The 288,358-nt window shown below is 33.0% G+C and overlaps 1 protein-coding gene and 1 long non-coding RNA gene across 2 annotated transcripts in view; both read right to left on the bottom strand.

Annotated features, from left to right (window-relative positions):
- The window catches only part of LOC114337083 (uncharacterized), a 1,719-nt gene extending 1,509 nt beyond the window's left edge, over positions 1 to 210 (bottom strand). The window contains exon 1 of the long non-coding RNA XR_007698790.1: positions 1 to 210. This exon is cut by the window's left edge and continues 171 nt beyond it. This is a non-coding gene — a long non-coding RNA (uncharacterized LOC114337083).
- Positions 211 to 112,174: 111,964 nt separating this feature from the next.
- Positions 112,175 to 285,712, bottom strand: LOC114337084 (homeobox protein Nkx-2.1). Its single transcript, XM_050652684.1, has 7 exons — positions 285,349 to 285,712; positions 262,322 to 262,568; positions 256,650 to 256,849; positions 219,591 to 219,751; positions 211,803 to 211,898; positions 160,086 to 160,172; positions 112,175 to 112,955 (listed from the first exon to the last, which is right to left on the bottom strand). Exons 1-7 carry the CDS (start codon positions 285,710 to 285,712, stop codon positions 112,689 to 112,691), a joined length of 1,422 nt encoding a protein of 473 aa, XP_050508641.1. The 3' UTR covers positions 112,175 to 112,688.
- Positions 285,713 to 288,358: the final 2,646 nt, after the last annotated feature.

The following is a 288,358-nucleotide window of genomic DNA, read 5'->3' as shown; positions in this document are numbered from 1 at the left end:
TTATCACGATTACTTTGCATTTCACACTTCAAAACACAACACCAATGAGGCATATTATCTTTCTAAATTAATACTTCCAGAGAAAATGTTAAATTAATCTTTGTACAACAACTAAAATGATCTAAAACCATAAGAACCTGATAGAATAATATTCAATGTTTGCCTTCCAGTAGCCATATTGATTTAATTTTGACAGCATCTTGGAACGGCCTATGAGCCCACTTACACTTAGGGCCAGTTGTTCGAACACTAATCAAAAATGATCATTTTCAAATATTTAATTACTGTCACCAACTGTCAATGTCAACTTTGTTTGGGTTGCTGAAAACATAATTATGGATTACAATTATGAAATTAGTTAATCAATTATGTTAATTGATTAACTAATCTCATAATTATAATCAATTATGTTTTCAGCAACCCAGTCAAAGTTGACATTGACAGTTGGTGACAGTAATTAAATATTTGATAGTGATCATTGTTGATTAGCGTTCGAACAACCGGCCCTTAATCTACTATTCCATAATTAGGCACCAACGACTGTCCATATTTGGATTTGTACATTAGTTCAAACTAGTTCCAACATTTTTTTCAAGTCGTAATGTTTTAATTACAGAAGGTCATAAAATATCAAAATAAAGGTACTATTGATAATTCATAGGCGTAACCAGGGGGGTTTTGGGGGTTATAACCCCCCCATTGGGATGTACTTTGAGCTCTATACGCTAAACACCATAGCCCTCAGAGACCTTCCAGTAGTTGTAACCCCCCTTTCAGGTAGTTGTAAGCCCCCCTTAGGATAATCCTGGTTACGACTATGATTGATATACGCAATAGCATAACAAGTCTGTATTCATGCGTAATAACCAATAATACTCGTTGAATATATTTATTTACTTTTGAAATTTTCTGCGAGACGATAAAAAAACGCGCTTGTCAGACACGTATCGTTCGCGCATCTGACACCGAGGTGTGAATACGATAATAAAGAGAGCGACTGAAATAGAGGATGGTCTGGTAGTGCGCTTCCAACTTATATTTTCGGAGAAATCAAGGAATTCCATATTAGGGCACTATTCCATATTTGGTTATTTTAATAAAAGATAATTATTAAATTGAAGTAATGAGTGTATAACGGTAGCACGTTATAATGTTTTAGGGCTCTATGTAGGTGACCAAAAAGGTATTTTGTAACGGTTGACCGTATCACGATCGCCTCCGAAAGGATATTCCCATCCCCAAACTCGAGTGGCTATTGTGCTATAGTAGAAACTCCGGCTCAGCACACTATTGTCCTTGCACGAAAAAAGAACGCACTTATCACGATAAAAAGCCCTAATGCACTATTTATGCGCGTATTGTTCGAAAATCGAGACTGCTCGGCTGTCACCTGATGAGAACCGAATCGGAAGTGCATTTCATGTAACTCTCTCTCTCCTCTCCTTAAAGGAATTTAGGGATTTGCTTTTGTTTCTTATTTATCGTTCTATGGAAACTGATTTTAAAAAACCGTTTGAATTGAAAAGTCCACACAACAAAACAAAAATTAACTTATGTTTAATTTTTGTTTTATTTATCTAATAATTTTCCGATGAGAAAGAGATCACACGTCAGTGTTCGTTTCGTACAAAAAAGGCAATAAGAAAAAAAGGTGCTAAGGGAGCGTTCAAGTATTACGTAACGCAATTTTCGAAGATTTTTGACCCCCCTCCCCCCATGTAACGCACCGTAACGTTTTTATGTACCCCCCTCCCCCTTCCTAAACGTTACGTAACACCCAAGTGACCATTTGAACCTAAATGGAAAACTAGGTTGCGAAAAGTACCGGACGCCCGGTAAAAGAACTTTGTTATTATTTTAATCGCATTTGAGGTAATAATAAAAACTTACAATCATCATCCAACCTCAAAAGTCCACTGCTGAACATAGGCCTCCTCCCCTCGTTTCCAACCACGTCTATCCTGCGCCGCGCGCCGCTCTCATCCAGTTTTTATTTAGCTTTCTTACGTCGTCTGTCCATCTTGTACGCGGTCAACCGACGCTTCTCTTATCTTCTCTTGGCCTTCATTCCAATAACCTTTTTGTCCATCGCCCATCTGTCATTATGGCTATGTGTCCTGCTCATCTCCACTTCAACCTGGCTATCCTTTTGATGACGTCAGTCACCTTTGTTCTTCTCCTGATTTCTTCGTTTTTGATTTTGTCTCGCAGAGTTATTCCTAACATTGACCGCTCCATTCTTCTCTGCGTTACTTTTAGTTTGGTAGCCGAGGCTTTAGGTAAGGTAAGTGTTTCTGATCCGTACGTCAAGACTGGGAGGACGCACTGATCAAATACCTTTCTCTTTAGGCATGTGGTCAACTCACTTTTAAAAGTTTCAATCAGTTTTCCAAATGCTACCCACCTAAGAACGATTCTTCTTTTTAGTTCATGTGTCTGGTTATCCCTGCCAATCATAATTTCATGTCCCATGACCTGAAATATGTCCAAAACTTAGAATAATAATCTTTTATTACTAATTTTACATTTACCTACATTTACATTTTCCCTTCTTGGCCCCATCCTTACATACATTTTTGGCTTCATCCTTTATTGTTCTTCTCATGCATTCTTCTATTTTATCTTTTTTAATAAAAACTTAAAATAAAATAACATATTTATTATTTCAATATTTTATTTTGCTTAGTAAAAATTTTTGTATAACAAATGAAGCGTATAAAACCAAAACCAGACATTTGACTTTTTTTAAAAAAATCAGTATTATGGATTCCTTATGTAAACATTGATATAAATCCGATTTTCTGACTTTTATATTCATAAACACACATTTGAATGGCATTATTCGTAGTTTAAATTTAGCTTTAGATGCAAAAGCAGACATTTTTGTACACTTTTTACGTGCAAAAGCAGACATTTGCCTTCAAACCAATCCGGATGCGACTTCTTAGTCACGTGCAGTTATGTTTAACATGCCGTAGATATTAACTTGATAATTTAGTTTTTGTATTAATTTTGTACAATTCTTTTTTAAATTCATTGAAAGCATTCTTTTTTAAATCTAGTTTTATTTTATTACGACCCTTTTTTGTTAGTATCAAACACGAAGCTATCAATATAAGAAATAATACAAAATCAGTTGAGGTTCATTTAGATGCATAAGCAGACATGTGCAACTCTTAGGTGCAAAACAAGACATGTCTAACTTTTAAAGCAAAATATCTTTTTACAAGCAAGTCTAATTTATGTTTTGTTTAGTAGTAACTATCTCTATCAAAGATAGAAAATTTTGGTTCAAACGCGATGTTCATTGGTGTCAAATTACGATTTTGGCAGGTTTTTTGCGTTTTACTCAAAACAACTTACATGTCAAATGTCTGGTTTTGCATTTATACGCTTCAAATAAGATACGATGTTGCCAGTAGTTTCGGAAAAATAGTGAAAAAAATGTGTAAAACTTTTTGTTCTTCAACGCCCTGTATCGTGAAAACGCATGCCGTTACCAAAATTTTATACTAAGCAAACCCCAATCATTTTTCAGTTTTTCACCTATCTTAGAGATCGTGTTACCCTTTTCTGAAACACCCTGTATATATAAGAAGGCACTTACGGAATAAAATTATTTCTGTCCTTGTTTTAATCAATTTTAAAAAACGCTGAGACCCGTAGATTTTCATATATAAAAATGTGTGCTTTTTTAAACATAAATTTAAATGTACAGGGTGATTCATGCAAGCCTACCGTAGTCCATAAGCTTTATTTTTAACACCCTGTATATTTTTGTATTTTTAAAAGCTGCTTAACAATCTGATTTCATGGTCTTTATGAATAATACAGGGTGATCATTTAAAATTATACTGTATGGAAACCACTTATGGAATTAAATTGTTGCCATGTGTCATTATTTTAGAAAATTATAAAAACGCTAGGATGCGTCAACTTTTAAATTCAACTATGGACTATTTAAACATAAATTTGAATATACAGGGTGATTCACTCAAGTCTAGCATAGTCCATTATCTTTATTTTTACTTAAACACCCTGTATATTTTTGTTTTTAGAAGCTGCTTAATAACCTCATCTCAAACATGTGTATTATGTAGGGTCTATTTATTATGAATAATGCAAGGTGAATTTTTGAAATTATGTATAATTTTCGTCAAGATATTAATCACATAAAACTTTGAAATTAATAATTCAGGAATCACACTTTAAATAAGGGTATTATTATTTTTTAAATATCTATCAATTTTCTAAACTTAGTATCAATATAGTCGGTTTTTTATTTAATGCTTTTTATTTAAAGACATTTTTAAATAATTTGAAAATTTGCGTATTTAAAACATTAATGAATACCTACTGCAGAAAACGATTTCAGAAAACATACATGATTTATGAACATGTAGTTCCCTTTGCAACCTTTTAAATAAACCAAGGCGGGGCATTCACGATCCGATTTTTTTGTATCTTTTAATCTTTTGTTGTGGAGAGAGGTCCATCTAATTATTGGAAACAGATGTTACTGTGCTTCATCTGTGTAAATACAAATTTTAAGATTTTTTCACTTGAATAGGTACTATTAATTGTCCTGTTGTCGGAACATGAGCGGAGCGTGAGGGTGCAACATAATACAATTCAGGGGTCTATGTAAAACATAAAAGAAATTCCGTAGTTTTTTTTCATTTAAGTTAAAAAAGAATGTTACGTAACGAGCTGTTCGAACCCCCCTCCCCCCATGTAACGCGCCGTAACGTTTTACAAGACCCCCTCCCCCCAAACTGCGTTACGTAATACTTGAACGCTCCCTAAATACAGTTGAGCCCAGGAATCTTTACCCGTGCGTCATCATTTAAAGCATACGAAAAAGTCGATGATAAGTCGGAAATTGAAATTTACTAAACGCAACAGCAAGTGACAGGAGTGACAGTAACAGTAAGTAACTACTGCTCCTATCACAGGTTGAAATTTGTAGGTATCAAATATGTGTTTTATCTCGCCAGGTATTAATGACGCACTGGTAAAGATTCCTGGACTCAACTGTACAATAGTATGCGGTCTACTCCGAGCAAGCGGCCTACCTGTGCATATAGCTCTGTTATAGTGTGCGGTGTGCCGAATAAAACTCTTGTAGAAAAAAATATTTATTCACAAGTAATAAACAGGGCCCCCGTAAGAGGTACCGGCGCCTGTGTGCAAAAAAGGATTTTGGCGCCCCTTAAGGCATTTTGGATCATGTTTTTTTATTTATTTTTTGAAGTTAGGTAGATGCTTGAAATAAACCAGAAAACTGAACTTTAGAATGTGAGTTTCACCCCTTCTCGGGGGTGAAAAAACATACGTTCAAAAAATACTTTTCAAAACTCTGTCAATACTTTTCAATAGTTATTTGCGAGTAAATTTATGTTCATTTTTCAACAAAAAAAAAACAAGTTTTTAGACGGATTTTCGCAAATAACTCCAAAAGTAAGTATTATATTATCAAAAAAATATAGCTTATAAAAAAGTGAAAAAAAAATGGTGTAAGTACCGATGTATGCAGTCTGCAGACCCAGTAGAAGCAAAGTTGTAGCTGATGAAAAGTAGGTTCTTATTCGTCAAATTACAAATCAAATATTTCAACGTAAAATAACCAAAAAATCAAGCACTTATCAGGGAAAACTCATTACAACTTTTTAAAATTTTTAAAAGAAGCTATATTTTTTTAACTTCAAAAGTAAGTTAAAAATAATGTTGGTCCCTTTTTTTGGTAAAAAAATCATGAAAACCACCGCCTAATTAGCATCTCAAATGAAATTAATCGTTACCGCTTCACCACAAGTTTCATCGGTTCAAAGTGCTTATTTTTGAAAAGGCTGTAGATAAAAGGCCGAAAGGGTTGAACGAGTCACTAATCATGAGTGTATGCAAAATTTAAACATCCATGTCTTCCAATTTTTGTCTTACAGGAAAACAAAACATCCAAAATATCCAGAAAAACAAAATCTACATTTTTTTACTGCTTGAGATTTTTGATATCACTAATTAATTTTAAAGTTATTTGGAAAAAAAAAATTTTTCAAGATTGAAAAAAATTATCTTAAAACCAAATTTTTTCAAAAATGAGTACTTTAAACCGATGAAACTTACAGATCATATAAATAAAGCTTTTCTTAAACATTTTAAAGAAGTTGTAATGAGTTTTCCCCGAAAAGTGCTTAATTTTTTGGTTATTTCACGTCGAAATATTCGATTTGGAATTTGAAGAATAAGAACCTACTTTTCATTAGCTACAACTCTGTTTTCTACTGGGTTTTGCAAACTTCATATTATTATATACTTAAATTATTTTTTTCATTTTCTTGTAAGCTATATTTTTGCTAAGAGTATTTTTCGATAAAATAATTAGTTTTTAATTGCGAAAAACCGTCTAAAAACGGGGTTATTTTGTTGAAAAATGAAAATACTCACTCGCAAATAACTCGAAAAGAATTGCTTAGTGAAAATCTCTATACAACAAAAGTTGCTTAGAATTAGTCAGTTTATCCAATTCCGGACTTATTTTAAACGAATATTTTCTCACCCCCGAGAATACCCCCAGGGATTCTCGGGCGTATTCCCCTGGGAATACCTCTTTTACTCCCAGAGTAAAAGCACACATCGGTACAGTAGGTATCACTTCTTGTCTTGTTAGCTATGTGTATGACAAGTTTTATGTCAATATAAGCGGTTCTTTAAAATTTACAACAAAAACCGTGAGTAAATGGACTATTATTAGTAGGCTAAAATATCAACATGAAACAAACAGAATAAAAGCATAACAAAATAAATTAAAATGCATGACTACCTGAATATACTAATAAAATTTCGTGTGTGTTTAAACTGAATCCTATTTAATTTCTCAACTTTTATTTTAAAATTAATTTTTGTTTTTTTGTTTCTTTGCTTTTTTGCAATTTTTGATCCCGGGTTTTGGCGCCCCTAAAGGATGGCGCTCGTGTACATTGCACATTTTGCACATATGGTAGCGGGGGCCCTGGTAATAAACATTTATTTGGAGGAAAATAAATGTAAAAGAAAGGGGACTAATAATTTACAAAAAAATGCACTCCAACTATTTACAAACAAATTTATATGTAACCTAATTAGTTCCAAAACGATAGAGTCTAATTATTAGATATTAACGAAACAATTCATGCAACTTAATTTAAGAGATAAAGGCAGAAGACAGTCAATGATTCTAGCTTAAAAAAGTTATGCAGGCATCCTAACCAAGAAGATTATGGTTTTATGTATATATCTACCTAATAGTAAAGCAATAAGTTTATTGTATATTCTTGAAAATGTTTATTACTACTTAGCAATAAACGTCTTGCCTACAAAAGCTTTGCTGCCTTTCATTGTTGTGTGCAAACCCTTCTGAGAAAATATTATGGTGTTGCTCAGCAGCACATGCAGACCGCAAGCTAAAGCCGACACGCGACGGTAGACCGCATACTATATATCGGTTTTTAAGCATTTTTTTTATAATAAATCTTAATGAAAGCAGAATATGAAATGAAATTTTAGACAAATCTTACATTAATTCACGGTACGCTGACAAAGTTATAAGTCTAAGTCCTTTAAAAAGTAGCAAACCTCATTTTAATTAAAAATTTCACTGCATAAAACCAATTATTGTAAAAAGAACTCAGTCAAAAATTTTAATTTTCTTCTAATAAAATCTTTAAAATTTACAGAGGTGTGGTTTTATAGGATGATACACAGTGCCGGATTAAGAATCCTGAGGCCCCTAGGCAACCCAAGCTATGAGGCTCCTTAAGAAATCTAGGTTTCTCCGTTTTTAATAATTTTTATTTTTGAAAATGTTCGTTCGTCCGTTGCGAAATAACCCAAAATGACTGTGAAGCAGGAATACATTGTTTTACCACCTACCTCTATCGAAAGTATACTTTTCCTGATTGTAGGGAGCAAATTTACTCCCTAGGGAGGGAAAGTACTTTTAATCCCTAGGGAGAAAAGTAAAAGTGACGTCATGCTATGTCATTGATGAAATAACTTATTGACGCCCTATACAATAATCTATTATGTATTACCTAAGTATCTATACCACAAACCATACATACTCATAGACGTTTCACGTAAATTGTCAAGGTCAAGACCACAAACCATACATACTTATAGACGTTTCACGACCATGTTAATCTTTCGGATCGAATTAACGCCATCTCTTGATTGGAATGGGAACTAAATTGACAAATTTTTGTTATGTAGGAATTTCAAATTATAAATTTTGCGGGATTTTTGATGAAATTTCGCAGGAAATTAAAACAACAGAAAGACAATTCAATGTTTTATTCAATGTTTTACTGAAAACTTCAAATTTTCCAATTTGTTTTTAAAATGCTATAAACACTACTGCCATGTGTCACGTGAAAGCACTGATGTGTAATATTGAGTTAAATGAAAATTTTTGAAAGAATTTTGTAGGATGATTGTTTAGATAAATACCTTATAATCTTTTACAAACTTCCAAAAATATATAGGCCCGAAATGTTGATGACACACTTGTCTATTGGAATAAACTGTTTCAGGATCGATTATATTGTTTTTTTAAATATGGAGAAACACAACACGGGTTGATCAATGTAAACTAAAAATTCTACTCACAAAAACGGAGAGGAGGTTAATACAATTGATTAAAATTGTGATTAAATCTAATTAAAAACGTAACACCATTATAATAAAATATTTAAGCCACAAACTGTAAAATAAAAACTAAATAACAAATTAATTTAATTGTCAACTGTCAGTTATTAAATATGACAAGAGAATTGACTGACAGCGACATCTCTGGATTGGAATGGTAACTAATTTGCTGTCTTGACCTTGACAATTTACGTGAAACGTCTATGAGTATGTATGGTTTGTGGATTGGAATGGTAACTAATTTGCTGTCTTGACCTTGACAATTTACGTGAAACGTCTATGAGTATGTATGGTTTGTGGTCAAGACAGCAAATTAGTTACCATTCCAATCCAGAGATGTCGCTGTCAGTCAATTTTCTTGTCATATTTAACAACTGACAGTTGACAATTAAATTCATTTGTTATTTACTTTTTATTTTACATGTTTGTGGTTTAATTATTTTATTATAGTGGTGTTACGTTTTTAATTAGATTTAATCACAATATTAATCAATTGTGTTAACCATCTGTTTTTATGAGTAGAATTTTTAGTTTACATTGATCATCCCGTGTTGTGTTTCTCCACATTTAAAAAAACAATATAATAGATCCTGAAAAAGTTTATTCCAATAGACAAGTGTGTCATCAACATTTCTGGCCTATATATTTTTGGAAGTTTGTAAAAGATTATAAGGTAATATTTATCTAAACAATCATCCTACAAGATTTTTTCAAAAATTTTCATTTAACTCAATATTACACATCAGTGCTTTCACATGACACATGGCAGTAGTGTTTAGCATTTTGAAAACAAATTGGAATATTTGAAGTTTTCAGTAAAATATTGAATAAAACATTGAATTGTCTTTCTGTTGTTTTAATTTCCTGCGAAATGTCATCAAAAATCCCGCAAAATTTATAAGTTGAAATTCCCACGTAACTAAAATTTGTCAATTTAGTTCCCATTCCAATCAAGAGATGGCGTTAATTCGATCCGAAAGATTAACATGGTCGTGAAACGTCTATAAGTATATATGGTCTGTGATCTATACATTTTAACGTTTATTTATAGAGCACCCTGTATTTTGCAGAATGCTAAAAACAGTAAATTGTTATTTTGATTTAACAATGTTTACATTAATAATTTGACTTATATTTGACAGTTGACAGTTATACTATACCTACTTGTTAGTTTTAGCGCTCTAATAAATTTTGTCAGTTAGTTACATAAATAAATTATTTAAAAATGAAAAAATTACTTGATATTTGAGGGAGGAGGAAAAATCATATGTATAACATGGGAGTAAAGTGCCTTTTCCTCCCTTGTTATACAAATAGCTATTCCCTGCAAGTTTGAGGCTGGGCTATAAAATATTTGAACTGTTCCAGTTCATTTTCATGTTCAGATTCAATATCATCAGGATAGTTTTCATGTAGTTTTGAAGCACACTCCTTTATTTGACTATCACTCAATTTTGGAAAAACACAAAAGACCAAATACTGAGTTCATTGACCCGTACACTGTCAACCGACGACTCAGCTCAGTAATTAGAGTATAGTAGAGAATATTCAGAGTTTTGTGTAGGTCGCAGGCCCTCTGCTCGTAATAAGCAAATTTATCTTTTTGGAATTTTAAGAACTTTAAAAGTGAATTTAGAATCTGAACTGCAGTTTAAAGTTCAATCACTTCTCTCTGCAATGATTTACTGACAGCTTTGATGCGTTCTAAAATTGTTACCCAAAACTCATTCATTATGAATGTTTCTTTTCTTGAAATTTCTTTCAACAAATACTTTAGCCTCATGAACTGTTTCAGTTTGCTGATTAGTGTCTTCAGCAAGAGTATGAAGAGCAGATTTGAAAGCGTTTTAACCATTAGACAAAGGTCTTATGACATGTGCTGCTTGTTCTTATAAGGACTAGATCGTGGCGAATGTAGCGGAGTTTCATTTAAGCATTTGATCATAACTTCCCAACGGTGGGTAGAGGATGAAAAAAAGTTGTACACAGACTGAACAAGCCAAAAATACGATATTCCATTTGAGGGAAAATACGTTAGCCAATCTCTTTAAATTTTTGTTCCACTGATTTGTTTTCGAAAAACCATAGATTGTATAAAAATCTTGTTATGTCTTCAAAATTTCTTTTTGACGCTGAAACACTTCCATCAATGTTTTTACATTCTGAAGATCTTTCCCAATCCAAAATGTCCTTACTTCTTTAGTTACTGTATTCCGTAATCCTATGCCTTTTTCCGAATTTAGGACCCAATTTATCTTTAACTTCAATTTTTAACTTAGTTTTGGTTTCTGGTTCTTTAACTTCTTGAACTGGAATAGAACTGTCGTTACATGTTTTTTCATCTTCTTCAGTTAGGGAAGCTATGCTTCCCTCAGTTATTTCTATTCCATCACGTGCATTTTCATTGGCTGTAGCTTCACTAGATATGGATTTCCGTGTGAAACTGAGTTTAAATAAGTTTTGCTTCGTTTTGGATTTTGATGAAGGATCTTTTCTTTCTCCTGATTTTTCATGTGTTTTTTTGCTCACTTTCGAATCTTGTTTTCTTGTTTCCATTTGTAGTACTGGTTCTTCTACCAAAGGGCATTCATTAGCGATGTATTCCCACAGCATATACTTTCTATGTGAACAAAAGTATGCATTTTAATGTAGCTTTATACGTCCTCCATAACTTTTATGGTATTCTGCGATATTTGAATCTTTCAACATTTTTTTGTTTTGGCCCCGCGAGGCCTCCTTTGGGGCCGAGGCCCCTAGGCAACTGCCTACTTTGCCTAATGGTTAATCCGGCACTGAGGATACAGGAACGTAATAGTTTTCGGGTAAAATGAAAACACAAGTTTGTGGTTAAAGGTTAATAACTATATATTCATCTTTATATATATTCTTCTTTCTGTACTTCATAGTACTTTAATTTTAATATATCCACTTTTTTTACCTATTTTGTAAGTAGGTATCTATCTCATGTCCGGACAGTTTTTAATGGCTCAACAGGTTTCCATGTTTAGGTAGTACTGTAAGGTCTGACCTGCAAGCCAATGTAAGTATTTTTGCCAGTATCTCACCAATGGAAGCCACGTACTTTATATGGGATACCTACATATCTACTAGCGTTAAATAATAAGCAATCAGGGGTGGTCAAACTGTGGCTCGCGAGCCACATGTGGCTCTTTAAAGGATAATTTGTGGCTCTCAATAAATGTACCTGAATTACTTTTAATTTTTGTGTTTCAAAATGTCTTAAATTACTGAAAACAAATATAAAAGACATTTTAACATCAGGACTTTGAAAAGCTATTCAATTTGGCCTTAGAAGGTGTTTAGAATATGTAATAAGTAAAATATCATTTAAGCTGACAGGGGATTTGCGAATCGAGGATCAAAACTGTTGTTTTCCTTTGCTGATGATCTAAGTGAAGTCGCTCATTCTACAAGAGACGTGTGAGAGTAGTGATGAGCGAGACTGATCTTGGTCTTGCGGTCTTGGCCTTGGTCTTGCAGCAAGACCAAGACCAAGACCGCCTTTTGGTTGCAAGACCAAAACCAAGACCAAGCTTGCAAGAACAAGACCAAGACCAAGACCGAACCTTGTAAGACCACGCAAGAACAAGACCAACCTGCAAGACTCTTGCACTTTTTTGAGAAAAATTGGTTTTTATTATTTAACTTTATTTTTTTAGTTCAACAATATATAGGTAATTGTAAGAAACCTTAAACAATATCGAATTTTTAAAATACATAATATTTTGGTTATATTTTTAAGTCGTTTTGATTAAGTCAAACGGTTTGCATTTTCTCAACCTTCAAAGTGTCCAGAAGGCAAGTTTTCAAACGGCGACAGTTCAAGGACAATTGAAATTACTTGTAAGACAAAAAAATGTAATTATAGATAGGGTAATCCTTTTAAAAAAATGCAATTAAAAACGGTTTTTATGTACCAGTAGTTTTCGCTTTTTTGTCTAATAAAAATACTGACACTTATTTCCATTCTTTTCGCATAATCGAGGAAAAATGTAGGTCGTTAAATTTAAAATGAATACAAAAAATATCATAATAGATTTTGAAAAGGGATTCGGGATTCACGATGCTGTAAAAGCATTGTGGCCTGAATAAAAAATAACTGGTTGTCGATTGTAATGTGTCAAGCTTGGTATCGCAAAATCCAAAGCTTAGGTTCAGTTTCTGAATATAATGACAAAAATTCCGATACTGGGAAATTTTTAAAATTATTTTTTGGATTAATTTTTTACAATCAACGAAAGTTGGAAGTTGAATTATTTGTGAAAATCCCGGATGACAAACGCGTAAAGAATTTTACTGATTTCATAGTTGAAAACTATTTGGAAGAATCTAGGTTTTCCCCAGAAAGGGCCAGTAGTACAAATAGTATATGCCGCACTTGAAATGCATGCGCATCATTTCAGTGTGTTTTAAATTCTAGTTTTTACTACCCACATCCGAATATTTTCAACTTTTTAAATGTCATAATGGGTATTCAATCCAAAAATATGTGAAAATAAAAAGTGCGAATAACTCGTGTTACGAGAGCAATGTAGTTTAAATAAAATTAAAGAACTGCAAGATAACAAATTACAGAATTAAGCGTTTAAAACTCCCCATTAGGTTTAGTTATTATGTTATAGTATTAGGTCTATAAATAGGTATGGTAAATATGTACGTATTTACTAAAAAGTATGTTTTAGTTAGTTTATAAAAAAAGTTAATTATATTAAATAATGATTAAATAAAGTAAAAAATATTTGATTTTTGTGTTCTCTTAAAAAAATTTAATTTATATTCTTAAATTTGACCCTCGTAGGATAAATACTACAGTGTTCGAGTGAAAGGAGCAGATCATTATCTGTTAACAACTATAAACCGTTTATCCCTTTTCGTAAAATCCGTGAATTGATGGTCCCCGACCATTTGTGGCACCTTTAAGAAGCTCTTTTTCTTTAACATTTTATTAAAATACAGGGGCAATAAACAATAATCCAGACTCAAGACGTGGTCTGAAGGCAGGCGGCAGGTATCGACAGCATGCAAAACACAACATGACACAACCGAAGGACGGCAATTGCAACAAGGGTTGTAAATGCAGGTTTTTCCTACTGATAAACATTACCATTATAAAAATATACTCTAATCTCTTTATATAGAGGGAAATAATTAGGTCATTAGGTGAATGTATAATGTTAAAATTGGTATCCGTTTGAAACTACATTCTACATTCTGTTAAAATTTTAAAGCAAAAAATATAGTTTCATTCTTCACATCTTTATTTATTTCAATGTACATTTTATTCGAAATTGTTTGGTTCAAATTATTACTACCAAAAAAGCAAGACCAGAAAGACCAAGACCAAGAACAAGACCGGCTAGTGCAAGACCAAGACCAAGACCAAGACTGCCTTTTAGCTGCAAGACCAAGACCAAGACCAAGCTTGCAAGAACAAGACCAAGACCAAGACTAGCCTGGTCTTGGTCTTGTTCTTGTTTTGCTCATCACTATGTGAGAGGTGCTTTCACAACTCGAGGAAAAAAACTGGTAGTCTGGCCTCCGAATAAATGAAGAGAAGACAAAATACATGCTAGTAACCAAAAATTCAAGACCAAGAGTTAGGCAGAACATAAATATTAATGATCACAACTTCGAAGTAATAACAGAGTTTAAATATCTAGGAGCGGTAATCACAGATGACAACCAGACAACCACATATAAAAAGAGGTACCAGCAAGGATAGCTACGTAGAATAGAGCATTATAGTCCTTATCATCACTATTAAGATTTAAGCCTCTAAAAAGACAATCTAAATAAATAAACTCTAACATCAGCGGGAAATAAATATGCTACTGGTTTTTGAAAGGAAAGTTCTCAAAATGATATTTGGCCCTCAAAGAGATGAATTGATAGGTTATTGGAGAAGGCGCCCCAAAACTGAATTGGTGACTGTGTATGGTATTTACTGACAAATGACAAAACATCGTCAGACATATAAAACATAACATAAGATGGCAGGTCATGTAGCCAGATCAGAGAAAAACAGAGTGTTAAAGACTGTGTTTTTTGAGAGACGGTATTAGCACCGGCGCCCATATAAGAATTTTCAGGGAGGGGACAGACGTGAAAATGTTGCGCATTATATTGTATACTTTGGATAACCATATACCATATAAGTATAGTTTAAATCACCCGAAAAGCTATAGGGGGCACGCCCCCCCTGCCCATGGGTATTAGATCAGTGGGCCGTCCCAGAAAAAGATGGAAGGATGATGAAATAATATGTAGTAAAGGCTGCTTGTAGAATTATTTGCATATTTGAAACAACGATGTAAACCATTTTATTTTACTTTAAAATTCGTGAAATCCAAACACCGAGAGAAAAATTGAATACCTTTTTTTACAGTTTTTAAGTAGGTAATTGTGTAATTGCGGCTCGCGAAAAATTTCTAATTTTGAAAATGGCTCCGACTATCAACGCCGTTGGCCACCCCTATACTAATTTATGGTGGAGGAGCAGTGCAAACACCAAAATTAAAAATATTGTTCTGAAGCTATTTCCTTGTGGCATTTTTACAATCAACTATTTTCAATGGGAAATAAGCCACAATTTTACCAAAAAAAATGATTTTATTAACGTTTCGAAGCCCAAATCGGGTTTCTTTGTCAACCATTAGTATTTTGTATTTTGACAACGAAACCCGATTTGGGCTTCGAAACGTTAATAAAATCATTTTTTTGGTAAAATTGTGGCTTATTTCCCATTGAAAATAGTTGATCACCAAAAATAAATGTTTTTATTAAAAAAAATTATCGTTTAAATTAAAACGATAAAATCCATTCGTTTCTAAACAAATTATTTTCTTTCTTATACGTAAACAAAAAGTGGACTACTTATTTTTGTTGTAACTTTTTGTACTTTATCCATTAGGTAGGTATCTACTTTTTAAAATACAGATTAGTTCTGTAAAAAATTAAATAAAACTTGTTTACTTTTTCATGTGTAATCGAAATCTGTAATAAAAATGGAGTTTTCCATTTAGGTAAGATTTAAAAGTGGGGTTGGGGATTCGTATTTGATGCCAATCAAGGTTTTTGAAAAATAATAAACACTTGTTTTTTTGGTTTTTGATTTAGAACTGCATTTCTACAGATATTAGAGCACTTCCATAATTTTTGTAGGGCAGTAATCTTATCACGATAAATTGTTTTTTTTTCGATTAGGGGCCGTTCAAGTATGACGTAACGCAAGTTGGGTGAAGGAGGGTCAAAAATCTTCAAAAATTGCATTACGTTATACTTGAACGCCTCAATACAGTGCGTTACATAGGGGGGGGGGTTGAGTCAAAAATCTTCATAAATCGCGTTACGTAATACTTGAACGTCCCCTTAAAGCGACATCTATCAACAATTTTAAAAAGGGTAGGTATTGAAAATGATATTTATTTTTTCATGAGGAATGCCAATCTGTAATAAAAAATGGGGGTTCCCATTTGAGATTTTAAAGTTGTTCCCCGCCTCACCCAGAGGGTGGAGGTGGAGGTGGAGGGTCGTGTTTGGTGTCAATCAAGATTGATTCCTGTTTTTAAATATATTTTGAAAAACAGTTTTTAACGTGTTACGTTGTTTTTAAAATTTTCAATTTTTCAAAATTAATGAAAAAATCTGTTATATCCAAATAACCCTAATGTGTATTTAACCCCCCACCTACGTCTCTGATTGTTAAACAACAGTTCAGCTTCAGCACCTCTGACGCGACGTTTGCAAATTTTAGCGATAATATAATATTCATAGGAGGACGCGAAAGGAGTTGTCTTCGGTGACGTGCTGAATTTGAATGCACCCTTTTCGTTGTTTTGGCAGAAGTTAACTTCTGCCGACTTGGCAGAAGAAGATAGCACGTGTCTAACCCTAAATCCTTAAGACATTTCTATAATCTAAAATAATTCCCATTGGATTTATTTTTTTAAGGTCATAAGTCGAAATAATTTGTAGATAGTTGAGTCCAAAAATTAAAAAAGTTCTAATTGTTTTCTAAAATACTGACATAAAGCGAAAGAATACTACTATTCATTTTAAACATAACTTAGGTAAACTTTTTTACAAGACTAACACAACTCAAAATAATGCCTTATTCTTCACAGAAAGTATTGTAATATCTTATTGTGTTTTTCAGATGTGACAATATTGTGCAAAGTGTAGACCAACTTTTCGAATATCAATAACGACACTTCTCCCACTTGAGGGCCATATGCATAATCCAACTTTATGACGGTATCACAAAAAAATATAGAATATTTGAAACATGTTTAATAACATAGTCATTTTTTTTGTTTTGAGATATGACGGTCTTATTCTAAGGTAGAGCGATATATTATTCGAATGGTATTGATTCCTTCTTTATATTTTATTTAAGACAAGGAAATTTTTAACGTATTTTGTATATCTACATTTGTTTTTGTTTAATAATTTTTCAGAACTAATGGAAAAATAACCCTAATGTGTATTTAACCCCCTCCTACGTTTCTCATTGTTAAACAACAGTTCAACACCTCTGACCCGACGTTTGCAAATTTTATCGATAATATAATATTCATAGGTTCCGGCGAAGGCCTTAAATTTTTTGAGTTGTGCCGTTCTTTAAAAAAATGTGTTCTAGGATTTATAATCCATAAAGTCTACCCATAAATCGAGATATTTTTGTAGTCTGAAATAACTCCAACGGGATTTATTTTTTAAGAACGTCATAAGTCGAAATAATTTGTAGATAATTGTGTTCAAATATTCAAACAGTTCGTATATTTTTCTAAACTATTGACAATTCAAAATAATACTACAACTCGTTTTCAACATAACCCAAACTTCTTTACAAGACTGACACAACTCAAAATAATGCATTATTCTTCACAGAAAGTTTTGTATTATCTTATTGTGTTTTTTAATAATGTCTACCAACTTTTTGAATAACAACAACGACACTTCTCCCACCTGGCGGCCATAGGTATAAACTAACTTATCACACAACAGAATAAAGAATATTTGTCTGTTCACTAACATAGTCCCCTTTTTACCTTTTTTGAGATATGACGGTTTTCTTCTAAGGTACTGATATACCTATCACTTGAATAATATTGATTCGTTCTTTATATTTTTTTATTTTAGCGTAACCTTTTAACGTATTTTTCAAATATTGTTTTTTTAAAGCTAACTTTTTCAAAATTAATGAAACATTGGCATATCAAAATAACCCTAACGTGTGTTTAACCCCCCACCTACGTCTCTGATTGTTAAACAACAGTTCAGCACCTCTGACGCGACGTTTGCAAATTTTAGCGATAATATAATATTCATAGGTTCCGGCGGAGGCGTCTTATAACAAAGGGTCCCGCGTCCCGGGGAGCGACCGGGACGCGAAAGGGGTTGTCTCCGGTGACGTGCTGAATTTGAATGCACCCTCACACGCCTCGCTTTGCATTCCTCTTTCTACTTCCCTATTCTATTCTTCCTGTTCCCGTACGATAAAACGGGACGTGTCGATATGCTGGCGATCGTCTATTGTTACCGGAAGCTACTCCACAAGATTGTCACATGAGAAGAATTCACCTGAATATTTTTTATTTGATCAATATTATAATACATTCTTTGATTTGTTGACAAATAATTTTTTTAGGTAGTTTTGTGACAAATGTACCTACTATTAGTTCTAAAGTCTGTTTGCAACTGGCAAGAGCCATTTACTAATTTTTAAGCGAAAGAAAACAAGGAAACATTACTGAACCAAAAAGACAAGAGGGAAAACAACCAATGAAAATTGATGAAAGCGAGGAAGACGAAAAGACTCAGATACAAAGAATAAAACAATTATTAAAAATAATTGAAATAAAATAATATGTAAACAATATTTTAAATCTAAGACTTTTCGTTAAAAGAGAAGACGTTTTTCGTCTTCCTCGTTTTTACGAAAGATGTCACTGTTTTGCTGTCTCACAAATGGAAAGATTTGCACTGTCTCAAAGATGGAATTATTGCATCGCGGTAATTTCCCTTAAAAGGCAGGCTTGTTGATGTTTGATTCAGAGTTGTGACTAGTGTTGCCCAAAATCGGTCTTGGTCTTGCAGTCTTGGTCTTGTTCTTGCGTTTTCGCAAGACCAAGACCAAGACCAAGACCGCCTAATTTTAGCAAGACCAAGACCAAGACTTACCGTGCAAGACTTAAGCAAGAACAAGACTAAGCCTGCGAGACTCTTGCGTCTTGCGGTTAGAACTGAAGGTCGTTTTAGGGAGTATATAGGAGAATAAAATATTTTGCACATTCTTTAACAGCAGACGATTTCTTTGCTCTGAACTTAATGGTCCAGGTTGTTGGTACGAGTGTACCAATCAAACTGTGTTTTTAAATACATATTTTCTTAACATTCTGTTTTTTAATTTATTCATCCTGCATCAATGCAGGATGTTTTAAATAAGTATGGTAATCTTACAGGGTAATTCAGCACAAAAAATAATGACAGGTTGATTTATAAACATAGGTATGTCCTATTAGAGGTAAAATTCAATAGCTACACTTTGTACTTGATGAGTTTTTCCATGAACACAATTATTGGATATTGAGAAGTTAATGAATTTATCTCCATAAAGTATTATGACGTTGGGATTCAAAATGAAATAGGTAATGAATACAATGTTAATAAATAATTATTGAGTAAATAAGTTTATACAAAACAGTTGCCTCTATAGAAAATCACATGTGATAGAAACAGAAGTAATGTTATTGTTAATATCAACATCCATTTTATATATACAAAGGTACCTATACAAAATTTTGCTGACTTACAACTACTAACGATCAAAAATAACAGTCTATTCTTTAAAAAATGAACAATAAGTTTCGTTGTTTGAAAATAAATGCCGTTATTTTCGGCGACAGCCACAAAAGTCGCCTGCTTAACTGCAAAATAAATAATGTTACCCATTATGTAAGCGTTGGCTATCTGTTACAAAGAAATGTAAACCCATATTTTTTTAATAAATCGCCGAACAGATAATGCACACGAATAATATACAGTTTCAACAATACAATATAACACACAAGTCGCCTGCTGAATCGCAAAATAGATTATGTAAGATATTTGCTACAAAGAAATAATTTAAGCTCATTTCTTTAATCAATCGCCGAATAGATAATGAACACAAAAATAATAAACAGTTATGTTTATTAATGTATTGTTTGAAAAATCACTAAATAATATTATGTATTACCGATTCGGCACTCCAGATTGTAAGGAAAATTCACTAAGGGCAATAATAAGTTTTAATGAGTTTTACCTTGAAACCGAAATTCACAATCATTCACTTAGTGAAGTATACCATAAATTATCTCAGCAATTAGAATAGAGCCGCAGGTGATTTCTTCAGGGCTGGAAAGTACCGTATTGAGTTCAAATTGATGAAAATGTCAAAATCTCAAAATAGTGCACTTTGTGAGTTTTACCTCTAATAGGAGGGTATGTCCGCAAATGCTTCGTTTCCCAAATAGGGTTATTAAAATTTTTCTTACAAACTGAGGATTTATTTCTTGCTCTAAAACCGGTTGAGATATGCAAATGAAATTTGGTGAGTTTTATGAGGTAGTTATTGTGCATTTTTGACATACAATTAAGAATTTAATATTCACCATTGGCATGCATACGTAACATGACTCGTTTGTTTAGAATTACCCCTTAAAATATGCCATACTTATTTAAAAACACCCTGTATTAATGAAAAACATGGCTAGTTGATAAAATACCTAACTATTTTGTTATGCAACATAAGCGAATGAATCAAAAACAAAATGTTAAGAAAACGTTAGACTATAGTTTGGTTTTAATTTCAGTATTTTATATGCTAGAATATTCCACAAAATGATGCGAACTTTGAGAAAAAAACACAGTTTGATTGGTATACCCGATATCCGGTATACAATGACACTTCACCTGTCTAGCAACAATATTTTTCCAGCGATATTGTTAAAGAATACGGCCTATAGCCTTATATATAAGGCTAACAAGTGAGATATTGAAGAGTAAGTTTCACTCTGCTTATGAAGCAGCTGACGTGCCATCAAATCTGAAACCCATACTGGTCTGTCCAACCCAACGTAGTGGATAAAAATTAGAACTGGCATTAACATATTGTGCAGATCTGTCACAGAATTGAATGCTTTTCAAATCACAGATAGTGAATAGCAAATACACTAAAAAATGCATGTTTCTAATAAACTTAAGTTAGTTAGAATATGGGCACGGATCACTTACACCGAGAGTTCGAACCCCACCCGGTGTCAGATATTTATTAATTTGGTTGGTTTTTCCTATGGCTATGATATTCAATATTAAAATGTACCTACTCTGTTACGTTGTTCTAAGATATGCAATATTCTAATGGGCAACTGCGAGACTTGCAAGACTCTTGCTGCAAGACCAAAGACCAAGACCGGGAGCGCAATACCAAGACCAAGACCAAGACCAGGTGTACTGGCGCAAGACCAAGACCAAGACTATCTAAGTCTCGTCTTGGTCTTGCATTTGGGCAACACTAGTTGTGACTGTATAGCTTCACCGATGACGCATGAGATGCAGAAATAGCTATGTGGCGATGGTGGTCCAACTCTGAATCAAATAAAAACAAAAAATGCCGTTCCCCCTTGTTCTTCTTTACTCAGATTTTTGAGTACTCGAAACTGTCTTTCGGCTCTTTTCCTAGACGAAAAGAGAGTAGATACGTGACCGTGATCCTTTCTGCTTTCTTCTATATTCGTCGTATCCGTGCTTATAAATTTTTAAAGCCGGAGATTTAGGATGTAACCAGAAAGCAGTTTCTTTTGACGAAAAGTCTTAGATTTAAAATATCTATTGTTTATTATCTATCTATTGTATTTCAATTATTTTTAATTGTTTTATTACAGTAAACTTTGTATCTGAGTCTTTTAGTCTCAAAGGTGGAACTATTGCATCGCGTTAATTTCCCTTAACCTTCGGATGACCAAGGGGGTAAATTTTGACCCCAATGTATGTTTTTATTTAACAAATTCAGAAATATTTTCAATTTTAAACTCATAATTTTTTTATTTGACTTTAATATCATTCTGGATACTCTCATATTTTGTATTAAAAAAATTCCCTATATTTTACGGAAAAAAAAATATTTTCTGAATTTGCGGTTAAAGACGAACTCCCTTGGCCTTCCATGTTCCAATTTTATATTAAGTAAAGCACCGTCTATTAGGTGGAATTGTATGTAAGAAACATTCTAATATATAAAAAAATTGTTTGTTAAACCTATAGCGGCGTAAATTAGTGTACCTATATTTTAAAATTTCTTTAGTTCTAAGTTCAGAATGATGATTCCTGTTTTTGTTCAGTTGTAATTAATATTATGTATAATGTTTATTTATCATTTATTGATACAATAATAACATTTAAATTACGAATACATTATTTTATCTCTTAAAATATCTTAATTTTTTTGTCAATTGCCATTTTTGACTGGGGGTCATTTTTGACCCCCTTTGGTCATCCGTGTAACAAAAAAAGGTTGGTCATCGGAAGGTTAAAAGGCAGGCTTGTTGATGTTTGATTCAGAGTTGTTGAGTTGTGACTGCATAGCTCCACTGAGGACGCATAAGATGCAGAAATAGCTATCTGGAGATGGTGGTCCAACTCTGAATCAAATAAAAACAAAAACTGCCGTTCCCCCTTGATGACTTTCATAGAAACGTCCTTTGGAGAAAAATTAATTCGTTTTATTTAAACAAGGATATTCCTACATTGGATATACAGAGAGAGTCTGTAAAGTGGAATAAATTCAATATCTCAAATACTAATTGTTTTTTTGGAAAATGCTCAGACCCGTCGATTAGTATTTCAAATTGTCCTTTTTGACATTCAATAAAAATGTATACAGGGTGTCCCAATTTAGAGATATGACGTCATCGTCGATTTTCTTAAATGGCAACACTAATTTTGATAGCTAATTTGATAGGGTTTGTAAAGTTATACATAATTGCAAAATATCAAATTTTTATTCTCTACCATTTACAAGATAATAGAAAATAACAAAGTTATATCTGTAATTTGGAATATATTCAATAATTAAAATACTAACTGTTTTTTTGAAAAATGCTCAGACCCGTCGATTAGTATATCAAATTGTCATTTTTGACATATAATAATAATGTATACAGGGTGTCCCAATTTAGAGATATGACGTCATCGTTGATTTTCTTAAATGGCAACACTATCATTTTGATAGCTATTTTGATAGCGTGTGTAAAGTTATACACATCTGAAAAATTTCAAAATTTTATTCCCTACCATTTACAAGATAATAAAAAATAACAAAGTTATGAAGAACAAGAAGTAATCAAATAATAATTGAATTTATTTATTTCAATTAAGCAAATGCTCATAACGTTGCCCATTGACAATTTGACAATAATTGAGGGCAACATTATGAGTTTTTGCTTAATTTATTGAAATAATTAAATTCAATTATTAGTTGATTACTTCTTTTTCATAACTTTGTTATTTTTTATTATCATCTAAATGGTAGAGAATACAAATTTGAAATTTTGCAGTTGTGTATAACTTTACACACCCTATCAAAATAGCTATCAAAATGACAGTGTTGCCATTTAAGAAAATCAACGATGACGTCATATCTCTAAATTGGGACGCTCTGTATACATTATTATTATATGTCAAAAAGGACAATTTGATATACTAATCGACGGGTCTGAGCATTTTTCAAAAAAACAGTTAGTATTTTAATTATTGAATATATTCCAAATTACAGATATAACTTTGTTATTTTCTATTATCTTGTAAATGGTAGAGAATAAAAATTTGATATTTTGCAGTTATGTATAACTTTACAAACCCTATCAAATTAGCTATCAAAATGACAGTGTTGCCATTTAAGAAAATCGACGATGACGTCATATCTCTAAATTGGGACACCCTGTATACATTATTATTGAATGTCAAAAAGGACAATTTGAAATACTAATCGACGGGTCTGAGCATTTTCCAAAAAAACAATTAGTATTTGAGATATTGAATTTATTCCACTTTACAGACTCTCTCTGTATAAAATATTAAAAGCAATAAGGGATACTAATGTTCTTCACTTTGGCCGGGATAAGTTATGGTAACTACGGTTTTTGCTATGAAAAAAAAAAGAAAAAGACCTATAGGTATTGTACGATACAGAAGAGATTGTTTGTTGGCGAAGGCAATATTTGAGAACGATAAAAAGATTTAGATTAAAAGGAGGATGTATTTTTCTATTTAGATGAAATATGGCTAAATAAAAATCATACCGTTTCAAAAGTATGGGTAGATAAACACATGACAAGTTCTCGACAAGCCTTTCTAGAAGCATTTCTACTCGTTTAACCCGGGAGTAGTCGCGCTCACTTCTGTAACTAGAATAGTCGTGTATTAGATTCTATCTCAAAATACGAATTTACAACAAATTTTTATTTTATAGTATTTTTATTTACTTGTTATGTTAGAAATATTATTTCTAACAATTATTAGAGCTAATTGGCTCTCCCCAAAGCCATAAATTCCACAAAAAGAAGAAGAAGAAGAAGAAAAAATTCCTACGCATTACTACACCCTTCCTCGAGGCACTTACGAACTTTTTTCAAAATTGCAAAATTGTTCATCAAGTTATAGCGAAAAAGGATCAAATGTGAGATTCTATCTAACGGCGCGACTACTCGCGGGTTAAATGCTTTCGCAGGAAAGAGCAAAGGGGCGAATGATAGCATCAATTTTCTACTTTCATTTGGCATACACAGAATTGGCCTATCTTCATTATTTTCTGTCTTATGTTATTGCAAAATAAAGGTCTCTGGGATAAACAAATAGAATAACTCTTAAACTAATTAATGGATCGGTCTCAAATTTTAAAGTTTTGTTAAGTACCCCAATACCCAACTTTGGGTAAAACACTAAAGTTCTAAGGTAGTTTTAGTAAAAGTTATTAACAAATAACAATTTTCACTTATTTTGCAATTTGCGTAGCAACAAATTAACTTTCTAACTTTCAAAAATCAGCATTTGGAAGGTTTTTCAATGTTCTAAAAAATTAAATTTTGTAATTTTATGTCAACTATTTAGCTTTTGAATGGGGTGCAAAAAATTGAAAAAATCGCGATTTTTGCACTAAATTGTTAATAAAAGTTAATAAAGTAGTCAGCTACCTGGATCTTTAAGTGTCCCGAACATGGTCTATTTCTAGCTATTTCCCTTGAGTAACATAGTACTGGTAGTACCTTGGATTCCCTTCTAAAAGCGGCTCTAACTTGCTCAATTCTGGATTTAATTTCACATTGACTCTGCGTTACAATTTAACTGATCCAAGGTAAACAATTTGATTAACTTTCTTTAGTCTGGTACTTTTCGCCCGTCTATCAAGTCCACTTGGCATATAAATAGTTTTCTTGGTTATCAACTTTTTAGTCATTTTAACGAAACGGTTTAATAATTTTAAAAATAATTTCGATCAATCTATAAATTAGTAATATTTCATAAACATCCACAATATCCACATAGAATCGTTAAACTGCTGTCATTTTAACAAAGAACATATTCCTCGTCAACAAAAGATGATTATCTTTGAAAAATTAACCCTTAAATACTATAGCACCTTCATTGATGGCCAAAAGCCAACATCAATGACTGCATGTCAAAATAAAGAAAACTTTAGGAAGACAGCCAGTCATCGCCTCAGTGGGTGGGCATCTTGGAAGAAAACATTCGAAAGAAACAGAGTTGGCTCTTAAATATATTGAAGCATTTAAATTTTAAATATTAGATATAGGTATGGTTTGTTCAACAGTAAATGGTTTGAATTCAATTAGTGCGGTCGTAAATATTATTAAATTTATCTGACCTGGCCCATTGTTAAGACCCACCCGGAGCGATAAGCCACCGAGGTAGACAGAGTTGGTCTTTTGCAATTAACACTGACTAGACGGTACTCCCATAATAAAGCCTAAAATAAATTTTACCTGAAACCGGGCCTTTTATCCCCGGGTTAATCCGGGCTGTTTATAGTGGTAACTAATTGAACTTAACCATTTACTGTTTAACATACCATATATACCTAGTATAGTCTAGGTGAATAATTTAGTTTTACAATTTTAAATAATAATCAGTCAGAATCAGGTTATTTTCAGAAAGAAAAAATAAGTAAAATATTATTGAGATCTATAAAAATAACAATGCACAATATCATCATCATCATCTTGGTACTACAGCCCTTAGAGGGCCTCGATCTGCTCAAGCTTTCTATGCCATTCTGTTCTGTCCCTTGCTTGCATTTTCCAGTTGCTGACAACTCCAATCTTCTCGGCATCTTGTGTTATCCCGTCCATCCACCTCAAGTTTGGTCTACCCCGTCTTCTCATTTCCACGGGTTGAGCTGTTAGAATCTTTTATCATGTTCGATTCAGGGGCCCGGGCTACATGTCCTGCCCACTGCTGGCGGTTTCTCTTAATTACAGTGATAATATCTTTTCCACCAAACATAAAATATGCTTGTAGGTATGCTGCAGTTCAAAGTTATATCTAAGCCGCCTCCATATTCCGTTCTCACAGACTGCTCCGAATATCTTGCTTAAGCACTTTTCTTTCAAAAATCGATAGAGCGGATTCATCTGTTTTATAGCGTCCATGCCTCTGATCCATATGTGAGAACGGGGACTATCAATGTTCTATACAGCCTTATAGAGTTTTTTGAGACAGACGTGTGTTATATAAGTACTTCGATAGACCATGATAACACCTGTTTGCAATTATTATTCGCCTTATTATTTCCTCAGATGTGTTATTATTGGGGTTAACCGATGTCCCTAGATATATGAACTCTTTGACCGCTTCGAAGTTTTGGTCATTGATGATTAGATCTGCGTCAACATTTCCAGCTCTTGTGTTTGTGTTAGTCGCCATGAATTTGGTTTTATTTTGATTTATATGTAACCCCATTGTTCTGCTGCTGCTACTAGATCGGTTAGGATTTCTGCACAATGCACAATAAGGAATAGTAAAACTATTAAGTACATCAAACAAAACTAATCAGACGAAAAATAATGAGTAATAGCGAAAGTTATTTGTTTAAATTGATTGTTAACTTCTTGTTAAGGACGTGTCACGTCAATATACGTTTTAGAGTAACTTCCGTGACCCGCAACTAGCCTGATAGCATCAATAAGCTTTCTGCAAATTTACTTGTTTTTCTATAGTTTTTTGCTTGTGGCATTATGTATTTTTAGGGGAATGTAAGGAATAAGCCACAAAATATTTATTCATATGTTTAATTTACGGACGTTTCGATCTCTATATCTAGAGACCGTTTTCAAATATACCTACAACTTATAGTTAACTATATATAGTTTTCTGTAACTTTTGGCTTATGGTATTCTGCATTTTTATGGAGACTGACGTTTCAATCTCTACTCCAGAGACTGCTTCAAAGTTAGAAAAAAAAATAGAAAATAAATAATATCTATAAGATTATATAAATATATCATGTATATAATGAAATTAGTCTATCCACCATTACAGAAAAAAACCTAGTACATCCTGCTCTATCACATATACAGGCAAGATATCAACAAAAATAGCCAGATACATAAAGAAGAAAAGAATAGCACCAGCTTTTAGAACTAACAACAACTTAGGCAAATACATTAAGAACAATAAGAGCAGAAAGAGAAAGCAATTACAGAGTGGTGTTTACAAACTGGCATGTGGTGACTGTCCAAAAACTTACATCGGTCAAACTGGCAGAACCCTTGACAAACAAATAGTAGAACACAAAAGGCCTTTCAACAATAGAAAAACAGACACTTCTACATACGCACTTCACCTTCTAGATCTTAATCATTCTTTTAATGAACAGTTTCAAATTCTTCATATTCAAAATAAAGGCCTTAAGCTATCTATATTAGAATCTATGGAAATTAATAAAATGAAAAATACAGATATAATTCTGAAAGACCAACTTGATAAAAATAGCTCCCCATACTCAACCTATTCAGTAAGGGACTTTAAAATGCAAACACATCGTAAACTAAATCACTTGAGAAAGGCACTCTGCCGAAACAGCTGTAGATAGTCACATAGTTTAAAAATAAAATTTGTGGAAGTAACGAAAACAATAGTTTTTAGTGTTTTATTGTTAGATATTATTTATATCTTTGAAAACGGTCTTTGGATATAGAGATCGAAACGCCAGTAAAAACCGGTAAATAAAAATACATTGCGACCAATTTCTAACAAATAATATTTAAAAAATATAATATAATTAACGTTACCTAAAATAAAAGTGAGTGTACGCCACTGGATCTTCATGCGTCTTTCCGCGCTTCCCCACCTTTTAACGATGATATCACTCTCCCAATATACGTAACAATAAGCATAACTACTTGTATTTCTTGCCTTCGTAGACTATGAAAAGGCATTTGTGAGTATCGAGATATGAGCCATGGAACAATCTCTTAACAACTATAAAATGGATTCGAGATATGGAGATATAGGCAAATAATATAATTATAATACATGAAAACACAACTGTGATAGTACAATTAGACAAAAATGCAAATCCCGTCTCCATTAAGAGAGGAGTTCGACAAGGCGACGTAATATCGCCAAAACTGCTTAATCTAGCTCTAGAAGATGTCTACAAAACTACAAATTGGTCAACATAATATGGCATCAATGATAATGGCAATAAGTTACACCACTTCAGATTCGCTGACTACATTGTGTTAATAACGAGCACCTTCAAGGAACTACAAACTATGGTGGAGGAACTCGCAGACAGGTCCCAATACGTCCGCCTAAAAATGAACATAACGAAAACAAAAACGATGACAAACACAGAACAAGTCCAAGAATATATCTACCGAGGTTGTTAGATGTAGAGGACATTAAAAAAATAGCCTTATCTGTTGTCTTCTTTTTCCATTTCAGCTAGGGAGATGGGGTTATTTTTCTGGTATTGTTTTGGTCTAGTAAATCTCTCTTTGTATCTGTAGGTACGTCATTGTTGTTGGTTTAAGATCATTTCCACTTTTGTTAAGGATTTGATACCATTTTCTGGGGTCTGCGGGCTTATTTACTCCTACTATCTCTCTGAGTTCTGCGGTCAGGGGCGTAACAGAGGCCCCCGCAGCGTGAAGCTTGCGGGGGGGGCCCAATCGCTTAGGGGCCCCATCTGGTTATCTGATATTATGTAAAAATCTGTCATTGTTATATTATTTTACGTTGTGTGTTTAAAATTAAAAACGTAAAATTTCTAAATAGACGTATTTGCAAGTTGAAATCATCTCATAATATCTAGAAACTTAATCCCTTCCGGCCTACCGAAATTTTATGGTAACGACAATAAAAACTATAATGCTTTGTACATGACTATTGAAAGATTTGAGAATTGCAATTTGCCGAAATGGGTTTTCTCTTAATCTTTACCTACGTTTAGTATTTAGATACAATTATTCAGAGGCGTAACAGTTGCCCCCGCAGCATGAAGCCCCAATATGTCAAGGGCCCCATCTTGTTGTCTAATATATGTAAAAATGTGTTTCTATATTATTTGCATACATACGTTTTTTAAGCAGTGCAGTATTGAAAATAAAGTTGTCCATCCGAATTAATAAAATTGTAGATATATTTGCTGATAGTAGATAGTGCAAGAAGAAAGTTGTTCATCTCATAGAATAATACTAATGTAATCATGTAGTAATTTTTGTTCTATTTTATTCTATACCAATTAAGATGAAAAATGTAAGTCGTCATAAACAATTCATGAATACACCAATAGCTCAGTAAATGACAGTTTTGGAGTGAAATTATCAGCGTCACGATGGACGTATTTGCTTGACAATTTGGATTTAGGTTCTAGTTACACTCCACTTCAAAGTTGGATTTATGCCGTTGGTTGCTTTTACTTTGGGGGGTGACACCCCTCCTTGGGGTGGAAAACATACGTTTAAAATAAGTCCGGAAATGTATAAATTGACTAATTATAAGCAACTTTTGTTCTTCTATAGAGTTTATCTTTATCTATGCTAATACTTTTCAAGTCATTTGCGAGTAAAAATGTTTATTTTTCAAAAAAACCACGTTTTCAGACGGGTTTTTCGCAAATAACTCAAAAATAAGTATTTATCGAATTAAATATTAGATATCGAAAAAATATTTGTAGCAAAATGTAGCTTATAAGATTCAGAAACTGGTGTACTTATTCATGAAGTCTATCGACACAATAAAAGCACAGTTGAAGCTCATGAAAAATTATTCTTATTTGTCCAATTCTAAATCGAATATTTCAACCTGAAATAACCAAAAAATGAAGCAATTTTCGGGAAAAACTCTTAAAACTTTTTTAAATGTTTCAAAAAAAGCTTTATTTTTATTTTCTATAAAAGTTTCTAGCACCAAAACTATACGAGTTACGCTCAAAATAAAGATTTCCCCTTTTTTGGTAAAAAAAATCGTGAAAATCTGCTCCTATCTCGCACCCCAAATAAAATTTATCATTAGCGCTTTACCATTTCGGTACTTTAAATATTTATTGCTATATGATCTGTAAGTTTGACCGGTTCGAAATTCTTATTTTTGAAAAAAAAATTTAAAAAGTTTTTTATTTTGGAAAAATGCCTTTTTTTCAAAATAAAAAGTATTATAGTGATACGAAAAATCTCAAAGAGTAAATAAATGTAGGTAGGTGCTTTTATAAATATTTTGGCTTTATTTTGTTTTTCTGTAAGACAAAAATTGGTTAAGACATGGCTGTTTAAAATTTGCATATACTCGTGATTAGTGACTCGTTCAAGCCCTTCAACTAGAACCCATTTAAAAATAAGCACTTTGAACCGGTGAAACTTACAGGTCGTATAAAAAGGTTAGGTAATTTGTAAAGCGATAATGATTAGTTTCATTTGGGCGCTAAATAGGGGGAGATTTTCACAATTTTTTACCAAAAAATGGGATTAACTGTATTTTGAGCGTAACTGGCTTAGTTTTGATGCTAGAAACTTTTGTAAAAAATAAAGCTTATTTTAAACTCTTTAAAAAAGTTCTAATGAGTTTCCCCGAACAGTATTTCATTTTTTGGTTATTTCACGTTGAAATATTCGATTTGGAATTTGACGAATAAGAAAATCTTTTCATGAGCTACAAGTTTTCTTTATTGAGTCGATAGACTTCTTTTTTGTTTCACTTTTTTTATAAGCTAAATACATTTTTGCTAACAATATTCTTTTCGATCGAATACTTACTCTTTGAACTATTTGCGAAAAATCGCTTAAAAAGGTGTTTTTCTTTATCAATGAACATTTTTACTCATAAATAACTCGAAAAGTCTTGAGTTGACCTCTTCGGTGGTGACACTGAAAATTACACGGTACCGCCATATTTTACGTTGATTTACTGGGCTGTAACACATATAGGTATTTGTTACACATGTTGCATTGGGTAATTTTTTAAAGGGGGCCCCATTTCCAATTCTGCGGGGGGGCCCCGACGGAGTTTGTTACGCCACTGTCTGCGGTATTCAGTAAAAATGCCAATATCGTCAGCAGACTGAACAATTTTAGAGGAAAGATTAAGCATTTTTAGGTCGAGAAAATCCTTACCATTATCCTCAAATTTTAGGGACTAAGTTCAAAATAGACTGAATAGAGAAATTTTTTTTTTAAATCATTCAAATGTTTTTATTGCAAACCTATATACCACCTAAATGATGACAAATTTTGTTTTGTTGTTTACAATGTTTCCTGAAACTAGTCCTGTATCGAACGTGTGGTAGGTAGGCAGGTATAATGAGTTTTGAGGAATGAAGACATCCTCTTGAAAGAGGATGGTGGCGCTTTATTAGGTGTCATCATTAGAAAAAATGTGTGCGCGTCTGGCAGCAAAATTTCGGCTCCACTCCAGCTCAATTTGTTGGAAGATATTAACGCACCAATACATTTTCCAATTGCACGTAAAGCATTGGCGGCACCGCTAGGATCGATAACTATTTACAATGTTAATAAAAATATAATTATTTCATAAATATTAATGATGTGATATGTCCACATCATATTAGAAGAAGCTCAGTAAGAAACTTTTTGTATCACGAATCTATTCATGAAGAAACTGTCAATTAAATGTGTTAGTGTTATACCTATAGGATTTCAAAATCAGTAATAAAAAGCATAAAAAATACTTTAATGTGTCTCCGACTTTCCATTCCGCTAATGTTGGTATATTCTTGTTGATCACTTCTTCTTTTATTATTGACAACCAGAAGCCCTGTGAAGTTAGCACCTCTAAATACGATTTTTTCAAAAATTTTTGTTTTTTTTTAATTGTCCATCAAATGTCCACTCTTGTCCAGTAAAAATTTTTTTTTGTCCACCTTTATAATAAATAAGGCCTAACACCCCGAAGTCAAAAAAACGTCGTAAAAACTAATACGTTTGATTGTCCAACTGTTGTCCACACTTGTCCAGGCATTTTTTTTTAATTGTCCACCTTTTATTTATTTAAATTAGCAATAATTATCGTTTGTTCATGTCCTCCCGTCAAAATAACTGTCAAAGTCGTGTTCGTTTTTTGGAGTTCGTCCCAAAGAATTATTAATTTTGGCAGTTTTTTGGTACATTCCGGCCTTGTTTCCACGTGCAGAGTTTTATCAATAGTTTCTGTTTTGTGGTACTTTGCGGAAAACTAGAGTTTTGAAGACAGATTTGCTGTACAGAAAATGTCAGGTAACGGGGGCGGTCCTGGTCCGCCCTCGGTTAATTTAAATACTAATATTCAAATAATTAATAATGATAATAAAATTAATGTTTCTTCAATGGATACAGTATCCTCAGGTTTCGAAAAATATGACTTTGATAATAAATATCAACCAACGGATGCAGGTCCGTATCAGGTATTTTTGGAACATACCGATAAGAATCTTGGTCGTCTTTTTCCTATCAGAATTGGCTTTTATTTACAACAAGTAATTGAATTTAGAAATGATGTTATTGATATTCATTCTGTAGGTTTAAAACGTGTTAAGGTAATTTTTAGAACATACAAAATCGCTAATTTATTAATTAATCACGAAATACTAACAAAAAATAAGTTGATTGCTTATATTCCAAAATTTTTCACGCATAAACGAGGCATAATACGTGGCGTTGATACCTTTTTTACTGAAGAATACTTGAAAAAAGCAATTAATTCTATAGTTCCAGTGGCGGAAGTGCGAAGAATGAAACGAAAAATTATAAACCCTGAAACCAAACAAGAAGAATTTGTCAATAGACAATTGGTAGTAATAAATTTTAAAGGTAATAAAATTCCGTCCTTTATTAATATAAATATGGTTAATTTCCCTGTAGAACCATACATCCATCCAGTTGTCCAATGTGGAAAATGTTTACGTTACGGACACAATATCGTTCAATGTAAAGGCAAATCTCGTTGTTCTCGATGTGCAAATGAGCATTCTTCCGCTGAATGTAATTCCGAGTTGCAAATGTGCGTTCACTGTAAATCTTCTGATCATCCTTCAATTTCAAGAGATTGCCCAATGTACAAAAAACAACACGACATAAAAAAAGTAATGGCTTTCGAAAATAAAAGTTTTAAGGATGCCGAATTATCGATTAACAATCCAGCTTATGCCAAAATTAATACCAACAATAGGTTTGATATATTAAATAATCTTGAAAATTTTCCCGATTTAGCACCAGCAAACAAAACAATTTATTATGCTCCTTTAAATAAACCAAAATCAAATTCAACCGCATTAGAATCAAAAACAATTAAAAGGCGAAGAACTGACACTTCTTCTCAGATTCCAAGCACTAGTAATTCAGATTTAGAAAATTCCCATCAAAAAAGACAAATTTCTCTTCCTCCATATACACCCGCTCCACAACAGAATAATTTCATGTTTTGTCGAGATAAACTTATCTCACAGATATATTCATTAATTACAAATATAATTAATAATCAAGGAAAATTTGAATTAAATAAAATCAGGGACAATATCATTACAATATTCGATAATAATGAAGATAATTTAGAATCCATTCTCACAGATAGTGAAAATGGCTACTAAAAATATTACAGAAAAACTAACTATATTACAATGGAATTGTAGATCCATTTATAGTAACAAAGGCAGTCTTATGCATCATATTAACAACTACGATACAGATATAATAGTTCTATCAGAAATATGGCTCACATCCGGTCATCATTTTAGACTTAACGGATATAACTTTATCAATAAATGTCGTGAAGATGGTTACGGTGGCGTAGGTATTTTCATCAGACAGGGAATAGATTACCAAGAATCCGAAATTAATAATAATTTCGATGACAGTATAGAAGCATGCGCAGTTTTTTTGAACAAAATTAATCTCTCATTAGTATCAATCTATAGATCATCAGATGTTAGAATAGAAATAAATGACTGGATCAACCTATTCCTTCAGTTTAATATTGCAAAAACTATTTTTCTGGGAGATTTTAATGCTCACCACGGTATGTGGGGGCCAATTGCAGACGACAGAAATGGTAGAATATTAGTGGAGGCCATGGATTATTGTGAAATAATTACATTAAATGACGGAACACCAACAAGAATATCCCCAACTAGTAATCATTCAGCCGTTGACTTAACTCTAACATCTCCCCTTTTAGCCGACCGTATAGCTTGGTCAGTAGATTCAGATTCATTAGGTTCAGATCACTACCCAATCAATATAGAAATTCAAATCAATCCCTCCTCCTTTGTCATCAACCCATCAACAAAATGGAATGACTCTCGTGCTGACTGGTCTGTTTTTGGAAATATTTTTGAATTAGAAATTAGTAAGCTCAATAATTTAGATAGGAATTCAACTTCGGTAGACAAAATCGAATTTTTCCTCAATGCAATCACGGTCGCAGCATCGAAATCTATGCCTATTAAGAAATCTTTCACACCTTCTGTACCAAGACCTTATTGGTGGGATGAGGAATGTTCTGCGATTGTTAAAAAACGAAAAGAAGCTCTCAGCGAGTTTAAAAAACAAGGTAATTTTATCAATTATCTACAATATCAAGACATTTCTGCTAATGTCAAACGTACGTTCAAACTTAAACAAAAAAACAGTTGGAAAATGTTTTTGAATAAATTAAATAAAAACACTCCTCTGACTGAGATATGGAACACTGTAAGATCTATTTGCAATAAACACCATCAAAAAAGAAAACCACAATTAGACGAAAGCCTTATTCAAAAAGTTCTTGATACATTGGCTCCTTCATCTGCTGCAGGTCCAATTTTTAACGACAACATTAATCAATTTCACTTCCATCAAGACTCAGACACCTTCTCAAAAAATTTTAGCTTTTCGGAATTAGAATTAGCCTTAAAAAAATCAAAAAATACTGCACCTGGACTTGACGGGTTTACTTATACGATAATAAATAAATTGCCTGAAAGTGGTAAACTTCTTCTCTTAGAAATTTTTAATGATTGGTGGTTGAAACAAAAGTATTCAGATAGTCTTAAAAATATAATTGTGTGTCTTCTAGCGAAACCTAAGAAACCACCTGACTTACCTTCGTCCTACCGACCTATTTCATTGTTATCGTGTATTACAAAAACTTTCGAAAGGCTTATAAAATTTAGACTCGAACATTTTGTCGAAAACAGATCAATTTTACCAAAAAATCAGTATGGATTTCGTAGAGGTATAGGCACAATTGATGCAATCTCCCATTTAGTTACAGATGCTCAATTGTGTCTATCAAAAAATAATTACATGTTGTGTCTTTTTGTGGACCTTAAAGGGGCTTATGATGTGGTAGATTTGGAAATATTATATTCAAAAATGGTAACGTTTGGCATCAATAAAAGAGTCTCTATAAATATTTTAAATTTGTTTGCTAATAGAAAAGTATTTTTGCGAGATAGTCATAACGTTTTACATGGTCCAAGAGTACTTTACAACGGGCTTCCGCAAGGCTCTATTTTAAGTCCCCTTTTGTTTAACTTATACACTGCAGACTTGCATGATTTGATGAGCGATGGCATACAAATTATTCAATACGCGGACGATTTATGCATTTATGTCACCCATAATACCTACGATCGCTGCATGATAGACTTAAGACGTACTTTTGACAGGTTACAAAACTGGTTCGACGATATGGGTTTTAGTGTTTCACCAGAAAAGACAGCTGTGATGTGTTTCACAAGGCACAGATATCAGTTAGTCGATAATTTCTCTATAGGTAAATACACTATTCCTATCGTAAAAGAATATAAATATTTAGGTATAATTATAGATAGTAAACTTCTATGGACCAGTCACATTAAGTATGTCAAACAAAGATGTGAAAAGGGAATTAATCTTCTGCGCTTCCCCTCCAAACAGAGCTGGGGCGCGGATCAACAAATTTCCTTAATGTTCTACAAGTCTTATATTCGCTCGATTTTGGATTATGGGTGTACTCTCTATGGTTCTACCTCCAATACGAACCAACTTACCCTTGATCGAATACAATATAGAGCTCTGAAAATATGTTTGGGAGCAATGGCATCTTCACCAAATCATGCCATTCTGGCAGAGTCTCAAGAACTTCCTCTTAGTTTTCGAAGACAGTTTTTAGCAAATAAAAGTCTATTAAAATATAGATGTTACAACAGTGATTTGATCGCAAAAATTAACTTTCTTGTAATTGAGAATTTGACAAATCATTATTGGAAAAAGAAAAACTCTCCTCCTTTGTCAGATGCATTTATTGATACAAACTTATTTCAAAATGATATTGTTAAACTTAATAAAATACCATTGTATGCACACAGTTTCGATTCTATAATTGACAAACCTATCACCATATTCCCTCGGTATTCAGATTGTAATATCTTAAACCAAGCCATGATAAAATCCATTGTAAATGGTCTCGGGTCGAACTTAACTAAAATATATACAGATGGGTCAAAAACGGAGCTAAACACAGGTTCGGCATTTTTTGTTTCAAACATAAATCATATTGAAAAGTACAGAATCTCAAATTATTGTTCCATTTTTACCGCCGAGTCCTTTGCTATTGAAAAGGCACTAAAATGGTGTGCAACTCAAACATGCACGAATGTGGCAATAATTTCAGAGTCAAAATCAGCATTACAAGCTATTAGCGGTCACCCAATAAACCAATTCCGAAATGCCTTAATTTTGAACATTAAAAAATTAATTATGGATCTTAAACAAAATAATGTAACTGTTTCGTTTATTTGGACGAAAGGACATTGCGGAGTCGAAGGTAATGAAATTGCGGATATAGCCGCAAAAAGTAGTCACAGTTGCCACCATATGGACAAAGTATTTAATTTAAAAGATTTGAATAATGCTCTCCAACCTAATATCAGAAGGAAATGGGAAACTGATTACAAAAGAATTGCAAATAAATCTACAAACCCTTATTTCAAAATTCACCCTACACTTCCAAAAGACATTCCTCATTTCACCTTTAATTATAATAGAGCACAAATGTCAGTATTGACTCGTTTAAAATTGAATCATGCTCGCTTTCCATCTCACTTATATAAAATTGGAATACTTAACTCTCCTGTCTGTAGTTGTGACAATGTATCCATTGGTGATCTAAATCATATATTTCTAGAATGTTCTCTGAACTCTCAATCTTCTTCAATTCTGTATCAAGAACTAATTCATCACGAGTGTCCATTGCCACTAAATATTACAGCTCTCCTTTCTTCCCCAGATAAAGCGGTACTAGATTCCATCATTAATTTTATCAGAAATTCAAAAATAGCGGTATAGTTTAGAAATAGACAATATGAAATCATTTAATGTAATTAAGAATTTACATGTTTTGTGGCAAATAGATTTTGTCTGATGCCAGGATCTCTCACACACACACACACACAATTATCGTTTGTTAGTAAAAATGCCAAAAAATGAGAATTTTTGGAAATTTTTTTCACGTTTGATTGTCCATCGAATGTCCACCCTTGTCCAGCAAAAATTTTTTTTGTCCACCTTTTGTTTACGAGACACTAAAAAAACGTGAAATAAAGCCCAACACCCCGAAGTCAAACAAACGTCGTAAAAACTGATACGTTTGATTGTCCAACTGTTGTCCACACTTGTCCAGGAATTTGTTTTAATTGTCTACCTTTTATTTATTTAAATTAGCAATAATTATCGTTTGTTAAGTAGTAAAAATGCCAAAAAATGAGAATTTTTGGAAATTTTTTTTCACGTTTGATTGTCCATCTAATGTCCACCCTTGTCCAGCAAAAATTTTTTTTTGTCCACCTTTTGTTTACGAGATACTAAAAAAACGTGAAATAAGGCCCAACACCCCGAAGTCAAAAAAACGTGTCCACCCTTGTCCAACAAAAAGTCTTTTTTGTCCACCTTTTTTGAAAAAAATAGTTGAAACAAATTTTTTGGACAGGGAAGGAGTACAAGTTTCCGAATTCGAGAAAAAGTTGTCAGGACTAACAGCTTTGGATCATGAATGCGAATTCCAAAAAATGATATTTTTATTCAACGCCGTGTAGGAAAGGTTACTTTTCCACACGCTCGAGCGATGCAATATTCGCATTTTCACACATTGTTGAATAAAATATCGTTTTTAACTAGTGTGGAACAGTTTTTTTAACTCATCTGATTACAATGCTCGCCTTCGGCTCGCATTGCAACCCTCAGATTCGTTTAAAAAAACTTTTCCACACTAGTGAAGAAATATATTATTGTTTGTTTGATGTTTTTAACTTTTACTATTGCTTAGCAAGAAAATTTTCGTTGTCCATTTTTAGCCTAAGAGATAATTAGAAAATGATACATAATATATTTTACCCATAATAAGGCCAAGCACCTGGAGTTTGAAAAAAGGTCATAAAAACTAATAGATTTTACTGTCCAACTGATGTTTAGACATATTTTGGCATTTTTTTTATTTGTACACTTTCTATTTTTCTTTTTTTTTTTGTTGATTGCAATTATTTATAATTTCATAATAACCTATTAGAAAATTCCTCGGAAGTATGATTCATTTGATGCGTTAAATGCTGACAATTTTCTGTAAATTTTAAGGCGAGGATGAAAAATTTCTTGATGATCAACATTTTTGAGAATAGTATGTCATCTGTAACTTTTCACATGGGTTACTTACTATTTAAAAAGATAACTCATTTTAATATTCAGTAGGTACTTGTCATATATTTTAATAGTTGATTGTGAATGAAAAGTAAGGCACAAGTTAAATTGTAAAATTCGAAGAAACTATGCTCAAGTTATGTTGATTGGATAACCGAAAAATAATATATGTTTACATTTTTGAAAAAAAAAAATGCATGATAGGTTTGAGAATCACGAAGAAATAGACAATTAGACGACTAACAATTAATAAGTGAGTTTATTGATATACTTCTGTAGGATTTTTGTAAACATTCAACATTTCATTTTTCTATAAGTTTATAGAAAATAGTAAAAGTGTCGGTGATAAATGTTTTAATAAACGAAAAATGTAAACTGCAAGTTTTAATCAAATTCCTGGTGCAAGCAATATTTCCTATCTTAAGGGGACACAGAGGCTGCTGCAGTGCGAGTGAGACGCATAGAACAGAAAGCGAATGAGTGGAAGGAGGAAACGGAGAAAACGGTCTCTGTCCCGCTTTAACTAATGACGAAATAATTTTTTCCCGATCGATATTCTTTGACGCGGCATCTACCAATCACAGAAGACGAAATGAGAAATTCTCGTTTTTTGGCATTTTTACTAACAAACAATAATTATTGCTAATTTAAATAAATAAAAGGTGGACAATTAAAAAAAATGCCTGGACAAGTGTGGACAACAGTTGGACAATCAAACGTGTCAGTTTTTACGACGTTTTTTTTTACTACGGGGTGTTGGGCCTTATTTCACGTTTTTTTAGTATCTCGTAAACAAAAGGTGGACAAAAAAAATTTTTTGCTGGACAAGGGTGGACATTCGATGGACAATCAAACGTGAAAAAAAATTTCCAAAAATTCTCATTTTTTGGCATTTTTACTACTTAACAAACGATGATTATTGCTAATTTAAATAAATAAAAGGTGGACAATTAAAAAAATTGCCTGGACAAGTGTGGACAACAGTTGGACAATCAAACGTATCAGTTTTTACGACGTTTTTTTGACTTCGGGGTGTTGGGCCTTATTTCACGTTTTTTTAGTATCTCGTAAACAAAAGGTGGACAAAAAAAAATTTTTGCTGGACAAGGGTGTACATAAGATGGACAATCAAACGTGAAAAAAAATTTCCAAAAATTCTCATTTTTTGGCATTTTTACTACTTAAAAAACGATAATTCTTGCTAATTTAAATAAATAAAAGGTGGAAAATTAAAAAAAATGCCTGGACAAGTGTGGACAACAGTTGGACAATGAAACGTATCAGTTTTGACGACGTTTTTTTGACTTCGGGGTGTTGGGCCTTATTTCACGTTTTTTTAGTATCTCGTAAACAAAAGGTGGACAAAAAAAAGTTTTTGCTGGACAAGGGTGGACATTCGATGGACAATCAAACGTGAAAAAAAATTTCCAAAAATTCTCATTTTTTGGCATTTTTACTACTTAACAAACGATGATTATTGCTAATTTAAATAAATAAAAGGTGGACAATAAAAAAAAATGCCTGGACAAGTGTGGACAACAGTTGGACAATCAAACGTATCAGTTTTTACGACGATTTTTTGACTTCGGGGTGTTGGGCCTTATTTCACGTTTTTTTAGTATCTCGTAAACAAAAGGTGAACAAAAAAAATTTTTTACTGGACAAGAGTGGACATTTGATGGACAATTAAAAAAAACAAAAATTTTTGAAAAAATCGTATTCACAGGGCTACAACCAGAGCCTGCTAAATTCTGCTCATAGTCTAGTCGCAACATGGGGGGTCCCGTGAACACTTTTAGTTCGCCGCGATTTGATGGTGGTATTATAGGTTTTCTGGGTCGCTGAATCCAATGCAAGTGGTCTGGAAGCCCAAATGTGGTGCGTTTAATTGTTATTAACAAATTATGGTAAAATTAGGTGTCTTTCAGGAATTATTAGAAGCCCCGTAAATAAATTGATAGTGTTAAGGTCTTCTCTGGTGTATTTTTAGTCGCTGATTCGAATGCGACTAGTCGCGATTACTCAAAATATGTTCTTATTTTGTTAATAACAAAATAATAGTTTATTCGCCGAAAAGCTCGAAATGCGCTATCTGTCTACAGCAAGTTTATAGTCTTTTTCATACTATTTTTATACGCTAAATCGATTGCCGTTAGTCGGGATAGCTTAAACCACGTTCCGACTTTGTTATTATTAAATTATTGCAAAAATAACGGTCTATAGTACGTTCACTCACGGTTTTTGCTCTAAATTTTAAAAAACCACTTGGATTGACATGAAATTTGGCATACACGTAGCCAACATGTCAAACAAAACAAGTGATATTGTGCCGATGTCTGCTTTTACCCTGGGGGTGAGTTTCACCTTTTACCCCTTTTCGGGGGTGAAAAAAGAATCCTTTAAAATAAGTCCGAAAGTGGATAAACTGTTTAATTCTAAGCACCTTTTGTTCTATACAGATTTTTTCACTAAGTCAATACTTTTCGAGTTATTTGGTTGTTTTTTGGTGATAAATGAACATATTCACTCACAAATAACTCAAATAGTATTGACTTAGTGAAAAAACTGTATAGAACAAACGTTGCTTAGAATTAATCAGTTTTTCCAATTCCGGACTTATTTTAAAGGTTTCTTCTTTAATCCCCGAAACGGGGTGAAACTCACCCCCAGGGTAAAATCACACATCGGCACAATATCACTTGTTTTGTTTGACATGTTAACTACGTACATGCCAAATTTCATGTCATTCCAAGTGGTTTTTTAAATTAAGAGCAAAAACAGTCTGTAAACCGTTATTTTTGCAATAATGTATTAATAAACAAAGTCGGAACGTGGTTTAAGCTATCACGACTAGTGACAATTGAATCACGACTAGTGACAATAAATAATAATAATTTGATGAAATATTCTCTTTATTGTTTTCTGTTCTTGACAATTTGTGTTGCTTCTTGCTAAGTTTTGCTCTTATTTTGTAATGTATCTGCTATGTCGCTCTCTTAATCTTTTACTTAAATGTCACTGTCCATTCGTGTTATATAACAGAACCATGCTAAGTAAAATGGTTTAACTTTATTTAAGTCTGTTTCTTATTTCTTCATTTTCAATCTGCCTGTACTTCTTGCCCCTAACGTTTTTCTGATGTAAGTAATTCATCTCTGCTACTTGTATTCTACCCTGGCGTTTTATTTTTAAAATCCAGTTTTTTCTTAGTACCTATCCGATCATCTTCGTTTTCATTGATATTTCTTTGCTTCCAGGATTCCTAACAACAGATTAGACATGGTCCTCGATGCATCCTATGCTACTTATTACTGTACTGTTTTCATGTATTTACAGGGTGTTTCATTAAAAATTGTCCATATAGTAACTGGAGAAATCATAGCAAACAATAATACGAAGATTTAACCTAAAACACTTAAATAAAATATTCCTCCTTACCTAGATATAGTGATGAGCAAAACAAGAACAAGACCAAGACCAGGCTAGTCTTGGTCTTGGTCTTGTTTTTGCAAGCTTGGTCTTGGTCTTGGTCTTGCACTAGCCGGTCTTGTTCTTGGTCTTGGTCTTGCTTCAAGAGTCTTGCTGGTCTTGCTTTTTTGGTAGTAATAATTTGAACCAAACAATTTCGAATAAAATGTACATTGAAATAAATAAAGATGTGAAGAATGAAACTATATTTTTTGCTTTAAAATTTTAACAGAATGTAGAATGTAGTTTCAAACGGATACCAAATTTAACATTATACATTCAGCTAATGACCTAATTATTTCCTTCTATATAAAGAGATTAGAGTACATTTTTATAATGGTAATGTTTATCAGTAGGAAAAAACCTGCATTTACAACCCTTGTTGCAATTGCCGGCCTTCGGTTGTGTCACGTTGTGTTTTGCATGCTGTCAATACCTGCCGCCTGCCTTCAGACCACGTCTTGAGTCTGGATTATTGTTTATTGCCCCTGTATTGTAATAAAATATATTTAATCATTATTTAATATAATTAACTTTTTTTTATAAACTAACTAAAACATACTTTTTAGTAAATACGTACATATTTACCATACCTATTTATAGACCTAATACTATCCGCTGTGAGCTCGTACGTAGAGGGGATATTTACAAATTCGCGAACGCCAGTAGTGACAAGTTTGTAAACGTTTACCGGAAATTTGACATAAATGTCAAAGTGATTAATTTAAAATTAAAATTAAAAACATTAATTATAAACAATATTAGTTGGTCAAAGCTGTGGTATATATTTTTACCTTAAATATACTTACGTTTTAAATACTGAATTTAAGTTTTTTTAATGTTCCGTAATATCTAATTATAAATAATCTATTATAATCTTAGCGCCATCTACACGATTATTGTCAAAGTATCCGAAGTAAGAAATTGATATTTTATCAATAGAACATCAAAATGATTAGAAAAATCTTTAAAAAATCGATTACAATTTAATTACTTTTTTGCGTTGTAAATATTAAGCGATAACAATTAAATAATAAATTTAAAAATTACCAGTAAAAGTTGAATTAGTAACCGCTAGGAGCGACACCAGCGAAGCTCATAGCGTATAACATAATAACTAAACCTAATGGGGAGTTATAAACGCTTAATTCTGTAATTTGTTATCTTACAGTTCTTTAATTTTATTTAAACTACATTGCTCTCGTAACACGAGTTATTCTCACTTTTTATATAACTTTTTCATAACAACTTTTATAGAAGCTAGTTTTCAAAAGAAACAAAAGACAGCAACAGTATTTATAGATCTAACAGCAGCATATGATACTGTTTGGAGACAGGGATTAATATATAAACTGGCCCGCATTATCCCCTGCAGAAAGATAATTAACCTCATTGACAACATGCTGACCAACAGAGCCTTCCAGGTTATAATGGGAAAGGAGACGAGTAGACAGATAAAACTTAACAATGGTCTTCCACAGGGTTCTGTCCTTGCCCCTTTACTTTTCAGCCTCTATATTGCTGACATGCCTGAAACCGAATCTCGGAAGTTTGGATATGCTGACGACTGGACCCATGCAACAAGCCACCAATCTTTAGAAACTACAGAAATCACTCTCACGAATGACTTATCCATCCTCAGCGAATACCTTAAGAAATGGAGACTACAGCCAAGTACTACAAAAACTGAAGTATCAGCTTTTCATCTAAACAATAAGTTGGCAAACAGAGAATTGCGAGTGTATTTTAATAACAAGCTGTTAAAACACAATAAATACCCGAAATACCTTGGGGTTACTCTAGACAGAACGCTCACATTCAGAGAACACCTGACGAAAACAGCAGCAAATTTGAAAACACGCAACAATATAATACAGAAACTCTGCGGCACTACATGGGGGTCCACAGCATCAACATTAAGATCCTCTGCTCTTGGCCTGATATATCCGGTGGCAGAATACTGTGCTCCAGTGTGGCTAAATAGCAGGCATACCCACCTGGTCGACACCCAACTAAACCGTACTATGCGTATGATAACAGGCACAATTAAGCCCACCCCCACAATGTGGCTACCTACCCTTAGTAATATAGCACCACCCAACCTACGCCGCGAACATGCATTGGTTAAAGAATATAACAAAATAATGGGCAGTCGCCAGCTTCTAGTCCACAACGATATCCCCGATATTCTTGGAAACCGTCTCCGATCCAGGTTACCCCCTCTACAATCTGCTCAAGCGCTGCAGCAATCCAACTTTGACTTAAATACCCGATGGAGAGAAGATTGGGAAAGTAGGACAGATCCGCATTACCATAGTCTACCGGACATCATAGGGAAACCTGGCGAATTTGAACGTCCCCGTAAGATTTGGGCAGCCCTTAATCGAATTCGAACAAACTGTGGAAGATGCGCCGACTCCCTCCACAGATGGGGTAAACTCCCCTCGCCTTCTTGTGACTGCGGCGCTGCAAGACAGACGATCAGTCACATTGTTCAGGACTGCCCACGCAGAGCATACACAGGCGACCCTATAGACTTTGTAATGGCAACCGAAGGGTCAATCGAATATATAAAAAAATTGGACATCTGTTTGTGATGCATTGTATAATGCATAAATCTAAATATATTCTGTGATATACTTAAGCCATACGCTAAATAAAAATAAATCTCACTTTTTATTTTCACATATTTTTGGATTGAATACCCATTATGACATTTAAAAAGTTGAAAATATTTGGATGTGGGTAGTAAAAACTAGAATTTAAAACACACTGAAAAGATGCGCATGCATTTCAAGTGCGGCACATACTATTTGTACTACTGGCCCTTCCTGGGAAAAACCTAGATTCTTTCAAATAGTTTTCAACTATGAAATCAGTCAAATTCTTTACGCGTTTGTCATCCGGGATTTTCACAAATAATTCAACTTCCAACTTTCGTTGATTGCAAAAAATTAATCCAAAAAATAATTTTAAAAATTTCCCAGTATCGGAATTTTTGTCATTATATTCAGAAACTGAACCTAAGCTTTGGATTTTGCGATACCAAGCTTGACACATTACAATCGACAACCAGATATTTTTTATTCAGGCCACAATGCTTTCACAGCATTGTGAATCCCTTTTCAAAATCTATTATGATATTTTTTGTATTCATTTTAAATTTAACGACCTACATTTTTCCTCGATTATGCGAAAAGAATTGAAATAAGTGTCAGTATTTTTATTAGACAAAAAAGCGAAAACTACTGGTACATGAAAACCGTTTTTAATTGCATTTTTTTTAAATGGATTACCCTATCTATAATTACATTTTTTTGTCTTACAAGTAATTTCAATTGTCCTTGAACTGTCGCCGTTTGAAAACTGGCCTTCTGGACACTTTGAAGGTTGAGAAAATGCAAACCGTTTGACTTAATCAAAACGACTTAAAAATATATAACCAAAATATTATGTATTTTAAAAATTCGATATTGTTTAAGGTTTCTTACCATGTCAGTATATATTATTGAACTAAAAAAATAAAGTTAAATAATAAAAACCAATTTTTCCCAAAAAAGTGCAAGAGTCTTGCAGGTTGGTCTTGGTCTTGCGTGGTATTGCAAGGTTCGGTCTTGGTCTTGGTCTTGTTCTTGCAAGCTTGGTCTTGGTCTTGGTCTTGCAACCAAAAGGCGGTCTTGGTCTTGGTCTTGGTCTTGGTCTTGCTGCAAGACCAAGACCAAGACCAGTCTCGCTCATCACTACCTAGATACAGGGTGTTTTATTTCAAATATTCTAAAATGATTTTAGCCCATTGCTTTAACAACTTTCAATATTTTTTGTTCAAACTTGACAAACAGTTTACACATGTTAAGATACTTTAACTAGTGTCTAAAGATAGTTTTCTGCTGTTACTATAATAGGCGTGCTGTAGAGGTATATACTTCATTTTTTCCCGATTTTCCTCCTCACAATCTACGACATTGTCGTAATAATCATTTCAGCATGTTTTTTTATTCTTTGTTACTTTTCACGTAAATATCATCCGTTGTCTCAATGTTCCACAAATTATTGTGGAACAGTTTAAAAATTTGGAACGTCAGATTACGAAAACGTCCCATGTATTTTGTCGGACAGAACATCCAATTTATTTGTTATCCTTTCATTAAACTCTCATGCAAAAATCAGACTGCTATTACTAACCAACATGATTCCTATCATTTGACATGTTCTTCGTGTTCCACTCATTAAAAATGCCCAGTTGGTGATAAACATCAATCTGATTTTTGCATGAGAGTTTAATGAAATGGTAACAAATCAATTGGAAGCTCTGTCCGATAAAATACATGGAACGTTTTCGTAGTCTGACGTTCCAAATTTTTAACCTGTTCCACAATTAAAACTTCCCCTGTTCCAGTGTTCTCATACATCAAAGTTTGTCCGACTAGACACCGTTAAGCTATTAACAAATTTTCAGCTTGCTATTAATCAACTTTTTTTTTTGGTACGCGGGATCCAGGTCTATGTACGAAAAATGCTATTAATAGTATTATTAAATTGTCTTGATAACTAAAAAGCTGCCGATATAATGTTTTTATAGTAAATCTAAACAAAACAAAAAGTGACCGATCGAGCATAGACCCCATTGTCCCCCTCAATGGGCGTCCTTGTCAGGTTTCAGACATTGCTGTCAATTGTTCTTTTGATTATTGACATAGAGGAATTCAGGGAACGATGAGAAAGCAGTTTTTGCCGATTGTAGTGGTGTTATGAATTTGATTTGACGTTATTTAACGTTTTGTGTTATAAGGAACAATCCTACTTGTCACTCAAGTGAAGCAATTAATTGTCGTTATGTAAATAAGAGTGTGGAATGGGAATGATTAGAGTTTATTCATTCCCTGGATTTCTATTTTCACTCGGGCAAAAAAAATACCTATTGAAAGAAGATGATTTAATACACAATGATATGTATTTGAAAGAGGTTCACTTTCTCACAATCTCTTGGTTTGTTATAAGTATTATTATCACTAATAAGATTATTTCAAATTAGTATTAAAAAAAACACTCAACGCTTTATTACGAGTTTTTTTAAACACTTATTCGGTATTTAATATCACTGAGATCTGCTTATGACTGACTAATTATCAGATCTTGTTCCTCTTAAACTAAAGGAAGTTTACACATTTTATTCTGGATTTTATTCTTTACTCTGCCTTTACTACCATTTTACCAATCTAATTTAAAGGTTTTGTTCTTTTTAGTTTTCTTTTTACATACACAGCGAGTCTGTTACAGTTCAAGCCGTTTTGCGTTCCCGCCTGTGATTTCTGTCAATCCAGTCGTTTTGACTAATTCCCTCGCTTCCATTGCTTCTTAGACCTCAAAATTTTAAGTCCTCTTTAGCCGTTACCGTTTTTTCCTTTCAACGGGAGTCCACTGCCACACTCTTTTCGGTCAGTTACTCTCTTCCATTCTCTAAAGCTAAAGGAGTCCATAACACATAAGCTGCTTCCCATTTATTGTATCGAGAATGTTCCCTTCCACTTATGCATCTTCTATCTTATCTCATCATTTCTTATGTGTTACTGCCTACTGCTTGGAGATTCCACAGACTCTTCTCCAGTAATCCATCTCCAATTTTGCTCTTTGTCTGTTATTTAGTATCCAGACTTTAGGTCCATATATAGATACACTTTCTATTAGAGCCTTATAAATCAGAAGGTTACTGTCTTTAGTTTAACTATATCCTTCATATTATTCCTATCATTCCTATTATTCTTTTACCTTACCTTGAGCTCTTTTATTAATATCGTTTACATCACTGATTCCTGTAGTAGAGAATGTGACACCTAGATATTTAAAAATTTCACAATTTTTAACCACTTCATTCTCAAGTCCGAGTTCTTTTTCAGGATCACCGATCTCCATATGCTCTGTTTTACTTAGATTAATTTCTAGGCCATATTCAGCCAACTGTTCTTATACATTGCCGCATTATATAGGAGGCGTGGTCCGGACAGTTGCTATGATAATCTGATCAGCAGCAAGAATATATTATAATAGTATCGTGTCTCCTATGGTATTCCGATCCCGCCGCATTTTCTTTTCTAGTCTGTTAAGGCTTCATTCATGTATACTAAGGGTGGTGAAAAATCTAATGCTTGCAACTATAGACCTATTGCCTTACTACCGGTACTCTTCAAAATTATTGAGAGATTGAGAGACTCATAAAAACCCGACTTATGTCCTTTCGTATTGATGACAACATCTTATCCCAAAATCAGTTCGGCTTTTTAACTAATTAATGTAGGTACCACTGATGCCATGTTTTCTGTGCTTCATGAGGTTTACCAAGCACTAAACAATAATCTTTATACTGCCACTGTTTTCTGTGACTACGCCAAAGCTTTTGATTGTGTAAATCACGACATTTTGATTAAAAAACTAAATTTCTATGGGATTCGAGGTATTTCTTTGAATTGGTTCCAATCTTACTTGAATAGGAAACAACTAGTTAGAGCAAATGATACTGACTCTAGTCTCAAAAACATTGTATGTGGAGTACCACAAGGTTCAGTATTGGATCCTCTACTGTTTCTTATCTTTATAAATGACATTACTAATTTAAAAATCGATGGGAAAATTTTTCTTTTTGCTGATGATACCTGTATCACTTGAAGCAACTCAACTATTGCGTCTTTTCATGCAACTATAACTTCTGATTTGCTTACGATAAAAACCTGGTCTGACTCTAATTTACTCTCTTTTAACGTGGATAAGACAGTAGCATTATCCTCTACAAGTGCTCTTCAACCCCTGCTTGTTAATAACAGCCAAATCTCTACCGTTGATTCTGTAAAATTTCTTGGTATTTTTTTAGACAGCAACCTCAAATGGTCCCTTCATATCGATTTGTTAAGTAAGAAACTCGCATCAGCCTGCTATGCTATAAGATCTGTTTCGAAAGAACTCAATTTAGCATCTTCTAAACTAACATATTTTTCCTTGTTCGAGTCTCATCTTCGATGTGGTCTTCCTTTTTGGGGTTCTAGTACAGCTGCCCAATTAGATGTTATTTTTAAATTACAAAAAAGAGCAATAAGGTATCTGTTTGGCCTCAGAAGAACAAAACATTGCAGATATTACTTCAAAGATGGCGGAATTTTAACCCTTCCATCTTTATATATTTTAGAAACTGTTTGCTTAATTCGTAAACACATGCATGTCTTTCCAGCAAGGCCTCATCATGACTACTCTACCAGAAATTCAACTTTTGATGTCTATTTACCGATCCCGTCCTCTCTCTGAGTTAGTAAAGAAATCTATATTATATTCCGCAAAAAAACTATACAACCATCTCCCTTTACAACACAACTCAAATCTGCAACATCTTTCCCCAAGTTCCGTAAAATGACAAAAGCTCATCTATCTAAAAGACCATATTATTCAGTAGAAGAGTTTCTTAATGACTAACTAAGAAATTACAGTAATGTACAAGTAACCAAACTTATCTATATTTGGGTGTCACATGCAGCAGCAAACTTATTAGTTCCTATGTCTGTATTTTACTTTGTTGTATGTTCACTTTGCAATTTCTATTAATTTTTGCAATATATCGGTTTTGTTTTTTTGAAGATATTCTTCTTTAGCCGCGATTCGATTGAGGGTAAAATTATTGTACATAAATCTGCGCGCCTGCGCACACAGACAGTATGTAGTTCCTTGCTAATCTTTCAAGATAGGTGTTTATGTATCTGTATCCGTGCAAATAAGTCATTAAAAGAATATATTAGTGTTTTTAGTAAATGTATTATTTATTATAATTCTTGTGTTTTTGGATTTGTGTTTCTCTGTAGTAAAATAATAAAATATTTACACTATTTGTCGCCGTGTTGTGTAATTATATCCGAAACTTACATGTCAATTAGAAGGACCTCGCTGGTGTAGTTGCTAGGGCGTTAGCTCCGAGACTGGAATGACGCGGGTTCGAATCCTGGGCGATTCATATATTTTTTTTATTTTTGGTTGTTTTAATAAAAATTTTTTGAAAGTGGTAGATAAGAAAGTTAGTTTAATTTTTAAATAAAATACAAATAACCTGTTAAGTATAAATATTTACTTCGTTGAAATTACCTATATAATAGAAGAATATCTTCTCACGTGCGTACAAAGAACACACACATTCTTTTTTTTCTATACTTTATTAACTTGTATTTTTTTTATATTGACGATTTATCAAATTTAATTTCAAAAAATTGTATTCCAATAATATTCCAAATGAAGAAGACATTCTTGCTTCTTGCTTGCATATTTAATGGAAAATCTAAAACCTATAGCCCTCCAACCACTGGGGCAGTGAATCAATGTTAAGTCCACAATTAACATTAAAGTCCTCGGATTAAATTAGATACTAAATAAATATTACTATTTATTTAATACTTAAAATATTACTATTATTTTTATTAATTAAGATAAAAAAGAACATATTTTATTCTCGTTTCTTTCATCCATACAGATGAAAATTACTTAAACCCCTTTTAGTCCTGTCGCCAGGGGGGGTACAACGGCCTCGTTAATTCAGATGGACTTACCCAAGTTTTTTTTATGTATTTTGACCCGTAGAACACGAATTTTTTGGGTAACAGTTGATCCGGATGTCGATAAGATTGTTATAGACCAAGAACTTGAGGAATCAAATAACAGCGATTTTTGGCAAAACAAAACAATATTTTGTATTTTTTGGGTCATTTTAAGCAAAAAATATTTCTACAAGTTTTTTAGTAGGATGCACAGTTTTCGAGATAAACGCGGTTGAACTTTCAAAAAATCGAAAAACTGCAATTTTTAAACCCGAATAACTTTTGATTAAAAAATAAAATAGCAATTCTGCTTAGCGCCTTTGAAAGTTCAAGTCAAATTATGTCGGTTTTGATTATTTGCATTGCTAAAAATTTATTGTGTTATTGTTAAACAAAGCTACAAACAACTAGTGCGTGAGTGATGTTTCTATGATTTCTCATTTAAAATCGAACGAGTAGGTAGAATAGGTACTAGTGCAATCAAGTCTATTTCTACGTTACATGCGTTAAAACGCATGTAAAAGCACGGGAAACCCTACGTGTTTATAGCTTTGTTAAACAATAAAAAAACAAATTTTTACCAATGCAAATAATCAAAACCGATATAATTTGACTTAAACTTTCAAATGCGGTAAGCAGACTTGCTATTTTATTTTTTAATCAAAAGTTATTCGGGTTCAAAAATTGCAATTTTTCGATTTTTTTAAAGTTCAACCGCGTTTATCTCAAAAACTGTGCATCCTACGAAAAAACTTGTAGAAATATTTTTTACTTAAAATGGCCCAAAAAATACAAAATATTGTTTTGTTTTGCCAAAAATCGCTGTTATTTGATTCCTCAAGTTCTTGGTCTATAACAATCTTATCGACATCCGGATCAACTGTTACCCAAAAAATTCGTGTTCTACGGGTCAAAATACATAAAAAAAACTTGAGTAAGTCCATCTGAATTAACGAGGCCGTTGTACCCCCCCTGGCGACAGGACTATTTTTTCATAAGTAATTGTAATATCCTTCAAATATGATTATTTCTATAACATGCTTTAGAATCGGTTTTTCAGTTAGATTGGCTTGGCATGCTTAAACCCGCCAAATAATTTCGTTCATCGTTATGCGCAATACCTCCCATATTTTCACACACCGCATTATTTCCGAGTCAACTAAAAATAAAGGAAAAAAAACCTCTCAAACGCGTAAAGTCCATCACTAACAAGCAAAATTTCTTCCAGTGAGCAATCAGCTATCAGCGCCCCTTCTGATCACCCGCCGATCGAAGGATCTGGATGATCAGGGACAAAGAAAGGTGAACGCGACGCACTGGGTGGACCATGGGACTCCTGGAGCGAAGTTGCACTGTGGTCCGCGCTCCCACACGAAGCATTCAACTGAGAATTCTCATTCCGATACAGAACCCCATGCTCGTAGCAACGGAATGAAAATGTAATGTGATTGATGCAAATCTAGCTATGTGAAAGAATTTATTCTATTGTCAATGATATAATCAAAGGAAGAATATCATTTAGATTTGACCCAACTTTCACTCATATTTTTCGTTTTTCTTTATTAAAATTTTAAGGTCAATATAATTTAAATTATAATAAGATTACATAGCTTAAAAAATATTGGTGAAACTTAAAAAAATGCATCTAACGTTGATAATAAAATTGTTAATGATGTAAGATATAGGTATATTAAATAAATACATAAAAAAATAATAATAAATAAAAAAAATCACTAAGAGGTTCTAAATCTCCGAGAGGATGCATCGGATTTAGTTCCTACCTTAGTGAAAAAAAAAATTAGCATAGTTGTATTTATTAACATAGTAAGTAGACATTGTTATTTGTAAGCTTTATTTTTTATTATTCTTTATTTTTAAGTGTATACTGGACAATTTTGTACTTATGAACGAATAATAATTTTATATGTAATTACGTGGCTAAAGGTTCTAAACCAAGGCCAAAATCAAAACAAAAAAAAAATAAATACATAAATAATATACCAGAGAAACACTCTAGTTACAGTGACTTTCTACGGAAAAAATCACAACTGTGAGTATTAGGTACACATTCATCATAACAAGTACGTTTTGTTCTTGTGAAAATAGTATCGTCTCCAAATAATTTATACCAAGATATGAAAAATATACATAAAAATGGATGAAGATTCTGTTGAACTTAATTATTCTAATAATAATCAACTAAGTTCATATTACGATGCTGTAGCCTCATTTAAATACCCAACAAAAAACCAAGCCGTTGTTCTATCTGCTCTAAATGGAGTCAAAATACACGAATATATTATTGCAATAGGAAATCTAGTACAACCCAAAAATGTATTATTTGCATCCCGCATCTCTAACAACAAAATTTGTATCTATCTTGCAAATACTAAAGTCGTCAATACATTGCTAAAATCACACACATCGTTATCCATTAACAATATACCGTAGTCGAAATAAGACGTTTAATTAATCCTGCCACAAGACTGATCATTTCGAATTTTCTCCCACTATATCAAATTCAATACTAGAAGATGAGTTGAAAAAATTGGAGCTTCATGCAGTATCTCAAATAACGTTTCTGCAAGTCTGCACGTATTCACTTATTCTGGTAGATGATTTCGATCGTTTTAATTATTCCGAGAGAAACAAAAAAGTATATCTACGAAATAAATTATTTTTCAAACTCTTTCAAACTAGTTTGACAAACAGTTTGAATTTTCAAACCTGTACGATTGACCAGTTTGAATTGACTTGAATTATTTGTTAGAGGGATTGACTTGAGTTTGACTTGAAATTAAGTCAAACTCAAGTCAAGTTCAAACATTCAAGTCAAACTTGTGCAACTCTAGTTGTGGACGCGGAAGGGAACGGGGACGAGGTCAAATTTGCAAAAAAGCCTAAAAGAAAGATCGGAAAAGTATTACCGTAGAAGATTCTGACACCGAAGAAAGTGATCTTTCCAATATTGAAGAGGATACAGATTCCGACCTAAGTTCACAGGGTTCAATTCCTGATAACGACGAAGCCATGTGCATCTTTTGCGAGGAGTCTTATTCAAGTAATTGCAGAGGAGAGACTTGGATACAGTGTCAGAGCTGTCTTTTGTGGGCACACAATGAATGTGCCGGTAAAGAAACTGAACATTATATCTGCGATTTCTGCCGATAGATTTTTGTATTCCTTTAATATGGCCCCCTGGGGGGCCATATTAGAGTGACGTTTTTGTTTTTCACAGTATCCTAGATACTGATAAGAACATTTTTTTTTATGTTAGATCTTGATTTTTTTATTTTTTTTTAATAATACTGTATTAGTATTAAACTAATATTTATGTGGACGAAAATTAAAATTTAAAAATGTTTATTGTTTATAATCTCTAGTCGAAAAACAAATTAGGGGGCCGTATTCCCACCTTCTCCTCTAATTTATATCTAATATTTTGTTATGTTGTGATTTTTTTATTTTAATAATTATACAAATCAACAAATCTAGAAAAATATTACCCCCTTATTTTTATTGATAACAATTAATCAATTTTATTGAGCAGTCGTTCCTAATGCCTTTATAATCGACTCATGTCCATTTCTAATGCACACAACCCAGCAGCAGGAGCAGGATATATGTATGTCAGCAGAAAGCAAGCACAGATACACAGTGTCGCCGTGTATGTGGCTATAATTTCTCCATAGGGTCGCGCCGTAAACGACCAAAAGGGCCGCAGGGCTGCCAAAAGGGCCGTCGGTTAAGGCAAAGCAAAAGTATCAAAGAGCTGTTAGCGACAGTGTGTCGGATGTGTGTATTGATTGCTCCATAAAATGCTGACGGCGTTGGCCAATGCTGTTCATGACGTTACAGATTTATCACTCTTTATATGACACACAGTGGCAAAACCGGCCAACGCCCACAAAAACTTAACGCGAATGATGGTGTGTAGTGGACGGAACTGGACTAGAGATGTATTTTGGGAAAACCTGACATATAGATATTCAGAGTTAAAAAGACGTGTTAAGAATACGTTTTATAAGACGCATTTATTTTTAAAACTTATAACTGTATAATATAAACATTTTTGTATTATCTATGTAGTTTATGAAAAAATATATCTAAGAATTGGAAAAATAAAATAAAAATTATAAAAAAGTAAAAACTCTAGATCTAGATCAGGGGTTCTCAATCTGTGGTACATGTACCGCTGGTGGTACATTTCATTAGGTGCGGTGGTACACAAAACGCGAAACCACAGCCAAAATCCAGCATATTTGTAGTTAATTAAATTACCTACCTCCATAGATACTTCAGTTAGGTGGTACCAAAAATAATTATAAGCATTTTGGTGGTACATGGCTCAAAAACATTGAAAACCACTAATATAGATCATACCTAATTATAAAAGTTTTATAGAGGTACCCAGTGCCGGCGATAACGGGCCTGCAAGGGATGCATTGCAGGCTGGAGCCCTTGCTTTGGGGGCGCCAAAATGAGCTTTTCCCTGTTGTCAAAAATACTAAAATAAAGAAATTAATTTTTTAAATGTGATTTAAATTTCTTATAATACTAAGCTGTCTGTTATTTTTGCATATCATCATCATCAGTAGCTCGATAACATTTTTTGGGTCCTGGCTTGTTCTAGGATTTTCCGCCATTCTGTTCTGTTCCTTGCTTTGTTCTTCCAGTGGGTAATCTCATTTTTGCATATTACACACGTAAATATACAAAAAATATACAACCATATAATTCCTACCATGTAATAAGTATAATTTATCGGTCAAAGCACAGCCGTCAAAGATATTATATCGACGGTTAAACTGCAAAACCTCGCAAGTCAGTTTTATGTAACTTTAGGGGAGAGACGAAAAACATTTTGGCTTCTTTATGTAAGATTCAATTTATTCGTTTTGTGTGTAGGGTTCTTTTTTGGTAACGATTCCATTACCATTAAGTTAAACTCAGTAATATTGATTTTTTTTTGTCAAAGAGAGACTTACGAGGTTTTGTTACTTAAAATCATAAATTATCATTAAACTTACGAGGTTTTGTCTCATAAAAATGCAACTTACGAGGTTTTGTAACTTAAAATCTTACTTATGAGGTTTTTGTAGACGTCGCTAGTAGCATTAAATTTAAATATTGACTTACAAGCTTTCGTAGTTTAAAAGAGCCCATCGTAATGATGGCCTTCTGCTTCTGGACGAAGATGCTGGACCTAGCAATAAGGGGAATTGTTAAGGTTTGAAATCGCATCAGAAGATAAGACTCTTAAATAACACCTATATCCACAGCATCTTCCTGAGCAATATACCTTAGTAGCACTAGTAAAAAATCAATTAATAACATGTGGTGAGGACATAATTAAACAAATAATGAATCAAGTTCAAAGTGCAAATTATTACTCTGTCTGTCATATTTGACAAAACGACCGACGTATCCCACGTGGAACAGCTTTCTCTAAATTTGAGATACATGCACAATAACAACATTAGGAAATTGGGAAAGCAGTATTAAACTTGGTGAAAGAACTGCACTTGGATCCGAAGAAATGTGTAGGAATCGGTACTATGGCAGGAATGGTGAATTTTAAGGCACTTCTCAAACACGGTAAAAGTGTGTGAAAAGTGCCTTAATACTCACCATTGTAACCCTAATTTTTAAAAATTACCCTATCTCCGGTACCTTTCCCCAAAAAAAGTTCATGGCCCCTCTCGAAAATCGGTCCTGGATCCGCCCTTGTCCAGTTATTCATTCTTGTATTTTCTTCATCAACTTGCTTAGTGTTTACAGTTTACACTATTCTTAGTTATTTTGAAAACATTAAAGTTCTTTAGTTTACGGGTATTTTTAAGTAATATATTATTAGTTTAGTGGTATAAGTTACAAGTTCTTTAGTTTACGCGTATTTTTATTTAAGTATTACATTAGTTTAGTTATATAAGTTGACAAGATAAGAAATGAGTCCCAGTAAACGTCCTAGGCCAAGGAAAAGGAGAGGAATTGCATTACAGTAAGTATTTATTATTTATATACGAGTATTTACAACCGTTTTTAAAAGCTTTTATTTAACTTGACTTATACAGTGCGGTGGAATAAGTGTTACCTGTCAAGTAAATAATGTAAGTGAATAAGCTGTCATATTAAAAAAATTAAATACCTAACACGCGAAGAAAATACTTTTAAATTAAAACTCACCGATAATTATTTTTTTCTTCAAACGTCAAATAATGATGACATTACTTATCTAACTTGATCCTGTCAAAGTTTGATGTCTCCGCCGGCAGCAGTTTTTTTCCCATTTCTTTAGGCGGAGGGAAAAATGTTGTCATGGCAACAATATGAAACATGTCACAAAGCAACAATACAAATGTCATTAACAACAATTAAACATCATTTTTATTTATAGTAATATTAAAAGTACAATTAGTTAATGAGGCATTTTCAAAATTGAAACCGTGCAAAAATGTTCCCGACTCTTGATACGCATTGGTAATTGTTGATGATACTGATGGTTGAGCACAACTTTCAGCAATCATTCCCGATGTTGGCGAATCATGAGGGTTTATCCCACCGACGACTTAATTATTTTAATTTCTAACATCTAGACGACTTTGATAGTTGTCACAGTTAATTTCGAGTAAAAATAGCGTATGAATTGTACTATTTATGGTTGAAAATTGCTACGTTTGAAGAAAAAATAGTATACTTTATTCGGCAAAGAAGCGACTTTTCTTGACTTGCCCTTTCTTGACTTGCCCGCGTAATATCGGGCGCGTCAAGAAAAGTCATGCTTCTCCGCCTCATAAAGTAATATACTATTATCAAGTTCAAGGACAGCTAGCAATAGCTCAGAAAAAATATTGCTACTTTATTGTTTGGACATCTATGGGTTTCATTGTTGATAAGGTACATATTTATATTAGTTTATAAACGTATTAGAAACTTTTTTTTATATCAGAATTTTTAAAATATTCAAACAATATTTTTATGATTACTATTTTATTTATGTATCATTATTTATCGTATACTTAATACTGATACCTGCATATACTAGACTACACAAACTAATTTAAATATTTTCTAATTATTGTCCTTTTCATGATCATTTTTCAGTGCGTAACAAATGATAGGAAAAAGGGTAAGTCCGTGATAATACACATTTATTCTAACATGACATTTTAGTTAAATCTGACAGTTGTCACATTTTATTTTCAATTTGGAATAACAACAAATCAAATGTGTTTCTTGCATTTTTAAAATGGTATTTTCTTTGATTTGTATAGTCTTATAAATTATACAGATTATATTTGTAATATTATTATCTAATTAATAAAAAAATATTTTTTTATTATGGCGCCATCTATCGACAACTAGAATAACTAGAATAAATGTTATAAAAATGTCACCGATGAAATGTAATCACCGACGTGCCTTTTTTTCTGTCACATACAATTTAATGCGTTAGAAAGAAATCGAAAAACTGTGACGCACTGAAAGATGATCATGAGAAATACGTTAACATATAAAAGCCGAGCCGGAATTTTGGAAGCAAATATTGCCAAAATTGAAAAATTTTTATATTGAAAATATGGTGCCACATATTTTAAGTAGTTAAATAACAAAAGTATTTTCAGATTACTTTCTTCTAATAAAATACAAAACAGAGTGTTTTAAAATAAGACAGAAAATTCTACTACTATCCACGATTTGTGTTTTATTTATCAATTGGATACTTTTCTTATGTAAGTGCAACCTATAAATATATTAAAATAATGTATACATATTCCATTCAAAAGACTTTTTCCTCACCCGTTGTCCTAGGTGAGCGACGGAAAACGACGCGACGCGATGCAATGCGTTGCGATACGATGCGACCAGTAATTCACGCGACCTGCGGCTTATGTAGCGTCGCATCGCGTCGCTTTCCGTCGCTCAACCTAGGACAAACGTGACGATGTCAATTCATTCCTATTCTTAAATATGGGGAAGTATACGGCAGTGTTACTAGAAAATTCATATTTTAAACACTTATATTATATTTAGAGCGAAATAAATTTCGAGTTTCATCATTTTTTATATTCGAAATTAAGAAAAATAATCCACGTTGGTTTAAAGAGTATTGTGGCTTATTACCAAGCACTTTCGATTATATTATTGTTCAACTGTCAATAAGTAATTTTCAAAAACCAATTTCTATTGAGGAGAGGCTTTTACTGACTTTAAGGTATGTTAATGAGAAAATACTGGTACTATATAGTTACTATTAGTTTTTATTTATTTAATAAACTATTGCATAGCATAATTTTAATTGACAAAAGTAATGGGGTGTCACACTGCGTCGCGCGTCGTGTCACGTCGCGAGCAAAACAAGTTCGCACTTCGTCGCGTCTTGTCGTAGACTGATTAATCCGAAAACGTAGGCCACACACAAATACAACCATTACTTGATATTTTCGCGTCGCGTCGTGTCGCGTTGTCGCGTTTGTCGTTCACCTAGGACAACGGGTCACAGTGCGTCGCGTCGCCTCGAAATACTTGCCAGATAAATACATTTAATATTATGATGGTTTGACAGGTACCAATTTTTTAAAGATAAATAAAAATATTTTTTGTTTAATTTTTACTAGGCTAATATCAGTTTTCTCTAACAAATAAATAACTTCTTGAGATCATTTTCAAGCTATAACTGCGAAATTGGTTATTTGTTTGTGACAACCAATTGTCATTTTTTTTATAATAATATTTTTATGTTATTTTAAATTTATCATAAATAATCACCATGATGTTTTTTGCAGTAACGTTTCACACATTTTTATTCAATACTATATTTAGCTAAGATATTATAAATTAAAAATTTGATAATTCTTTTTAAAACATTATCTACAATAATCAATCTAAAAAGATATTCCCGACAAAACTAATTTGAATGGAGGATAATGCATTTTGTTGTCATTAAACTACTTGTCCGCCGGCGCCACTGAGTAAAGATCGAATTGTAGATCGCACTCCCTACTTCAAATCAATTTCAAGTAGGGAGTCACGTGGGTCTGACGTAAGCAGTGTAGAAAAGTAAGTGACCCTCCCATTTCAAATCGCATTGTGCCTCAACTGATAAAACAGCCTTAAAAATTATCAGCAATCTGTACTGGAATCAAACATCATCTATCCGAATAGAGGCAGGAGAATCCGACGATATCAAAATCAAACTTGGGTCCGTCAGGGATGTATACTATCACCACTGCTGTTTAACATCTACTCTGAGCAAATCTTTCAAGAGGCAGTGGATGATATTGAAGCCGGAATTAGAATTAACGGAGAATGTATCAATAACATAAGATACGCAGACGACACGGTGGTATTCGCTGACAGTTCTGAAGCCCTCCAGGAGTTAATGAACAGAATCACAGAAATCAGTCAGAGATACAGACTTTCACTAAACACTAAGAAAACAAAATGTATGATTATCTCTAAGAACAAACAGCAATTTGGACGAATCAGTGTGAACGGTCAACAAATAGAAAGAGTAAAAACATACACCTACCTTGGTACGAACGTCAATGAAAATTGGGACCATTCCATAGAAATTAAATGTAGGATAGAGAAAGCCAGATCTGCATTTCAAAAAATGGCTAAGCTATTCAAATATCATGATTTATCAATACCCATAAAAGTCAGGTTACTACGCTGTTATATCTTTCCTATACTGTTGTACGGAGTTGAGTTATGGACCATCACAGCCGCCACCTTCAAGAAAATTGAGGCTTTTGAAATGTGGCTTAATCGTCGAATCCTGAAGGTATCTTATACCGACCACGTTATTAATCAGGGTCTTGCTTAGAATGCAAAAAGAAAAAGAGCTGTTAACCACAATAAAAGCAGCTAAAATCGAATATCTTGGTCACATCATGAGAAACAGCGAAAGATATGGACTGCTACAACTAATCTTACAAGGAAAATTGGAAGGAAAAGGAGGACCAGGAAGGCGAAGAACTTCCTGGCTGAAGAATCTACGTACGTGGTTCAAACACAACAACCACAAATCTTTTTAGAGCAGCAGTGTGCAAAGTACAGATTGCCATGATGGTCGCCAACATCTGAAACGGATAGGCACTACAAGAAGATGAATGACATAATCCATCTGAGAGTGATGGCGTAATAGATGCTTTTTTTAGATGAGAATAGGAGTCATAATATGATTCCTATTCTCATATTATTGTGACAGCTCATTTGAAAGGCTATTCAATTCTCTATTCGGTAATATAAACATTAACATATATATTTATACAGGGTCTCCAATTTTTTTTAATTAATCTAATTGACACAAAAAGAAGAATATAAGAAGTAGAAACATTGCTTTTCGCTTAAATTAAATGTTCAAATTGCCAAGAGGAAGGTGGGTGGCAGCTTGACCATTGAATTTAAGCAAAAATCAATATTTATTTGTAAAATAAGCATTTTTCTTTTTCGAACAGCAATAAAATGTATTTTGAATTAAATAAATTACACACATTCTTCTTTTTGTGTCAATTAGTTTAATTTAAAAAATTGTACACTCTGTATAACTAATGATATTATTGTTTATATTACTGAATAGATAATTAAATAATCTTTCAAATGAGCTAGCACACGACTCCTATTCTTGTTTAAAAAAAATATCGATTACGTCATCACGTCCAAATGGATCATGTCACTTGTATGATTGTATAACTATTTGAAAAAAAAATCATAATTTAAAACTAAAAATCGACCTGTTCCGGGATTTATCTTCAAAATCGCTCATTAACGAAAAAATTCATTTATTGGTTTTTACACACTGTATGGCAAAACAAAATTACGTATAATATTATTTTAGTGTGAAATATCTTGATAGTGGTCATATTTTATCTGCGACAGTTTTAAACCACATTGTGTATCCGTTTTTTTTTGTGTATTCACGTGATGATGTGTAGTTTTTAAAGAAATGTCCACAAAAATGACGCCCGTTTTATTTTTAAGTGGTTTGATATCATTAGTTTTTGTGCATAGTGAAGTGATAAAGCCTCCATTCAAAAATTACACCATTATAGATTATACTTTGTATTCGATTCCTGTTTGGTATTTATGTAACGAAGACAAATCTTGTATCAATCAAAACGTTCTAGAAACTAAGAAATACCTGGATTGTTTCAACGGCAATACCAACCACCCAGTGTGTCCCTGCATGAAAGCGTATGTAATTTCTCCTAAAGGTATGAATACCCATATACCTGTCATAAACAAACAAGTAGCTTTCGTGCAAATAGAGCATCAATCGAAAATACGTTTGCAGAGTGGAACAGTTTGTGATTATTCTAAAGGAACATGCCCAGACCCAAGAATTGATAGTTCCGTTGGTGTTTGCTGGGAAAATAAGACGGTACCTGAAATAAAGAGCTATACGGTAGAGGAATATACCATACATCAGGGGCGGCCCGTCGGGGTAGGCAAGGTAGGCGCCGCCTACCCTCTTCAAATGTAGTACAATAATATAAATTATTAATATAAATTACTTATTTCAAAATTGTAATTTATAAATTTTGACACAATATCTACAATAAAATAGCAAAAATTATCCAAATTATTTTTAAAAATATCCAAAAAATTTTCTCCATAGTTATAATTATTGTACGCTCATTGTAGTATCAGTAGTACTGTATAAGATTCTATATTCTTCCTTGGTCAGGCACTTGAAAACGTAGCCTGAAATAGAAGGACGCCAACACCGAATTGACGTGCGATCTCTCTCTGTTTACGCGAGCAGCCCTGCTGCAGGTCTGCTGGTAGCGACCGTGTTCTACGATTTTGAAAGGGGCGGATAGTAGTGATGTTGAAAAAGTATCTATAAGTTACAAAGGTACTCGTTACTTACGAATACCGAAAGTAACGATTACTATACAGAGAGGCAAATCGTTACTCTGATTACTTCGTACCAATCGTATCAGAGCGAGTAACGACTATTGTATCTATTTTGATTACTTTGATTACTTCGTACCAATCGTATCAGAGCGAGTAACGACTATTGTATCTACTTGATTATTCTGATTACTTCGTACCAATCGTATCAGAGCGAGTAACGACTACTGTATCTACAACCAGTACACTTGATTACTTTCTACCAATCGTATCCCAGCGAGTAACGGACGGGACCGGTATTTTACGAGTGTTATCGAATATCGTTATCGGTATGAAGCGTTTTAAGGGTATGTGGGCGAGGAGAAGATAGAAGATGAAACAGAGGGAGGTATAATGGTATACGTAAAATATATAATGTATGTCATTAACAAAGATCGAATGCGAGAACCCTATATCTTTATCTAGATCTACGCTATTGGCCGATGTAGATTAGATAGTAGATAATTCACAAATTCGCAGAATGAAAATAAAAATAAATGCTACCTACTGAGAAATACGATTCTCGATATGATTACCGGTACTCAAATACAAAAGTAACAAAACTAATCATAGTAATCAAAGTAACGAATACTGTAAATGATTACTTTATACAAAAGTAACGATTTGTAATGAATACTCGAAAGTAACTATAATCAACATCACTAGCGGATAGGCACAGAGTCTTATAGACGGACCTACAAAATTTTATCAGTTGCTCTCTTGTGTCTTGTGAAACTGTTTTAAAATAATTGTTTTTTGATATTGGCTGTTATTAGTAGGTTAAGTATTGAATAAAACTAGGTAGGACAATTTAAAATTGTTTATGAAAACTGAATAATGTGTTATTAGATTATATAGATAATTAAAAATTTAAAGCGAGGTTAATTGTTAACTTATCAATTTATTCGAATAGTAAATTATTATTTGATACATAAATAAAATAAGTAATATTTGACGTTGTTGAAACGTAGGTGTGTTAGTTTTATTGGTGGAAAAACTTTAGTCATCGAATATGAATATTTTAAACGATGTAATTAGTTCAGAGAAATAAGGAAAAAAAATAGCCTGTTGGTGACACAACCCCCTCCAGGCCGAAACCAAATTTTTTGAGTAATATGGACATCTATAATAATAACCTATATATTTCCTGCAGCCGATTTTGATGATATACATAGTTATAAACAAATGAAGATCAAAAAACGGTAATTTTCGCTTTTTTCATCTATTACTAAGAAAATAGGCATTTTAAACAAATTTGAGAGTAAGAAACTTATAAACGGTATAAAAAACTTCAATATGGCGTTTGCTTAATATGTCTATCCTTATTGGTTGCTTAGAAAATTGCAAAATAAATCATAAATTTTGAGTTTATATAAATATTTATAACTTATGTAAAAATTAACTAAGAACCTTCTTATTACACGAAATGCTGAGACTTATGGTGCTTAATTCATACCCTAAATTTCGAAGAAATTGGTCAAATAGTTTAAAAGTTATTTAATTTGTTTTTCCCAAATTTATTTTTTTGCAACACTGTAAGTCAGAAAATGATGAAGAGACAGTAATACTTTGGATAGTTTATGGACGAAGAAAATTTACAGTATTAATTTAATTAAAAAAAAAATTACAAAAAATAATTATAAATATTGCAAAATTATTTTGCAAAAACATGTGAATTAAATAAATGGGGGGGGGGGCTAACTTTGTCCCTAATTGTCCTAGAACAGTTGTTGTTTTTCTTTCTAAATGTGTATAAAAATTCAGTCTTTCTAAATATGAAAAAATAATTTTTCTACAGGTAACGGTTAAAAAGTTATTCTAATTGTTTATAAGTAAGCAAAAAATCGACATGCTTTTTCAAAATAATTTTACACTGTTTAAAATTATTTTTTGTCATTTATTTTTAATAATGGTAATAGTATAAATGTTCTTCTTTCATAAACTGTCCGAAGTATGATTGTAGCCTCATAATTTTCTGATTTGTAGTGTTGCAAAAAAAATGAATTTGGGATAAACAAATTAAATAACTTTTAAACTATTTGACCAATTGCTTTGAAATTTAAAATATAATTTAAGTACAAGAAGTATCAGCATTTCGTGTAATAAGAAGGTTCTAAGTTAATTTTTACATAAGTTATGAATATTTTTAAAAACTCAAAATTTATGATTTATTTTGCAATTTTCTAAGCAACCAATAAGGATGGACATATTCAGCGAACGCCATATTGAAGTTTTTATACGATTTATGAGTTTCTTACACTCAAATTTGTTTAAAGTGCTTAACTTTTTGGTAATAGACGAAAAAAGCGAAAATTTAGCGTTTTTTGATCTTCATTTGTTTATAACTATGTATATCATCAAAATCGGCTGCAGGAAACATATAGGTTAATAATATAGATGTCCATACTACTCAAAAAATTTGGTTTCGGCCTGGAGGGGGATGTGTCACGAGAAAAATCTTATTTCTCTGGACTAAATATGCAGTGTGATCGAGACGCCTTTTTCAAGGCGCCAAAATCAAGAAAGATTAGTAATTATTTCAATGGGCCGGCCTTTACAAAATTTAACAATTTTATCCACAGATAAGAAAAAAGACAATCAACCATTTTCGAGATCGTTTAAAACAATATGGTATGAAAATCATAAATGGCTAAGCGGAAGTTATTTTAAAATTCACTTTTCTGTTGCTCTCAAATTTGAAGCAAAATGTTTGGGTGAGTCAGGGATATTCAGATTTGAAAAATTTATCAGCTAGTGTAAAAAAACATGAATCTTCGAAAGAACATTTAAACAATTGCTTAGATTTAAAACGGTTAGAAAAAAATAAACAAACTACTGACAGTGCTTTCGCTGGACATATTTCTCTATCTAATAAGATATATAATGAAGAAGTTGAAAAAGATTGAAGAAGTTGAAGAAATTGATGTTACAATTCTTTTAGCAAAACAAGAACTTACATTTCGCGGTCGTGATGAGAGCCATAATTCTTCAAACATGGGTAATTTTAAAGAAATTTTTAATTTAGTAGTTAAACGCGATCAGGAAATCCAGGATCATGTTAAAAAATAGAAGGGGTGTTCACGGGTTTGTCAAAAACAATACAAAATGATTTAATAGATTGTCTTGCCGATTACGTAAAAAATGAAATTTCAACAGAAATTAATGAAAGTCAATTTTTTTCTAGACTAGCTGACGATACTACTGATATAACCGAAAAATCACAGTGTACTTTAACAATCCGTTTTGTTAACAAAGTTGGTCAGGTAACAGAAAGATTTTTAGGGTTTTTTGATGTTAGCGATAATAGATCTGCAGACGCTCTATATAGTTTAATTGCAAACGTGCTTGAGCCATATGATTACAAAAATAAATTAATTGCTCAATTTTACGATGGTGCAAGTGTAATGGCTGGCTCTTTAAACGGATTACAATCAAAAATTAAAGTAGATACTCCAAAAGCAATTTTTACACATTGTTGCGCTCATAGATTACATTTAGTATTGCAAGACGGCTCAAAATGTATTACAAACTGTAGGATATTTTTTGTCGCCTACCCGAAGTATATGTGTAGCCTACCCGCATACTGAGGTCACGAGCCGTCACTGCCATACATTCAAACTCATTTCTAGTTTTTCTTTACAAAGGAAACAGTATTACACTGCAACTATTGAATTGCACCAAAAACAACCCATTATTGTGCTGTACTAATAGACCAGATATGGTGGTTTATAACGGCTCGGTAAATGATTACAACCAAGATAAGCGTATTGCAAATAGGTCATCTAGTGAATTTGGGTGTCATCCAAATACTTTTTATTCAAATGATAAAAACGCAGAAAGTAAATCTGTCAATAATAATATTAAAACTAATGATAATAATAATATGCCTGAAATTATGATTTTTCAAAAGTTCCAACAATTTTCTGATAGCTTTTGGGTCATTAAGTTTGTATGCATTCCCCTTATAGCAGCTTTAATATTATTGCATATAATTCTATCCTGTCTGCAGTTCAAGAGTTTAAACGATTTGAAGAAGGGAAAAAGTGTTAAACAGGAGAAGAATTTCGAAAAGTCTAACAAAAAAGCAAATAAAAATCAAACCAATCCAAAAGAAACCTACTACGAAACTGTTAATTATGATGCCATCAACGAGGAAATAAAGCCACCATCTATAAGAAATGTTGATTTTAAGACTGTAGAGAATGATTTATACAAAGAACATTAATCTAGATACTTGGTATGTAATATTATATAATTTTATTTATTTTTTAATAAATTCGATCCTATTCCTATTTCTTTTTAATTACCTTTATTATAAAAACGTACTATCACTTTTTTACTATCTTTAATTCTAATTAACCACAATTTCAGTTTAAAATACGTTTAATTTTAAGTTTCAATTTCCACTTGGGAAATCATTCTCAAAATACAAAATTTTGTTAGTTGCTAATAAGTACAAAAAATTTTTATGCCTGGTTTCATAATCAACTTAAAAAAATTGTTTAAACAATTTTTTGACCACGGCATCGCCCGGCACCCTGTGGATGTGTTATAAGGACCTCTTTTTGAGTAAGTTTGTGCAAAAAAATTTAATCGAAATAGTTTCGCTAACGGGAGCGACGATACTGCCCGGTCTAATTCAAAATACATAGCTAAGTTCGAAAGTAAAAAATAGAATTTATTTGTCTTAATTTTCTTCATTTGCGGCAGCTGTATAAAAAACTTTATAAAAACACCAGTTTGGAGGTTCAATAAAAAAACCAGGTTTTTTTCTTAAAAAACCAGTTGATTTAAACCATGGTTTAAACCAGAGGTTCCCAAACCACTTTTTCTCGTAGACCACTTTAAAAAAATTACTGGTTTCGGTGGACCCCCAGCAGAAGTAGTATTTCGTAGCTCTGTACGTCAGTGGCGGGTCTAGAAAATTGCCTAGGGTGGGGGAACTTGGGTGAAAAAAAAATAAGACATTAATGAAGGTCGAACCGTCTTTTTCTTCTTTTTTTTTTCTCAAAATATCATTCCAAGCGATTTTACAGTGATTTGGAATTTATTTAAACTTTCCATTTTTGATCGAGAAGTATCAATGGAAAAATAATGTTTTAATAGAAGGGACTCAAAAATGTGATTATTAGGCATTATAACAAGTTTCTTTATTTAAAACATGTTTTTGATCAAATTTTAGGGTAGAAAACCTGTAGAATACTGTTTTTTACATTTACCTCCATTCCCAAAATACATGTTCTTCGATTTGGCTGAAAATTTGCCCAGGGATAGTCAATTCACAGGACTTTAAGTTGTTAAAAGAATTTGTATAGTTTTACAATACAAGCAAAGTTACATGCACTAATATCATAGTCAAAATTATAGTCCAGTCGGGTTAGCATTTGATCTTGCATGCCGAGCTACCCAAGCAAGATTCTATTGCGAATGAATTCTGCCATTGCGTTAGCCGCCATCTTGATTTTAAAGGAGAACCGTTTTTGCTAAATATCTCCGCCATTTTTAACTTTCCGACAAAAAGTGGAAGGAGTGAAATTGTTGAAAATATGATTTCCTATAAGTAATTTCTTTTATTATAAATTAGAGACATTAAGAAATAGTGACAATTAGAGCATAATTATTGAATTATCTCGTTTATTATTAGTTTTATACCAAAAATGTACCTATACAAAAATGAAGAGAATTAAATTTTATACAATTTTAATCTCTTTCATTTTTTTCTAAAATCAATATTTCAGGTAGTACGTATGCGGTAAAGGCGCGAGCATAAGACCTGATTGGTTTGATAGCGGTGGCTTTTGTTCAATATCTCCATCATTTTCAACTTTTCGACAAAAATTTTAGGAACTGAAATTGTTCCAAATAAATCGTGTTTACAATAATTATTACAATTTTTTAACCATTTTTTTCGTACGGTCGATATTTTCCGAGGTAATTGTACTTAAAGTAGACGCCTATATTTTTGACTCTGATATTATTCCACGCGTTTTTTTATATTGTAAAACTATAAAAAAAAATTTAACCAATTAAAGTCCTGTGTTTTGGCTATCTGTTGTTCAAATTTTCAGTCATATCGAAGGACATGTTTATTGGGAATGGAGCAAAATATAAAAAACGGTATTTTAAGGTTTTCTACACAAAAATAAAATTTTTTAATCAAAATAACTTATTATAATGCGTTATAATGGCATTTTTGTGTCCCTACTATTAAAATATTATTATTTCCATCGATTTCCATTGATATATTACGAAAAAAATGGAAATTGTTTAAATAAATACCAAATCACTATAAAATTTTCGTGGACTTCACTTACAACTTGTGAACCCCCATTTTTATTTCACGCCAACGTAGACCGCCGTTGAGTCCCTCGTGGACCCCTGGGGGTCCACCTGGACCACTTTGGGAATCACTGGTTTAAACCAAGGTTTTAAGCATGTTGCTTTAAACCTGCCAACCCTGGTCTGTGTGTATGTATGTGTAATACAGGAAATGTGTATAAATCCGGTGGTCTTATATGTAGTCCAAAGAACTCATACACACATACAAAGGTACACATGTAATCGTTGAAGATGTGCTATGAATGGTTCAGATGGTTAAGAAATGTCGTGGCCGAATTGTCCCACTGAGAAAGGGCTATAAATTTTCATATTTTATTCATATTCAAAATCCTTTAAAGTTTCTTATTAGTAATTAAATAATTAAAATTTAATATTTAATATTGTCAAGGAATATTTATAAGTGCCTGTAGACCAGTAAGGATCTGTTTTTAGGTGGATGTGAGAGGTGGCATTCAGATTTTTGCGGATAAAGTTGGGTGATAACTTCAGTAATAATAATTGAATTATGCTACTTCTCAAATATGCCCGGAACATTAATAAAAAAAATAAAATATTCAAAAATTTTAAAAAATTTCGTTTTTTTTTCTACTTTTTTTGCTTATAACTTAAAAACTATTCATTTTAGAACAAAGTCGTATAAGAATAAAACAAAGATAATTAAATTTTCTATCAGATGCGATTGGTTAAAAATGTCTTAATTTATCATCCTTGCTTCAAAATAGCAATAAATATAAAATAAGGGGGCAAAACAAGCCTGTCTTTATTCAATGATTTTCCATCACTTAGAACTTTACATTACTTGGAACCTTCCTAATTCGCTTAGAAAATTTTTGTAATGTGCTAAAACCGTACACCAAATTTCATTAAAATTGACATAGGTACTAGATTTTGCATAAACTTTTTGCAATCTAAACTTTTTTTTAAAATTAAAATTTTTTTAAATCTTGCACAACAAAAACTAGAACATACAAAGATTTGTCAATTTTTTTACATATAAAAAAGTACTCCACCTATCTAACGCACTTTACAGAATTGAAATCGGATTATTTAAGCAGCCTCAGCAATGTTTTAAAGTTATAAACAATTTTTTGGCTTATAAACAAATTAGTCCTGTGGCCAGGAGGGGGTGCTACGGGCTCCTTTATTTAGATGGACTTACCCTAGTTTTTTATGTATTTTGACCCGTAGAACACGAATTTTTTGGGTAACAGTTGATCCGGATGTCGATAAGATTGTTATAAACAAGGAACTTGAGGAATTACATAACATCGATTTTTCGCAAAATAAAACATTTTTTGTATTTATTGGGTAATTCTAAGCAAAAAATGTTCTTACAAGTTTTTTCGTAGGATGCATAGTTTTCGAGATAAACGCGGTGGAACTTTCAAAAAATCGAGAAATTGCAATTTTTGAACGCGAATAACGTTTGCTTAAATAATAAAATAGCAATTCTGCTGACAGCATTTGAAAGTTTAATGCCCGGTTGCACCAACAGATCTTAAGAGAATATCATAAGAATTAATATAATATAATTGTAATATATTACAATAAGAATACCATAATATAATAATAGATATAATTGGTAATAAGGTAAAAATCTAAAATTATGGTGCAACGTTAAGTGATACTCAAGGAGGCCCTATCTATAAGTAGAGCTTAGCTAAGCTGGAGCTTAAGATCTGTTGGTGCAACCAGGCATAAGTCAAATTATACCGGTTTTAATTATTTGCATTGCTAAAATTAATTTTTTTATTATTAAACAAAGCTATTTGTTTATAAGCCAAAAAATTGTTTATAAATTTAAAACATTGCTGAGGCCCCTTAAATAATTCGATTTTAATTCTGTAAAGTGTATTAGATAGGTAGAGCACCTCTTTATATGTAAAAAAATTAACCAACTTCTAAATGGTCTACTTTTTGTTCAAAAAGATTTTAAAAAATTTGAACTTTTTTAAAAACATTTAGATTGCAAATTTATTATGCAAAATTTATTAGGCCGATTTTAATGATTTAAGTATGTTACAAAGAATTTCCTAAGCGAATTACTAAGGTTCTAAGTGCCACCAAAGTGGTTAAAAAATATTGAATAACAACAGACTTATTTTGCCCCCTTATTTTGTATTTATTGCCATATTGCAGAAAAGGTAATACCTTAAGACATTTTTTACCAGTTGTATATCATACAAAATTCAATTATCTTTATTTTATTTCTGTACGACTTTGTTCCAAAACGAATAGTTTTAAAGTTATAAGCAAAGAAAGCAGAAAAAAATCGATGTTATTCGAAATTTTTAAATATTTTAATTTTTTTATTAATGTTCCGGGCATATTTGAGAAGGAGCATAAGTCAATTATTATTACTGAAGGTGTCACCTAACTTTAGCTGCAAAAATCCGAATGCCACCCCTCACATCCAAAAATAGACGTTTTTTCGCAGATCCTTACTGGTCTACTGTTAATATTTGAAGAAATAACATCGTTCATGAATTCTGCTTTTTTGGCAAAATCCTAACATTTAATGACCACCTACACTGACCGATTATTCCTTCGGCGAGTAACTACTAAAGACAAAAGGAGAAAGAGGGTTAGACTGAATGAGATAGATCTATAACGTTATGTATATATGTGAATTCACCTCACATCTCGTCATCAGGTTACATATTTAATCCTCAAAGCTGTTCTAATTGTTAAACGCCGTTCGCAAATTGCGAATTCCCTATTAACAGTGGAAAGAATGCAATATCTTCGACTCGTGAGTCTCGACGACGTCGGCGTCGGAGGAGTCGAGTAGCGAGTAGTCGAGAGTGAAGAGAGGGCGTCGCCGCTCCACTTGACCCGCGTTACCGATGGTTACTTAGCAACAATTAATCGTAATCCGGCAATCCATATCGCTGGCTCTGGCTATGCTACTGAAATACGAGGAAACGACTTAACGGATATTGAATCCCAACGAAGGTAGAGCAAAGGGGAGAAAATACGTTAGCGCATTTAAAAAAATCCGTGCTGAGAGTACGAAAACGAAACAAGATAATTTCGTTTCAATTGTTAGCTTTAGATATAACAGAAAGCGTCTTGCACAGGATCCGCATCAGGATTCGCATAAAATGCATTGCATTTTAAATCCCATACAAATCAATCTTTTTTTCACTAGATTTATATTATTAATAAAAAATATGAAAAAAAATGTTAAGAAACGCTTCTTTTAGTTATGAGTGTCTAAAATTTAAAATATTATAAAAAAAAATTAACTAAAAAGCAAAAAATAAAAAAAAAATCAAACTAGATAGTCCTGTCGCCAGGGGGGGTACAATGGCCTCCTTAATTCAGATGGACTTACCCAAGTTTTTTTTATGTATTTTGACTTGTAGAACACGAATTTTTTGGGTAACAGTTGATCCGGATGTCGATAAGATTGTTATAAACCAAGAAGTTGAGGAATCACATAACAGCGATTTCTTGCAAAACAAAACATTTTTTTGTATTTTTTGGGCCATTCTAACCAAAAAATGTTCCTACAATTTTTTTCGTAGGATGCATAGTTTTCGAGATAAACGGGGTTGAACTTTCAAAAAATCGAAAAATTGCAATTTTTGAACCCGAATAACTTTTGATTAAAAAATAAAATAGCAATTCTGCTTACCGCACTTGAAAGTTCAAGTCAAATTATATCGGTTTTAATTATTTGTATTGCTAAAAATTTATTATTTTATTGTTAAAACAAAGCTATAAACACCTAGTGCTTGAGTGATGTTTTCAATGATTTCTCATTTAAAATCAAACGAGTATGTAGAGGAGATAAGAGTGCAAGCGGGGCTATTTCTACGTAGCATGCATTAAAACGCATGTATTAGGCACGGGAAACATTATGTGTTTATAGGTTTTTTTAACAATCAAAAAATAAATTTGTAGCAATGCAAATATTCAAAACAGATATAATTTGACTCAAACTTTTAAAGCCGGTAAGCAGAATTGCTATTTTATTTTTTATTCAAAGGTTATTCGGGTTCAAAAATTGCAATTTTTCGATTTTTTGAAAGTTCAGCCGCGTTTATTTCGAAAACTATGCATCATACGAAAAAACTTGTAGGAACATTTTTTGGTTAGAATGACCCAAAAAATACAAAAAAAGTTTTGTTTTGCGAGAAATCGCTGTCATGTAATTCCTCAACTTCTTTGTTTATAACAATCTTATCGACATCCGGATCAACTGTTACCCAAAAAATTCGTATTCTACGCAGACCCGGTCTGGCCAGGGCGGCTGGTCGGCGATCGCCGAGGGCCTCCGGCTCAAGGGGGCCTCCAAAAGCCAAAAAATTCAAGTAAACAAAAGTTTTTTTATTATAAAAAATTATTTTGTTTTACTGTTTCACAGCGACGTAATACAGCAAAAACAATTTTAAATAAACAATAACCTACTTTTTATTAAATAAAAGCTAAGGGTAACCCCTAGGTTACCTAGGTATAATAAAAAAGTAATAATAAGTCGCTCGGTGCTCGAGGTAGTCACCGATCCCACCGCGCCGCACCGTTCGGCTTAAGCTCAGCGCTCAGCGGTAGTGACTCGACAGCGCCTCGACGGCGGCCTGGACTCAAGCAGACAGCTACGACGCGACATTCTCTGCGCGCGCACCTGCTGTCAGTTGAGTTGACCTGCTGTCGATGAGTTGATGTGCGTTGTGAGTTATGACATATTGTTTGAAATTGAAAGGTGAATTTTTCAGTTTATAAAATGAAACGTGTGCACCCAAGTGGTGCAAGTAAAAGAAAAAAGAAGGAGAGGAAATCTTTCGAAATAAAACAAAGTTCAAAAAGTTTGAATTTATGGTTAGCTGGTTCCAGTTCCAATCCTGCAAACAATGAAAAATCGCAAACAGGTAGGCGGAAATATCAGAAGCTTTTTATGAGCATATAAGCACAGACAATATACAGATGTAGCAAAATTCTAACCACACTTATCTCGAAACTGATCACTTTTCAGGAGAGAGAAAAAACTGTATATTTTCTTGTTTTCAACCTAAAATTTAATAAAAAAAAACGTAAAACTGAAAAATGTTAATTGTATTACTATTAAATAGTTAATTTTTCTTAAAGATTTCATTTTCATATTTTATTAAACATTTTTTAAGATATACGTGGGGTTGAGCATTTTAATCACTTTAGCCTCTGGATTGTTGATATACAATGTCAATGTCATTTAGAGGTACAGTATTACCTAACCAAATAGAATCGCTAAGATCTTCAAATTGCATTGTAAAATATTTAACAATTATTCAATTTCAACCAAGTTATTAAAAATTTAAAAGCATTTAAAACCACGTTAGCCGCATGCAGCAAACATAGGCTAACTATTGTTGCCGTGAGAGGACCCCATGGTCCTCGTTCTATTTCCGGGGGGTGGGGCCTCAAATCACCATCTAGCCGAGGGCCTCCAATGGAGCCAGACCGGGCCTGATTCTACGGGCCAAAATACATAAAAAAACTTGGGTAAGTCCATCTGAATTAAGAAGGCCGTTGTACCCCCCCTGGCGACAGGACTAAGAAGGATTATTCGAAAAAAACGTTCGTTAAAAAAATGACAAAATCTAACACATTGGTTAAAGAAAAGCGTGGGGCGCTATCCTCAAACCGTTTATTCGATGAAGACGCGCCCCATGCTTTTCTTTAACGAATGTGCTAGATTTTTCCATTTTTTTAACGAACGTTTTTTTTTTCGAATAATCCTTCGAGTTTTAATTTTTTTATTTTTTGCTTTTTAGTTAATTTTTTTATAATATTTTAAATTTTAGTCACTCATAACTAAAAAAAGCGTTTCTTAAATTTTTTTTTTCATATTTTTTTATTTTTTTTCTTTTTAGTCTTAGACTTTTTAAACATTAAAATATATCGTCATGTTTAGAAAAGGATGTAAGTATATGATAGTAACATTTTTTGCATTTATTTCAACTTTTGATACATACATTGTACATTTTCTGTAATTTCTTCATACATTTCTTGAATCAAAATCATTATTTACACCTATTATAGTTTTCGCAGTCTTTCCATCTCTTCTAATACTTTACTATTGCACAGTGTAGACCCTGTTAATTTCTCGCAACGCAGTTCTTCGGTGTGCAAGCCGTCTATCCATAATCCATACAAGGGTAAACCTCGCTCGGTGTAGTACAGCGATACTCAACCTTTTTCTTTCCTGGGCCACATTACAGCTTGCGGGCCGCAATCAAGATGAAATAGTATACAGGGTGTTTCATTGGGAAACGGAAATGCTTGAATGGTGAATAAGTAGAGGTAAATGAGGCGGTTCTAGACATACTAAATTTATTGCTCCACCGACTTTATAACCGAGTTACAAGGTGTTTTATCGATTTTGCCCATTTCTTTCTGAACCCATAACTTTAGAACCACATTGTATATTTTTTTATTATTTGGTACACATATGTCACATTTAGAACCCAAACCACCCATTTACTAATCACAAGAAAAATCCAGGTCCGGATTAAACAAAATTATAAATCCGTTGTGACCTTGAAACAACATCCTGTATATTGAAATTTTCAAAACCCGTTTGCACATTTGAAAAGAGCTTTAATGGAGCTTCCATTTATTGCGCAGACAATTCAATGACTTTAATTTTGAAATTATATCGAAATTTTTAAGAACTCGAACTTTCAAAACAAAAATTTTGATATAATTTCAAAATTAATGTCATTAAATTATCTGCGCAAAAAATTGAAGCGAGCAATTAAACTTAGTTTTTTGTGCTCTTTTTAAATGTGCAGACGAATTTTGAAAATTTTAATATACAGGGTGTTGTTTCAAGGTCACAATTATTTAAAAAAATTTTTTTGTTAATCCGGACCTGAATTTTTCTTGTGATTACTAAATGGGTCGTTGCAATGTAGTAAATAAGTATTGATTATTTTTAAAATGAGTAGTTGTTCTTTCTTTAATAATTTATTATTAATAATACCTTGCTTTTTAATCAGAGTTCTTAAAAATTTCAATCTAATTTAAAATTAAAGTCATTAAATTGTTTGCCTGGCGCCCAAACACGCCTCAAACACATCCGAACACTATCAAATAATTTGGTCCACAGGGCCCTTTAGTTAGCCTTCGGGCTGCATAAAAAACGCTAGAGGGCGTTGTCATCACTAGTGTAGTAGCTCCACATAGTGGATACGTCGGTGATCGCCGCTCGGTGCTTACCCTCTTCGATTCAACCGGTTTGCGGTTTATATGTAGGGGAGCGCATGCCGTATCCATTTGAGCAGCTACACTGAGCGGGTTCACCCTTGTATGGATACGTACTTTAATGATCGCACTCGGCTCAATGCAACGTAAGCTTAGCAGGCTCAATGCAGGCATTTAAGCCTGTCCTTACGCAAACACTTTCGGGCCCAAGTTCACGACAGCGTAATCAACAGTCGAACCTTGCGTTTTATGGACAGTCGAAGCCCACGATAATGCTAAGGGCAGCATTCGTCTCTCTGCGGTGCCATAACATTTTTTCGCTGAAAACTGGATAGAAGTCGGACAGAAACTGGATCAATTTGAAACTATATTGTTTATTTATGAAGCATAACGTAAACAATTAACGTAAAAAGTGAAATTATGTATAGTTCATATAATTAGCTACAATCTGTAAAAGTTTCTGCATTGTAAAAAACAAGACAATTTAGCTTTTTCCGTTAAAGTCGTTTTTTTTATTTAAACAATTCATAACACAAAAAAAAAAAATTGATCGACTATTCGTGTATTGTCCCCGCGAATTAGACCGGGCAGTATCGTCGTCCCCGCTAGGCGAAATTATTCCGATTCGATTTTTTTGCACAAACTTAATCAAAAAGAGGTCCTTATAACATATCCACAGGGTGCCGTGGTTGAAAAATTGTTTAAACAATTTTTTTTTAAACAAATTCACAAAAATAATTTTTTCACTTCGAACAATTTTTTTCAGATAATTTGGGTCATTCTGAGCAAAAAAGGTCTCCTGTCATTTTTCTCTAAAATTGATTGTTGTCGAGTTATATGCGATTAAAAATTTGAAAAATGCCAAAATGGCTATTTGAAAGGCTTAATAACCAGTGGCGGATCCAGAAATTTTTTTCGGGGGGGGGTCATGGATCTTGATGGTGATTTTAATATAGGATTTAGATTTTTCACCTGTACGATTGATATACAGTACACTCTCTCTATAACGAACACGGCTATTACGAGGTTTCGCTTATAAAGAGGTACACTAGACGTTCCATGAAATTCCTATCGAAATATAACACCTCTACAACGAGGCATATTTGGTTATAACGAGAAAAAATGAAATCGAAGAATATGATGTTTCTTTACCTGTTTTTGGCGTGGTGATGGCTATAAATAAATACCCCAACTGCGTGTATGCAGGAATTCTCAACATCTGTGTGTTTACCGAGACCAGTGATGTATTAAATTCTACCGCCTGTAATAAACTTCTTCCTGTCTATTTATCTATCGACCGATATTGAATTTCACAAATTACGATGGCCAAGTTTTATTGTTGAAGTCGTTCATCGACACCTAATAAACTATTTAAGAGGCATCAAAACATTTCAATAGTGGTCGTATGCACAATATTATTGTTGTCTCATATAACAAGATCCGCTTATAACAATGTAATTAGTCCGCCATTTCAGTTCTCTTTATAGAGGGAGTCTACTGTAGTTGATCCCTCATGTAAGGGAACCATTTTCTCAATAATTATTATTTTAAGCGATATATTAAATCAATAAAAAGCACATATCGGCAAAATATCCCTTTTTTTCTTTGACATGTTTGCTGTGCGCATGTGTAGTGTATGCCAAATTTCATGTCAATTCAAGCGGTTCTTTAACATTTACAAGCTTTGCAATATTTTTACCGTCAATGAATTGACTATACCATTTATTTATTAATTAAATATTTAAGTATTTGAACAAATAAATGATATTACTTCGAATCGTGGTAACAATAGATAATTATTAAATGCTGTTAAAAGTTTTGTAACAAATCTGCTTCTGGCTTCTATCTGAGTACATAATATTTTTGTAAATTGAAAAAGATTTTCGACATCAATTGATATAACTGAGGCATTTTTAAAATCATACATGAAAAAAAAGAAAGTATAAACCCAAAGAAAGCTCCTGGATTTGCTCTTATCACTGGAGAAGTGTTAAAGTAACTTCCAAAGAAAGCTATAATAAAATTAACACATTAAATGCTTTCTTGAAGTACGTACGGTTTCGAAAAGATATGGAAGCTGACAAAAATCATAATGACACTAAAACCAGGAAGACCTCAACAATTGCGACAGTTGCAGACGACACGTGCATTTTAGCAGTCGGAAAAAACCACGAGGAAGCAGCAACCATGCTACAAAATTCTGTTTGGACACTAATTAACATCTGGACCAGGCGATGGCATATCAAACTGAATAAAAGAAAATCTGTTATAGTATTTTTACTACAAAAACGTTATTACGTAGGTCAAAATTTTTGACGTAAGAGAACTGTCAAAACATTAGAATGTGACTTTTCATTATTGCCATGTTTATAATAAACATAGCAATAATGAAAAGTCACATTCTAATGATTTGACAGTTCTCTTACGTCAAAAATTTTGACCTACGTAATAACGTTTTTGTAGTAAAAATACTATATGTCAATCTTACTAACAAAAGAGAATAACATATTCCATTCAGTATAAATAGAAACCAAATAAGTAGCTTACGCAAATACGGCAAAATATTTGGGTATGACATTAAATTTAAAGCTACGCTGGAAAGCGCATACATATTAAGAAAAAAAGGAAGGATTAGAAATTAATTTCAGAAAGATGTACTGGTTGATAGTGAACAAATCCATTCTGTCTACTTCCAAAAATTGTTTGTACAAACTTGCTTATTGATCGTAGTAAATGATCAGATAGCAATAATCATTAGTTTCCTTATAACATTTTTTTTTCAAATTTACAATATTGTTTGGGTCTAAATTAAAAGGTTCGGAAAATTTTTTACCTAGTACTTGAACTACTTCAGAAAGAACCTAGTAATCACTGTTTTTTCCATGCCTGCTTTAAATTTTTGTAAAATCTCCTCTCCAATATTACCTTTAACGTTTGATTACAATGATTCAATTCTTTGGAATCTTGAAAATATCAAGATATGACTGCGATAAAAAAAGCACAAATAAAGGCAAACGGACGATCTTCTTTGAGAAAAAAAATTGAAGCGACCTTTCGGTAATAACTATTGAATGATTGAATTTCTAAGAGCCTATTTTTTCATCATCAGAAATTACAAAAATGGCATGAAAAAAATACATCGATTTATTGCGAACCAGCCTTGTATTGCCACGTATTAGAAGATAATTTTAAAATTTTTATTTGTACCACCCTGTAAATATTTAAAATAAAAAAAACGTGTTCAGGGATTCAATTTTACAACCAAAGTTATTTCTAAATGGACCGTCAATATAAATTTTTTTACCTAAACCCTTATTTAAGGGCCGCTTATAAAAATATTGGTATTTTCAAACTATTTGATGATTTATTAAAATACTGGACTGGGAATAATTTACCTGAATGTTCAATATATCTGCAGAACATCTGTGACATCTTTGGGAGATTAGATTTTAAACTTAATAGATATTCCACGAATATACGACTGTTTTGGATTATCTCGACAACGAATATTTTACTGTGCAAAATATGAAGAACGAAAGTAAATTGCAAATTACATTGTTGCTTATTTGGAATAATTATTATTAGTAGAGCCATTTACTTTTGTACTTCTTATGTAGCATACTAAAATATTCGTTGTCGCGGTAATCCAAAACAGTGTTTGACAGCTCTCGATTTTTCTATTTTTTTAGGATTATTCGATTGATATTTATTTTCGTTTGGGAGGGGTCATGACCCCTGTGACCCCCCCCTTGTATCCGCCACTGTTAATAACTCGATTAAAAATTATTATTTTGAAATTCCAAATGTGACTAAATCAAGTCTCAAATCCCTTCGTCAAGGTCCTGAAGAGATGTTTGTCATTCTTTTATTACAAAGCTGCTATTTTTAATTATTAACAATTAGCGCTATAGTCGAATATTAGCGAAACTATTTCGATTAGATTTGTTTGCACAAACTTACTCTAAAATAGGTCCTTATAACACATCCACAGGTTGCCGAGCGGTGCCGTGGTAAAAAATGGTTTAAAAATTTTTTTTTTAAACAAATTCACAAACATTATTATTCATTGCGAATGATTTTTTTTAAGATAATTTGGGTTATTCTGAGCAAAAAAGGTCTTTTGTGATTTTTCTCTAAAATTGATTGTTGTCGAGTTATATGGCCATTTTCGCATGTTTCAAATTTTAAATCGCGTATAACTCGATAACAATCAATTTTAGAGAAAAATCACAAGATACCTTTTTTGTTCAGAATGTCGCAAACTATCTAAAAAAATTTCTCGAAGTAAAAAAATTATTTTTGTGAATTTGTTTAAACAATTTTTCGACCACGGCACCGCCCGGCACCCTGTGGATATGTTATAAGGACCTCTTTTTGAGTAAGTTTGTGCAAAAAAATCGAATCGAAATAATTTCACTAACGGGGGAGACGATAAATCCTGGACTATAGCACTAATTGTTAATAATTAAAAATAACAGCTTTGTAATAAAATAATGACAAAAATCTCATCATGACCTTGAAGAAGGGGTTTGAAAATTGATTTGGTGAGTTTTTGAATTTCATAATAATAATTTTTAATCGAGTTATTAAGCCTTGAAAATGGCCATTTTCGCATTTTTCAAATTTTTAATCGCATATAACTCGACAACAGTCAATTTTAGAGAACAATGACAAGAGACTTATTTTGCTCAGAATGACCCAAATTATCTAAAAAAAATTGTTCGAAATGACAAAATTATTTTTGTAAATTTGTTTAAAAAAATTGTTTAAACAATTTTTCGACCACGGCATCGCCCGGCACTCTGTGGATATGTTGTAAGTACCTCTTTTTGAGTAAGTTTGTGCAAAAAATCGAATCGGAATAATTTCGCTAGCAGGGGCGACGATACTGCCCGGTCTAAATGCATATGTCTGCAAAGTGTTTAAAAATAAGTTTGTCTTTTCGAATACAAAGCTGGAAATGGCATGAAAAATTACACTTTACTAACCACTGCCATCATCATTATTGGGTCTCCAACCCATAATGGGTTTTGGCTTGTTCCAGGATCAGCTACCATTCCTTCGTATCCTTCGTCTTGGTGGTTTTCCAATTTCGTACTCTTAAAACCCATTGTTGTCTTTCATCAGGTCTTTAAATCGTGCTCTGGGTCTGCCTCTGTCATCATCATTATTGTGTCTACAACCCATAATGGGTCTTGGCTTGTTCAGGGATCAGCTGCCATTCCTTCGTATCCTTTGTCTTGGTGGTATTCTAATTTCGTACTCTTATAACCCGTTGTCGTCTTCCATCAGGTCCTTAAATCGTGTCTGGGTCTGCCTCTGCTTCTCACTTCATACGGTTTTTGGTGATAACTGGTTTCACGGCTCCATCCAGAAGGAATGTCTTGCTTATATTTAGTCTTTTCTTAAAATTGTCTGCCCATTTTTCTAGTATCTGGTCGTGTTCATTCAAGATCCAAATATAGAAAATTGGAGACAAAATATATTACAAGACGATCAAAAAAAATAACTACTTGTTATAACTACTAATAATTGGGCAGAATACGGCGCAAGAATGGAAGATAATAAGTAGACTAGATAAATCATTAACTCGAGGCCCAGAAAAAATGCCTTTAGAATTTGAGCATCCTCAAATAAGATGAAAATGGTATATACGGTGGTATAATATAGTTCAGAGAAATAAGGAAAAAAAATATCGTGTTGGTGACACATCCCCCTCCAGGCTGAAACCAAATTTTTCGAGTAACATGGTCATCTATGATAATAACCTATATGTTTCCTGCAGCCGATTTTGATGATATACGTAGTTATAAACAAATGAAGATCAAAAAACGGTAAATTTTCGCTTTTTTCGTCTCTTACTAAAAAATTGGGCATTTTAAACAAATTTGAGAGTAATAAACTCATAAACCGTATAAAAAGAATGTGTGTGTACTTTGTACGCACGTAAGAAGTTATACTTCTATTATATGATTATATGATTATAAACGAAATTAATATACTTTTTATTTATATTTTATTTAAATATTAAATTAATTTATACTTAATACTTCTCAAACATTTTTATTAAAACAGTGCCAAAAATTAAAATAATAAAAAAATAAAACACACACAAACACATTAAAAATGCCACAAATGATTTCTGAACATTAATTGTCGGAAAAATTTTTAACTAAATACGTATTTTCTGAAAATAAAATTATATAATAAATACATATACTTACAATCATAAAATATATAAAAAAAATAAAAAAATAAAAGTTTCTATTGGGATTCGAACCAACTTACCACGCGGCTGGTATTTGCGTTGTATTGGGATTCACTCGCATTAAAACTGGGCCACAGAGACAGCTTGTCATTATGTGCGAAGATCGTCTAACTAAACAGATTAACCTTTTGACATTTTTAACTTATGTAAATCAAATTATTTTGATTTTGAATTGAAATGATTTAGAATTGAAAAAATACAACAAAACATAGGGTAAGAAGACAATATATTAGGTGAATATTGATAGAAATTTTGATGGTAATCAAATTATGTAAAAAAAGTATTACATACTACTTGTGTATTTTGGTAGGTTCAAGGTAGGTATCGGAGCCCGTATAACGACTAATAAATTTCGCAATCACTTGCGTCGTGCAAAGTGGCTATGTTCAAATATCATAACAAAATTTGATCAACTATTTATAAAACACTTACCAGTGAAAGATTCTTTAGCTTTGAATAAGCGAGATCTGCGGCACTCATACTAGGCACAGTTTGATGAGCTTTCACATTGGCATGCAACAATCATCTCTTCTATGTAAATAAGTCCAAAAATATAATATGAAAACTATTTAAAAAGGCAGTATAACCATTAACTAAGTTTTTGTTTGTTGTTTCTCTTCCTACAAATTTTAAAACGCAACAAGCATACATTATAACCAAACACAGTCCCACAGCTGTGCCACAGCTGCCATATTGGATAATTTTTGTCATGTCATTTGAACATCCAATCAGAACAAAGTTATAATGCGCATGCGCCCGGTCGCTAGGTTTTCCCATATAAAATTTCACCGTCATTACGCCCGTAAAGAAGTATAACTTCAAAAACTTCAATGTGGCGTTCGCTGAATATGTCTATCCTTATTGGTTACTTAGAAAATTGCCAAATAAATCATAAATTTTGAGTTTTTATAAATATTCATAACTTATGTAAAAATTAACTTAAACCTTCTTATTACATGGAATGCTGAGACTTATGGTGCTTAAATTACACCCTAAATTTCAAAGCAATTGGTCAAATAGTTTAAAAGTTATTTAATTTGTTTATCCAAAATTAATTTTTTTTGCAACACTGTAAGTCAGAAAATGATGAAGTTACAGTAATATTTTGGATAGTTTATGAAAGAAGAAAATTTACAGTATTAATTTAATTTAAAAAAAAATGACAAAAAATAATTATAGATATTGCAAAATAATTTTGCAAAAACATGTGAATTAAAAAAATGTGGGGGGGGGGCTAACTTTGTCCCTAAATGTCCTAGAACAGTTGTTTTTCTTTCTAAATGCGTATAAAAATTCAGTCTTTCTAAATATGAAAAAATAATTTTTCTACGGGTAACGGTTAAAAAGTTATTCTAATTGTTTATAAGTAAACAAAAAATGGACATGTTTTTGCAAAATAATTTTACACTGTTTAAAATTATTTTTTGTCATTTATTTTTAATTAAGGTAGTAGTATAAATGTTCTTCTTTCATAAACTGTCCGAAGTATTATTGTAACCTCATAATTTTCTGACTTATAGTGTTGCAAAAAAATGAATTTGGGAAAAGTAAATTAAATAACTTTTAAACTATTTGACCAATTGCTTTGAAATTTAAAATATAATTTAAGTACAAGAAGTCTCGGCATTCCGCGTAATAAGAAGATTCTAAGTTAATTTTTACCTAAGTTACGAATATTTAAAAAAACTCAATATTTATGATTTATTTTGCAATTTTCTAAGCAACCAATAAGGTTGGACATATTCAGCGAATGCCATATTGAAGTTTTTTATACGATTTATGAGTTTCTTACTTTCAAATTTGTTTAAAGTGCTTAACTTTTTGGTAATAGACGAAAAAAGCGATAATTTACCGTTTTTCGATCTTCATTTGTTTATAACTATGTATATCATCAAAATCGGCTGCAGGAAACATATAGGTTAATAATATAGATGTCCATACTACTCAAAAAATTTGGTTTCGGCCTGGAGGGGGATGTGTCACGAGAAAAACCTTATTTCTCTGGACTAATACGGTAGTGAGCTGCAACATGATCGGTTTAAAAAAATAACGTGGACTGACGGTTTGAAGTAGATACATACAGAAAAACGGGATAAATAATGCACACTTATTGACTAAACTTCTTCTTCGTATTCTTCTTGCATTAAGCGGTTCTCGTGGAGGTTGGTGATCAACGTGGCTATTTGGACTTTAGAAAATGCTGCACGGAATAATTCGACGGGTGCATGTGCATTTGACTGATTCGTTCCGAACTATTCACGAAGTTTTCCAGCCAAGAAATTCTTTTACCTCCCACACTTCTTCATCCAACCAACTTTCCTTGAATTATAAGCTGTAGGGACTTCTTTTGTTTATTAGTAAATACAATTCCAAGTTTAATATTCAGTCATTCCAGCACTGACAGTTGTCTCTTTATCCGTTTAGAACAGACACTATGAGGATTGGCTGTTGATCCACATTTTAAAGACATTGTAGGGACTTTTTTATAGTAAATACAATTCCAGGTTTAATATTCAGTCATTCCAGCACTGATAATTGTCTCTTTATCCGTTTAGGACAGACACTATGAGGGTGGGTTGTAGATCCACATTTCAAAAACATTGTAGGGACTTTTTTATAGTAAATACAATTCCAGGTTTAATATTCAGTCATTCCAGCACTGACAGTTGTCTCTTTATCCGTTTAGGACAGACACTATGAGGATTGGTTGTTGATCCACATTATTGTAGGGACTTCTTTATAGTAAATACAAATACAATTCCAGGTTTAACATTCAATCATTCCAGCACTGAGAGTTGTCTCTTTATTCGTTTAGGACAGACACTATGAGGATTGGTTGTAGATCCACATTTTAAAGACAAAGACATTGTAGGGACTTCTTTATAGTAAATACAATTCCAGGTTTAATATTCAGTCATTCCAGCACTGACAGTTGTCTCTTACAGACACTATGAGGATTGGATGTAGATCCACATTTTAAAGACAAAGACATTGTAGGGACTTCTTTATAGTAAATACAATTCCAGGTTTAATATTCAGTCATTCCAGCACTGACAGTTGTATATTTATCCGTTTAGGACAGACACTATGAGGATGGGTTGTAGATCCACATTCCCTATATTTTAAAGTAGATCTTTATGTAGTGTCTAGCACACAACCATTCTGATTTTTAGAGTCATAGAAAGATACAGAGCTGACACCAGTTTTTTTTTTCATTTTAACGAACAGAGCTCGTGCTTGTTCAATGTGTTAACGAATTTCTATTTGAATGTTGGTTCGTCTATTGAGAAATTCACACCGAGAATGCAATACGGCTAAGATAGGGCAATACATTTCTAATGGGGAATAAACGCACAGGGTTGTCGGTCTTCACCAGTTGTTGATTGCTCTCTCAAGAGCATCGCACAGGAATTGTGGCAACACTGAATGCGCATTCCTATCTTAACCGTACTGCAATCCCAATCCCAGTGTGAATTTCACGTTAGACTAGAAGGTAAAAGATCAGTAGGCCAACCCAGGAAGATTTGTAAGTATAATGTCGAAGCAGATCTATCTAGGATTGCTGTTCAGCAAAAAAAAAACAGCTGTCTATCTCTTTTAACCACACGATCCCGCGCATGTGACTGACAAAGATGTCTAGACAGGGGCGTAACAGCGGCCCCCGCAGCATGAAGCTTGCGGGGGTGGCCGCAATATGTCAGGGGCCCCATCTTGTTGTCTAATAAATATATATGTAAAAATGTGTTATTGTTATATTATTAAAAATGTATAATGAATCAACTATAGTATTGAAAATGAAGTTGCCCATCAGATAATGTATATATTATATGTATTAATGACATTGTAGATATATTCGCTGATAGTAGTCATCATCATCATTTGGCTCTACAACTCTATCTGAGTCTTGGCCGCGTTTACTATTTCCCTCCATTGTTGTCGGTCCTGAGCAGCTATTTCCCATTACTGTACTCCCATTTTGCGTAGATCACTGGCTAATACGTCCTTCCATCTCTTTCTTGGGCGACCAACTGACCTTTTTCCATCGGGCCTTTCCCAGAATGTGGCGTTCAGAAGTCTTTCGTCACTTGATCTTAGCACATGACCCGTCCATCGTATTCTGTTTGCTGATAGAAGTGTACGAAGAAAATTGTTCATCTCATAGAATAATACTATGTAATAATGTAGTCGTTTATTAATGTTCTTTCTATTTTATTCTACCAATAAAGATGAAACATGTAAGTTGTCCTAAACAGTGCATGAATACACTAATATCCCAGTAAATGACTGTTTTGGAGTGTAATTATCAGCGTCACGACGTATTTGCCAGACAATTTGGATTTAGATTCTACTTATCCTCCACTTCAAAGTTGTACTAGTTGTACCGTTTGTTGCTTTTACTTAGGGGGTGAAAGTCACTCTGCGCTCGGAGGTGAAAAATATACGATTAAAATAAGTCCGGAAATGGATAAATTGACTAATTATGAGCAGCTTTTGTTCTATAGAGCTTCTTTATCTAAGTCAATTCTTTTAAAGTGACTTGCGAGTGCAAATGTTTATTTTTCAACAAAAAACCACGTATTCAGGCGGTTTTTCGCAAATAACTCAAAAAATAGGTATTTAATCGAATTAAATATTATCGAAAAAATATTTTTAGCAAAAATGTAGCTTATAAAAAACAAAAAAAAAAAATGGTGTACCTATTCATGAAGTCTATCGACACAGTAAAAGGAAAGTTGTAGCTCATGAAAATTTTCGTTCAATTTCAAATCGAATATTTCAACGTGAAATAACCAACAAACCAATCACTTTTCGGAGAAAACTCATTGAAACTTTTTTTAATGTTTAAAAATGAGCTTAATTTCTATTTTTTATAGCATATTCATCGCATTTTATAGCAAGCTTCTAGCATCAAATCTAAGCGAGTTACGCTCAAAGTTCACGGGGGGCTCAGAGAGCCCCCCTCGAGAATTTACAATAATATAAATTTAAAATTTGCAGTACAAATGTTTTTGTTTTAAACACATATCTCGCTTCCTACGAGGAAAAATATTTTTATCTTTGTGCTGAACGGTAGTGAAGGTTGTGCTGAACGAGGTAAAGTGTGAGGTAACCTAAGCTATGCATATATCATAAGAAAAGTTCATGCCCCCCCCCCTCAAAAAATCGGTCTTGGATCCGCCCTGTATTAGTGATACGAAAAATCTCAAAGAGTAAAGAAATGTAGGTTTTGCTCTTTTATAAATATTTTAGTTTTATTTTGTTTTTCTGGAAAACAAAAATTGTTTAAGATATGGCTTTTCACAATTTGCATACACTTGTAATTATTGATTCGTTAGAGCCCTTTCAAATAAAACCCATTCAAAACAAAAATAGGCACTTTGAACCGGTGAAACTTACAGGTCATTTAAAAAAAAGTTAAGTAATTTTTAAAACGGTAATGATTAGTTTTATTTTTGAGGTGCTAAATAGGGGGAGATTTTCACAATTTTTGTTTACCAAAAAAGACTTTAACTGTATTTTGAGCGTACTCGCTTAGTTTTGATGATAGAAATTTTTATAAAAAGTAAAAATACCTAAAACTTATTTTAAACACTAAAAATTTTTAATGAGTTCTCCCCGAAAAGTGCTCCTTTTTTTGGTTATTTCATGTTGAAATATTCGATTTGGAATTTGACAAATAAGAACAATTCTTCATGAGCTACAAATTTGCATTTACTTGGTCGATAGACTTCATTTTTGTATAAGCTACATTTTTGCTACTTACTTACGAATAGGTACTTACTTTTTGAGTTATATGCGAAAACCCGCCTGAAAACGTGGTTTTTTGTTGAACAATGTCGAACATTTTCACCCGTAAATAACTCGAAAAGTAGTATTGACTGGACCACTTCAGTGGTGACATTAAAAATTACACGATATCGCCGTATTTCACGTTCATTTACTGGGCTATAACACATCTAAGTTTTTGTGACACATGTCGCATTTAGTAATTTTTCATGGGGGCATAGGCGTAACCAGGATGATCCTAAGGGGGGGTTACATCTACCTGAAAGGGGGGGGTTATAACTACTGGAAATATCTGAGGGATATGATGTTAAGCGTATAGAGCTGAAAGTACATCCCAATGGGGGGGGGGGGGGTTACAACCCCCAAAACCCCCCCTGGTTACGCCTATGCATGGGGGCCCCATTTCCAATTGTGCGGGGGGCCCCGACAGATTTTGTTACGCCACTGAGTCTAGCCCACTTAATCCTATGTCGACGTTACATCCCGATGCATTGAGAATACCTTCCACGATGCTGCTTTTTGAAATATCACCGAATATGTAGTTCTAAATGACTATAATTAATGATTTGATATAAATGTTTTATACACATCTGCAATAAAGGCCAGAGAAAATTACTTTTAAATCTTAAACCACCTGTAGGTACTGTACTGCCATAAAAGATTATAATTCTTTACTCTGTAATGATACGAAATAAGTCCAGTTACTGGTTAAAATCATTATTAGAGCCAAATAATCATTCGTCGTACGCTCACAATGTTGTCCATACGCTTACCTAACGTTTCTTCCGATAAAATAAGCCGGATAATACTCGAATAATGCCATTATTCCAGCAAATATCGACTGCGATGGGAAGTTAAACGGGATTTAGTCAATATTAAAACAACCCCAAATTCCTGCTCGTTATATTCAATCATCTCCCGTTTCTCCCCTGATAATCCCTAAATAATCTGCGCTATGTTAAATTGTGCAATATATTTACGGTACCACGCTCCCTACCTGTTCCCTGTTCCTGTTCAGTCCAATTTTGATTGCCGAGGGGACAATATTAATTCTTGTTTTGATGACGAGGCAAGTAAAATATATTATAAATTTGCTTTTGTCCGTAGACTCTATGTTTTTAAATACATACAATTTACATATACAGGGTGAGGCAGATAAAGGGCCTATTAGAAATATCTCGAGAACTAAAGGTAAGAGAATCATGAAAATTGGAATACAGGGGTTTTGAGGTGTGAACTATTTAATAAAAATATTTTTTGCGCTTTGTTATACCGGAAGTTGATTGTAACTTCGTTTTTTTTAATAGGATACCCTGTATATTTTTAAATTTTTGGATTTTACTCGACTTCTTCTTTCTTAAAATATAAGGTTTTATAATATTATACAGGGCAGTTTAAAAGATAATTACGTTTTCTTATTAATTTCGTAGCAAACTTCACACCCTGTAGAATTGTTGTAGTTTAACATAAAAAACTCTATTTATGTTCAAATGATTTCTAATATAGTCTACTATTCTTAAAAATTATTGGTATAGTTAAATTTTTCATTTCAGTTTACAGGGTTGGTCGAAACTCGGAATGAGTATTTTCTGAGTTTTCTTAAATAGAACACCCTGTATTTTAGTATTGTAATGAAATGTTATTTTATGGTACCTTTTAATTTCTTAAGCATTCCCTATACCTAACTGCTTTAATTTGTGAGTTATCGGTGATACAAGCCAAACATTAATTGCGACAAAAAATACGTGAAATTTTATTAGGTTGGCCGTGAAAATATTCAATCACAAATAATTTTTCGGAAATAAATACATATTAATCTATATTGATACTTAAAATTGTCAATAATTGTTGAGCTATCAAAATACCTATGTAGTTAAGATTGTTGGTGCGATTAACAATTAAGCACAAATTAAAGCAGTGATGTATAGGGAATAGTTAAGAAGTAAAAAAGTACCGTAAAATATCATTTCATTACAATACTAAAATATAGGGTGTTCCATTTAAGAAAACTCAGAAAATACTCATCTCTAGTTTCGACCCACCCTGTATACTAAAATTAAAAATTTAGCTGTACTAATAATTCTTAACAATAGTTAGTAGACTATATTAAAAATCATTTGAACATAAATAGGTATTTTGATGTCAAACTACTACAATTTTACAGGGTGTGAAAGTTGCTATGAAATAAATAAAAAAACGTAATTATTTTTTAAACTACCCTGTATAATATTACAAAACCTCATATTTTAGGAAAGAAGAAATCAAGGAGAATTCAAAAATGTAAAAATATACAGGGTGTCCCATTTAAAAAAACGAAATTACAATCAACTTCCGGTATAACCGGAAGTAGCAAAGATACCAAAATATTTTCATTAAATAGTTCACACCTCAAAACCCCTGTATTCCAATTTTCATTGTCTTCTTACCTTTAGTTCTCGAGATATTTCTAATAGGCCCTTTATCTGCCTCACCCTATATATGACCTTGCAATTTTTCGCATAAATAAGGTACACAAAATAGACAGGAAGGAAATAGGACACAAATAGACAAAAAAATAGGCTACATAATATGATAGAGATGAACGAAGAATGGAACCCAGCAGAAACGTACTTATCAACCCTTAACGGAAAAAATAAATAAATTGATAATAATTGTATGTACATATATTGAATAACAAAAGAATAACAAATGTAGTTACGAACTAGAAGAGATGATTTTAAGGAAAAAAGATAAGTTTCATAAATGGATAAACTACAGAATCCCAGGAATATAAGAAGAATATGTTACCCTCAGACAAGTCAAGCAAAGAATATCGCTCGAGAAGAACGAATACTGGGAGAGAGAATGTGCAGGGATATAGACAACTTGATATGGTATATCAGATCAACGAAAGCAGGGAAAAAAATAAAAAAACATCAGAAGTAACAAACGAAGTAAAAATATCCTACAGGTAATTACATCAAAAGAGTGATCAAATCATTACACAAAATTATTGCAGGAGAATAGACCGGAGTATTTCACAAGACCTTGTGACAATAATGACGGAGGAAGCCAAAATCACAGAGGAAGATATCATTAAAGCACTAGAGAAAGCCAAAAATAACAAAGCACCAAGACCAGGGAACATAAAAATTAAATTGCTTAATTATATGTAGAGGCGCAAGGATCGTATCCTTTATACGACTGTTGTTCGATAAAATTGAAGCAGAAGAGGAAATTCAAGATGAGCGGAATCTATTATACATGTCAACCATTTTCAAAAAAGGTGACAAGATGTCAACGAATGTCTTCAATAGCAAGGATCTTCTCCTCAGTAATAAAAGAAAAAAAAGAACAGCACATGGACCATTACGGTGAAGAACAAGCCAGATCATGTCTAGATAATTTAGTTCATCACAAAAAAGTGATAGAAAAGAAAAAAAAAGAAAAATATTGAAACCCATATATGACCTTTATCGGCTTGGAGAAAGCAAACGATATAGCGTGTCCAGGATACAATTGTGGGAACCAATGAGAAGAATGCAGGTTAGAGAGAAATGGGTGAATATAACACAAAGACCGTATAAATACAGGTGCAAATAAAGTTAGGCAATGGAATAACAAAAACAATCATCGCAACAAAAGGCCTCAAACAGGGATGTGGTCTATCGCCTACACTTTTTAGCATATACATCGATCAGGCTTTGAAAAGATGGTATAGAAAATGTGGAACAATAGGCATACCAGTACAAGAAAATATTTACATTCAGTCCTTTTCGCTGATGACCAAGTCATTTTTGCACAAAACAGGAAAACAGGGAGGACATGGAATATATTATGTATAAGGAAATTAAAGGAAGAGTATCAGCTATGGGGACTCAATAAATATGTGTAAGTCCGAATACTTATCTATTGGATCCTAGGTTGCAGATTTGAACTTAAGTGTAGGAGGACAGACTATTATGAGTTGTAAGACTTTTAAGTAAGTATTTAGGTCAATCATAAGCCGAGATGGTACTTCTATGAAAGATATATCAATGAAAATACGAAAATAGCACTAGAAAAGCAAACCACGAAAGCATTCCATGATACTCCAGGACTCCAGGAGTAATATGGAACAACAATCTAACCAAAGAAAACAAAAATAGGACAAACTCATCTGCGAGGAGGCAATTACGTTTAAGGAGTAGGGACAATATGCATACTTGTCGTACACCTTTTCTTGTGGCTATATCCTTCTCTTTCAACTTAGTGTACCTTAATAATTATGGTTTCAGTATTTCAGTCTTATTCATATCTCCTCTGATTTTTTAGTATTTTTGCCTCTATAATCTGGGTCATCAGTATTTATATGTACGAAGATTACCTATTCAGAAAGAGGAAATTTAAATGTTTTTTTAGTTAATAAAATTGTATTAAAATACGAAGTATAATGTCTTTGTAAGTTTGTACGCTTAAAGTAGTGTATATTTACCCGTTTTGTGACTTCCCTACGGATACTTAAATTTTTTAACAAAGGATATCGAACAAAAGAATACTTCATCGTTACAAAAGGGTCATTTTAGCAGACAATAGAAAATAGGGCTGAGGCAGACTGGATATACATAAAGAGAAAAATAAAAGAAATCGGGAAAACTAGCCTAAGACAATATTTTTGTTGTTTATTTGGGTTTATATGACTGCGGACACTAAATCCATTCGCCAATTTTACTATTTTTTATTTTATTAGTCATTTTTTCGTATCTTATCCTAAAACTAATACTAATATTAATCTCTAATAAACAATTCTACTAATAAATAATTATTTTTGTATTTATTTTTTTAATCATTTTTTATATTTTTTTTAAATTTTTTTTTCTAAATGATATTCTCAGAGTTCCATAGCAAAAACTGCAACATTCTTCTTTAGCCCTCTACTTAATTCGAAAGCTTTTTACTATGGACAATATTTTTATTTTTATCGAGTACTTTATGGGTCAAAAATTTTGTAGAGGGAAAATATCATTTTAATGTCATTCATTGTAGATATAATCGTCGTGAAAAAGTGCACGCTTTTAGAATTATGGCTATAAAATTATCTAATATAAAAACTGTTAACCCACATTTTCAAATCGAGCATAAAATTATTTTTTGTTTTTTTTTCTATATTTATTATTTTTTTGATTAGTAACCATATCAAAAAAAGTTCACATTGGAAACATATTTCTTCTTTTTTTCTTCTTATATAAACTGTTTTCGTTATTTATTTTTGTGCGACCTTTTATGTTTTAATTTAGAAACGGATTTAGATAAATAGAGGTCTTTTAATAAAGAGAATTTTATTTACTTTAGAACATGGGCGTCGCCAGGCCTGGACAGGGAGCGGCAGCTGCCCCCCTCCCCTAGAAATTCGACAAATTAAAAAATAGAAATAGTAAACATCTACAACTAAAAAGTATGTAGATACATACTTTAAAACAAGGTCGCCTGATAATGCCGCTAAAAGCTTTATGTAAAAACAGAACGGCAACATCGACAACACTGTTGCGGTGGTATAGCTTGTCTCAAAATAATTATATCATCTTGGTAGTAGTAATACCAGTGTTATTTACATAAGTACCTACAGCTTCTACAACGCTACAGCTACAGCTTCTAAAGTTACGTTCATTCTGACTCTTATTTTGATAGCCAAATATTCAGCTATGATGGAACCAGTTGTAAACTTACTTCAGTCTGTAACTTTGCAAGCGGTTAAGGCATCCCAGCACATTAAACGCTTATTGCAATTGATAAAACAACACCGTGATAGCCCGGAGGAGGTCACATATGAAATTATGAGAGATGGTAATATACTTGCAGATAAAATTGGAGTGGAAGAGGATATAAAGTCATTACCCCGTATTGTTAGGAGAGGGTTGCATCGAAGCAATTACACAGCTGAAAGCCTATCAGAATTTTGGCGGAGGTCTTTAGTAGTCCCATATTTGGACTCCATAATTAGTTCTGTTGAAATTCGTTTTTCTGAATAAAAAACCCCGTCATTTGCATTATCTAAACTGCACCCAGTTCAAATGTTAACAATGTCACTAAAAGATCTCACAGAAGCTTACGATCTCTTCTCCCATTTTTACGGATTATCGAATATTAAAAAAGAAATTGAACTTTGGCAAAAACTATGTCAAGATAAATCTGAGTCAACGGCACAAATAGGTGTCCTAAAAGAGACTGAACATTTTCTCCGGAACGAGGATAGCTTTAAAAATTTTGATTGCCTTATCTTGCACGACGTCTACTGCTGGCTGACTGATCCTTCAGTAGCTTAGGAAGAATTAAAACTTGGTTGAGAAGCACTATGGCAGAAAGTTGACGCAATGGCCTTGCAATGATGGGCATGCACCGAAAGTATATATACTTGAAAAATCGGAAGATTTTATTAATAAAGTAGTTGACAGATTTGCAAAAAATCCGAGAAGGTTATGTTTTAAATAATTTTTATTAATTTTCATATTTTTGTTTTTTTTTATTCTTCTAAAATTAACAGCTTTTCTATAAAAATGCAGTAAGCGTATATGAGTTAGAATAATATAGTTACGTAATTATTATCTGTTTTCTAATTTCCAATGTTTGTCTCATCTTGATGCCCCCCTTATCATGCTGGCTGGCGACGCCCTTGCTTTCGAACCCGGGGTAGTTGTTGATAACGGGTAGTTTTCAAGCAATGCCCCACAATTGTATTGTACGGTAATGCAATCTTTCGGTGAAACTTTTTTCTTCTAAACATTATTTTAATTCCTACACCTCCCATTTCTTTGAGTGTCTCAGCTGTTATTCCATCTTCGCCTTCTGCTTTACTGAATTTTAGCTTTTATCACTGCCTCAATTTCCGATTTCAGTATGTGGTTATTTTTTCATAACTTCTTTTCTCTGCGTTATTGTTTGGGTCGTTGTTAGAGAATAGTATTTCGCAACATTGTTTCCACACCGCTGGGATACCTTATTCTGCCGTTGTAATGGTATTTCCACTATCATCTGTGATGATCTGTGTTTGCAGTTTGAATTCTCTGGCAAGATATTTGAGCTTTTACTTGAGAAAAGTTCTCTAGATTCTTGGTAATCAGAATGTTCTTCTAGTTGTGCACATATCTTTTTAATGTAATGTAATATAATAGTGTCTGTATTTCTTTTTGTATTGACTTTGATATGCCGCGTCTACTTTTTCGTCTTTCCTCTACAAGGATCATCTTCAGTCATCCAATGTTTTTTCTTTGGGGTTGTGTTGTTGATGAATTCAGTGTATTCCCACATTTTGTCAGGATCTCCGGTAGTCACTGATACTGATAGATCAACTTTTGCTAATTCTTCTCTCAAAATATCTGGATATTTTGGAATCAATTTTTGTCTTCTGCTTCTAACATTTTTTGGTTGAAATCACAGTGTCTTCGGACAAGAGAACAATAAAACAATATTAACTATACTTGTACATTTTATTAAGATTTAAAAACACAGTTACCCGACAAGATAGTGCAGTTTTTCTAGTTTTAGATATATTCATTATAAACCTATGATTTTTTACGTTTGAAGTAAATAGTTCTATGACTTTTTCCAGTAAGATAAATATTCTTTCTACTTTCTGTCTTACGCAAATACTTTCTAATGCATGACTATTGTGTAGGTATATGTATAATAATATAATAAATATATTATTATAAATAAAACACTTCACTAATTAACGAAATAAGGAGCGGCCTATAGAGAATTTTCTCTCTATCACTTCACTGATTGCATACTGTAGCCTGTAGCACAAGCTGCAGAATACTCATTTTGAAAAATAAATTGTTGCCTAAGCTCAGAACTAAGAAGTAAACGTTGTGAAAGTTGGGAATGGCTTTGAAAATTCTACAATCACAATCACTTGATGCGCAGCAAAATTTCCGGAAATTATCTTAAGTCGGCCAGTTACGGTACTGCGATGTCGCCTGACCAGATCGTCGATGATAACAATCTCTGCAGTACTGCAGGAGACAGGCCAGTTTGTCTGCGGTCAAATTGTACGATTTCATTGGGTGCATGGTCACACACAATCAATATTTGTACCAATTAGTCGAATTCGACAAAGTTGAACGATACCGCAGTACCGTGACTGGTCAGCTTTAGAAAAGTAAACTCGACCTGTAAACTACGTTTAAACATCACGTAGTCGAGTCCCGGCAGCATCTATCCGTTTGCGTGCTCATTTTACGACAGCGCGGTTTTGAAATAGACACGGAAACTGCAAAACATATTTAGTTCCAAACAAGTGTTGATTTGAAAGAGCTACAGTGAAGTATTATTGAGTATTTCAAAAAAATGGCATAATATTTTTTTAAGATAGAATATTTTGGTACTAATTACTTAAAGTTTTCGGAAAATTTATAAAGAAGGAAACTTTGATATTACGAAATTATATTTTGTTTCCACATATCCAACGAATGAAAATTTTTTTGGTTAAATATGTAATTTTGCATAAAGTTGGTATATAGGAGGTATTGGTGGTAAAGAGTAGATTTATAAAAAGAAATGGAGTAAAAATTTTTGAATTTTGAAAATAGACCTACTTCACACTGGTATGTAGCATTCTAACGCCACCTGTTTCGTTACAATATAAACCCATACGTAGTTTGAGGTTTAGCTCTTTCAAATCAACACTTGTTTCTAACCAAATATCTCTTGCCGTTTCCGTGTCTATTTCAAAACCGCGCTGTCGTGAAATGAACACGCAAACGGAAATACGCGTCCCTGCATTCATGTATATCTTTCTCTCCGAATACTTTCTCTATCTGTTCTCTGCGCTGATAGGCAACAATTTCGAAAATCATTCCTAGGCTTGACGAGTAATATAATATTTATTTGATTGGTGCTTTCTTTCGATTTTTTGATATTCAGCTAAATATCTCATATGATTTATAATGAATATACCTATAAATTACTATATTGACTCTAAAATAAAGTACTGTACAGCAAATAATTTGCTACACCTATATTCAATAATTTAATATTTACATTTATAATGGACAGCTTATTGCGATTTCGAACAAACACTATATAAAAATAAATAATGTAAATAAACAAATTCAAATCATGTAGACTGAAAGGATTTAAGATAAAATGTTGCCAAATGAGTTAATTTAAAAACTTAGTAAATACATAAATTGGTAAATTTTTTTAGAAAAATGAGATCATATTTTAAGAAAAGTATAGGTGTATATCTAAAAGTTTATCCCTGTTTTCGTCATTTTCAATACTTATTTATAACAATATTCTTAATCTAGGTCTGTGAAACAGAACAAGTAGATGACAAGTATAGAATTTTATCGTTAGCAGAATAAAATAATAAAGGACCAGTGTTTGAGAAAGAGAGACAGAGAGAGAGAGAGAGAGCGAGAGAGAGAGAGAGAGAGAGAGAGAGAGAGAGAGAGAGAGAGAGAGAGAGAGAGAGAAATTAAGTCCGCCTGGGGCAGCTGGTGGCTGGATTGAGTAGCTCATCAGATGAAACTGCCGGTCCCAAACCCGTTTAATGGAAGAGGCAATATTCAGATCAGGTTAACACCCTATCTAAGGTCTATAAATATAACGGTGCACATAGAACCAATGATGTACATACCTAGGATAAATAGGACAGATCCACTGAAGACAACCAATACAAGTAATCGGACAACTTTTTAATGAAAAAAAGAGTCTACATTAAGGATAGCCTCGAGGCTGTCGGAAGAACTGAGATTTGGTGTGCAAAAGACGGTGGAAAAATCGAAACCAAGTGTGGAGGCGCTGGTAATATGGCTAATGCCGAACATGGAAGGCCTATTTAACACCAAATGAAGGATGCTAAATAGAGTCCTCCAGCCGGTAGTGTCTTAGACTGACCCTATGTAGTATAGCGAGCTGGATATCACGAAACTGCATTAGCTCTATATGTTATAGGAGCGGTGCTGCCGATTGGTTTGCCTTGCAAAGAGGGAGCGAGGTTGTATGCACGGAGGATTCATGGAAACAGACGAGGAAAAGAAAGACGGAGAGAACGATAGATGGGTGGCAGAGGGAATGGGCGAGTGATAGTTGAAAGGCTAGGTAGATGAAGGAGCTAATTTCCGATCTGAGGCCGTGATGGGAATTTAGGTTAAGGAAATTGAACTAATTCCTGACGTAGTTTCTTACCGGGCATGACAGTTTTAGTACCTATACAAATAGGATGGGCAAATCTGCCTCGGAAACTGTGCTGTTTGTTCTACCGCTCCCGGCTACCTCTTCAGGTCGGATGAAAGGAATATCAGAATCAGGAGAACATAAGGAACAACAGGAGAGAGAAAATGGAGAGAGGTTTCACTGTCTGATCTCTGTGTGATGAAGAACAAGGAGCAGAAGGACAGAGGAAGAAGTCGTGGGCCTGGAATACGGTTAATCCGGCACTACCCTGGGGTCTTCTGGCCTAGTTTTATGCTCGGCCAGAACATGCCAGGGTGTATTGCTTCGTGACATCGGATGTATAAAAAATATTTCACCCACGTCTGTTTGCAAGACTTGCAAACAGACTGCAAGAGTCTGGCAAGTGGGCATAAAAAAAGTGATTTTGAAGAATTACAGCCAATCTTGATGGCTTTATATTGTGAATATTGTGGTTTGGATTAAAAAAAAATCAAAGTAGTTAAAAAGATAATTTAATTAGAAATATATTTAAAGTTCTGTTCTACATCAAACAAGATTTTTTTTGTTTAACAATTTGCTGAAATCCTAATTTGTATGATTAATAAAAAAAGAACTTTTTCAATTTGTTAAATGTTGTTTAGGTACAATTTGAAATCCGTTTTAATATAGTAACTCTATAATATATTTCATATTTCTTATAATTTAAAATTAATTTCTACATTTTACTTTAACTCATTTGGCTTTAAAAAGGTTTAAATTTGGAACAAAAAAAAATAAAATTGATCTAAAATTGCACTTCAGTCTGTAAAATCTAATAATTAGAAATTTACAGGCTCCAAAGATTGTAAATGCCTACAAATTTTGTTAGAGACGAACCTCCCGATATCCAATGATTCATTTCAAATGAATTCTTCCCAAAACAAGGTGTCAGGCAAAAATGTATACTATCTCCACAATTATTGAATAAATATATACTGAGAACATAATTCTGACGAGAGAACGCACTTGAATTATGGGAAAAGCATCTCAATAAATGACCGAAAAATAAACACTAATTATGAACGATATAACCCTCCTTGCCAACAGTCAAGAAAATCTGCATGGTATGAAAATATCCTGTAAATTCCATATACCGATCAGGAAAAAAATTTTAAGAGAACTAAATGAGATGCGAAATAAGTTTTTACCCCTTTAGTCAAGGGCCCATCTGTTTTGAGATGGACGTTGAGAGGTGACTCAAATTTTTTTGCAGAAATTGCTTGAAAATAACTCAAATAATAATATTTGAGTTATCCTCCCTCTCAAAAAGGTCTGGAACATTGTTTAAATAATTAAAATGTCAAAAAATGAAGGAAAAATTCGATTTTTTTCTTCGTTTTTTGATTATAACTTTAAAAGTATTCATTTTCCAGAAAAGATGTACTGACATAAAAGTTGCATAATTAAATTTCCCACAATATAGAATTGGTTAAAAGTTTAAAAACTAGTCACCCTTGTTGCAAAATAGCAATAATTGCGAAAAAAACCATACAAAAACAAGTATTTGCATTTTACGTTTTTCAACCATTTATGCTACACTTATGACCTTCATATTTCAGCCAGAAAAACTTTATGATACAGTAAAACAATACTGTAACTTTCATTAAGATCGGTTCAATAGATTTTGCAAAATAAATTTTGCAATCCAGCTTTTGCAAAAACAATTCATTTTTTCAAAATGTTATAGGACGGAAAATAAAGCAGATAGCAAGTTTAAATTTTTTTTACATATAGAAGTGTACTGTACCTTTCATTTGCTATTTGCAAAATTAAAATCGATTAACTACCACGGCGTCAGGAATTTTTTTAAATAAACATTAATTATTGGTGCTACGCGCAGGACAGCGGTGTTCGATTCACACAAGTTGATTTCCACCAAAATTTCTTCCAATCTTCATCTAACATATTATTTTCTTACTCTATATTTTGTTGTATTTTAATATTTTAATTCCACAAAAATCAATCTAATTTTATTATTGTTTGTGAAATATTGTTTAAACAATTGTATATGTTTAAAAATAATAAACTTTTATTCTCAAGTTAAAATATATGAACAAAGAAAGTTTTTGCTAAAAATAGTCTTATTTCAAAGGATAGAGTATGTGTTTTTATTTTGCAATAAACAAATTTATTTATTTATATCGAAATGTAATAAAAATTAAAATGTATCAATAATTATCAAAGGTCATTGGAATACCCAATCAGAGCAAACTATCCGGTGTCCTGCGCGCAACACCAATAATTAATGTTTATTTAATAAATTCCTGACGCCGTGGTGGTTAATCGATTTTAGTTTTGCAAATTTCAAATGAAAGGTACAGTACACTTCTATAAGCAAAAAAAAATTCAACTTGCTATCTGCTTTATTTTCAGTCCTGTAACAGTTTGAAAAAATGAATTTTTTTTGCGAAAGCTGGATTGCAAAATTTATTATGCAAAATCTATTAAACCGATCTTAATGAAATTTATAGTATTGTTTAACTGTATCATATAGTTTTTCTGGGTGAAATTTGAAGGTCCTAAGTTTAGCATAAATGGTTGAAAAACGTAAAATGCGAATACTTGTTTTTGTATAGTTTTTTCCCAATTATTGCTATTTTGCAACAAGGATGACTATTTTTTAAGTTTTTAACCACTCTATATTGTAGGAAATTTAATTACACAACTTTTATGTCAATACAACTTTTCTCGAAAATGAATACTCTTAAAGTTATAATCAAAAAACGAAGAAAAAATCGAAATTTTTCCTTCATTTTTTGACATTTTGATTATTTAAACAATGTTCCGGACCTTTTTGAGAGGGAGGATAACTCAAATATTATTATTTGAGTTATTTTCAAGCAATTTCTGCAAAAAAATTTGAGTCACCTCTCAAAGTCCAAATGTACTAGTATTTTTACAGATGCGCCCTGGTCTATTTTTGAAAGCAGGACGACCAAATAGTGATCGCACAAGACGAAAATGACCTCCGTTTCATGATGAGAAATCTGGAACAAGAATATACAAAGAACGAGATGGATATAAACTACAGAAAACTGAATATCTAACGATGGGGAATACAGAAACAATACAGCTGGAAATAGACGAAGCTAAACGAATTAAAGAAACAGGCAAATACAAGTATTTAGTAATACCAAGGATACAGGGTAATGTGGAAATAAATAAATAAATACCAATACAGGAGAATGTGGAAAACACCATGAACAGAAAGAGTAACAAATCAAGATGTTTTGCTGAAGATGGGGAAGGAATGCGAAGTCATAAAAACCATACAAACGAAAAAACTGGAATATCTAGGCCACATAATGAGAGGAGAAAAGTACTCTGTGCTAAGACTCATAATCCAAGGAAAAATCTCGGGAAAGAGAAATGTGAGACGTAGGAGGATTTCCTGGTTGCGAAATTTAAGGGAGTGGTATGGTGCAGTTCAATATAGTTGTTCAGAGCTGCAGCCAACAATGTTAAGATTGCTGTGATGGTAGCCAAAATCCGATAGGAGACGGTACTGCAAGAAGAAGAAGTAATACCAAACAAAGGAACTATTGAAGACTAGGGCAAACAAGAGACTGAATACGAAAATTAAATGGAAAGACTGATATAAATAGAAAGAAGAAATCTATAGGAAGGGGACTGGCAAAACAGAAAGAACTGTAGGGAACGGTTGAGTGAAGGGATACAGTGAAAACTATGGAAATCCTTGTTATATATGAAAGCAGGACCAGGTGTATTGGCCTTGAGGTCAACCAAGATAGAAAATAAGACCAAGTGCATGGTAGTTATCCTTCTTATAATATTTGAGTCTTGTAGAGACGAGGTAACTGCAGTGGCGCACCCATATAAAAAAATATAAAGAATAGTAGGAAAATGTAACTTTACAAAAAAATTTCGGTACCCAAGCGAAGAGGACAAATAATCCCCGGACAAATAATCCCGGACAAAAAATCTCCACAAATTATCCCTGGACAAAAAATCCCCAGACAAAAAATCCCCGGACAAATAATCCCAGGACAAAAAATCCCGGAAAATAATCCTCACAAATTTTTTTGGACAGAATATCCCCACAAAAAAATCCCGGACAAAAAATCCCCAAGAAATATTTGCTGCCGAGTAGTTCTCTAAAAATTTTCCGGTTAATGCAATCGCCATGAAACCGCTTTTCGGCACGAAAATAATGATTAGCAATTAATATTAAGCATGAATTGCAATTTCGATTACCAAATTTCGAATTTCAATTCCATGCCGAAAACTTCAAATTTTACATGACAAACGAGTTTGAGTTTTTTCAAAAATTGTGGAAGATATGGGGAATTGGGGATTGCGCTAAGGCTGTAGGAACCATGTTGTAACTATTCGCTTAAATCTTTTACTCACTCTGCTTTGAATGACTATGTTCAAAACATCGCCTATTCGTGATGAGAGCTGCTGCTCCCGAAAACGATAATTACTTTTTGTAAATTTACCGTCAAAAATATTTAGTTATTATCATCATCAATGGCGTTATAACTCTTCGAGTATCCTTGAGAGTGGTTTACTATTGCTTCCATGTGTCGGTCCTGTGCCACTATTTCCCATTGTCTCGCTCCCATTTTCTCCAGATCTTCTCTGACTGCATCTTTCGACCTGTTTCTAGGCCGTCCTACAGACATTTCTCCCATCTGGCCTCTCCCCGAGCAGCTATGTCTGGTTTGATTTTTGGATAAATTTTTCGCATGACATATTCTAAGGCCAGGTTAAACAACAACAGGGACAACAGATCTCCCTTTCTCAGTCCAGAATTTACGCAGAAAGCATTTGATATTTCCCAACCTTTTCTAACTTGTGCAAAGAAGTTACTTACACACATTTGCGTTACCGCAGTTAGTTTCTTGGGTACGCCCAGCTCGACCATTGTATTCCATATTGTAGGATGATTAATTGAATCATAAGCCTGTTTGAAATCTATAAAGATCTGATGCACGCCTTGTTATACTCCCAATCCTTTCAAGCATTTGTCTAATAGTAAATATTTGATCAACAATCTATCTTCCGGGCCTGAAATCACATTGGTAGTCACCAACTATTACTTAGCGTATGGTAGTAATCTTTTTAGTAATACATAACGAAAAATATTTAGTCATCAGTTTCAATTCACTATAAGCAACATTTCAGAAACCTGCTTCAAAAGCTTTCAAAAGCTATGGCAAAAACCTGTGTTCTGCGTTTTCATAACAAAGCTGAACATTCTTAATAGCGCAAAAATTTTTCATGGATGCACACAGATAATAGGCAATGTTTTGAACTTAGTTATTCAAGGCAGAGTGAGCAAAAGATTTAAGCGAATAATTGCAAGATTCCCACAGTCTTAGATCATTCCACATATCTTCCACGATTTTTGAAAAAACTCACACTTTTTGTCATGTAAAAATTTGAAGTTTTTGGCATGTAATTGGAATTCGAAATTTGGTAATCGAAATTACAATAATTCATGCTTAATCTTAATTACTTAATCATTATTGTCGTGCCGAAAAGCGGTTTCATGGCCATTGCTAATATAACTCTTATGCACTGAGGCTGAAATACATTTGAGTCGATTGCGTTCACGGGAAAACTTTTAGAGAACTATTTGGTAGCAAATATTTCATGGAGATTTTTTGTGGGGGATATTTTGTCGAAAAAAATGTGTGTGGATTATTTTTGTCCGGGATTTTTTGTGGGGATTTTTTGCCCGGGAATTATTTATTGTCCGTGGGATTTTTTGTTTGGGGATTTTTTGTCCAGGAATAATTTGGGTGCGCCACTGGGTAACTGGAAAGTAGAGACAAAGACATAAGCAGGAACTCCAAGCACTCTATGAAGATGAAAACAGTACGATACATCAAGGCAAATCATATAAGATGGGCATGACTTGTATTGAGAGCAAATGATGAAAAACTACTAAATATAACCTTCTGAGAAAGGGCCGATTGCAGAAGATCATTTGATCGCTCAAGAAGGAGATGGAAGGATGCAGTAACGAGTGATGTACGTAAAGATGGGGGTGCAACAATGTGACATTATTGTACAAGATTTTCAAGAGTGGAGAAAAATGATTTTCAAGACTTTCAAGTGGACTTTAAAGACTAACTTAGAGTTGTAGAGCAAAGAAAGAAGAAGAAGCCAAACGAATGGAGAAAGAACAATATGATCGATCGCTCTGAGGAATAAGCATGTTAAGTTCCATTTTGAAACAAACATGTTACGTGTTACCTATGCTTCGTTGATTAAAAGATATCCCACAGCACAACTTCGCATGTGGGGGTATGCTGTGAAGACATCTTAACTTTGAAGAGCTAACATGCTTTAGCCTAAACCCTGAAAGTGGAGAATAATAAAAATAGTAATAATATTATAAAAATTGTCGACATTTAAGTGGAAAATTCGTTTCTAACCTAAAAAAAAATTACAAAAAATTTACAATTCAAATAAAATTCTATTTTTATTTACAAATCATACCTAATAATCGTCTTTTTTTCTAATATACATATACTTCAAGTCATATTTACAAAGAATAATCACATAATACAATTTATACAATAAAAATAATAGCTAAGAGAGCAAACACCCTGTATTTTCGATAGGTTCACTTTCTAATGAAACTAAAATAATGACAGCTCTTTAAGTACTTGTTAATATTAATATCTTAAGTTTTGAACACTTGTACTTGGTTCTAAAGTTCAAAATAAATTGCGTACTGTTCGGATCAGTTGTACGTTCCGCAACGTTGAAAACAGAGATATGCAAAGTTTGAGTTTCGTTAGAAAACAATAGAATAAGTACTTTTGATAAATGTTTTTCAATGCATAATTGTTAATTTAATGCATTATTTATTCTGAAAGATGAAGTAGGTACGTGTTAAAATTAAACTTGCCGTAAATGATGGTACCACTATAAATATTTATTTTGTATTTTTGTTAAACCGCGTCCTCACTGGTAAACTTTTTCGTGCTTGTTGAATTAAACACACTACACGCAGTTGATACAATTAAACATAGTCGATACATAGTCAAGGAATACAGAGCGTGGCAGTTGGTTTGGATGGTGAAAATTGAAAAAAAAAATTAAAAAAAATTCGCTGCGGAGTGTGAGTTTGCGCGCCAGCCACGAAAGGTTAAATGACAAGCTCAAGAGTTAACTTTAACAACAACTATTTATAAGGATAAAAACGGAACAATCAACAGTGACAAATTGGAAAACCTGCAAAGGTGAAAACATATTTTTATAAGCTCTTAAGTCAATGGTGTAATACCGTAGAGAAACAAGTAAAATAAGCAAAACCAACAAGCAAGGATTATCAGGGTAAATAGTGGTTCTTTACATCTTCTTCTTTTGGCTTTATAGCTCTAAGCATATCTTTGCCTTTGTGTATATTTCTTTCTCTTCAAATCTCTTGGATCCTTCTGCTTCATTACCTTACATTTATAGTTCTCAAGTAATTCTCCACATCTATTCTTCACCATCTGATTCTAGCTTTTCGTTGTTTTCGTTTTTCATTTTGTTGGTTTTGATTGCACCATTCTCTTAATTGCTTTTATGTCTTTTAATATCTGGACATTGCCTGCCGTCTTCCAATGAAGACGGCAGACGACTGCCTTAAATGCATTGAACTGCATTTAAGGCAGTCCCTAAAATTTTTGAACTTTGACACTCTCCTTCTTTCCTTTGGCTGTATTATCAGTATTAGCATTTCATATTGTTGTCTCCTCATTACGTGTCATAGGAATTGTTTTTTATTTTTTTTATTTTTATTGTGTTTATTGTTTCGTATTCTTTGCCTATTTCTCGCAATGCTTCCGCTTTCGTTTTCTTCTATGTCCATGCTATTCTAAGCATCATTCTGTAACACCACATTTCAAGCAATGAGTCACACCTTGAAGTTATTCCTACGTACAGGCGCGGATCTAGAAATTCATAATAGAGGGGGCTGGACTTCCCGAAAATATTATTATTATTATTATTATTAATATCCAGATTTAGCCATATACTCGCACTCCCCCTAAGGCTCTGAGTTGCGGTCCCAGTATAGCTTGTAGTTGTCGTTTTCAAGCATTTTGTCAGGGATGTATTGATAACAAGGGAGATGGTCGGTTTGGAGAAGTCCCAGTTTATTGGTAAATTCCTGGTGAATAATCTTTCCTCTGCTTCGGCAAATATCCTTCCTGATATCAACCAGTAGTTCGACTCATCCAGGTTTGCATTTTCTTGTTTAGAAAAGTGGTTTATGTTCATTGCTTGTTCCATCAGTTTAAGCCGTGCTGTTTCATCTAATGCCCAAATTGCGCGATTTAGATGTCTCGGCTTGCGTCTGACAAGAGGTTCTTAAATTAGCAACCAGCTTTTCCAGTTGCTTGCCTATGCACATAAGTCATCTTCCTCCTAGATACCGCGGTAATGTTGTTCTCTCTACTGCACTCATTGGGTCTATTGAATAAAAAGAAGTATTTGCTTTTACTTACAAACATTTAAGTATTTACTTAATAGTAATTGAATAAAGTCATTTCTTTAATGCTTTATTTAATTACTATTAAGTAAATACTTAAATACGACGAAGTAAAAGCAAATACTTCTTTTTATTCAATAGACCCAATGGATTGAGCTCTGGTGCTACTATCTCTATCCTCTCTTTTTCCGAGCTACTGAGCCCTAGGTGACTTAGTATGCTGAAGTATCTCCCAAAATAGTTATTTATGAAACAGTTCGTGAAGTATTTTATCTACGATAAACAAATAAAAAACTGTAACTCTTCGTCACTGGAATTCATTACTATTTTAAAATTTTTAGAACTTTGACATTTAAAAATTCTAAATTCGTTCAAACCACAAAACTGTCAAAACTTTTGTTGTAATTTATTACTCATTATGTCATCACCATGGCAATGCGAAAGTTAAGGATATTTGATTATATGAAAGTATGCCAAAAAACAGTGCGAAAAAGTAAATCCCATTTAAAATACATTGTTACTTCACGCACACTTGAAACCCTTCACGCACTGCTATCTATAATGACAGTTTTCACAAACTAAAAACTTATACATAATATGACAGAGTAGATAAATAAAATTTTCGTGTATATCTGGTCGTTGAAAGTGGTACAGTTTTCAGCATGGTCTATACTCTATACTCTATACTCTATACTCTATACTCTATACTCTATACTCTATACTCTATACTCTATACTCTATACTCTATACTCTATACTCTATACTCTATACTCTATACAGATGTTCATTCAGACCCAACTATTTTATGTTTTTTAAAAGGTTCTTCGGAATGACTCCAGTAGTAGAGAGAATATATAATAGGTAGGTATTGTTTGGGTACTTCCAAATCTCCGTACTTGGCTGTCTTTTCATTATATTTGACACGCAGATTATTGTTGTTAGGTATCGCCACATTAATTAGTGTTTTGTATCATGAATTTATTAACGAATGAGATCTGTTCTATTATATGCCACTGTTTAGTCTGCTGTCCCAGTAATTGTAATTCTCAAGCATACTCTCATGGACGTATTTATAATATGGGAGATGATTGGTTTGGAGAAGTCCCACTTTGATACCTTATCTGATATAACTGATTTGATATACCTGATCTCTTAATGAACACCGAGAGAACAATTTCTTTTCTCCTAGAACACCGATTTCTTTGAGCAATATTTCTTAAAAGTTAACATATCCTATTACCTTAAACATACCGGTTCACATATAAAGAAACGAGTTTTTTAAACAAAACTCAATAATTTCTTACAGATAATTTCTTCAATACTAAGAAATGCATTAATGGTTACATTTAATTTTCTTATCCTAAAGTTTTTATTTCTTAAATTGAAAACTACAAATATTTTGCAGTATAAGAATTATAATGTTAAGTTAATCCATATTTATATTTGTGAACAAGAAATTTTCTTGCAATCAAATAAATATTTTAAACCGCAAGAAATAATTCTTCAGAAACACCCTCTGTGGTAACTGTGGTTATAAAATAAAAACTTTGTCATTAATGCCAAAATGTTACTGGCAAAGAGATTTTCTTCCACAAAAGAATTGCGCAGATTAACTATTTATGATTTAGTCGTCAGTGTTTGTCAAGATGGCGTGATATGTTCATGTTCATATAGATGGATTTTGGATTTATCGGTGTTCTTTAAAAATTAACGGATATTTTGAAGGTACGTACATATATAGGTATTAAATAAAAGTAAATTGAGTAATTTAAGATGTAATAATAATATTGTTGCGTATCCGAATGGTTAAAAGAGAAACATAATAGTATCTTTATATGCTTTTTAGGTATAATGATGGAAGACTCTGAAATAAAGGAGCTTATTATTCTAACTGGGAAATATGCCACAATTTAAAGCTGGGGCAGAATGATATAATATATAGCTTCAGAACAATATTAAGAAAGGAGTTATTAACCAACTGCGGGGCCTTCCAGAAATGGTAGAATTTCATACATGTAAGTACCTTTTTAAAAATGTGTATACTTATGTATCAACTATAATAGGTTTCTTGAATGTATCGTCTTCTATAAAAATATACAATACAACGATATATCAAACATGGCGGGTGCAACGCTGAGGATGTGTTCTGTTAATTTATTTGAGATAAGGAAATCAGTTAGTCTAAAAGAAATATATGTTTATGGTTAAGAAATGTTATTGCCGAAAACCGTGAATTAGTGAATATGTATTAAATGACTTAGATGTAAACTAATAATACTTTCCCGTAATAAAATTTCTTAATGATTAGGTATGCTGTCTCTTTTAGATTATAAAAATTAAGAAAATTACATATTATTCTGTCTGCTTCAAAGTTTTACATTGGTTGTATTTTCCCTCTTGTTTTAGCTAAACATAGTTTATTGTGTGACTTAATATTATACAGATAAATAATTAATATTACATTAACAGAAAGAAAAAAATAAACAAAGATGTCTAGGTTAAATTATGCCATGTTTGAACTAAATATGATTGATTATTATTAGTATTAATAGTTCTTATGTGGGGCCGTGTATTTGTTTTTTTTTGTATTTCCTAAATTTGTCAAAATAAATATCTATATCTTTATAAAAAAATTTTTATTAAAGTAAGTTTACTCTTTTTACATAACAATTTTGTTTTAGTGAATTGCTGATATACAAAGTGCTATTAACAAAAGAAGGAAATTTGAGGAAGTTGGATTTGCCTCTCCGTCCTTTTATTGTTGTGCAGAAACAAGTGGTTGAAGAGTGGAGAAAATGTTTGTATGTAATAATAACGTTTTATATCTTGTTTTATTAATAAATAATGATTTTACCTTAACACAATGATTTATTTCGCCGTATGTAATATCACTTTATTTTCAAGAAATATTAACTCTAAATATACGTTTATCTCTGCGAAATATATTTCTTAACATTAAATACATTAATTATTAATAGTAAAATAATAATATTCCTTACTAAGAAATATTATTGCTCAGAAAGAATAGTTTTGTAATGTGTAGAAAATATATTTTTATGACTAATAAAATTAATTAACATCAAGTGTAATTTCTTTCTGATAAATGGGTTTGAAGTTTGCCAGAAAGTGATAGTTCAATCATGTTTAAGATATATTTCTTTGGCTATAGTAGAATTTATTTGAAATATTTTAGAAAATTTTATCTTACATACAAAGATATATTTCTTAGGCAATATGCCAAGTCGATCTTTCTTAAATATTAATAAAGTTTCTTTATATCAAGAATTTTTTTCTCTCGGTGAAGGATCTTTCCTACTGAGTCATGCCGTTCCTTATTCAGTTGCAGCAAACGCCTGGCATCCCCCGGTAACATATTGGATGGTTTCTTGGGATTGACATCCATATCAGAAATTGTCGTTTTGGATCTGATTGTCTTTAAATACTGCTGTCTTCTGCTACACCCAAACCGAATTACAACACTGAATAAACTGTATTGAATGTTCCAATGTTGCCACATAGGCTCGACCGTTGTGTGAATGCATACTGTTCATTGTTTAAAATGTGGAAAACATATTGTTGCATAAATTAACAATTCAAATCAAACATTCGGCGTAAAACAGTTATACAAAATGATAATTTATAGCAATGATGTTCCTTGGCTTACTTCGGGAAAATTGTAAAACTGTAAAAAAATAATATTTAGAGACTAAGTACAATAGGGGGTCTAAAGCCCCGTTGACCCCTCTGTATCCGCGCCTGCCTACGTATCATGCAATGTGGTCACCAACATCTCTAGAAGATAGGCACCTTTAGAAAAATATCATCCAAAGTAGAATAAGGAATAAGTGTGAAGAAGGTCAAGATGAAACACAGTTTGGTTTTAAATATGGGTTGGAAGTTGTTAATTAGAAATTAAGTAATTAATAATAAACACATTTTGAACGTAAGTCAGTCCTGCACTGGAACTGAATACTGAATATGCTTGAATTTTTCGAAGTGAGTGTGTTATGTGTATATTATTGTACTAAAACTAAAAATTAAAACTGTCGATAAAAACTAAAGATTAGTCATCTATGACTAGTAAATAAATATTTCAATTAAAATTTTATCTCTGACACTGACTAAAAACTGACAAATCAAATTCTCGAGCTTTTACAATATTACCTACAACATTTTTCAGAATCTGAAGTTAATAAATATTAAAAGTGATAATCCTACATTGTATGTATAGTTTTTAACTTTCTTAATAGTATGATATACCTAAATAGATCCAAACCCAGACATCCAAAGTGGAAGTTATCCTCCAACACCAAACTGTACTATATGGTCCACATAATGTTCATGAGCGTCGGTTGTGGAGGGAGGGGGAGGGGGGAGAAATCGGCAAATTCGTAGTTTTTTACGTATTTCGTCAATATTTCTAAAACTATGCGGTTTAGCATGAACAACCTTCTATACAAAAATGTTCTACATTAAATTTAAAATAAAAAGGTTCTATGCATAATCCTTCTAAGATGAACGGTTCCAAAGTTACGGAGGTAGTATAGTATACCTTATTGATAAAAAAAAAGGCCTAACCCAGACATCCAAAGTAAAAGTTTTCCTCCAACACCAAATTGGTCCACATATTGTTCGAAATATGACGAAAAATGTAAAAAAACTACTAATTTACCGACTTCTCCCCCATCTCCCCCCCCCCCCAAACCGGACGCTCAAAATAGTGTAACTTTTTACTGAACAATATGTGGACCATATAGAACAATTTGGTGTTGGAGGAAAACTTTTACTTTATATGTTTGGGTTAGGCCTTTTTTTGGACCAATTATACTAGGTAGGTATACTACCTCCGTATCTTTGGAACAGTTCATTTTAGAAGGATTATGCATAGGGCCTTTTTTATTTCAAATTTAATGTAGAACATTTTTGTATAAAAGGTTGTTCATTCTAAATCGCATAGTTTTATAAATATTGACAAAAAACGTAAAAAACTACGAATTTACCGATTTCTCCCCCCTCTCACCCCCCCCCCCCCCCCCACCAAACCCGAGGCTGATTGGTGTGACTTTTTTCTGAACGTTATGTGGACCATATTTTATACCTAGAACAATTTGGTGTTGGAGGATAACTTTCACTTTGGATGTCTGGGTTTGGGTCTATAGTTATACCATATTAATTTTACAATTTAGAAAATCCCTGAAAACTTATATAATGTTTATTTTAATAAGTTACAGGGGTGAACAAAAAGAGAAAATTTATTGTGATTTTTAATTTCAAATATCTCATTCAAAAAAAAGTTTGTGGTTATTCTAAGGGACTTTCGGCCCTCGGTAATAATGTAACCTTTCATTTTGCGTTAAAATTTTTCAAAAATACTTGCAACTACTTTACAAAAAAATAAATGCATTTAAAACACATTGGCGCGAAATTTTGCGCCTACGCGCTTAATTAGAATGAATAAATAAATACAAATTGATACTTAACAGCTTTGCAATATAAGTCTGTATTTTTTTTTTCAAAGAAGCTTATAAAAACTATACAATGTGAGGATTACCTTACTGCACATATAAATTCTAACTTTACACATCTCCGCAGTACACCAATCCGTATTGTTCATAGCAAAAGTTTTCCATTTCGTACTACCAAGCCCGCGTCTGCAGTGGCAGGTAGCCTGCGCATTGCTGCTGGTAGTTCCCCTGCTGCCGATAGGCCATTGCAAGCCCGCTGTTAGCCATACACTGCGTCTGTTGTTGGGGCGGTTGGCAAGCGGGTGATTGTTGCGTTCGCGATGTGTCAGATGAGGCGCTCGAGGTGGCTGTTTGATTCGTGTTGTTACCACCACCTGAACATGGTTTACCGTCTTTGACTAGAACTGGAACTGCTACTCGTCGTGGTGAACTTGAAGACTATAACAAAAGAAAAATATATACATATGAAGTCAAATATATACAGTTTTAATAAATGATTAAAATCATTAAAGAAAACAAAATAGAAAAAGGATCAAAGTCGTCTTCGAGACTATATTTTATAAGAATACGCATGCAGAACAAAGCTAGTCGTGTTACCAGTTAGTTTCGGAATTCAAACTGTTCAGCACACAGTTACACCTCACATAGTGTATACATACTGTTCTGTAAAATTCATAAAGGACTTTCAGGGCATGACTCATTAATCTTATGAATCTGAAACTTATGAAAGTCGCTGCATACCTATGTAAAAATTTTCCTTTTTTGACATTATTATACAGGGTGTCCCGAAAAGCTTGGTCATAAATTATACCACATATTCTGGGGTCAAAAATAATTTGATTGAACCTCACTTACCTATATACAATAGTGCACACAAAAAAAGTTACAGCCATTTGAAGTTACAAAATGAAAATCGATTTTTTTTCATATATCGAAAACTCTTAGAGATTTTTTATTGAAAATGGACATGCTTATGGCAGCAACATCTTATAAAAAAAAATTAAGTGAAATTTGTGTACCCCATAAAAATTTTATGGGGGTTTTGTTCCTTTAAACTCCCCAAACTTTTGTGTACGTTCCATTTAAATTATTATTGTGGCATCATTAGTTAAACACAATGTTTTTAAAACTTTTTTGCCTCTTAGTAATTTTTCGATAAGCCAGTGTTTATCGACATATTTTGAATATTTGTAGAATCCACCACATATTTGTATATGGTTAAGTACGATTATAGACACCTGTTAATAATCTGAAAATTTATTTATAATTTGCATTTTTAGGTATACTTTGAAAAAGAAGCCACATCTCGATAAAAGGTGACTTGTCAATAAAAGACTAAAAGGCAAAAAAGTTTTAAAAACACTGTGTTTAATTAATGGTAGCACAATAATAGTTTAATTGGAACGTACACAAACGTTTGGGGGCTTTAAAGGAACAAAACCCCCATAAAATTTTTATGTAAATATATTAAAAAAGAAGCCGCATCTCGATAAAAACTGAATTATCGAAAAAATACTAAGAGGCAAATAAGTTTTAAAAACGTTGTGTTTAACTAATGGTATCACAATAATGAATTAATTGGAACGTACACAAAAGTTTGGGGGGTTTAATGGAACAAAACCCCCATAAAATTTTTATGAGGTGGACAAACTTCACTATAATTTTGTTTTAAGATGTTCCTGCCACAAGACTAATACATGTCCATTTTCAATAAAAAATCTCTAATAGTTTTCGATATATTGAAAAAAATCGATTTTTATTTTGTAACTTTAAAGAGCTGTAACTTTTTTTATGAGCATATTTGTACTAAGGTAAGTTAGATTCAATCGAACTGTTTTTGACCCCAGAATGTGTGGTATAATTTATGACCCCACTTTTTTTTGGGGACAATATAATAAAGAAGTTCCCCCAAATAGCATAAAAACTATTAAAAACAATTACCAAAACAACAAAGTAGAAGTCAGAATAGATGGACAACTTGTAGACATACACAACGAAATAAGACAGAGGGACTTACTGAGCCCTATGCTCATCAATTTAATTATGGATGAAATAATCAAAAGTGTCAATAGAGGAAGAAGATACAGAATAGGAAACAAAAAAGTAAAAATACTCTGTTATATACACGATGCAATATTGATAGCCCAAGATGCAGATAGTCTACAAAGAGTTGTCCACAGATTTAACATAAGAGCAAAAGAATTTAATATGACAATCTCATCTCAGAAAAGGAGAAATTGATGGCATAAGTATTAAACAAGTAATGGAAATAAAATACCTTGGAATTACACTGTTTAGCTATGAAGATCTGGACAAAGTGAGAGATAAAGTACAAAAAGCAAATAAACTGGTAGGATGCCTTATACACTATAATATTTACTATACTTACTTACACTATAATACGCTGAGAGATCGAAAGAGGAGTGAAGGCATTAGAAGAAAATGTAACTTACAGTGTATAAACGAATGGACACTAAATAGAAAAAAAATATGGAATAACCAGATAGGCAGAATGGGGGCGACCCGCGTGGTCAAAATAGTAAGAGATACATCACCAGACGGCAGAAGAAGCATTGGACGACCAAGCATAAGATGGAGTGACCACCTTCCATAGAGATACCAATCAGTGGGGGATACCGCAGAGATACCTTCGCTTCCAAATAGAGATGCATCAAGTCAAACTAGTTTGATTTTATTCAACAAACTTGACTTGACTTGAAAACCAAACTTTTTTTGTAAAAAAATTTGACTTGACTTGATTTCAATATCTTTAGGTTTGACTTGAAATCAAACTTCTTCAAACAGTTTGAAGTTTGAATATCATATTGCGCAACGTGTTTATTTCCAATTCTAATTGAGAGCTTACCGATTTTTTTTTACTTATTTGGATAGGTTTTAATCTGTTAGTTCATTTATTATTAAGAAGTATATGCTTGGCATGTTTATTACGTTCGTTTTGAAGTGTGTGCTTTGTGAAATATTATCTAAACCTGAATATTTTTCGACTCAGAATAAGTACCAGATCAAATTGAGTCTGATTTTGAAGGTATTCCCGGTGCAAAAATTAAGAGAAAAATCTGCATACTTGTATTATATAAAAATAAAGAACAGCGTTATAAAATGACAAATAGTGAACTAAGTCTTTAAGACGACATTGCAAAGTCGCAAAAACATCATTAAACTTACTCCATCAAAAATATAATATTTTGTTGTTCCTTCATAAATTTTTGTTAAAGGGTCCATTCAAGCTCTTACAGGCCGTTTGAAGCTCTTACAACCTCTTTATCCCATCTGTATCTTTTCATCTTTTGTTGTGAAGAAAGGTGCAGCTATTTATTGTAAACATGTGTTACTGTGCTTGATTTGTTTAATACAAATTTTAAGAATTTTTCACTTGAATACTATCGTCCTATTGTAATATGAGCGGAGCGTGAGGGGGCAATATAATACAATCCAGGGGTTTTATGTAAAATATAAACAAAAGTTGAAAAGTTGGGAGATTGTGATTCCGATTTTTTAAGTTAAAAACAATGTTACGTAACGCGCTGTTCGGACCTCCCTCCCCCCGTATAACGCGCCGTAACGTTTTACATGGCCCCCTCGCCCCAACTTGCGTTACGTAATACTTGAAAGCTTCCAAAGTAGATTAAATTATACTTGGTATGATAAAAAAAACTAGCCAACGAATTCTTTGTTTTAATCTAGTAACACTCAAATATAAAAAAGTTATATCGATAAAACGAAACTTGCCAGCAAGCAATTCTAATAGGTCTGGATCCCGCGTATGAAAAAAAAGTTTATTAATAGCAAGCTGAAAATTTGTTAATAGCTTAAGGGTGTCTAGTTGGATAAACTTTGATATATGGGAACACTGGAACAGGGGCAGTTTTAATTGTGGAACAGGTTAAAAATTTGGAACGGTCAGACCACGAAAACGGCACATTTATTTTGTCCGACAGAACAGACTTAAACTCCCCGAACAGAGATTAAACTCTCATGCAAAAATCAGACTGCTATTTGTCACCTGTCATAATTCCTGTCATTTGACATATTCTACATGTTCCACTCATTAAAACGCCCATTTGGTGATACCAGATGGTCTGATTTTTGCATGAGAGTTTAATTTCTGTTCGGAGAGTTTAAGTATGTTCTGTCGGACAAAATAAATGTGCCGTTTTCGTGGTCTGACCGTTCCAAATTTCTAACCTGTTCCACAATTAAAACTTCCCCTGTTCCAGTGTTCCCATATATCTAAGTTTGTCAGACTAGACATATTTAAGCTATTAACAAATTTTCAGCTTGCTATTAATCAACTTTTTTTTCATATGCGGGATCCAGACCTATAAGCATACAGGAATCATTTTCAAACTTACTTAAAGGATAAATTTTCAAATTTACTCTATTTTGATTATAATCGCTTCCTGTATCAAGATACTTTTATGTGTCACTCATTGTATTATTAATTTTCTTATCTTAATTGGCAACTAACATGTCAATCTCGACAAAAAAAGTATATCTACTAAATAAATTATTTTTCAAACTCTTTCAAACTAGTTTGACAAACAGTTTGAATTTTCAAACCTGTACGATTGACCAGTTTGACTTGACTTGAATTATTTGTCAGAAGGATTGACTTGAGTTTGACTTGAAATTAAGTCAAACTCAAGTCAAGTTCAAACATTCAAGTCAAACTTGTGCAACTCTACTTCCAAACATCTTTTTTTTTTTTGTTGTTGTTGTTTGTTTGGGTTTATATGATACGGATATTAAATCCATTCGCCACTTCTTCTTTTGAACTAATAACGCAATCTTTGCTTCTATTCAATTCCCCCTTGTGTCTTTCTGTTTCAACCTCTTACATTTATTGTTATTAAGTGTTTATCTACCTCGTCTAACTATCTGCTTCTAGCTTTTCCTATGATTTTTGTTTGCCTGTTGGTTTCCATTCCACCATTTTCATACTTGCTTTTGTGTCTTCAACCTCTGGGCATACCCTGCCAACGCCTACCTTTGACTTCGATCAAACCGTACACCCCTTTATTTACTCCTTTATAACCATCATTACATTCATTAAAATTTGTATCAACTTATCAAAAACGCTAAATTTCACATTACAAACGATCTAAAGCTGCGTTAGGCCTGGATTTCGCGTACCAAAAAAAAGTTTATTAAGATTATTATTATTATTATTATAAGAAATTAATAGCAAGTTGAAAATTTGTTAATAGCTTAACGGTGTCTGCTCAGACAAACTTTTATATACGGGAACACTGGAACAGGGGAAGTTTTATTTGTGGAACAGGTTACAGGTTTCGAAGGCCAGACTACGAAAATGTCTGGCTGCACATGGATTCGCTCCCGGCTTCAGGTAGGAAGACCTAACCCTTCGGTCATAACTTAACTTTCGGGTATGAGTTTCGGAGCGAACTCGTGTACAATAAAAGTGGTTTTATAGGGGTTGGGAGCGAACCCATGTGCGCCGAAATGTCTCATGTATTTTGTCGGACAAAACTTTCAATTGATTTGTTATCCTTTCATTAAACTCTCATTCAAAAATCAGACTGCTATTTACCACCAACATAATTCCTGTCATTTTACATGTTCTACGTGTCGGACTTACTAAAATGCTTAACATATTTGTCGGACAAACATTTCTTCATGTTTTATATAAAGTTTGCTATTGAATAAATTTAAAAGCAACCTGCTAGTTTTCATAATTATAAACCTGTCAGGATGACACGTTCCACAATTCAAATCACGTTCTACAATTAAAACTTCCCCTTTTCCAGTCTTCCCATATATCAAAGTTTGTCCGACTAGACACCCTTAAGCTATTAACAAATTTTCAGCTTGCTATTAATAAACTTTTTTTTGGAGGCGGGATCCATGGACTACGTCTTTTCGATTGCACAAGTATTCACCCAATTTCACCCAATGTTGTCTTCGTGATTAATAAAGTTTACTCAATTACAATTAACGTATCACGCTTTTCATTGCTGTGCCGAGCTTCACGCTGCTTTTCTGAATTTGTAGATAATATAAATAGTCTAGTGTAAAATAAAATTACACTACATGTAAATCACAATGTAAATTCGTACAGGTTGAAACAAATTTTATATCAAAGTTTAGGTGGATACAAAAGATATTTTCAAGAAAGTATCCAAATCATATAAGGGAATCATTGTTTAAATAATTAAAAAGGGGTAATTTTTGCAAAAAAATTACTTTTTTAAATGCTGAGGTCATTTAATTATTAATGAAGGTTTATAGGATTATTTTCTGCAAAGTTGAAGGGTAAATCTTTCACATAAGACTTACTAAATTAAATTTGACTCCTTATTTATTTAAATAATTATACATAAAACTTTAAAAAAATTTGCAAAAAATTATTTTTAGCGTTTTAAATAAGCACTATAAAATATCTTATTTTACAGAAAAAGTTGCGCTATGTTATCAGTATTAATCAAAAAAAATTGGTCCAAAAATATTTAATATTTTTTAAGATATTGAATTTGTTTATTAAATGTTACTCTATTTTCAATTGTAAAAACGCGATTGTTTAACACGCACATTTTATTTAAGAGATTTTAGTTAAATCTTAATATCTTTAGGTCTAGATTCTACAACTCAGAGATTCGACATTCTTAATAAAATTTAACCCTAAAAGGGCTCGTAGTAATATAACTCCAAGAAAAAAAAAGAAGAATAAAAACGACAAAAAAATTTTGTTAATTAGTAAAAAATCCCAGGAACCCAATTATCGAAACGGCATTTCAAAATACTTAATCCCCGCGACGGTATTTAAAAAACAAATTATAAACAAATTTGAATAATTTTCACATGCCATTTTACGGAGGAGTTTAATAGAAATTTGAATTTATCAATACATTTATCGAAAATATACATAAAAATAAAAATAATGAGATGTTAAGCAGGTGAATATTTCTTTGCCAACAACTGCGTTTTTGCAATTGAAAATATAGTAATATTTAATAAACAAATTCAATATCTCAAAAAATATTAAATATTTTTCGAAAATTTTTTTTTGCTTAATACTGGTAACTTACTATGTAAAATAAGATATTTTATAGTGCTTATTTAAAACGCTAAAAATAATTTTTTGCAAATTTATTTTTAAAGTTTTATATACAATTATTTAAATAAATAGGGGGTTACATTTAATTTAGTAAGTCTTATGTGAAAGATTTACCCTTCAAGTTTGCATAAAAAAATCCCATAGACCTTTATTAATAAGTGAATTACCTCAGCAGTTAAAAAAGTATTTTTTTGCAAAAATGACCCCTTTTTAATTATTTAAACAATGATCCCCTTGTGTGATTTGGATACTTTCTTGAAAATATCTTTTGTACCCACCTAAACTTTGATATAAAATTTGTTTTAACCTTTTCGAATTTACATTTTGACTTTTTTTTATTTTATTAGGCTAAAATCGTCTTTTTGACGATAATACAATGAGTCTTTAATATCATCAATGAGTTTTTAATATCATCAATATGAATCTAATTACCAATTAATTTGTAAGTCGCTGACACCGGCTCTGGTTCTATCCCGACAGTTCGCGTAGCGTAGCACAGATCAGAAAGAGAAAGGTAGACAAAAACGCGTAGCTGGTGTATACAGTGCATGGGGGCGAAATATTATGGGGGCCTCGCCGTGGCCCACTTGAGATAACGTGTGTTTTCAAGAGGGTCTGCAGCAGGAGGAATATAAAACCTTTCAGATTTACCCTTGGTCCCTTTCATGCGCCTCTATGGATTTAGTCGAAGAACTTGAAGAGAAGAGATGAAAATTATTGGAATAAAAAAGCGTATATACGCCTAGCAGAAATTCAAATATTTGCTCTGTAGATGTGTGCCTAATATGAGAATAAATACAGTTTATACGACGTCCTGCGTCGCAGGGGGATGATGAATTGAAGTACATATATTATGTATACAGAAGATATTTAGAAGTCATTACTTTTAAATTAGACGAGTTTAAGATCGCTGCTACTTCTCATTTTTCATTTTATTTTCACTTCCTTCTAAATATCTAAATTAATATTATTATGCCAAGCTTTAATAATAGCAGACAATGTACACATATCAACAATGTTTAAGGAACACCAATACTATTCCACTTTTTTTAGTAAAATCAAACACTTTTTTGTTAATGCATACCAGCCAGTTTAAAAACTTGTTCTCTACAAGTCAAAGTAGAGTTGCACAAGTTTGACTTGAATGTTTGAGCTTGACTTGAGTTTGACTTAATTTCAAATCAAACTCAAGTCAATCCTTCTGACAAATAATTCAAGTCAAGTCAAACTGGTCAATCGTACAGGTTTGAAAATTCAAACTGTTTGTCAAACTATTTAGTTTGAAAGAGTTTGAAAAATAATTTATTTAGTAGATATACTTTTTTGTCGAGATTGACATGTTAGTTGCTAATTAAGATAAGAAAATTAATAATACAATGAGTGCCACATAAAAGTATCTTGATAGAGGAAGCGATTATAATCAAAATAGGGTAAATTTTTTGAAAATGATTCCTGTATGCTTAGAATTGCTTGCTGGCAAGTTTCGTTTTATCGATATAACTTTTTTATATTTGAGTGTTACTAAATTTAAACAAAGAATGCGTTGGACAGTTATTTTATCATACCAAGTGTAATTTAATCTAGTTTGGAAGCTTTCAAGTATTACGTAACGCAAGTTGGGGGGAGGGGGAGTCATATAAAACGTTACGGCGCGTTATACGGGGGGGGGGGAGGGGGTTCGAACAGCGCGTTACGTAACAGTGTTTTTTAACTTAAATAAAAAAACTACGGAATCACAATCTCCCAACTTTTCAATTTTCGTTTATATTTTACATAGAACCCCTGGATTTTATTATACTGCCCCCTCACGCTCCGCTCATGTTACAATAGGACAATAGTATTCAAGCGAAAATATCTTAAAATTTGTATTAACCAGATCAAGCACAGTAACACGTGTTTGCAATAAATAGCTGGACCTTTCTTCACAACAAAAGACGAAAAGATACAGATGGGATAAAGAGGTTGTGAGAGTTTCAAAAATTGCGTTTCGTAATACTTGAACGGCCCCTCTAACAAAAATTTATGAAGAAACAACAAAATATTATATTTTTGATTGAGTAGGTTTAATGAATTTTTTGCGACTGCAATGTTGTCTTAAAGAATTAGTTCACTATTTGTTATTTTATAACGCTGTTGTGGGAATACCTTCAAAATCAGACTCAATTTGATCTGGTACTTATTCTGAGCCGAAAAATATTCAGGTTCAGATATTATTTTACAAAGCACACACTTCAAAACGAACGTAATAAACAAGCCAAGCATATACTTCTTAATAATATGAAAATATGAACTACAAACTAATTTGCGGAGTAGCAGAGTACAGCATAGGGATTACGTACACTCGATACGCATCGTATCCGCCATGTTTTCCCGTAAGGCGCTATGGGAAAACATGGCGGATACGATGCGTATCGAGTGTACGTAATCCGGGCCCAGATTCAGACGTATCCAAATAAGTCAAAACAAAAGTCGGTACGCTCTTAATTATAATTGGAAATAAACACGTTGCGCAATATGATATTCAAACTTAAAACTGTTTGAAGAAGTTTGATTTCAAGTCAAACCTAAAGATATCAAAATCAAGTCAAGTCAAACTTTTTTACAAAAAAAGTTTGGTTTTCAAGTCAAGTGAAGTTTGTTGAATAAAATCAAACTAGTTTGACTTGATGCATCTCTAAGTCAAAGTATGCCATGACATAATCTGTCAATTGCACTGTTTTAAAACAAAGGTGACTGCGCCTCAAATTCGTAGGGTTAAGGGTTCGTGTTTCAGATTGTAAAGAAAAGTGCTTCAAATTTTAAAGGTAGTCTGTATAGTCTAAGAGCTAGTGAACCCTCCGACTAACGGTCGTCCTGTAAGGCTGGAAATTTGTATAGTGATAATTCATAGCACACCAAGGCTAAAAACCATGACCTGGCAGGCATCAGCCCTGCACGTGTATCTACCAGGTGAATCGAAAAGTGCATAGTTTAGGGGAGACATAAACTTTCTCCTGTAAAGTTTAAATTTAAGTATGTGTTTGAGTAAGTCATTTAGAAGAAATGTGTACAATGACAGGCGATTCTGCATGACCTTGCCAGGCGAGAGGAAAGATTAGGGGTTTTTCCTAAAATTATTTTTTTTGCATCGAAAAAAGTTTTTTTATGTTTTTTTAATCATTCCAAACAGAAAAGGTCTCTAGTGATTTTTCTCTTAGTTAATAGTTTTTGTTATACAAGCGATTAAAAATTTTGAAAATTGCGAAATCGACCATTTTTAACCCTAAATCGGACATTTAACTAAAAATTTCAATGTTGCCAAGGTAGGTAGATATTCTTTAAACATTGATTGATGAAATCCCGAAGAGTTTTTTGCCATACAATATCGAAAACCCCTTTGTTTTTTAATTGCTAATCAAGCGGGCGATCACACTGTAGTATAAGTGAGGACGTTTGAGTTTGCATAAATTCATTATCTCGAGAATGGGCAAATTTGAAGAGAAATCCTCAGACAGCTCGATTTTTATTTTTAAATTAGGCCTTTTTGGCATATATATAATACTAGTGACGTCATCCATCTGGGCGTGATGACGTAATCGATGATTTTTTTAATAAGAGTAGTGATTGCGTGATAGCTCATTTGAAAGGTTATTTAAATCTCTATTCAGTATTATAAACATTAACATAATTATTTATACATGTTGTACTAAAAATTTTTTTCTTCTTTTTCTCTAAATTAATTTAATAAAAAAAAATTTTTTTGTACACCCTGTAAAAATAATTATATTAATGTTTATAATACTGAATAGAGAATTAAATAACCTTTCAAATGAGCTATCACACAACCCCTACCCTCATTTAAAAAAATCATCGATTACGTCATCACGCCCAGATGGATGACGTCACTAGTATTATATATATGCCAAAAAGTCCTAATTTAAGAATAAAAATCGACCTGTCTGAGGATTTCTCTTCAAATTTGCCCTTTCTCGAGATAATGAATTTATGCAAACTCAAACGTCCTCACTTATACTACAGTGTCGCGCCCGCTTATTATCAATTAAAAAACAAACGGGTTTTCGATACTGTATTGCAAAAAACTATTCGGGATTTCATCAAATATTCTTTAAAGAATATCTATCTACCTTAGCAACATTGAAATTTTTAGTTAAATGTCCGATTTAGGGTTAAAAATGTCCGATTTCGCAATTTTCAAAAATTTTAATCGCTTATATAACAAAAACTATTAACCTTTTCTGTCAAAAATCACTATGGAATGATTCAAAAAACCTAAAAAAACTTTTTTCGATGCAAAAAAAATAATTTTAGGAAAAACCCCTAATCTTTCCCCTCGCCTGGCAAGGTCTTGTGCTCTTCAGAATTGCCTGTCATTGTACACGTTTCTTCTAAATGTCTTACTCAAACACAAACTTAAATTTAAACTTTACAGGAGAAAGTTTATTTTTCCCCTAAACTATGCACTTTTCGATTCACCTGGTAGATCCACGTGCAGGGCTGATGCCTGCCAGGTCATGGTTTTTAGCCTTGGTGTGCCATGAATTATCACTATACAAATTTCTAGCCTTACAGGAAGACTGTTAGTCGGAGGGTTCACTAGCTTTTAGACTAGTAGTCTGTATTTACATTACAATTTTTTTTTCTCTCTGATTCTGGCTTTGGTTTAGAACTAGAACCTTTAGCCACGTAATTGTATAACTTATCACTAAGTCAGGGGAGTAATGTGTAGTGTGTGTGTTGAGTAAGTGTCTAGTTACTTTGCAAAGTCGACGTCATTGTCTTTGCAAAGAGACGCTAATTGTTTCCGAACGTCTGCGGTCCCTACATTACAATTTTATTAAATCGAGATTTTTAAACGTCAATTTAAAATGTCTCCACAAATTCTTGAAATATGTTGAAATAAACTCATCTGAAAATGGCTCACACCGTCTGTTTTATAGATGCTTACAAATACCAAATAACCCCCTCAAAAAAGACATCTGATTTAAACGAACTAGAATCTATTCCCTGTATTATTTGAAATAACGACATAAGGAACAATATATGTAGATATAGGTAGGTAATCTACTGTCAAACCAAAAAAAATGAAAATTATATTCTTCAACACATATCTGCAAATAGTGGTATTGAAAATAAAATAATGATTTACAGGTACTCGAACGATTTGATCTTTTGGGTGAAGTTGAGCCATCATAGCTAAGGTCCACAGTCCAGAGTCTCTAACCGATGCATTCCGGTAGTTAAAGGTATCTACATAGAGAATCTGCATATTAGTAGGTACGTTCTTTGAAGGTAAAATATTGCAAAACCTCTAAATTTTAAAGAACCGCTTGGATTGACATGAAATTTGTCATACACATAGCTAATAAGTCAAAGAAAAAAAGTGATATTGTGCCGATGTGTGCTTTAGCCCTAGGAGTGAGTTTCACCCCCTTTTTGGGGGTGAAAAATATATGTTCGAAATAAGTCCGGAAATGGATAAAATGCCTAATTCTAAGCAACTTTTGTTCTATAAAGTTTTTTCACCAAGTTAATACTTTTCGAGTTATTTGCGAGTGAATATGTTAATTTTTCTACAAAATAACTACGTTTTAACTCAAACATAACTCAAAAAGTAAGTATTTGGTGGAAAAAAAATTCAAAAATATAGCACGTAAAAAAGTGAAAAACTTGGTGTATATATTAGGTCACTGTATCTAGTAGAAGCAGAGTTATAGCTAATGAAAAATAGGTTCATATTCGTCAAATTCCAAATCGTATATTTTAACGTACCATAACCAAAAAACTTGTTTGGGGAGAACTCATTTTAACTTTTTTAAAGTGTTTAAAAAAATGCTTATTTTTGAAATTTTTAGCATCAAAAGTAAACAAGTTACCCTCAAAATAAAGTTGGTCCCTTTTTTTGGTAAGAAATCGAGAAAATCACCCACTAATTAGCATTTCAAATGAACTTAATTATTATGACTTCACAAGTTTTTAACTCGCGTATGTATTGATCATAAGGTCTGTAAGTTTCATCGGTAAAAGTCCTAATTTTTGAAAGTGTATAGTAGTTAAAAGGGCTTGAACGAGTCACTTATCACGAGTGTATGCAAATTTAGAAACACCGAATCTTGACGAATTTTTGTCTTACAGAAAAACAAAAAAATACAAAATATTCAGAAAAGTAAAGCCGACTTTTTTTATTGTTTAAGACTTTTGGTATCTCTAACAATTTTTAAGTTATATTGAAAAAAAGCATTTTTTTCAAAATTAAAATTTTTAAAAATTTTACTTTAAAACCAATTTTTTTTTTTCAAAAATAAGCACTTTGAATCGATCAAACTTACAGATCATATAAACACAACATAAGTAAAGTAAAGTACAGTGGAACCTCGATAAGTCGGCCCCCGATAACCCGGAAGTCCGGCTAACCCGGACCGATTTTCATCGGACAAACATTTCAACAATAAACATGTATGTATTATGTTAAAACATTTTATCTGCAGCCGCTTCTGTAATGTCTTAAAAATATCGAATTTCATTGATAAAACTTCCTTTCAATCATAATATAATATTTGAGAGATAATGGGTATCTGTGTAATTTGAACTATATGATAGTAAAAATGACTCATGCACACGGCGGCGGCAGAGCGACATTCATTATCGCAAACAACAGGCACCTGCTATTCCTTTATTTATTTTCAACTGTCTTTTAAAAAATTGTTTTTAAAACAAAACTGTCTTTTAAACAATGAAAGAGTCACTGTTCTTAAATTACATAAGCAGACCAGACGAAATTATTGACACAACCAAACTGACTGAGTTTTTTTACCTAGAAATTAATAATACTAAACTCTATACTAAACTCTATACAACCATAGGTAACTGTGCATATATATTTCATATTATTTTGCTTATAAGGGACTTTATCTATAAGTATACCGTGTTTTAATTATTTTTACCATGCTCTCCGGCTAACCCGGATTTTCGATAACCCGGATCGGCCGCGGTCCCGATTAATCCGAGTTATCGAGGTTCCACTGTAACTTGTGAAGCGGTAACGATTAATTTCATTTAAGTGGCTAATTGGGGGGTGATCTTCCTGATTTCTCTTGCCAAAACAAAAGGGACTAACTTTATTTTAAGCGTAACTTGCTTACATTTGATGCTAGAAATTCTTTTTATAAAAACAGAAATAAAGATTTTTTTAAACACTTTAAAAAAGTTGTAATGTGTTTTCCCCAAGAATGCTTCATTATTTGGATATTTCACATTGAATTATTCTATTTGGAATTTTTCGAATATGAACCTATTTTTCATTAACTATAACTCTGCTTTTGCTAGGTATAGGGACCTAATATATACACCGTTTTTTTTTCACTTTCTTATTGGCTATAGTTTTGATAAGAGTATTTTTTTCGATAAAATGCTTACGTTTCGAGTTATTTGCTAAACACCGTCTAAAAACGTGGTTATTTTGTTGAAAAATGAGCATATTCACTTGCTTGCAAATAACGTGAAAAGTATTGATTTGGTAAAAAAACTATATGGAACAAAAGTTGCTTAAAATTAGTCAGTTTATCCATTTCGGAACTTATCTTGAACGTATATTTTTCACCTCCGAGATGGGGTAAAACTCACCCCCAGGGCAAAAGCACACATCGGCACCATATCACTTTTTTTCTATGTTAGCTATGCGTATGCCAAATTTCATGTCACTCCAAGCGGTTCTTTAAAATTTACAGCAAAAACCGTGAAAGAATGGACTATATAAATGTCTTAAAGACCAAATATATGCGTTGTGTTAGGTCAAGCAACCGGATATCTAGAAGAAGAATAATTGACGATTTAGAACTGAAACCTTCATATAACTAAGCTCGCTCTTGAGTGAAGATAATAACGTCATAGAAGAATTTAAAAGAAGAATAGTGCTTGCCAAAGATGAAGAAGAAGAAGAGATGGCATGGAACATGGAACGAATGAGAGATGAAGGCAACGTAGGAGGCAAAAGATCTAGAGGAAGATCAAGATCTCTAGTATGATGGTCGGGGGGTCAAATAAAGGACAGAATTAGTTACTCATTCTCCGAAGCAAAACAACACGCACGAAGAGAGATATTTGGACAAAAATAGTCAAAAAAATTACATGACGTCACTACATCCGTACGTAGGAGAAAAGATAGAGGAGGAGGAGGCTTGCCAAAGATGTTATTATATCCTGAATAGACAAATGGCCTCAAGATTGCCCACAAAAATTAAATTAACCGTCTATAAAACACTAATAACACCCGTGCTAACATATGCAGAAGAAACTTACAAAGAAGGACCAAAAACTGCTTAAAAGTTTCGAGCAAAAAATCCTATTACGAGGAAACAGTAGCGATTAACAAGTAGCGAAAACGCGTTCCAAGATTGCGGCTGTAATTTTGAATATTTTTTCGAGATATTTGGCACACTTATTCGTAATATAATAATGAATGGCGGTACAGAGCCCAATTTGAAAAATATATTAATATGTGGAAATCACTCTGTAATTAAATACAATATTAAAAAAACGAGCCTGTACCGCCATTAAGAAGAACAAAAAAATACACTTTCTTCAAATAAACTTTTTTATCCGATGCCTAGATTTTTTGTCATTTTGGAACTACTAATGAAATAAAAAATTTTATTAGTTCCAAAATGACACAAAATCTAGGCATCGGATAAAAAATTTTATTTGAAGAAAGTGTATTTTTTTGTTCTTCTTAATGGCGGTACAGGCTCGTTTTTTAATACTGTATTTAATTACAGAGTAATTTCCACATATTAATATATTTTTTAAATTGGGCTCTGTACAGCCATTCTTTATTATATTACGAATACGTGTGCCAAATATCTCCAAAAATTATTCAAAATTACAGCCGCAATCTTGGAACGCGTTTTTGCTACCTGTTGATCGCTACTGTTTCCTCTTAAAACACTATTCTGTAATGTTATTTTGGTAGAAAGTCCTATGAGTTAATACAAGTAGTCACACTGAAAACTCTACTTCTGATGATAATTAAGAAAGCACCAGACCCTGTCCTATTTAATTTAAGAATAAAAAATATGAAGAAAATATAAATATCAAACTAGAAAATAGACTAAAACATGAAAACATAAACGAGAGGTAGGAATGATGCAGAAATATCATAAAGGAAGCAGCTGAAGAAGTATTAGGCACGGAAGGTAAACAAAGAAGAACAAAAATGGATGATTGGTTTCACGAAGAATGTCAGATTACAACAGAAATATATGGATCTGTTAATCTGTTCAATGGCCCTGTTAATCTTTACTGATTAACAGGGCAATTGAACCTGACAGACAGAGGAGGAGTATAAACAAATTTGTAAATAAGAAAAGAAAATTCACCGACGAAATAATAGAGAAAATATCAACAAAGAACTTCAAACCCTGATATACCATTAGACCAAGCAGACAACAGAGAAAAAAATTCACCAACAATAGCCGAGATTAGAAAGTAGACAAATTAAAGAACAATAAATTACTGGAACCGGATTAAGTAGCATCAGAGCTACTGGACACGCGCCAACTCGTAACTCTTAATGACAAACTTTTTCAAATCAAAATGTACACCGGCCAATTCGTAACTTTTTTACTACCTGACTCTCCCAACTCGCAACTTTATACAGGTGAATTCGAAACCATTGTTTAATTCTAATACCACAGGTAGATAGGTTAAAAGGTAAGAAATAAATTTGAACAGTAATGGATTAAGCCAACACGGGGCCTAATATAGCATATTATGTAAGCGAATGGTTCTTGGTTTGCTTAAAACATGTTGTGTAATATGTACCTATAAAAAAATAACAAAGAGTTTTTCTAAGGATAGTTTTTTTTTCGCTCCCCCCCCCCCCCTTAACGAACTCCCCTGTGTTTAGAGAAAATATATGGTAGAGGTACATCTACAGGGTACCAGGGTTCTCCCCATATGATAATCTGACGCGCTCGAGTTACTGCAAAAATCTCCGCTTGGGCTCCCCTACCATTATAGAAAGTTGAAGATATTCAATTACTTTTATCTTAAGGTGAAACAGTAGCGATCAACAGGTAGCGAAAACGCGTTCCAAGATTGCGGCTGTAATTTTGAATAATTTTTCGAGATATTTGGCACACTTAATCGTAATATAATAAAGAATGGCGGTACAGAGCCCAATTTGAAAAATATATTTATATGTGGAAATTACTCTGTAATTAAATACAATATTAAAAAAAGAGCCTGTACCGCCATTAAGAAGAACAAAAAAATACACTTTCTTCAAATAAACTTTTGTGTGAAACACACATAAACTTCAAATAAACTAAATTTGGTGTCATTTTGGAACTACTAAAATTTTTTATTTCATTAGTAGTTCCAAAATGACACAAAATCTAGGCATCAGATAAAAAAGTTTATTTGAAGAAAGTGTATTTTTTTGTTCTTCTTAATGGCGGTACAGGCTCGTTTTTTTAATATTGTATTTAATTACAGATTAATTTCCACATATTAATATATTTTTCAAATTGGGCTCTGTACCGCCATTCTTTATTATATTACGAATACGTGTGCCAAATATCTCGAAAAAATATTCAAAATTACAGCCGCAATCTTGGAACGCGTTTTGGCTACCTGTTGATCGCTACTGTATCACCTTAAGAACATTATAGATGAATAAAAGAGCAAGGTTTGTGCGTTTGTGGAACAGGCGCTGCAACCTTGCAACTTTGGATTGTATAGAAGTTTCGGGGAACCTGACATTGAAAATTTATTCAGGTATCACTCCTTACGTGGATAAAGCATGTAATCAGGCGAGAGGAAGGTGGAATAGCCAGAAAAGTTTTTTATCAAAAAAGGCCGATGGGACAACGAGCCAAAGGAAGACCTTAGAGGACGATTTGAAATCTAGTTAACATCTAAGTTAAAATATATATCTTAACAAACATTTTTGCAGGTTGTACGTTACGATGTCTTCAGTAGAAGATAAGATATGATTGTTTGAATCACATTTTTGGCATCATTTTGCCCTCATCAATCGCTCATAACTCGAATAGTACTTACCGATGCTTAAGAAAAATGCTAAAAGGTAAATAGTATTTTTATCAAATTTGCCTAAAAGAAACAAAATCTATTTTTTACTTGTTTGGATCTTGTAATAAATTTTTAGTACTGCCATTCGTACAAAAAAGTGGGTCAGGTCGAAGAAGAACGTCAAGGCTTAGAAACCTGAGAGAATCGTTTAACAGATCCTCTGCAATCCTTTTCCGAGCTGCTGCTTTAAAAAGAAAAAATAATTTAGATCTTTTGTTACAAATGATATAGACCAGGGCGCATCTGTAAAAATATTGGTACATTTGGATGTTGAGATGTGACTCAAATATTTTTGCAGAAACTGCTTGAAAATAACTCAAATAATAATATTTGAGTTATCTTCCCTCTTAAAAAGGTCCGGAACATTGTTTAAATAATCAAAATGTCAAAAAATGAAGGAAAAATTCGATTTCTTTCTTCTTTTTTTTTATTATAACTTTAAAAGTATTCATTTTCGAGAAAAGTTGTACTGACATAAAAGTTGCGTAATTAAATTTTCAACAATATAGAATTGGTTAAAAATTTTAAAAATAGTCACCATTGTTGCAAAATAGCAATAATTGTGAAAAAACCATACAAAAACAAGTATTCGCATTTTACGTTTTTCAACCATTTATGCTACACTTAGGACCTTCATATTTCACCCAGAATAACGTTATGATACAGTTAAATAATACTGTAAATTTAATTAAGATCGGTTCAATAGATTTTGCAAAATAAATTTTGCAATGCAGCTTTCGCAAAAAAAATTCATTTTTTCAAAATGTTACAGGTTGAAAATAAAGCAGATAGCAAGTTGACATTTTTTTTACTTATAGAAGTATACTGTACCTTTTATTTGCAATTTGCAAAACTAAAATCGATTAACTATTACGGTGTCAGGAATTTTTTTTAAATAAACATTAATTATTAGTGCTACGCGCAGGACAGCGGATAGTTTGCTCTGATTGGGCATTCCAATGACCTTTGATAATGATTGATACATTTTAATTTTTATTACATTTCGATATAAATAAATAAATTTGTTTATTACAAAATAAAAACACATACTCTATCCTCTGAAATAACACTTTTTTTAGCAAAAACTTTCTTTGTTCATATATTTTAACTTAGAGAATAAAAGTTTATTATTTTTAAAAATATGCAATTGTTTAAACAATATTTCACAAATAATAATAAAATTAGTTTGATTTTTGTGGAATTAAAATATTAAAATACAACAAAATATAGAGTAAGAAAATAATATATTAGATAAAGATTGGAAGAAATTTTGGAGGAAATCAACTTGTGTGATTCGAACACCGCTGTCCTGCGCGTAGCACCAAAAATAAAAAATTTCCTGACGCCATGATAATTAATCAATTTTAATTTTGAAAATTGCAAAGGAAAGGTACAATAAGTACACTTCTATTAGCAAAAAAAAAATTGAACTTGCTATTTGCTTTATTTTCAGTCCTTCAACATTTAAAAAAAATGAATTTTTTTTGCGGAAGCTGGATTGCAAAATTTATTTTGCAAAATCTATTAAACCGATTTTAATGAAATTTACAGTGTTGTTTTACTATATCATAAAGTTTTTCTGGGTAAAATATGAAGGTCCTAAGTTTAGTTTAAATGATTGAAAAACGTAAAATGCGAATACTTGTTTTTGTATGGTTTTTTTTCGCAATTATTGCTATTTTGCAACAAGGGTAACTATCTTTTAAATTTTTAACCAATTCTATATTGTAGGAAATTTAATTACGCAACTTTTATGTCAGTACAACTTTTCTCAGAAATGAATAGTTTTAAAGTTATAATCAAAAAACCAATAAAAAAATCGAATTTTTCCTTCATTTTTTGACATTTTGATTATTTAAACAATGTTCCGGACCATTTTGAGTGGGAGGATAACTTAAATATTATTAGAGTTATTTTCAAGCAATTTCTGCAAAATAATTTGAGTCACCTCTCAACGTCCTTCTCAAAACAGATGCGCCCTGTACTAATACGGAATCTACTTGTTTAACTTTAGATTAGTTCATTAGTTGCCTTTTTCAGACGGTTATTTGGTATTTTTATGCAAACTTTTAGGACTGCGTCGATCGCCTATTTGAGAGTACATACTATTAGATATAAAATAAATAAAACACAGTTTAATGCCACCTTCTTAATTTTATCGCCGATAAAACGAAAAAAAAAATAAACCGTAATAACAGCAACTAACAAGGGCTTATAATTAATAATACCTCCTCATTTAATATGAAAGAAAAAGAAAACGAAAGTAATAAGCGTAAGGGAAATTTAATGATAATCAGGCCACTTGTTGAAGATTGTTGCATATCTAAGTATGAGTCCATCAAACTTGAGACATTATAATCAATCAGAGTTAATTCAATAAAAGTAGTTAAGTCGAGACAAGACTCATGCCTGCTACTTCCGACGGAAGCCAATGTTTATTTTTGGCCAACAGGCCAATAAAATATACTAGTAATAAAACAAAGGAACTAATAATTTTTCGGCATTTTCTATAGCCCTGTTTATACATACAGGGTGGGGGAATAGTGCGAGAAAATTTAATTACTCGTTTGTCGTAATTCGTAAGAGAAACGAAAAAAAGTTATTTACGTAAAAGTTGGGGCACAGATAGGACCATACTCTAAAAATATTTCCAAATACACAGGGTCACCTGTATTGACAGGGTGACACAAACTTATGTTTTTTTAGACGGAACACCCTATATATTTTTACATTTTTGGATTCTGATGGATGTCTTCTTTCTTAAAATATAAGGCTTTATAATATTATACGAGGTAGTTTAAAAGATAATGTTTTTGTTAATTTCGTAGCAACATTCACATCCTGTAACATTGTAGTGATTTGACATCAAAATTTCTATTTATGTTCAAACGATTTTTAATTAGTCTACTATTGTTAAACTTTATTTATATAGCAAAATGTTTAAATTAAGTATACAGGGTTGGTCAAATATCGGAATGAGTGTTTTTTGAGTTTTCTTAAATGGAACACCCTGTATTTTAGTAATGTGATGGAATGATATTTTATGATACTTTTTTATTTTTTAAGCATGCCCTATACTTTAAAGTGCTTTAATTTTTGAGTTATTCGTGATTCTTTAAGCCAAACATTAATTGGAACAAAAATTATGTGAAATGTTATTAGATGGCCGTGAAAATATTCAATCAAAAAGAATTTTTCGAAAAATAATACATATTAATCTAGATTAATCTTAAGTTATTAATATTGGATGAGATATCCCAATACCTACGTAATTAAGATTGTTGGTCCGTAAAATAATAATAAAAAATATACAATATTCTATCTAGTTGACAATGACACTAAATTTTCTTAAACATTTAACATTATACTAATTTTTATAGCTCCAGTTGCTTTGTTACTATTACTAACATGAATTTTTCTAATTAGGAACTGATTAAAATGGTTTTTGTTCTAGGGGAGTATCTATAACAAAAAATGTGCTCCTGGAAATAAGCATTTTTCATCAGCAATTCCCTGATAAGACGACATCCAAGAAGAGAAACTTTTGAAAATATACTAGAACGGTTTCAACGGACTGGACACTTAGATTACGAAAAATTTGATCGAACAAAAACCATTGTAAATGAATAAAATTAATTAAATGTACTCCTTAGTGTCACTGAGGATCTACATATTAGTACGACCGTTCTTGTAATCTTTCGAAACAGAATAGCGTAATACCGCTATTCTGCTCCGCTATTAACTGCTTATTCAGCCACATTCAGCTTGTCTTTAGTAATTCGTCTTCTCCTTTCTTCAGTAGCTCTGATGCTATTTGAACCGGTGCCGGTAATTTATTGTTCTTTTATTTGTCTACTGCTGTTCTAATCTCGCCTATTGTTAGTAGATTTTTTTCTCTGTTGTCTGCTTGGTCTAATCTCTAATGGTATATCAGGGTTTGAAGTGCTTTGTTGATAGGTATTTTCTCTATTATTTCTTCGGTGGATTTTCTTTTCTTCTTTACGAATTAGTTTATACTCCTCTGTCTGTCAGGTTTAATAGCCCTGTTAATCAGTAAAGACGCTTTGTTTTATCTTTCTGTTAGAATCTGACATTCTTCGTGAAACCAATCATCCATTCTTGTTCTTCTTTGTTTACCTTCCGTGCCCAATAGATCTTCAGCTGCTTCCTTTATATTTCTGCGTCATTCCTACATCTCATTTATGTTTATACATGTTTTAGTCTCACGTTTTAGTTTTAGTTTTACGTTTACGTTTTCTAGTTTGGTATTTATATTTTCTTTATATTCTTTATTTTTAAATTAAATAGGACAGGATCTGGTGCTTTCTTAATTATCATCAGAAGTAGTTTTCAGTTTGAGTGTGAGTAGATACTTGTAATAACTCATAGGACTTTCTGCCAAAATAACAGTACCTACAACATGGTGTTTTAAGATGAAAGTAATTGAATATCTTTCAACTTCTTTTTCCTAATGAAATTAAGCAGATATTAATATAAAGTTAAATGCGATGTTTTGTTTCTGACCTTTTTTTGACAATTCATTCGTCTACAAATGAGAATTGTGAAATGAAAACTGTTTTTTCAATTACATCACTGCCATACTAAAAATTCAAAAACTTTTGTTCAATATTATGCGTAGGTTGTATATTTTACCATATTTTACCTGGAGCCTTTCGTTTGAAGTCACGTTTAGTTTACCAAACGTAAACATACAAATTGTACAATGAAGCCAAAAAGACACACATCGGAATCTATTTGAAGAAATATTGAAGTAAATATTGCGGTGACAGTTAATCACTGCATTTCTAGTTCATAGTTATATAGAGCACGTACAAACCATCACAATTGTTAGTAAAGCTAATAGGAAGACAGAAAGGGGAAAAAAGAAAATAGCAAAGAGTTCAACTGGTACGATTGGTGCAATTTTAAATTTTTACTAATTTGTGACATAAAAACCATACTTAAAAGTGTAACCACATAATATGACAGTGAAGTTTGGCAAATGAAACAAAGAACAGAGAAAATGTTACTAGAAACAGAAATGGACTTCTGGAGAAAAGCAGTAGGCAAATCAAGAAGAGATTGGATACCAAATGAGAGATTACGAGAAATGGTGGGGGTCACGCATACAATAATTGATAACATAAAAACACAACAACTAATATGGTATGGCCGTGTACAGAGAATGCCGGATGATAGGATTCCTAAACAGATTTTGACGTGGAAACAACAAGGGAGAAGAAAAACCTGGAGGGAAAGAATTGAAAAAGAACTAGAGGAAAGTGAAATCCCTCCAGGTCTATGGTTAAACAGAGAAGAATGGTGGTTGGGAGTTGGAAGGCGTCGGAGAACGCTGTAAACCGACAGTGGTAGTAGTGATAACTTAAAATATATATTTTCTTCTGTGCCTTCTATTTATAGGGGAGTGCAATTAGAACGATTATTTCATTCATAGGAGATTCTGACCAATAGAAAGCTACAGAAATCTAAATTAAATCGATAATTTTTGATAATCTCCCGTCGTTAAGTATATTACGTCAGATGCCCTTCGTTGCTACGAAAAAATACATTCAGTGACATTAATGACAATTAATGTTTTAAAAATTATAAAAGTGATGACTTTCAATCGTCAAATATTTATAAAAACTGTGTGTTTAATGGTACTTACATAAATAAATTACAAAAAAATTTTGGTTTTGAACAGTTTTATTCATTAAATAATCGCAACAAATTGCACTCGACCTCTGAAATTAATATAGAATTTTTGCTCTCGTGACACTTTGACATAATTTCACTCGCCTTCGGCTCGTGAAATTAAAACTGTCAAAGTGTCACTCGGGAAAAATTCAATAATTTCAGAGCTCTTGTGCAATTACTACTGAAAACATGCATTGTTTCGGAAAAATTCAAACAAGCTTATATTTTTCCAAAAAATTTTTTTGTTTTAGTTTATATACCTACTTGTTAAAGTAAAAAGTTCTACTCGCAGATTTGGCCGCTAATTGTTTATTAATTGTTTAAACAATAACAATTGTTTTGTATAAATAATTTTAAAAATATCGTTAAATTCATCATTTTACTTTGATCAAATATGTTTCTTTTTTGTTTTTGATTATGCTGAATCCGAATATTGCTTTGCAATTTGAAAATTCTTATACAGAAGCTCTTATACAGTATGTCTGCGTAGCTAGGAACCACATGGAAAACTTTTTTATTATCAATTTTACGAAAAAAAGTTATTCTTCATAAAATGCTCAGGATAGTCAAAAATCTAAAACGTAACCATCAGATATCAAATTTTATCAATTTTATACGAGTTACATATGTCAAAAATATGAATTTCGTTAAAGAGTAAAGCATCTTTATATTCCAGAATATCAAAAAATGATATTATGAAAAGTTGTTTGAAATTAAAAACTATGTTTAAATATAAAATTACATCATTTTAATCGAAAAAATGTTTTTCAATTTTTTCTCAAATTACGGATACTCATCATAATTTTATTATAATTATGATAACTATTTCATTATCACTTTTACGAAAAAAAGTTATTTTCCATAAAATGCTCTCCCTGGTCTAAAATCTAAGATACAACCATCAGATATCAAACTTTTTTAATTTTATACGAGGTATGTAAAAAATATGATTTTTTCTTAAGAGTTTAGTGCCTTTATTATTCACAATATTTTAATTAGAAGGATATAATAGAACACTAAAACAAATTTTTTAATTCCAAATAACTTTTCTTAATAACAATTTTCGATATTGTGAAATGTAAAGGTACTTTACTCTTGAGTGAAATTCATATTTTTTGACATACCTCGTATAAAATTAATTATATTTGATATTTGATGATTGCATCTTATATTATATACGATGCAGAGTATTTTATCAAGAATAACTTTTTTTCGTAGAACTGATAATGAAAAAGTTATCAATAGGTTCCAAGTTACGCAGACATACTGTATAAGACGTAAAAAAAATTTTTTTTGCTGAACATTTATTATTGTTGAAGCTTTAGTCCAGGACGCATCTGTTTTGAGATAAACGTTGAGAGGTGACTCAAATTTTTTTGCAGAAATTGCTTGAAAATAAATCAAATAATAATATGTGATTATCCTCCCTCTCAAAAAGGTCCGGAATATTGTTTAAATAATCAAAATGTCAAAAAATTCGATTTTGTTCTTCGTTTTTTGATTATAACTTTAAAAGTGTTCATTTCCGAGAAAAGTTGTACTGACATAAAAGTTGCGTAATTAAATTTTCTACAATATGGAATTGGTTAAAAATTTAAAAAATAGTCACCCTAGTTACAAAATAGCAATAATTGCGAAAAAACCATACAAAAACAAGTATTCGCATTTTACGTTTTTCAACCATTTATGCTACACTTAGGACCTTCATATTTCACCCAGAAAAACTTTATGATACAGTAACACAATACTCTAAATTTCATTAGGATCGGTTTAATATATTTTGCAAAATAAATTTTGCAATCCAGCTTTCGCAAAAAAAATTCATTTTTTCAAAATATTACAGGACTGAAAATAAAGCAGATAGCAAGTTGAATTTTTTTTACTTATAGAAGTGTACTGTACCTTTCATTTCCAATTTGCAAAATTAAAATCGATTAATTACCACGGCGTCAGGAAATTTTTTAAATAAACAATAATTTTTGGTGCTACGCGCAGGACAGCGGTGTTCGATTCACACAAGTTGATTTTCACCAAAATTTCTTCCAATCTTTATCTAATACATATATTATTTTATTACTCTATATTTTGTTGTATTTTAATATTTTAATTCCACAAAAATCAAACTAATTTTATTATTGTTTGTGAAATATTATTTAAACAATTGAATATGTTTAAAAATAATAAACTTTTATTTTTTAAGTTAAAATATATGAACAAAGAAAGTTTTTGCTAATAAAAGTGTTATTTCCAAGGATAGAGTATGTGTTTTTATTTTGCAATAAAGAAATTTATTTATTTATATCGAAATTTAATAAAAATTAAAATGTATCAATCATTATTAAAGGTCATTGGAATGCCCAATCAGAGGAAAAACTATCCGCTGTCCTGCGCGTATTCTTTTTCTCATGATCATCTTTCAGTGCGTCACAGTTTTTCGATTTCTCTCTAACGCATTAAATTGTATGTGACAGAAAAAAAGGCACGTCTGGGAATACTTCGGTAATTATTCTAGTTCGGTGATTATTCTAGTTGTCGATAGATGGCGCCATAATCAAAAAAGAATTATTTATTAAATAAAATAATAATATTATCAATATAATCTGTACAATTTATAAGACTATACAAATGAAAGAAAATACCATTTTATAAATGCAATAGACACAATTGATTTGGTTTTATTCCAAATTGAAAATAAAATTTGACAACTGTCAGATTTAACTAAAATGTCACGTTAGAATAAATGTCATAAATGTGTATTATCACGGACTTATTCTTTTTCTCATGATCATCTTTCAGTGCGTCACAGTTTTTCGATTTCTCTCTAACGCATTAAATTGTATGTGACAGAAAAAAAGGCACGTCTGGGAATACTTCGGTAATTATTCTAGTTCGGTGATTATTCTAGTTGTCGATAGATGGCGCCATAATCAAAAAAGAATTATTTATTAAATAAAATAATAATATTATCAATATAATCTGTACAATTTATAAGACTATACAAATGAAAGAAAATACCATTTTATAAATGCAATAGACACAATTGATTTGGTTTTATTCCAAATTGAAAATAAAATTTGACAACTGTCAGATTTAACTAAAATGCCACGTTAGAATAAATGTCATAAATGTGTATTATCACGGACTTACCTTTTTTTCTATAATTTGTGACGCACTGAAAAATGTTCATGAAAAGGAGAATACCTTTTTTTCTATAATTTGTGACGCACTGAAAAATGTTCATGAAAAGGAGAATAGCAACAATAATTAATGTTTATTTAAAAAAATTCCTGACGCCGTGGTGTTATCGATTTTAATTTTGCAAAATTGCAAATGAAAGATACAGTAGATATCTATAGGCAAAAAAAAATTCAACTTGCTATCTGCTTTACTTTCAGTACTGTAACATTTTCAAAAAATGAATTTTTTTTACGAAAGCTGGATTGCAAAATTTATTTTGCAAAATATATTGAACCCATTTTAATGAAATTTACAGTAATATTTAACCGTATTATAAAGTTTTTGTTGGTGAAATATGAAGGTCCTAAGTGTAGCATAAATGGTTGAAAAACGTAAAATGCAAATACTTGTTTTTGTATGGTTTTTTCGCAATTATTGCTATTTTGCAACAAGGGTGACTATTTTTTAAATTTTTAACCAATTCTATATTATAGGAAATTTAATTATGCAACTTTTATGTCAGTACAAATTTTCTCGGAAATGAATACTTTTAAAGTTTTAATCAAAAAACGAAGAAAAAAATCGAATTTTTCCGTAATTTTTTGACATTTTGATTATTTAAACAATGTTTCGGACCTTTTTGAGGGGGAGGATAACTCAAATATTATTATTTGATTTATTTTCAAGCAATTTCTGCAAAAAAATTTGAGTCACCTCTCAACGTCCAAATGTACTAATATTTTTACAGATGCTTATTATTAAATGTATTTTAGGTAAGTTTTACAGAAAAAAGTGTTGATCACTTTGTATAAACATTTTTTTTGACTGGTAATTTTCGGTTTTTGTATTACATTTTTGTTATCCTTTTTAATTTTCTCAAAAAGAAATAGATTATTTCATTTCTAAAATAAAATAATTTAGTGTATTTCAAAGATTACATCCTAAGCTTTAAAAAAGCACTTATAAAACTGTAATAGATCTGTTCAAACTTGAGTAATTCCGTCTTAAAATGGTGGTAATTCTATAAAACTACAAAGATTTCAAAAATTACATTTTTTAAGACGTCATATCATTTGAATTAAATGTTTGAAATTTTTTTAATGAAACATCATTTAGCAAGATGCTTGAAAGGTAAGTTGTGCAACATTGAGAGTTTTATAAGAAAAATTGTATTAGTTACACATGTTTAAATCATTTTTAAACAAAATTCATGTAAGGCTCACTTTCCGCCCACACCCTACTTATGCCCATATTATATTTTATTTCTTTTTATTATAACCATATGATAGCTTAATTATTCTTCTTTCATGTTCAATTTGTAAAATTTCATTTGATCCATTAGTTAAAGAATTACATAAGAGAAGGGTGACTTTAGCGTTATAAATAAAAAATTATAGAAGATACAGATTTAATTTTAGAAAATTCTTTATATAACGTTTTTTTTCGTAAAATTTTCTGAATTTTTCAATGGTCAAGTCAGTTTTTTTCTAAAATTTATATTTTTGGAGTTATTTAAGAAAACATCTAATTTCGTAGTTCATTTGTTTAATAAAAAATGAAGCACCCACTTCTCGAGTAGAACTTTTTGATATGTTGTTTATTAAACATTTCTTAATGAAATTACAAAAAGTTCTATTTTGTTTGACTTTTTCCGAAGTGAAAATCTATATGCACTACCCTATTAGTTAATGTTTGAATAACTGTCTAATTTGCACCTTTATTTTATGATTATTTTAATTAGGTTGGAGCATATCTTATACGTAACTTATGTAGGTACATATCTTTCTTTTCATTCTTCTTTTTCGATAACTGTCTTTAACAAATAGGTATGGCTTATTTATCTTTAAAATTTGTTTATCTAATCTATTACTTCTTTCGCTGTTTGTTGTTTTCCTGAATAACAAATTATCTATCGTTTGTGTTAAGGACATCTTACTGTACTCATCCTCAAGATGTCTATTTTCATTCTTCTGATCTCGGCTTCAGTGTTTGCCAGTTTTCCGGACATAAATAATCTACCTACTATCCTGTCATATATTTGGATTCTCTGGCCCTTCCTTGGATTCCTTCCTCAATAGTAGTTGACGGGGGAATTCAGAGGGTGCAAACTCTCCCCATTTAAGGAGTGCCCCGGACTGAGGGCCTTTTTTTGTTCTCGTCTTCTTCTTCTTGACTGACTGTACAACTCGGGGTGAGTCTTCGCCGCATCTACTATATCCCTCCATCTTTAACAAATACTGTCTTTAACACTCTGTCTTCCCATGATCTTACCACATACCACATGACCTGCCCATCTCATCCGGTTAGCTTTTATATAACTGACGATGTTTTCAGTACCATATAAAGTCACCAATTCAGCATTACGGCGCCTGCTCCACTCTCCTGTCAATTCAGCTTTGCTCTCGTCTGCGATTTCAATTTGTTAGATATATAACGGGGTGGTTTTCCCGTTGCCTTCACCATCGCAGCACCATAACGATTCAAACTGCTTCAGACATGCTTGTGGTAGTCCAATTTCAAGCCGGCCTAGGATCATTTCTTCTGCGCCTTGAGCTGGTCCTGATGATCGCTGTAGCCTTTCTCCAGGGAGGCATAGGAAATAGGTAACTAGATCTTGGAATGATAAAGAGATGGGACATGATTTCCCTCGCTGTGTCAAACCCGAACTGTGTACCACTAATTTCATATTTAAAAGCTTTAAAAATTCTTCTGTGTATTATTTTAAACACATTTTTTAAGTGTATGTGATCCATTAAACTGTTGTTCTGTAATCTGAACAGGTTGTAGCACCTGACTTTTTGGTAATTGCTGTAACATTTACAGCGTTGTTCATTCAACCATTACGTTAACAATATCCTCATCAATGGGTTTTAATAATTCGATCGGCACATGGGGAAAATGATAACATCGACTAGTTTCATTTTTGGAGTAAAAACCATTCGATTTATACCTTCAGTCAGGGAAGTTACCTGATAAAGATCAATCATCGATATAGTTTCTACGTAACATAGTGACTTGAGAAACCATTCAAATTAAATATGAAGAAATTTTCTTTGAATGCTATGGAAATATACATAAAGAATTCAATAACAAAAATAGCAAAGAAGTTATGCTGTGCTGTTACCCAATGAAAATAAATCGAAATAACAAATAATTATTTAGGCATCGAAAACCAAACACATTCACTTGTCAAGAATTTCAACTGATTAAATATCTCTAACGAGCTACAAAATACACACGCATTTCTTCATTGACAGATTTCACAACGTTTCTTGCTTAGATTCTTACAGGGATGGACTCAAATATTATTTCATATCCTACTTTGAGCTTGTAATAAATAAAATAAGATTGATTTTTCATATTACAGTGGAACCTCGATAACTCGGATTAATCGGGACCGCGGCCGATCCGGGTTATCGAAAATCCGGGTTAGCCGGAGAATATAGTAAAAATTAATAAATAACCTCCATTATAATTACAAAAACATGAAACACATATGCACAGTACACATCTAAATTACGTATAGTTGTATAGAGTGTAGAGTTTTGTTCATTTCTTGGTAAAAAACTCAGTCATACTGTAGAGATGTACCGACATCATAATATGGTAGGTCTGGATCCTGCGTACAAAAAAAAATTGATAAATAGCAAGCTGAAAATTTGTTATTAGCTTAAGGGTGTCTAGTCGGACAAACATTAATATATGGGAACACTGGAACAGGGGAAGTTTTAACTGTGGAACAGGTTAAAAATTTGGAACGGTCAGACCACGAAAACGGCACATGTATTTTTTCCGACAGAACAGACTTAAACTCTCCGAACAGAGATTAAACTCTCATGCAAAAATCAGACTGCTATTTATCACCAAATTGGCGTTTTAATGAGTGGAACATGAAGAATATGTCAAATGACAGGAATTATGACAGGTGATAAATAGCAGTCTGATTTTTGCATGAGAGTTTAATCTCTGTTCGGAGAGTTTATGTCTGTTCTGTCGGACAAAACAAATGTGCCATTTTCGTGTTCTGACCGTTCCAAATTTTTGACCTGTTCCACAATTAAAACTGCCCCTGTTCCAGTGTTCTCATATATCAAAGTTTATCCGACTAGACACCCTTAAGCTATTAATAAATTTTTAGCTTGCTATTAATCAACTTTTTTTTCATACGCGGGATCCAGACCTATGGTAGCATAATATCATATTATGATGCTGCAATAAATTTATTTTAAAGATTCGCCTTTATCAATCCTACCTAATGTTTCTAGTTTCTTTTCCATTGTCACTACAACATTTTTACGTTTTGTTACCATTACGTAGACAAAGCAAACACAATCTGAAGCACGATTACATTACAGAACGGAAGTGATTAATAGGCTGTACTTCACACAATACGGTCACAAGGAACAATGTTGTTATTTAAGAAAAGACAAGACCATTGTTTTAAAAAAGAATTTTTAAATAGTCACGTCTTTTTTAAACAATGCTAAGACAGTTTGACATAAATAAAGAAAAAGGAATACAGACAGGTGTCTGTTCTTTCCGATAAGCTGAGACGGTCGCTCTGGCTGCCGCCGTGTGCATGAATCATTTTTACTATTGTATTTATGTGTTCAAATTACACAAATACACATTATCTCTCAAATATTATTTGGCCTACATACATTTTTATTTGATAAAATTGTTAAATTGTTTATTTGTTAAATTTTTGTCTGATGAAAATCGGTCCGGGTTAGCCGGACTTCCGGGTTATCGGGGGCCGACTTATCGGGGTTCCACTGTACTTATTCTAGATTATCATATTGAAGATCCTCAGAGGCTGGTGACTAGAATAGCGGAGTATGGATACGGGTCGAAAAAAAAAAGAATTCTTGTCTTGACAACAACTTCTTGTCTTGTCTTGAGAGAAAATCAAGAAATTTAAAAAAATCTTATCTTGACGTTTTCTTGAGATCTTATATCTTGTCTTGGCTCAAGAAATTTCAAGATCTTGAAATTTCTTGATTACCCGGTCGGGTGATTCCACGGCGACCTTTTTATTGCGTTGCGTGCTAACACGGCCTTCTCTGCCACTGAGGGGAGTCGCTGATCTGCATTTGTTTCCTGACGAAACCAAAATTGATGTGTAGTTGCAGCTTACAATAAGCATTTTGTATGTTTCGCACATATTCTAAGCTTAGCTGTCCAGGATTTTATAAAAATTGCTGAGCCAAATCGAAACAGTTTAGTTATCGAAAAGGATTTTGATTATTTGGAGGATGAGATCGAAGTAGAAAATTCTATAAATTAGTATAAATGCTACCATTTTAGATTTTAACTCTCCTGTTAGTAAAATTAAATACCTTGTAAAAAAAAATCAAAATTCAGGGCAAATGCAACTTAAACTTAAACTTAAAGTGCTTGCGAGGCCATAAATTGTAAGATGCCAGAACTAGATGTGCTTATAAGTTGGCATTCAACTTTCGAGATGCTAACATGGGGCTTAAGTGTAAAAAATGCTTAAAACTATGAAGCATGAAATTGAAAAATACTTAAATGAGCCTAGGTCAGAAGATTCTGAAAATATACATACTTGATTGGTGGAGAAAACACGAAAATATCTAGATACCTGTCATTATCGAAAATGGCCAAGAGTTTTCTCGGATCGCCAGCAACATCTGGGCCCGGATTACGTACACTCGATACGCATCGTATCCGCCATGTTTTACTGTAGCGCCTTATGGGAAAACATGGCGGATACGATGCGTATCGAGTGTACGTTATCCGGGCCCTGTACTTGTGGAAAGGCTATTTTCAAGAGCAACTTTAACAACAACAAAGCCAAGAAGGCCAAGAAACAGCTAGGCGTTGACTCCATACTCCATAAGAAATGTTATCTGACTTAACTCATGGCTTATTAATTCCGATTTAAAAATGTGCTAAATTTGTTATTTAAAATAAAATATAGTTTTTATTATTAGGTATTTCAAGATATTTCAAGATTTCTTGTGTTCTTGACAAGAAATTTCTTGTCTTGATCTTGTCTTGAAATCAAGATAAGATCAAGGAAAGATCTTGAAGTTTTCAAGAAGTGGGCGATCCCTAAGTATGGACTATAATACAGTCTAACAATGAACGCCAAGGAGACAAAATTTATGATAAAATCGAAAACTCAAACAAATATCAAGAATCTTTTCATAAACGGAGTCGAACGAGTAGACCAATATTCATAGCTTAAGACGGATCGGATCCACATCAATAAAAATTTGTATGTGTGTGTGTGTGTGTGTGTGTGTGTGTGTGTGTGTGTGTGTGTGTGTGTGTGTGTGTGTGTGTGTGTGTGTGTGTGTGTGTGTGTGTGTGTGTGTGTGTGTGTGTGTGTGTGTGTGTGTGTGTGTGTGTGTGTGTGTGTGTGTGTGTGTGTGTGTGTGTGTGTGTGTGTGTGTGTGTGTGTGTGTGTGTGTGTGTGTGTGTGTGTGTGTGTGTGTGTGTGTGTGTGTGTGTGTGTGTGTGTGTGTGTGTGTGTGTGTGTGTGTGTGTGTGTGTGTGTGTGTGTGTGTGTGTGTGTGTGTGTGTGTGTGTGTGTGTGTGTGTGTGTGTGTGTGTGTGTGTGTGTGTGTGTGTGTGTGTGTGTGTGTGTGTGTGTGTGTGTGTGTGTGTGTGTGTGTGTGTGTGTTGTATTTTTTAATACAGAAAAAATATTTGCGGCACAAATTTAAATCTGGTCAAGTATTTTTACGACGTAAATATTTTTTTCTACGACCGTTTAATAACATACTCATTATTCGCTATTTTTTCATAGATAATAGCACCCATTAATGTACCCGTGAGTAATAATTTATTACTCACGGGCTGAAGTTATTCACGGGTCATTACTCACGGCCTGAAGTTAGATTCAAGTGTCGCATGCCACTTTAAATATTTATCGTATATAAACTGCAAATAAAATTACTTAAACTTGTTTATTTAATACAATAATTATTGTAATTTATACCAATAATTAACTTCGAAAATTTTTTAAAGGAATTTTAACTGTAACAATGTCAGTATATCTTTTACGTTTATATCTTGTTTACTAAAAATTTTGACGTTTATCATTTAATTTAGTGACAGTGACATTAGCGCATTTTGTTTATGTTAATTGGAATTTATAACTAATATTGTGTTTGTTTTTCAAGTTATATTGTGTTAAATATGTTATAACATATTATGTATAGTTATATAGTATTATATTATACAGTTAAATGTAAATATACATTACAATTATATACTTATATTAAATACGTCCACCAACAACAGCAATTTCCTATTTATTAGATTCACTGACAGTAGGTAGGTACAAATTTAAGCTTTTAATTTTTCGGAAACGAGTAGAACTTATATTGAATATTTCTAGTTGTATTTTTACAATAAATAAGAATTTAGTAATAGTAGGCAACCAATTATTCAGCCACGTACTGGGGGTAAATATCATTTAGGTATTTTTTTAAATTATTATAATTTAAATCTCGGGTAGTTGATAACTAAATTTTTTACTAATTAAAATGAAAAAAGGTCGTAGAAAAAGTATAGTATTCTACTCGCATGTAATGGCTATTACTCACTCTGATGAATTACGACGCAAACTTCATCATCGTGAGTAATAGCCATCATTACATGCTCGTTGAATAATATACTAATTTTATATGTTGTACCGCTTAATCTACCTAGCGACCGAAAAAACCGAAAAAATTTTCGGTTGACAGATGAAAAATCTACCTAACTTCCTTTGACATCTTGTCATACATTTCTGGCACCAAACTGTCTAATCAGTTGGTTCGTAACCTCTCACCTGAACACAAGTAGGTACTTACCTTGTGCAATTTTCGAGCAAGGATGAAATACATTCACATGTGATCTTTAAATCTTAAGACATCGACTAAATGTCGACCACTTTTTATTATAGAATGTAACAATAATGTATTTTAGAGGTTTTTATACCTATTGAAGTGGCTAGTTTCAATTACTTGTACACTGGACGTAAGTAACCATATTTTCTTAAAAAATTTTCAACTGTCAAAACTTCATCCTTTTGCTTTTTAATCTTAGTGGTTTACTTATTTCCAGGTTTACACTGATGATGGTCAGTCTGACCGGAAACGTTTTGTACTTCCACTCCTTCGTGGATAAATTTTTAAGGATTATTTAATAAATTCATATATGACTACATACAACAGAAGTGTACTTCATTCCACGTTGTTATATTGAAGGTATACAGCCAACTACAGGGTTTACTCCCTATTTAAAGTTTTAACTTTAAATAAATTGGAGGTCTTTATTTACCCTCAAACGAAGAAATGCTGCATAGAATAAACAGGGAACGAGAACTTTTCAACACAGTGAACGTTAGAAAACATTATACCTAGGCCACCTAATTATTATTACTTATTATTAAATAATAATTAAGTACCAATATGCTCAACTAATAGTGACAGTAAGTCATAGTCATGTAATTATCCAAGGAAGGATAGAGGGAAAGCGCGGCCCCAGACGCAAGAAAACCTCCTGGCTCAGGAACCTCCGCCTTTGGTATGGAGTCAGCACCACGTCGCTGTACAGGGTGTTTGGTAAAGAATGGGCCATAGCTTAACCTTAGATTCCTGAGGTTAAAATAGGTCAATTTAAGCTAACTTACCTTAGTACAAAAGTTGATAATAACCTAAATACAGCGTGTCAGATTTAAACTTTCATTTTATTAATACTTAAATATTTCCTGACAGGCATGGGACAACAACACGAAATTTACTGGTACTGGTACTGTACACCCTACTAAATTATGTTAAACAAACGTTTCTGGTTACTACCAGAGGCGTACGATGGGGGAACGTGAATGGTTGACCCTTCCCAAATTCTACGCCACTGGAGGAATTTCTATTTTAGTGCAATTTTTTTATTCTCCAATACTTTCTATGTAAATAACATACTCGTCATTCGTAACGATAAAGCCATTAGTTTTCGAGATATTTGAAGCTAAAAATGAAGGAGCATAATACATTAATCAAAATAAGTTTCCCTTTTCATTTTTAACTTCAAATATCTCGAAAACTCGAAATAAGAGTATATTATTTGCATAGAAAGTATTGGAGAATCTAAAAATTATGCGAAAATAGCAGTTTCAGCAGTGGCGTAGAATTTGGGAAGGGTCAACCAATCACTTTCCCCTGTCGTACGCCTCTGGTATTAACCACAAACGATTATTTAACATAATTTAGTAGGGTGTACAGTACCTACACTTTCTGCCAAGTACCATAAGGTTATGTCAAATAGTTTTTTATAGTACCGGGCACACATAGTTCTTAAAGTTGTAAATAAAGAATAAATTATTTAAAAAAAAAGAATACTTTAAAATAATTTGACATATCCGTGTGATACTTGGCAGAAAGTGTAGGCAGTGTGCACCCTACTAAATTACGTTAAATAATCGTTTCTGGCTACTACCAGAGGCGTACGACAGGGGAAAGTGAATGGTTGACCCTTCCCAAATTCTACGCCACTGATGAAACTGCTATTTTAGCATAATTTTTAGATTCTCCAATACTTTCTATACAAATAATATACTCTTCATTCGTAACGATAAAGTCATTAGTTTTAGAGATATTTGAAGTTAAAAATTATATTTTGATTAATGTATTACGCTCCTTCGTTTTTAGCTTCAAATATCTCAAAAACTAATGGCTTAATCGTTACAAATGAAGAGTATGTTTTTTACATAGAATATATTGGAGAATCAAAAAATTGCACTAAAATAGCAATTCCGCCAGTGGCGTAGAATTTGGGAAGGGTCAACCATTCACGTTCCCCCGTCGTACGCCTCTTGTAGTAGCCAGAAACGTTTGTTTAACATAATTTAGTATATTGTACCGGGTGTCCCAATAAGAATGGCTCTCGGCCATATCTCAGGAACGGTTTATAGTAAAGCTTTGAAATAAAAAATTTTATAACAAAAGTTGCCTCAGGAAAAGCCTGGAAATTATTTTCATAATTGTGGGTCCACCGCTAGAGGGCGTAATTGAATATCAAAAATAAAAAAAATTAAATTTTACAAAATTTTCCGGAAATCCGATTATTGTATTCTTCATCAAATTCTGCGCATATTTGATTTAACAAGTTTAACTCTACCTTTGCAAATAAGAGGTGGGGGTGAGTGGGAACCTTGTTATGAAAAAATGGCTGTAAGTCCGGTTCTGCTAAATCAAATTTTGAAAACTGGGTCTTGTTGAAGACAGATCTTTTTCTTCAATGTAAGCGTGATAATTTTGAACCATCCTAATAAGTAATAAGCCAGCTGGGAGGCGTTATTTAATTTTTTTCAGAAATCTAGTTTTCTTTGGAAAATATTAAATACAAGTATGCATTTTTAATCATACTTTATAAAATTAGATTAAATTAGCAATAGAATAGCGAAAACCGCATGTCGATATCTTTTGTCTATCTCAAGATATCTCGAGAAACGTGTAAATTTTATACATAACTGTTACTATCAACGGTAAACTAAGTTAATGAAAAGTAGTGTGCTGTGGAAAAAAACAAAATAACATTTTCCAGATGTCAACGTATAAAAATATAATTAATTAAAACAACAATATAAAGAGAAACAATACTATTAAAATTAAATATAACACAGAACAAAAAGAACTACTTAGTGACGACCTAAATATTCAAATTGTTGCCCATCCTATACTACTCTAGAATACATTATCCAGAGAATACTAAACGCCATTCAAAGCATATCGAGAGCAGAAATTGAGACTGCTGTTCAATCTACTCTTGAAAGAGTAAATGTTTGCAACGAAAATGATGGGCAAAAATTTAAACGTTTATGTCATCACTAAATAGTTGTTTTTATTTCTTTGTAATAGGGCTTTTCAACGCTTCTCATTTGTTTCGAGCCTCTGTCATATGCCGTATAATCCGTGTATAATATTAATATACGAGATATGAACGAGGCTCGAAACAAATGAGAAGCGTTGAAAAGACCTAATATACGTTGACAGCTGGAAAATATTTCTTTGTTGTTTCCATAGCACACTACTTTTAATGAATTATTTCGTTTACCGGTGACAGTAACAGTTATGTTTTTAAATTTACACGTTTTGTAAGATATCTCGAGATAGAAAAAAGGTATTAACATGCGGTTTTCGCTATTCTGTTGCTAATTTTGTCTAATTTTGTAATATGGTATTAAAAATTCATGTTTGTATTTAATATTTTCCAAGGAACACCAGATTTCTGAAAAAAATTAAATAACGCCTTCTAGCTGGCATATTACTCAGTAAGTTGGTTCGAAATCATAACTTTTACATTGGCGAAAAAGATCTGTCTTCAACAAGACCAAGTTTGTAAAATTTGATTAAGCAGAACCGGACTCACAGCCAGTTTTTCATAACAAGGTTCCCACTCACCCCCACCTCTTATTTCCAAAGGTAGACCTAAACTTATTAAATCAAATATGCGTATAATTTTATGAAGAATACGACGATCGGATTTCCAGTGCCCCTTCATTAGGAAAATTTTGTAAAATTTAGATTTTTTAATTTTTGATATTCAATTACGCCCTCTAGCGGTGGTCCCACAATTATGAAAATAATTTCCAGGCTTTTCCTGAGGCAACTTTTGTTATAAAATTTTTTATTTCAAAGCTTTACTATAAACGGTTCCTGAGATATGGCCGAGAGCCATTCTTATTGGGACACCCGGTACAATACCAGCACTACTTACCAAATTTCGTGTTGTTGTCCCATGCCTGTCAGGAAATATTCAAAAATAAATAAAATAAAAGTTTAACTTTGACACCCTGTATTTCGGTTATTATCAACTTTTGTACTAAGGTAAGTTAGCTTAAATCAACCTATTTTAACCTCAGGAATCTAAGGTTAAGCTATGGCCCATTCTTTACCGAACACCCTGTATAGGTCCGCTTTGGACAAAGTAAAAATCATGCGACTAATCGCCAATGTTCTGCTAGGACGAGGCATTTAAAGAAGAAGAATAGTAACAGGAAAGATCGAAGGAAAGCGAGGACTAGGAAGGAAAAGATTATCGTGGCTGAGAATCATTCGACAATGGACAAGGCTAAATTTTGAACAGCTAATAAGAAGAGCTGAAGAGTTTTCAATTGTAGAAGCTAAGGGTACTCTGTGAAGAAGGATGTTCATAAAATCTTCCTATTTCGTAGTTTTTGTCGTTGCTGTTCATCATCATCATCATCATTCTCTTTGCCTTATCCCTATGCGGGGTCGGCATCCCTAATTGCATTTCTCCACACAATTCTATCTTGGATCATATCAATGTTAATCCCCTTTACCAACGTGTCCTTCCTTATCGTCTCCCCCAGGTCTTCTTTGGTCTTCCTCTCCTACTCCTTCCAGGAATCTGCACTTCAGCTATTCTTCGTATTGGGTGATTAACGTCTCGACGTTGAACATGACCAAACCATCTTAACCTATGCTCTCTCATTTTGGCATCAATTGGTACCACACCTAGACTTCCCTTAATATACTCATTTCTAATTTTATCCTTCTTTGTCACTCCACTCATCCATCTAAGCATTCTCATTTCCGCCACATGCATTCGTTGTTCCTCTTTCTTTTTCACTGCCCAACATTCAGTTCCGTACATCATAGCAGGTCTTATGGCTGTTTTATAGAATTTTCCGTTCAGCTTCATTGGAATTTTTCTGTCACACAACACACCACTCGTTTCTTTCCACTTCATCCATCCAGCCCTAATTCTACTGCATGCATCTCCATCTATTTCTCCATTACTCTGTTCCAGTTTTTGTTCTAAGTCTCTTTCACTATTTCCTATTAACACTACATCATCAGCATACATTAGGCACCATGGGATGCTAGCCTGTAGTGTCGCTGTTATGTGGTCCAAAACTAATGAGAATAAATAAGGACTAAGCACCGAGCCTTGGTGCAATCCTACTTTTACCTGAAATTTATCCGTCTCTCCCACACCTGTCCTAACACTAGTCGTTACTCCCTCATACATATCTCTCATAATCTTTACATATTCGCCAGGGACTCCTTTATTATTGAGTGCCCACCACAGAATCTCTCGAGGAACTCTATCGTATGCTTTCTCAAGATCAATGAATACCATTTGAGCGTTGGTCTCTTTATTCCTGTATTTTTCCATCAGTTGCCTTACAATGAAAATTGCATCTGTTGTTGATCTGCCCTTCATAAAGCCAAATTGATTATCGGATATTTCGGTTTCTTCACGTATCCGTCTATCAGTTACTCTCTCCCATATTTTCATGGTGTGGCTAAGTAGTTTTATAGCCCTGTAGTTTGTACATTGTTGTATGTCTCCGTTGTTTTTGTAGACAGGTACTAATATACTGCTTCTCCATTCGTCTGGCATTTGTCGAACTTCCATAATTCTATTAAATAGACCTGCTAGTCAATTTATTCCTGTCTCTCCCAATGCTCTCCATACTTCCCCAGGAATATCATCTGGTCCGACTGCTTTTCCCTTCTTTATTTTTTGAAGCGCTTGACCCACTTCCTCGTTTGTTATTCTGGTAACCATTGCTGTTACTGTCTCCGTTAACTCCACAGGCGGTCTGTCAAATTCTTCATTTAATAAACTGTCAAAATACTTTCTCCATCTCCTTTTGACATCTCTCTTTGACATCTCCATCTCTTTTTGTCGTTACTGTTGACCCAGCGCAAAAATGAGGAGAACCAGTTGCATAGGCGTAACCAGGGGGTGGTTTTGAGGGTTATAACCCCCCCCCCTTTTGGATGTACTTTGAGCTCTGTACGCTTAACACCATTATTATTCCATACCCCCAGAGACCTTCAAGTAGATGTAACCCCCCCCCTCCTTAGGATCACCCTGGTTACACCTCGGCCCAGTTAATGCGTTTTTCGTGGATAGATATCGCTACTTTTTATTAATTCATTTAGATTTTTTTGCAATATGTATTCCATTCTTGACAACTCTTGACAACAATGACTTATGTTTAATGTAATATGAAAAAATTAACATAGCTAATAATTACATCGTGCAATACTTTCGACGCAGTCCATATCTGGGCCGTGAATGTTTGCTTACCCTGAAAAACTCATGAGAACTACCTCACGAAATGTACATGAATAGCTGATCTCATAATCCAAATACTAGTCACAGATCGAAAGTGCTGCTATTCAAGCTATTCGACTCGTCCGTATCTATTAATATTGAACGGTAGCTATAGCTAAGTAGAAGAGAAGTCAAATTACCGGTGAAAGAGTTAGAAAGAGTTTGGTGCTACAGGTGCGCTCTTTCAATATTTATGCAGTCGTATTTGTTCTAAAAAGAAAAAAACAGAGTGTACACTCTGTTAAAAGCTTACGTACTGGTAATGAGTATCTCGCGATGTATTATAAAATATAGCACAGCTAATTTCTGAATGTGTGTCAATCGAGAAAGACATTACAGTCCTTCTTCTTTTAATTTCTGCACTAATCCCGTATTAAAACACAGCAGGCATCTAACCACCAATGTAAATACGGATAATAACAATGGGGTGTCATAATCTCGAGACTGAAAAGTGAACGCATTTCCCTCGATGAAGAGGGAAAATATTGTAAGAATACAAAAAAGAAGAAGGTAAAAATGAGATTAGGGCATTACCTAAAGTGTAAATAAATTCGACCACAGAACTTGCTTTGTTATGGCTGAATGGGGCGCTTTGTTATGATAGGATTTAAAAAAATATTAGTAAAAGAAAGAATAGAAGGCAACTCAGGGTCGGAGATCGAAACACCTCAATTTAATACATCATTGAGATATTGGAAATAATACAAATTTTGTGGCTTTTTGGTTTTTTAATAGAATGACAAATTGTCACTCTTTTCAATAAAGATTTTGTTCTGGTACTAAAAAATAATAATGAGACATATTTGAACAAAATATGTGTCAGCAATTCTGTCAGCGATTCTGTCTTTTTTTCAATGTGCCTCCATTTGTCATTCCGTCATTTTCGTGGTCTTACTGATCGTCTTCCTATTGTGAAACTTTACTATTCTATTTGTTGTCATTCGGCTTATACGATAGTTCCATTCTACTCTTCTATTTCTATTTCTTACCCATTTCTTGAGGTCGTCCACCTTCCATCTCGATCATATATCTGTACTTCTAGCTCTGTCTCGCAGTACCTTATATCATTGATTTTTCTAAGGGTTTTCATCACTGTTTCTAGCAATCTTTTTGTTCTCTCTGTGTCAAGTCGTATTTCTGCCACGTATGTCACATTATTGGTCTGATGATTTGTTTAGTAAATTCTGCCTTTCATTTCTTTTCCGATATTTTTATGTCTCCATATTGTTTCCTTCGAACAACCTGCGGCCTTATTTGCTCTATTCACTTGATTGTTTGTGGTTTTTCTCCAGTTTGGTATCCTTTTTTATTTCTTAAATATTTTATTATTTCATCCAAGATCAGGTTGAACAATAGAGGACTGAAGGAATCCCCTTGTTTTATCCCATTGGATTAGTTAATACCTCTTCCTCCCCAATCGTTTGTGTGATTAATTTATTGTACCAAAATAACTGTCTTTAACTTGATTTGCAAGATTGCCCGAATTCGAAAGTATTATAACATTATTTATGTACCTAATGTCATTAATCGACGTTCCATTGACTTAGTCCTACTATTTCTCTCTAATTTTCCTCAAGATTTCTTCAGAAGGTGCGTTGAATAGAGGTAGTCATAATTTGCATTTCTGTCCCATCTTACTTCTCATTATAATTTCTTGATTAAGATTAAAACCTAATTTATCTTACGACGGCACGTGGACGGCAGAACACCGTATAGAACAATAGACGGCGCACGTCCCCGGTGTCGCCTCGTTCCGTTGTACGATAAACCAGCCAATACTTTTCATATCAGACTAAAGACCCCGTCTTGTCCACGTCCCCGTCTCAAGATAAATCCGGCTTAATTTTGCTCAATCTACTATTGTGTATTTTTTCTTGTTTTTTACATTCTTTTTTACGTTCGTTTTATTCTAATGACATTCATTAGCTCTTTGTGGTGGACTTTGTACCGAAAACTGCTACAAACTTTACACGGAATCACCATTGTATTTTTTTTTATCTATGACACCTTTTTAGTATAATCTGATATACAATGTGCTCTGTGCTGCCTATTCAGCTTAGAGTATCCTGTTATGGTACTTGTCTGAAGGTTTTTATCTATAGGACATCATCTACCAATCCCATCAGCTTCAATTACCTATTCAGCTTAAAGTGTCCTGCTATGGAATTTGTCTGAAGGTTTGATACCCCAGACTGTCCATAGATGTGTCGGGAGCCTGTGGTTATTTATCCTAAATCTATTAAGGGACTTTTTGGACTTAAGACGTTTCCCATCTTTATCCTGAGTGCGTATTGGTTATATCTCCCCCTCCAAAGTCCTGAGAGATGCTCTTTTGTAGGAAACCCGACCAGTGAGTTATTTTCAGGAAGCGAACTTGAGGTTCTGCTTTCAGAATTTCTTAGTCACCAAGATAGCTTTTTGGTCTGCCTTAAGATTATACACATTTATCTTGGCTTCTAGAAATCCTGTTGGTACTGACGTAACCTTGATAGAAGCAGTAGCTTCGCTGAAAATCACACCCTCGGTTCTTGGCACTATTCACTTTGCGTCGGCTTTCGGGTCATGAAATCAACGTCTTCTAACGCTATTACCCTAGTTTAGTTCCCTGCCTTTCAGCTTGGGAGATTTCTTTAGAGAATTCTTTAGAACTTTCTGGCCTTTCGGCTTTCGGCTTTCGGATTTTCTCTAGAACTTTCCTCACCTTCGGCTTTAGGAATCATAGTTTTGGCTTGAGGTTTCCCTGGCCGTTCGGCTTTGGTAATCCTTTGACCCTGAGTTTTTTTTTTTTTTCTTTTCTCTTGTTCCTCCTACTGGTCACACGAGAAGCTAGGAAAGACAATCCACTTCTCGCAGAGCCCCGCTGATGAGGGTAAGGTCTAAATACGATGGGGTCGATCTGTTGCCCTAAAGAAACCATTTGCGAGAGTCACCCTAGTGCCTTAGAGCCTTCACCACGGCGTCTTACGGCTTGTTACGCTGGGTTCAGTTTCAACGGCCAGCTCAAGAAGGGTGCGATCAAAGATTACAGACCCCCAATCATTGTTGGGAGTGCCCAGCAGTCTTGGGACGATCCAAAGAGGTGTAAAATCCTAATCCGTACAAAACCCTGGGATTATTTCGTTCCCCGCTCAGTTTTTGTATATAGGTACTTTAACAACAGATTAGACTAATCAGATTAATGTACGAGACTAATGTTACAGTCATCAACTAAACGTTTGCATTTTTAGGAAGATAGATGAAAATCGAACCATCCCTTGGACGACAACGGTGTCGATCGGTAGTTTGTTTAACTCAAGACTTTTTCACTTTCTGTAGGCTGTACTGTATACATATAGCATTTCCTTTGGAATTTTTCCAGGCGTATCTTTTTTGAATGATATTTGCACAGTTTTCCTCTTTTGTCTTCGAACATTTCAATTTACCTTTGTTTTCAGTATAAGTACTATCTTTTTCTTTCTTAATTATGATGTTTTCATTTTTATCTAAAAGCTATATTAGACTACTTTGCTTGCAACCTTCTATTTTTAACCGTTTCAGGCAAGTTAAATTACCTATCTAAATTTACTACCTACAAATTTTTTCTTTACCTATAGTGGAGTCACTGAAGGTGGACATGAGCTATTACCTCCGATTTCGTTCAATCTCCATCGATTTGCATGAAAATTGGTGAGTGGTTAGAGGATATATCAAGAAACAAAAGTGACATGGTGCCAACTTACGCTTTTACCCTGGGGGTGGATGCCACCCCTTCTCGAGGTGAAAATTATTTTATTAAAAATAACCCCATAATTAGATAGGGGGACAAATTCTAAGCAAAATTTGTTATATAAAGTTATTAATATAAATCAAAACTTTTTGAGTTATTAAAGATCAAAAATATTAATTTTTCGTAAGAAAAATGTATGTTTTTAACCGATTTTTCATAGATAACTCAAAAACTATAAGTTTTTACAAAAAAGTTATTATTACCAAAATTGAAGCTAATAAAAACTAAATAAACTCCTTACTAAAAAACCTTTTAATATTAACTAAAAGTGAGTTATGGGTAATTGAATGCATATTTTTTCAGCGAGTACCCAAATCTAAGTATTCAAGCTTAAATTACGGGAAAATGATGCATTTTATAACATAATATAAACTTATTAAACATTTGTGAAAGTACTTAGAAATATCTATTAAGAGGAAACAGTAGCGATCAACAGGTAGCTAAAATGCGTTCCAAGATTGCGGCTGTAATTTTAAATATTTTTTCGAGATATTTGGCACACGTATTCGTATTATAATAAAGAATGGCGGTACAGAGTCCAATTTGAAAAATATATTAATATGTGGAAATTACTATGTAATTAAATACAATATTAAAAAAACGAGCCTGTACCGCCATTAAGAAGAACAAAAAATACACTTTCTTCAAATAAACTTTTTTATCCGATGCCTAGATTTTGTGTCATTTTGGAAATACTAAAATTTTTTATTTCATTAGTAGTTCCAAAATGACACAAAATCTAGGCATCGGATAAAAATTTTATTTGAAGAAAGTGTATTTTTTTGTTCTTCGTAATGGCGGTACAGGCTCGTTTTGTTTAATATTGTATTTAATTACAGAGTAATTTCCACATATTAATATATTTTTCAAATTGGGCTCTGTACCGCCATTCTTTATTATATTACGAATACGTGTGCCAAATATCTCGAAAACATATTCAAAATTACAGCCGCAATCTTGGAACGCGTTTTGGCTACCTGTTGATCGCTACTATATTACCTTAAATGAGATACCGAACAAGTTAATAGCATTAAACTTTATGCTCCAAAAATTATTCAAACTATCTTTTAAAAAATTTTCCAAAAAATGTTATCGTTTTTTTTTTAATAACTCCGTTAATTTTTAAGATATCAGGTTTACCTAAAAACGGTTTGAAAGGTAATTATAACGGCTATTAAAACGCGTTTAATTTAATCTTTCAAACCCCATGGCCACGATTACATGGTTCTCGCAGCAAAATTTAAGCTTTAAACGTTTCTATCTCGGTTATTTTTTACCCTACAGAAATTGTAAAAAAAGTATAATATTTGATATTGAAAAAACTAAAATTTGGTTATTTACCATTTTTTACGTATATTGAGTATTTTTATAGTTATTATCAAAAGAAAATGAAAATGACGATAATTTTAAAAATTATGATTTTCTTAAATTATACCTTTTTTCAAAAATATGCATTCTAAACCGGTGAAAATTGTTAAAATCATTACTTATGCTAATACAAAGAAATTTTTGTAAGGATTACTGTAAATTTTAATTTTTGTGGAAATAGCGTATGTTTTATTTTTCACTTTTTCCTAAAAGATTCGAAAGGGTTCTCTTTGTTTCATCATACCTTGCTTAATTTTGATGCTATTAACTTCTTCTGGAGCTCATTTGTTAGGTATTCTGAAGTACTTTGATAAGTGTTTAAAAGGTATATTTTATAAAATGCATCGATTTCCCGTTATTTAAGCTTGAATACTTAGATTTGAGTACTCATCGAAAAAAATATACATTCAATTACCTGTAATTCACTTAACATTAGTTTAGTACTTTGAGTGAACAGTGTATTCAATTTTTTATTGTCTTCAATTTTGGTAAGAATAACTTTTTTGTAAAAGCTAATAGTTTTTGGGTTATACGTGAAAAACAGCTTTAAAACATGCATTTTTTTAAGAAAAAATAAAATTTTTGATCCTTAATAACTCAAAAACTATTGATTTATGTTAATAACTTAGTATAACAAATTTTAAATAAAATATTAGTAGATATTATTTTAAATAAAATAATTTTCACCCCATAAAAGGGGTGGCATCCACCCCCAGGGTAAAATCGCAAGTTGGCATCATGTCACCTTTGTTCCTTGAGGTATCCTCTAACTGCTCGCCAATTTTTACGAAAATCGATGGAGGTTCAACGAAATCATAGGTGAAAACCTTCAGTGACTGCACTACTAGTTTTTGTTTTCATTTTAGAAAGTTTATGGTAATAAGACTCAATATTGAAAATTTGCTGACTGAAATCTAATTCACATCTAAATCTAACACATTTAAATAATAATTAATAATATAAAAACAACTAAATATTTCTCCAAGAACAGAATAAAAAAGTTTTGTTTACATCTTCCATTCTTCTGAATCATCTGCGCGATCACTAATTCACCGTTAAATTAATTACCCGTTATCCGTATTGTAATCCATGACATGCAGTAAGTTTCAATGTTTGAATGTGAAGAAAGCCTCATTGTCTGTGCAACACATTTTTTAATAACAATAATCCTTAATCACACTTTGAAATTGACATTGATCCATCAACTCGTGGATTTAGAGTTCAATGCTCGTTAAGAAATAAACGGACTACGCTACTGTTTGCATACCTGGTTGTGCTGGTTTTGTTCAGCCATCGCCTTTTCTTTGGCTTGTCGCTTGCACTTGTACCTGTGGTTCTGGAACCAAATTTTCACCTGTAACAACAAGAATTTGTATCTTAAAAAAACAGTAAAATGTCAATATCATCAAATGAATATAGGAATGCGAAGGAAAGGTCGTTTTATTTTTAAATTGTAAGAATTGTATGGCAAAAGATAAACAAAGAGTAATATTAAAGCTACACAATATCTAATTCTATTGAGCCATTGAAAGAAATCATATCTAGAGTTGACAATGAAATCCTTTATTTATAAGGCTTGTTAGTACTTAATTACTTGATGTTATCATTGAATAGTTTCGTTTTAAATATACATTTTTACTTTTTTAAATTGAGTAAAAATGGCATTATGGCAGCAAAAACCATAAATTATTAGCAATTTTTAATATATACAGAGTGAGTTTTATGTATGGAAACACTCAATTAGCTCGAAAACCGCTTGTACGATTTTTATAGATTTTGGTAGGTTGGGGTTTTCTAATGTGGCCGATATTATAGTGCTAATTACATTGTTGTCAGATCTTCCGTTTTTCTGAAAATCTAATGAACTTTCTTATTTCAAATGGAATAACCTGTATATCTTTGGCGTTTTAAAGTCCTTAAGAATACCTACTGATTATTTTTCATGTTATATTCCCTATACCTAAATGCCATAATTTCGGAGTTATTGCTACATTTATAAAAGAAAAAAGTTTTTAACAAATTATAAAAATAATTTTTTTCGGCAAAGGTAGACATTATTTTACGTTCTTTGGATAATTGGGAACGAGAAAGGTCTTTTGTATTTTTTTTCCTAAAACCATCATTTTCGAGTAATAAACAATTTTTTTTATTTAGCTAATGCCTCGACAACTAATGGCCATTGGCACTAATAAACAATTAAAAACTGAAAAAAAAATCGAATAATGACGATTTTCAAGATTCAAAAACACAAGTAAAAAATATAATTTTTGAAATGACGAAGTACCTAAATTCAAGCTCAACTCTTCGTCTAATAGATTGCCATAAGACTATTTGGCTCGTTTTATTCTAAAACATTGCTATTTAATTGTTAATGAAGTGCATATGAGAGGACGGGCAATCGGGCTGCATTAACAACTAAAAAACAATGTTTTAAAATGAAACAAGCTCAAATTGCTTATCCGTAGCTAATAAAATAAGGCTTGAACTTGAATTTGGGTACTTCGCAGTTTCAGAAATAATATTTTTTATTTGTGTTTTTAAACCTTGAAAATATCTATGCTTTAGCGTAAACAATGTTCTATACAAAATGTTCTACATAAAATTTAAAACAAAAAAGGTCCTATACATAATTATTATAAAATCAACGGTTCCAGAGGTACGGAGGGTGAAAAGTGGAGGTTTTCTATACTTTTTGTATTTTTTGGGCAGTTGATGACGATATTGGGTGGTGAGGTTGACGTTTCTTCAAGGGCTTATCACTAACATACCATCGGCCACTAAAATAGCAAATTTTATTTACAAAACACAATCCTGTTAAAGACAACTTCTTTCATCAGTAGCTCAGTAGATAATATTATAAATTGCCCAAAAAATATAAAAAGTATCGATAACCTCCACTTTTCACCCTACGTAATCCCCCCCCCCATAACTCTGGAACCGTTGACTTTATAACAATTATGTATATGGCCCTTTTTTTTTAAATTTCATGTAGAACATTGTTGTATAGAACATTGTTTACATTAAAGCATAGTTTTAGAAATATTGAAGAAAAACGTAAAAAACTACTAATTTGCCAACTTCTCCCCCATCTCAACCCCCCCCCCCCCCCAAACCGGATGTTCAAAATGGTTGTAACTTTTATTGAATAATATGTGGACTATATAGAACAATTTGGTGTTAGAGGAAAACTTTTACCTTGGATGTTTGGGTTAGGCCTTTTTTTGGACCAATTATACTTACTACCTCCGTAACTTTGGAACCGTTCATTTTAGAAGGATTATGCATAGGGCCTTTTTTATTTCAAATTTAATGTAGAACATTTTTGTATAGAAGGTTGTTCATGCTAAACCGCATGGTTTTAGAAATATTGACGAAAAACGTAAAAAACTACGAATTTACCGAATTTTCCCCCTCCCCCCCTCCCCAAACCCGACGCTCAAAATGGTGTGACTTTTTTCTGAACATTATGTGGACCATATAGAACAATTTGGTGTTAGAGGATAACTTTCACTTTGGATGTCTGTGTTTGGGTCTAGTTATACCATACTAATACCATTAAAAAGATAAATACACCATTACAAACTAGAAACAATAGCCGAATTTGAAAATGTGTTCTGTTTTTTACTATCTACTAGTTGTATATTCCTCTAATATAATCATTTCAACAGTGCTATAATAAACCAGTAAGGATCTGTTTTTAGGTGGATGTGAGAGGTGGCATTCAGATTTTTGCGGATAAAGTTAGGTGATAACTTCGTTAATAATAATTGATTTATGCTTCTTCTCAAATATGCCCGGAACATTAATAAAAAAAATAAAATATTTAAAAATTTCAAAAAATTTCGTTCTTTTTCTACTTTTTTTGCTTATAACTTTAAAACTATTCATTTTAGAACAAAGTCATATAGGAATAAAACAAAGATAATTAAATTTTCTATCAGATGCAACTGGTTAAAAATGTCTTAATTTATCACCCTTGCTGTAAAATAGCAATAAATATAAAATAGGGGGGCAAAACAAGCCTGTCCTTATTCAATGATTTTCCATCACTTAGGTTACACTTGGAGCCTTACTAATTCGCTTAGAAAATTTTTGTAATGTGCTAAAACTGTACACAAAATTTCATTAAAATTGACTTACTAGATTTTTAATAATAATTTTGCAATCTAAACTTTTTTTAAAAAATTAAATTTTTTTAAAATCTTGCACAACAAAAACTAGAACATACAAAGATTTGTCAATTTTTAAACATATATAAAGAAGCACTCCACCTATCTAATGCACTTTACAGAATTGAAATCGGATTGTTTAAGCAGCCTCAGAAATGTTTTAAATTTATAAACAATTTTTTGGCTTATAAACAAATTAGTCCTGTGGCCAGGAGGGGGTGCTACGGGCTCCTTTATTTAGATGGACTTACCCAAGATTTTTATGTATTTTTTGACCCGTAGAACACAATTTTTTTGGGTAACAGTTGATCCGGATGTCGATAAGATTGTTATAACCAACGAACTTGAGGAATTACATAACATCGATTTTTCGCAAATTCTAAAGGGTAATTCTAAGGGTAATTCTAAGCAAAAAATGTTCTTACAAGTTTTTTCGTAGGATGCATAGTTTTCGAGATAAACGCAGTGGAACTTTGAAAAATTCGAAAAATTGCAATTTTTGAACGCGAATAACTTTTGATTAAAAAATAAAATAGCAATTCTGCTGACAGCATTTGAAAGTTTAAATCAAATTATACCGGTTTTAATTATTTGCATTGCTAAAAATTAATTTTTTTATTAATAAAGCTATTTGTTTATAACCCAAAAAATTGTTTATAAGTTTAAAACATTGCTGAGGCCCCTTAAATAATCCGATTTTAATTCTGTAAAGTGTATTAGATAGGTAGAGCACCTCTTTATATGTAAAAAAATTAGACAACTTCTAAATGATCTACTTTTTGTTCAGAAAGATTTTAAAAAATTTGAACTTTTTTAAAAACATTTAGATTGCAAATTTATTATGCAAAATCTATTAGGTCGATTTTAATGAAATTTGGTACACGGTTTAAGTATGTTACAAAGAATTTCCTAAGAGAATTACTAAGGTTCTAGGTGCCACCAAAGTGGTTAAAAACATTGAATAACAACAGGCGTATTTTGCCCCCTTATTTTGTATTTATTGCTATATTGCAGAAAAGGTAATACCTTAAGACATTTTTGACCAGTCGTATATCATACAAAATTCAATTATCTTTATTTTATTTCTCTACGACTTAGTTCCAAAACGAATCGTTTTAAAGTTATAAGCAAAGAAAGCAGAAAAAAATCGACGTTTTTCGAAATTTTTAAATATTTGAATTTTTTTATTAATTTTCCGGGCATATTTGACAAGGAACATAAGTCAATTATTATTACTGAAGGTGTCACCTAACTTTATCTGCAAAAATCCGAATGCTACCTTTCACATCCAAAAATAGACGTTTTTTCACATATCCTTACTGGTCTATAAATATTGGAACAATTTATGGTTATCGCTTGAAAGTAATGCATTGAAAGAAGACTGTAATATCAATTCATGTATTCTGTATTCTGTTTGTTTTCATTTTGTATGAAGTACTCATCGCCAAGCTACATTAAGACCTGATATTTTATAATCACTGATAATTCTTCAACAAAGCAGCAAGCAAAGTGAAAACATAATATATATATATCACAGATTGCAATGACTTTATAAACCACATAGGCACATACAATTTGTATTGGAACGAAACTACGATGAGTCAGTGAAATAAAGTCGCAAATAATTATCTATTGTGTTTTCTATTTCCATTAAGAAGTTTCCCAATCGAAGAAACGTCAATCACACAATAATCCTTTTGTACACAAACATATAAAAGTTTCATAAATGCACATAGGCCAGTAAAGACATTAAATACGGTAAAGCCGTGGAATTTTCAGTGTCATCATCGAATTGCATGAATATTTGGTTTTAGATTCTACGTATCCTCCAATTCAAAGTTGGACTGGAGCCCAGGGTTGCTTTTACTTGGAGAGTGAAAGCCATCCGGAAATGAATAATTCGACTAATTATAAGCAACTTCCGTCCTATAAAGATTTTTCACTAAGTCGAGTTATTTGCGAATGAAAATTTTTTCAACAAAAAAACCAAGTTTGTAGACGACTTTTCGCAAATAACTCAAAAAGTAACTATTTTATCGAAAAAAAATCTTATCAATAACGTAGCGGATACAAAAACGAAAAAAAAAGGTCATTGTGTGAAGTCTGTATACCTAGTAAAAGTAGAGTTATAGATCATGCAGTGTAGGTTCTTCTTCGTCAAATTCCAAATCGAATATTTCAACGTGAAATAACCAAAAAAGAAAGCACTTTTCGGGGAGGAAAACTCATAAAAACTTTTTTAAACTGTTTAAAAAAGTCTCACAATAAAACACTGAAAACTTTTGTTTTCTATACTTCCACAAAATTTATTATTTACAACTATGTGACTACAGCTGTTTCGGCAGAGTGCCTTTCTCAAGTGATTCGAATCCATCAATTGTTTAAAAAAGTTTTATTTTTGTTTTTTACAAATACTGAGCATCAATACTAAGCGAGTTACGCTCAAAATTTAGTTGGTCCCGTTTTTGGGTAAAACAACTCGTGAAAATCCAAAATTAGCATCCCAAATGAAATTAATCGTTGTCCGTTTTACAATTTATTTTACTTATCTATACTTATTGTTTGTATGATCTGTAAGTTTCACCGGTTTAAAGTGCTATTTAATTTTTGTTTTTCTGGAAAAAAAGATTAACAAACTTAGTTTTGATGCTAGAAACTTTTATAAAAATAAAAATAAAGCTTTTTTAAAAACGTTTTGTTCGGTTTTCCCCGACAATTGCTTTATTTTTTTTGGTTATTTCACGTTGGTCGATTTGGAATTTGACGAAGAAGGACCTATATTTCATGAGCTACAACTATGCTTCTACTAGTTTTATAGAAATCACATACTACAACCACAGTATAAAGAGGGACAATAGAACCACTCTCCGAAAAATTGGAAGTAAAATCTGTAGTCGCGCATGGCGACCGCGCAATGTTCTTAATCGCTTTTGCCCCACTCTGGCATTGCTAGTCGCATAGAAACGTACGGATTTTACAGGGAAAACCCACATCCACAACTGGTGAATTACCAATTGCGTACTGCCGGTATTACTTCTTGAGATCAAAGCGCCGACAGAGGAGTGGTTTTACTGTGGAACCTCTATATACTGTGCTACAACTTTACTTTTACTGGGTTTATAGACTTCATGAATACATCATATTTTCGATTTTTTTGTAAGCTACATTTTTGCTATGAACAGTTTTTTTTCTAGTACTTAGTTTTTAGTTATTTTCGAAAAACCATCTAAAAACGTGGTTTTCATATTGAAAAATGAACATTTTCACTCGTAAATAACTCGAAAATAATTAACTTCGTAGAAAAACTCTATAAAACAAAAGTTGCTTAGAATTATACAGTCTATCCATTTCGGGACTTAATTTGAAAGTCTTTTTTCCACCCCCAAGAAGGGGTGGTTTCACCTCTCGTGTAAAAGCAACCCTGTGCGGCCCTGGGCTTACCTCCAAAAATAAAGTAAAGGGTAAGTAGTGATGAGCGAGACTGGTCTTGGTCTTGCGGACTTGGTCTGGGTCTTGCAGCAAGACCAAGACCAAGACCAAGACCGCCTTTTGGTTGCAAGACCAAGACCAAGACCAAGCCCAAGCTTGCAAGAACAAGACCAAGACCGAACCTTGCAAGACCACGCAAGACCAAGACCAACCTGCAAGACTCTTGCACTTTTTTGAGAAAAATTGGTTTTTTAACTTTATTTTTTTAGTTCAATAATATATACTGACATTGTAAGAAACCTTAAACAATATCGAATTTTTAAAATACACAATATTTTGGTTATACATATTTTTAAGTCGTTTTGATTAAGTCAAACGGTTTGCATTTTCTCAACCTTCAAAGTGTCCAGAAGGCAAGTTTTCAAACGGCGACAGTTCAAGGACAATTGAAATTACTTGTAAGGCAAAAAAATGTAATTATAGATAGGGTAATCCATTTAAAAAAATGCAATTAAAATCGGTTTTTATGTACCAGTAGCTTTCGCTTTTTTGTCTAATAAAAATACTGACACTTATTTCAATTCTTTTCGCATAATCGAGGAAAAATGTAGGTCGTTAAATTTAAAATGAATACAAAAAATATCATAATAGATTTTGAAAAGGGATTCACAATGCTGTGAAAGCATTGTGGCCTGAATAAAAAATAACTGGTTGTCGATTGTAATGTGTCAAGCTTGGTATCGCAAAATCCAAAGCTTAGGTTCAGTTTCTGAATATAATGACAAAAATTCCGATACTGGGGAATTTTTAAAATTATTTTTTTGATTAATTTTTTACAATCAACGAAAGTTGGAAGTTGAATGATTTGTGAAAATCCCGGATGACAAACGTGTAAAGAATTTTACTGATTTCATAGTTGAAAACTATTTGGAAGAATCTAGGTTTTCCCCAGAAAGGGCCAGTAGTACAAATAAATAGTATGTGCCGCACTTGAAATGCATGCGCATCATTTCAGTGTGTTTTAAATTCTAGTTTTAACTACCCACATCCGAATATTTTCAACTTTTTAAATGTCATAATGGGTATTTAATCCAAAAATATGTGAAAATAAAAAGTGCGAATAACTCGTGTTACGAGAGCAATGTAGTTTAAATAAAATTAAAGAACTGCAAGATAACAAATTACAGAATTAAGCGTTTATAACTTCCCATTAGGTTTAGTTATTATGTTATAGTATTAGGTCTATAAATAGGTATGGTAAATATGAACGTGTTTACTAAAAAGTATGTTTTAGTTAGTTTATAAAAAAAGTTAATTATATTAAATAATGATTAAATAGAGTAAAAAATATTTGATTTTTCCACTAGGAAGAATTTCCTGTAGCTGGCTGTATACCATTAATTACAAGTAAAATTTAATAAAAAATTTTGGTCTTGGTAAAAGGTATATTATTTTAAAAAGCCCTATAGGGCTACAAACATCGAACAGAACGTTTTCGCTCTAAAAAGAGCATCATCAGTGTTGCAAGAACATGGTTATCCCTAAGGATATATCCATCCTTTGGAATTTGCTATGTTAGCATTTTGATGTGACTTTTAGTCCATTTTTGAAAGGCTTTGACCTTCGTATTTTTTTGGTTGGCTCACCATGTTCTTGCAACACTGATGATGCTCTTTTTAGAGCGAAAACGTTCTGTTCGATGTTTGTAGCCCTATAGGGCTTTTTAATATAATATACCTTTTACCAAGACCAAAATTTTTTATTAAATTTTATTTGATTTTTGTGTTCTCTTAAAAAAATTTAATTTATGTTCTTAAATTTGACCCTCGTAGGATAAATACTACAGTGTTCGAGTGAAAGGAGCAGATCATTATCTGTTAACAACTATAAACCGCAAGGGCGGATCCAGGGAGGGGCCATGGGGGCCATGGCCCCCTCCGAGAATTAAGAATAATATAAATTTAAATATTTGCAGTTCAAATGTTTTTAATTTCAATCACACATATGTACAAAACAGGGGATAAATACGTTTTCTGGACTAGAATTGAAAAAAGAAGTAACGGAGAATATTCAATAATGACTTTTGGGTTTTTTATAAATCAAAATGTTGATAATTTTACAGAGTGCCAATTGTTAGAACGATCTTGACAGCCATCAAAGTCGTATAAATTTCCATTTCTATACACATAAAGAATAAAAAAGAAGTGAAGCCTTACTTGGGTCACTAGCACTTAGAACAAAGGAGTTGGTTGGTATTTTCCCACAGTCAAAAGGAATTGCTTTACAAATATTGCGTTTTATTTTTCTAATGAAAAATATGGTCACAATAACGGGATGACAGCCCAAAGCCTTGTCACGAAACCTTTAACATCTTTCGATAAACTCATGAGCAAAGACGGAGTCATATAAACCCATGAAAAAACATCATACGACAAGGAGTGCGTTCAGGTTGAGCTGGATGTTCTAAAAAGTTATCGCAACCCTCAAAAGTCAGTCATTAACCAGATAGACTTTCAGAGGTCTAAACAGAAACAAAAAATAAAGAAAGACTACGACCAATAGTAGGGTCTATAGTGTTCGTAGGTCAACAAAATATTCCTCTAAGAGACTATCGTGATGATGGCCTTATGCTTCTGGACGAAGATGCTGAACCTAGGAATGAGGGGAATTGCTGTGATACTAAGGCAAAACCCGATATGTCAAAAATTATCGATTTTTCGTTTTTATTGCCAATATGTACATTGAGCGATGAAGAATGTGATGACAAAACCCAATATGGCTAAACGCATCTATGTAACCAGTAGATAATAAAATTGTTTCTGATATGTCCACTATTACAAAAACAGCGCGAACTTTTAAACTCATCTGCTGCAAAATCACGTTTTTTTGACATATCGGGTTTTGCCTTAGCACCACAGTGTTAAGGTTTTAAATCGCATCAGGAGATAAGACTCTTAAATAACACCTATCCACAGCATCTTCCTGAGCAACATGCATTAGTAGCAGCAGTCAAAATCAATTAATAATATGTTGTGGTGAAGAAATAATTGAACAAATAATATTTGACGAAACGACTGACGTATCCCACGTGGAACAGCTTTCTCTAAATTTGGGATACATACACAATAACAACATTCATGAAGACTTTGTCAAATTCATTGACGCTTATGAACCTAAAAATAATTAGTGAAAATCAAGAAAGAGGGAAATAACAAGGCCTGGCAGGAGAAGCATTGGAAAAAATAGTATTAAACTTGTTGAAAGAACTGCACTTGGATCCGAAGAAATGTGTAGGAATTGGTACTCTGGCAGGAATGATGAGTTTTAAGGCACTTCTCAAAGTGTGTGAAAAGTGACTTAAAACTCACCAATGTAATCCTAATTTTTAAAAATTACCCCCCGTACTTCTGGTACTCCTCGCCAAAAAAAGTTTATGGCCCCTCCCGAAAATCGGTCCTGGATCCGCCCTTGATAAACCGTTTATACCTTTTCGTAAAATCCATGAATTGAAGGTCCCCGACCATTTGTGGCACCTTTAAGAAGCTCTTTTTCTTTAACATTTTATTAAAATACAGGGGCAATAAACAGTAATCCAGACTCAAGACGTGGTCTGAAGGCAGGCGGCAGGTATCGACAGCATGCAAAACACAACGTGACACAGCCGAAGGCCGGCAATTGCAACAAGGGTTGTAAATGCAGGTTTTTCCTACTGATAAACATTACCATTATAAAAATATACTCTAATCTCTTTATATAGAGAGAAATAATTAGGTCATTAGGTGAATGTATAATGTTAAAATTGGTATCCGTTTGAAACTACATTCTACATTCTGTTAAAATTTTAAAGCAAAAAATATAGTTTCATTCTTTACATCTTTATTTATTTCAATGTACATTTTATTCGAAATTGTTTGGTTCAAATTATTACTACCAAAAAAGCAAGACCAGCAAGACTCTTGCAGCAAGACCAAGACCAAGAACAAGACCGGCTAGTGCAAGACCAAGACCAAGACCAAGACGGCCTTTTAGCTGCAAGACCAAGACCAAGACCAAGCTTGCAAGAACAAGACCAAGACCAAGACTAGCCTGGTCTTGGTCTTGTTCTTGTTTGCTCATCACTAAGGGTAAGAGGAACCTGAATAGAAATTTTCAAGCAAATCGGTCTTGACGAGTAACAGTACACTCCAAAACGTAATTTACTGGTCTATTCCATTGGCCTTATGATCATTAGCAAGAAAAAGGTAACAGAAGGTAAACTCTACGTCAATCAAACCCCTGTTGAAAGAATGAAGCACTTCAACTACCTCGGCCCCATATAATAAATGAAGAATGGACCAACAACCAAGAAATAAGAGCAAGAGCGCATCGCGGAAAAGCTAGATTCAAATTCAACCGAATGGGAGCCTTCTTCAAGACCAACAAACTCTGTCTTGGTATAAAGGTATAAAAGTAAGAATTCTGCGATGCTGCCTTCTCTATCCTTTTCTATAGTGTTTAATCGTGGACATTTAACGAAGATATGTGCAGAAAATTGGACACATTTGAGATGTGGCTATATCGGAGAATACTTAAAATCCAGTGGACTGACCGAGTCACAAATGAGGAGGTCCTCACAAGAATGAAGAAGAACCGAAAGGTACTGACCACCATCAAATTTCGAAAGTTACAATACTTCAGACGGATGGAACGGATGGTATACCCAATAAACTTTTAAAATATGGAGGCCCTGAACTTGCAAATAAACTGTCGCAACTCTTTAAAAAAATCTTAAACGAAACAGAAACACCAGAGGAATGGCATAAGAGCATCACAATCCCCATATTTAAAAAGGACAAAAAACTTGCCCACAAAACTACAGAGGAATAACCCTCTTAAATTCAACGATTAAACTTTTCACGGGTATTCTTAAGAACAAATTGGAAAGGCAAATCACTAATGCTGAAGAGAAGAACAACAAGGTTTCACAAAGGGACGGTCTATAACAGACGCAGTATTTATAATAAAACAAATAAAAGAAAAAGCTATAGAGTTCGACATGCCAGTGTATTCATTGATCTGACGAAGGCGTTTGACAGAGTTCGCCTGGGAGATATTCTAAATATATTAATAACATTACTTTAAACATAACTTTAAAACACCGACCAACATAACAAAGATAGTCCATAACCTAAATAATAACAACGTAACCAAAGTTAAAATAGAAGACCAGTTCACTGAAAATATTCCAACACTGGGAGGAATTAGACAAGGTGGTTTAAGCCCCTTATTCTTTAACCTACTCATGGGCAAAATTATAAACAAAGTAACATCTCTTAATCTCGGATATAGAATGGGCAACAAACGAATTGGTATGGTGTGTTACGCAGATGATGCAGCAATTATTGCCGAATCAGAAGATGATCTTCAGAGACAGCTCTTTCAGTTCTTTCAAATAAGACGCCAACTAAATATGAACATTTCTACAAACAATACTAAATGTATGACAATAGCAAAAGATCTGCTCAGGGCTCAGATGTAAGTTAGTGGTTGAGAATAACCCCATAGAACAGGTGATGCATTTCAGATATCTGGGCATAGATATATCAAACACCCACGATCCAGTAAAGGACCTGAGGAGTTAGATCAACAAAGCATCTGCATTGTGAGGATGTCTGCGGGAGATAGTCTGGTCAAATCCGTATATGCGCACAGATAGTAAAATTAGAATCTACAAAACTTGCATACGACCGATCATGACATATGGCATAGAAATGCGCGAAGATACCAACAAAACGAAACAGATGCTAAGAGTTGCCAAAATGAAAACCCTAAGAACAATAATAGTGGGGAAAACAAGAAGAGACAGGGTGAGAAATACAGATATTAGAGAGCAATGCCTAATGTTGGATGTTATACAACCATGTAAGACGAATTGATGAGAATAGACTCCCAAAAATTGCCCTAGAAAACAAGCCGTCCAGTTCAAGACCCCCCGGAAGGCCACCTAAAAGATGGAGGAATAGTTGGCAATCTACCTCCCAGGAAATTAACCAGAGGCAGCTTCAGAATTAAACAGCTCGAAAGATCTCCAAGAAGTAAAAGAAGAAGAAGACAATACTTCAGACACATTATGCGAAATGAATCCAGATATGCCCTTCTACAAGCCATCCAGCGAGGAAAAATATTTGGAAAGCGGTGTCCAGGAAGAAGAAGAACATCCTGGGTGAATAATTTCAGAACCTGGTTCAATACAACAGCTGTGCAGCTTTCCCCCGCTGCTGCAGGTAAGATAAATATTGCCATGATGATCGCCATCATTTATGTCACGGATAGACACATCAAGAAGAAGAACTGGCCTATTTCATAAATGCATAATATTTTGCACGTACGCGTTAATTATTACATAATCACTATTCTAGGATAATTATTATAATTATATTTTTACCTCGGATGATTAATGATCAGTAGAAAGCTATTGATTTTCATACCTATGTAAGCTATTGATGAAAAATATTTATTTAACGATGCAAATCCACACACAAGAAATTTCCAGTCATCGGATTATTATTAAGACTTAATTATTGTCAGTTTTGTTAACGGAATTATTCAACGCTGAACGCTGCAGTTAATTTTTGGTGACCTCCATACTAATGAAGTGTGTCGGTGGGTAATTAGTTCCTTCTTTATGAATCTTAATAAAATCCACAAGGAAAATAAATTCCTGTAGCTGTCTGTATACAACTAATCACAAAAAATTAGTAAAAGTACATTTTATTTAAATACATTAAAGGCCTACATAACAGAACGCTTTCGGACTAAAAAGATCATCATCAATGCTGTTTACCTTGCTCCAAAAATTGTACGATCCATTTTTCGACTGACTTGCTAATTTCAAAAATTCACTTTATCTACACGACTTGTTGTATCGCAATGAAACTCTCGATTTATGACAAAAAAAGATTGAGATTACGTTTGTGTCGGAAGGTTTTATTGGTGGCGTCCTCTAAGCGGCTATATCATCATCAGTGGCGTTACAGCTCTTTATGAGCCAAATCTTTCTTTAGAACTCAGAACAATCATCCATTCGCCCCTGTCTTTGATAACTTTTCTCCATGCTCTAATTCCAATAGATTTTATCATTTTCTAGGTTGTCTTGGTACCTAAGTCTCGGTCTTCCTCTTGCTCGTTATCCTATCGGCCCTCTTCGGTCAAAAATTTTCTGGCTATGGCATCTCCCTCTCGTCTGGTTACATGATCTATCCATCTAAGGCGTGCTACATGAATGAATTTTACAACGTCGCTTCCCCAAAACTTCTATACAACTCAAAGTTGTAACGTCTGCGCCAAAAACCTAGTTCTTTTATGCTTCCATATTCCATATATTCGTCTTAGGATTTTTCGCTCAAAACGTTTGAGCAGTTCTTGGTCATTCTGTGTAAGTTACCAAGTTTCTGAACCATATGTTAGCACTGGTCTTATTAGTGTTTTGTAGACAGTCAATTTATTTTTCTTAGGCCACCTGTCTTTAGCTATAGTAACACTTATTAGCGAGCACTATTCTTCCTTTAATTTCTTCACTGACGTTGTTATCTTTAGTTAGCAGCGAGCCTAAGTATATGAAGGTGTCAACACCTTCCAGTTCTAGGTCGTCGATTATTATTCTTGTAGGTGTCGGGTTGCTTGACCTAGTGCACCACATATATATATATTTGGTCTTTTGAACATTTATATTTAGTCCCATTGTCTGTGCAGATGCTCTTAACGACCGAAATACTTCAGTCAGAGATTCTGTGGACCTACCTATGATGTCTATGTCATCTGCGTATCCGACAATTTGTACTGATTTGTTAAAGATATGTAGTATCATTCGTATCTATTAATTTGGGACTCTCGAATTATTTTTTATTTTTTCTAATGCCAGGTTAAATAAGAGACACGATAGTCCATCACCCTGTCTTAGTCCATTTTTACAATGGAAGGGTCTTGAGCTTGAGAAATCGTTTTTAATTTTTACTATGCTCTCTGCTCCTGTGAGTGTAAGTTCAGTTAATTGGATAAGATGAAGCGGTACTTGAAATTCTAAGCTAAGTGGCTATATGCAAAACTAAAAAGACAGGCCACTAAGCCCTGTAGAAAATTTATCTTAATTCAAATAATTGTGGTCTCATAGGTCCACGATACAATAACTTAAGACTGCCTGCCCCAAGGATTAAGGATCAGTCTTTAGTACTTTATTATTTCATCTTTATACTGCCGGTGCCGACTTAGCCGTGTGAAGTTAGCACCTCTAAATACGATTTTTTCAAAATTTTTTTTTAATTGTCCATCAAATGTCCACTCTTGTCCAGCAAAAATTTTTTTTTGTCCACCTTTTGTTTACGAGATACTAAAAAAACGTGAAATAAGGCCCAACACCCCGAAGTCAAAAAACGTCGTGAAAACTGATACGTTTGATTGTCCAACTGTTGTCCACACTTGTCCAGGCATTTTTTTTAATTGTCCACCTTTTATTTATTGAAATTAGCAATAATTATCGTTTGTTAGAAAAATGCAAATAATGAGAATTTTTGGAAATTTTTTTTCACGTTTGATTGTCCATCGAATGTCCACCCTTGTCCAGCAAAAATTTTTTTTTGTCCACCTTTTTTGAAAAAAATAGTTGAAAAAAATTTTTTGGACAGGGAAGAAGTACAAGTCTCCGAATTCGAGAAAAAGTTGTCAGGATTAACAGCTTTGGATTGTCCAATAGTTGTCCATTCGTGTTCAGACATTTTCATTACTTGTGAAACATTGGTTTTTTCTCAGCAATATTTTTTAGTTTGGTAGCAACAATGGATCATGAATGCGAATTCCAAAAAATTATATTTTTATTCAACGCCGTGTAGGAAAGGTTACTTTTCCACACGCTCGAGCGATGCAATATTCGCATTTTCACACATTGTTGAATAAAATATCGTTCTTAACTAGTGTGGAACAGTTTTTTTAACTCATCTAATTAAAATGCTCGCCTTCGGCTCGCATTGCTACCCTCAGATTCGTTTAAAAAAACTTTTCCACACTAGTGAAGAAATATGTTATTGTTTGTTTGATGTTGTTAACTTTTACTATTGCTTAGCAAGAAATTTTTCGTTTTCCATTTTTAGCCTAAAAGATAATTAGAAAATGATACATATATTTGACCCATAATTAGGCCAAGCACCTGGACTTTGAGAAAAGGTCGTAAAAACTAATAGATTTGACTGTCCAACTGATGTATAGACATATTTTGGCATTTTTTTTTATTTGTACACTTTCTATTTTTCTTTTTTTTTTGTTGATCGCAATTATTTATAACTTGGTAATAACATATTTTGAAAATTCCTCGGAAGTATGATTCATTTGATGCGTTAAATGCTGACAATTTTCTGTAAATGTAAAATAGTTCAGTTTTTTGTCCGCAGCGTGGACGAAAGTGAGATTTTTAGCCTGTGTTCGAATAAATATCTCTTCGCATCATGGACAGAATTTTTTATTCACTCGTATGATTATTTCATGTGTACATACGAACACAACTTTTCACACATGCAAAAAAAAGCATTTTCATGCTTCAGCCACAAAAAGCGTGATTTTTATACATGTGCGTAACGCAAAATCACAATTTTTGAGCATTCACCATGAAAAATTATGTTCGCACCTGTGAGCAATCGTCGATTTAGGCTCAGACGATTTTACGGCTTGGCTACGCCTCGCCTTAAAAATTTCGTCTTCGCCAAAATCGACTTCTTGCTCACACGTAGGAAATAGCTATTTATCAGTGGTGCAAAATGTACTACCATTGATTTTGTTTGACTAAGTTACGACCAAGATATTTAGTATTTTGTAAATATTACTGAATTTGGCATGATAGTTGCTGAGAATATACTTCTTAATTACCGTTGGGGCAAGCTTTTTGGATAATCATACCTTTCGATTTTGAACGACTATTTCCAAAGTTGAATTGCTGCGCTTTTTGTCAATTTCAAAATATTGTTGAATCCATATTTTTCATAAACGGTGAACAAAAAAAAACTTCCTGCTGGACAAGAGTGGATATTCGATAGACAATCAAGCGTGAATGACAAATTTTTCAAAAATTTGCATTTTCTGAAGATTTTGAAAACAAATTAAAATTATTGATATAAAATGTAAAAGAAAGATGGACAGGTAAAAAAAATGCTTGGACACGTGTGGAAAACTGTGTTACAATTAAACGTATCGGTTTTCACGATTTTTTTTCAATTCGGAGTGCGGGGCCTTTTTTCTTGTTTTTTTTAATCCCTTGAACAAAAGGTAGACAGAAAAAACTTTTAGTTAAACAAGGATGGAAATTCGATTGACAATCAAATATAAAAAATATTTTCAAAAATAGTATATTACATAACTAGGACTTATTTTATTTACGAGTGTGAAGTTTGTACACAGAGGCTAAGCCGAGATTTACAATCATACGAGTAAATATTAGATTTTTTTTCTTCTTGACATTTTTATTAAAAAACTACAACTATTCCTATAATGAAGAAAAAAGTGGAAAAGTAAAAAAAATGCCTGAACACGTGTGGACAACTATTGGACAATCGAAACCTGTCAGTTTTGACGACTTTATCTCGAATTCGGAAAGCTCTACTTTTTCCCGATCGGAAAAATTATTTTAAACTATATTTTCTAAAAAAGGTGGACAAAAAACTTTTTGCTGGACAAGGGTGGACATTCGATGGACAATCAAACGTGAAAAAAAATTTTTCAAAAATTATCATTTTTTTGGCATTTTTACTAACAAACGATAATTATTGCTAATTTAAATAAATAAAAGGTGGACAATTAAAAAAATGCCTGGACAAGTGTGGACAACAGTTGGACAATCAAACGTATCAGTTTTTACGACGTTTTTTTGACTTCGGGGTGTTGGGCTTTATTTCACGTTTTTTTAGTATCTCGTAAACAAAAGGTGGACAAAAAAAAATTTTTGCTGGACAAGGGTGGGCATTCGATGGACAATCAAACGTGAAGAAAACATTTTCAAAAATTCTCATTTTTTGTCATTTTTACTAACAAACGATAATTATTGCTAATTTAAATAAATAAAAGGTGGACAATTAAAAAAAATGCCTGGACAAGTGTGGACAACAGTTGGACAATCAAACGTATCAGTTTTTACGACGTTTTTTTGACTTCAGGGTGTTGGGCCTTATTTCACGTTTTTTTAGTATCTCGTCAACAAAAGGTGGACAAAAAAAATTTGTGCTGGAGAAGGGTGGACATTTGATGGACAATCAAACGTGAAAAAAAAATTCCAAAAATTCTCGTTTTTTTGGCATTTTTACTAACAAACGATAATTATTGCTAATTTAAATAAATAAAAGGTGGACAATTAAAAAAATGCATGGACAAGTGTGGACAACAGTTGGACAATCAAACGTATCAGTTTTTACGACGTTTTTTAACTTCGGAGTGTTGGGCCTTATTTCCCGTTTTTTTAGTATCTCGTAAACAAAAGGTGGACAAATAAAAATTTTACTGGACAAGAGTGGACATTTGATGGACAATTAAAAAATTTAAAAAAATTTGAAAAAATCGTATTTAGAGGTGCCAACTTCACAGGGCTTGCCGACTTGCACAGTCATATTGAAAACTACAGGTAGTTTGAAGATAATACAAAGTGCTGATGATTTTCTTGTTTACCCATTTTCCAAAAAAATATGATATTTGTATGCAAATATTAGGCAAAATACATGAGTCTAACAAGTCTCGAAACCGGTAGAGGTGCTTGCCGCACTCTCTGATTTAATTGAACTAAAATATAATTTTTAGTTTGCATTTTTACTCTAATACGAGTACGAGGGGATCCATTTTCGCTAGAACTTTACCGCGCTGAGCAGATGGGACGTGATTTATAAATTGTAAAATTCCCTCATCTTCTTTAGTCTCAGCGTCCGTTATGGCTTGCATTTTTAGAAACCTCGGAGGTGTAACAAGAAAATGGTCCCAATAGTTTTAATCTGCTGGAATGTAAAATAATATTTTATATAATATTAGATTGAAACAAACTTTCTTCTAGCAGATGTCGCTAGGATATCCCTGCCATTTCGTTCGTTGCAATTCGTGACTGGACGCCGATTTCTGGTTCCGTCAGAGAGAGCTGCTTATGCACATCCTGACGAGAGACTAACAAGTCTCGAAACCGGCAGGGGTGCTTGCCGCACTCTCTGATTGAACTAAAATATAATACGGCTGTAGTTTCTTATTGCAACGAAATCGAAAATGTTCATTTATTTTTAAAATATATGACTTCTCGTTTCTGCCAATCCTCTCTCCCTCTTACAATCTTGACCATTCTATATTGCGCCATTCTCTCATTGTTCGCCCGTCTTACTATATCCCAAATATCGCATTGTTATCAGGTTATCTTACATATTTGTTTAATAATACGTCTCACCATGTTTTCGCTTTTAAAATATGTAGGTACAGGTTTTGTATAGATAAGTAGGTACTATTGTTTCTGTTTTCAATCTGAGATGCCCGATTATCTATAATATCTAATGCACCCATAAGGCCGATGCCACATTATGCGTTTTGACCGGATGCGGTGAAAACGCATCCGTTTCCAACGCAACCGGACCGACCTGTCACACTATGCGTTTAGTCTGGTGCAGTTTGTAAGCGCGTACCGATGACTCAAAACGCATCCGTTTCCAACGCAACCGGACCGATCTGTCACACTACGCGTTTTCACCGGATGCGGCGGAGACGCATCCGGTCAAAACGCATAATCTGACATCGGCCTAACTACCTATCCAATCTTATATACCTACCTAATACCTAATAAGTACTTAAAAAGTTTCATCCTTCAAGTATCTTGTTAAATTGGTTTTTGTATCCTATTATCAATAGTCGTCCACTTTAGTTAAGCGTGACATCAGCGAACAGCCATGTCGCCATTTTCTTTTAAACGCCTATTGTTCTTAACACATAATATACAAAAAACTAACATGCAGTAAAAACAACCCCAACAGCTGGTTTTTTCCAACAATAACCACTTGAAAATCTGTTCTCCTAGTGCCCTCGCTTATGTATCCCCTCTTTTTTGTCCGTAATTCACTTTATATAGACCAACATGGCGGCAATTATTCATGGTTGATCGTCCTTTAACGAAATCATCAACTGGAGCCCTAATTTGCAGGGCACACCACACAAAAACGTGGACCATGTGATCAGGGCCGGACTGGACCATTACAACACTTGTTTGGCAAAAGATATAGAAATTTTAGGAATGCAATATAAATAGAGAATCGCCAGAACGAAATATAAGTACCTAGGTAAATTTTTCTTTCCAAAAATTCCACAACAATGCAATGTGCACAGCTAATCCAACATGGTATCTAAGAAACGGCTATCTGAGCCCAGATCTTGGTTGGAGTATTTTTAATCAAAAGGAAATAAAAAACAAACGCAAAACGAAAAACTACATTACACCTGTAAAGTATGGCTGACACCCGCTGGAACATCAGCACCAGATGAGACAACTGAAACGAGAATCTCAAGAACTAGGATGAATGTTTCATCGTACAGACACTCTGTTGCCTGTGCTATCGAAATTATTTGAAAAAAGATTAAAACAAATAATAGACGAAAGGAACCTCATACCTCCTCATCAGTTTGGTTTCAGGGAAAGTCATTCGACCTTGAATCAAATACACAGGGTAACTAATTTAATATACAAAGAACACTGAAAGATAAAAAAATTTGTTCAGCCGTCTTTCAGGATACTGCTCATGCTTTCGATAGAGTGTGACATAAGGGCCTCATTGACAAAGTAAAAAGAGTACTATCAAAACAATACTTCCAATTATTGGTAGACATTTTAAACAGATTTTTCAGAGTCAATCAAGAGGAGGCCTATTCTGGGCTGAAAGAAATCAAAACGGGGGTGCCGCAAGGTAGTGTATTGGTACTGCTACTCTAGCTATTATGAACTAATGATATTTCAGACCTTGCAGAAGATATGATAGACACTTTCGCTGATGATCAAGATATCTCATCATTTGGAGAAAACCATATATGCTAATACATACACCCAAATATCTAGGTCTAATCTTAGATACAAAACTAAACTGAAAAGCACACATAAAGAAAAATCGGGAAGAATTGTGTATCAGATTCAAAAAAGTGTATTGGCTTATAGGAAGACACTGAGCCTTGCCAATACATAACAAGCAGATTCTAAAACCTAAGTGGACGTGGGGTTGAACTGAAAAAACTAATATTAAAATAATTCAGATTTTCCAAAATAAAGTATAGAGATGCATTTTTAACGCACCTAGGTACATCCGCATCCAAAATATCCACAGAGATCTAGGGCTGAGGTATGTTGATGAAGAAATACAAAAAAAGCCTCCAAGCACGAAGTATCAGCACCAAAACGTCGAGACCATTCAGCCTCGACCTAGATAACTGTAGCCAAAAACGAAAAAATAAGACTCAATAGAACAAAGCCGTATGAGCTAGTGTAGCCCATGGTACTGGATCAGGAGTCTTTGGGCAAACATGTAACTATAATAAATCTTACAGCCTATGTTAACATACAACTGTGTTCCATGCTGAAGTTTTTTCTTTGGTGCTCTGCATTGGTGAAATCATTGATGAAGACTCTAAAGCTAAGAGAATCAACATTTACACAGATAGCCAATCGGCTATTCTGGCTGTAAAGAACCCTCTCGCCAAATCAAAACTGGTGAGAAACTGCAAAGATCTCCTCAACAACCTGGCAAAAGACATTAAAGTGTCTTTAATATGGATGCCGGGTCATGAAGGGGTGCATGGGAACGAACGAGCAGATATTATGCTAGCGAAACAAGGCTCGAAACAAACTTTTGAAGGCCCAGAACCTTTCTGTGGTATCAATAGAGATGCTAGATAGGAGAAACGAGGTTCAGAAATGGCTGATAAAGGATCATCAAAAGAAAGGAAAACCTCTGAAGAGCAAATCCAGACTAAAAAAATAATCAAAGAATATTGGTAAAAAACTCTCGAACAGTTTGATGAACCTCAATAAACGAAAGATAAAAACGGTCACTGAAATGGTGACTGGACATTGCCGTTTAAGAAATCACCTATACAAACTAGGTAAGGTTAATGAACCATGGTGCAGAAAGTGCGAAATGGAAGAAGAAACTGCCATACACATACTATGCCATTGCAGTGTGCTAGGTGATGTAAGCAGGGCCTATTTTACCACTAGACCAGTAAGGCACCTGCCTCGCGCCCGCATTTTAATGGGGCCCGGAAAGATCATTAAAAATTTGTATTGCAATAAAACAAGATCAATTTTCAAATTTGTCAACTGTGGTCTTAGAACCACATGAGACACACTTTGAAAATCTTTCTACGTATCATCCACAGTAGAATCAGAGATAAATGTGAAGAAGACCAGGATGAAACACAATTTGGCTTCAGAAATGGACTGGGAACCCGGGTCGCACTCTTTGCACAAAATGTATTATTGCAGAAATGCCGAGATCAAAGGAAAGACGTATTTGCTGTATTTATTGACTATGCTTTGATAGAGTACAACATCACAAATTAATTAAAATATTAAAGGATTAAGGAGTTGATAGTCAAGATGTACGCATTATAGAAAAATTATACTGGCGTCAAACAGTGACAGCTTGCATAAAAAGAAAATCAACAGAAATATGCAAAATACAAAGAGGTGTCAGACAGGGTTGTATACTGTCCCCACTGTTATTCAATTTATATTCAGATAGAATATTTAAGGAAGCGCTCCATATTTTGGAATGGGATGTGAAAGTTAATGTAATTCTGATAAATACAATCAGATTTGCAGACGATACAGTTATTTTAAGTGATGATATGAATAGATTACAACACCTTTTAAATGCCATTGACACAGTGGGAAGAGAGTTTGGCCTAAACATAAACTGTTCAAAAACAAAATACGTGGTATTTAGCCGGTTGGCCCATCAAGATTCACAGTTATATGTTGATGGTCATATAATTCAAAGAGTGCCCAGTTTTAAATATCTTGTTTGCCATATTACTGAACAACTAGATCCAGATAAAGAGATAAAATGTAGAATCGAGATAGCCCGCACGACATTTTTAAAAATGAGGTCATTCTTCTGTAATGATAACTTGCAACTTAAACTTCGAAAGCGCATGATTAAATGTTACATTTGGTCAGTCCCCTTGTATGTTGTCGAAGCATGGACATTAAAAATATCGACCATTAATCGTTTGGAGGCCCTTGAAATGTGGCTGCACAGACGTACACTGAAAATACCATGGACGGCTACTCTGACAAGTGTGACAGTCCTTAAGAGAGCAAATGCTGCCCGCGAGCTGCTTGATAACATCAAATATAGAAAGATGACCTATTTTGGACACGTAGTAAGGGGAGACCGGTATAATATTCTTCAACTTATTATGATGGGTAAAATCGAAGGACGCAGAGGAATTGGTAGAAAGCAGGCCTCTTGGTTGAAGAATATCCGGGAGTGGACAGGAATAAAGAAAGCAGAACAACTATTTAGAATAGCTCGAGATAGAGACAGTTTTTCCATGTCAATCGCCAACGTAAAGAGGACTTGATAATGAACGTTAAGAAGAAAAAGAAGGTCTTAGAACAATTAAAAAAAGGAATGTGTGTGTGTGTACTTTGTACGCACGTAAGAAGATATTCTTCTATTATATAGGTAATTTAAACGAAGTAAATATACTTAACAGGTTATTTGTATTTTATTTAAAAATTAAACTAACTTTCTTATCTACCACTTTCAAAAAATTTTTATTAAAATAACGAAAAATAAAAAAAAGTATGAATCGTCCAGGATTAGAACCCGCGACCTTCCGTGTGCTTCCGTTCCCTGTCCCACCGCTCTGCCAACTACGCCATCGAGCCACTTGAATTCACACGTAAGTTTCGGATATAATTACACAACACGGCGACAAACTGTAAAAATGTTATGCCTACATATTTTATTATTTTACTACAGGGAAACACAAATCCAAAAACACAAGAATTAAAATAAATAATACATTTCCTAAAACCACTAATATATTCTTTTAATGACTTATTTGCACGGTTACAGATACATACATACCTATCTTGAAAGATTAGCAATGAACTACATACTGTCAGTGTGCGCAGGCGCGTGGTTCAATATTAACTAAATAACTTAATTAATATTATTATTAAATTATATTTAGGGGACCGAAACTTATGTAGTGCCTCGGGCCTGATTTGAAGTAAAATGGGTTCTGGATGTAAGGCAGTAATTCACTGGTTAAATGAGGTTTGAACCAGAAGAGATCTTAAAACTACCAATAAGAAAACTGTTAGCCGTCGTTGAGGCCACAGAACTTATTAGAGCTTAAGGAAAAAAAAAACAAGGTATGGTACAAAAGTCTATTGATCAAGTGCCCGAGACTAACGAGTCTCGCCTGAGTTAAGAAGAAGAAGAAGAGCGTAGGGCGTAGTGTAAGTTAAGTGGAAAAGATATTCTGATTAACGCGCAAGAAAAAAGTGGTTTAAAAATTAGAACAAGCTAAGAATACACCACTGGGTGATTCTTAGATTAAATTGGATAGTAAGTTATGATCTATAAAAGGATTACTGATTGGTCTTAACAACATAAAAAATATCTTAATAATGAATAATACAGTCTATTCACATAAGGTATGCAGGAGATGTAAACATTAGTTGACAGCGATGTCTTCATCAGCAACAGAGAGATGGCTATTTCGTTCAGTTTTTGAATATTTTTGGATAACAGTTACTTGTATAATCGCGTAAATTATTCATTAATTTAATTAATAGGATTATTTTTTCACTATCTATGTATTCAGTGATTACAATTATTTATATGCCATACAATGAAAACATAATCGAGAAAAGAGAAAAAGTGATAAAGTGATTTTAATAATAGGTATACTGTTACTATGGAACGAGTAGATAAATTTTGAACATCATTAACGAATAAAATCGTTGTTTACATAATCTGCATCTCTTATTGAAATTTAGTATAGGTAGATATGTATACTTATGAGCAGTTATTTTGAGCAATTTTCATACGTTAGGTAATAAGTGTGGAGACACCCGGAAAAGAAATGTCATAGAATAGATGGATACGGTCCTGTTCAGACGACATATAAATAGACCCCAATCGACACCATTTGCCCTCTCAATGTACTGACAAATTTTCTAGAACAGTAAATGTATCTTTTGTTGGGTAGATAGTATGATGCGATAAAACACCCCTAGGGGTTTTGTCGAAATTTAATCGACGGGAAAAGTTCTCCGGGATTTTGACAGTTTAGGACGCCGATTACATTGTTGTTGAGTCTGTTGCGGAGCCTCAAGTTAAATTTTGCGAAAATATCGATGTTTTATTGGAGGAAGAAAGACAAAAGAAACGAAACAAAGGGTATATCTATATTATTAGGTTGTTTGAAAAAAAAAGAGTGTGTGTACTTTGTACGCAAGTAAGAAGTTATAGATACAGTGGAACCCCGTTAACTCGGATTAATCGGGACCGCGGCCGATCCGGGTTATCGAAAATCCGGGTTAGCCGGAGAAAATGGTAAAAATTAATATAATATGGTATGCTTACAGATAAACTCCGTTATAATTGTCACACAGACACTGGTAAACCACGTTCGCGTTACGCACAAAACCACACATACAAAGCGTCGTCGAGTCTTTTTTAGCTTTATTAGCTTTGCACCGATTGTCCAAACTGTCTTTTGTTATCATTTTGAAACAAAATTCTTCGATTTTAGTTCTATTTTTCTTCCAATCCGATACTGTAGATGTACCGACACCATATGATGCTGCAATATTCGCCTCTATCAATTCTACTTAATGCTTCTAGTTTCTTTCCCATTGTCACTACAACATTTTTACGTTTTGTTGCCCTTACGCAGACAAAAAACACGCAAACACAAAATCTGAATAGATTTACAAACGGAAGCGAAACGACTACTACACACAATACCGTCTCTGATGTTATGTTATTTAATAACAGTGATGACTAAGACCATTGTTAAAAAAAGAATTTTAATAGTCTTTTAGTTTCTTCTAAACAATGCTAAGGCAGTTTCAAATAAATAAAGGATACTACAGGTGCCTGTTGTTTTCGATAACACGACAATGAATGTGGTGTGCCATGAGTCATTATTTTTACTATGGTATATGTAGTTCAAATTACACAAATACCCATTATCTCTCAAATATTATATTACATACATTTTTTATTGTTGAAATGTTTGTCTAATAAAAATCGGTCCGGGTTAGCCGGAGTTCCGGGTTATTGGGGGCCGACTTATCGGGGTTCCACTGTACTTCTATTTTTATGATTTCAACGAAACAAATATATTTTAAACACTTTAATTGTATTTTTATTTAAATATCAAACTAATTTTAATACTTAAAATAATACCAAAAATTAAAAATAACGTTAATACATCATTTTGAACTGGAGCGTCCCTGCAATTGCTTTTATAAACTCGAAAAAACCGTCGTTTTTCGACAAAAAATTTGCACTATATTTTTTTCATGGGCTATAGCTTTTCGAGATTCTGCTGTATTTTAGTCAAATTTTAAAATCATTAAAAATGGTAAATTCTCGATAAATGATGTTAATCCGTCATTTTTTGACGAACTGGAGCGTCACAGCAATTGTTTTTCCCCTGAGGAGGGAAGTATAATTTACTAACGTGCGTACAAAGTACACACACATTCTTTTTTTCTATATTAATAAGTCCAAAAATATATATGTACAGTCGGAAAAATGAAAGAATACCCATGAACGAACATATAAAACACGCTGTATTTTCCTGTCACCGAGTCACAAAGAAAATTGCCCAGCGCAGGTACATGTATTAATAATTATTACATGTACTTGAGCTGGCCAATTTTTTGTATGAGACGGCCACAGGAAAATACAGCGTGTTTTATATGTTCGTTCATGGGTATTCTTTCATTTTTCCTACTGTACGTACCTATAAAAACTATTTAAAAATTCAGTACAAGTACAGTGGACTCTTTCTATAACGAACACGGATATTACGAGGTTTCACTTATAACGAGGTACGCTAGATGTCCCATGAAATTCCTATTCAACTATAACACCTCTATAACGAGGTATAATTGGTTATAACGAGGAAAAATGAAATCAAGAATATGTTTTTTACCTGTTTTTAGTGAAGTACCTAATGGCTATAAATAAATACCCCACCTGCTTGTAGGTATATAAAAATTCCCAACATCTGTGTTTCGAGGCAAGTGCTATAATAAACAACGCCTGCAATAAACTTCTTTCTGTTTATCTATCGACCGATATTGAATACATATTGTAGCAAAGTTACAATTTACGATGGTAAATTCACGATGGTACGAAGTTTCATTGTTCAGGTCGACCATCGATACCTAATAAACTACTTAAGAGGCATCAAAACATTTCAATATTGTTGTCTGATATAACGAGATCCACTTATAACGATGTACTTAATTAGTCCGCCATTTTAGTTCTCGTTATAGAGGGAGTCTACTGTATAAACTCACTTTTGTCTCGGTTCGCACAACTAATAAAACACAACTTAACAACCATAACCGTAATAATAAAAATGACAGCACATTCTTTAACTACAGCCGCCTTATTGTAATCTTAAGTACTGGCAATATCTTGTTAATCTATGAAATTACATAATCTATGAAATAAAAATAAGGTTAATCTATGAAATTACATATAACCTTTCTTTGACACACTAGAGCTATATGTAAAAGTTATTGTAACCTTGTGCTTCAATATGATGAACGTAACCTCAAGCACTTTAAGATGAGTTTTCGCCATACGCCAGTTTTTATACAAAATTTTCAATCTCCTAAAATTTTGAATAACAGATACTTAACAGTAGGCCTTACTGGTTTTTAATATCTATCGTTCTGAAGGTATTTTCCTGTGGCATTTCAATATAATTTATTATTTTTGTTGGACAAATTTTTGTCGTTGTCTAGTATATGTATTAGAAAGAGATATGGACTGAAAGATGGGTCTGAGAAGAACAATCCGTCCTCTTGCATTCAGCATCTTTCGTGTGTGGAAGTTGCTGCCGATCAACCTGGCTATTTGCACTTTCGAAACTACTGCACTGAATAATGTGACCCATGTCATTTCGAACTATTCGCCAAAGTTTCGCAGCCAAGAATTTCTTCTACGTCCCACGCTTCTTTGTCCAATTATCTTTCCTTCCATTATAAGCTGTAGGAGTTCATATCTTGTGCTATTAGAGACGTGGTCAAGGAACTAAAGTTTTTTCTTTCCACCACTGCCTGATTCGTGATTATATCCGTGCAGGACACTCTGAGAAATCGTGTTTAGACACAGGCCTCTGCTTAAAAGACAGTGGCGCACCTAGAATTTTCGTCTGGGGGGTTTGCCTTGGGCACAGAAATTTTTTTGTAGAGTTTATTAAAGACAAATTACTTTTCCTACTATTCTTTATATGCCCTGAGAGCGCTAAAGCCCCCCTACTGGGTGCGCCACTGTTAAAAGATGTAGGTCACAATGAAGACATAATAGGTACATCCATGTATTCCAATTCAGTTTTTGAACTGGATTCATTTTCTATTACAATTTGAGCTCTTTGATTCCAATCCACATTCATATCCATGCATCTTTGAGCTATCAGCTATCGCATTAAAAGCGAATACATAACGCTTTCTGGTTCTCTTAGTCTGTTTCTGAACCCAAACCAACTACCATCTATTTCTCCTTGCTGTTTGTTTATTCATCAGACCATATATTATTTTCAGATAATTGGAGAGCATGATATTGTTCTGTTTTCATTGCAATTTTTAAAAGTGGGGAGTAACCATTGTTTCGGTATATACCTATGTTCTGTTTTATACAATTGTATTAAACACGTCATTTACGCATTTTAAACTTTCTTACTTGGATTTAGTTTGGACCTATTGCTTTGCCCTTTTTGCTGATTTTAAATGCCATTTAATTTCTCATTTTAATATCTTTAAGACTACACTATGCTCCGATAAAAGTTTTTGGAATAAGAACTGACTGACTTATATGACGAAAATAAAGTCGCTCCCTGCTTTTTTTTGAAATGTAACAATTAACCCTCGTCATTACAATCCTAATAGAAATTAATAGCTTCCCACTTGAAATTAACTTTATTTAGGTATAATTTATTGATACGATCCATGTGATTTGATCGGTTTGAAATGCTTATTTTATAAAAAATAGTTGAATAAATTGAAAATGACACTTTTATAATTAAAAAAAAAGTGCATTTTTGTCAAATAAACCTAAAAATGTTCATAATATAAAAACAAAAAAAAATCAAAATTTTCAATATAAAACATCCTACAATTAATATTTGAAACATTTTTTCATATTATACTTTTAGATTTATTTAAGAAAAATGAACTTTTTTTTTTAATTATAAAAATGTCATTTTCGATTTAATCAACTATTTTTTCGAAACTAAGCATTCCAAACCGGTCAGTCAAATCACATGTATCGTATCAATTATACCTAAAAAAAGTTAATTTCAAGTGGAAAGCTATTCAGTTTTTTTAGGATTATAATGACAGGGGTCTTTCGTTGACGAGGACATTTAAAAAAAAAGCAGGGAGCGACTTTATTTTCGTCATGTCAGTCAGTTCTTATTACGTTTACGACGTTTGGGATTCTTTAAGATTGAAGGTTCTTCATTTCGAGGTTCTTCGAAAATAACCATCCTTTAAGAGCAATGTCTCAATCGTTATTGGGTTTACATAGGTCTTTTTTGGACGCGAATCTCTTTGATTTTTTTATTAGCTACAATTTTGTTCTTAATAATTTTTTCTATACAATTAAATTAAGTTATTCATGAAAAATGGTTATAAAACGTGAGTTTTTGCAAAAAAATTTTATAAAACAAAATTTACTCAGAATTGGTTAATCTGTCGACTTCCATAGTTATTTTGATTAAAACAAATTTCATCCCCTAGATGGGGTTGTTTTCACCCCCCAGGGCAAAAGCCCGCTTCGGCGTAGGGTAGATTTTGACAAAGGTTATAAATACTACCTAAATCCAAATTTTCAAGGAAATCTACCTTGATTCTCAAAATTCCACGAGAAAATGGCTGTTGACGTTTCAAAATTACTACACGTTTGCAACGAAATAATTGAAATAATATTTCCAAACCCTTTTCAAGTATATACAAACCCGCTCCAGCTCCATCAATTAATCACAATTTAATTACAAGCAGCCATGATTAAATTAGTCTCCCCTCCTGTCTGTGTATACTCAGTTAAAAGCTTGTTGATAAATTATTGTTTAGAAATTAATTTCGGAATTTAATATACCCAGTTGTTACAATATTTATAATAGCTAATTTTTACTTACTCTTCAATGTGTATTCGAAAATTAAATAAATGTAGGTTGGTACATACAGGTATTGGAACACGTATTTTAAAATATTGTCAAACATATTGACGGAAGAGCTTGACAGACAATCTCAAAGAGTGAAAAGGGTATAGTCCAGGACCAAACCCTTTGAAAATGCTAAAAAATGAAAAAAAACAGTAATAGGTTCCAAAAATATGAAAATTAAAGCGAAAAATTCAAACAACCGAGTTTTGTTTTTTATTTTTATCTTCCACATTTTTTTTTTCTCGATATTTGGTGAAAACTTAGATAGATACTTTTTATGTCCCAAGCACACTGCAATTTTTTTTATTTAAAATATTTATTTTTTTTCATTAATTTTGATTTTATCGAAAAATAAAAACAAAATTTCAATCAAAAACTCTCACGTCAAAATATTTGTTTTTTTTAAGTCAATGTCCTTTTTGTTAGTTGAAATCTGTACTTTCTGATGGTATGAAAAGATATACCTACCTACTATGGCAAATTTTCCCAGAGAATGCATAAAAAATCTTTTTGGTCTTTTTTAATAAAGAGCCTACTTTCATAAATTTTATTTTCTCTTATTTTATTTTTAGCTCACTTTTTGCTGCATCATCAAGTAACCTTAAATACGTTGTATCTCACTTTCTCTTTTTTCAGGGCTAAATTTAAAAGCGCTATGGATTAGGGAAGCCTCCTTTGGGTCCTTTTCATAATTATTCATTTACTATAAAATAAAACTATCTTTTTTAGAATTTCCCTCTTTTATTGCAGTTTAGTGTTACTAATCTTCACTGCAATTTCCTACTTTTTGTTAAATTTCAAAAATTTTTGCTTCGGGTATATTTTCTGCTATCCGTCATCTGTATTTTTCTCCTACCTGCTACCTCATTGTTTTCTTTTATGGCGCCAGGCACGTAGCCAAGGGAGGGGTCCATGGGGTCCGGACCCCTCCCAAAACTGTCTCGGCTTTGGTACCAAGGCAGCAAGTTCATCCCCAATGTATTAGGTATTATATTTTTGAAAAAGTGAACGAAATTATTATTATTTTTTACTAGGATTATTTCTGTTTTTATTCAGTGTACGGATCAAATTATATCCAATTTAAACATCAGATTTACCAAAAACGAAAGTATTATATCAGTATTTCAAATTTTTACATTTTACTTTGTATAGAAGACTAGATGTACTCTTTTCCATGGAATCTTATATTTCGTAGTAGTCACTAACATCGTCAGGGACCCTAATAGTCGAGGAAATGAAGCTGGAAAAATGGCAAAACCTCGCAATTTTTTCGTCCAGCATCGATTTGTACAAAAATTTGGGATTAGGCTCATTTCACCCTCTAGTTCATTTTCTATATTGAGCCGTTGTACGCTTTTGGTTTTTTAAGGGTGAAAACCACCCCTAATTGTAAAAAATTATAAAATAACATTTTAAACTTTAATATTGTCAACATTTGCTTCTTATTAGTTACATAATGATTGATTTGTGCTTTAAGATATAATATCACAATATTTCAACCCTTAAAACCACCCTTGTTGGAGCTATATATGAAAAGTTTACTTATCCTAAAAGAATAATTTCGGCTTGCATCAATTTACATAAAAATTTGGGGTTAGGATCATCTTACCCTGTACTTCATATTCTATATCATGCTCAAGGGCGTTGATTATTTTTAGGGGTGTAAACTACCTTATTGTCAAAAATTATATAAAAACATTGTAAACTTTAATATAGGTAAAATTTGGTTTTGACTGGTTAAATAATGATTGTTTTATGCTTTAGGATATAATATCATAATATTTCAACCCTTAAAAACCACCCTTAATAACATTGCAATTTTTATAAGTAGACAATTTAATAGATCTATACAGAAAAAAAAGTAGAATTAAAGAATTACAAAAACATTTATTTACACAAAAATACGAATTTACAAATATATAAAAATAGACATACAAAAAGTTTTTTAGTTATCCAGTATACGAACCGGCTCTATGGTATTATATAGGTACATTAAAAATGCTTTATAAGGGGACTATTCGAATATTTCGAAAAAAAAAATTAGTTTTATAAACATAGCTCCTTCATTTTTGGCGATAAAAAGTATTTTCAATAATAGTTTTGTAGGATTTTTGAAGAGTAATAAGACTGTGTAAATTAAATTCCGTAAGATCCCTTAATTTTTAATTGAGGTGGGTTTGAAGGGCTCGCATAAGGGGATGTTTGCTCGTAAATAGATATTTTAAACAGCTATATCTCGCTAATTGTTCACTATAATGAAAATATATGCATAAAAAAATTTTAGCTATTAAAAAAGCTACAATTTAGTAATCTATCATTTTTTTCGTATCTACAGTATTTTCGGAGATATTTTGAAGAAAATGATAAAAAATGCAAAAATGCAAAAAATCAATTTTTCTTTAAACTCCAATTTTTCTAAAATTAGGCCTTTTAAATAGATCAAACTTCGTGGGTGTATTGATAATATAAATATAAAAGGAATTACAGAAAGGCGAAGACCAATTTTTAGTTACAAGGGTAGTTAGGGGGTTGTTTTCACTGTTTTTTTCGTAGAGAAAAACAGGTACCGACTTTTTTTTGATCATAAGTTGCTCAATTTTTGTGCTAGAAACTTTTTATTATTTTTTTTGAAAGATCTTATTGTATGCTTGAAAAACATCATGTAAGTTTTCCTGGAAAATGCAAAGTTTTCCCGTTATTTGGCTTTGATTATTTTAAATTATGCATTTGACGAAAAAAGCTAACCTTTAACATGCCGTATTTCGGTTTCTATTGGTCGTAAAAATATTATAGAAAAACAGTTTCATTTGTGTTACTAAAAGATACAATTTTGATATCTACAGTTTTTTTTATTAAATGCATATTTTTCGAGTTATTCTCAAAAAACCCTCTAAAAAAGTCGATTTTTCCGTCGAAAACTGTTACTTTCAACCACGAATAACTCGAAAAATATTAGTTTTACGAAGAAAATGTAAAAAACATTTTTTTCTTAAAATTACTTTTTACATCGATTTACATGGTTAAAATGTAATAAAAAATTCCCACCCCCAAGATGGGGTGGCAACTACCCCCAAGGTTTTAGCGTACAGCAGCATGATATAGAAAATGATCCTTGGACTATTTCCTACCTTCTCTGAAAATTTCAAGTAAATCCATGCTGGACGAAAAAATTGCGAGCCAAAATGCTTCATTTCCTCGACTATAAAATGATATTAAAGATACAATATACAATGGTGAAATTAGGTATTAAAAACAACTTACTAGGGTGAGATTGTCGTCATATATGTAGATATTTTATATCCTACCCTAGTTTTTAATACCTAATTTCACAATTGTAGCTTTAATATCATTTTAGAGTCCCTGATGATGTTAGTGTAGAGACTACTAACAAAATATAGGATTCCGTTCTACATTCCGATTCCGTACATTCTATCTTGCACTTATGAATCGAGTGCAAAAAATTTCACTAGGATTCATCAACTGCAAAAATTTGAATTTTTACTGTTTCATTGTCTCGCCTATTTATTCTTCTGCCTACTTCCATTTGAGTGGGCCCCTTTTAATTTTTAATACAGTAGACTCGCGATTATCCGAGTCTCGGTCATCCGAGCCCCTCAGTTAACCGAGGCAAAAGTAATAACAGGTGAGTTACAATTTTCAACCTTGACGCAACATCACCGATTCAAAATCAAAAAGAGGAATAAAGCTTATGCAAAATCAAAGACTTTTTTAAACAGTAATATTGATAAGATAAATGTTTTTATCTTTCATAGACAGTACTGTATTAATTTTGTCATTAAAATATCCATAGTTATGATTATTTACGTGTTTTTCTATCAATATAACCAATCTCAGTGTTAACCAAGTTTTTCCGTATCCGAGGTAGTCACGGTCCCAGTTACCTCGGATAATCGCGAGTCTACTGTACTATCAGAAAATGAGCTGATCCTGTATTTTGTTTATTAAATATTTATATAAAGCTGTTCTGTTATTGGTTATTTAACAGTGACGAATTTCTACGTTATTAATTGACCAAATACTAATATTGATTCGGCTAAATGGTCGTCTTCTTGTATAAACACAGGTCCTAATACACCATAATCATAACACCCCATTGTGTACGCGTCTACGGTTCGGTCCGATTTACCGGGGCTCATTAGATCGTGCAATATTGGGGTTAAATCATTATTAAACTGAGCTTATGGTAATTAACCACCGGCTTGCCAAGGATTAGTTTTCCCCATGAGGAATTAATCGCTTGGCACAATATTTCTCATGACAACGTTAATACCTATTGTACTGATTGTTTGCTTGCGATTTATAATGCAAACTTGCAGTTTTTTTGTTTGGAAGAGAACTTATTCATATTTTGAAATGGTTTGTATAACATTTTTAATATATAGGGAGACCGGGGCTGGTTGACGCATTTTTTACATTTTTGTACCTAGATGCTAAATTAAAAGATTTAGTACAACTTTTTGCTCAATGTATGAAAATTTAATCTTTTGCACAAGAGATGTTGTAAAAATAAACATCTTACAGACAATACTTTATGTCCAATTTGAAAAAGAAAATTGTATGTCACTGTGCGCCAACCAGCCCCGCTACGGGGTTGGTTGACGCAACACATGGGATTGGTTGACGCCCATATTATAAAGTAACAAAACAACGAAATAATAAACAAAAACCTTATTATTAATGAAAAACACTGGTGTATTTAAAGTTCTAGAACCTAAATTTAACTCAAATAAGAAATTAGGTATAAAACCAACAGCATAAAATATTTTCTTTTTAAACTCTTTTATTTAGTTCAATAGATTGCGTCAAATCTTTGGATGTTAATTTGACTACCTTTTCTTCCATACAAATAAATGAAAATTTGCAGACATATGCATTCGAGGGAACAATACACGAATAGTCAATAAAAAAAATTTGTTTATGTTTAATAATTGTTTAAATAAAAAAAAAACGATTTTAATGGCAAATGCTTAAATTCTCTTGTTTTTTACAATGTAGAAATTTGAAATTTTTACGGATTGTAGCTAATGATATGAACTATACATAATTTCACTTTTTACACGTTAATTGTTTACGTTATGCTTCACAAATAAACAATGAAGTTTCAAATTTTTTGCCGATTCCGACTACTTTTTATGTTTGTACATCATATGTTTTATATACATATTTTAATAAACTTGACGATATATTTTAATGTTTGAAAAGTGTAAGACTAAAAAGTAACAAATAAAAAAATATGAAAAAAAATTTTTTAGGAAACGCTTTTCTTTAGTTCCGAGTGACTAAAATTAAAAAAAAATTAAAAAATCAACTAAAAAGCAAAAAATAAAAAAAATTGAAAAAATCCAACACATTCGTTAAAGAAAAGCGTGGGGCGAAAACCGTTTATTCAATGAAGACGCGTCATGCTTTTCTTTGACGAATGCGTTGGATTTTTTCAATTTTTTTTATTTTTTGCTTTTTAGTTGATTTTTTAATATTTTTAATTTTTGTCACTCGGAACTAAAGAAAAGCGTTTCCTAAAAAATTTTTGAAGTTATACTTCTTTACCGGCGATAGAGGATAAATTTTTATATGGGAAAACCTAGCGACCGGGCGCATGCGCATTATAACTTTGTTCTGATTGGATGTTCAAATGACATGTCAAAAATTATTCAATATGGCGGCTGTGGAACAGCTGTAGTTAGATTATTTATGGTTGTTGCGTTTTAAAATTTGTGTGAAAAGAAACAACAAACAAAAGTTAGTTAATAGTTATACTGCCTTTTTAAATAGTTTTCATATACCTATATTTTTTGGACTTTTGGACTATTTTGGACAAAGAAAACTCATTCTAATTTGGTAAGTAGCTTTTATTATAATCATATTGTAATTATACATTTGGATTAGGTTGAAATACATACATTTATTTTCTCAAGAATGCGGATTTTAGAGAAAAATCCCAAATTATGTTCGATTTTTATTTTTAAATTATGATTTATTGGCGTAGATTTATTTATCTAGTAGGTATGCAATGCTTTGATTTACATACTTAATTTGATTACCAACAAAAGTTCTACCAATCTTCATCTAATATATTGTTTTCTTACTGTTTTGTTATATTTTTATATTTTCTTCCACAAAATTCAAACTACATAATTTAATTTTCAAAACAATTGTCAAACAGTAAAACGTTCAGTTACAGTATTTTTCCACATGATAAATAATGTGGGATTGGACGAGTTAGTCTACGCTTCGATTACGAGTCAAGGCGGCACGAAATTCAAGGGTTCAATTCCCGATGCAAGTTTTATTTTTTTATGCATGTTATGATTGTAAGTATATTTGTTATATAATTTTTTTTTTCAGAAAATGCGTATTTAAAATTTTTGACAACAATTATTATCGTTCAGAAATCATTTTTTCTTTGTGGCATTTTTCAATGTGTTTGTGTGCGTTTTATTCTTTTATTTTTTAAAATTTTTGGTATTGTCTTAAAAATCACATAATATGTAGTAGAAGTATAACTTCTTACGTGCGTACAAAGTACACACACATTCTTTTTTTTTCATATTTTTTTATTTTACTTTTAAGTGCAATCAAATTTTGAATTAAATAAAAGTGATAAATCGTTTTTTTATTTACTAAAAAAGATTTAAATAAAAAGTATATGACCAAATACATATTCTGTAAGTAAACTTAATTTCAGATAGGTAGTCGCTTTTAGAATTTATGCAAATAAAAAAATTTCAGGATCACTAGCACAAGCTTCGTGTTCCCACTTTTTGCAACTACTACATTGTATCCACTTTTTTTTTATGAGGCGCTATTTTGATACGTGTCTAAACAAAAGAAACAGAAGCATTCTTCACCCTCCGAGTCGATGTCTTTAACAACTTTCCTCTTTTTTCGTTTCTTTGATGCAGCTTTCTTATCTGGAGAAATGCTTCCATTAAGAGTTTTACTATTATTTTACACTTCTTCAAGAGCTTTTTTGATTGGAGTGTAGGTTAAAATTACTGCCTCACGCTTCCTTCTTTTATATTTTGTATCCTGATTTCTAGCCGCTGCTTTTGGTAGTGGTTTCAAAAGGAACGGACACTCTGGTCTTTTTGATTTTGCATTGATTTTTGTTGTAAGATTACTTTTAGAATCCTTTGAGCACAACTTCGATCCTTCATCAGGTTTGCTCAAAGATCTTTCAATATGTTTGTGAGCATCAAGTGCCTTCAAACACTCTGGTTGCAGCTGTTCGTTGGATTGGTGTGACACTTTTGTGGGATCTTCAAAACTTGAAGGTTCGCTCTTTGGCAGTCCCTGTTATGGATTTTCCAAATATTTTTATCTCACTAACTGCTCTTAACATAATATCTGGTGTAGTTTTACCTTTTTCGGACTTCCTTTTAAAAGAACGCATTTCGTAAAGCAAAATTTCAAATCAGTGAAGCTATATTATTTATGCTCGGGGAAGGTTGGCGCATGCGTCATCTAGACCCTAATCATATGCGTCAACCAGCCCCAGAGAACAATTTTGGATAATTATGGTAATCGACTCTATATTAATTCGTTTTTGGAAAATATAATGATTGTATCTTATAGTAGTACTTCCAAGCTTCAATAAAAACAAAGACCGAAGTATTATCTTTAAAAATGGGATTTCTAGAACAAAAAATGTATGATAATAAAAATTTACTCACCATTGTAAAAAAACTACAAAACGCTCTGTACACCCTACTAGTTTTCGCGCCAAACTAAAACTACCTTCCGAGAGTGCGCTGTGTGGGGAGCCTTGGAACTTGTGTAAACGCGTGATTGCCAAGTTTCTTAGTTTTAAGAAAATTGCACTGCGTCAGCCAACCCGGTGCGTCAACCAGCCCCGGTCTCCCCTAACCTACCTACGTAGGGGAAAGATAGGTACTCTGTTTACATTACCGTAAACTTTGGTTAACTAATCTAATTTCTGCTTGAAAAATAATGACTTTATCTAATTCTTATTCCATGTCTCTACAACGGCGGATCCAGCAACCTTGCAAGGAAGGGGCAATGAAATAAAAATTTTCTCGTCACTCGCGTACGCAGGATTCTTTTCCGGTATGGGCTGTTACTTTATTTTTCTGCATGTACCATGTCCTTTCAGAACGATGGTTACTATCATGGCTATGTTAATTTTATTCACTGCCACCCTAAATCAACCACGAAGTGCTTTTTCGTCCTGGACTGCGTTTGCCGTCTACTTTCACTTGCATAGGTAATATTTTGTAGCAACCTATATTTGAAACTTCTCATTACATGTCCAAAATACTCCACTTTTCTCTTCTTGGTGCCTTCTATAATCTCAGTAGTCTTGCTGAGACGTTCTAGTACTGTGAAGCTTCGAATCTTCTTCACCCAAGATACTTTTAAAATTCTTCTATTTCGAACCACATTTCGAAAGCCTCAAGGCGATTTAGGTAAGTAGATCGATTTTGTTCACAGTTCAAGACTCGACACCATACAGTAAGACGGAGAACACGTACTTTGGAGAAGGAATTCTGTTTTATGTTTCATTCCGTTTTTCAGTTGTCAACAGGACACAAAACTCACTATTTATTTTCAATCGTAATTATCTCTTTCTTAAAAAAAAGGCGACACCAGGCGAAGTCTCAAGGAGGGGGCAATTGACCCCATTGACCCCCCCTTGGATCCGCGCCTGTGTCTCTATTAGTTCTTCGTCTATCATGTTTTGTAATGGATATTTCATAATATACAGGGTGTTTGGTAAAGAATGGGCCATAGCTTAACCTTAGATTCCTGAGGTTAAAATAGGTCGATTTAAGCTAACTCACATGATAGTAAGTATTTAGTACAAAAGTTGATAATAACCGAAATACAGGGTGTCAAAATTAAACTTTTATTTTATTTATTTTTGAAGATTTCCTGACAGGCATGGGATAACAACACGGAATTTGGTAAGTGGTGCTGGTATTGTACAATCTACTAAATTATGTTAAACAAACGTTTCTGGCTACTACCAGAGGCGTACGACGGGGGGACGTGAATGGTTGACAATTCCCAAATTCTACACCACTGGCGGAATTGCTATTTTAGTGTAATTTTTTTATTCTCCAATACTTTCTATGTAAATAACATACTCTTCATTTGTAACGATAAAGCCATTAGTTTTCGAGATATTTGAAGCTAAAAACGAAGGAGCATAATACATTAATCAAATAAGTATGCCTTTTCATTTTTAACTTCAAATATCTCAAAAACTAATGACTTTATCGTTACGAATGAAGAGTATATTATTTGAATAGAAAGTATTGGAGAATCTAAAAATTATACTAAAATAGCAGTTTCATCAGTGGCGTAGAATTTGGGAGGGGTCAACCACTCACTTTCTCCTGTCGTACGCCTCTGGTAGTAGCTAGAAACGATTATTTAACAAAATTTAGTAGGGTGTACATTGCCTACACTTTCTGCTAAGTATCACACGGATACGTCAAAATATTTTAAAGTATTCTTTTTTTTTAAATAATTTATTCTTTATTTAAAACTTTAAGAATTATGTGTGCCCGGTACTATAAAACTATTTGACATATCCTTATGGCGACACATGCATTAACCTGCATTAACTATAAATGTTTACTGTAAAACCCATACATTTTTAAAAATTTTAAAAAAGATTTAAAAAAAAATATTCCAAAAAATACATTTAAAAATATAAAAAAAACAGAAAGTTCTACAGAACAACACATAACAAACAAAAAAACATATTCTAAAAAATTTATAAGACAAAAATTAGCTCACTTTTTTTCTTGACTAGGCATTAGCAAACTGCCATATTAATACCTACTATCAAAATTCAGTTGCTCCTCTTCTTCATTTTTTATAATACGATAGTGATAATGCGTCTAGGTTTTCTTGACCCTTTGACCTTCAATACGTACGAACTTCAATATGTATATGCATCTTTATTCTTTTTAAAGCCAAAAAAGACCGCTCGCCTGACGCATTAGAAATTGGTATCGTCAAATAAACATAATAAATAATTGCAGTAAAGTTAAAAATTGGCAAAAGTTGCCTTTACATCCTGAATGACACCAAATTTTCAAATGTTTATTCAAATTTTGGCATAACGTTATAAAATGAATAATTTCATTATGCAAGTTCTCTTTGGTTTCATCAACATTGTTTTTATATTCCTCGCATAAAATATTAATTCACTTTTTGACTTCTTCTTTATTTAGCGTAAAAAACATCTAACAGCTGATGTAACATCTTTGTAGCATTATATTCTCTTTAAAAGATCTTGAGAAATATTGTGGCATATAACATTAAATAGGTACTTCAATTCTGAATATCTCTTGTCCCTTTAAAATTGTTTCACTTTCAACTGCTTCATCGAAAAATGTTTTTTTGTTTGTTTTTTGAAGGCCAATTCTATAGAATATATTTGAGATTATTGCCTTCACAAAAAACTATTTTTATCTTCTAGCTCAATTTCGCTTACTTTATTTCTTACGTCTCCAACAAAGCTCAATTGTCATTAATTCTACTCCAATTGACACGTCCAAGTCCACATTTTCTAACGTTTTGCTTGTTGCATTCACTCGTTTTAAAATCCTTGCCCAAATCAGTGTCAAAAGAGTATTTAAGTTATCCTGTCTCAACGGTATCTATTTTATTATGCAGTGCCTTGGCTTCACTTCTAACTGCTGATTTTTGTCTCTATTATTGCTTAACTGGAAAAATATCTTTGATGGATCCGTAGTTTTTAGGTAAAGCATTTACAGCGTCAAAAGCTTCTACATGTTTTGTTTTCATCGCTTCCAGGAATTCATTGCTAATTTCAGTTTGCAATTACAAGTTTGGTCAGACAGATAGCTAACTGAACATTTTTCTTTATTTGCATTCCGCTGTACCTAAATGCTGAGCTAAGAAGTTGTCAAAGGCAAAGTATACAAGACAACTTTAAGTAATTTCCCTTATGACGACTCGTTAAATTCTCATGGGATCAACGAAAAGCTAGTTCTTGAGAAGCAAGTAATTTAATGGTGACAACAACTCTTCTTAGGACCTTTACTCAATAGTCAGCTTCACGTTCCACTTGCTCTTTCAAGCCAGCGTCTATAACTCCAATTTAACTGATGATCCATTTAACTCCAACTGATGATCTTGTTATTAATGTAACCATAGAGTTCAGATGAAATTTACTTTCTTTGTTTCCAGCTTCATGCTTTTTTACAATTTTCTAAGGAATTCCTCTTTGGTTTAAAATTTGTTACAGTTCTTATTTATCAGTCTTAAAATCAGACCATATCGAAATCGCAGGTATTTCGTAACCTTTTTCTCTATTTAAAAAAATATGGTCCTCGAATATTTAGCGGACTTTAATCAGGGCCTATTTTACCACTAGGCCAGTGAGGCACCTGCCTCGGGCCCGTATTTTAATGGGGCCCGGAAATATTACCAAAACCTTTTTTATTGCAATAGCAAAATAAATTTTCAAAATTCTTTTATTTTACGAACAGGAAATGATAAATTATGACTGCACTGTTGATTTTCAAGTGCATCTCCGTTATCTAATGTCTATTATTACTCTATTCCTAGCGATATAGGGGATTGGCCAAAACATTTAAATCTAGAATTTCAACAATATTTTATAAATAATCGACTGAATCAATATACAGTGATGAGCGCAGTAATAACCGGCAAAATAACGCAAAAGATGGAAAACATAATACATTGCGACACAAAAAGAGATGAAACTAATGGAGGTGGAAATTTATTGATAAAATTATTGAATGTGTTACACAACTGGATAATAATAAAACCAGACATTTGCAAAGTGCGATGTTTTATAAAATGATAGCTAGTGGGGAAAAATTCTTCGCGAGTGGTTAGTGTAGGTCCACTTCTTTTTCAAATTCTTTCTACTTTCCATCAGTGGCGTGCTGGCCATATAAACGAAACGGTGCAATCACCGAGAGGCTGCGGCCTCTTGAGGCCGGTTAAATAAGTACCTATTTTTCACAAAAATTTTATATGTAACAAATTTTTTTTTTAATTTATAATCGAATGATATTAACAAAACATTTCAAGAAAATGTAATTCTTTTTTAAAGCTAGCCTTTTTAGAAACCTGGTCGGAATCATTCTCATTCGGGCAAATTTTGTTTGGTGTTACGCTCACAAATTTAACTTAGTTATTTGTGATGCTACAAGTAACATAATTCTATGGTTCATTTTTTAAATAGGAGGAGTAAACTCAAAAGACATTATATTATCGCACCCAATAATGTCACTATAAAAATAACCAAATTCATCTTCTTTTTTGGTTGATCATGTCGCTAAAGAGTTCTAAAATCAACTGTTTTTCATATAAAAGCAGACTAAAAATCTAAAATTTAAAGGAATATGGCAGAAAACACAAAAAATCGCCGATATATCTTAATTAACCTATGAATGTTAAATGCCATTAGTTTCAAAATTTCATAAATGTCAATAGTGTCAAAATTTTATAATTTATTGGAGTAAACTTGCCTATGGTTGAACCAATTACAAACAAGCATTACAGCGCGGTAAATTTGAAGTACTGCTCCTATTTAAAAATCGAGGTTTAGAATCAACATTGTTTGGACTATTAAATGTTATTGCTTCTTTTTTTGAGATAGTTATCTGAGAATGGATGTTTAGAAAAAATATTGCAAAAACACAAGACTTAATTTTAGTAGGAGATACCAAACCTTCGAAGATAATTCAGTTCAGAAAGTTTATTTGTTGAATTAATTTTAAGTTTAGAAGAGATTATTAAAAACAGTGGTAATGACAACGCTTGTGATTTATCTAAAGCTCTAAAATCCTGATTGCTAAAAAATTTTTGAGGATATTTACTATCACAACTCCAACTGAAATAATCTACGAATTTGCTCAAAAATCTTAATGCGGAAATTATTGCTTGACAGTTAATTATTTTACAAAGTAATTGCAAAATAATGTTTAGATTATTGCGTTGTATAAACATTTAAACATTATTATTAAATTAAAGTATTTGTACTGTACTACTTTTATTTGTACTCTATTGTCTAATTGATTTACTAAAATTCAATTCAAAGCATAATTGAAAAATTCATAAAATTGTATTTTCCTTTTATCTTAATTACACTAAATTCATATACAGAGTGGGCCAAATAAAAGGAGCCACCTAGGGAATAGTAATCGTGTGCTAGCTCATTTGAAAGGTTATTCAATTGTCTATTCAGTAATATCAACATTGACATAAAAATTTATACAGGGTGTCCAAGAAAAATTATTTTAAATTAAATTAACTGACACAAAAAGAAGAATGTATGTAATTTATTTAACTCAGAATACATTCTACTGCTGATAAAAAACAGAAAAAAATGTTTATTTGATAAATAAACACTGTTTGTTGCTTAAATTCAATATTCAACCTACCAAGAGGCAGATGGGTAGAAGCTTGAACATTAAAATTAAGCAAAAAGCAGTGTATATTTATCAAAAAACATTTTTTTCTGTTTTCTGTCAGCAGTAGAATGTGTTCTGAGTTAAATAAATTACATATACCTCGTCCAATTTACTTACCGTTGCACGTCATCCGCGCCATAGCCTGTGACACGATACCAACACGAAATATTTAGGCGGTGGGTGTGTTCTTTTTTAGAATCAAAATGATTCTAAAGGGGAACACACCTACCGCCTAGATATTTCGTGTTGGTATCGTGTCACAGGCTATGGCGCGGATGACGTGCAACGGTAAGTAAATTGGACGAGGTATACATTCTTCTTTTTGTGTCAATTAATTTAATTCAAAATAATTTTTCTTGGACACCCTGTATACATTCTTAAGTCGATGTTGATATTACTGAATAGAGAATTGAATAGCCTTTCAAATGAGCTAGCACACGACCCCTATTCCCTATTTAAAAATAAGGGGTGGGGGAAGTGGAAGGGAGGGAGTTGACAAATGACAGATGTTTGTATCGTAAAAATGTGTCCCCCTTAGATCAACAATTGACCTGTTTTTTATTTTCTTAAAATCTAATAAATACTGCCAAATATAGGGGTGGCTCCTTTTATTTGGCCCACTCTGTATTTACAGTGAGCACGTAAAGGTTGGAATAAATTTATTTTCTCGAGAATGGACGACTTTGGAAAAAATCCCGAAACAGGTCAATTTTTTTTAAATCACGACTTTTTGGCATATATATCATACTAGTGACGTCACCCGTCTGGGCGTGATGACATCATCGATGATTTTTTTAAATGAGAATAGGGTCGAATGATAGGTCATTTGAAAGGTAATTCAATTCTCTATTCAGTAATATAAACAATAACATAATTATTTATACAGGGTGTCCAAAAAAATTTTTCTTTGAATTAAATTTATTGACATAAAAAGAAGAATATCTGTAATTTATTTATTTCAAAATACATTTTACTGCTATTAGAAAACAGGAAAAATGTTTATTTGATAAATAAATATTGTTTTTTGCTTAAATTCAATATTAAAGCAGCCATCCACTTGCCTCTTGACAGTTTGAAATTTAATTTAAGCGAAAAGCAATGATTATTTTTCGAATAAACATTTTTCTGTTTTCTGAGAGCAGTAAAATGTATTTTGAATTAAATAAATAAAATACATTCTTCTTTTATGTCAATAAGTTTAATTAAAAAAAAATTTGGACGACCTGTATAAATAATTATGTTAATGTTTATATTACTGAATAGAGAATTAAATTACCTTTAAAATGAGCTATCACACGACCCCTATTCTCATTTAAAAAAATCATTGATGACGTCATCACGCCAAGATGGGTGATGTCACTAGTATGATATATATGCCAAAAAGTCGTAATTTAAAAACAAAATTTGACCTGTTTCGGGATTTTTTTTCCAAAGTCGTTCATTCTCGAGAAAATGAATTTATTCCAACCTTTACGTGCTCACTGTATATTTTTTATTTAGGAAATTATGGTTTCTGCCTTACTACAAACAATATTGTCATATATGTGATAATATTTATTATTTGTAAGATTGCTTATTCTTAAATAAAAAACAGCGCATATTCATAAAAATTTCATTGAATTCCAAGTTTTATGTTTGATTTAAAAATAATTTATATTTTTGTTTTATAAATAATGAATAAAAAATCCTGATAATAGAAGGTAAAATGAGGATTGGAGGCCGCTTTTCTATAAAATCACCGGGCCGCTTTAAAAGTTCCAGCACGCCACTGCTTTCCATGGGTATAATGACTGGAAAAATAGCAATAGGAGATATTCAACATGGAACATGAGCGATCTCCTGAACATATTTCTTCAATTGGTACGTTAGTCAAGAGAAGTAGTACAGAAGGACAAATTGTAACGTTAATGGAAAAAAGTTATTTACAAGAAAAAGAATATTGGAGAAACGTTCTTCAACGAATAATAGCAACCATTAAATTTTTGTCCAAGAACGGTCTATCTTTTTATGGTTCAACAACCAAATTATTTACAAAAAGAAATGACGTATAGGTGTACAGTGTGTCGCATTTAAGATAAATACAGATTTGAAGTTTTGCACAGTCATACAGGAAATTTTTTAAGATACTCAGCTGAAATTTAAATTTTAAAAGCAGCCCACTGCGACTCCACAGGGTCAATTTTCGATATTTTGTTTCGCGTTCGAGATATCGGAAAAAGATATTTGAAAAAGATGTTCCAAATATTATTCTAACTCCACATACCAAATTTCATGACAAAATTCGCACTTTTAGCTTTTCAATATTTGTAGTCAGGACCCTAGAACTTAAAATAAGCTGGCCCGGCATGCATCTCGGCACAGCTGAGATGACTTTTAGGGTCCTGACTACAATTACTGAAAAAACTTAAAGCGCGAATTGTCTTGCAATTTGGTATGTATGGTTAGATTAAGATTTGGAAGTATTTTTTCAAATAACTTTTTCCGATATCTCTAACAACGCGAAGCTAAATATAGAAAATTTACCCTGTTTGTGGATTCGCAGTAGGCCGCGATTAAAATTAAAGTTTTAGTTGAGTATCTGAGTATCTTAAAAATGTGAACCTTCAACCTGTATGAACTGTCCAAAACTTCAAATCTGTATTTAGCCGAATAAATCATATTTAGAGGCCCGAAAATTGTATAGTGCCTCGGGCCTGATTTGAAGTAAAATAAGCTCTGACTTTAATTTGTTATTACTAAAAGGCGGCGTTATCGAAACGCCTCCCACTTTTTCAGGTAAATATTTTCATACATGAAATGCCTCCCAGGTACAATCGAAATGCCTCCGTTTCGTTAATCATTTAGGCTGATATTTTGTCTATTTAATCTCTGTTTAATGACACAATGTTGCCAAATCATAATTTAAATAGGTACCATCTATTTTAATTTTTTAAATTCTTAATGCAGTTAATGCATAATTACATATCTGAAAATTCGACATTTCCTCCACATATTTGGGCTGAGCACTCATTCTTACAAAGAACCACAAACCCATGCGAAAGTTTTCATTCCAAGTCTAAGTCTTCCAACATTAATAACTTTATTGATATAATTTTACAATTTCAAATAAATACCTACATTAAAATGAATTCTGTTTCGACACCAAAAAAAATTGTTGCGGAAAGTACAGCAAAAATAAACTTTCTAAATGAAAAAATTTTAGAATTAAGAGAATGTAAAATAAAAGATTAGAATTTGTCAAAGTAGTATCATATAAATTTAGGAAAAATATTTTGTAATTTTATATTTCTATACACATTTTGAAATATTTTCCAAATAAGTTTTTTGTGATGTTATTTTTAATAAATCTATAAAATACTTATTATGTTTTTGTATTTTTTGTCAAATATTATTAACCCTCCGTTAGTCGCTATCGGTGTCACACACCGACGACAGAATTATTCATTCGGGATTTACAAAATAACTGTTTTTTTCTATCGCCACTTTCTGTACCTCTTCCTATCAACTAACCTCGTGTTAGTGTAAATTCTTACCTACTTGGGTACAGTTGTGCGAGTTTTATAGCTATTTTCGGTGCAAGACTCCGTAGCGACTAACGGTGTGGTTATTACTTTATTGGAATAACTTGCAGTTCAGGTAAAGATTTAGCATCTTATTATTGCATTTTATCGGTAAGTTTTGATCAAGTCTTATTTATAGATGTCCTTTGAAGCCGAACAAAAACGTTGGAATGGAATTATGGGAAATGGTTCCTAGCAACGATGAAAATTATTTTGACGATGAGGGAAGTGAAAATGAAAGCAGTTTTTCATTTTATATCTGTTGTTTTTCAATAAAACATTTTCAAAAATATTTTTCAGTCATTCCTATACACAATATAAAATATTTGTACGAATTTTATAGCAATAACTATTTTTTTTTAAATTGTCGGTCTCTGACACCGTAGTGACTGTTGATGCTCCGTTTATCCTAGCGACTAACGGAGGGTTAATAACAAAAAATAATGGTTATTATAATATTTATAAAACTAATTATATATGTATAAGTTAGTTGAAATTTATAAATACTGCCTAGTGTCAATAATGTTTAATACATAAAGGTTGAAAATAAAATAAATTAAATAACAAAATACCAATTTTGCCTAAAATTTACAAAGGGACGAAGATGTGGCAACGTCTCACCTTCACATAAAGATTAGAAGCATGTAATTTATTTAGAGCTTGGGAGGCAATTCGTATATGACCATTTTAGCGACAGGTAAAGGTAGAATTCCGCACCAAGCGACCGAGACAGGAGACCGCGACAGGCGACAGATAGGCGAGGTCTCCCCACGACAGCTCTCAATGTAATTATATCAGGGCAGTTCTGCAGCCCGCGACCGAGAAGAGCGACCAACTATCGTTTATCGCAACCTATCTGTCGCCTGTCGCGGTCTCCTGTCTCGGTCGCTTGGTGCGGAATTCTACCTTAAGAAACCCTTCTTCGGGAGGCATTTCATATGCGCCCATAAAAGGAAGGGTCCGCCCCAAGCGCCCAATGGATAAAACGGCACTGGCTTACAGCCCTTCACGATGTCGACTAAATCTGCGGTTGTGTTCATCCTCCGTAGTACTTCTTCATTGGTGACTTTACTACTACTTTATGGAGTTAATGGCCATAATTTTGTCCAGTGTATAATGCTATTTATTACACAGTATTCTTCAGATTTTCCCAAATTTGATTTAATTTCCTTTCATTTTAAGTACAGGTTCCCTCCCTTAAACTATTTCTAAGTGTATACGTCACTTCTAAACTTATCTCTATTCGAAGGTTTATTTAAATGTAAATTAAAAAATTACCATCGTAAGATAGCTATCAAAGACAAAACACATCCACAATAATAGAGAATAAAGGGAGTGAATAGCTATAAATTCTTTTCCAATTAAAGGATCGAATCTGCAGCAAGAGAGGAGTTGGTAGCCCTGCGGCTATGGCTATAGAGATATGGCCCAACAAAGGCATTGGCATTTGTTAAGAGTTGAAAGGACTTATTCGTGCGTGTACACATCGCGCCCACATCGCTATCTGCTTGCATCAAATAATGACGTGTTCGGTCTCGGCAATCAAATCATAATTTTATGCTCCCTATAGTGTTTGGTGTAGAATGAGATCTTTATTTTTTTTTTGGTTGCATAAATATGTACGTGGCACCTACACGTGTATTTTTAAATTTAAATTTTGTTTTAACTTCTTAGATATTGCACAGATAAAAATTTTTAGAAAAATGGAATGATTTTTAATCAAATCAAAAATCAAACAATAAATAAACTGTTTTGGAAAAATGTTAGGTAAATTAACTATTTTAGTTGGGAATAAGCCAATTTTGTGGCTCACTCTCAACTAAAATAGTAAATTACTAGGACAAAGTAAGTATAGGCAGGTAGGTAATACCTGCTAATTAATTTGTAAAATGAATAATATTTAAAAACTCTTCTGATTTATGCATTTTATTCACATGGTAAACATTTTCCTCATTGTGTGCAAACCCTCCTGAGAAACGATTATTGTGTTGTTTGTTGTTTATACAGTATACAGTGCCTACAAAAAAAAAAGAATGTGTGTGTACTTTGTACGCACGTAAGAAGTTATACTTCTATTATATGATTATAGGATTATAAACGAAATTAATACACTTTTTATTTATATTTTATTTAAATATTAAACTAATTTATACTTACTACTTCTCAAACATTTTTATTAAAACGGTGCCAAAAATTAAAATAATAAAAGAATAAAACACACACAAACACATTAAAAATGCCACAAATGATTTCTGAACATTAATTGTCGGAAATGTTTTTAACTAAATACGTATTTTCTGAAAATAAAATTATATAATAAATATACTTACAATCATAAAATGTATAAAAAAGATAAAAAAATAAAAGTTTTTATTGGGATTCGAACCAACTTATCAGCGCAGTTGGTATTGGCGTTGTATTGGGGTTCATTCGCATTAAACGCTTCGTCACGGAGACAATGTGTCATTATGTGCGAAGATCGACTAACTAAACGGATTAAACTTTTGACATTTTTGAATTAAATCAAATTATTTTGATTTTGAATTTGAAATGATTTAGAATTGAAAAAATACAACAAAACATAGAGTAAGAAAACAATATATTAGGTGAATATTGATAGAAATTTTGATGGTAATCAAATTATGTAAATAAAATTATTACATACTATGTATTTTGGTAGGTTCAAATACTTAGGTAGGTACCTATGATACATTTACAATTTTTACGTACCTGTTGCTTTAAAAACTATTTAAAAGTCACTACAATTATAAACTTTTTTGTTTCTGTCCTCACAACAATAAAACTAATATATTATACATTTGTTTACCTTCATATTGAACAATTATTTATTATTGACAGATCATTTCAACACCCAATCAGAGCCCGTATAACGACTAATACCATACTGTCGGTGTGCGCATGCGTGCAGATTAATATAAATTCACCCTCAATCTCAATCGCGCCTAAAGAAGTATAACTTCAAAAATCTTTACAAAATACCTAAATTAAACGCATAAATCAGAGGAATTATTATTTTAGTATTACAAATTAATACTTTGTCATATCAATTTACTATTTTAGTTGGAAATATGCACACTATTGGGACCGTGCAGGTTCGGAAGAGCGACATGGTTTCATAGCTCAGCAACATTTTTAGCACAATTATGCCTGGTTGCACCAACAAATCTTAAGCTCCAGCTTAGCCAAGCTCAGCTTATAGATGGGGCTCGGCTGTCTTATCACGTCTTCACTGCTAAGTTTAAGATGCAATCCACGTGGAAATCCATTGCGGTAAGCTGAAAATTGATCTAAGACTCAATAGTGCAAGGCGTATGTCTTGTAAGCTGAACTTAAGGCACGTCTTAAGCCTAAGATCTGTTGGTGCAACCAGGCATTAATTACCTATATTGGCCAATTATATAAGTCCTGGTTACTGGATAATTGTCAAGGCCATAGCCCAAAAAAGAATAAGAAGAAAAGGTAAGATTGAGGTTATTTTATTAAAAAGTAAACATTGTAGGTATGTTGCAAACAAAATTAATTATTAAAATGCAGTACTACAAGCAAAATAGAATTAATTAAATTCACTTTAATAATTGCATATCATATTAATATTGTGGAGCAACATATAATTTTTACAATTGAGATATACTTAACACAACATTTGCAAAATCCCATTTTCTTCAATGACAGAAATATACGTCAATTTGACAATATGAATTATTTAAGAAATATGCTAAGAAAGTTGCAATATTTCTCCGCTATTCTGGCACGATCGTTTCTCGTATCCCCTCCAAGTACTTGCACACAGCGAATACCTAATACATAGGTAGGCACATTCTGGGGGTAGTCCGTATAGGGGAAAGGCGAGTAAAACGGGGTAGCTGCCTAAAACGGGATACCCCTTCTTTTTCAATATCACTCGCTCCATTTATATGACGTTAATGAAATTATATTATAGACGCCTGTTTACGGCTTCTGTCATAAAGCAGATATAATTACCTGTTAGTCGATTGTTGTGAAGAGTACTACATGTGCGTTTTTCGTTAACCAAGTTATAATATCGGCCGAAAAATAATCCATCGTTAGTATTACTAAAACAATTAATTAATTAATATCAATACTTCCAATTAACAGTGAATGTGTTGTAGAGTATTCGTTTGTCATTATGTTAAAAAATAAAAACTTGTAATAATTTAAACAGGTCATAATATCAAAATCTGCTCTTTTGTTCAAAATGGGGCACCAATAGGTAGGGTAAAATGGGGTACCCTTTTTACCGTACCTCTTGGTAATCTTTACCCTTTTACCACACCAAGTAAGATAGCCGATGATCAAACCAAATCACAGACGAGTAAGAAATCGCAATTGAATAAAACTAAAAAGGTAGAGTCAGATTCAGAAGGCGAAGATAGTGACACTGACTCATGATACTATGACATAGTATCATGACACTGACTGGTCCTATCCTGAGGAAACTTTTATTCAAGTTCCACAGAAGGATGGATAAGCTGATCCAATTGCCTTAAATGGGCTAAAAATTCATGTGCAGGTGTAGAAGATAAGGATGATGAAGTAGTACTTGTATGCGAATTTTGTCAATAGGCCTTTCTTGATTTCAATTTGGTATCCCATTTTACCCTATACGACGGGCATAATGGGGCAATTTACATTTTAGTTTCTGTTTTTTTCATATAATAAAAAAACTTTGACTTTTTTTAAATTTAAATTATATTAATAAATAGTTACTAATGATATTTTTGTCTTATTTTAAGACCTTAAAAGTTACAGATTTTTTTTAAATCCCAATTTAAACCTTAAGTACTCCATTTTCCCGTACTATAGTAATAGCATCACTACATTTAAGTTAAAAATCTTAATATATGTATTATAAATAATAAAATAATCTTACTTGAGTTGGTGTTAAGTGTATTAAGGATGCTAGATGCTCTCTTTCCGGTGCTGATAGGTATTTTTGTTGCTTGAACCGCCTCTCCAATTCGTACACCTATGTAAGAAAAACAATAAATTCGTTAGTTATAACGTAATCTACTTTAAACTTAAATTTTTTTGTTCATTTACTAAAAATTGTCATGAATTTACAATAGTTTCCAAAGACGTGGTGATAGGGATACATTAAAAAATATCGGTAGATACCTATTTGAATATCGGACAGAGATATTGACTAAAAATAATCATTAAGAAAATTACGCTCAAATTTTTTCATAAACAGATTTAACTTCAAAAGACTACTAAATACAATCTTCCGGGATAGACCCGATGGCAGAAGGTCAGTTGGTCGACCAACAAAAAGATGAAAGGATGCAGTAACGAATGATCTACGTATAAAGTAAGATGGGTCTGCAACAATTGGATAGCGTTGTATAAGACTGGCAAGGGTGGAGGAAAATAGTAAACGCGGACAAGACTCACTTAGCATTATAGTAGAGCCAAGGAAGAAGAAGAAAAAGATTATACTTCAAGAAAATAACCACTATTTGCATGGTATTAAGTAATAAAAAGGGATCAAAACCTTGAAGGCTATTAAAACTGAGATAGGATTTGCTTTTTCTCGCTGTAGTGCTAAAAGTAAGTAGGTACAGTAAAACCTCCGTTAACCGAAACATCGTTTAGCCGAAACGGCTGACAATTTCAATAATTTCGTCAATTAAAAACAATTTTTTATCGAAAAACAGAAACAATTCGATGTTATTTTGTCAACATCGTCAACATTGCTTCCATATAACCAAAGAAAGCAATTATTTAAATATATACCACACATGTTTTTTATTACATCTACTTAGTAGTATTTTTTAATAAAGACTTTGACCAAGAATACTATGTAATTTATACAAGAAGAATACAAAAACAATGTTATTTTTAACCGAAATTATTTCTGTTAAGTTAACGGAGGTTTTACTGTATCTACATCTACTAGGTATATCACCGCAACTCGCAAGGATAGCTAATAAAGTAAATCGGAAACGGAAACTGGTCTTTGCTTTAAGGCTGTTTTATCAGTTGAAGCACATTGCAATGTTAAGTGGGCGTATCACTTACTTTCGTAGACTGCTTACGTCACCACACACGTGACTCCCTACTTGAAATTGATTGGAAGTAGGGAGTGCGACCGACAATTCGATCTTTACTCAGTGGCGCCGGCGGACAAGTATTTTAATGACAACAAAATGCATTATTCTCCATTCAAATTAGTTTTGTCGGGAATACCTTGTTAGATTGATTTTATCGTGGATAATATTTTAAAAAGAATTATCACATTTTTGTCACATAGTTTGGCCTAGGTCAAACTAGTTTATCCTGATATAATAAAGATTCACACTTCAGGATAAACTAGTACGGCCTTCTTCTTCTTCTTGTAGTGCCTATCCGTTTCGGATGTTGGCGGCCATCATGGCAATCTCTACTTTTCACACTGCTGCTCTGAAAAGATTTGTAGTGGTTGTGTTGAACCACGTACGTAGATTTTTCAGCCAGGAAATCCTTCGCCTAGTACGGCCTAGCCTACACTAATTTAGCTGAGTCGAAAGTAATTTGACGAACATGTAAGGACTTTTACATGCGGGGAATTCCCAAATTACGTCCTTTATAATCCAAGGATGGTACTAAAAGTGAGAAATTTGACCTAGGATGTCTGTCCGTCGGTCCGTCCGACCGCGAATATAACTGCTCCGTCACTATACTAGGTAGAATGACAAATAAGGTGTCAAATGAAAGCTTATAATCCAAGGATGGTACCAAAGGTGAGAAATTTGAGCTAGGCTGTCTGTCCGTCGGTCCGTCCGACCGCGAAAATAACTACTCCGTCACTATACCAGGTAGAATGAAAAATGAGGTGTCAAATACATGCTTTTAATCCGAAGATGTTATTAAAGGTGAGAAATCTTAGCGAGGCTGTCTGTCCGTCTTTCCGTCCGATCGCGAATGTAATTCTTCCGTCAATATACCAGATATAATGACAAATGAGGTGTCAAATGAAAGCTTAGAATCCAAGGCTGGTACTAAAGGTGAGAAAGGACCCCGCAGAAACCTTATGGGAAATGGCCCTCTGTCAAATGCTCTGATACTTTGGATTCTGGTAGTCCTTGATATGTAGAACAAAAGACTTCATGGGCGCGTAGCTCCAAAAAATTATAGTTCTGAGATATAAGCCTCTGAAGTTATAGGTACAGTGAGGACGTTTGAGTTGAAATAAATTCATTTTCTCGAGAATGGGAGACTCTGGAGATAAATTACGAATCAGCTCGATTTTTATTTTTAAATAATAATTTTTTGGCGTATATATCATACTAGTGACGTCATCTATCTGGGCGTGATGACGCAATCGGTGATTTTTTTAAATAGGAATAGGGGTCGTGTGATAGCTCATTTGAAAGGTAATTTAATTCTCTATTCACTAATGTAAACATTAACATAATTATTTATACAGGGTGGCCAAAACTTTTTTTTAATTAAATTAGTTGAGACAAAAAGAAGAATGTACCTATATAATTTATTTATTTCGAAATACATTTTACTGCTGTCAGAAAACAGAAAAAAATGTTAATTTGAAAAATAAACATTGCCTTTCGCTTAAATTAAATGTCCAAACTGCTAAGAGGTAGGTGGGTGGCAGCTTCAATATTGAATTTAAGCAAAAAACAATATTTATTTATCAAATAAACATTTTTTTCTGTTTTCTGACAGCAGTAAAATGTATTTCGAATTAAATAAATTATATACATTCTTCTTTTTGTCTCAATTAATTTAATTAAAAAAAAATTGGGCACCCTGTATAAATTATTATGTTGATGTTTATATTAGTGAATAGAGAATTAAATAGCCTTTCAAATGAACTATCACACGACCCCTATTCCTATTTAAAAATATCATCGATTGCGTCATCACGCCCAGATGGATGACGTCACTAGTATGATATATATGCCAAAAATTATAATTTAAAAATAAAAATTGACCTGATTCGTAATTTATCTCCAGAGTCGCCCATTCTCGAGAAAATGAATTTATTCCAACTCAAACGTCCTCTCTATACCTATATCTTCAGAGGCTTATATCTTAGAACTATGATTTTTTGGAGCTACGCGTCCATGGAGTCTTTTGTTCTACACATCAAGAATTACCACAATCCTAAGTTTCAGAGCATTTGACAGAGAGCCATTTCCCATAAAGTTTCTGCGGGGTCCTTTGTTCTAGGACTTCCGGTTCTAGACGCTCACTTCAGGCCAAACTAGTTTGGGCTTTAGTAACATTCTTGGATTATAAGCTTTTGTTTGACACCTCATTTTTCATTCTACCTGGTATAGTGACAGAGCAGTTATATTCGCGGTCGGACGGACCGACAGACAGACAGCATAGGTCAATTTTGTCACTTTTAGTACCATCCTTGGATTATAAGCTTTCATTTGACACCTCATTTGTCATTCTACCTGGTATAGTGACGGAGCAGTTATATTCGCGGTCGGACAGACCGACAGACAGACAGCCTAGGTCAAATTCCTAACTTTTAGTACCATCCTTGGATTATAAGCTTTCATTTAACACCTTGCTGAAAAATCTACGTACGTGGTTCAACACAACCACTAAAAGTCTTTTCAGAGCAGCAGTGAGAAAAGTAGAGATTGCCATGATGATCGCCAATATCCGAAACGGATAGGCACTAGAAGAAGAATAAGAAGAAGGCCGTACTAGTTTATCCTGAAGTGTGAATCTTTATTATATCAGGATAAACTAGTTTGGCCTAGGCTAAACTAGTTTGGCCTGAAGTGTGTTTATTTATATCAGGATAAACTAGTTTAGCCTACGCGTGATATGATAAACTAGTTTGACCTAGGTCATACTAGCTTATCCTAGGCGGTTAGGACAAAGTAGTTTGGCCTAGGCCAAACTAGTTTGTCCCGAAATCGGGTTTGGCCGGTAACATATACATTATTTTAATATATTTATAGGTTGCAGTTACATAAAAAAAGTATCCAATTGATGAATAAAACACAAATCGTGGATAGTAGTATAATTTTCTGTCTTATTTTAAAACACCCTGGGACTCATTTCTTATCTTGTCAACCTATATCCCTAAACTAATATAATACTTAAAAATACGCGTAAACTAAAGAACTTGTAACTTATACCACTAAACTAATAATATATTATGTACTTAAAATACCCGTAAACTAAATAAGTTTAATGTTTTCAAAATAACTAAGAATACTGTAAACTGTAAACACTAAGCAAGTTGATGAAGAAAATACAAGAATGAATAACTGGAAATGGATTCTAATAATTCAAGCGAACTGACCGACTGACCGTACGTTCATGAGATTTGTCGTCACGAAGGCGATAACGATGAAACTAAGCGCCAATGCTGCGTAACTCGTTTCATTATTAGATTTCAATATTTTTAGCAAATTTTCTTCAAAGTTGGAACACGCTTTTCTCGATTATTACTGGACACAGAAAGGTGAAAAAAAAATCAACGATTACAGAAAAAAAAACTCTTTCAAGTGATGGGAGTAAAAAGTTTGGTTATAATAGAACGTTAAACATTATAATCTAATTTTTCAACAGAATTTTCAAAAAAATAAAAAAAGTAAAACCATCATTTTAAAGGCAACATAATTTTGAACAACGTGTCCAAATTTCGAGACATTATGTCGGTAAATAACAGAGAAAACACTGTCCCTAGGTTTTGGTGCACCGATAAAACAGCCTTAAATTTTTTTCTTAACGAAATCGCGTCGTATGAAAGTATAATAAAACTTCATAATAATAATTTTAAACAAATATGATCCTTCAATGTAGGTACCTACTTATTCAAAAGTGTAACATATAATCGTATATTTATTCCAGATATTTTTCTCTCCTTGCTCTTATTTTTTTCTTTAGTCATATTATGGATGGCACTAATTTGCATATTATTGCACTTGTAGGTATAGATAGAAGCCAAATTTGAAGTTTTTACGCCTTACAATTAAATAATTTCAATACTCAGTAATAAAATTTCAATGTCAGTAACCAATCACTAACTTAAAGACGGTTCTTAGACCATTTTTAGATGCGCCGTAATATGTAAATTAGCGCCTTCCCACTACACCCTTACTAATACACCAAATATACCAAAATCAATCGTGTCAATACCAACGTATCAGAAAGTATTGTACCAACAAAGATAAAATGGAGAAGGAAGACCTGAACATCATCGGAGTATATTCCACAGAAAACAAGCCTCAAATAATAAGGGAAACATTTTATGACGAATTACAATTTGTAGTAGATAGTAGATCAACTCAGAAGATAATAATGCTGCAGAATTTAATCGCTCGAATAAGCAACCAAGCAATATCCTGAATTAAGCAAAAATATAATGAGAATGTTAATAAAAACGAAAATGGAGAACCGATGATAAACTTTTACACAAATAGCGATCTTAGAATAAACACCAAGTTGTTTGACCACAAAGACCAAAAAAAAGATAGGTAGGTACCTACCTACATTCAATAACACCCATTGACAAAGCTCTATGATAGATTTTGTTACAACCAACACAGATAGGTATAGGTATAGGTGGATTATTTATACAGAAAAAAATCAAAAAAGATTTCTGAGAATGAAATAGAAAGCGATAACCGATAACAGCGAGGAAATACTCAAAACCCCCATGGTTTAGAGAGGAAATAAAGAAAAGAGAACGACTTTTTACAATACAGAACACAACATACAGCCACTCTAAAGGAAATCGAAATTAAATGCATACTTTCATCAGAAAAATAAAAATGGAATACTGGAAAGCTTCTCAAATTTGATAGAAAATGACTTCTACACAAAAAAATATGGAGGATGATCAGAGGACAAAGAAAAGAAATAAGCGAACTAAATAAAACGAGATACATTCAGAAGGAAACATGCTTGGTCAAGGCTGATTACGTTCGATTTTTATTTGCTAAAGTTGCTTAAATAAACATTGAGGAGGGAGATAGGGAGAGGTAACGAAAGCGTTAAGGAAATTAAAAAATAGAAAATCACCATGAGAGAACAGAATACCGAACGAACTCCTAAAGTAGGTACGGAGGACCAGATCTGGCCAAAATACTATAAAACTAATCCAAAAATTATAGAACAAAACAGAATACCACAAGAATGAAGATCATTCTAATATGTGCCTCTATTCAACAAGGGAGACCGGAGAACTACAGAGAAATTAGCCTATCAAACACTACTTACACTAACATTAACAACCAAAGTGATAAAGTGAAATTACATAATATTATAATGCAACCAAAGCGATGTTAGCAAAAGAATAACAATGGGAATAACAATGGGTCAGGAAGATCATGGCACCGACGCTATATTTATAATGACGCAAGTGCAAGAGAAATCACTTATTTTACGGAAGGGATCATCAAAACGATCGAAAATAACTACCAGGACACAGGACAACACAATAAAAGCAAAAGTAGAAAAGAACTAACTGACTCAATTGAAGTTGACAACGGGATAAGACAGGGGGATTCCTTGAGCCATCTATTGTTCAACCTGATGATGGTTTAAAAATAAAAAAAATGATACAAAAAGAGGATACCAAATGGACGAAAAACAACTTAAAATAATCTTCTAGGTGTGCAGACGACACAATACTAATCTGTCAAAGTGAAGATGATTTTTTTATATCTTATGCTGCACCAATTTAGTGTAAAAGCATGAAAATTCAACATAATAATTTCCCAAAGAAAAAACACAAAATGCATGATTATAGGTACCTAACAGTAAATCTAGTAAGAGTAAGATATAGGTAAATTGGAGCTGGAGGGAGAGATACCTAATAGAAAAAGTTTAAACAAAAAAGACTAGATAAAGACTAAATGGAGTTTAAATATCTAGGCATCACACTACCTAGCTACGGAAAGCTCGAAACAGAAGTGGAAGATCACGTGAATGGAGCAAAAAGCCGCAAGATGCCTGAATGAAACAATATGGAGAAATTAAAACATTGCCAAAGAAATGAAAGACGGAATTTACAAAACAGTCTTTTTCTTCTTGTAGTTCCTTCTTCTATCAGAGGTTGGCTATCATCACAGCTATCCGTACCTTATTGGCGGCTGCTCTAAAAAGATCTAGGCACTGAGCTGCAACTATATCTACCACTCTCTTAAGTTTTTCAGCCAGGAAGTTTCTCACAAAACAGTCATCAGACTAATAATCCCATGATCTTATATAATATTTGAATAGATAGATATTTTATTACCGCCAATCAGAAGCATATGAAAATAAGAAGAATTGCTAGATATTTACTTGTAGGTACCTATAGTACCTATGCAGGCATACTAAAGTAAAAATTAATAGGTTGGTAATCTATAGAATTCGAAATAGGTTTACTAAGAATTGAATATCTTACCGTAAGCAGTTAAATACTCAAAATTTGGACTGATGCACATATTTTTAAAACCTTCACTAACCCACTTAGTTCCTAATTAAATCCTGTTTTCTAAAATTACTCTCGCAATAGAGATGGAAAAAATCGAGCTGCCGAAATTACTAGACTGATTGAATCTAATTTAGTTTTATACCGACGGCCGATGGCCGTTCCACGTTCATTTATTTGAAAGTTTCACGGCTGGATTCGCCCCGTCTACAATAAAAAGCAACAAGAAGAGTTCGAAAGTGGGCGGGAGAGCCACCACGTCGCACTTACCTGTGCCTGCGTGAAGAGGACCCGCCTTTTCCGACGTTGCGCCAACGGAAACTGCATGGGCTTGGAATCGGAGACTGCGCACGCGCCTAGCCCGGGCATGCCGCTGTTTAGGCCGTGACCCATGTTCGCTGCTGTTGCCGTGCTGCCCATCAATCTGGAAACTAAATTTAATGTTCCTGTTAGGGGGTTTTTTGCTTTTGCTTACTTTTTGCAGTTGGGATAAAGTTTGGTTTTTTTTTATCTTTTTGTTGGTTTGGAGTTTGTTCAGAAAATGAGGAAAATAATTTAGGGAACTTTTATTCCTAGTCTACACCATACTTTCATTTAATTATGTCAATCAACAATTTTTGCTTCAAAGATTTCGGTCACAAACAATAATACCTAAGTATTACTTAACATTCCCCAAAAAGCAACTTGTGAGATTGAAACAGAAAAATAATGTAAAGAAACAGTGAATCAAAATAAACAGAATGAGCCGAACTATTGTTTCTATCATTCAACATTGTAAAGTAGGTACTTATCTAATAAAAAAGTTTATTAATTAAATAAAATAAAAATTAATAAAAAGCAAAATAATATCTAAATAATAAAATAGTACGGGATCCGAATGAATAGATATAGGGGAAGGTGGGGGCAGGGCCGGACTGGCTCATGAAAAAGGCGCCAACCCAAATTCTAAAAAAGGCGCCAACCTAATATCTAAACAAAGGCGCCAGACCCCCCTCCTAAGATTTTACATCAAACTTTTTATGCAAAGTAATCAATATTACTTGTGAATTTTTTTAAGTTTAATTTTAATTTAACTCCATGAAGTAATTTACTATTTTTATTGGGAATAGTAAATTATATTAAGATGCCACAAAAATATAGCTTTAGTATCCCTTTTAGTCCGGAGACATTGGAGTGAGTAATCAGTGGTGGTCCAGCTGGAACAAACTATGGATGAATGAGATGATATGGAACTTCATCAACTACATCAACATCAGTAGTGAAGGAAACAAAATGCAAGTAGGAAAATAAGAAGGAGGATACTATAATCTTCGGAAGAAGAGGGTCTTCGGTTAGAAGATATTCGGTCAGGGGTAGGGACCTGACCAAGACGGATGTTCCAGGAGAGGCAACCTTGCAAAGGAGCTCCTCACTTGGGGAAAAAGATCTAGAGAGAAGGAGGAGAACTCCGACATAAGACTACGGAGAAACGAGAGTTACAAATAATTTAGTGAGACTAATGTCTGACCATACAAACACGAAGGTCGAGATCAAGAATGATCTATAAACCTTAACAGTGTCACCGAAGACATGGAGAGCACTTTCAGACAAGTCACCCTCGGTAGCATTGAGAAACGAGATAGAAAGTGGAGAAAACCGGAGAGGAAGGAAGGACTAAGGAGACGGCAAGTATGTCCACACCGATGGACTTCGAAAGTTCTTCCCCGTAAAACTTAGTGAAAGAGAGATAGAAATGATCGCAACGGTCCCGAACTCAGGTGAAAGAGGCTTTGAAAAAATAAACGACATTATAATAAAGTCGAATGGGAAGAAAATTTCTATATGCGGTCGCCAAACCGGGAAGAGGGAATAAATCTGCAGACGACTTAGTAGTGGTCATGAAACAAGGACTTTCCGGTGAGGGGAAAAGGTACCATGACCTAATAAGGGAAAAGCCGGTAGTATGTGCAGGAGGTACATACAGCCCAGGAGAGGTTAAGTACCTTTAACTTAATACTATGACCACAATTACAAGAAAGGGTCAGGAGGAAGAGAACAGGGGAAATCGTCAGACTATTTTCATGGCTCCTGTAGAGAAATGGGTGACAGGGATAAGAGACTACTGGCAATTCTTTTGAAATTGAGGGAAGACATGGAGACACTGGATATCAGAGTAATTATATTATCATAGCCCCCCATTACTCTTAATAATGGGGGGCTATAGAAGTAGGAACATCAGGCAAATCCTGAAAGTAATCTTCATGGGTATGGACATCCATCTCTCACTGAGGAGTACGAACGCGGGGACGCAGAAGTTAATTTTAAAGGGAGGTGGAAAATCCTACGCCGAGTTGCTAATTAAGGGTAGCGCAGACACGAGGAAGGAGGGGATTAGCGTCAAAAACGCTAAGAAGACTAGGGGCGGGGACCTCAACCTCGAAGTGGCAGAAAAAGAACAAGCCGAGCATCTGAAGAAGACTATCGTGGCCCGCACGGAGGGAAACACAGTAGAAGATGTCCGGAGCTATCAGGACCAGGTGAAAATATTTGATATAGACGGAGATGTCACAAAGGAAGAAATCCTGAAGATGGTTTGGAGGTATTCCGGCAGCAGGCAGCCTAACGACGTCTCTATGGGAAAATGGAGAAGGCAATACAACCGTTACAGTCCGAATCGCAGCAGCCAAAAAGGCGCTGGAAAGAGAACATATACCCATTGGCCGGAAGTCGTGCAAGATACGAGAGAGTCTGCATGTGCCTCAGCGGTGCCTCAGATGCCTGCAATTCGGACATAGTAAAACCGACTGCAAGGGAAAAAACAAATCGGACTCCTGCTACCGACAAAGCAAGGGGGCACTTGGCACGAGATTAAAGTAGTGAGGCGACTTTCTGCCTTACGTGTAAAGTCCGGTCACAGAGCCGACAGCTTACAATTCTCGGAGTATAAAAAACTGATCCTGGAAAAGCGGGGCCTCAAGAGAGACCCTGCCACAAGGGACGAAGAAAGGGTGGATGAAAGCACCTAGGACCAGGAATCAGACAAAAACCATCTAATACGAAGTTCCTTCAAATAAATGTGGGAAGGGCGAGGACCGCTCACGATGTTGCAGAAACACTTCCACGAAGAGAAAGTTGTGACGTGATCCTCTTTCAGGAGTTCAATGTAAAGTTGGTCTCTCGACAAAGAATCATTAAGCATAGGAGATCTGATGGGGCAGGGAAAAACCTATCAGAATGGATCCACGCCACAGGGATTACTTTGCTAAATGACGGTAAGGCACCTACGTTTGTGAGAGATAATAGTGAATCCTTTCTGAACATCTCACTGGTTTCAACGTCACCTTTAAACAGGGTCATAAGCTAGACTGTTTTGGAAGAAGAATCGCTCAGCTTACATAAATATGTGAGTTTTGAAATAACGAACAAAAGGAAGAAACAGGAAGATAGATATCGATCGAAAGAGACTTTTAAATGAGGAGGTTTTTATGGATGCTTTTGGCTTGATTGGTCCGAGATGCGAGGATGTAAGTAAGTTGATCGAGGGTCTAAATGCGACATCACAGTTGGCTTATGTGAAGTCAAATGGGAGGTATGAAAGGAAACAACCATACTGGTGGAATGAGCGGCATAAATATCTGAGGACAAATTGTATTAGAGTAAGGAGGGTACAACAAAATTCAACTCGTATTAGGTATCAGATAAGCTTTAAAGGTAGCAGATTAGATAAATAATGCCTGATATGAGTTGAACGAGTTGAATTTTGTTGTACCCACTGGCCTTATCATGTAGCAATCTAGGGCGCAACAATCTTATATGTATAATGTAGAAGTAAAAATTGTCTTCGAGGGCGCCGCTAGTTGCATCTAAGCTATTTATTAAAATAGAATTAGCGGTGATTGATACAAACGAAAGGCGCCTGAATCGCAAAAATGGTCTTCGAGGGCGGCGCGCATCGCATCTAAGCTATTTGATTATCTGATATCTGATACATGTTGACAAGTTGTATTTTGTTCATTGTCTGGCTTCATTATTTAGGATTCTGGGGCGCAACAATCCAGTATGTGTACCGTAGTTATGGAGCGCAGAAAAATACACCTGTATAATTTCGGCCAATTGTGGGATGTAACATGTAACACTCTTTATATTAGATATCAGATAATCAAATAGCTTAGATGCGAGGCGTAGTGCGCTCGAAGACCATTTTTACAATTTGGGCGCTTTCGTAGGTATAAATATCCGTTATTTCTATTATATTAGAAACAGCGGAAATTGATACCTATATGTCTTCGAGGGCGTCGATGAAATTTTTTTTTGAGGGCGCCGCTCGTTGCATCCTAGCTATTTATTAAAAAAAAATCAGCGGAGATTGATAGCTACCAAAGGCGCCTGAATCGAAAAAATTGTCTTCGAGGGCACCGCTCGTTGCATCCAAGCTATTTATTATAAAAAAACAGCGGATATTGATACCTACGAAAGGTGCCCGAATTATAAAAAATCGTCTTCGAGGGCGCCGTGTCTAAGCTTTTTATTATAATGGAAAGAGCGGAAATTGATATCTACGAAAGGCCCCCGAATCGTAAAAATTGTCTTCGAGGGCGCCGCTCGTTGCATCCAAGCTATTTATTATAAAAAAACAGCGGATATTGATACCTACGAAATGTGCCCGAATTGTAAAAAATCGTCTTCGAGGGCGCCGCGTCTAAGCTATTTATTATAATACACACAGCGGAAATTACCTACGAAAGGCGCCCGAATCGTAAAAATTGTCTTCGAGGGCGCCGCTAGTTGCATCTAATCTATTATAAAAGAAACAGCGGATATTGATACATATGAAAGGTGCCCGAATCGTAAAAATGGCCTTCGAGGGCGCCGTCCGTCGTAGCTAAGCTATTTGATTCTCTGATGCCTAATACAAGTTGTCTTTTGTTGTACCGACTGGCTTCATTATGTAGGATTCTGATTACTGAGGCATGTAAAAACATTTTTTAGGGGAATGGTAACTGCATCATCTTTGTGTAAAGGTTCAAAAAACATTTTTTCCAGTTTAATTTTTTTTATGGACAGATAGGTACTAACGAAGGCAAAAGGCGCACCGGCCCGAGGGCCGGTGGGCCGGCGGGCCAGTCCGGGCCTGGGTGGGGGAATACCGCGTACTTAAGCGGAAAAGGTGATTATGACAAGCTATGATCATCATCATCCAGCCTCAAAAGTCCACTGCTGAACATAGGCCTCCTCCCCTCGTTTCCAACCCCATCTATCCTGCGCCGCCCTCATCCAGTTTTTATTTACCTTTCTTAAGTCGTCAGTCCATCTTGTAGGCGGTCGACCGACGCTTCTCTTGTCTTCTCTTGGCCTCCATTCCAATAACCTCTTCGTCCATCGCCCATCTGTCATTCTGGCTACGTGTCCTGCCCATCTCCACTTCAACCTGGCTATCCTCTCGATGACGTCAGTCCCCTTTGTTCTTCTCCTGATTTCTTCGTTTCTGATTTTGTCTCGCAGAGTTATTCCTAACATTGACCGCTCCATTCTTCTCTGCGTGACTCTTAGTTTGGTAGCCGAGGCTTTAGTTAAGGTAAGTGTTTCTGATCCGTACGTCAAGACTGGGAGGACGCACTGATCGAATACCTTTCTCTTTAGACATGTGGGTAAAAGCTATGATCATACAAGCAACTAAAACTGATTTTGAAAATAAAATTTGCATTGGCCTGTTGGGTATGGTATTGGCCAAAAATTGGCTATGCTCAATTTCGTTCTATTCAAACAGTTTAATAATAATAAAATTGTTTTGGGGATATAAAAAAATATATAGGTATGCAAAGTCCGCAGATAGTGTGCTACTTTTTTTATAAACAAAATGGCGCCGACAAATCGTATTTTTTCATTTATTGCTGTATAACTCCGAAGATTTTAACTTTACAACAAAAACACCCAAATAAAAATTCACCGCAATGAAATTTTGCATAGAGATCTGTTTTTCACGATTTGTTCCGACGAAAATTTTCCTCGGAAAATGCGGGTTTTCCTAACAAAAACTCTAATTTTCAAATAAAGTTTTAGGTAAGTACCTAATTATTAATCAATAATTAAATAACTTGGTGACATCAAAGCTTTCTTGGTATAGATTGTAATTCCAGAAGCCGGTGAAAATTAAACGAATATTTTAGCAACAATTCAATTGTTAATTAACAATTTACGATCGCAATAATAACCAAAATAATAATGATACATTGATCAAACTTATAAAGATTATAAAGATGAGATGCTTATTTAATATTTTATCGACAAAATATAAATTTTTCTTTTTTTTTGCATAATCTTTAAATTTTGAAAAAAAAATAGTTATAATACGCTGGTCTAATTAGTAAAGTAGGTACAAAGAAAGGTTATTTACCAGCAATTTTATTGCTGGAATCGAATTATAAGATCCTATATATTATTAATATAGGTATGCAAAGTCCGCAGATAGTGTGCTACTTTTTTTATAAACAAAATGGCGCCGACAAATCGTATTTTTTTCAATTATTGCTCTATAACTCCGAAGATTTTAGCTTTACACCAAAAACACTCAAATAAAAATTCACCCCAATTTAATTCTACATAGTGGCAAGTTTTTCCCGATTTGCTCCGACGAAAATTTTCTTCGGAAAATGTGGGTTTTCCCAACAAAATCTCGAATTTGCAAATAAATTTTTTAGGCCAGTAATTATTTATCAATAATTATATAGCATGGTGAAATAAAAGCTTTTTTGGTATAGGTTATAATAAATTCAGAAGCCGGTGAAAATGAAACGAATATTTTAGCAACAATTCAATTGTTAATTAACAATTTACAGTCGCAATAACAACCAAAATACCTAATCATGAGACATTGATCAAACTTAGAAAGATTATAAAAGTGTGATGCCTATTTAATATTTTGTCTACAAAATATACATTTTTTCATTTTTTTTGCATAATCTTTAAATGTTTAAAAAAAATTGTTATAAACAAATTAACATTTCTCAGAAATTGTTTATTATATTCTAATTTTAAAAAATACTTAAAATGCGTATTTCATAGGTCTTGAAAATGAATGCTTTAAAAAAATTTTACAACCATTTGCAAAAAAGTTATGAAACAGCAAAGTAAATATACGATTTCTCCGTTGTTTATAATTTGTTTTAATTGTTTCAAAGCTTAAATGTGAGTCTATGGTACAAACTAATTACTCACAAAGAATGTCAAAAATTAGTGCAATGGTTATATTTTAATCAAAGATTAAAAATACTTTTTTTTGTAATTTTTAGCGCAAAAGTAGGCCTGATACAGAGTCGGAGCTAAAATGTTCACCCGAAGCGACTGACACGCAGTATACATTATTTATTAAAAATGTACGTTGCGCGGCCGGTCGTCGCTCCGAGTGAAAATTTTAGCTACAGTACTGTATTAGTCTATTTTCAAGCGTGTAATTACAAAAAAATATATTTATAATCTTTAATTAAAATATAACCATTAAACTGATAATCGAAATTTTTTTTTGTAAATAATTAGCTTGTACTTTAAACTCACTTCTACGCTTTGAAAGAATTAAAAAAAATTATAAACACCGTAATAATCTTATGTTTACTTTGCTGTTTCATAACTTTTTTGCAAATGGTTGTAAAAAAGTTTTAAAGCATTCATTCAAGATATTTGAAATACGCATTTTAGCTATTTTCTAAAATTATGATATAATAAAAACTTTCTGAGAAACATTAATTTGTTTATAACTATTTTTTTTAACATTTAAAGATTTTGCTAAAAAATAAAAAAAATTTATTTTGTGACAAAATGTTAAATAGGTATCTCATCTTTATAAGATTTCAAAGTTTGATCAGTGTATCATATAATTATTTTGGTTATTATTGCGACCGTAAATTATTAATTAACAATTGAATTGTTGCTAAAATATTAGTTTAATTTTCACCAGCTTCTGGAACTATAATCTAAACCAAGAAGGCTTTTAAGTCACCAAATTATTTAATTATTGGTAGATACTTACTTATCTAAAACTTTCTTTGAAAATTAAAGATTTTGTTGGAAAAACCCGCATTTTCCGAGGAAAGTTTTTGTCGGAGCAGATCGGGAAAAACACGTCTCCATGCAGAATTTAATTACGTTGAATTTTTATTTGGGTGTTTTTGTTGTAAAGGTAAAATCTTCTGAGTTATAGAGCAATAATTGAAAAAAACACGATTTTCGGGCGCCATTTTGTTTGTAAAAAAAGTAGCACACTATCTGAGGACTTTGAATACCTATATTATTAATATATAGGATCTTACAATTCGATTCCAGCGGTCCAAAAATGGCCTATTCTCCGATAATCAGCCCAGACTATACTAATACTCAATAGCATAACAAGTCTGTATTCCTGCATAATAACCAATAATACTCGTTAAATATATTTAGGTACCTTTGAAATTTTCTGCGAGACGATAAAACAAAACGCGCCTGTCAGACACGTTGACACGTATCGTTCGCGCATCTGACACAGAAGTGTGAATACGATAATAAAGAGAGCGACTGAAATATAGGATGGTCTTGTAGTGCGCTTCAAACTTATATTTTCGGAGAAATCAAGGAATTCCATATTAGGGCACTATTCCATATTTGGTTACTTTCCTCTACCTATTGTCAACCAAAGCCTGCTACACTCTGCTGATGGGTTTGCTACACATTTTTCTTCATTGGGTAGGATGAGGGCTGCTTCTTTGATTTTTCTCTTTTTCATACCTGTTTCTTTCATCACTATTGATGCATCTTTCTGTTGTAGGTACTCGATGTCCATTGTTCATTTACTCTGTGTTCATATTTTTGTATCTGTGATGTGATCTGTCGAAGTCACTGTTTTTGCATTTTGTTTCAATTCAACGTAAGTTTTTTGCACACTCGTATAAAACAAATGTGTTTTTATGGGCAAGCTTGCAGATATTTCATTGACCGCTGGAAAGTCACTTTCTTATCTATCCATTACCGATTCCGCAGGCCCGTGCGCAGGGGGGGGGGGGGTTTTGGGGGTTCTAACCCCCCCCCCCCATCGAGAATTTTTCCACATAATTTTCCACTAGCAATAGTCCTTATTCTACGAAAGTCAAACCGACTTGATAATAAATATTTTGTTGTCAATTTTTGTTTCGACATTCTCAACTTTCTCGATCTTGTGCACGTTTTTTTTAATTTTCCCGCCTTTTTTACCTCCTATTATCAGTGTCATTGTGAATGTAACCATCGATAGTATCGATTATGGAGACCTGTAAGAAGGAGTGGAAACGCAAAGCATCGTTTGTGGGCTAACTGATGTTTAAATTTAGTTAATAAAAATATAATATGTAAATTAACTACAGACCGACAGTCTGACTTTTATAAAATTAATGTTAATTTTTGTGAAATATTTTGTCTCAAAAAATGCATTGTTTCGACAGAAAAACTTTCAAGATCCTCCGATTATCACTACCATTTTCAGGTTAAAATGTTAAAATAAAAACCAATAATAGGTAGATAATACACAAATTTTATTTACACCGAACGAAATAACATACAAACGAATATAATCCATGAACGTTATAAATAACATAAAGACAAATCATTATAAAAAAAGTCTATTAACTTCGTTAAGTTCCCTTTTGAATTTTTTAACGGAACGATAACTCGATATAAATCCCGGTACGAAGAAAGTTCTTTTAGTGTAAGCTTTCTTGGCACTCATATTTAAATAATATTAACCACCAAAACCAGTAATTTTATATTAACTACGAATAATTAATTATTTTCAAAATTTTCACATTCACTCCAATGCAAAACTAGCATCTATCTCTACGCCAACTCCGCCTAGTGACAAACCAGTGACAAAGCTCTGCATGCAATATAACAGCAATCAGAAATTGTTTGGGAACCCTCGAAAGCATTTATACTTTCTTCATCTATCCGAAACGCCAAAATGCTCTTCAAGATGCGATCAATGAAGATGAGACGCTACGTGAAAGTCGGTTGAAGAAATTGAAAAATTTTTGCAAAACCAGATGGGTAGAGCAACACGAGTCTGTCGCAACTTATCTGCACTTACAACCAGCAGTAATTCGCGCTCTTGATGTGATTTCGACCACCTGGAAGGATCCGACGACTTCATCTGGAGCTCAGTCCGAAGACCAGGATCTTGGCGAGGCTATCGAACTGGCTGATGCTGCGAAACAAGTCCTGCTTGAAAGAAGAGAAAACGCCGAAAAGGACTTCAGAGGAATTTTCAAAACCGTGAGCGAAATCAGCGCAAAATACGACATCGAACTGCGGAAACCAAGGCTCGCGTCAAAACAGACTCAACGCTCCAACGTACAAACTGATTCAGTTCAAGATTATTTTCGCATAACGATTTACATCCCATACATTGATTTGTTTCTGACCCATATACAAGATCGATTTTTGAATCACCGCAAAATTTTATCAAACTTTGCCTGCCTCTTCCCCAACAAAATGAAGAATTTCAATGAAGAATCCTGCGCTCAACTGTTTGAACCATACTCTTCAATTTTGCGGGATGATTCCCGTGACATCTGGGTAGACGAAGTCAAACTTTGGCGTCAACGCATCACCGGAAAGAACGTTAAAAATTCGCTTGAAGCACTCGATGTGTGCAATGGAGATGCGTTTCCAAATGTACATCAAATGCTTCGCATTTTGGCAGTTCTGCCTGTAACGACAGCAACGAATGAACGCTCCTTTTCAACATTGCGTCGCCTCAAGACTTACCTCAGGTCAACAATGTCTGAAGATCGGCTGAACGGATTAGCTTCGCTCAATATACATCGCGATGTCGGGGTCGATCCGCAAAGAGTTTTGGAGAAGTTTTTTTCTACACCTCGCAGAGTTAATTTATTATATAATAACTGAATATCAAGTCAAGACCAAGACACAATAAAATGTCTTCATTTATAAGAAAAGTTTCTTATTATTTTTTATTAACTTCATAACCTAACATGATACACATATGTCAAACCCCCCCCCCCCCCCCATAAACGAATTCTGCGCACGGGCCTGCCTCGTCTTTTACCTACTTCAAGCTGAATATACACAATAGAAGAATTTAAAAGAATCGCCTGTACTTCTGGTTTATTTAGCGTTCTGAAGGCACGTATCCACTATGTACGCGAACCTCTTGCGCTCTGGGATGCGACATGAGCTCCTCTGCATATAAACCTCCACCCAGTGCCGGATTTAGGATACTTGAGGCCCTATGCCAAATTACCCCGAGCGGCCCCCGATAACTTCACGATTATGTAATTAAATCACAAAGACTTAATAATAATAGTAATAATTAAAACTTTTATTTTAATTTTACTTTTTAAATTTCGTAATACAAAGTATAACATAAATGAATGGAAATGCCTCTAATGTTCTATTTGAATACGGACATAAATAGGTTGAAATGTATTCACTAATTAAATAATCTTGGTTTGCAAATTTGGCTAAAACCCCAAAACAGCTCTAACAACAATTTCTATATTTATAGAAATTTCGAAAAAGGAAATTTATAGAAAGAATTCTATATTTATAGAAGCCTGTGAGATGTTGGTTTTTCGAAGGATGCTGAAGATCTCTTGGAGATATCACGTGACCAACAACGAGGTGCTGAGAAAAATGGATACTGAGAGAGAACTCCTAAATACTGTAAAAAACCGAAAAACGAGTTATCTAGACATACATAATTCACAGAGGAGAAAGATACAACTTTTTACGACTCATAATGGAAGGGAAAGTGGAAGGAAGAAGAGGTTCAGGAAGAAGAAAATGCTCCTGGCTGAAGAACGTGAGAGACTAAACAAGTATGGACACACATTCGATACTAACAACCTCTCAAGATATTACCCGGTCTATATAGACATTTCAAATAACAAAAATTGCCGGAGAGCCAAATTTTGGTGGAGAGCTAGGGTATACCATAACAAATAAAGTTTAAAAAGTCCCCATCGATCCCATGTGTGCGTCAAAAGTTATTCGGGGTCAAAGGTCAAAATTTGAGATTTTTTGGATTTTTTTCGAAAACGGTAAGTTTTATCAAAAAAAAAACTTTAAACCAAAGTTGTAGATCTTAAAATTCTCTACAAAAATAGTCCTTACTATTTTTTTCCTAAGAGTTGCCATTGCTGAGATATCGCGATTCAAAGAGTCACAATATACATGATATGCACACGTTTCCACACCACCTGTGAGGTCGTGTACTCGGCGCGTTTTTTTTACCGTGGTTTCCCCTGTAGGCCTACTCCACTAACTGTTTTGACAATTTTAGGATAATTTAAGGAAACAATACCGGTCAAGTTCTAGATATTACCTTATTATTGATATTGATTATTGATATTGCTATTGATTATTTATTAGGTTAACTATTGTTTTGATTTCTTTAGATATTTTAATCAGATTCATATTCTTGAAAGTCTACTTCAACAGTCAAGTCTTCTTCGATTTCATCTTCTTCCTCTTCCTCTTGCTGGATGTTCAAAAATTGTTCAAATTTGACTGAGTCATTGGTCTCTTCATTAAAATCACAGGAGTCTTCCTCTGTTGTACTAAACTGGACATTTGAGCAAGACTGACCTTGGCAGTTGGTACACACTAGAGAACACAGCAACCCGACTTTTTTACATCCACATTTGGCACTACAACCTTTTTTGCAATTGCAAAAAATAGTGTTAAGGAGTTTTTCTGGAGCAGGTGGGAGTAAGGTTTTAATCGGTACCAGAGTATTATCTATTAATTTCCAACCCCAGTCTTCTGGATTCAGTTCATTGCCTAGCCATGTTTGAACTTGATAATATACTCGATACAAATGATAGTTGTACTTGTTTCATGTTTCGCGTATTTTTTACAAAAGTTAAGTATCGGTATTTATCAAGACAAATAATTTTTTTTGAGCTCCATAAACCGCAAGAAGAAAGCTGAAAGAAAGCTGAAATGTTAACTGACAAATTAACAGCTGCGAATATTGAAGTGAAACAAGCTAAAAATGACGCAGATGTCCTTATAATTGAGACAGCAATTGAAAAATTTAAGGCAACAAACACAACAATAAGTGGTGAAGGTGTTGATTTGTTGGTACTTATTACTGCAAGGTTGTTAGATCGAACCGGGTGGCCATGGGGCCCGTGCTGCAGTCTGAGTAGGCTTATTGCACACCTATTACTGCAAGGACTCCAGTAGATAAAGTTATTTATTTTCTGAAACCTGGAAGGGCCCAACAGCCAAGAGAGATATATTCTTCGAAAAGTTTATCGGCTTATCCCAAATGCCAAAAGTACATTTTATTTTTACATGCGATAACCGGCTGCGACACTACGTCAGTAATGTACAGAAGGGGCAAAACGTCAGTACTTAAATTATTCGAAAAAAAGATTTGACTGACTGCTGTAAAGTTTTTACAGAACTTGATTCTACACCGCAAACAATAATTACGGAAGGAATTCGCTTTCTTCTTGCGGTTTATGGAGCTCCAAAAAAAATTATTTGTCTTGATAAATACCGATACTTAACTTTTGTAAAAAATACGCGAAACATGAAACAAGTACAACTATCATTTGTATCGAGTAGATTATCAAGTTCAAACATGGCTAGTCAATGAACTGAATCCAGAAGACTGGGGTTGGAAATTAATAGATAATACTCTGGTACCGATTAAAACCTTACTCCCACCTGCTCCAGAAAAACTCCTTAACACTATTTTTTGCAATTGCAAAAAAGGTTGTAGTGCCAAATGTGGATGTAAAAAAGTCGGGTTGCTGTGTTCTCTAGTGTGTACCAACTGCCAAGGTCAGTCTTGCTCAAATGTCCAGTTTAGTACAACAGAGGAAGACTCCTGTGATTTTAATGAAGAGACCAATGCCTTAGTCACATTTGAACAATTTTTGAACATCCAGCAAGAGGAAGAGGAAGAAGATGAAATCGAAGAAGACTTAACTGTTGAAGTAGACTTTCAAGAATATGAATCTGATTAAAATATCTAAAGAAATCAAAACAATAGTTAACCTAATAAATAATCAATAGCAATATCAATAATCAATATCAATAATAAGGTAATATCTAGAACTTGACCGGTATTGTTTCCTTAAATTATCCTAAAATTGTCAAAACAGTTAGTGGAGTAGGCCTACAGGGGAAACCACGGTAAAAAAAAACGCGCCGAGTACACTACCTCACAGGTGGTGTGGAAACGTGTGCATATCATGTATATTGTGACTCTTTGAATCGCGATATCTCAGGAATGGCAACTCTTAGGAAAAAAATAGTAAGGACTATTTTTGTAGAGAATTTTAAGATCTACAACTTTGGTTTAAGGTTTTTTTTGATAAAACTTACCGTTTTCGAAAAAAATCTCAAATTTTGACCTTTGACCCCGAATAACTTTTGACGCACACATGGGATCGATGGGGACTTTTTAAACTTTATTTATTATGGTATACCCTAGCTCTCCACCAAAATTTGGCTCTCCGGCAATTTTTGTTATTTGCCAAGCATTTTCATGTCTAAGTTGACCGGATTAATAGAGAGCAATTTGCTGTAGTTATAAACCTTCAGTAATTGAGAAGGCACCTTAAGAAAAAGATAGAAAATATATATATAATTCAAAATGTTAGCAAACAGCAGTTATTTGTAAAATTATTAATATTGCTAAAATCATTAAGTATATTATTAATTAGTATTGTAGTTAATTGTTAAAATTAAATACCATTTGTTTCATTTCGAGGGAAAAGTACAGATGACAACAAAAGACTAAAAAAGCCGATTAGAAAAGACATTCTAAGTAAAAGAACAAGCAAAATAATATGAACTGTACTAGTAATAGGCTACGGTACTGAAAAATAAAAATATTAATGCCTGGTTGCACCAACAAATCTTAAGATCCAGCTTAACCCAGCCCAGCTTATAGATAGGGCCGATTTAAGTGTCACATATGTTGCACCATAATTTTGAATTCTTATCCACGCAATCCACATGACAATCCATTGTAGCAAACTGAAAATTGATCTAAGACTCGATGGTGCAACGCATATGTTTCTTTAATGCACGCCGTATGCTTAAGATCTGTTGGTGCAACCAGGCATAAGAATACAACAAATAAACCTCTAGATCGTTCAATTCATTAGGTATTCTCTATACTGGAAAACGTCAATGTCATGTTCTTAAATTCTTAATTTGGATAAAGTTGGATTAGTAATTAACATTGACACTCACTCCACTCCATACTCATAATAAATATCATATCTAAACTCTAAACACCCACTTTTCTAGCTTTTTTGGCTGCAAAATCTTTAATAAAATTTTTAAAGTCTAAAGCTTGAAAAACCTCAGCATTTGAAACAAAACTAGCCAAACTAGACAATGTAGAATCTTCGTCAGAAGTCGAGTTCCTCAAGTAGTCTTTGATTTTTTTAACACGCTGAATGATCTTTCTCCAGATGCATTAGATGTCATCAAGCATAGTAAAGTCGTGTCCATATTCGGAAATAATGTTGTTAACTGTTTTTCATGAATGAGTTTCAGATACTCCAAAAGTGTATGTATTCCTCAATTCCTCGGAGGCTTGGTAATCTTGTTGTCATCAGGTTCTCTTTCTTCATCAAATATACTTTCAACAAAGCCTTTAAACTTTACACACTCTTCTCCATAGTCACCATCTATGTCGATTCGATACTTTTTAGTCAAAATAGAAACTTTTACCCTGATTTCTTCATTCGAAATTGACGATAAGTTGTTTAAAAATCCAAAATTTTCATTAAGGCTGAAATAAACTTGGGACCTTTCATTCAATTCTGAATAAAGCGTGTCAATTACAACATTGAATGTATTAATCTTTAAGTCTTCTTTGCCATTAAACTGGGGTTCAGTGGATTCATCTTCTTTGTCTTAGCCAAGGAGAGCTTTTCTTTTCGGGCGTCTTTTTATTTCAAGAATATAGGTTTCATTTTTAGAAAACTCTTTTCCTCTTTTTTCATAGGAATCAAAGTTGTCTCTCAGACTCAATGCGTACTCCTTTAGAGATTTTTATGTTGCAAGTCACATTCAAGTCTGTAGCAGTTTTTGCAATGTTTTGCTACTCTTGTCAAAACATGTCTTTACAAAACGCTGCGGCCCTAGGCCGCGGTCTAGTCGGCCTTGTGGTAAATCCGGCACTGCCTCCACCGATTGGAGTGCCAACTTATCCACTATGTGGAGCAGTTGCAGGAGCGCGAACATAGTGGATACGTGCCTTGACATTCCACATTCCCAGTAAAAATTCCATAATCCGTTGTCAAAGTAAAATAATGTTTACTTACTTTCTTTTTAATAACGAATCATTAAACTGTCCGTATGGTCATTAATATTTACCTATACATAACCATACAGTATTACTTTTCGTTATAACGGGTGTACGAGATCGTCATTTATCTATGAATCTGCATAAAATGAATTCACCTTGATGTATTCAAATCAAACAATACTGAAAACGTGTTTATTTACAAAAGAAATGCCATCACACATAACCAACCAACACATAAGAAAATAAATATCCTTGAATATAAATAGATCGTTTATTCTATCTACAATATGTCATTACTGGTAAGTAATTACACATTCCCTGTATTTGTTTTGGACTCGCTGCGTTCCGCAGAGGAGTCGAGGGGAAAGGGGATTTTATCGCTCCTCTCGTCAGCTACTGTATTGTCATTGGATTTGGAGTGCTTGGCAAACAACGACTGGTTTAGTGTATTTGCCAGCCTGTCAGTCGGACGGGTATTATAAAACCGGACCTGAAGCCGAGCAAACTTGGCCACTTTCTTGCTTCGTTTGTAGACACTTCCACTAAACTATATAGGGAAACTTTTCTGATAAATCTATACCGAAAACTTAGTGCCTGCACTTTTAAAACTCTAATGAAAAACTATCACATCCATTGCAGTTATTTTGTTCTATTAGTTAATAGGTATTTTATTCATATAATATGCACTGCGCGTCGGAGAAAACGGGCACCCCAAAAAAGGGGTAATTTTTTATGTCTCGTATCTCCTAATAGTCCAGGGCGGATCTGTTTTGAGATGGACGTTGAGAGGTGACTCCAATTTTTTTGCAGAAATTGCTTGAAAATAAATCAAATAATAATATTTGAGTTATCCTCCCTCCCAAAAAGGTCCGGAACATTGTTTAAATAATCAAAATGTCAAGAATTGAAGGAAAAATTCGATTTTTTTCTTCGTTTTTTGATTATAACTTTAAAAGTATTCATTTCCGAGAAAAGTTGTACTGACATAAAAGTTGAGTAATTGAATTTACTACAATATAGAATTGGTTAAAAATTTAAAAAATAGTTACCCTAGTTGCAAAATAGCAATAATTGCGAAAAAACCATACAAAAACAAGTATTCGCTTTTTACGTTTTTCAACCATTTATGCTACACTTAGGACCTTCATATTTTACCCAGAAAAACTTAATGATACAGTAAAACAATACTGTAAATTTCATTAAGATCGGTTCAATAGATTTTGCAAAATAAATTTTGCAATACAGCTTTCGCAAAAAAAATTCATTTTTTCAAAATGTTACAGGACTGAAAATAAAGCATATAGCAAGTTGAATTTTTTTTTGCTTATAGAAGTGTACTTCATTTGCAATTTTCAAAATTAAAATCGATTAATTACCACGGCGTCAGAAAATTTTTGAAATAAACAATAATTTTTGGTGCTACGCGCAGGACAGCGGTGTTCGATTAACACCGGTTGATTTCCACCAAAATTTCTTCCAATCTTTATCTAATATATTATTTTCTTACTCTATATTTTGTTGTATTTTAATTTTTTAATTCCACAAAAATCAAACTAATTTTATTATTGTTTGTGAAATATTGTTTAAACAATTGCATATGTTTAAAAATAATAAACTTTTATTATTTAAGTTAAAATATATGAACAAAGAAAGTTTTTGCTAATAAAAGTGTTATTTCAAAGGATAGAGTATGTGTTTTTATTTTGCAATAAACAAATTTATTTATTTATATCGAAATGTCATAAAAATTAAAATGGATCAATCATTATCAAAGGTCACTGGAATGCCCAATCAGAGCAACCTATCCGCTGTCCTGCGCGTAGCACCAATAATTAATGTTTATTTAAAAAAATTCCTGCGGCCGTGGTGTTAAACGATTTCAATTTTACAAAATTGCAAATGAAAGGTACAGTACACTTCTATATGCAAAAATTTTTTCAACTTGCTATCTGCTTTATTTTCAGTCCTGTAAAATTTTGAAAAAATGAATTTTTTTTGCGAAAGCTGGATTGCAAAATTTATTTTGCAAAATCTATTGAACCGATCGTAATCAAATTTACAGTATTGTTTTACTGTATCATAAAATTTTTCAGGGTGAAATATGAAGGTCCTAAGTGTAGCATAAATGGTTGAAAAACGTAAAATGCGAATACTTGTTTTTGTATGTTTTTTTCACAATTATTGCTATTTTGCAACAAGGGTGACTATTTCTTAAATTTTTATCAAATTCTATATTGCAGGAAATTTAATTACGCAACTTTTATGTCAGTACAACTTTTCTCGGAAATGAATACTTTTAAAGTTATAATCAAAAAACCAAGAAAAAAATCGAATTTTTCCTTAATTTTTTGACATTTTGATTATTTAAACAATGTTCCGGACCTTTTTGAGAGGGAGGATAACTCAAATATTATTATTTGATTTATTTTCAAGCAATTTCTGCAAAAAAATTTGAGTCACCTCTCAACGTCCAAATGTACTAATATTTTTACAGATGCGCCCTGGTCTATAAACCTGTTGCCCGATTTAAGTAATTTTTTTAATATGTTAGGTATAGCCTTATTCGTTAGCAATATAATAATATTGTTGCTAAACAGATAAATTTTCATTGCATACCGGGTGTACCTAACAATCAAACTGGTTTTTTTCTCAAAGTTCGCAACACCCTGTGGAATATTCTAGCATTTATAAAATATCTACTGAAATTAAAACCCAACTATAGCCTCAGATTGTCTTAAAATTTTGTTTTTTGATTCATTCGCTTATGTTGGATAATACAAAAGTTAGGTACTTTAACAACTAGCCATGTTCTTCATCAGTACAGGGTGTTTCTATATAAGTACGACAAACTTTAAGGGGTAATTCTGCATTAAAAAATAATGATAGTTTGCTTTATAATCGTATGTCAGCAAATGCTTCGTTTCCGAGATATGAGGTGTTGAAATTTTTATTACAAAATGACGATTTATTTATTGCTTTAAAACCGGTTGAGATATGCAAATGAAAGTTGGTGGGTTTCTCATTGATATTGATTTCTCAAACCAAACAAAGGTTCCAAAGTCTCTGTGATTTGAGTAATAGGTACCTACATTAATTTTTGAAATATTACAACCAGAGAAACTTCCATCATTTCCAAATGCAATTATAAAAGAGCATGTAACGGTTCACGTTACGAAATTAGCTCTTTAATTATTTTTATAATTATTTTCTCTTGTTCTCTTAATTAATTTCTCTAATTTTGCAACGATGCCACACCTAATTATAAATTGGTATCACTGATGGAACGTACTATATACGCCACCTAGTGAGAAATATTCTTTCGGGGTTCTGAAAATTTGACAAGGCGGTCGTGCTTTACTTGACTGTGAAAGTGCGCTGGAAGTAGGTCGACGAACTTTTGGTTCCATAATGGCGGAAGGTTTCATTTTTTAAGTAATTTATTGGGAAATACATTTTAATTGTAAGTGCAAATGGTGTCCCATGGGTTTTCTAAATCCATCCAGCGTGTTCGTGAGGAAAACAATAACCAATAAAGGAGATTCCGGTAAATATTTTTACATAGGTATAAAGCTTAGGTTGGATCTTAGATTTCATTTTTCATTTAAAATATTCTTTCCAGTTCAATTTTCCCAGTAAATTTGTTAATTATTGAATTTAGTTTCTTTTATTCATTCCACCGTGTACAATATTTGTTTGCAGAAAGTTCTAATAGTCTTAATTTTTGGTTAATAAAGTTTGAAGTCTGTCCACACCCAATATCTGATAAATTGTGAAAAAAAATCTAATGCTCATATCACATTGGCAATATAATTCCTATAATATTTTATTCTAAATATCATATTCTGATTCTGTATCCAAATTCTGCCTCAAGGTCAAACTCATTCTTTTTTACATTTGATAAGCCTTGCTAATGGATGTTTTTTATTTGCTGTTCATCCTAAAAACCTCTTCCTCATTACTTCTTCTCTTGTTTTTTTCTCACACATGTTCGATTGGAAATTTAAACTAAGACTGGGAAATGTTTGTTTTTAGTTATTTGGGAGAAATATTAAAACCTACCATGTAGATCCTTCAACCACCTGGAAGGCGTCGATTCCAGCCACGGCCATAGTCAAGTCACCATTGGATTTAGCCACTTGGGAGCAAGCTTATGGGAGGTTCCAGCTCCTGATTTCCTGTACACACACCTGGACCTACAGGAGATACAGTTTTGCACCACCATGGTTCTCATTTTCCGGTATGCGGCAGCAACCTTTTCAGAAGTTAGTTGGGTTTGTTTGGGAACAATTAGTGTGATTAGAGTAACTATTGTGGTTTATATTGCAGACATTTGGTTGATGTTTTATTTTAACAATTATTTTTTTTTTCAGACTTAGCTTGCATTTATTTGTTTTTTATATACATAAAAGTTAAGTACGTTCCCAAACGCATGTATAAACCTACGGTATCGCATGTTGAGCTCTGCATATTTGCCAAAAGGTATTAGGTTTTTATATTTTATTGTTAATTTAGGTCGATTTCATGTCATTATATAAATTTAGGTTGTATTCTTTGCTTGTTTCCCAAGTATTTCGTCGTTACTTTATTTCATTGCATTTGCTCGGTTAATTTAAGTCGTGGTATATTTATTTAACTTTAATTCTTTAGCGTTCATTCATTAACTTTGATTAATTCATTATTGTATTTTCTCTTAGTCAGGCTTGTGCCTATTTATTTGAATTATTTTAATCTTTGTCGGGTTTAATTTAGTGGTACCTACGTAGCAAGCGTACTATAACCATTTGGTAGAAGTCTCATGTGAGTTGTACCCTATGTATAAGTAAGAGGTAGATCTTTTTGTACATACATATAACAGCACTGTTGTTATATGATATATCATGTTTAACGATAACTTTTATCATGTTAGAGTCACATTATATGCATTGTTTAACTCAGAGATTGTCAAAAATCTAGTAGTTATCTTTAATAAATGTTTATTTATTTTGCATATCATTTCTTCTTATTCCTTTATATTTACATTTATTTATATATTTAATATATTTAATATTTGACAGCAGTGTATGATACCTGGGAGAATGATCGAAGATCATTTTCTTGGCGCCCATGATTTCTTAGTGTTATTTAATTTGTTCTTCTTTAACAATTATTCTCCTTTATTTATTCTCAGAACATTATTCTTATCTTAGTAGGTATATACCTTTTCTAGTCATTATTATCTACTTTGAGCTACTGTTCTTCGACAGGCATGCAAACGAGCCGTATCCATCCTTGAGTGTCAAGTTGTTCTCTTGCATCTCTTGCTAGCCAACTCTATTCAGTTTGCCTCTGTCTCTTCATAGTTCTACTTCTATTCCTTTTAAAAAACCTTTCCTCAACTTCATCATCATGATCATTATTTCCCCCTACATAATACTACTGCACAAGTAGTATTTTCCTACTTCGGCTTCAACGTAGAAGCCACAACCTCACTCTCTCTTCATTCTTGTTCCATTAGCTGACATTAAGAATATTTTCTTTACTTCTGTTGGAGTTATCTTTCTCTTTACATTCACTCCAACAGAAGTACCTACTTCTTTTTGTTACAAGCAAGTCCAAAGACTAACTACTAAATACGATAAAGACATTTCATTTGATCTTTATGAACAGTTACTTGCTTTGAAAATATGTTTGCAAACTTCAGAGAATTTAAATCTATTAAGGAACTTACATAATTACTAATGATTAAAATAATAATCTTGCATTCAGTTTTCCGGAGGTAATAACCACTGGCGGATCCAGGGGGAGTGTCACAGGGGTCATGACCCCCCCCATAATTGTAAACCCACGTATCCTAAGGTTGGTAAGACTAAGTGACCTTGCATCAGAGATAGGTGATTAAATCACCCTCAAGACCCATGACCCCCACCAAACAAAATTTCTGGATCCGCCACTGGTAATAACACCATGTTTTCTGTTTTTAACCCTTCCGGTAACTACTGTACCTAGTAGTAGCTATAGTAGCTGAAAGAATTTTTTCAAAATTAAAATTGATTAAAAACTACCTCCGGATTTCTATGGGACAGGAACAACTATCAGATTTATCGTTCCTGTCTATAGAAACCTAAAAATCTAGAAAATTTTAAATCTTCAGTTATGGATGCTTTAAGGAGTTTAAGGGGTTACGTAGGTCGTAGGTCTTGCGGGTAAAAAAAGTGAATTTAAAAAAAATTATATCTCAAAAACTAAAAATTACTTTTATTTATAATTGAAATATGTAATACTTAATGAAATACTTAAGGTACTCCCAAAAACATTTTCAACCAAAAATATTCATTTTTGTAGAGTTGACTGCAATCTTTCGACAACAGCCCTTTTTTGCGGTGGGCAGCATAAATAAGTCCAGTCTCAACTAAAATCAAAAAGTTTCTTTTAATTTATACCTCTGGCTAGTGAATGAACGAAGGAATTTAAAAAAGAATTAAATTTGAAGATTTTACATAAGTTTAAACACATTTTCGACCCTAATTTGTCTCTTTTTTCAAAAATTACCATTTTTAAAGTAGTTTTTTTTTATAAAACAAAAACGACTTCACCTAAAAAAATTCCTTCGTTAATTCACTAGCCAAAGGTATAAACTACAAGAAACTTTTTGATTTTTTGATTTTAGATGAGACTGGACTTATTTATGCTGCATATCGCAAAGAAAAGGGCTGTTGTCTTGCAGTCAACTCTACAAAAATAAATATTTTTGGCTCAAAATTTTTTTGAGAGTACCTAATAGTCCAGGAACCGAAGCTTTTCACCTCGCAATTTTTACAGAATGGATCGATTTGCTTGAAAATTTGAGAATAAGTAGTGGATAGTCCAAGGATCAAAATCTATATGATACCGAAAGGCGCTTTTACCATGGGGGTGGTTGCCACCCCATTTCGGGGGTGGAAATTTTTTATTATATTTTGATCACAAAAGTTGGTAAAAACATTCATTCTAAGTAAAAACGTTCTATACATTTTTTTGATAAAATTAATAGTTTTCGATTTATTCGCTATCGAAAGTGTTAGTGTTATATCGAAAAAATCAATGTTTTTAATTGTTTTTCTGCTAATAACTCCAAAAGTTTTCGTTTTATCAAAACAACTTTACTTAATAAAAATGTACCTTTTGAAAAAATACATAAAACTGTTTTTCTTAATTTCCTTTAAGACCAATAGCAATAGAGCTATAGTTTATTATATGTTAGCTCTTCTTCGTCAAATGCTAAATATTGTAGTTTCAAAGTCAAAAGACGGAAAAACTATGCATTTTTTGAGGACAACTTGTTTAAACTAATTTAAAGTATTTAAAAATCTCTATCTCTAGAAATAAAACAAAGGTCTCTAGCTCAAAAATTAAGTGACTTATAATGAAAAGAATGTCAGTCCCTATTTTTTTCAGCGAAAAAGTGATAGGAAGCAACTCCCTAATCACCACCCTAATTACAATTCGTCATTGACCTTATTTGGACTTCTTTATTTATGTATTATTAATAGGCTCTAGAAATTTGACCGGTTTATAATGATTAGTTTTTAAAAAAATGGAGTTAAAAGCGAATAACGAATTTTTGTAGTTTGGAAAAAATGGTCTTTTCTTCAGAATAGACAGATTGGAATCAGAGATAGAAAAAAATGTTTAAATATGAAATTGTAGCTTATTTAATTCCCAAGAACATGATTTGCAAAAATTTTTTCCACGGCAAAAATTAAGTGAGCTATTGACAATTAAAACTTGTAACAACATGCAAAAACCACCTTTACCAACCCTCTCAAAGTCACCTCTTTTTGCGACTGAGCATTTTAAAAAGATTTAATATCAACAGGCTTAAAGATCATGCAAAAACCTACAAAATTATTTTTTACAAAACTTGCTAAGATAAAAAATAAAAAAGTTACGGTTAAAAAATCAATATATTTTTTTGAAAAAAAAAGGAGAAGTCCAGTTGGAAGCATAATAATGTCAGTTAGCGGTGTTTTTGGTCATTGACCTTATTTACTCTTCTTTGTTTATGTATTATTAATAGATTCTAGAAGTTTGACTGGCTTAGAATGATAGTTTTTATAAAACTGGAGTTAAAAGCGAATAACGAATATTTGTAGTTTGGTAAAAAATCACATTTTCTTCAGAATAGAAAGATTAGCATTAGAGATACGAAAAAATGTTTAAATATGAAATTGTAGGTTATTTAATTTCCAAGAAGCTGATTTAAAAAAAATTTTTCTACCGCAAAAATTGAGTGAATCCTAAATGAGCCTATATAAAAAAACATTGATTTTTTCGATATAAAACTAACACTTTCGATAGCGAATAAATCGAAAACTATTAATTTTATCAAAAAAATTTATAGAACACTTTTTGCTTAGAATGAATGTTTTTATCAACTTTTGCAGTCAAAATATAATATAAAATTTCCACCCCCGAGATGGGGTGGCAACCACCGCCATGGTTAAAGCGCCTTTCGGCATCATATAGATTTTGATCTTTGGATTATTCACTACTTATTCTCAAATTTTCAAGCAAATCGATCCATTCTGTAAAAATTGCGAGGTTTTGTCCTATATTAAGCTTCATTACTTGGACTAAGTATAAGTACTATACCTACTTTTACATGTTCCAATTATAAATAAAAATAATTTTTAGTTTTCGATATACAATTTTTTTTAAAAGTCACTTTTTTACCCGAAACACCTATGTAACCCCTTAACAAAAAAGTTTGACGAACAAAAGACGAGAAAAGTTCATTTTTAAATTATTTGGGTAACATATTATTGGCATTTGTATTTGTAATTATATTTGTATGCTTTCAAATATATAATATATTTCATAAATATTTTGTTCAATACAAGCATTTTTGCTTCTGTTCTTTAAAATTTTTTAGCACTATCCCATATCAGTCGTGGAAAAGGGCCCCTAGCAAACTTTGATACGGAGCCGCTATGGGGCTGGCTCCGCCACTGCTTGATATATTTATTTTCTATTGTAAATCGTACCTACTGTAAACTATAATAATAACACTTCAGTATTTATTTAACATTTAGCGTTTGTCAGTTCCAATTTTTAGAAAAATTTCACCTTAGAAAAATATTATCCATTTAATCTCCCATATTTGTTTCATTTCAGCTGTCTCTCCTTCACAAAAGAAACTGAAAGCCATCAACCATCTTCTGCTGTTTATACAAGAGTGTCCCTACTTTATATCTATACATTCTAAAATTGATGCAAGGGACATTTACTAAGCAAATATTTACTTTTTGTATACTGCAAATCATATATTTGGTATTGATGGGTCTATAAGTGGGAGGGTATACGTTAGGGATGCTTCTTAATTTATTGAGTTTTAATTAGATACTGAGAGATATGGAGAAAGAGACATATATATTTGTTTAGAAATATATTAGTATATAGGTACTCACAGACAAAAATATTGCATATTTTAATTTTGAGTCTGTTTTTGAAGTACCTATATTTTTTCTAAAAGTCTAAGTTTTCAACCTACTAGAATTAGGTTGAAAACTTTGACTTTCAGTTGCCAGATGTCGCTAGACACCTACTCCATAAACGTCAGTTGCAATCCGGGGATAAGCTCTCGGAGTTTCGTCACTTAGGGCAGAGAGCAGCAAACCAACGCCTCTCTGATGATGACTCCAATTAGAGTCGAAAATCGTCGATTTATAGTGCTGGTGTGCGCTCTCTTTTCTAAGTGAAAAATAAGACAGTTTTGCCTTCGCATTGCAACTGAATAAAAATGGTATACATTTTTATTTTATTTTATATTTTTTCTTTTGAAATATTTGAAAAGTTTTGTACTTATTGTTGCTAATTAAGTTTTACTGGACTATTCTACATGTACTTATTCATTGTCAAGTACACACGCCCAAACTTATATGGAATCACCATGTATTTCAAAGTAATATTTATTTCTTTTGAAAAAATTTGTTATTGTTGCAAAGATTAAAGGTTTTTATTGAAAATAAACAAATATACAGGGTGTAACAAAAATACAGGTCATAAATTAAATCACATATTCTGAGATCAAAAATAGTTTCAATGAACCTAACTTACCTTAGTACAAATATGCACAGAAAAAAAAGTTATAGCCCTTTGAAGTTACAAAATAAAAATTGATTTTTTCGAATATATCGAAAACCATTAGAGATTTTTTATCGAAAATGGATATGTGGCATTCTTATGATAGGAGCATCTTAAAAAAAATTATAGTACAATTTGTGCTCCCCATAAAAATTTTATGGGGGTTTTGTTCCCTTAAACCCCCCCAAACTTTTCTGTACGTTCCATTTAAATTATTATTGTGATTCCATTAGTTAAATTCAATATTTTCAAAACTTTTTTGGCTCCTAGTATTTTTTCGATAAGGCAGTTTTTATCGAGTTGCAGCTTCTTTTTTAATATGTTTACATAAAAATTTTATGGAGGTTTTGTTCCTTTAAACCCCCCAAATGTTTGTGTACGTTCCAATTCAACTATTACTGAGATACCATTAGTTAAACAAAATGTTTTTAAAACTTTTTTGCCTCTTCGTATTTTTTCGAGAAGGCACGTTTTATCGAGATATGGCTTCTTTTTTAATACGGTTCAAAATATACCTAAAAATGTAAATCATACATAAATTTTCATATTATTACCAAGTCTCCATAATCGTACTTAACCATATACAAATATGTGGTGGATTTGACAAATATTCAAAATATCTCGATAAAAACTGACTTTTCGAAAAAGTACTAAGAGCCAAAAAAGTTTTAGAAATATCGTGTTTAAGTAATGGTACTACACTAATAATTTAATTGGAACGTACACAAAAGTTTGGGGGGGTTTAAATGAACTAAACCCCCATAAAATTTTTATAGGGTGTCCAAATTTCCGTATAATTTTTTCCTAAGATGCTACTGCCATAAGAATATTATATGTCCATTTTCAATAAAAAAACTTTAATAGTTTTCGATATATTGAAAAAAATCGATTTTCATTTTGTAACTTCAAAGGGTTGTAACTTTTTTTATATGCACATTTGTACTAAGGTAAGTTAGGTTCAATCAAACTATTTTTGGTTCCAGAATATGTGGTTAAATTTATGACCTGTATTTTCGTTACACCCTGTATAAGACAATCGGATAGTACAGCCCGGTACGGTATAGATTATTTGCTTGAGTTGCAAGTTGAACGAAAATAAATAAACTAACTTTCATGAAAACATGATAATGCTTATATCGATCTAGCAGCACCTTTTATACCGCACTTCTTTAGTTTTCTGAAGACTTTTCGGAGGTTTTCTGAAGACTAAAATACGATCCAACTATTTTTGACCACGAATTCATATACAACACGCAAGTATGTATGAAGAATATGAGTTTCTCTTCTTCTAATAATAAATATTTTCGTTCACTTGACCGTAAATTAGTGCAGTTAACGTAAACCGAGCATTCGAATCCAATAACTTCAGAAGGCTATAACTCGAGAATAGTAGTTATTCAGACCCAGGTGCCATGGACTTTTTTGATCTACACATCAAGAAGTATCATTGACCAAACTTTCATCGCACACATCTTATGGAAAATATAATGTCACTCAAATTCAATAAAATTTATACGATTAGATTCGTTTTAATATAACGATCAATTCTTATCATTGCGCCAACTCTTAATTATGATTAATTACGGCGCAAATTGCAATTAAAGTTTATCGAAATCATATTTTTGGAGTCCATAAAATGTTAGTTTACAATCATTATTGCTCTGAGTGCTATTCATAACAGCTTAAATCCCGCTGGGCCTAAGCGGATTAGTGAAACTAATCCGCTGATTTATGGAGTACCGAAAATCTGGGTATTTTAAAATATTTTTTCTCTCTCTAACTTATGTACCTACCCATTTGATTTCAGATTTATTTATATCAATTTCTGCTCTTATTTTTGAAAATAGAGAGTTGGCGCAATGATAAGATTTGATCGTTAATTTAAAACGAATCTATTGGTATAAATTTTATTGAATTTGAGTGACATTATATTTTCCATAAGATGTGTGCGATGTCCTTTGACCGGGACCACTTTTCCATAAGGAGTGTTGCCTGGTCCTTTGTAGAGAAATTAATGAAATATGTAGTTTGATTTTGCTTATAGTCCGGGAGGTAGCGTCAAATTTGACCGGAGCATGTTGGCATATCTGTTTTTTATATAGTAGGTAAGTTGTTCCAAAGCTTATCAACAAATTATGTGTCAGCTGGTCCAAAACCGGGGCATAAAATGAAAAAAGACCAGGAAAATTAATAATAAAAATAATTCCACTTTTATAAAAAAAACTTTTTATAATACCACGTTTTTATTACATATTTATACGACACAATATAAAAAAGTATTATAAAAACAATTATTTTTCAAATCAAAATGTCAATTTTAAAAACTTAGCTCTTAGCAACCTTGCTTAGAACACTGATGATGCTCTCTTTAGAGCGAAAACGTTCTGTTTTTTAATGTAGCCCTTTATTGGGGTTTTCAAATAAATATACCTTTTACGCAGAAGATCTTTTTCTTCAATTTTTGTAATTAATGGTATGCAGCCAGCAGCCAGCTACAAGAAATTTTTCCTTATGGATTTTTATATTGTTTTTAAAACTTTTTTGCCTCTTAGTACTTTCTCGAAAAGCCAGTTTTTACCGAGATATTTTGAATACTTGTCAAATCCACCACATATATGTATATTTTAAGTACGATTATAGAGACCTGGTTACCTGGTAATAATATGAAAAATTTATAATTTACATTTTTATAATATGAAAAAATACTAAGAGGCAAAAAGTTTTAAAAACACTGTGTTTAACTAATGGTACCGAAATAAAAGTTTAATTGGAACGTACACAAACATTTGGGGGGTTTAATGGAACGAAACCCCCATAAAATGTTTATGTAAACATATTAAAAAAGAAGCCGCATCTCGATAAAAACTGGCTTATCGAAAAAATACTAAGAGGCAAAAAAGTTTTCAAATATTGTGTTCAACAAATGGTACCACAATAATAATTCAATTGGAACGGACACAATAGTCCCCATAAAATTTTTATGGGGTGTACAAATTTCACTGTTGTTGTTTTTTTTAAGATGATCCTGCCATAAGAATGCCACATGTTCATTTTCAATAAAAAATCTCTAAGAGTTTTCGATATATGAAAAAAAAATCGATTTTTATTTTGTAACTTCAAAGGGCTGTAACTTTTTTTGTGTGCACTATTGTATATATGTAAGTGAGGTCAATCAACCTATTTTTGACCACAGAATCTGTAGTAGGTATAATTTATGACCAATCTTTTCGGGACACCCTGTATAAAAACTTAATAAGACCTATAAGTATAGTAGTACCTACCTATGCAATCAAACATGGACAATGAACAAATCCGAAAAAGTCATGCTTCAAGTGTGGGAAAAAATGTTCAGGAAAATATCTATTTAGAGGAAAGCTAGGGAATGAAATCTGGATAAAAAGACCAAATATAGAATATAGAAATAGTTTAGGTTGTATCTACAAAAAATCTACTAACATTGATCACAAAAACTGAGATAGTTGGCACATATTCAAATGATATCCAATACGAGACTACCCAAAATAATAATAACGGATAGGAAAAAATAAGAAGAAAGGTAGGCCGAAAACCAGGTGGAAGAAGGATGTTGAAAAAGACATGGGTATTCGAGGTGTGGAGAGCTAAATTGAAATAAGTAGGTGACTATAACCTATATAATAGAAGTGCCACAAAAAAATTATTTAAGAACCATATTTTTCCTTAATTTTTTTTCAAAAAAATATATTTTTGAAATTTTTTAAAATGAAAGGATGGATATTTAGACCTTAACAATAAAATAAAAGATTATTAAAAATAAAAAATAATAAATATGTACGATATGTACCTAAATTGCGACGGTAACTAAAAACTAAAATGAATTATCGATTTAATGATAAAAATATTCAATGCCAAGAAGCCCCTCCTTTATCTTGTATTGCCAGCCAATCCCAATAATATCCTCAAGAAAAGCAATCTATCATCACTATAGTCGGGTTAACCATGTAAAGTGAATATAAATAGATATAAACGGGATGTTAACAGAAAACGCATGATTGATGTTCCTCAGATTAATAAAAAGGGTAGGTACCTATCCACAATCTCTCCCTGAGGGAGGTTTTTCAAATGCAAAAAAAATCAGATAGATATCTCGTAAATGTACCTATTAAAAAGTAAAAAATATAAATAAATAAAAAATTCGAATTTTTCATCCAATTAAAATTTTAGTAGTAAACATTTTTTTCAATGTCGATATTTCTCTTTTTGGTAGAGCTTCACGATATTCGATAAAAATATCGATATTGTATTGATATCGTATCGAAAATCAATACGATACCGATACAGATACAATACATATTACATACCTTAGCAATATTAATGTCGGTACGATACTCATTATCTGAAATCAACACAATACTCTTGTATTGACGATACGCTTGTCTCGATATTATTGAAAATATCGATATCGAGAAAAGAATAAAACGATAGAGTTAGTTGTTTGATTATATTTTGTGGAATAGGTATTTAGATCATAAATATTTACATAAAATTATAAGTGATCTGCAACCCAAGCATCAGCTGTTATAATATTTTACACTCGAGAGCCTGAACTTGAAACTCTTGAGAGCCAGTAAATGACTATAATTACACTGTTTATATCATGTGGCATTTGTGGCAATATTATGGAAGTGAGTGATGATGACGCAAAAATAATTTTCAACAAATACTAAATTGCGATTTATTCCGAATCTTCGGGCATTTCCATATCTGTTCAAAAGTAGTTTTTAAACAATACAGAATTATAGTAAGTATTAGTCGACTTTCAAAGAAGCATTCAGCCATATTCAATTATTTTTATAAGAATCTATAAGTTAAAAGAAATATTTCAAGCATGCAAAAGTGGGCATGATTGGCAAAAGATTGGCAAAATGTTATTATATTTAATAATCCTTTTTATGTCAATATTTTATCGAGTATTGTATCGATATCGTATCGAAATCAATATCAATACGATATTTTTATAAGAAAGTATTGCCGATATCGACACTCGATACGATACTTTGTTGTAAAAATATCGTATTGATATTGATTTCGATACGATATCGATACAATACTCGATAAAATATCGACATATAAAGGATTAACTTAATAAAAAAAAACAATTCTTTATTCATTTCTCACTCCCTTCACTAACAAAATCTCTACAAAAAATATACAAGAAATAGGATAAATTACATTGTAACCTTACAAAAATATTATCCTTTAGACAGCTCTTCATCCATCTGTTCACACAAATGAGTTCTTTGATACTTTTATCTTTTAAAGAGCATCTTTTATTCGTTAGTACCAGCGCTGCTTCAGAAAAAGGCCACTCGACTGGCACGGACGTCGCTTGGACATACAAAATATCCCTAGCTAACCGATATAAAACGGGGAAAACACTACTAGGTATATGATTTCCACCATAATAAAATATTTGTGTCCGGTCCAGGTCTTAGAGATTGCAAGTATTTTTCAATTTCCTTTTCGAAAACATCGATATTATTATCTGATGATTTTAAAAATGAAATATCGAAATTGATAGACATATTGGGTTCATCTTCCTTCTCTCTCGCACTAATGGAGAGCATACGCGCTTGTGTACTGTATACTAGGCCTTAAGGAGCACTCACGTGACGTTTTTTTTTTTTTTTTTTTTTCTGGATATCGATATTCTCAATAATGTCGAGGCGCAGGAGTATCGACAATACAAGAGTACATCAAGTATCAATACAAGTATTGATTTCAGATAATGAGTATCGTATCGACATTAATATTGCTAAGGTATTGTATGTATTGTATTCACATCGTATTGATTTTCGGTACGATATCAATTCAATATCGATATTTTTATCGAATATCGTGAAACTCTAGTAGGCACCACCCAATCTGCTGCTTTTCTTATGCTTAGGTACCTACAATGTTTTCTCCCTTCAGTGTAGCATCAGATCTATTTCAGAATTAATTCATGATATTATTTTTGTTTTGAACGTCGGAAAGCTAGACTTAGAAATTGCAAATAGGACAAAGAAAGCTACGAGAATATATTATGCGATTAATAATACGATACTGGGAAAAGGGAAATCACCCAGGAAACAAAAATACATGTACAGTTACGGTCACTGAATAGTTTACACTTTAATTTTTGTATTGTAATACTGTAAAATTGCAGTGTCGTACGAATTTGATAAATGTCAGAGTCAAAAAATTTCAAAAAGTCAATGCTTGTCAAAAATTTCGTGAGTTTTGAAAAATAAAATAAGAAACTAAACCATATTAAGACCATTATTATCCATTTTATTAAAAAAAAACATCTTTCTATATTTTCCATTTCGATAAATTTTGTAAAATTTATTTTTATTATTTTGATTTTTTAATTTTAATCAACCTATTCTAGGTACACCACTGGCAACGTCACTTTGACGCAAGAGGTGCGTTTAAATGAGGTAAAAATTGAAAAAATCGGCTCCTAGATAAGCCAGTCTGTAAACTATTCACTGGCCGTAACTGTACATAATACGTACGAAAAATAACTGAATTGATTTGGACGTATAACTAGAATGAACGAGAACAGACTAGTAAAGAAGGTGACAGATGTGAAAAAACAGGGGAAAAGAAGAAGAAGCAGACCTAGAAAGGGGTGGATGGAACAAATCTAAGAAATCGGGACCAAGAGAGGGAAAACAGTGCAACAGATGAAGGAAATCGCAGGAGACCGGAAGGCGTGGAAGAAATGGGTAAAAGATAGATAGGTTATAGCAAAGTCTGACGCTCTTATTGGGCATAAGGATAAAGAGAAAAAGAAGTATTTTAATTATCGTCTTCTGAAAAAAAAACAACGGCTCGATTTTCGTTGAAAAGTCCCGGATTGCAGGTATTTATTTCCGCCTTGTCCCGGATTCGACTGAATTGGAGTTGGTCACACTACTCATGCGGGAAGTGTGAAAAAGCCAACAACAAAACCCAATTTGGTTTTAAAAACACAATGTTATGGCGTAGATCGTAGACGTCAGACATAAATGATGAAGTAGATAGTGATAGTGGTGTATAAATAAAAATAAGGACAGTGACTTAGTAGCACAGTGAACAACGTACAAACGAAGTGATTTGGAGTCTCAGGATAGCAGGATACTGAGCTCCAGGGAGCCCTGATGAAAGGCGACGCGATTCAACCCAGGAAACCAGGCGAATTTTATATTAATTTGTCTATTAATAATACTTATGAATTAATTTTAATTTGTTGTTTATTTATATAATTCTACTGCAAACAATAACTAATTTAAACAAATACCTATTTCGCTCACAACCCTATCGATACATAAATATCCGTATTTGCTTATATAATACACCATTAGTGGGAACAGTTAACTTGAGATGAGTCGAAAAACACTATCATCGGATACTTGTAGGATGAGGGTCCCATTTTAATACCGACAAGCATCCCTGTGACACGTCGTCGGTCTCAAATTTCCAAAGCCAAATACGACCAAACATCAGCCTGTAGACTGTAGAGAGCTGAAGAGCCGAAGCGTAGAGGCAGGAATTCCACGCGGCTAAAGTGGCTAGCATCGATTACATTCCTTCTACAACCGCCAGACCAGGCATTCGAATTCTTGCACTTTGTTAATGGTGTATGTGTATTGTGTATGTGTGTTAATGCAGGATAGGGCTTTGTATTATCACTCATTTTGTTAAGAGGTCGTACGAAATTATGTATAATAGACTAAGAGCCGGGATAGGTAAAATTTGATATACATATGAGCACTATGCCGTCAATTTTCAGTGGCACATACGTCGAAAGTGGAAAATCAAACTTTCCACTTATGGACAGGATAAATAAATTATAGGGTACCCTCGTTAAGACAGGCAAAATACCCTTATTCCTAAAATTCATTTTTTTTGCATTCCATCTCTATTAAAAAATAAGACTTAGCGCAATTTTACCCCACCACCCAATAATGTGGGATCAATCAATTTTAAAATTTCAAAAAATTCACACGTACCTATAGTTGAAGCTTTTACAAAATATGTCTATTTTTTATAGACTCGCGGGAGTCGTGGGTTGTGGGTTGTTGAGTGTAAGGTAGATACATAACAAGGGATTGAAATGCAGAACAAAAAACAACTAAAACAACTCCAAGAAAAAATATATAGATATAGGGTGAGCCACGGTCAACGGGACGGAGCCTACCGGGGAAACGGCTAAAGATATTAAAAATTCCTTCCGTAGGAATACGTAGGTCAGTACCGGCTACAAATTAAAATTTGTGAAATATATACAGAGTGTCCCAATTTGGCGTAATGATAAAAAGTTATATATTTTTAAATGGAACAACCTATATTTCACTTTAATTTTTAATTGTACTGAACAAAATAATGTTATTTTATTCAACCTTCCCTATACCTATTTTTGACAGATTTCGATTTATTTGAGTTTTTCTGAAAATGTACTATTCGTGAAATTATTTAATTACACATTATCGCATGAATTTTAATTAACGTCTTTTTGTCAGTTAATTGTCAACTGTCCATGCTTTACATCAGAGTAATTACCATTTGAAACTAATCTACAGAGTGTTCGCAATCTGAAGTGTCAATGCTGTACAATATTTTGTATAATTACTTTCTTAACTTAAATGGAACACCCTGTATTATAATTTAATTTTGAATTCTAATCGAAAAAATAATATTACTTTATTAAACAATCCCTATACCTATCTTTGATAATTTTCGATTTATTTGCATTTTTTTGAAAATGCATTATTCTTGAAATTAATTAATTATACTTTATTACATAAAGTTCTAGCTTAAACAAAATACCCTATATTTGAATGCTGTAACAATTATTATAATCAAACTATTATAAAATTTTATATTGATATCTAGTATCTTCAGATCTATTTGCATTATGTTACCTGGAACATTAAATGTCGTTAATTACATAGCTCATTATACATTATAAAGAATGCCATGAAAAAACAAAAGGTACCTAGCTGTCAAACTAATAGTCAAACTATTAACTGTATTGCTTTCAATTAATAGAAATATCAGATTATTAAATTGAAGACCGAGTAAATATGATTTTAATACTGGGTGAATGTGATCAAAACAGTTTGTTAGCATCAAGAATCTATGCTGAGAGATTTCCCTTAAAACGTCATCCTCGTAAAGAAGTATTTGAAAGAGTCTTAACAAGGTTTCGTGAAACTGGCAGTGTTGTTTATACTAAACGAAAATTGATAAATACCATAACTGAAGATAAAAATACCGAATTAGAAGTTATTCAATCAGTTATTGAAAATCCAAATACAAGTACAAGGGCGATGGCCAGGGAGATTGAAGTAAGCCAAACTAGTATACGCAGAATTCTTAAAAAATATAAATATCACCCATACCCCATTCAAATGCATCAGCATTTGTATGGAACTGATTTTGAACGTAGGTTAGAGTTTTGTTTATGGTTTCTAGACAAAACGGGAGCAGATCAACATTATTTTGATAAAATTTTGTTCACTGATGAGTCTACTTTCCATAATAATGGACTCGTGAATCGACATTACTTTCACTATTATAATACGGAAAATCAACATGAATATAGATGTATTGATCGACAAAACCGATGGTCCCTTAATGTACATATATGGTGGAATAATAGGAGAACATGTGATAGGACCGTATTTTTTTAATGGCCATTTAAATGGACAAAAGTTTTTAAGATTTCTACGAAGAGACATTTGGATACTTTTGCAAAATATCAATTTAAATATTAGAAGAACAATGTTTCTGCAGCTAGACGGTGCTCCAGCACATTACACGCGTAATGTTAGAGAATATTTAGACAGAAAATTTCCCGGAAAGTGGATAGGTAGGGGTGGTGCTGTCAATTGTCCTCCTAGATCACCTGGGTTAACATCAATGTACTTTTTTGGGATATATTAAAAGTTTGGTTTATCAAACTCCACCTACAACCGCGGAATACATGAAAACGCGTATTCGTAATGCGTTTGCAACAGTTACTCCAGAAATGTTAAGAAAAGTAAAACAAAATTTTGAACACCGACTGAGGTTATGCATTGAAGAAAATGGACACCATTTTGAACATTTAATGTAAATTAATTTTTTCCAGTGTGTTTTGTTTAACTTTATGTAATAAAGTGTAATTAATTAATTTCAAGAATAGTGCATTTTCAAAAAAACGCAAATAAATCGAAAATTATCGAAGATAGGTATAGGGTATAGGGATTGTTTAATAAAGTAATATTATTTTTTTGATTAGAATTCAAAATTAAAGTAAAATGCAGGGTGTCCCATTTAAGTTAAGAAAGTAATTATACAAAATATTGTACAGCATTGACACTTCAGATTGCGAACACTCTGTAGATTAGTTTCAAATGGTAAATATTCTGATGTAAAGCATGGACAGTTGACAATTAACTGACAAAAAGACGTTAATTAAAATTCATGCGATAATGTGTAATTAATTAATTTCTCGAATAGTACATTTTCAGAAAAACCCAAATAAATCGAAATCGGTCAAGAATAGGTATAGGGAATGTTGAATAAAATAACATTATTTTCAGAATTAAAGAATTCAAAATTAAAGTGAAATATAGGTTGTTCCATTTAAAAATATATAACTTTATATCATTACGCTAAATTGGGACACCCTGTATATATTTCACAAATTTTAATTTGTAGCCGGTACTGACCTACGTATTCCTACGGAAGGAATTTTTAATATCTTTAGCCGTTTCCCCGGTAGGCTCCGTCCCGTTGACCGTGGCTCACCCTGTATAAGTAAGAAGTAGTTTTTTGTGTGGCGGGATATAGGTAAATTGAGGTGCCAAAATCAAAGCAAAAAAGGTGTTGCTATACCTTTTATTTATTGTTACTATCATATACCTAATTATTGATCTTTATTTGTCACTTACTTGCAAATCTAGGGTCTGCCGCTGAGGTTTGATACCATCCAGAAGAGTAATGGGGAGTAAGACCTAAGTTTTCAGAGACAGGGCAGTACTGGCCCCCGCCGAATTGGCCCATTACTGGATAACTGCCGTTCATACTGCAGCCGTTACCACCGGAACCACTGATCCCAGGAGAGTTTATACTGCTACCGCTTGAAGTTGATCTAAAACAAAACAAAATTAGGTAGGTATTATTAATTCTTCTACTAATTCTAGTTAATTCTTAGGTGAAATAGTAGCTGGGGAAGAAATAGTCAGATACATTTTACGTTGTGCAAAAGAAGCCACCTTAAAGAGGATACAAACAAAGTGATCAAGGAAGAGTTTATAGGTAGTCAACACCCTCCGGTGATAGTGGACTTAGAAGTAAAGGAGAGGCGAAAAGAAAAGCAAGTAGGACATCATAAAGTAAAGTGGTGGAAGTTAAAGGATAAGGATTTGGTAAGAGTCTTCAAAAGTAAAGTTCTGGAAGAGTTTGAGGAAAAAGATACTGTAAATGACTGGTGGGAAGAGTGGGAAGACAATAGCAAAATTGTGGTATGAGTGGGAGAGGAAGTGCTACGAAAAACATCTGCCTCCAAGGGATCAAAAAACTTGATGGTGGTACGATGAAGTGCAACAGAAGGTTGGTGAGAAGAAAGAGGCTAGAAAGAGATATGAGAAGTATAAAATAGAGAATGATAAGGATACATACAAGGTAGTAAAGAGGGAAGCAAAGCGCGCTGTAGCTACAGCTAAGAAAACATCCTCTGCAACATTGTATGAAGAGTTGGACATACGAGGGGATGAAAAGGTTACATACCATTGCTAAAGCAAGAGACACGTCATCAAATGACTTGACTCACATGTGTCTCACATGTGAGTCAAGTCTAATATTGAATCACAAATAACTGACTCAATGTGATTCACAAATAAAGCGAAGATGGTATAAGTACCTACCTACTTTTAGAAAGTTGCTTTACGAAGGACACCAGAGGAGAGACAAAGGATGCGGGACCTCAAATGAGAATGTAATACCGAGGATAACGAGAGATGAGGTTGTCGAGGCTTTAAAAAGGATGAAGAATGGTGAAGCATTGGGAACTGATGGAATACCTGTGAAGATTCGGAAGGCTCTATGTGAGAAAGGGGTTGATGTGTTGTGTCAAATGATTAGTAGGATATATGAGGAAGAAAGGATGTACAATGTATGGAGGGAGAGCGTAATGGGATCACTGTATAAAAATAAAAGAGACATTCAGGACTTTAAGAAATATAGAGGGATAAAGTGAATGTCGCACACCATGAAAATTTGGTAGGGAACTGTAGAACAAAGTTTAAGGAGGGAGATATCAATAGAACAAGAACATTTTGGGTTTATGCCAGGAGGACAACTGATTCCTTTTTTGCATTGTGACAGTTTATAGAGAAATACGGCGGGAAGAAAATATGTATAGCTACACTTGGTATTTATAGATCTTGAGAAGACGTACGGCATAGTTACTGGACCGCAGATATGGAGAGAGACGTTTGTTCCTGAGAAGTACCGAAGTACGTAAAGTTCGTGAAGGATATGTATGACGGAATGCAGTGGCGGTTCTAGACCAAAAAAAACTGGGGGCAAGTCACAACAGATTTTGAGTGACCGGTTTACAAAAGTGATTATAGTACAAAAGTCCTGTAAAAATTGGGAGGGCAGCTGCCCCCTGCCCCGGGCTAGAACCCCCTCTGACGGAATGTACACCAAAGTAATGGCTTGTATCGGATTGACATAAAGTTTTCCAGTGATGGTTGATTTGCATCAAGGTTCTTCACTGAGTATCTACCTATTTAATCTTGTTATGGATGTACTGATAGATAATGTAAGGGAACAAGACCTCGATTTTTGAGCATTCGCTTCGTTAAAAATGTAACATTAACAATCCACGTCTGGTTCGAAATCTATATTTCTGTTTAAGAGGAAACAGTAGCGATCAACAGGTAGCAAAAACGCGTTCCAAGATTGCGGCTGTAATTTTGAATATTTTTTCGAGATATTTGGCACACGTATGCGTAATATAATAAAGAATGGCGGTACAGAGCCCAATTTGAAAAATATATTAATATGTGGAAATTACTCTGTAATTAAATACAATATTAAAAAAAACGAGCCTGTACCGCCATTAAGAAGAACAAAAAAATACACTTTCTTTAAATAAACTTTTTATCCGATGCCTAGATTTTGTGTCATTTTGGAACTACTAAAATTTTTTATTTCATTAGTAGTTCCAAAACGACACAAAATCTAGGCATCGGATAAAAAAGTTTATTTGAAGAAAGTGTATTTTTTTGTTCTTCTTAATGGCGGTACAGGCTCGTTTTTTTAATGTTGTATTTAATTACAGAGTAATTTCCACATATTAATATATTTTTAAAATTGGGCTCTGTACCATCATTCTTTATTATATTACGAATAAGTGTGCCAAATATCTCGAAAAAATATTAAAAATTACAGCCGCAATCTTGGAACGCGTTTTCACTACCTGTTGATCGCTACTGTTTCCTCTTAATCCATCTACCCTAAGTCCATAAAGTAACGCATAAATTAATTATTAGCTAAATAAACAACATTATTAGAAATTTCTGAAACAGGTGGATTTTTTTCAGTTACAACTTTTGGCATTATACTAGTCACGTCATCGATGATTTTTTAAATGAGAATAGGGGTCATGTGATAGTTCATTTGAATGGGTATTTAATTCTCTATTCAGCAATATAAACATTATGTAATATATTTATTTATGCAGGGTGTACAAAAAATGTTTTTATCTACTCTATATTATGTGTAAGTTTTTAGTTTGTCAAAACTGTCATTACAGATAGCCGTGCGTGAAGTGTTTAAAGTGTGCGTGAAGCAACAATGTATTTTAAATGGGACTTACTTTTTCGCACTGTTTTTAACACACTTTCATATAATCAAATATCCTTAACTTTGGCGATGTCATGGTGATGACATAACGAGCGAGCAATAAATTACGACAAAAGTTTTGACAGTTTTGTGGTTTGAAAGAAGTTAGAATTTTTAAATGACAAAGTTCTAAAAATTGTAGAATAGAAATGAATTCCAGTGACGAAGAGTTACAGTTTTTTTATTTGTTTATGGTAGAGTAGATAAAATATTGTATGAAACTGTACGTGAAGTATTTTTTGCGAACTTACGCGATGTATAGCACTCGCTCCGCTGTCGCTTGTGCTCTAAATATCGCGTGTGTTCGCAAAAAGGATACTTCACGAACTGTTTCATAAATAACTATTTTTAAATTAAATTAATTGACACAAAAAGAAGAATGTACGTAATTTATTTAATCCTAAATACATTTTACTGCTGTCAGAAAACAGAAAAAGTTTTATTTGAAAAATAAACATTGATCTCCGCTTAAATGAAATGTTCAAACTGCCAAGAGACAGGTGGGTGCAGCTTTAACATTGAATCTAAGCTAGAAACAATAGTTATTTGTTAAATAAATTGTTTTTCTGACAACAGTAAAGTAAATTTTGCATTAAATAAATTACATACATTCTTCTTTTTGTCTCAATTAATTTAATGTAAGTTTTTTTGAACACTCTGTATAAATAATTATGTTAATGTTTATATTACCGAATAGAGAATTGAATAACCTTTCAAATGAGCTATCACATGCTCCATATTCTCATTTAAGAAAATCATCGGTTTCATCATCAGGCCCAAATGGATGGTGTCACTTGTATGGTATGATGTATGATATAGGGGTCTACCCCAAAATCCCGACAGCCAAATTCCCGACAGCCACAATCCCGACGGCCAAAATCCCGACACGCCAGAATCCCGACAGGCCAAAATCCCGACAGGCCAGAATCCCGACAGGTTTGATAAGTTTCTTTTTAACATATAATTACATACATTTATTTCTTGTTTTTTGTTTATGGCCATCTCTTTTTTATTTTTTGTTAATAAACAAAAGTATTAAACAAAAATCGGAATTTTTACTTATGCGAGGATTGTTGCATGTCGGGATTTTGGCTTGTCGGGATTCTGGCGTGTCGGTGTTTTGGCCGTCGGGATTTTGGCTGTCGGGATTTTGGCTGTCCTGGGAACGCGTTCATGGAAAAGAACAGCGGTAAATCGAAATGATTGGAGAAGCTTATTGAAGGAGGCCAAGGCTCGATTTGGGCTGTAGTGCCATTGGATGGATGGATGGATTTTGGCTGTCTGGATTTTTGGGCGGCACCGATGATGGGTATGTCAAAAAATTGTAATTTAAAAATAAAGATCGACATGTTTCAGGAATGTCTAATTAGGTTTTTTTAGGTATGTCCTCGATTATAGTATTACCTGCAATAAAATTTGTATAAAAATCGTGGTGTCCTGAATTAAATGAAAATAACTTTGTATATCTTTAAGTTTTTCTTCGGAAACTGACTTTCCTTTAAGCCGCAATGGTTCTAAATACGTGACAAACTCTGCCAGTTGAAGGTTCCTTTTCCTGTTCCCTTTTTTATGTTTAGATACCTCTGTATACTCGTCATCTGTACGTCGAGTCGCGTCGTCTTAAAAAATAAGGCTTATTTAAGGTAATAAGGTAAGTTAGGCTAAATTAAGGGTTTTCTTCGTAATTTACCCTGTTTCAAATGAAATTTCTGTCTTTTAACAATACATATCCTATTTTTCATTATCTTTAATAGGTAACAGTTACGATCACTGAATAGTTTACACCTTAATTTTTATATTGTAATACTGTAAAGTTGCAGTGTCGTACGGATCTGATAAATGTCAAAGTCAAAAAATTTCAAAAAGTCAATACTTGTCAAAAATTTCGCGTGTTGAAAAATAAAATAAATCGATATCAAACTCCTCCAAAAAAAACTTCTTTGTATACTTTGTATTTTGTTAATTTTTTTTTATTTAGCTTAATGCCTCGACAACTAATGGCCCTTGGCATTTTTGTTAAATTTTGTAAAATATATTTATATTATTTTGATTTTTTAATTTTAATCAACCTATTCTAGGTACACCACTGGTAACGTCACTTTGACGTAAAAGGTGCGTTTCAACGAGGTGAAATTTAAAAAAATTGGCTCCTAGATACGTAAGCCTGTAAACTATTCAATGATCGTAACTGTACCTACTCATAATTTTTATTTTAAAGGCATAAAGACATTTATTGCAGGTGTCTTTTTTTTCTTTGTTCTGCAACAAGGAACCAAAGTTACTTTGTTCGAAATTGAAAATCTGTACAACTAAATTTATTAATCTGCAATATGGTTCTATCGTCCAGTAGATGGCTATGATCTACCGGAACATTTGGTTCGTTATTGCAGAACGTGAATAGTATTATTTAAAGTCTACATTTTCGAAAAACTCCAATAACCAATAACTCCATTTTCGAAAAAATGTTGGTTGGTTCCTTGTTGCATTACGGGGTTGCATTACTTACTTTTATTTATTTTATTCATTTACTTTTTTAAATTTTAAACTTTTTAAGTTTTCTTAAATCCTAAAAAAAGTCATAGTTTTTTTCTACAAGATTATAAAAATCTCTGTGGTTTTTGTTTTAAACGCAAATAGAAAAGAACCCCCCAATGAACTACTGCGCTATCTACTTCGCAAAAACAAGGCTTGAAAATAAGGTTTAACTAACCTATAGGGTGAAGGAGGATTCGTAGACAATTCCAGTTTTCGATATGATTCTTCTATGGGGCTTAGAATGTCCGTAACGCTGAAAGGAGTAGAGTGGTGGAGCTGTTGCAAGTGACTGAGAACCTGTGGACCTTGGAGATGCTTTGGGCTCAAGCTCATAGCCAGCTCAACGCCATTGAGCTCGGGTAGCAGGCCGTGGAGGTCACCTCTATCGCCGGGAACTACGGGGCCTTCCCCGTAGCTGCCACCTGAAAAATAAAAACCTATTGAATTCTTGATGAACTCAGGTTGAAACGATGGTTTTCTAATATTTTGGATAGGGATTTTTTGATTTGGAAAAAGATTAGAACGGAAAGTTATTCTACTGGACTAAAATATTTGTTCTCTTTAAATTTATATGTATCTATGTATCTCAAAGCGGCAGCCTAGGCTTCTTAACTATTGTATTACATTTCTACTTTGTTATTTCTGCCTATTAAATAGGAAAAATAAATCATACAAAAGTTTGAAAACAAATATTTAGAATTCGCGTATTCTCTACGTTATGGAATCAGTCACAAACTAATAATCTTCTTTTTCTTCCTCCTCAGCTTTATCCTTTTTAAGGGTCGCTGTTCTTTATTATTTTTCGCCTCTAATTTCTGTTCATATCTTATTCATCTTTCTCTTTTAAGTACCCTACCACACAGTCCTTTTATCTCGGTTTCCTCTATCTCTCCTTAGTTTAGTTTAGATTATGCAAACGTCTCCTAAACAAAATTAAAAGGTGGTGCTCGAAGGAGGGCTTAAATGTCAACCCCAGCAAAACGACTTTAATACAGTCACAAGGATAGGTAAATACAATTTACATGTTCCAATTGGAACATTCCAATTATCAATGACATCACATTAGACTATTCCAAAGAAGTAAAATATCTGGGGGTAAACCTAGATCAATATCTCTCCTGGAATACTCATATTGAAATAATATTATGCAGAGCCTTGGTGGCAAATTGGACCTGCCGCAAGACATTTGGAACGACTTTGGGACTAAAACCGAAAATGACCCTCTGGCCATATAAAACGATTATTAGGACGATGGTAACTAGTATTGCCAGGTCCGATTTGTTTTTAATCGGTACATAAGCAAAAACAAATCGGGATTTAGGGCTGTAGATCGCGACAAATAAACAACAATAGCCCAGTAAATGACCGTTTTGGAGTGTAATTTTTTCATAGTCAACTCCGAATTGCATGAAAATCTGGTTTTAGGTTCTACTTACTGTCTGCTTCAAAGTTGAACTTGTAGGTACCGTTTGTTGCTTTTACTTGGGGGGTTGACAGTTACCCCTTCTCGGGGGTAAAAGAACGCGCGTTTAAAATAAGCCCCAAAATGGATCAACTGACTAACTCTAAAAAACTTTTGTTCTATATAATTTTTAAATTAAGTCAATACTTTTCGAGTAATTTTATCGAAAAAATATTCTTAGCAAAAATGTAGCTTTTAAAAAAGCAAAAAAAATTGTATGTTCAGAAAGTCTATAAAACCAGTAAAAGCAAAGTTGTAGCTCATCAAAAATACGTTTTCATTCGTCAAATTCCAAATCGAATTTTTCAACTTGAAATAACAAAAAAATTAAGCAATTTTCGAGCAAAACCTATTAAAATTTTTTTGTGTTTAAGAAACTCTTTAATTTTGTTTTATATAAAAGTCTCTAGCATTTACACTAAGCGACTTACGCTCAAAATAAAGTTGGCTCCTTTTTTTGGTAAAAAAAAATCGGTAAAATCTCCCCCTATTTAACACCACCGCTTTACCATTTACTTTATATGTGTATTGTTTATACGATCTGTAAGGTTTACCGGTTGGGAGTGCTTATTTTGAAAAAAAAAATGGTTTTATAGTAAAAAAAATTTTTCCTAAAATATTGGAAAATGCCCTTTTTTCAAAATAACTTAAAAAGTATTAGGGATACTAAAAATCTCAAGGAGTAAAAAGTAGGTAGGTTTTGCTTTTATAAATATGATAGATTCATTTTGTTTTTCTGTAAGACAAAAATTGGTTAAAATATGGCTGTTCATATTTTGTATACACTCGTGATTAGTGACTCGTTCAGGCCCTTTCAATCATGTAAAAAATACATAAGTAAATTGTTTGTAAAGCGGTAACGATTAATTTCATTTGGGTGCTAAGTAGGGGGAGATTTTAACGATTTTTTTAACAAAAAAAAGGAGCCAACTTGATTTTGAGCAACTCACTTAGTTTTGATGCTAGAAACTGTTTTAGAAATAAAAATAAGCTTTATTAAAAATGTTTTAATTGTTTTTTTCCGAAAAGTGCTTCATTTCATAGTTATTTTACGTTGAAATATTTGATTTGGAATTTGACGAATAAGAACGTATTTTTCATGAGCTACAACTTTGCTTTTGCTGGGTTTATAGACTTAACGAGTTCACAATTTTTTTCATTTTTTTAGATTATGCTACATTTTTGCTAAAAATATTTTTTCCGATCAAATAATTACTTTTTGAGTTATTTGTGAAAATCGCCTGAAAACGTGATTTTTTTGTCGAAAAATGCACATTTTCGATCGTAAATAACTCGAAAAGTATTAACTAAGTTAAAATTATTTAGAACTAAAATTGCTTAGAACTAGTCAATGTATCCATCTCCAGACTTATTTTAAACGCGTGGTTTTTCACCCCCAACTTAGGGTGACTGTCACCCCCCGAGTAAAAGCAACCAACGGCACAAGCCGTCCAAATTTTCATGCAATTCGGAGTTGCTCCTGAAAATTACACGGTATCGCCGTATTTCCCGTTCATTTACTGGACTACAAGGTGTTTCTATAATCTGTATTTAATCTTACATAATAATAATAATCAGACGAAATTATAAAAAAAACGTTGATTAAGTAAATTATTTATTTTTTATTAAAATTATATTTTTCATTCGATTTTGCCGCTTTCAGGAGTGCCTTGTTTTTATAACATAGTTATAAAATTCACTGCAAGTTCTCCTGAAATTGGTTTTCGTGGATGAAAATCGGGACATTTATTGTCCCGATCAGGTACAAATCGGTACGCTTCCCCAGACCCCTGAAAATCGGGACGTCTCGCGCAAATCGGGACACCTGGTAACGCTAATGGTAACATACGCATCACTCGTATGGTGGCCAAAAATACAACAAATAACAGCTAACGCCAAGCTGCAAAAAGTGCAGCGGCTAGCTTGTCTGGGAATCACACAGGGCCGTGCGGTGCTATGATGCGGTGAGGCAGCCGCATCAGGCGGCATCACAAGGGGGAGGCATAATCAGTAAAATGTAATATAACAATGGATAATTCAACATTGCTGCAGAGAAGTTTTAAAAAGAATTATACTTTTTACCTCACAATGTTTAGCTTTTCGTGGAACAACTGATCATTTGTTTAAACCTAATAACGGAAACTTTTTTAAGTTAGTACAAATTGCTCTCTGAGTTTGATCCAGTAATGGAAGAACATATCATGATAGTTCAAAGAGAGTCTGATACATGGTTTGTGACTTATTTAAGCAAGAGTAGGCAAGATGAATTGATAAGTTTAATGGGTAATATTATTTTAAACAAAATTGTCGAAATAGCAAAAATTGCCAAATACTTATTTTTCGATAATCGCCGATTGTACCCCAGACGTACGTCATATTGAACAGCTCGAATTGACGATAAGAGTTGTTGTCGCTTTTAATTCTTGTCAGAACAAAATATAATATCGTAGAATTTTTTATTGTTTTTTTAAGCTAGTGATTCAACCAGTGAAGGTTTAACAGAACTTATTTTGACAAATTAGGAAAAGTAAGGTCTTCAGTTAAAACGGCTTAGAGAACAAAGCTATGATAACGGGACCGATATGAAAGGAACAAAAAAGGGTGTGCAAAATAGAATACCTACTTGAAAAATATCCGAGAGCGCTTTACGTGCCCTGCGCATGCCACTCTTTAAAATTAGTCACAAATGACGAAGCGTCTTCGCCTACAGAAACAACAACCTCTTTTGTAATATACAAGAACTGTACACGTTTTTTCTGGTTCTACAAAGCATTGGGAAGTTCTGAAAATAACATGTTTCACAACTAACTCTAAAACCGTTGAGTACTACTAGATGGTGAAGGCGAATAGAATAGATGCATTGAAATCTTTGGGATTTCAATTTTGTGAAATATAATGCTTTATTCGAAACAATAGAAGACATCAACACAGATCCAGAAACTAAAGTCAAAGCACGAGGATTAGCAAAAAATATTAAAAATTATAAATTTATGTGCGGCGTAGTTCTTTGACATGATAATGTATTTCATACAAATTCAGTCTCGAAGATGTTGAACTATAAATTTGTCAAATTGTGTAAAAATCTGGCTAAGACCAAATGAAAATTATTGTTAGTGAAATTGCACAAAATCTTGATATATGATCCGAATTTCCAGCTGAAAATGAAATTGGAGCCAGGAGAAAAAATCGCCAATTTGATTACGAAAAATCTGTGGATGAGTTAGAGGAAGATATATTTAAAATGAATAATGTTTCATCTATATTTTACACATTGCCATTAATTTTTTGATTGCCCCATTTTCGCTTCTATAAACTCATAATAACAATTGTTAATTTTTATATGATATTTTTAATAGAGAAAAACAGATGATAAAACACTAGAAAAATATTGTATGAATCTTCATTCAATACTTTTAATAGAAAAAGAATAAGAATCGGATATAGAGTCAAATTATCTTCTAGAAAAATTGCGTGATATACCTCAAATGATACCATACTCCATGAAACCTTTTTAAGGTTTTGAGATTTTGAACTGTTTGTGCCAAAATAACCAAATTTCTTTATACCCAAATATAGTTGTACCACTAAGAATTTTATTCACTTCCTGTCTAAGGTGGGTAGCTAGTGGGTAAAGAAGTTTTTCAAAATTAAAAATTATTAAAAACTATTGACTAAAATCCATATGACAAAGAAAACTAAAAAAATATATTACCCATTTCAATAGAGTCCTCACTAGCTGCTACTTTAACCAATCTGATTGACGAGTTTGCCAAAATTAAAGTCATGACTAAGTAAGCCATAAAGTAAGAAGGGCAAAATTGTAATTTTTGTAAACGTTATTTAATGTTAATACATATTTCATTTAATTTAAAGTATGTTTTGTTTTTAAAATAAAAGTTGTCCTTCAGTTTGTGTAGGTACATTTAATAAAAATAAAATAAATTAAATACTTAAGTTTCAATAATATTTAAGAGGCGGCATTTCGAAGACTTGCATCATATTGAAAAGATCAATAATATAGATCAATAATAAAGATCAATAATAAATCAAAGCACGGCTCTGGAATCATATGGACGATGTCAACATGCCTCATTGCCGCTCAATAGTCAATGCTGAACCTTCCCCCACCTCCTTAAAACTGCGACAGACGCAAATAATAAAACCAGGAGATCTCGTTGTTGAAGAATCTGACTTCCTCGCAAGAGAAAAAGGATAATACCCCATTCAAGCACCAAGAACCCTTCTGTGGACTATCGAAAAGACAGATTAGAGAAGAACTCCGGACCTGGGAAGTCAATCAACTACGATTACATTGGTGTAACACACCAGGATAAAGACAAGTAAGGGTAAGAACATGCCGAAGATACATGTATGTGCGCGGTGTAGGTCGCGATCGCGGTCGCGACATCGATGTCAAAACAAACCTTCATTTTCTTATAAGATCGCACATAGCAAGGATGTGTCACCCGTTTACCCCCGCGACCTAGCATCGCGGTTTACAGCGATGTCGATGCCAAAACAAAATAGGAAGGTATCTTCAGTATGTTCTGCCAGTCATGGATGTAAACCTCGACCGCGATCGCGACCTACTCTGCGCTCATCCATGTATCTTCGGCATGTTCGTACCCTAAGAAAGTTTATAAAAGTGTCTCCTACTGCAACAAACCGCCTTCTCGAAATGAGTAGAAAATATATCAAAATGATCACTGTCTTCTGGGATAGGTATCTCAAAAAATGCGCAAATCAGATAGTGAGAACTGTCGTTTCTGTGACAACGAAAATAATGACAGAATATTACTATGCAACTGCATAGCACTGTTCTGCAAACGACTAAAATTCATAGAAGAAATCAGTCTAGCGCCCTCTGACATACGAAACAAGTCATCTAGGAAGCTAATCAACTTCATCAGAAGTATTGGAATCTTAGAGTTCAACTAGATTAAGATAGGTGATCTCTATACATACATGGTGATTGATTAGTGGGGTAAATCTCAATAGATCCGATATAGTAATAGATAGCAATAAAAGTTAATAACAAAAATTGTAGGCAACTTTAAGCTTCACATTAGAAAATTAGTTAGCATGTTACAGGTTATTCGATAACACAGTGGCAGATCAAACTTATGTTTTTTTAAATGGTACACCCTATAGTTTATTTTATATTCGAAATCCTGCCAACTTCTCCATCACAAAAATATAAAGGTTTGTTATGTTATACAGGGTATTTACAAAGTTATAACCAATTTTATATGAAAATCGCAACAAGTTCGACTACCATAAATAAGAATACGCACAAAAGCAATGGTTTATTGATGCCATATTTTCTTGTGTATTGTCAAAATTTTCAAAAATGATAGATATTGCTATTTTTCTTTATATCAAATACAGGGTGAGTCAAAACGCAAGTACATTATTTTCTCAGTAATTTTAAATGTAACACCTTGTATTTTATATCACTATTGGAAAGTACCATTACCGTACTTTAATTTTTAGAAAACATTCCCTGTGTCTAAATTTATTAGTTTTCGAGATATTTTACAAAGTATTAAATTGTTCGATAGGAAAGAAAAGACGAAAGGGAACAACAAGATCACGACAAGATCACGCTGGATAATGTTCATTGAAAACATTAATAATATAAACATTACCAACTGTACAACAGAAGCATTAGCTAGAAAAAATAGGAAAGAAAAAATAAGGATACTGGGATCTTAGATTTCTAGGTATACATAGCCAAATCCGAACGAAATAAGAAGAGAACGGCAACTTGTTTGACGATGACAAAAATAGATAATAATACTGGATCATATTAAAATTTTACTGATGGTCCAGAAATTATATTAGAAATATAATACGCTATAAAAATGCTAAAATTAGGAAAGCTTGTGATCCAGATGATATACACACAGACTGAGTTGAAACTAATTGAAACTAGTTGACTAGGCTGAAACTAATAGGTATTAGATAAAGCCAATATAAAGGTAGTACCTAGTAAAACTTTATAAAGCAATATAATATGTAGTAATTCACACAGACTCTCTTAATTCTATCTTTGTCGAAATACCTAAAAAATCACAAGTGTAGAAAATGCTCAGAATATCGAATAATTAGTCTAATGGGGCACACTCTTAAGATTTTCCTAAGAACACTTCACAACAGAATTAGGCGCAAATGCGAAGAACAACTCAAAGAAACCCAACTTGGCTTTAGAAATGCTTTGGAAACTAGGTTGGCACGTTTTGCGCTAGATATTCTATTACAAAAATGCCATGATCAAAGAAAAAATGCGTTCTTCTTGGATTTTGAAAAGGCATTCGATAAAGTACAGCATGTAAAATAAAGCAGATGCTAAAAAACTGCCACCGTAAAATTAGGAGATAGATGCACCTACGAAATCTCCATACAACGAGGAGTCAGACAAGGTTGCATTTTGTCCCCAACATTTTTCAATGTTTACTCGGACTATTTATTTAAAAAAGTACTTGAGAGACAGTTAAGTATATGGGATAAAACGGGGAATTATCTAATGCAATTAGGGTGTGGACTTCACGAAGTAGGAAAGAAGATGGATACCTATTAAAATAAACTCAAACAAAACCAAATTTTTTTAAATTAAAGTCTCTAAATTAAATTTCAAATTGAAGCATTAGAAATGTGGGTTCAAGTTCAACGAAGATAGAGAATTAAATGTCTTATCAGGAACATAATATTGAGAGTTTGAGAGGAAATCGATAGTTATAGAATACCTACTAAAACTACTTAATTTTTAAAGGAAAAATAGGTCGGAGAGACGTAGGAAAAACAGGTTTTTTGCCTAAAAACCATTCGTGAATGGACTCATAAGTAGGTATACCGAATGTAGGACAATAATTGTTGCATGTGGCAGAAGATCGAGAAGCATTTTCGCAATGGTGATCGCCAACGTCGGACAATTCTAATATGGGATGTGAAGAAAAAGAACGTTAATACCTGATCCAAAGCCTAATAATGTGAGGCTCCTAGGAGATTTGTACGTACAATGTTGTTCTGAAGCTATTTCCTTGTGGCATTTTTATAATAAACTATTTAATGGGAAATAAGCCACAATTTTATAAATATTATAAAACCATTTGCAAATAATAATGACACATTTATAAAAAATACATAACATTTGTTAAACAAATTATCAAATATTGAATTTAATCCAAATAATATTTTAGTAAGTTTTGACATAAATAGTTTATTTACAAATGTACCATTAGATAAAACTTTAAACATAATTAAAACTAAATTAGAAAATGATAATACATTGACAACTAGGACAAGACTAAATGTATCAGCTATAATGGATTTATTGACATTATGTACTAATAATACCTATTTTCAACTATTAAATGATGAATTCTATAAACAAAATTTTGGTCTAGCAATGGGCTCTTCTTTATCTCCATTATTGGCTAATATATTTATGGAGGATTTCGAAACTAATATCATTTCTAAACAAAATTTAAAACCCACAGTATGGTGGAGATATGTAGATGATGTGTTTTCAATATGGCCTCATAGATCAGAATTGTTGGATGCATTCCTGAATATTATAAACGATCAACAAGAGACAATAAAATTTACAATGGAAAAGGAATACAATAACACTTTACCTTTCCTCGATGTTTTTTTTTAGTCTCAAAGAATGATACTGGATATGAGACTCAAGTGTATAGAAAACCAACACACACCAACAGATATCTCAATTACAAATCAAATCACAACATCAACGTTAAAAAGGGAATCATTAAATCCTTATATGATAGAGCCAAAATTACTTGTTCTAACGAAAATTCATTTTTAGAAGAAAAACAATTGTTAACATCTGTTTTATTAAAAAATTATTATCCCTTATCGTTTATAAATAAGGAATTGTCAAGATTGGATCGAATGGAACAGAACAACTTAAAACGTAGAACGTAGAACGGGATCCTACAACATTCACAAGAAATAATACGAGGAAAATATCAATACCATATATTAAAAGGGACGGGGTCGAGTTTGCTCCCAATGGTAAGAATTTTGCCTGAACTAAAAAAGGTAGAGTTCGAATTGGCTCCCATAGACAAAATTTATTTTACCTAAACATGTCGAAAATATCACCCAGCGTTGTCACTTCTTTCAAATTTTCTCTTTTTGTTAGAAACAGGTACCTTCCTAGAAATATCTATGGGAAAGGAGGAAGACCTAACCCTTCGGTCCTAACTTAACTTTCGGGTATTAGAGTGTAGAGCGCAAACCGGCCGATTTCAGGTAAGAGCGCAAAACGGTCGAGCGCATACCGGCCGACACCGATAATTTGTGTTAAAATTGCCACATATGCCAATGTTGAACTAAAACAAACTCTAAAAGTATAATTTTCCTATAAAAAGTCTATATCACTATGTAAACTTCCTAAGCAGTATAAATATTACACGATTTGGCAACAATGTCTAATGTTTCCGCGATTATATGAGAGCCTACCCGCATTCATGCGGGAGCCAATTCGTACCCTTCTAAAATATACCTGAACGAAGCGGAGCGAACTCGACTTCACCCTATAAAAGGACTATCCGAGAAACTTAAAACAATAGGAAATAAATTCAACATTTCAACAACATTCAAAACAACAAACACATTGAGACCTATTCTATCTAAAACTAAACCTAACAATGAACAAGAAAGAACAAAGAATTGCATTTATAAAATACCTTGTGAATGTGAACAATTTTATTTAGGTAAAACATCAAGACCATTGAACGTTAGAATAAGTGAACATCAGTCTTATATTAAAAATAGAGAATTTGATAGATCTCAAATATGTCAACACGCATGGGATAATGAACATAGAGTTCAGTGGAGAGATTCAAGTATAGTCCTGAAAGAATCAGATAGTAAAAAGAGAAAAATCAAAGAAGCGGCTCTAATTACGCTAAATGAAACCAATTGTGTCGCAAATTCCTCGGTAGAATGCAGTAGGATGTGGTTACCCATACTGAAAGAGGAAGTCAATAGAAAGAAAATACCACGATTAGTAAGTCAATAACATATCGAGTTAGTACAAATTTTATATTTTAGTATTACCTATTATTGCATATCTATATATTATTAATATTATTTATAATTTAAACATATTAAAGTCAGAATTTGGTACTATTAGTTTTTTGAAAGTAAATTAAATGTAAGACCAAATACATACTTACGATGTCGGGATAGTATCACGAGGTTTTTTCCTGGTTTTTCCTCGTGATTTACTATGGAATCTCTAACGCGAGAATTTTACTGTCATCGTTGCATTTGGTTGTCTTTTTAAAGACAGATCACATGCTATGATTTTTTTGTGACGGATATTCTTGAGTTGGGATTGATTTCATGTAATCGAATGAACTATCTTTTAGTAAAGTCGTCCCAGGAATGCAACTCATAAATATTGGCGATATCATATACGTCTGAATTGCCAATATAAATGAGTCAGATTAAATAAATTATTAGAATAATTTTTTTACTTAGCAACAACATTTTTATTTGTTTTAGTAGTATTTTGTATTTTGACAACGAAACCCGATTTGGGCTTCGGAACGTTAATAAAATCATTTTTTTGGTAAAATTGTGGCTTATTTCTCATTAAAAATAGTTTATTGTACGTACAAAAAAGGCATATTTAACTTAGACAATTCAAGATAATGAAAAGGATTTTTTTGGGTTTTTTCAGGGTTTTGCTACTTAAATTATTTAATATTTACTCTGAACATATCTATGTGTGGACCAGCGACGGCAGAAGCTGACAATGGACGTTAGATTATTGGGATATTTTTGAATAATTTTCTACAAGCAAAAGATTAGTGGTATTAATAAAAGCGGAGTATAAACTCACGAGTATGTTCTTATGAATAGGTATGAACATAAAGTATAAGTTTATACTCTATTTCATACGAATAAAAAATATTTTGATGTGATGAGTTTCTACTCACCACAGTACCTACATAAGAGTCGATGGAGTAGGTGTCCTACCTACTTTAACATTTGGAGTAGGTACCTATAGATACCTCCTACGTAAACTACATTCTCATTTTTATTCAAAAGCTAATCTCGAGCCAATTATCTAGCTTTCTAGCTTGCAGATAGTGCAAAATGAACCATGAAATCCAACCTTTTAAAATGTGATATCGCACAATGATGCGTATCTCTACATCATAAATCATGTTTTGCATATAGAGGGCGCAAACTGTTCTGAATAGTTAAATGTGTAAATTATGATCATTCATTGAATTTAGTATCTAGGAATTGCTGCAGCTAAACAAGATCCAATCGTTTGATTCGTTAAAATAATTGAAAATTATTTCAAACGTCTCTTTTTCTCATGTTCAACGTACCCACTTATGGGAATTATTAAAAAATGCTTGAACAAAAACTGTCAAACGTGATTCTGAAAGACTATGGAGCGGCAGAATACAAGCGGTTAGCGATTAGCGTTATCATCGATGGGTTAGAAACTATAATAGAACTACATGGGTATTAGACAAATTATTGTCCAAGTAAAAAATACTGTAGAATAGCTTCAAGCCGGTGAAATATGATATTCTTCAAATATAGATTATAGATGTTAGGTCAAACGTTTAAGAAGCGGCCCTTTGTGAAAGCATCTGTGTTTTTACGGCCAGACCTCCCGCATATCTATTCACAAGTTTCGTGCAAAACATTAGTTTTAGTTCGGTAGCCTAGCAGTGTATTAGTACTGGAGTGTACGTGTGTTAAGTGATACGAGTGTTTTGTTTGCTGTAATTATTTTGAATATTGGTTTAGTATTTCGTTTGGAGAGTGTCAAGTGTTGATTATTGTAATTTAATTAATGTGAATAGTGATGTGGCGCCCGTGGGATAATGTAAATATCGCGTATCGCGTACGATAACGCTGATATTGTAGAAATTGTCAGTGCTAGTGTGAATGTAATTACTAAAAAAAAGAGATCGTAAAGAAGATTCGAATGCATTTAAATGCAGAAACACAGCAAGTATGTTTGAATGTATACAAAAATCTACGTACGAAATTCGGCTTCGATGAAACACTATTGGCACAAGCCACCTCTGATTTAACAGAAATTCCACTTTCTACTGTATATAAAATAGTTAAAAATGAACCCTATCATCGCAAGAAACGATGTGACTACAAATTTTCAAGACCTTTAAATCCTTCACTTTTAAAACTATTGAAAACCACAATATACGACTGCTACAAAAGCAATGAAATACCTACAATAGAAATAATAAGAAATAAATTGGAAACAACCGGTCGAAATATGAACTGCTGTGAGAAAACTTTTCAAAATTGGATAAAAAAATGGGCTTTAAGTTCAAAAAAATAAATAAACGTCGAGCAATTATGAAAAGCCAAAGAATAGTCAACAGACGTAATATGTACCTAGAAGAAATTACTAAATATAGGCAAGAAAATAGGAGAATTTATTATTTAGATGAAACTTGGTATGATACCCACGATACAGTAAAGAAAGGATGGACAGATGGTTCAAGCATGTGCATACCAGAAATGCCTGCAAATAAAGGCTTGCGACTAATTAATTGTACATTGCGGAGGAAGTGAGGGATGGGTTCCGAATGCTTTAAAATTATGTGGGAAGAAAATGGAAGATTGTAACGTTGACTACCACAAGAATATGGAAGCTGACATTTTTGAAGATTGGTTTGAAAACTCGCTGATCCCAAACTTGGAGAAAAACAGCGTAATAGTGCTTGACAACGCTTCCTATCATTCCCGACAACTCACTAAAATACCAAATACATCTTCAAAGAAAGCTGACCTGCAAAATTTTTTAATGGAAAATGATTTGTATTTCGAAGATTTTTACACAAAAAAACAACTTATTGAAGTTCTACACACGAAGCAATTTAGAAAATTATACGCTCTAGAGAGTATTGCCGAAAAGCATGGACACACTATATTGAGACTTCCCCCTACTTTTGTGTTTTCAATCCTATTGAGTTAATTTGGGGACAATTAAAACCAAGTATAAGGCGTTCAAATAAATTTCCTAAATTTGACAAAAAGGTAATTGAGATAATTAAAAAAGAAGTAGCCAATATTACCAAAGTAGACTGGCAGAAAAAAATCGCCAAAGTGATCAAAGTGGAAGAATATTATAAGAAGATTGGGCACTTCCACACTAATGGTGGAAATAAATTTATTATTGAATTGGGCGATGATAGTGACGAAGAAAATACGGAAAAAGGAGAAAATGAGTTAAGTGTATCAGTATTTTAATTGTTGTGTTGTGCAATTCATTTTCCAAGCATAAGTGTATCTACTAATGAAAAGACTCGGTTAAAAAAATATTTTTAGATTTTGTATTTTTAATAAAAAAAAGAGCGGGGACATGCTTGCATTTTGTGCTGAATTTTAAAAGTTTTGAACTGTATACCTAAAGTAATTTTAGATCTAACTGTGTTTTTATAAAGTTCTTTTAGTATCAGTAATTCTAACAATAACAAGATTAATTATAAAAGCTATTCTACATCAGTTATTAATGCAAGCATGCGGTAAGAGGGAGGTCCCTGTGAGGTTAAATGTTATTAAATAACACATACAATATTATGTCCTGCTTTAACGGTATTTACCTAAGTATAAATAAATATTTTTAACTACATATTTAATTACCAGAAAACACCAGCTGCCGGCCTAATATTATAAGAAGAACAACCCAAAGAAAGCTACAAATCTTACCTATTACACTATATAGATTGCTTGAACTATAGCAGAAGAGCAGACTACCACTATAAATGACACCAGTAGTGAAGCTACAAGTCTGTTGCAAAATGTAGCTAAGTACTAACTAATAGTTTCATAACTTTAGTTCATTTCTGGTATGAAGTCGTAAGGAGAATTGATCGTGTGCAGCTCAGATTACAAGATCCTAGAATAAATTTTAGAGAAGCGTTCCATGATCTTAAATTGACGACAACTAGAAATTCGAGACAAGCTCTGTAAAGAGGCAATAGAAAAAGCAAAAGCGAAGTCTCTTTATGAAAAATGGAATATTAATACAAAAATACGTGTAAGAAGACTTCGCAAGCTTCGAAAAATGCACGGAAAATTGGCTAGAGATGATGGAGTTTCCGCATAAAGTGAAATTTCTCGTGTTGTGAAAAGCATTCTTGATCATCTCCAACAAGAAATATGTATATGATTTACACGATTAAAGTGACTTTAATTTCAAATTTGAAATTCTACTACCTAGATCAGGGGTCGGCAACCTTTTTCGGATGGCGGGCCATGTTCAAAATAAAAGCTTTTATGCGGGCCGCATATTCAAATGTAACTTAAATAGTCTTCTTCTTCAGTCTGCTTGCATCCACTCCTTGACAAAGGCCTCCAATAAGTTCTTCACTTCTCTCTGTTTTGTGTTATTTAGTGCCAGTTACGCCCCACTTGTGCTTTGATATCGTCTAGCCATCGTTTTTGTGGTCTTCCACTACACTACCAAGGCTGTGCTCGTCTGGTCTTCACTCAAAAAAATTTAGTTCGTAATATTGATTAACAGTGATTATTGAATAGTATTTCGTTGTCACAACTATTTAATTTGTTGTTTCAACGAACTTTTAGACATTGACGAATGTACTTGGTTATTGCCACAATGATTGAATAATAATTGTGAGAATAACTAGAGTACATTAATCAATAACACTCAATTTATTCAGCCAATAACTTAGTTTCGTATATTTAATAAATACTGTTAATTGTGGCAGCAACTCACGTTCTTGATTTCGTAGATGACAAGCAATTACCTTGGTTTATCGTGACAACGTACAGATTTCATTAAAACAATGTACAAATGTTGTTAATATAGAGTAATATATGATTATTGAATAGATGTACACTGATTGTTGTGCCAACGAATGCATTAATCAATCTACTACTGCCTTTAATTCCCACAAACAATGCGTTAATTGTGACAATAATCGTGGTTGTTGAGACAATAAATGTTTTGCTTGACCATTTGAAATGTAACGGCTTTTCCTTATCGTGATACCCCTAGCTTCTCTGTGTTACCATTGTTTAAAAAAGAGATCTTTGTTAAACAATGCTGTTACCTCTACCGAAGTGCCGAAAAATAATTGCATTTTGTTTCCAAGTGTAGTCCGTAGTAGAAGGAAGATAAGGATAAGATATTACTTATTTTTTATATTTGAATAAAAGTAAGTTTTTTCTGATAAGGTAAATACGGGAGAACATTCTAATTAAAAATAAACTTGTCAGTGTCTTATGTTTGTAAGTGTGTACTTTTAATATTGTCTTGTGATGTTATTTATAAGATGAACTAAAAATTAATTTTCGAATCCTGAATGAAAAAAATAATTAGTATTTTTGAAAATTTAAACGCAGAATAAAATATTACAGTATTATCGAGGGTCTGACGTCCCTGAGAACTTCTATAATGATTATTTTAATAAGTCACAGGGGTGAAAAAGAGAAAATTTAGTATGATTTTTTTATTTCAAATATACTATTCAAAAGAAACTTTTTGTTTATTCTAGGGGACTTTCAGCCCTCAGTAATAATGTAGTCTTTTATTCTGCGGTTAAATTTTTCAAAAATACTTATTAGTTTTCTCAGGATTCCAAAAAAATGAATGCGTTTAAAAATAATTCGATCGAAATTTTGCCCCTGGGCTCTCAAAAATGATTAAAGTGTTATACATTTTTGAAATCACCATTTCAAACACTTTTAAATGAGCTGTCACATGATGTAATTTCCCATTAAAAAAATCAAAGTTACGCTTGTCACCTGAAGAGGGATCGTGTAAAGTTCGAAACATTGATGTTATAATATACTTTGATAATTTTTAAATCGAACTGTCTGAGCGTTTTGCTTATAAAGGTTAAGGACAAAAAAGGGGATTTAAAAAATTATTATTAATCAATTAATATGATAAATTGGGCTAATGCATTCAGTAATTATTAATATAAAATACGTTCATAGTAGGAATGAACGAAACTGATTGTAACAATGAATAGAATTGCTTGTAAGAATAACCGTATTTATTGTGCCAATGAACGGAATTAATTGTAACAATAAACGGAAATAATTGTAGAAATAAACGAAATACGTTAGGAGAAATAACACTGTTATTGGCACAACGAATGGTCTTCGTCGGTCAATTAACGACGTTGTTGTTTCAATAAATAGTGTTCGTTGACTCAATGAACAGAGTTCGTAATATCAATAAAGTGAGATTATGGTATACATAATGAATGTTCGTCCATTCAATAAACGTAATACATTGGCTCAACTAACGAAAATAATGAATTGATGAACATCGTTTTGTTGTTCCAATAAAACCAAGAATTGGACAAATTTTAAGAATTGCGTTTGTTGTCTGAATTAACATTTTTATTGATATTACGTACCTTTTTCGTTGAGTGTTCGATGTATAATATTTCTCGTCCATATTTCGTTGTTTTGTCATGTCACGTGTCCTACTTAGTTTCACTTCATTTGCGCAATTCTTCCAATTACATCCTCCACCTTCGTCCTGCTTCATATGCCCTTATTTTGGCATAATATGTTTTTCAGAGATACTCGTAACATAGCTCATTCGATGGACCTGTGTTTTTCTTAATCTGTGCAGAGTGAGTTTTATGTATGTAACGCCTCAATTATCTCGGAAACGGCTTGCACGATTTTTATAAAATTTGGTACCTATGTAAGGATCTTGTGATACGGCCGATATTATGGTGGTATTTACATTGTTTTCGGATCTTCCGTTTTTCTGAAAATCTACTGAACTTTCTTATTTCAAATGGGACACCCTGTATATTTTTTGCGTTTTTAAGTCCTTAAGAAATGCTGATTATTTTTTATGTAATATTCCCTATACCTAAATGCCATAATTTCTTCGTTATTGCTGTATTTATTTAACAAAAAATTTAAAACAAGTTATAAAAATCAATTTTCTCGGCCCGATCAGACAATATTTTAGGTTCTTTGGATCATTTTAAATAAAAAATGTCCCTTGTAATTTTTCTCTAAAGTCGATCGTTTTTGAATAGTTATAAACAATTTTATACTGAAAAAACTAAAAATGACGGTTATCAAGGCTCAAAATTCCAAGTAAAAAATATTACTTTTGTAATTTTACAACCTAAATTCAAGTTCAAACCTTATTATAAGTACGCAGTTTGATTGAATATGAACTTGAAAATGAACTAGAATATTGTTCTGAAGCTATTTTCTTGTGGCATTTTTGCAATTAACTAGTTTTGATGGGAAATAAGTCACAATTTTACTAAAAAAATGATTTTATTATCGTTTCGACGCCCAAATCGGGTGTCATTGTCACCGTTGTACAAAAACTATTAGGTAATATTTTTTGTATTTTGACAACGACACTCGATTTGGGCGTCGAAACATTAATAAAATCATTTTTTTAGTAAAATTGTGGCTTATTTCCCATCAAAACTAGTTAATTGAACTAGAATACTTAGTTCAAATATTTTTTAGCCCAGCTTCAAACTTGCAGGGAAAACAATGTATTCCTGATTCAGTCATTTTGGGTTATTTCGCAACAGGCGAACGGACATTTTCAAAAATAAAAATGACTAAAAACGGAGAAACCTAGGTTTCTTAAAGGGCCTCATAGCTTGGGTTGCCTAGGGGCCTCAGGATTCTTAATCCGGCACTGCCTACATGCATTGTATGCCAAAAACCAGAGAATTGACAGAGGCCTCACTACATTGCCATCGACCCCAGAGGTGAAATAAAAAGCAAACCTTTGTAGATGAGTTTGAATAGGATTAATTTTTTACCGACTTTTATTGGACATAGATGTACACAGAAGCTTGCACCTACAACTCGAATCTTTACCTATTTATTTCTAAAGGAAAGGTAAATCATGGATAGGATTTATTGCAAATATGAAGGTTGATGGCACTAACCTGCCGACATGGACTCCAGGACCACCGAGTAAACAAGGCGGCTCCACCAACCAAAAAACCAGTCAGTTCATGTAAAAAACTTGCATTTAGTCACACACTTCGAACTCACTACCGACCCGGCACTTCTCGAAAAACCTACCACAACCACCCGACGCGTTTTTCAAAAGAAAACCCTCTCAATGCGCTAACCAAATCCAATAAACAAACTGTCTAACTATATAAATAAATCACTGATCGGGCTATAGCACACTTGATGTAAGACTCTTTAACTCGAAGTGTGCTTAACTCTCCTAAGCGTACTCTTAGAGTGTCCTCAAAGTGTACATGGCTCTTGTGCGGCGACCGGCTGTACGGATCCACTCGAACCTCCAATGGGGCGTGTCGAAATCGACTCCCACCAATCACGATCCTAGCAGGCGGAGTTTCGTTTCAAGCGAATGTGACCGCTATTCGCTACAGTGATAAAGACCCTACCCCCTGCGAGGTCTGCCTATGCTCGATACTTAATCTCGGCAAGACCTATCCACCTATTGTAGAGACTCTCCACGATAAGAGGGCTGTTCTCAGCTCTGATATTGTATTTATATAGTTTTATTGGGCATATTGATTTGAGGTTATAGAGAGAAGTTTTTGGAGTATCATGAATTGATTTTTTTTGAATGTTTTATTTGAAGAGTAGTTTTAAATTATACTTGTAATCATGATTGTGTTGGTATTGACTTGTGTCTCTATTGCGTTGCCATTATAATCGTGTTTACATATCTGCTAAAGTTAAAATCTTGTAGATAATAAGTAGTAGAATACACAATTGACGGATTATTTTAACACGTTTGGATTTTTTCTAAAGCTGGTCCTTAAGATTACTTACAAGTAGGTAGGTATGCAACTTAAACAAACATTCAATTACCTTCTTAAACGGCAATTACAAGTCTCTCAGAATACCTAAACGCGAGAAGATTTTTCCGACTGTGTTTATTGATCTTGTAAATTTCAATAATATTAGAAAATAGCAATAAGTATGGTAGGTAATAGGTTATGTCCAGCTAGATATGTCTAGATAGGTATGTCCAGCTGCGGTCACTGAATAGATTGAATACATTGTAGATAATAGATAGGTATCTATCTAGATACCTACTGTAAAATCGCAGTGTTGTAGCTACCTTAGCTATATTTAAAAAAATAAAATAAAAATTTATTAAACGCATCCAAAATGCCTAAAATGCATTTATTTGAATGACGCTCAAAAAGAGCAATTGACAAACTCGAAAAAGGTTGATCAATGGAGTAAGTTGCTGCATATTTGAACGTGAGCATACCTATTAGGGGAGACCGGGAAATACATCAGTGTGCATAAATTATAAGTACATAAGTATTAAGTAGAATTAAAATACAAAAGTACCTATCACGGTGTTTTTACCTTAAATAAAGCTACAATAATCGGATACAGTAATGTTAATTTACATTACAGTACATTACTTGCTAAAATAGTTGCAGGTAAAAACCCCTATACCAGGCTTTAATTGGTAAGAATTCAAATAAAGCACACGTTATTATATGCTTTTTCAAATGCTCAATAGTTTTGTAAACAACATACAATACTATTATTTTTCAATAAAAATACATTTAAGTACCTACTTCATGTCAGGCATAGTGGCCACAGACGTGGCTACTTTGCCCTCTTCGTCGCCATTATATAAATGCCACACTACCGGCTAAACGAATCGAGCAAAGCGTTACACAGACACATCATTTTCTAGCCTAAACACACCTCTTTTAAGATGGTCCTGTCATCTGCCTGTATTATATAATATTATACAGATAAATAATTAATATTTCATTAACAAAAAGCAAAAAATTAACAAAGATGTGTAGGTTAAATAATGCCATGTTTGAACTAAATATGATTGACTATTATTAGTATTAATAGTTCTTATGTGGGGCCGTGTATTTGTTTTTTTTTTGTATTTCCTAAATTTGTCAAAATAAATATCTATATCTTTATAAAAAAAATTTTATTAAAGTAAGTTTACTCTTTCTACATAACGATTTTGTTTTAGTGAATTGCTGATATACAAAGTGCTATTAACAAAAGAAGGAAAATTTGAGGAAGTTGGATTTGCCTCTCAATCCTTTTATTGTTGTGTAGAGGCCAGTGGTTTAAGAGTGGGGAAAATATTTGTATGTAATAATAACGTTTTATATCTTGTTTTATTAATAAATAATGATTTTACCTTAACACAATGATTTATTTCGCCGTATGTAATATTACTTTATTTTCAAGAAATATTAACTTAACTCTAAATATACGTTTATCTCTGCGAAATATATTTCTTAACATTAAATAAATTAATTATTAATAGTAAAATAATAATATTTCTTACTAAGAATTTTTTTTTTTTTTTTAAATTAAAGTGTCTCGGCAACTAGGCCATTGACACTGGTACAAAAGTTTACAATATTATTTACTTACAATAATTACAGTTTGTTTTTGCACGAGTTACAACTTAATATTACAATTACACTAAATAGTAAAGGTGACAATCTTTTAGGAAACAAATTATGGCACTGTACATGTTTGTAGAACCGAGTAAGTCACTAATTTTTGAAAGTTGTAGTGGACTCTTTGAACTCTATACTGGCCACATTCCAGTAATATGTGCTGGACTGTTAATGGCTCATCACAATGTTCACAACGAGGACGATTTTCAGAGGACATCAGATATCCATGTGCAAGACGAGTGTGACCTATTCTGAGCCTTCTGATAATAGTACTGTCTTTTCTGCTCATTTGGGGCATGGTGATGGAGGTAACAGTTCGTTGGATTGTGCGTAATTTTGTATTTTGCATGCTCCAGTGTGTTTGCCAGGTGCTTAGTACATTGTTCTTGATTTTAGCCTTTAGATCTTGGTGAAGTTGCATGTTTTCTAGATTTTCAAGAGAGCAGGCCTGTTTTGCTGCTTGATCAGCGCTCTCATTTCCATTGATACCAACATGGGATGGTATCCAGATGATGGTTACTGAAATACCATTTTTTGACTGTTGTTGGCAGATGTTGTGGATGCTCTGTACAATGGGATGTAAGGAGTATATATTTTTGATAGAACCAATCGCAGCGAGAGAATCGGAACATATCGCTAATGATTTCTCGTTAGTGGTTGGCAACTCTAATGCCTTAAGTATTCCGTACAGTTCAGCTGTGTGTATACTGCATCTGGGAGAAAGTCGATATGATGCTACTGTTGTATTTGAGGTGGTAACGGCACAACCGACGGCATGTTCTTCTTTGGAGGCATCTGTGTAAAGAATCTTGTCATAGTACTGTGTATGTATAAGTTCTTGAAATTTCTGTACCAAGAGAGTTCTGGGCGTTTCTTCTTTTTTGTATCGATTTAAGCTGGTAACGACAGTAGGTAGCTTTTTGGTCCACGGAGGAATACTGGACGTAGTGACAGGAGTTGTGAGTGTTAGATCTGTATCTTTTAGCATAGTTTTTAAAATTTGTGAGAAAGAATGTGATCGAGGTTGAGTATTATCTGGAACAGGGTGGGGGGTATTAATTAGTTGAATGACTGGATTTTTCGGATTAGCAGATACTCTAGAGAAGTAAGATAGTAGTAAGCGTTGACGTCTTATAAAAAGTGGAGGTTCTGAAGGTTCGATATAGAGACTTTCAGAAGGACTTGATTTAAATGCTCCAAGGCTAATGCGTAAGGAAGTGTTGTGAATTGTATTCAGGCTTTTAAGCTGAGTGTCGGACGCTGATATGTAGAGAATGCTTCCGTAATCCAACCTAGAGCGGATCAAGGTTCTGTAAATTCTTAAGAGGACTTCCTCTTCTGCACCCCATTGATGGTGATCCAAAGTTTTTAAGATATTGATTCTATTGAGGCAGTTTGTTCTTGTTTTCTGTATCTGATCTCTCCATGTAAGTCTTTTATCGAATATTACTCCTAATAATTTGTGTTTATCAACCACTTGAAGAGGAGATCCATTTAGGTGAAGTATAGGAGGGTGAGTGTGATGTCTTCTAGTGAAGTGTATGACTTTGGATTTTCTAGATGAAAATTTGACTCCAATTTTGGCAGACGTATATAGAGTATATAGAGAGTATATGAGTATAGAGAGTATATGACAGATGTATATAGAGTATTTTACGGGAGGGAGAACGAGAGAGCCTATATCGTTAATGCTAAGAAGGAAAAGTGTGGGGCTCAGAACTGAGCCTTGAGGAACTCCATTTTGTGAGATATAAGTTGAAGATGTTTTCCCGTTTGCAACCACTTTGAATGATCTCTCTTGTAAGAAATTGTTTATAAAGGAGAGAACGTTACCCGTTAAATTGAGTTTCTCAAGCTTTTTGATGATAGCAGCTCTGTTTATTGTATCGAAGGCACATTCTATATCTAAGGCAACTGCGATGACGTCCTTCTTGTTTGCCATAGCTTCGGTTATTTCTGATTGTAGTAGTACCAGGTTATCCATCGTACTTCGATTGGGTCTGAATCCTGATTGCGCTACATCTATCAGATTGTGTTCTTCAAGAAACCAAAGCAAACGTTTATTTACCATCTTTTCTAGTAGTTTGCACATTGTGCATGTTAGTAAAATTGGTCTGTAGGCGTTAGGAGCGTTAGAGGATGAGTCATTTTTTCTTATCGGTATGGTAAGCGACTGCCGCCAGAGACTCGGAAAATTTTGGCTGAACCATATCTTATTGAAGAGCGCGAGCAGCTTCGAGAGGGTGGCTGTATGTAGATGTTTGAGAAAAATAGATGGGATCTCATCAGGACCTGCAGAAGAGTTTTTCATTGATGATATTGCCAAATTTAGCTCTTCTTCTGTGAAGGCAAGGTTTATTGGATTGGTTTGGATAGGGATAGGTGGCGAGTGGTTTGTGGGGTACGGAACGGAGAGTTCAGACTTAGTTTTGTTTTGAAAGTATTTGGCTAGAGTTTCTGTTATTTGGTTATCATTTGTAATGATGTTATCTCCGTCTGTTATTGCGGGTATTTTTCGATATGTGTTTAGTCCTCTCATTTGTTTGATTTTGGTCCACATTTGGGCGGGAGGGGTATCTGAAGTTATGCTGTTTACAAATTTTTTCCATGATTCTTTTTTGCTTTCCTTCAGAACTCGTTTGGATCTTGCACGCATTTTCTTAAAATAAATAAGATCTTCAGTGCTACGGGTTTTGCGATATCTGTTAAGAGCCTTCTTGTATTCTTTTGTTGCTAGTTTGCAGGAGTCATTCCACCACGGGACAGTCTTTCTTGAGGAATTAATAGTGTATTTGCCTATGCACTGGTCAGCTGCAGTTAGGATACAATTTTTAAATTGCTCTACGGCATCGTCGATGTTTTCCCTGAAAATTTCTTGGTTTGAAAGGTCCTCAACAGTATCGCTGAATAAACTCCAATTTGCACCGGTAATTTTCCATTTGGTTTTGACTTCTGCAGTTTCTGTGATAGGACTTGAGATAAGGATGGGGTAGTGATTGCTATCGTATAAGCTATCTAGTGTTTTCCACTGAAGCAAAGGAGCAGTTCCAGGATCGCAAAAACTTAGGTCTATGGAGGAAGATGTTCCAGACTGGATGTGGAAATATGTAGAGCTCCCTGTATTCAAGAGGTTGATGTTGGAGTTACTTATGATATCTTCTATAAGTTTTCCTCTCCCAAAAGTGCGCTGGGAGCCCCATGTTGTGCTGTGGGCGTTGAAGTCTCCAACTAAGATGAAGGGGTTTGGGAGTTGTTTTATGAGATCTTTTAGTTCTGTACTGAATAGGTTATAGTTTGGAGGAATATATATAGAACAAATTGTTATTTTGTTGGGACACCATGCGGTTATTGCAATCGCCTCTAAGCTTGTGTGTAGGTCAAACTCTTGATGAAAGATATCGTTAGAAACAAAAATAGATGAGCCTCCACTTGCTCGTAGGTGTGTTGGTCTTAAAAAGTTGTAACTGGTGTAGTGTTTTAGATAAGGGTTGTGAGCTTTGGTGAAATTGGTTTCTTGGAGACAAATAAAATTGGGCGAACAGTCCGATATAAGTTTTTGTAAGTATTCTAGTCTGGGATAAAACCCATCACAATTCCATTGAATTAGTCTTAACATAATGTTAGTATTAATAAGAGCTGATTTGAGAGGATTGGGATGATTCCGAACTATCAGAATTATAGTTGTCTTCGGTATGATCGGAGGAAAGCTTTGGGTTGGACAAATTTTCGGGGTCTTCTGGATCAGTGTTCAAGGCCTTTCTCAGTTTTTTGGTTAGACGGGTTAACCTACTTTTCGTAGACCTCTCCTGACAAGCTGGGTGCAATGCTTGAATGTTAGCAATTAGCCCTGGAACATTTTCTGTAAACTTAAGAGCTTCAGCGTAGGGGTTACTACATCCAAAAGTGTTTTCAATAAAGGCTATCAAGTTTTCTGGGGGAATAACAAGTGATTCTGAGGTTTTCTTAAAGGCTTCTTTGATAGAGTCTTTTGTTAAATCACAAAGGTAACGATCTGAGGCTGAACTTGTTCTGGGTTTCTTTTTTGGTTTCTTAATATCATTACTAGGGGGAGGCATGATGTTATCCTCGGACAGATTTGTGACGGATGTGTTATCGGGAATATCGGTCTGCTCACTAGTACTTTCGACTTCAGAGTGGCCACGTTTGTATGCGGGCGTTTTTGAGGGTGTAGCATTGTTTAGTTCTGAAGTGGGGATATGTGGTGGTATTTCGGATTCTATAGGAGATTGTAGTGGTGTGGGATCTGTTGCGTGGGTTGGTATGTACGACTGAGTCTGGGGTGTTATATGATTGGGTGGAGGATTGGGGCAGTTTGAGGCAATGTGCCCTGACATCTTGCATATGAAGCATTCCATTTTGTCTGAGGACAAAAATATTCTGTTTTCAATTCCTTCGAATGTGATGACTAATGAAGTTTGCAGATTGAAATTGTCATCAGAGGTATAAACATAGACTTGCCTTCTAAAGCTCATGATGTGCGAGTATTCATCACCGGGGATGCCTGCTCTTAGAAATGAGACGGGGGAGGCCAGTTGGAGCCCAAGATCTTTTATGGCATTTTCTGCAAGGTCGTGTGGGATACATGGAGATAAATTGGATATTATTATCCTTTTTGTGGGAGAGACTAGTCTGCGGACATTCATGATAGAGTTTCCTACTGTTAACATAGGATGAGACTTTAAAAGTTTGTCGACGAGTTCTGAGTTTGATAAATAGATACATATTCTGTTATTAGATATCCTAGATGCAAATAAGATTTGTTTGGGACCAATAGCGTCACCTACTGCCTTGACATAATCGAACAATTTTAGACTTTCATCGGCATGTAATACTATGGCTTGTTCTCGCTTCGGGAAGGTTGATCTCGGAATTTTTTTCGTTGCGTTTGCATATGAGGAAGTTGGTGTAGAAGTTTGTTGAATATTTTGTGACATCTTGAAGTTTGAACTGTAAGGAGACTAATTTGGTTGTCGCTACCCTTGTAATCAAAAGTAGACGAACAGTTTAATTATTTGTTGGTATTAGTTAGGTTTTATATATTTTCTCTTCCGAAAATACATATTTGGTAGGCCTACGCCACTGGAAGCAGGCCAAGTTTTTGAATAATTCACCAATTTGCTAATTAACTGTTCGATTCAAAAAACAACATGCGATTAGGCTTATCAATATGTACGATAAAGTCTGGTCTTACTTGTAATTTGTTAATTTCACAAAAACACTATAAATACTAGCAAAACACTAAGCGATGTTACCTCGTTGAAGTACACACTCTGAATCCACT

This window comes from Diabrotica virgifera, chromosome 6, assembly GCF_917563875.1.
Source record: "Diabrotica virgifera virgifera chromosome 6, PGI_DIABVI_V3a".
NCBI lineage: Eukaryota > Metazoa > Arthropoda > Insecta > Coleoptera > Chrysomelidae > Diabrotica > Diabrotica virgifera.
This window is presented reverse-complemented; position numbering and strand designations above follow the sequence as displayed.

Excerpts from the sequence above, each read along its gene's own strand:
- LOC114337084 (XM_050652684.1), bottom strand. The coding sequence starts at position 285,712 with ATGCGTGCAAGATCCAAACGAGTTCTGAAGGAAAGCAAAAAAGAATCA. Across the intron at positions 262,569-285,348 it reads AATGAAAAACTCTTCTGCAG|GTGGCAGCTACGGGGAAGGC; the intron begins GTCCTGATGAGA and ends TTTATTTTTCAG. Across the intron at positions 219,752-256,649 it reads GGCAGACCCTAGATTTGCAA|TTTCCAGATTGATGGGCAGC; the intron begins GTAAGTGACAAA and ends CATTAAATTTAG.